The sequence below is a fragment of the Microcaecilia unicolor genome, chromosome 1, assembly GCF_901765095.1.
Source record: "Microcaecilia unicolor chromosome 1, aMicUni1.1, whole genome shotgun sequence".
Lineage (NCBI taxonomy): Eukaryota > Metazoa > Chordata > Amphibia > Gymnophiona > Siphonopidae > Microcaecilia > Microcaecilia unicolor.
The window spans coordinates 504,478,505-504,766,862 of NC_044031.1; the positions used below are offsets into that span (position 1 = coordinate 504,478,505).

At 43.9% G+C, this 288,358-nt stretch overlaps 1 protein-coding gene across 6 annotated transcripts; it reads left to right on the forward strand.

Moving 5' to 3' along the window:
• Positions 1-50,849: 50,849 nt before the first annotated feature.
• YTHDF3 (YTH N6-methyladenosine RNA binding protein 3) lies at positions 50,850-161,029 on the forward strand. Of its 6 annotated transcripts, XR_003943392.1 has the most exons (7): positions 51,120-51,231; positions 51,698-51,722; positions 71,628-71,713; positions 108,192-109,769; positions 149,046-149,143; positions 151,551-151,655; positions 160,299-161,029. XR_003943392.1 is itself a non-coding variant. In XM_030215024.1 (6 exons), the coding sequence occupies exons 3-5, from the start codon at positions 71,648-71,650 to the stop codon at positions 149,106-149,108; spliced, it is 1,707 nt and encodes a 568-aa protein (XP_030070884.1). In that variant the 5' UTR covers positions 50,850-50,889; positions 51,698-51,722; positions 71,628-71,647; the 3' UTR covers positions 149,109-149,143; positions 160,299-161,029. The 6 variants fall into 6 exon arrangements, 5 of the variants coding, with proteins under 5 accessions (XP_030070884.1, XP_030070891.1, XP_030070855.1 ...); XM_030215024.1 differs by lacking the exons at positions 51,120-51,231; positions 151,551-151,655 and adding an exon at positions 50,850-50,889; XM_030214995.1 differs by lacking the exon at positions 151,551-151,655.
• The last annotated feature ends 127,329 nt before the right edge of the window (positions 161,030-288,358 follow it).

The following is a 288,358-nucleotide window of genomic DNA, read 5'->3' on the forward strand; positions in this document are numbered from 1 at the left end:
ATTTGCCTAGATTTATGTTTGAGCCTAATTCTGAAAATCAATGTTCAGCTCCTATATGGTTTCCCCACCCTAAATCTACCTCTGTGGCCACCCACTTTTTATGCCCCTAAACTAAGGAGTTTAGTGGAATTTTGAGTATATATTATGGCACTCAACCCTCAAAAAGGCCAATTTAAGACCATAATTTGGAAGGTTAGGAGCGTACGTTTTTTGAATATCAAGCCCCAAATCTCTTCACACCATAATTTGACTTTTACAGTGTTTAGTTAGTTACAGTGGCATACCAAGGGGGGGCGGTGGGTGCGGTCCGCCCCGGGTGCACGCCGCTGGGGGGGTGCCGCAGTCTGTCGGCAATGCTCGTTCCCTGCTCCCTCTGCCCCGGAACAGGTTACTTCCTGTTCCAGGGCAGAGGGAGCAGGGAACAAGCGAAGCCGACAGGCGCGCGGCACCCCCCCCCAAGCAGGTAACAATGCACCCGGGGGGTGTCCTTTCACCGGGGGGAGGTGCTCGTCCTTTTGCCGGGGGAGGTGTCCTTTTGCCGGGGTGGGGGGGGGTCGCGCTGCACCCAGGGGGGTGTCCTTTCGCCGGGAGGAGGTGTCGCACTGCACCCGGGGGGGGGGGGGGCGCATTTGTGATCCGCCCTGGGTGTCAGCCACCCTAGGAATGCCACTGGTTAGTTATTAACACTAATTCCCCTTCTGTGGTGATTTCCCAACCAGAGTTGTTTTCCTTGTCCAGTCTGATTGTGAGTTGGCTTTCATTTATCTAGCACAATATATTCTTGTGACCTACTTGTTGCTCTCCAGATGCCTACAGTTGGACCTCATCTAGCAGGTTCAGAAGAAGTGCTGTGAAATAGCCTGATCTCAAGGCTTTCGTAAGTCCTTATATGGCAAGTTAGAGACTGCAGCTGTACTGTTTGCCTAAGGAAATGCTCAAAACTAATGCCACCGCTAAAAGAGTTAGCACTGGGTTTATGCCATGTTATTGTGCGCCAAATGTTCTAATGGTGCAGACCATATTAACATGCATTTAAATACATGTTAATGAGATCATTATATACCCCACAGCCATGCTAAAAAAAATGTTTCTCAAACATGTTTAGAGTGGGAAACTTTCTGCCAGGTCTAGGGCAGCGTTAGAAAGGTTGCTGCTTGAGAGGAAAGGTATCTAGTGGCACCCCTTTTCTCCCTCCAACCTGATCACCCTGCTGCACCGTGCCCCAAAAAATACCCTGGTGGTTCAGTAACTGCCCCCTTCCCTAGCTAGTCTAGGCTAGTCCCAGCTCCCCAGGCATTCGGACTGGTGATTTAGTGGAAGCCCCCCAGAGCCCCATACTTTGAAGGAGGCAAGAGCAATGTCAACTCAATCATGCTTCTCTGGGTGCCATCTTCAAAATAGTGGCACCCTACCCCATGTGGTGCATCCTGGGATGCACTGGGCGGGGCCAAACAAGCATATAGTTTTAATTTGCTGCTCTCAAGTTTATCTTATTTATTGTATTCATGTTTATAATTTGCCATTTTTACTATTGTTATGCTGTTAACAATATTTTAAGTTCTATGTTAAACTGTACCTGTTGTACACTACCTTGGGTGAATGTCTTCATAAAGGTAGTTTCTCCCTTATATTTATTTATTTATTTATTCAGATTTATTAAGGTAGTTAATACATCCAAATAAATAAATAAATACATATAAGGGAGAAACTAGGCTAGATAAGCCCCACTCAGTGCAGCCCAGGATGCATCATGCAGGGCAGAGTACCACTATTTTGAAGATGGCATCAGGAGAAACAGGAGCATGTGGACTTTGCTCCTGCCCCCTACAAGGTATCGAGGACTGGGGATGGGTGGGTTTCTGCTAGACCACTAGGTCAAGTGACTAGGCGGGCCAGGCCTGGCCTGGCTTAGCCTGGCCTAACCTACCCAGAGGGGCCACTGGACCACCAGGGCATTTTTTTTAAGGTTTGGGGAAGGGGGATTGGGTCATGGTGGGTGCTGCTGGACACCAAGGATATGTTTGCAGGGGGTGGCTGGAAGAGGTATCAGACTGGGTTGGGGGTAAGAAGCTTGCCTGGCAGTGCCTGAGCCAATCACCACTGACTTTTTGCTCTGAGCAACAGACTACTGCCATGATTTTAATGTGGCATGAATTTGAAAATGCGGTGGCAATTTTTCTGCACTAGTTTCATGATAGAGTTTCACTCTACCATGAACCTTTGAGCATTGGCCCCTAAATTCAGTAAGAAAAGCATCTGTTTGGGGAGTGGTTCTTTGAGTAGATTGATTCTTACTGCACAATAGATTATGCACATGTGAAGAGTAATTCTGTAACAGTGTATCTATTTTTAGGCACCAAGAACATGACCAGAATACTACACAACTATAGCCCAACGCTTGGATATACCTTTAAAGCCACAAAGTCAAACTGGTCCCTTAGGATCCGGGCATTTTCTTACTCAGCAAAGCAATTCCCGGGTATCCCTACACTAGATCAGCACTGATGCGTTTCTGTGTCAGTGCTGCTCGGTTGGTTCTTGCAGTTTTATGGAAAACATTTGGGTACCCTCTGTAAGTAAATGGTTGTGCAAACTGTGATATATTTATTACATGGAAAGGCTTATTTTCGAAGCAGTTAGACTTACAATGTTATATAGCAACCTATGGAACTTTGTAAGTCTAAGTGCCTTGGAAATGAGCCTCAGAGTATCTTACAGCTGTTCAGCGCTGGTCACTGCCAAAATGGACAAAAATATGGGGACCCCCGAAGGATATGCTGTGACCACTCAAGCCATGGTTTGTTTGGGGGGGAGGGGGTTGATATGTTTTTTTTCTTGTATAAAAATTACAAAATTTGAGGTTTCATATGTCTTTGACTTCCTGTGACCAACGTTGGTATTGTATCTGTGTACGCTTTATTTTTATGCATTGTGTTTTGTTATGCCTTGATTAAAATTAAAAAAAAAACACAAAGCCCTCAAGCATACATTTCAACAGCAAGACCAGTGTTCAAGTGGATTTATTCATGACCAGAATACTGGCATACATGTGCGTATGTGTTCTCAAGGAATGTGAATGTCAATATTCCAGCTATTTGCTATTCTATAAACTAGTACCTAAATGCAATGCATATTGTGATAAAGTCACATCCAGGATAGTTGGGTTAAGGCAGTTTCAGTCTGAATACAAGTCCCAGAAGGCATTGCAGGCAAGGAGCCAGGGGGTGAGATGAAGAACCTGGATTGGACTCCTAGCTGCAATAGGGGAAGACATGGGTGTGAGCTGGCAGGACGTGTAGATTGGCTGCCACTAAGGAGAGAGAGAGAGAGAGAAGCAGAAAGAGAGACACAGAAAGAGAGAAGCAGTTGCAGGCTGAAAACCCTTGGGTAAGAGAGGTCCCTAAAGTACTAAAGCAAGCTGAAATCCCTTGGGTGTGAGGAAGTCCCAAAAGTATTTGCAGGCTGAAAATCCTTGGGTAAGGGAGGTCCCTAAAGTATTGAATTTACCAGTGAAGCTGATGCAGGGTGAAATCCCTTGGGTATGAGGAGTCCCTAAAGTATTGAACTCTCCTGAAGGTAAAGAGAGTAGAAGGTAGAAACTGCTGCTTTGGGATTTAACTGTGATGATGAACTGAAAGAACTGCTTCTATTTGGAATTGATCTACTGTTTATTGTGCACTGGATAAAGAGCCCAGACTGAAGCTGACTGTGAGCCTGTATTGAATCCTGGTATGTGCTGATAGCCTACTGCTTAAAGGGGGCTATTTGCCACACACTTTTAGGTGGCTTATATGTGCTTAAGATTGAAGGTGAATGCTGCTGTTGGAACTGTGTATCAGGTCTACTAGAAACCTGCATGGAATAAAGTCTTTAAGATTGAAGTTGCGGGTGGACATTTATTCCTTGACTGTACCAGGAGCCTGTGGCTGGAGGAGATTGTTCTATTCTTGGCTGCACTTAGAGGTACCTGGTTACAATATAGTTTGAAAAAGGACATACACATGGTGGAGTCTGGGCAGAACATGAGTGGGGTGCGCAGTTATGCATGTAAATTATAGAATATTATAGTGTATGCATGTTCCTTGGCAATATAGGTACGAGCATTTATACCAGCTCTATGGCTGGTGTCAGTGGTTGTGCCTAATGTAGAGGTGTGTATTTACCCTGCTATGCTAGTATTCTATAAAGAAAGTAGATGCATCTATTTCTTTATTCAGTAGGCTCCAAATAGATGCCTTATTGATGACTACAGATAGAAGCACTAATACCACTGCCGAAAGATGCGAAGAAAAACACAATGGACCTAACTATCGCCCAGTAGCATCCATCCCGCTCATAACTAAACTCATGGAAGGCATAGTGACGAAACAACTCTCTGATTACCTAACTGAACACTCAATTCTGCATGAATCACTACTACTACTACTACTTAACATTTCTAGAGCGCTACTAGGGTTACGCAGCGCTGTACAGATTAACATAAATTGACATAAAGGACAGTCCCTGCTCCAAGGAGCTTACAATCTAAAGGGCGAAATGTCAATTAGGGGCAGTCCAGGTTTCCTGAATAGAGGTATGATGGTTAGGTGCCGAAGGCGACACTGAAGAGGTGGGCTTTGAGCAAGGCTTTGAAGATGGGCAGGGAGGGGGCCTGGCGTATGGGCTCAGGGAGTTTATTCCAGGCAATCACAGTCAGGATTCCGGACAAATCACAGTACCGAAACGGTACTAGTATCGGCAATGAATGCCTTCAAACAAGCAATTGCAACCGGCAACAACATACTCCTCCTACAATTTGACATGTCCAGCGCCTTCGACATGGTCAACCATGAAATACTATTACATATACTAGAATACTTCGGAATAGGAGACACAGTTCTCAAATGGTTCAAAGGATTCCTGACCACAAGATCATACCAAGTCACAATCAACGCGGACACATCATCCCCATGGACACCTGAATGCGGAGTCCCCCAAGGATCCCCCCCTATCACCAACTACTACTACTACTACTATTTAGCATTTCTATAGCACTACAAGGCGTACGCAGTGCCGCCCAACTCTCTTCAACCTAATGATGACACCACTAGCCAAACTCCTAGCCGATCAAAACTTCAATCCCTATATATATGCAGATGATGTCACGATCTCCATCCCATTTAAGCAGGATCTAAACGAAATCACCAACGAGATCAATCAAAGCCTCGTACTAACCTCACAACACAACAAAAACACCTACTCCAAAATAACCACACCATACTGTTCGTTTCCTGTCGCGCAAAACCTAAAAATTCTTGGAGTGACTATCGACCGAAACCTCATACTTGATACTCATGTGAAGCATACAACGAAGAGAATGTTCCACTCAATGTGGAAACTCAAAAGAGTAAAACCTTTCTTCCTGAGACATATCTTCCGCACCTTGGTACAGTCAATGGTGATAAGTCACTTGGGCTATTGCAATGCACTATATGCTGGCTGCAAAGAACAAACTATCAAAAAACTCCAAACAGCCCAGAACACAGCCGCCAGACTCATATTTGGAAAAAATAAATATGAAAGTGCTAAACCCCTAAGAGAGAAACTCCACTGGCTCCCACTCAAAGAACGTGTCGAATTCAAGATCTGCACGATAGTACACAAAATTATACACGCAGACGCCTCAAGCTACATGCTAAACCTTGTGGACCTGCCTCCCAGAAATGCTGTAAGATCATCCCGCAAATATCTCAATCTGCACTTCCCCAGCTGCAAAGAACTGAAATACAAACTGACACATGCTACCACTTTCTCCTACTTGAGCGCGCAGCTGTGGAATGCTCTACCTACAGACCTGAAAGCCATTGATGATTTAAATAACTTTCGCAAATCTCTGAAAACTCATCTCTTCCAAAAGGCCTACAAGGAAAATACATAGCCTACAAACTACCTCAACAAATCACACAATCACTACAGCTCACCTTTAACTTACCTAACACTTCCATCTATCCTCCCTTACCCAATCTTTAAACAATAAGAATTATACTTGTTATCATGAAATGAATATGCTTATCTTCTCTTACCAGCATCCAAACTTTAAAAATTGTACCTGTTATTACGAAATGATTATGTCATAACCACACTATGAAAGCCACTTTGAGCCTACAAATAGGTGGGGAAAAGTGGGATACAAATGCAATAAATAAATAAATACACTAGTTTATAGTGTAGCCCTAAAATGTGTTTAATGCCTTTACTTTTATTCTCACGTCTAAGATTTTTACTGCTGCAGGCACTTCTTCCAAAAATATATGAGCAAGGCGTTGTGTGGAATGTAATCTCAACAAACACAAAGGTGGAAGCAAAATCAAGTCCAAATGACCACCCTAAACAGGAAGTAACAGCATTAAAACAAGTTTATTGGGACCCTACACGGTCCATCTTTCGGCGACAAGCCTTCTTCAGGGGTCTAAAAACATAAAATTTAATGTTAAAATGTAAAAATTAAAAACCGTACTAACAACAATTATAAATATATTTATTTATTTATTAGGATTTATTTACCGCCTTTTTGAAGGAATTCACTCAAGGTGATGTACAGTAAGAATAATAAAAGTAATAATAATGACACACACAACAATAAAACTAATAATACAAATGTATATATAAAAATACAGACATCATCAATAAGAAATATGAACATGAGACCACAAAGGGTATCAATATTGCATTTTAATGGTATAATTATATCAAGAGAGAACAAAACCATAACTAATACACGTACATCAAAAGAAAAGTTAAAAATTAATTATATGACTACTACTACTACTACTTATCATTTCTAAAGCGCTACTAGACGTACGAGCGCTGTACATTTGAACATGAAGAGACAGTCCCTGCTCGACAGAGCTTACAATCTAATTAGGACAGAAAAACAGGACAAACAAGAGATAAGGGAATATTAAAGTGAGGATGATAAAATAAGGGTTCTGAACAAGTGAATAAGGGTTAGGAGTTAAAAGCAGCATCAAAAAGGAGGGACTTTTAGCTTAGATTTGAAGATGGCCAGAGATGGAGCTTGACGTACCAGCTCAGGAAGTCTATTCCAGGCATATGGTGCAGCAAGATAAAAGGAACGGAGTCTGGAGTTAGCAGTGGATGAGAAGGGTGCAGATAGAGATTTACCCAGTGAACGGAGTTCCCGGGGAGGAATGTAGGGAGAGATGAGAGTGGAGAGGTACTGAGGAGCTGCAGAGTGAATACATTTATAGGTCAATAAGAGGAGTTTGAACTGTATGCAGAAACGGATAGGAAGCCAGTGAAGTGACTTGAGGAGAGGGCTAATATGAGCATAACAACACTGGCGGAATATTAGTCGTGCAGCAGAATTTTGAACAGATTGAAGAGGAGAGAGATGGCTAAGTGGGAGACCTGTGAGAAGCAAGTTGCAATAGTCTAAGCGAGAGGTGATAAGAGTGTGGATGAGTGTTCTGGTAGTGTGCTGAAAAAGGAAAGGGCGAATTTTGGTGATATTATAAAGAAAGAAACAACAGGTTTTAGCAGTCTGCTGAATATGTGCAGAGAAGGAGAGGGAGGAGTTGAAGATGATCCCAAGGTTATGAGCTGATGAGACAGGAAGGATGAGAGTGTTATCCACAGAAATAGAGAATGGGGGAGGAGGAGAGTTTGGTTTAGGGGGAAAGATAAGAAGCTCAGTCTTGGTCATGTTTAGTTTCAGATGGCGCTGAGACATCCAGGCAGCAATGTTAGACAGGCAGGCTGATACTTTGGCCTGGATTTCGGCTGAGATTTCTGGTGTGGAGAGGTAGATCTGGGAGTCATCAGCGTAAAGATGATACTGAAAAAACCATGGGATGAGATCAGAGTACCAAGGGAAGAAGTATAGATGGAGAAAAGAAGAGGTCCCAGGACAGATCCCTGAGGTACACCAACTGACAGTGGGATAGAAGTAGAGGAGGATCCACTAGAGTATACACTGAAGGGACGCTGGGAGAGATTAGAAGAAAATCAGGAAAGAACAGAGCCCTGAAATCCAAGTGAGGACAGCGTATCAAGGAGTCGGCTATGATCAACAGTGTCAAAAGCAGCAGATAGATCGAGAAGGATGAGGATAGAATAGAGAACTTTGGATCTGGCCAGGAACAGATCATGTAAGCACCATCACAAATAAGTAAAAAGAAGTAATAAAAGTAAAAAAGGTAAAAAGAAGTAATACAAAGAAGCGAAACCATACATACCAAAATGCTTAAAGGTACAACATTGACGCAAAGAGCTTAAAAGCCCTTAAAAGACACAGACATAGGAGGAAGTGACGTCACTGAAGCAGATGGCTGCCTAGCGTTCTAGCTCCCGTTCCTCGATACATATAAAAGCTATAAAAAGCCATCACCAACCTTTTTGGAACTTTTTGCAGTGTTCCCCGCTGTTCATCATCGATAACAGAATGAGCAAAGCGTCTTCGGCGCGAGCTAAAGAGCAGGAGAAGTCAGCTGGCGGCGGACCGGCTAAAACCGCGAAGCGCCACGAGGTAATGGCGCCGGTCTCTCCTTCTGACTCTGATTCGGCGCTCTCACTAGCAGAATCGCGGAAACCGCATATCAAAAAAGGGATCTCAGGCGAACTTCGCCAGATTTTGAGCGGTATACAATCGGATATAAATAAATCGAAGGAGGAGATTTTGGAAAGAATGGAGTCGCTGAGCTCAGACCTCCGTGAACTGGGGAGCAGAGTTGAGGAGGCAGAACTTAAGCTGGAAGAGCACTCGGAGTCTATACAAACATTTGAGACCAATCTCCAAACCCTAGATCAAAAATATGTAGATCTAACCTATAAACTGGATGATCTTGAAAATAGGGGACGGAGAAATAACCTTAGATTCCGCGGAGTCCCGGAGGGCGGAGAGACAGAGAATGTTATTCACATTGTACAGACACTGTGCGCCAGTTTGCTGGGGGCAGATGGAGCAGGGGTAAAGATTGAGATCGACAGAGCACACAGATCCCTGGGCCAGCGGCAGGAAAATAGAACACGGGACATTATCACCCGGTTTCATAGGTATGAAACAAAGGAACAATTGCTCAATTGCGCCAGGAAAAAGCCCAACTTGGATTATGGCGGGACCCGTATATCTGTTTATCAAGACCTATCACAGTTTACCTTGCAACAAAGACGTTTGATGAAGCCAGCTCTGGACATTTTGGCCAAAGAACAGATTGCCTATAGATGGGGCTTCCCCTTTTCCCTGATTTACTCACTTCAGGGTGTTAAGACGAGAGCTACATCGCTGACAGAGGCATGGAAATCCCTGCACGGGGCAGGCCTGGTACAGACAACCAAACCACCAGGCGCTCTGGCCCCAGCCACGAAGACAAAGCTTCAAAAGTGGCAGAGGATTCCTGCCACTCCTAAAAGGAATATTCCAAAAAGAAAAGTGGCTGTGGAAGAAACTTGAACTTGGCCAGAAGAAAAATAGCCGAAACTGTTTTCCGGGTTGGTAATGGTGTAGAGAGTTAGGTAAAATACTCTCTGTTTCAAGTTTGACAATACAATGTACTTAGTTTATTATTGCTATTATATGCATACTTGAACCTTAACTTTAAAGCCCATAGAGTATGTAATAATCATGGCTGTGAGGTATAATGTGTATAAAGCTGCATAGTTATGTGAAACTAAGAAGAGGGGGAATGTAAGGTGATGGCAAATGGGCAGGATCCAATCAAACATGCGGGCGTTTACGAGTGCTCGAGTTGTGCCCGTGCCATTGGTGATGACATAGGATATCGGGGGGGGAGGGGGGGCTGGGGTGCCTGGATGCAGGTGTGTTATTTCCTCATTTCCCACTATTGGGACTTGATCCCTCTAGTCGGTGTTAAACAGGAGGGGATGGGGTGGGTATGGGTAGGGGGAGGGTCATTAAAAGGGAGGGGGAGGGTTAGGATAGGAAGGGAGCACAATTGGTACTGGATAACACAAAAACATGAAGTGGAGGGTTCCCACTTGGTGGGGGGTAGAACAGATGGTGTAACACCACAGGTATGAATACAGACTTAAAAATCTTATCATATAATGTCAAGGGGCTGAATATGCCTCAGAAAAGGCAGAAGTTCTTCAAAGAGATGCAGTTGCTTAGGCCGCATATTATACTATTGCAGGAGACTCATCTCCGTAGGGCACATGAGAGACTGTTAGCTCATCCAGAATACCCAAGCGTCTTCTTTGCCTCCTCTGCCGACGATTCCAGAAAACGTGGGGTGGCAGTTCTGTTTCATAAAACAATCTCGGCCCAAATAAAGAAAATCAGACGGGATCCGGGAGGGCGTTTTTTGCTTCTGCAAATTGTCCTGGGTCAGGTAGATCTCACACTTGCCTCTATTTATGCCCCTAATGAGCACCAGGGAACTTTTTACACTAAGGTGAAAAACATACTCGCTACGTTCACTAGGGGTTCCCTGATTATGGGGGGTGACTTTAATGAAGTTATGGATCCTGGGGTGGATAGATCTGGGAGACCACCACAACCGACATCTAGGGATTCACTGGCTTTGGGTTCCTTGGTCCACTCATTAGGTACCCTAGATGTTTGGAGACTGAGTCATATGACAACCAAGGACTATACCTTTTTCTCCCCTGTACATAAGTCATACTCTCGAATTGACTACATTTTCCTGGACGTTACACTAGCAGAGAGGGGCCCGAGAGCAGAAATTGGCAGTATAACAATCTCAGATCATGCCCCAGTATGGGTGGTTTTACCGACTATCAAAGCAGAGGTTAAAGACCAAAGATGGACACTTAACACAGACCTATTATTGGAGGAGGAAGTGGTGGAGGGGTGTAGGAAGGTCCTGAAAGAGTATCTGGAGTTAAATAGGGAATCTGGCCCCCCCCTCAGTGTGGTGTGGGATGCAATGAAGGCAGTCTCAAGAGGTCACTTTATACAGATAGCTAGTAGACGTGCTAGGGTGCGTAGGATCCAGCTGGCGCAGTGCTTGGAAAAGATAAGGAAACTGGAGGCACAACACAAGTTGGGCGGCTCCCAGGCTGTTTTGGAAGAGTTGCGCGGGCAGAGGCTCCAGCTGGATTCTATTTATTCAGAACAGCTAAGTTGGTTACAAACCAGAAACAAAGTTAGATCTTATGAATTCACTAACAAGGCAGGTCGACTCCTGGCCATAAAGCTGCGTAGGCAAAGAGTAGACCGAACGGTCCCTCACATAAGGGGCTCGAAGGGAGAGTTGCTTAACACGTCTGAGGCCATAAGGAGGCGCTTTAGTGAATTCTATCAGAAACTCTATGCGCAGGAGAACAATCCACCTGAAAATGCTATTTCGGAATATTTGGCAGAGAGTCAATTGACTTCTTTAACTAGTCAGCAAAGAGCAGCTTTAGATGCACCGGTCACCCCAGTTGAGGTACAAAAAGCCATCCAACACTTACCATCCTGCAAGTCACCAGGCTTGGATGGATTCCCCAATGAATTTTACAAGAAATATACCATTGAATTGTCCCCACTGCTAGCCGATTTATTTAACTTGATAGGGAAGGGAGAGTCTCTGCCCGCTACCATGTTGGAAGCGTGGATTGCGGTGTTGCCCAAACCGAATAAAGATCATAATGATTGTGGATCCTTTCGCCCTATATCTGTTTTAAATGCTGATGTCAAGATCCTAGCTAAAGTCTTGGCCAATCGGCTGGCTCCCTTGCTCCCAGCGGTTATCCATCCTGACCAGGTGGGATTTGTCCCTTATAGAAAAGCTACTGATAATACTAGGAGAGTGGTTGATTTAATATATCTGGCTAGGAAAATGAAGAGACCTCTATGCCTCCTTAGCTTGGATGCCGAAAAGGCTTTCGATCGGGTGCATTGGCCATTCATGTATAGGGTGATGGAGACCTTTGGAATAGGACCACAGTTTTGTAAATGGATACAAGCATTCTATAGCTCCCCTAAAGCTTGTATTCGGGTGAACGGGGGTAATTCGGGGATGATACCCTTGCATAGAGGCACTAGACAGGGTTGCCCTTTGTCCCCCCTATTATTTGCTATGGTTATGGAACCATTTGCAACCCGGCTGAGAAATAATCCAAGCATATCAGGACTAACTATGGGTGGGAGAACTCATAAACTAGCCCTTTTCGCGGACGATGTCCTGTTATTTGTTACGAACCCCATGTCCACTTTCCCCGGGCTTCTGCGGGAGATAGAGGAATACTCGACCATGTCGGGATTTAAAGTTAATATGTCCAAGTCTGAGGTTTTGAACATAACCCTCCCGACGGAGCTCAGGGACTCACTGAGGACCTCCTATGCATTTAGATGGGCAGATAAGAGCATTCGTTACCTGGGGGTTAACTTGACAGCAGACCTCTCTGATCTCTTCTCGGCCAACTATAAAGGTTTGGCAGAGGCTCTCATAGAAGACTTGGGTAAATGGGGTGACATTACCCTTTCGTGGTTTGGTCGAATAGCAGCAGTAAAGATGAACATTTTGCCACGCCTATTATATTTATTTCAGGCTCTCCCAATCAATATGCCACGAAGATTCTTATCATCCGTACAGGACCGTATAATGCGTTTTATTTGGGCAGGGAAGCGTCCACGTATGGCACGCACGGTTCTGTATCAAGGCAGGGAGAGGGGAGGGCTGGGTGTACCCAATTTGGCCTGGTACCACAGAGCAGTTCAGGCACGAGCAGCAGTGGAATGGTTCCAAGACTACCCAGACAGGCAGTGGGTACAGCTTGAACAATACACCCTGGGCGATAGGTCACTGGGGGCCCTCATGTGGATTCCGGGTTCATTTAGGTCACTGGAGACAGGACTATGCCCATCAATATACGTCACCCTTTCCAATTGGGATAGCATGTTCCTACATCGCCGCACCACGCTATCCCGTTTATCCCCCATAGCCTACAACCCATTGTTTTACCCTGGAATGACAAAAGGAGTATTCACAAAATGGTTCACTGGGGGCCTACGAACGTGGGGTCAGCTATTCGATGGAGAGAAACTGTTGTCCTACCCTGCAGCTCTTGAAAGATTCCCGATAGTGGGGTCTGATAGATACTCATACCTTCAACTGGCCTCCTTTCTTAAGACAAGCGCAGTTCGGGAGGTCATGGCTAGGGAACAAACTGCGCTGGAGCTTATTTGTGACGGCCCACCCACTACGGCTGGGGTGATCTCTCGCCTCTACCGCATTATTAATAGATATTCCCCGAGCTACACGCTCCACAAGAAGAGTTGGCAGAGGGAGCTGGGTATGGTAATTGAGGAGGCAACATGGGAGAGGATGGAGCGGGCAGTTACGAGGGTGTCGTCTCATGTGCCCTTTAAGGAAAATGCTGTGAAGCTATTGTACCGTTGGTACTTGACGCCTGAACGTCTACAGCATATCTTTCCCACATTGTCAGGGCTGTGCTGGAGGGGTTGCGGAGTAAGGGGCACAGCTGGTCATATCTGGTGGACCTGTAAGAAGGTCAGGGCCTATTGGAGATCGATTCATAGCAGGCTACAACGGTGGACGGGCAGCCCATTGCCATGGAGCCCAACTTTCTTTCTATTCCATGGGGGGGCGGTGAGTCTTCCCAGTGCTCAGCATAAATTTGTGGGACAAGCCATAATCGCCGCAAGAGTAATAATTGCCGCGTACTGGAAGCGGCCAGTGACCCCGCCTATCACTAGATGGGTCCAGAAATTGAGATACACCTGTGAAATGGAAAGGCTTCTAGCGGAGAGGCGTAACCAACTAGACAGATGGCATCAGATCTGGGACCCTTTTCTTCTTCATGTATAACTTGACCAAAGTTCTTTGTTAAGGTTGTGCTGGAAGGGTGGGAGGGATGGGGAGGGAGGGTGGGAAGGGCATACCTGTGTTAAGAGAGGTTAAGAGGAAGAGACTAGTAACATAAATGAAAACACTGGAAAAGTGAAGTTTTGAAATCACAAGTCTGATTACTTTATTTGCTATTTCAACATAACAAGAATATTGTATTCTTTTCTTTTTCTCCTTTTGATATACAAAGGAATTGTTGTTGTGTTCTATGTTGCATAACCGTGAATAGTTGAGATCATTCTGGCTTACTTAAAAGGCTTGTAACACGATTTGCATAATGTATTATGTACCAGACGTTTTGTAACATTTATCAATAAAGACTTCTAAAAATTAAAAAAAAAAAAAAAAAAAAGACACAGGCATAATGCACTGAGATAAAAAGACAAAAACAGATGAGCTGTATCCTCCGTGTGCATAGAGCATAGAGAACAACATGGTATGAGGAGGGAGACAATAAAATGGGATTGTGCATACAGAAAAATGAACAGTGCGAGGAAACCGGAGTGTAAAAAAACGTGTATCTGAACCAAAACGTAAACAGCTGCAGGGAAGGCACGGAGGAGCCAGCATGTAGAGGCAGAGGGTAAAAGCAGCACGAAAGATATCCAAGGTGACATAAAACCAGTACAGCTAAGCAGACAGAAGGGAAAAGAGGGAGAACAAAGGACAGGGGACAACCAAAGAAAAGGGGAGATCCAAGGAAAAAGAAGAAAGAGCATACCTGCAACAGCTCTTCCAGTAACTGCATACTCCCTTCGGGCTACCACCCTGAAGGTCTCGCTATCAGACAGGGGTAGACTACAATTCCACCCGAGTCTCAGTTACAGCCGGACTCCCCAATCCGCCAAGTTTCTAGCTCCTAGAATGACTGATGCAATATAACAGCTTACTATCTAGATAATCAATCCACTGGTTACAATGCTACTAGACATCCCATTCTCTTGCAATGAGTCATCTGGCAGGAGAACTGACAGTAACAGCTAACTCCAGAGCTGGTTACTTTATCAATAGGCAGAACCAGAGACAAAATCTTTCCCACAAGGTTTGCCTTATATATCCTCTGAGTTGCTCCCAAGTCACTCCTCTAGTGACCTGCTACCCGAGGGCCCACTCTATCATGTTCTTAAACAAACCATGGGTTACATTCTCCCCCAAGTCGGAAACCGCTTGCCCTCAAGGATCCAAACTCTATTCAACATATAACAGTAATTGTTACTCATTATTCTTCAGCATGGTATCAACACTTCAACATTTGCTTTCTTGGAATTAAACTTTAACATGATAGCTTTTATCTTTTAGTGCTTTTAATGTAAATCTATAACATTGTTTTATTAGGGTCTATTACCCAACCTTTATTTAGCACATCATTCTTACATCAATCAAAATATATACATTTCTGAATCAAGTAATTCTTATATTATTTTCATCAAATGAGTTGATCAAACTATATTAGTTGGATCGGAGTCCTGCTCAGTAATTATAGTTCAGCCCTACCAGTTAGGATCTGACTTTTGCACATTTAGGCACCCTTGTAGAAAACTAGGAATGCTTCAGGCCTGAACACAGAAATTAGAGTTCACAATTTCAATCCTCTGCTTATGAATGGAACATCCCACAGTCCATTCACAATACATTGTTTTCAACAGCCTGACGGACTCGGGGATACCCGGGTCCACTCAGCCAAGCTGGATCTGATCCCAATTGTCAATCAATAGCCTCTTTTATCCAAATCTCTCTCCAGACTTCCACAACACTCATAATCGGCAAGGAGACATAAGGGTACTCTACTCCCCACATGTCCCAAACCAATCGCTTTAGAAATACGATTGTCTTACTCACTCTGGGAAGCCTGTGTCCTGCTGCTTGACCTTCATCAATCCAGGACATCTGTAACAGCTCCTTTGGCACTGGGTTTCCCAACCAATTCCTAGCTGATTTCACCATTGGCTGCACAATAACTCCGTACCAGCCAATAGATAGCAGGTTAAGATCCAGACTTTTTACAAGATGCTCAACCTCAGAGCTACTGACTGTCCACTCTATAGTCATCACATCAGAACCACTTGACTCGTACTTCTGTGTGGCAAGGCACAGATACTCTAGCATTGTAGCGGGTTGTGGAAGACCTGTCTTGGGGTCAATCGATATTTTCCACAAGATTCTTTTCAGTCCTCTCGCAGCAGGCTCTTTGCACTTGTCCGACATCTTAATTCACTGCCAAGATGGGATTAGGCTGTTCTCAGTTATGACCTTTACTTCAGGAGGTATTCCCTCAATTTGGGTCACACTTTCCAATTCCATTGCACTCCTTTTTGCCCACTGCTCCTCAGATGTTACTGAAGAGGAGAAGCAATCAGATTGGGACAGATCAAGGTCGGATTCCCATCCATCATTACTACTTCTTGAAGTAGTTTCCAACTTCACTGTTCCAGGCTTTCTGCCAACCCAGGGTGCCTCTAATTCAGGCAAAATCTCATTGTGCCATGTTGCACCATCTGAGATATGAACCTCCAGATTGATATCACTTGAACTTAGTTCTACTGAATTGTGGGAATCCTGCCCCAGGAACTTCAAGTCCAAACCAGCACAGATTTTCTGGTTCTCCTTTCCCCTAGGAGAATTTTTGCCAATTAACCTTGCTTGAATTGTTTCTCTTTTAAAAAATTTTCTCCCCACATGCCGTGCAGCATAGGCATATCAGTGTTGGATCACTTTGATACCAACACTCAGGGCACACCACTCAACCCACATTGGCCCCATCTTCCACCAATAACTCCACCATAGCTTGCATTCTACGTGCTATCTCAAGAAGAGGATTCTCTGCAGGTACACGCAGAGCCAGCACACAGTCTCTTTTCTGCAAGTTGTTCTCCAGTACACTTGTCCCCATGGATAACACTTCCATTCCATGTGTGTGTTCCTTGACCTAAGAAGATTACGAATGACATCACTTAGTTCAAAGTCCAATAGCAGCTAGCGCTCAGACTCTCTAATGCGTGCCACTTCTGGCTAGCGCTTCCCTCTCCTTTCCTAGCCGGTGCAGGAATCGCCACTACTATGACTCAGCAAATTTCTTCCGTTCTTCTTTCAGGTACTCACTGTTGGCACGCTTTTCTCTATCCGTTAGCTCGGGTCTGCACAGGTGGAGAAAATTTGAATTTCTACCGGCAGATATTTTCCATCTCTCCGGGAACAAATTTGTAAATCCTAGGCCTGTGTCACGTCTGTGGCCGTGACCACCCTCAGGCTTACCTTATTCCTGGGGGTTAGCTTCCTAGCTGGCTCCTGCTTCTTCTGTCTGTCCTTTCTGAGCTACCTCTGGCTCTCTGTGCTGGCTGCATCCAGCAGCATGACACTAATTGCCTCACTATACTGCACCTGTGGGTGTTGCCTGGGTTAGCTCTCTCTCTCTCTGTGTGCTGGCTGCTTCCAGCATGACTCTAATTGCTTCACTACACTACACCTGGGTGTGGGAAGCCTCTCTGTGTTTCACTGTGCTTTCTGCCTGCTCTGTGGTTTGTGCCTGAACAGCCTCCGTAGTGCTTAGAGATTGCTGCAGCTGTGCCTTTGGTGTTGAAGGGCTTTATTAAGCACTTAGAAACTGCAGCCTTTGCCTTTGCATTGCCAATGCCTCCGCAGTGCCTTAGGTCCCGAGGTTAGTGTGCTGTTTGCACAGTTAGCTTTCCTTGTGGGCTTCCAGCTCTTCTGCTTTGCTAGTTACTATCACCTGTGGGCCTTGCCTTCTGGCTCAGGGTATTATTGCTCTGTGGGCTTTTAGTCCTTCTGTGTATTGCTCTGTGGGCTTCCATCTCTTCTGTGTCTATTGCTCTGTGGGCTTCCATCCCTTCTGTGTCTATTGCTCTGTGGGCTTCCAGCTCCTCTGTGCCCATTGCTCTGTGGGCCTCCAGTCTATCTGTGTATATCCTTTTATCTGTGGGCTTCCAGGCCTTCTGGGTGTATTACTGCGGCCTGGGGGTTTTCAGCCTTTCTGTGTATATTATTCTCTGCCAGCCACCTGTCTCTGCCTATTGCCTGTACTCAGATCTTCTCTGCCAGCCACCTGTCTCGGACTATTGCCAGAACCCGGACATTCCCTGCCTGCCTGTCTCACGTTAGCCTAGGTACCTGGGAGCACTGCTGGATCCTGACTCCGGTTGTTCCTGTTGCTGGTTCCAGTTCTGGTTTCCCTGTAAGCCCTACTGGCTGCTTGAACCTGAGGGCTCAACCCTCGGGGAAAGGCAGCTAAGCGTAGGTGAAGCCTACTCCAGTGTGTTCCGGTCCGGTGCGTTCCAGTTCCAAGTGTTCCAGTGCAGAACTCCAGTCCGGGGTTCCAGTTCAGCCTTGTCTCTTCTCTGCTCCGAGGTGATCTTGCCTGCCACTGCCGCTCCTCGGCCGTGGTCCAAGGACTCACGTACCCAGGGTTCCTGGGGAAGAAGCCTGACAGAATGCCAAGGTCCTCGAGAACACGACAGAATGCAAAGGCCATGAGTCCGGCAAGATCATCGGTCCAGGTGGGTTGCCTGCCCATGACTTCGTTCCCTATGGACAATCCAGGTTCTGACCCTGGTGTAGCTCCTGATTCCAGTTCAGATCCCAGTTCCGACCTGATTTTTTCTTTGGATTCGTTAATGACCCTCCAGGATTACCGGGTACTACTTTTGTCTGATCCAGCCCTGAAAGATACTCCTGAGGCAGCAGCGGAGAGAGAGCGCGTTTCTGGGCGAGGGTTTTTTGAAGACCCAGTTTCTGCTATGGATCCCTCTACGAAGCTCTTCCTTTACCGCTTCCAACTTCTCTCGGATCCAGCTCTGCGGAATACTCCTGAGGCCCATGCGGCAAGGAGGTGGATGAGTGGTCCCGGTCTAGCTCCGGGTCAGAGTTCCGGTTCCAGTCCAGCTCCTGAGGCTAAGGCCAAAAGAAGGCGCTGTGGGATTTCTCCGCTCAGGGCTCCTTAGCAGTCTCGGTGGTCAGGCCGAGTGAGACGTCGGACCAAGCCTCTGATTCCAGTCCAAGTGGTGCCGCCACCTAGGCGCCTGACTCCAGTCCAGGAAGTGCTTCATACTGAGTCCCCGCTTCCAGTTCAAATAACGCTTCCACTTAAGCCTCCGAGTCCAGTCCGAGGGAAGCTTTCGATTGAGCCTCTGATTCCTGCTCGAGTGGCGCTCTGGGCCAAGCCTCCAGTCCTCCTTCAAGTGGCAAGCCCTTTGAAACCTCTGAGTCCAGTCTGAGGGGTGCTTCTGATGGAGTCTCCGAGGCCTGTGCAAGTGGCTCTTTGGGTCGAGCCTCCGGTTCTTGTCCAAGTGACCCGTCCAGTCAAGCCACTGAGTCCAGTTCGAGGGGGGCTTCTAATCAAGCCTCCGGTGCCAGTCCGAAGGGTGGTTCAGGTGGAGCCTCCGCTTCCAGTCCAGAGGGCACCTCCTATCAAGCTCCTAAGGCCAGTTCGAGTGGTGCTTCAGACCGAGCCTCAGTTAAAGTCCAGTTCGCGGGGCGCTCCCAGCTAAGCTCCTGAGTCCAGTTTGAGGGGCGCTGCCAGTCAAGCTTCTGATTCCAGTCCGGGTCCCAGTCCCGGTTCAACTCCTGTTCAGAGTTCCTGTTCCAGTCAAGACTTTGACGCCAGTCCGGGTCCCAGTCCTGGTTCAGCTCCTGTTCAAAGTTCCAGTTCCAGCCAAGATGCTGAGCCTGCTCTAAGTTCCAGTTCCAGTCAAGCTCCTGACGCCTGCCCGGGTCCCAGTCCCGGTTTGCTTCCTGAGTTCAGTCTGGGTTCCCTCAGAGAAGGGTTCCTTTTGAACGTTGTTCCTCTTGATGCATCCAAGTTCCTGAGTTGGCCCAGCGGTGATTGGAAGGAGCCTCCTGTCGACAAGTTCCGCTCCTGTTGGCCAGTGCAGGACTTCTTTGTTGCTTCCAGTCCAGCGATCCATGTCTGGGTTTTGAAACCCATCAGAAGGTTTCACCACAGTTACCCCTGGACACCTGAACCCCCCGTGGAGACCAGAGGAGGGGGTCTTGAGGGGGAGGTACTGTCACGTCTGTGGCCGAGAGCACCCTCAGACTTACCTTATTCCTGGGGGTTAGCTTCCTAGCTGGCTCCTGTTTCTTCTGTCTGTCCTTTCTGAGCTAGCTCTGGCTCTCTGTGCTGGCTGCATCCAGCAGCATGACACTAATTGCCTCACTATACTGCACCTGTGGGTGTTGCCTGGGTTAGCTCTCTCTCTCTCTCTGTGCTGGCTGCTTCCAGCATGACTCTAATTGCTTCACTACACTACACCTGGGTGTGGGAAGCCTCTCTGTGTTTCACTGTGCTTTCTGCCTGCTCTGTGGTTTGTGCCTGAACAGCCTCCGTAGTGCTTAGAGATTGCTGCAGCTGTGCCTTTGGTGTTGAAGGGCTTTATTAAGCACTTAGAGACTGCAGCCTTTGCCTTTGCATTGCCAATGCCTCCGCAGTGCCTTAGGTCCCGAGGTTAGTGTGCTGTTTGCACAGTTAGCTTTCCTTGTCTTTTCTTGTGGGCTTCCATCCCTTCTGCTTTGCTAGTTACTATCACCTGTGGGCCTTGCCTTTTGGCTCAGGGTATTATTGCTCTGTGGGCTTTTAGCCCTTCTGTGAATTGCTCTGTGGGCTTTCAGCTCTTCTGTGTTTATTGCTCTGTGGGCTTCCATCCCTTCTGTGTCTATTGCTCTGTGGGCTTCCAGCTCCTCTGTGCCCATTGCTCTGTGGGCCTCCAGTCTATCTGTGTATATCCTTTTATCTATGGGCTTCCAGGCCTTCTGGGTGTATTACTGCGGCCTGGGGGTTTTCAGCCTTTCTGTGTATATTATTCTCTGCCAGCCACCTGTCTCTGCCTATTGCCTGTACTCAGATCTTCTCTGCCAGCCACCTGTCTCGGACTATTGCCAGAACCCGGACATTCCCTGCCTGCCTGTCTCACGTTAGCCTAGGTACCTGGGAGCACTGCTGGATCCTGACTCCGGTTGTTCCTGTTGCTGGTTCCAGTTCTGGTTTCCCTGTAAGCCCTACTGGCTGCTCGAACCTGAGGGCTCAACCCTCGGGGAAAGGCAGCTAAGCGTAGGTGAAGCCTACTCCAGTGTGTTCCGGTCCGGTGCATTCCAGTTCCAAGTGTTCCAGTGCAGAACTCCAGTCCGGGGTTCCAGTTCAGCCTTGTCTCTTCTCTGCTCCGAGGTGATCTTGCCTGCCACTGCCGCTCCTCGGCCGTGGTCCAAGGACTCACGTACCCAGGGTTCCCGGGGAAGAAGCCTGACAGAATGCCAAGGTCCTCGAGAACACGACAGCCTGCAAAATGACCTCTGGTAATTGTAATCCACATGCAAAGGTTAATTCTGATGATTCTTCAATCACAGTTCCTCTTTCTTCAGCCTCTCATATGCCCCACGTTGGGTGCCAAAAAAAAGATGTAACCCGGTCCTGCTATCCTGGGTTAGAAGAGGCTCAAGAGGCACTGCATGTTATTGTCACTTACTCACTGTGGTCCCGTCAGCTCATCCACTCAGGAACCACACAACACGGAGGATTTAAAAGAACTGGACCATTTATTATCTCTTAACTGATGCTTTCCAGTGCATTGGTCTTCTTACAGTCAATTGTAATTCATATTGCTCTCCAGGTGAATATCCTATATAATAAAAAGCACCTCCAACATTCTGAAGCTGACTCCGTGGCACTGTGGCAGTGTAGGGTTCGTAAGTCTGTAGTTCAGCATTTCATTGGCTCTCACTGTCAATGAAGAACCAATCAGACAGAACGGAACTTGGAGGAGGGAAGTGGAGTGGATTGAATCTCTAACAAACAATCATATACAGGGAGGTACGAACATCAGTGGAGGCAAGTGCACAGAATGGAAGGGAAGACAAACATTTAATCACTTTGTCACTCACACACATACACACACACAGACATCACACACACACACACTCGATCACTCTGTGTATCTCTCTCTTACACTGTCTGTAAAACACACTCTCAGTCATTCACATGGGCAACTGTATGTTGCATTCAAACGAGTAAGGAGCTCTTCTGATGTGATTGTTAAACTGATTGAAGGGCCTGAACAAGGGAAACTTTTACCACATTGTAGCACAGTTTACACAAAAAATATTGTATATAAAGAAATCTTACACATGTAAACAACCATTATATTCAGAATACAACCGTGGAAACATTAATGGCAGGAACTCATTACGTTGCTAGCGCCCGTTTCATTGCGTTAAGAAACGGGTCTTTTTTACTAGTAAGCAATAATACATATCTGGGCAAATACACATGCTTAACCCTCATGCCTGTCCTGCAGTTCAATCAAAACCCAGAGCGTATTTCACACTCCCGATGTACTTCAATACCATCTGGGCTGGACTTCTAGTAACTGCATATTCCCTTCAGGCTACCACCCTGAAGGTCTCGCTATCAGCCAGGGGTAGACTACAGTTCCATCCGAGCCTCGGTTACGGCCGGACTCCCCAATCCGTCGAGTTTCTGGCTCCTATAATGACTGATGCAATATAACAGCTTACTGTTCAGATAATCAAGCCACTAGTTACAATGCTACTGGACTTCCCTTTCTCTCGCAATGGGTCATCTGGCAGGGGAACTGACAGTAACACCTAACTCTCACATCCAGAGCTGGTTAATTTATCAACAGGCAGAACTAGATACAAAATCCTTCCCACAAGGTTTCCCTTATCCTCTGAGCTCCTCCTGTTAATCTCTTAATGACCTGTTACCCGAGGGCCCACTCTATCATGCTCTTAAACAAACCATGGGTTACATATGCAAATGCCAGATGCATAAGAAATAAGATGGGAGTGTTAGAATCAGGGCTGCATCACAATTAAAATTTTTAATAGTGATTAATTGTGCGATTAAAGTTGGGCCATGGGGGGACACAGGGATGCGTGGGGGCACATTTCCTCTTTCCCCCATTAGATATCTTACCTTTGCTGGTGAAGATGCCGAAGTCAAAGAAATTCACTGCCAAAGTGTCCCCCTTCCTCCTTGTGCTGCCTCAGCAGTGAGGAAGTCAGTGGGGTGCCTCCAGTCGCCGATACCAGCACTTCCCAAGCATGCTCAATTCATGCACAAACTGAGCATGCGTGGGGAGTTCAAATGCTTATGGCTGGAGGCACCCAGCTGACTTCCTCGCTCCTGAGGCAGCACGAGGAGGAAAGGGGTGACTCAGGAAGTGGATTTCATCAGCTGGCAGGGCTTCAGCTACCCCACCAGCCATTGAACAGGTACTATAACTTTGGGGGGGCCTTCACACCCATTCTCTCTCTCATGTGCACCCCTGTGCCTTCACCTGTTCTCTCTCTCTCTCTCTCTCATGTGCCCCCCTGTGCCATCACCTGTGCTCCCTGTGCCCCGTGCCTTCACCTGTTCTATCTCTTTCCCTATACCCCTGTGCCTTCACCCATTCTCTCTTTCCCCCTCCATGTGCCTCCTGTGCCTTCACCCATTCTCTCTCTCTCTCTCTCTCTCTCTGTCCCTTGTGCCTTCACCTATTCTCTCTCTCTCTCCCTGTGCTCTCACCCATTCTCTCTCCCTGTGTCCCCTGTGCCTTCATCCATTCTCTTTCTCCCTCCATGTGCCCCCCCCTGTGCCTTCACCCACTGTCTTTCTCTCTCTCTCTCCCTCTCTTTCTCTCTCTAATATGCCTCCCCTCCCATATTCTCCTTCACTCTCCCGCCTGCCATCTCTCCCAGACCGCAACTCTCCCCTCCTCTCCTGGTTTACCTCATCAATTGTCTTGCAGTAGATCTTCACCCTGCAGTGGCCGGCAGCATATTGAAATGTTGCCTTGGCCTACACTGGGCCTTACCTTCTGACCCGGTGCCCCTTTCTGAAAATAGTAAGTTGCATCAGAAGGGGGAAGGATGGGTAAGAAGGGAAGGCCCGATGCAGGCCTAGGCAGCATTTCAATATGCTACCAGCTGCTGCAGGATGAAGATTTACTGCAAGACAACTAAGGTAAACTGGGAGGGAAGAAGCTGTCAGCAATCCCGGAGGGAAACAAGAGATGCCAGACTGGGTGGGCGTCTAATCATTAATCGGGATTAGGGCTGTTCATTTAACATGTTTTAATGCAATTAATCGTGTTTACATTTTTTACATGCTGTTCTCTACTAACATTGCTCCCTCCCCTGCAGCTGATTCTACTACTACTACTACTACTTAGCATTTCTATAGCGCTGCCAGGGTTACGCAGCGCTGTACAAGTTTCTGTCCTACCCACCACCGTACACTGGCTTCCTTTTCTCTCCTGCCACCCCGCTCTTTGGCGTCTCATCCCGCCCGCCTGCTACCCTCCGAACTTGCCTTGTACACACAGCAGCATTAAGCACACACTGCTCCACTCCTCTCTGTAACTGGAGCCCTCTTTCTCTAGTGTCCCGCCTTCTCTGATTAAACTTCCTGTTTTCTCCTGCAGGAGTTGAATGCTAGAGAGAAGAGAGGAGATGGTGCCCACGGATTGGGAGGAGAGACCGGAGGAGATGGTGCCCATGGAGGGGAGGGAAGGAGAGACAGACAGAAAGAGAGAGGAGATGGTGCCCATGGGTGAAGGAGAAAGGAACGGATAGAAATAATTCAGATAAGGAGGAGGAAAAATGGCAGAAAGTTGAATGTGAAAGATGTTATAGGGGAAGAAGTGAAGAAGAAAGGAGGAGAGAAAAGAAATAGCAAAGAGAGAGGAGGCCCTGAAAATAGAGTTCAGAGCACAGACAGAGGAACAGAACCACAGACAGGGAATAAGATGATTAGAAAAATAAAATCACCAGACAAGAAAGATAAGAAAAATGATTTTATTTTCAGTTTAGTAACTGAAGTACAATATGTCAGTTTTGAGAATTGACATCTGCAGACTATATTTTACACTATATAGGTGAAAATATGAGGGGGACACTTTATGCGACCAATCATGCGATTAAAATGTTTAATTGCTGAACATCCCTAATCAGGATAAACACATTAATCGCAGCATTAATGACGATTAACGTGCAGCCGAAAAGATAGATATAATAGGCATCTCTGAAACCTGGTGGAAGGAAGATAACCAAAGGGACACTGTAATACTAGGTACAAATTATATTGCAGTGATAGGGTGGATTGAATTGGTGAAGGGGTAGCATATGATAAGGAGGGCCTTCTTTCGAATAGACTAAAAGTACTGCAGGACACATAACACATCTTGGAATCCCTATAGATAGAAATTTCATGTGTAAAGGGGAAAAGGATAATGGTAGGAGTGTACTACCATCCACTGGGCCAGGATGAACAGACAGATGAAGAAATGTTATCAAAAAATGGTATGAGATTTGCATTGCAAACCGTAAGAGGAGAGACTTGCCGACCTGAACATGTACTGTATACCTTGGAGGAAAGGAGAAACAGGGGTGACATGATACAGACGTTCAAATATTTGAAAGGTATTAATCCGCAAACAAACCTTTTCTGGAGACGGGAAGGTGGTAGAACTAGAGGACATGAATTGAGGTTGAAGGGGGGCAGACTCAGGAGTAATGTCGGGAAGTATTTTTTCACGGATAGGGTGGTAGATATGTGGAATGCCCTCCCGCGGGAGGTGGTGGAGATGAAAATGGTAATAGAATTCAAACATGCATGGGATAAACACAAAGGAATCCTGTTTGCAAGGAATGGATTTATGGAATCTTAGCAGACTTGGAGGGGCATAATCGAACGCGAACGCCCATTTGTAAAAACGTCCATCTCCGAGAACGGGTCCGTGAAGGGGCGGGCTGAATTGTATTTTCGAAAAAGATGGATGTTTATCTTTAGTTTCGAAAATACGGTTTGTGCCGGGCAAATGCATAGGATTTGGGCATTTTTTGAGCTAGGCGTTTTCGTTTTTCAGCGATAATCGAAACCAAAGCGCCCCAGCTCAAAAACGAACAAATCCAAGGCATTTGGTCATGGGAGGGGCCAGCATTGGTAGTGTACTGGTCCCCCTGAGATGCCTCTATGCCAGCTTCAAATATCATCCCTAGCTCCATGACAGCAGTATGCAGGTCCCCCGAGCAAATTTAGTTTAGTTGGTGCTGCCCGGACCCATGCAGAGAGCAAAAATCGGAAGAAAAAAAAAAACATGCAAGTGCAGTTGGGGACGTCCAAATTAAAAAATAGTAAAAGGGAGATTCGAACCAGGCACCTTCTAATTCCCAGGCCAGTGCTCTAAGCACTGCACCACATGAATCAGTTGTTTAGATGTCCTTCCCTTTCCATTAAGTCCCTCCAAGTTTCTGTCAGCCAATCACAGCTCGTTTAGCTGACATGTATGCAGGTCCCTCTCCCCCCCCCCCCCCCCCCCCCCCCCCGAGCAAATTTAGTTTAGTTGGTGCTGCCCAGACCCATGCAGAGAGCAAAAATCGGAAGAAAAAAAAACCATGCAAGTGCAGTTGGGGACGTCCAAATTAAAAAATAGTAAAACGGAGATTCGAACCAGCCACTTTCTGATTCGTATGTTTACTCTTTCCAAAACTACTAGGACTAGGGGACACACAATGAAGCTACTAAGTAGTAAATTTAAAATAAACCAGAGAAAATATTTCTTCATTCAATTATACTCTGGACTTCGTTGCCAGAAAAAGTGGTAAAAGAAGTTAGCTTAGTAGGGTTTCAAAAAGGTTTGGCTAATTTCCTAAAAGAAAAGTCCATAAGCCATTATTAAGATGGACTAGGGAAAATCCACTGCTTATTTTATAGGATATATAGGTATCTCTTAACTCCCACTATATAGAATTGTATCACCAGTCTTGTGAAAATTGTATTCAAAAAAACAAAAAAGTTCAATTGAGTAAATTTACTAATTCTTGGTGACCTCAGTTGTGCCACTTGCCTGTGAGATCACACTAGCAAGATAATTAGCACGCACCTCTTCATTGGTTCATCCAATTAAACTAATTCTATGCAATCCTTATTCAATTTTGAAGTAAGAAAACTATTTAGTACTCATCTTAAATACTTCCGGACTGGGGGCACTATGTCCGACATGCATGTTTTACCTCCACAGGCTTTCTTAAGGACTGTCCCCTGGAAAAAAGATATATATATATATATATATATCACTGTATGAGAATAACATGCAGATGAAACATACCAATCTATAGCTCTTACCCTTAGCCGTCTCTAGCGCCAGCTCAGTTTACACTTGTGAGAAAACCCCTGCTAAGATGGCAAACAGCATCTTACTGACAAATTTAAATAGTACTTCCTAGAAATGACGCCATTTCCCCTCCCACTCTAAGTGGTCAACCAGAGAGCAGAATCTTAAGAGTGATCTATATTAATGACATCCATTCTAACTCCAAATTTAAACCTCCCGGTATTACTGTTTGGAGCTGGTAGATTAATAGTTGTTCTCTATAATTTAACAGTCTATCTACTGAACCTCCCTCCCTCCCTACTCTCATTTGTTCCACTACTCTCCACCATATATCACTTACGGTGTGTTGACATGACATCCAATGATGTACCAATGGTGCTTGTGTGATCTGAGTTACTATACGGGATTTATGTTCTGTAAGGCGTACTTTAATTGGGCAGGTACTTCTCTCCACATAGATCATATTGCAGGGACATGTTATAATATAATTAACATTCTTAGTATCGCATTTAGTGAAATCTTTTGATGTTAAGACCTCCTTGTATGTGGGTCCCTCCATGAGGGGCCCACTGTGGTCAGATGACACCACTGACATCTACCACACTGCTGATGTTCCCTGGACCTTCCATGGGCACTAGGCTCCCTGAATTTATTTGCACCCAACCACTCCCCCACAGTTTTTCCCCCAGTGTATGAAACAATAGAAAATTCCTTAAAACAAGGATATAATTGAACAACTGTGCCAAAATGTGCACAGTTTGTTGGCTAATTTTAGTAAAGGGAAGAACACAAGTTAACCTGTCCTCTTCCTCTCTAGCACGATCCTGAAGAAGTAGGGGACGTTGGGCAAAGCAGGCTCTTAAATAAGCCTTCATAATGGCTGACCTAGGGTAGCCCCTAACCAAAAACCTTTGTTCTAATGATTTTGCCTGTCATGATTATGACTGTTTTCCTGGTTTGTGCTCCCCTTGCCCTCTGGTGGCCAGTACCAGTGACTGCTATAGACTAGCTGTTGCTGTTTCCCAAGCCTGTGTCAGAGGCCAGTGTGGTCCAGATCTTCCTGTCTGCCAGAATTGCTTGCCTTGTTTGTCCATAAGCAGCACCCGCACTTGTCTTGGGATTCCTGCAGCTGAGCCTCAGCAGGTGACGGTCTTTATTAAGCACCTGTGGGCGTTGCTACTTTGCCTTTGCATTGCCAAAGGTCTCTGGGTGAGTTGGTGTGCTCTGTTGCACTTCTGCCTAGTTTAGCTTCTTGTCTGAATTCCTTGTCTGGTTCTTGTTCAGTCTGGGTTGGTTAGCTTAAGTTTTATTTCTTCCTAATCTTGTTCCTTGTCTGTTTGTCTTGCCTGGTTCCTGTTCAGTCTGTGTGTAGTTTAGCTTTTAGCATATTGATTATATCTCTCCTAGTGGCTGCTTGTCAGCTTTCAGTCCCTGTTCCTTAGTCTGTCTGTTTTCTGCCTAGTGTTGTGTTATTGGTCTGTGAGTCCTAGCCTAGTATTCTGCTTTGCCTCTCATGTTTATTCCTTTCCCCTCTGAACCCTAACTCTGCTTGAGTCTAGCTTGTTCCTGTACCATGTGTCTTGTGTGAAATCCTGAGGTTCTGCAGGCCGCCCGCACCTAGGGGCTCAACCTCTGGGGAACGGTGGCCACCGCAGGTGAAGACCAATTGGTCCAATCCTGTCTTTCCAGCTTTGCTTGCGTATAGCTTAGTTCCACTCCAATCTCTAGTCCTGTGTGTTCTTGCCTTGTTTGTCTGCATCTGCAGCTCCTGTCTTTGTTTGTTTGGTAATCCAGTTCTGGTTGGGGGGTTTTGCCTGCTGCTGCCGCTTTACGGCAGTAGCCCAAGGGCTCACGTTTATCCCAATGTCAGAGAAGCCAGAGATCGTGACATTGCCTGCTCCTTAAAATCTTGTAAAGAAGAACACACTCGTCGGATACGGAGGCATTGACCAACTAGGAGGTTATACTTGAGACTATAAGGATGGTAGCTCCCAAATTGTAACAAGGTGTTGTGTTCTACCGATTTATGGTAAAGTGAAGTGGGTAACCGGTCCCCCTCCTCATATACCCACAAGTCTAGAAATTCAATTGATGTTTTATTTGCAGTTTTAGTAAATTTAATATGTTCATCCAATGTGTTAAGCCACTCCACAAAATCCTCCAACGATTGTTCAGTGCCTGTCCATAAGAAAAAAAAATCATCCAGGTACCTCTTCCATAAGCATATTGCTTTAAATCTCTCAGAAGGATAGATCAACGATGATTCCATGCATGCAACATATAGGGTGGACACTGATGGGGCTAAAGTAGCCCCCATTGCTACTCCCTGAGTCTGTATATAAAAATCCTCTTGAAACCAAACATCCAAATCAATATTTTCAAAACCAATTTTTAGACGTATTTCTATGAAGTCCATCAGAAGTGCATTCAAAACACAAGGGGGCATGTTGGGAGCGTGTTAAGGGTGGGATTTGGGTGTTCCTAAGACTTGGATGTTTTACAGCCATAATAGAACAAAACAAAACCATCCAGGACTAAAACTAAGACGTTTTGAGCTAGCCCTGTTTTTATAACGAATAAGGCATAAAAGGATGCCCTAAATGAACAGATGACCACTGGAGGGAATCGGGGGTGAACCGCAAAACCACCCCAGTTGTCATTGACCCCCTCACACCCCCCAAAAATGTGAATAAAAATATGACTTCCCAGCCTCTAAGACAGCCTCAGATGTTAGAGCCAGGTCTATTAGAGCAGCATGCAGGTCCCTGGAGTAGTGTAGTGGTCAGTGCTGTGCACCATGGCTTGGGGGACTCAGATCCCTATCTTCCTCTACCTGTCACATTTGTGGTGGAAACTGTGAGTCCTCCAAAACTCACCAGAAACCCACTGTACCCACATATAGGTGCCTCCTTCACCCATAAGGGCTACTGTTAGTGGTGTACAGTCTGGGGGTAGTGGGTTTTGGGTGGCTCAGCAGACAAAATAAGGGAGCAATGGTGAGATGTGTATCTGGGAGCATGTTTTTGAAGTCCACTGCTGTGCCCCCTAGGGTGCCCCATTTATTTCCTGGGATATCCGGGGGACCAGTCTACTAAGAACGCTGGCTCCTCCTACATCCCAATGGATTGATTTTGTGTGTTTTGCTCTTAGACTTTTTTTTTTAATGGACCCCCCCCCCCAAAAAAAAAAAAAATCGTCCAAATCACAAAACCTTGTTCAAAATAGTATTTTCAGAAAAAAAAAGACATTTTTCTTTTTTGAAAATGACCTTCTTTTCTATTCAGATTTTGGACGTTTTTTTGTAAAACGTCCAAAGTTGGACTTAGACGTCATATCGAAAATGCCCCTCCACAACTTCTAAATATGTAGCATCATTAAAGAACAGACTATTAAATGCCCAGTTGGGTATATATGCTAATCTCAATTTTGTTGCATGTTTCAGACATATCCATCTACTTGCTCCCATGATGTTACTGAATTTTATCATTCTGTCGCACTGTATTTTCAAATGTAAACCACACTGAACCCAAGTTTGATTGGGATAATGTGGGATATAAATGTAAAAAAAAAAATCCTTTACCCTCCACCTTTTAAGGCACTGCCTACTCACCTGGATGGTGATGGCACAAGGAAAGCAAGTTTGGACCAGTGAATACTAACTCAAAATAACCTGTTCCTTAGCTGGGCTCTAATATTACCATATTGGAAATGCGACCAGACCATGCTTTTGTGGCTATGTTCACTATTAAGTTATACGATTATCTGGCTTTCTTGAAATGATTATATAATCTTAGGATACATGAATAGGAACAAAACATATACTTATTTTTTCAATATCACAATTCCTCATGTACAGTCACAAATAACCTTTTAGGGTTGATAGTGTTCAGAATGAGCTCCTTTTATTATCGAGTATTTAGAAGAGATAAGAGTCTTCAGTTTTGGCACAGTATAAGTCAGCACAACAACAAAATATAAGAAAACCAATGGACTGCGTTAAGGGCTTATAGCCCATTTAGTTATGTTTAAAAAAATGAGAGATCCGCATGAAACAAAATATTTATTTTTACTTTCATGTATAAAACTACTTGTCCCTGAAATATGTTCAAAACTGAATAATTTATTTGTGTATCTAAAATGTAAACTTCTACAAACAAATGAAGTGAAGATGTGATTCCACGTGCCTCAATTAAAGAAGAGTTTAATTTACTTCCATTTCATTTCAATATATTCCATCTTTATAACACCAGGCTACCCAAGGCAGATGACAACAACAGGTAAGATGAACCCATCAGGAAACAGGTCATCCTCACTGAAATTTGGCCATCTGTCTTGTAGAAAAATGAGCACAAAAATACAGAATTTATAACTGCTGTTCCTACCAGCTACAATAATTTTTAAGCTGTTGATTCAATTTTTATTTCATGATATTTATACCTACATATGGGAAGCTTTCAAATAATTTAAAAAGCTGTCAAATAAGTTAAAAAAAAAATCTTTTGTTCTCCACCCTTTAAGGCACTGCCTGTCCAACTGGAACAACTTTTGACTTTTTACAGATGGATCACACATAGGCAGTCCCTTATTTCTAATAATCTTTTACTATTGTGTTGGGTGGCTTCAGCCCATATAATGGGCTAGATAAGCTCATACCATCTACTATTCTCAATCTAACCTTGAGATCCAGCACATCTCTCTCCCTCTCACCGCCTCAGCCCAACCCAGCAGAGTAACGCTTCTCTCATTTACTGGATCTAGCACCCCTCCCTCTCCCTGCCCGCACTCTTTCTACCTTGCTTCCGTAGTGGCACCGTAGTGATTAAAGCAGGGCTGTCTTGGAGCCTCAGCCTACCCTTGAACACGCCCTGCTCTCTTCTAATGTAATTTCCCGCTTCCATGAGGGTGCGAGAAAACAGTTACATCAGAGGAGGGCGGGGTATGCTTTAGGGAAGGCCAAGGCTCTGAGGTAGCTCTGCCCTGCTTCAATCACTGTGCTGGTGGTAAGGAAGCGAGGTGGAAAGACCGCGGGAAGGGAGAAAGGGAGACACCTGCATTGGGAACATCCGTGACAATCGAGGGCAAGGGTGAACTGCACAGACATGCAGGCACCTAGCTAGCCACCATTGTTGCGGGGGGGGGGGGGGCTTGAGAGAGGAATGGGGCCCCTGTAGCTGTGCCACTGCATTGCGTGATTTGCTGGGTTATCTAGAGGGGATTCCCAGACTCCTTGCCAGTGGTGTGCTGGTAAATGTTTAACAACAGGCTCTCTCCCGGCCCACCTCTGGGCCCCCCCCCCCCCAATTGCAGAGCTGGCTATAGCCGGGGAGAGAGCCTGGGAGGAGGGGCAATGCATTACTCCAGGAAAAAAATTAAATGATCCCAGGTTCCAATCTAATTCATGTTTAATGTGGGATAAAATGCCATAAATAAGTAAATAAATATAAACTTTTAATGTTGAGCACCTGATTCTCAAAGTGGACATATTCCAAACACTATAATGAAAATAAAATGATTTTTTCTACTTTGTTGTCTGGTGACTTTATTTTTCTGATCATGCTGGCCCAGTATCCGATTCTGCTGCTATCTGTCCTCTTAACTCCGTTTCCACGCCTTCCTTTCCATTTATTTCTTTACTTTCCACCTTTCTTCTTTATTTCTTGCCCTACATCCATAAGCAAAAGCTGGGTCCTCCGCAGACTTGACTGTCCAGTGGATCCAGCTTCTGCCTATTTTCTTCATCCATGTGCAGTTTTTCTCCTCTCTTCCTTTTCCCTCATCTCATCTCCTTCCTCACTCTTCCCTCACCTCCATCCATATCCAGCATTTCTTCTCTCTCCCTTCCCTCTCCACCCACCCATGTCCAGCAACCCTCCTCTCCCCTCCCCTCATTCACCCATGTCCAGCAACACTCCTCTCCCCTCCATCCACCCATGTCCAGCAACTTTCCTCTCCCACCATCCTCCCCTCCATCCACCTATGTCCAGCAACCCTCCTCTCCCCCCTGCCCTCCCCTCCATCCTGCCATGTCCAGCAACTCTCCTCTCCCCTGCCCTCCCCTCCCCTCATCCACCCATGTCCAGCAACCCTCCTCTCCCCCCTGCCCTCCCCTCCATCCACCCACCCATGTTAACCATCTCTTTCCAGCCTCCCCCCCAGCAGCCCATGTCAACTATCTCCCTTCTAGTCCCTCCCCTACTCAATGCCAGTCATTTCCTGCCTTCTTCCAGCTCCCCCCCCAATTCCCAATCCCCCGCTTCCCAGGTCGTCCATCAGCTCCTGTCTGCCCTCAGCTCCCCAATAGCCCTCGTTTCCTTCCTGCCACTGCCCTGCCTTTAAATATTGTATTTTTCCTCGAGTCACGGCGTAGGCATTGAAAGCAGCAGGCTAGGCTTGGCTCCAGCCTTCCCTCGCATGGTTCCGCCCTCTTCTGATGTATTTCCTGTTTCCGCAAGGGCGGAACCATGCGAGGGAAGGCTGGAGCCAAGCCGAACCTGCTGATTTCAATGCCGGTGCTGCAACTTGAGGAAAAATACAATATTTAAAGGCAGGGCTGTGGCAGGAAGGAAACGAGGGCTATTGGGGAGCTGAGGGCAGATAGGAGACGATGGACGATCTGCGGAGCGGGGGAGCCTGCAGCTTGCGGGGAGGAGAGGCAAGCCGGCTCGCAACAACCGGCTCGCAAGATGCCAATAAATTTAACAACCAGCTCTTGCGAGCCGGTGTGAGCCGGCTCCAGCACACCACTGCTCCCTGCGGTACACTTGGGGGGGGGGCACACTGGTTGAAAAATGCTCGTATAGAGGAAGAGGTGGGGGAATGGATGTTTGGGACGGATGCTCAAGAAAGGGTAGAAAGATGTAATGAAGAGGATTAAAGACAAAGGATGGGGACAGATCTTTGAAGGAGATGACAGAGGCTAAAAATGAGAGACAAAAAAGAGGGAATAGGAGCCTGGATAAGGGGGTAGCACATAAGAAAAGGACTAGAGGTGAAGAGGGGATGGCAGGAAAGAAGCTGGGGTTGTTGAAGGGAATACCAAATAAACTTGGAAACTTGGAGAGGCAGAGGTAAGAAAGCCTGGGAAAGAATGAATACAGAGGGTGGAAATGCAGGACTAGAAAGTGGGTGAACCAGAGGGAAATAGGAGGCTGGCAAAGAAATGAGAGACACAGGTGGGAATGGGAGGACTAGGGAGGTAAGTGTAAGAAGTGGGAACTAGTAAATAGACAAAAAGTGAAAACAGAGAGACTGAAGACTGGAGGTGGAGAGAAAGAAGAATAAAATCTAGCATAGGTGGTCAATGAGGGCAATGTCCCTGCTTTTTTGCCATTCGTATGTTGGATGTTCTAGGTTATAAAATGGCTGTTTGTGCTGGACGTCCTCAGCACATAGATGTCCATCTCAAGTATTTGCAAACAGGTAATCCTCACGTATTTCCTGTTGGAAAATACATGTGGGATGGACGTCCATTTTTTGGACTTTATGAGCTGGATGTCTCTATTCTAACTTGTCAAAGGTTTTGCTATCTAGCACTTTCCCTCTATCCTACTCTCTGGTCACCCAGTTAAAGAAATTAATCAGATGGGTCTGACAAGACTTGCCTCTAGTGAAACCATGCTGCCTTGAGTCTTGCAATCCATTGGATTCCAGAAACCTCACTATTCTCTGTTTAAAAAGCATTTCCATTAACTTACCACAGAAGTCAGACTTACCGGCCTGTAGATCCCAATCTCTTCCTTACTTTTGCTTTTGTGGAGAGGGACCATATCCAACCTTCTCCAGTTCACCAGGACCACTCCTGACTCTAGAGAAGCATTGAAAAGATCAGCCAGCTGAACTGCCAGAACTTCCCTAAATTCTTTCGGTACCATCAGATGTATGTCCTCCGGCCACATCGCTTTGTCTACCTTCAGTTTAGATAGATCCTCACAAACACAGTCCTCTGAAAATGGTTCAGGGTCTACCACACATCCATTCCTATTTGTGTTTATATTCTGCGATCCAGCTCCTGGCCCTTCAGCTGTGTAAACAGTTACAGAGTTTATAGTCTGCTATTACCAAATATAGTTCAAACTGGATAACAATAAGAGGATCTAGACCAAACATCTAGGAACATACACTGAATTATCAACAGAATTATAACTAACTCACTGTATTCAAAATATATTTCCTAAAAAGAAATGTTTTAAGCATCTTCTAAAAGCTAACAAAACTGGAGAAAGCTTTAATCCCATTTGGAAGGTGTGACCAAAAGGTTGCTGCTTGATACATAAAAATTGTCCCGAAATAATTTCTAGTAGCGGACACCTTTAGGACTAGGAAACGTTAAAAAATTAGAATGTCATACAAGATGCATTCTCTAATATACCGGTCTGTGTATTAATGTCATCATATAACCTGGTATAGCTCCATACTGTATTTTGAAACTCGATTACCTAATTTAAACATAATTTGGCCCTCCACTGGAAGCCAATGGGTCATGACATAAAATGGAATCATATGCAAAGAAACTTTTAGTGAGAAGACCAAACGGACGGCAGTATTTTATATACTCTGCAACTGTTTTAAAAGACTCTTAGCCACCCCCAGTATACCATATTACAGTAATCCAGTTTACTCAAACTGAAACTGTTCATGATTAATATATTTTCTAATTTCTCTCAATTTCTGCATTATCCCAAAACAACTCTTTGCCAAATGATTTATTTGTTCCATCATCTTGCAGTCGATAACTCCTCAAATCATAATTGATCTTTCTAGTGTGTATGTTGTATTATTCACTATAAGTGTGACATCATCATCAACTTCAACATCTTTCACAATCAGCAGAAATTTGTTTTTTTCCTTATCAAGCTGCAAAAAATTCTTACCATCGAAGTACCAATAGAAGACATACATCTTAAGACTTCTGATAGTAAATCCATTAGTTTAGATCTAATTGGAAATAGTATCGTAATGTCATCAGCATATATATAAGCTTGATAACCAAGCTTTTCCAGTGAATATTCTAAAGATGATAGCAAATATTTGTAAAGCAATTCTGCCTTATCTTTTTCAGCTTCTACATATGTCTCCCCTTCACCTTTGAGTTTCACAATATTACTTTTGTGCACTTCCTCAATACTAACATATCTAAAAAATGTTTCTCTCCTCCCCCCCCCCCCCCCCCCATTTTACTATATTGGCTATGTTTTCTTTTGTTTGCATCTTTGCTTTCCTGACTACTTTACCAACTTCTCGTAGCTTTTCCAGATATTGTCGCCTATTTTCCTTTTTCTGTGATCTCTTATAGTTTATTAAGGTCAGCTTCTTTTTCCTTTCCTTTTCAGCTACTACTTTTGAGAACCGAAATGGCCGTCATTTCCTCTTATTTTTATTTATTTTCCTTATAAAAAAGTTTGTTGACCTTAAAGTAACTCCTTTCAGTTTTGCCCATTGCTTTCCTACTACTTCCAGATGTTCTCATCCAGCTAACTCCTCCTTGAGGTAATCCCTCATCTGAACAAATTTACCCCCCCCCCCCATTTACTAAGCTGCACTAGCGGCTGCCATACGCTAATGCTGACACAGCCCATTCACTTTGAATGGGCTGTGTCGGCATTGCCGTATGACTTAGTAAACGGGGGGGAGGGGGGGTTGTAGTCTAGAACCTTCACTTTTGAATGAACTCTCTCTAAATCTGTCTTATTATTAAACTACACCATCTGGTGATCGCTGGATGTTAGATGATCATCCACTTTGCTAGAGAAAGTAACTTTACAGAGAACATTTTGCAAGGGTTTTCCTGTTAGGAAGAAACAAAGAAACTGATATTGCTCAGTTACCTTTGAATTAAACAATAGAGACTGATTAAAGAGAAAGGTTGAAAGGGCAGACTAAGGGGTCCTTTACTAAGTTGTGCTTAAAAAGTGGCTGGCACTGCAAATAGCTCGTGGGTTTCCTGTGCACTCTGGCCATTCGTGTGGCTCTAAAATGACCAAATTTCTATTTGTGCCATTAATGGCCACAGGCTAACTTCCAACTTAGTGTGTAGTCATTACTGCATGAGCCCTTACTGCCATCTATTTAGGAGGCAGTAAGGGCTCACACGCTAATCGTGCGGTAATCAGGTAGCATGTGGCAATGGCCACATGCTAACCACTTACCGCAGGGCACACCCACTGTCTCACCCCGTGCTAGAAAATCATTTCTATTTTCTAGCATGGGAATTGGCACGCGCTGATCTCATAAATACCAGGGGATGCCTCAGGGCACCCCCCCCCCCCCCCACGATAATGCTGATTCAGTGAGTGCTACCCGTGCGGTAGACCTACTGTCACTCAGTAAAAGGGCCCCTAAGTGCAGTGTGACTCAGCATGAAAGTGTTAGCTGACTTCACTTTGAAAGCACAGCTACATAAAGTTAACCAGAACTCAGTTGCTCCTAGTCCTGAAGCAGTGCAGAGAGAGGACCTGCTGAGGGGAGGAAAACTTCACTACTGTATTTTACCTGCTGGAAACTGCATTCAAACTTGGGGTTGAATAGGTAATTTCATTGTCTTTTTTTAAAATTACTCTACTTATTTAGCAGTCAGTTTAGACGATAGTGTGGCCTTTTAAGTCTCTATTAGGGCTTTATATAGTGTTTTAGAGTCTAGTTTAGTATTTTAGGTTGCATTTTAGAGCTTGGCATAATATCAGTTTAGAGCACAGATACCAGTTGAAGGAAGCCCCTGTTTAGTGTTTAATTCCCTCCTTCCCATCCCAAGGCTGATTTTTGATTTATAGGCTCTCCAGCCAATTAGGAGGTAGACATTGCAGATAGAAGTAGGGGTTTTTTGTTTTGTTTTTTTTGCAACAAGTGCTATGCCTGATTTATTTATTTTAGGAACAGGTTTATGTAAATTCTAATTTCATATTGCTGGGGAAACTTGCTTTATTTTTATTTTTCTTATTTTAGTAGAGAGGACTTACTTTTTCTCTTTAAGGAGCTTCTTGGCTTGCTTGCTCCAGGATTTCTTTTTTTACCTCCATTTCAAAAGGAGAGGTGTTGTAAATAATCTCTTTTAAAGTCCTCCCACTTCTGAGAGTTGCACCTTACACAAAAGAAGACAGTTGCTACTTTTAGCCTACAGGACAGCTGAGGAAAAGTTAGGCACTTTGGCAGAGCTTTTTCTGTTTTCTTTCTACAGGTGTAAATACTTCTACAACTGCAGTATGATTGGGAAACATTGTGTCAACAACGTTGTTGCCCCAATCAGGGCCGCCGAGAGGGGGAGGGCAGGGGGGCAATATGTCCTGGGCCCGGCTTCCAAGGAGGGCCCGGCACCAGTGATTAAAAGAGACTGCTGTATTGGCCACAGGCATAGGAGCCAACTTTTCAAAATTATTGGGGGTGCTAAGCCCAATGGAAATAATCCCTCCCTGGACACATACAAGGAATTTTTCGAATATTGGGGGTGCTCAAGCACCCACAGCACCCACAGAGTCGGCTCCAATGGCCACAGGTCCTTCTTCCTGCTGCATCCTGCCTATGCGGAAACAGGAAGTAGGATCTGTAGCCAACAGAGCACTCTCTTTTATTCGCTGCTGCGAGCGAGGGGGAGCGATGGTGGTGGAGGGGAGCAGTGCCCGTCTCATCTTCCGCCAGGGTCGCTTTACTCATACTACCCCTCTCCTCAAGACCCTTCACTGGCTCCCTATCCGTTTTCGCATCCTGTTCAAACTTCTTCTACTAACCTATAAATGTACTCACTCTGCTGCTCCCCAGTATCTCTCCACACTCGTCCTTCCCTACACCCCTTCCCGTGCACTCCGCTCCATGGATAAATCCTTCTTATCTGTTCCCTTCTCCACTACTGCCAACTCCAGACTTCGTGCCTTCTGTCTCTCTGCACCCTACGCCTGGAATAAACTTCCTGAGCCCCTAAGTCTTGCCCCATCCTTGGCCACCTTTAAATCTAGACTGAAAGCCCACCTCTTTAACATTGCTTTTGACTTGTAACCACTCGCCTCCACCTACCCTCCTCTCTTCCTTCCCGTTCACATTAATTGATTTGATTTGCTTACTTTATTTATTTTTTGTCTATTAGATTGTAAGCTCTTTGAGCAGGGACTGTCTTTCTTTTATGTTTGTGCAGCGCTGCGTACACCTTGTAGCGCTATAGAAATGCTAAATAGTAGTAGTAGTAATGGCAATGGCAGCGGGGAGCAGGAGCAGTGACTGCAGTGGCAGTGGGGGAGGAGCAGCGGTGGTGGTGGTGGTGCGGCGGCAGGGCCCTGAAGATTGTTTGCCCTGGAACCAGCTTTGTCTCTCAGCGGCCCTGACCCTAATTATAGCTTTTGCTTTTGTGCAGACAGAAAATGTGATCCCAGGAGAGGGGCTGGTTCCATGTGCAAGATGTCTTTCAGCTTGAATCCCTCATGAAAAAGTAAAAGAACTGAGAGAGGAGATGGCAAGGTTGAGAAGCATCCGCAAAAATTAGAAATAAATCAATGAAATGCTTTATGAAGCATCAAAAATTTCCAGCAATGGGGAAGAAGAAGCTGTGCTGAAAGAGGACAACTGGACTTAGATCACAAGACCCTGCAGGACTGACATCATGACTCCACTTACCCTTGAACCAGTGGTGTGCTGGTAAATTTTTAACAACAGGCTCTCTCCCCGGTCCACCTCGGCGCCCCCCCCCCCCCCGTCCACCACTGCACCCCCCAGCCACCTCTGCGCCCCCCCCCCCAAAAAAAAAAAAAAAAATTGCAGAGCTGGCTATACCCAGGAGGGGCGGCCAACACATTACTCTCTCCAGGAAAAAAAATTAAATGATCCCAGGTTCCAATCTAATTCATGTTTAATATGGGATAAAATGCCATAAATAAGTAAATAAACATAAACTTTTAACGTTCAGCACTTGATTCTCAAAGTGGACATATTCCAAACACTATAATGAAAATAAAATTATTTTTTTCTACCTTTGTTGTCTGGTGACTTTGTTTCTCTGATCATGTAGGTCCAGTATCTGATTCTGCTGCTCTCTATCTGTTCCCTTGACTCAATTTCCAGGGCTTCCTTTCCATTTATTTCTTTTCTTTCCTCCTTTCTTCTTCATTTCTGGTCCTCCGCATACTTGACTGTACAGTGGATCCAGCTTCTGCCTATTTTCTTCATCCACATGCAGTTTCTCTCCTCACTTCCTTTTCCCTCATCTAATCTCCTTCCTCTATCTTCCCTCCATGTCCAGCATTTCTTCTCTCTCCCTTCCCTCCCCTCCATCCAAGTCCAGAATTTCTCTTGCCCTCCCCTCCATCCATGTCCTGAAACTCTCCTCTTTCCCCTGCCCCCCTCTACCCATCCATGTCCAGCAAGTCTCTCCCCTGCCCCCCTCTACCCATCCATGCCCAGCAGGTCTCTCCCCTGCCCCCTCTACCCACCCATGCCCAGCAAGTCTCTCCCCTGCCCCCCTCTACCCATCCATGCTCAGCAAGTCTCTACCCTGCCCCCCCTCTACCCATCCATGCCCAGCAGGTCTCTCCCCTGCCCCCTTCTACCCACCCATGCTCAGAAAGTCTCTCCCCTGTCCCCCTCTACCCATCCATGCCCAGCAGGCCTCTCCCCTGCCCCCCTCTACCCACCCATGCTCAGCAAGTCTCTCCCCTGCCCCCCTCTACCCACCCATGCCCAGCAAGTCTCTCCCCTGCCCCCTCTACCCGTCCATGCAATTCTCTTCCCTGCCCCCTCTACCCATCCATACCCAGCGATTCTCCTCCCTCCCCTGCCCTTCCCTGCCGCTCCGAAGCATGTCCAACGATGTCCTTCGCCCCCACCCTCCCCTCCCGCTCCCATCCATCTTTTTTTAATTACCTCCGTTGAAGCGCGCGCTATTTAAAGCCCTGCTGCGTGCTGGCCATCTCCAGGCTTCCCCTGCTGGATGATGTTCGTGCCTTAGTCCCGCCTTCACGAAAAAAGGAAATGATGTCAGAATGAAGGCGGGACTAAGGCACGGACATCATCCGAAGCAAGCAGGGGAAGCCTGGAGATGGCCAGCACGCAGCAGGTCTTTAAATAGCGCGCGCTTTGACGGAGGTAATTAAAAAAAGACGGAGGAGAGGGTGGGGGCAAAGGACATAGTTGTACATGCTTCGGAGCAGCAGGGGAGGTAAGCATGGCCTGTGATGGCGCCCTCCTGCCATGCTTACCTCCCGCAATGGAGCCGGCTCGCCCCCAACAACCGGCTCGCAAGAGCTGTCAAAATTTAACAAGCGGCTCTTGCGAGCCAGTGCGAGCCGGCTCCAGCACACCACTGCCTTGAACTGAAGAACCAATATGCGGTCCGAAGTGGAGGAGGCGAGAGCATCCCAGAGAGAGAAGGAATCGGATCTCTAAATTCTCAAAGTTGCTGGATCAATGACCATTAAGAGGTTAAAGGTAGTGGTGGTTGATGATTTTCTTCTGAGGGGTACAGAGCCATCCATCTGCAGACCAGACATGATGTCCCAGGAGGTGTGCTGTCTGCCAGGTGCCAAAGTTCAAGATGTTACAGAAGGCTTGCCAACTCCTTCAAACGTATCAAAAGTGATTTCATGGCTCTGGGAGAGAGGGTGAAGCAGACAGGTGACTAGGTGGTGTTCTCTTCAATCCTCCCTGTTCAGGGTAAAGGCCAAGGTACAGAAGCTCGCATCCTGGAGATTAATATGTGGCTGAGCAGATGGTGTCATCAAGAGCATTTTGGCTTCCTGGACCACGGGGTGCTTTTCCAAGGACTGCTGCGCAGGGATGGTGTCCATCTATGAAAGAAGAAAAGAAGTGTTTTCAGCAGCAGACTGGTTAACCTATTGAAGTGAGCTTTAAATTAGAATTGTTGGGTGTCAGCTGGTCCCTCTTCCACTCTCTGGCCAGGGTCAACCCTACTTTGCCTGTAGGCTCCAATGTAGGCCCGGACCTTCGGACTATGAGTTTGTCCTTATTCCAAACCCCCAGTTTCTGCAGCTCCTTCAGGTAACTGCTACTCAAGCTGTCCTTAAGGTAGTAGTTCAACAAACGTGCAGCAACTCCAATACTTTTATAGGTTAAGGGTTTTTATTTACACCAGTTTAGTCACACCGACTTATTCCAGCTCCAACTTCATCATTACAGGACAGTTCTTCACCTCAAGTTTCTTACATTAATTTCACCTCAACAATATAATTCAAATTCCTGTCTCAAGACATTTTAACCCCAGTCCAGTTTCTCTTGGCACTACCTTCTGTTCTCAGATAATTTACTTGCTACTTTCACTTTTCACAAACAGTTCATTTCATCAACATAGCTTCAACCTCCTCCCCTACGAAGATTTTAGTCACAGTCCAACCTTTCAAAGGCACTCCCTTCGGTGCACAGTAAATCTGCTGAGTTACTGTCCTCCACAGATTTCTCCCCAACTGTACCAGTTTTGTTTCTCCAGTTTTAAACAGTCGAGGTAATACTGCAGCCAGGAAACCTCTCACCTTGCCATCTGGAGCCTGTCCTAATGCCGACACCTCCATATGCTCCCCCCCCCCTATTTCCTCCTCTGCCTCCATTTTATCCCATTCCATATCCTCCTCCTCCCCACAGGGTTCTCCCAGCTGCTCCCCATCTCCCTGATTAGAAACCATCTCCCAATCCTGTCCCCCCCACCTTTATTTCCTGTGAGTCGAGCATAGGGTCTGGTGGATTGTGGGAATGGTAGTCCCTATCCTTACTTATTATTCTGGTTGGCCCTTTGGCCACTAGGGGGTGAATTCCATGTCTATAAGGAACCTGTAAATGAAATTTGCTCTTCCTCCAGAGCATACTTCCCTCCTGTCTCTCCCTTCGCCCTCCCTGAAGCAGTCTTCTCTCAAACCCCTTACATGGGGCAGGATGATCAAAGCCGGGAGAAGGGCTCCCTCAGTTCCAACTAATTGTGGGACTTAGCTCCACAAGAAGATACCAATGGTCAATCAATTCCTGAGTCTCTTAGAGTACCTATCTGTATTTTCAGTTTTAAACAGTCTCGTTGGTACCTCAGCCATTACATAGCTTCTTTTGCACTGTCTTGAAAATCCAATTAACTATCAGTTCATATTTTTCTCAACTTTTTTGTCTTAATCCTCTATAGAATCAGACATATTTATTTATTTATTACATTTGTATCCCACATTTTCCCACCTATTTGCAGGCTCAATGTGGCTTACATAGTACCATAGAGGCGTTCGCCATCTCCGGTAGAGAGACAGATACAAAGAGTTGTTGTGGTCGATTAAGGTTCATGTATTGTAGACACATTAGGAATCGTAGAGAGGAAGAGTTATGCAGAGTCTGTAACAAGCTTTGGTTTCGTTTTGTTGCAGGGTTTAGGTACTTAGGTTGGGTCGATAGGGTAAGCCTTTTTGAACAGATTGTTTTTTAGTGATTTCCGGAAGTTTAGGTGGTGGTATGTTGTTTTCACGTCTTTTGGTAGTGCATTCCACAATTGTGTGCTTATGCAGGAGAAGCTAGATGCATAAGTTGATTTGTATTTGAGTCCTTTGCAACTTGGGTAGTGGAGATTTAGGTATGTTCGTGTTGTTCCGATTGTGTTTCTTGTTGGTAGGTCTATGAGGTCTGTCATGTAGCCCGGGGCTTTGCCGTAGATAATTTTATGGACCAGGGTGCAGATTTTGAAAGCAATACATTCTTTGATTGGAGGGGATTAGTGCTTTCGAATCGCGTTTTTCCAAATATAAGCCTGGCTGCTGTGTTTTGAGCGGTCTGAAGATTCTTTATTAGTTGTTCTTTGCATCCCACGTAAATTCCATTGCAGTAGTCTGCATGGCTCAGTACCATTGATTGTATCAGGCTGCAAAATGTTTCCCTCGGGAAGAATGGTTTCACATGTTTAAGTTTCCACATTGAGTAGAACATTTTCTTAGTTGTGGAGTTAACTTGGCTCTCAAATGTAAGGTTACAGTTGATAGTGACGCCGAGGATTTTCAGGCTGTCTAAGATAGGGAGTGTATAGTCTGGGGTGTTTATACTTGTGGGTTTGTACGTATTGTGTCGGGATGAGAGGATGAGACAGTGTATTTTATCTGTGTTGAGTCTTAATTGAAATGCGTTTGCCCATGAGTTCATGATGTTTAGGCTGAGCTTGATTTTGTTGGTGATTTCTGTCAGATTGTGTTTGTAAGGTATGTATATTGTGACGTCGTCTGCATAGATGAATGGGTTGAGGCCTTGGTTGGATAAAGACTTGGCTAGTGGAGTCATCATTAGGTTGAAGAGGATTGGTGAAAGTGGTGATCCTTGAGGTATTCCGCAGTCAGCTTTCCACGGTGATGATATGTTTGAATTTGATTTCACTTGGTATGTTCTAGTGGTTAGGAAACCCTTGATCCAACTAAGTATGTTTCCACCAATACCAAAGTAATCTAGGAGTCTTAGTAGTATATTATGATTTACCATGTCGAATGCACTAGACATGTCGAATTGAAGGAGAAGTATGCTTTTACCTGTTGCTATTTCTTGCTTGAATTTGGCCAGGAGAGTTATGAGTACTGTTTCAGTGCTATCGAGGGGTCGAAATCCTGATTGTGATTCATGTAAGATTGAGAATTTGTTTATGTAATCACCGAGTTGTTTGGTTATCATGCTTTCCATCAGTTTGACTGCTAGTGGGATAGATGCTACTGGGCGGTAATTGGTGAGTTTGCTTGCCTTTTTCTTGGTGTCTTTTGGAATTGGGGTGAGTAGGATGTTGCCATTTTCTTTAGGGAAGAGACCTTGTTGGAGCAGGTGGGATGTGAGGTCTGCTATGAAGTGGAGGGGGGCAGATTTTATTAGGTAGCTGGGGCACGTATCCAATTTGCAGTGAGTGTCAGAGAACTTTTTAATCGCATGGGTAACTGTTTCGGTGTTGGGGGGGGGGGGCAAAGTTTGTCCAGATGCAGTCTGCTGGGTGTTCTCCAGGGGTTGGGTCCAGACTGTTGATGAAGTTTTCGATATCAGTGTTGTCAAGAGGGAGTGCATTGCGTAGTTTTACAATTTTTTCATTGAAATAATTAGCAAGCTTGTCTGCAGATGGGATGTCTGAGATGGTTGTGGTGACCAGGGTGGTGTCGTTTACGAGTTGGTATAATTTCTTCATGTCTTTGTAGTCTGGTCCTATTTTGGTTCTATAATATGACCTTTTGCCCTGTCTTATTGCGTATTTGTATTTTCTTTGTATTTGTTTCCAAGCGTTGAGGGTGTGTTCGTCTTTTTTCCATGCTCTTTCGAGTTTCTTGGATTGTATTTTCAGATTTTTCAGTTCGTCGTTGAACCAAGGTATCGAGATGTGTCTTTGTGATGTTCTTGTTTGTAGGGGTGCTATTTCGTCTAGTATGCTTCTACATCTTTTGTCCCAATTAAAGAGGTAATGTATAGAGTCCGTTTGTGTTTTCCATTCGCTACTGTATATTTGTTGCCAGAATGTTTTCAAGTCTATTTGGCCTCTTGTGCTATAGGTTGTGTGTACTTGTATACGGTGTGAGTCCTTCTTCCGCCACTTTATGGATAGGTTTAGTTTGTAATGGTCGGTCCATGGCGTTTCTGTCCATTTAGTATCAGTTGTTATTAGGTTTTGGTCTGTGGACAATTTGTGTGAGATGAGGTCAAGTGTGTGCCCTTTGATGTGGGTTGCTTGCATGTGTGGCCATTTTAGAACCCATAACTGGAGGAATTCTTTGCATTCTCGTGCGTTGGCAGAGTTTGGGTCTTCAGACTTAAACCTAATATTAACAGATACAAAATGGACAGACATACCATGGTCAGACCACCACAAACTAAACCTATCCCTTCAATGGCAAAAAAAGGCTCATACCATAAGCAAGAACACACAACCTACACCACAAGAGGCCAGACTGACCCTGTAACATTCTGGCAACAGATCTACAAGAACAAATGGATAGCACAAACTCCAAACACTACCTCCTAAATTGGGACAACAGATGCAGGAGCATACTAGACAAAATTGCACCATTACAAATAAGAACCTCATGAAGACACACCACAATACCATGGTTTAACGAGGAACTGAAAAAATTAAAAACACAAGTTAGGAGACTTGAACGAGCTTGGAAAAAAAAAAGGAAAGATGAATATACACTTAACGCATGGAAACAAATGCAAAGAAATACAAATACACAATAAGACAAACCAAAAGGTCATACCACAAAACCAAAATAGCGCCAGACTACAAAGACACACATAAACTTTTCCAACTCATGAACAAACTTCTAGACACCACACCGGTTACCACAACCAACACAGACACCCCATCATCAGACAACCTTGCTAAATACTTAAACGAGAAAATTATAAAACTACGACTCACGTTACCACTTAATACTGCCAATCACGAAAAATTCATTGAGTGTCTGGACCCAATCGCCGATGAATACCCAGCAGACCGAATGTGGACAAACTTCGGTCTTCTGACCGACAAAAACGTGACCCAAGCAATCAACAGGTTCACCAAATCCCACTGCAAACTGGATATTTCTTCCAACAACCTAATAAAATCCGCCCCTCAACGCTTCATAAAAGACCTCACGTCATATCTAAACTACATGTTACAACATGGACTCTTCCCTAAGGATAAAGGAAATATACTACTCACTCCAATACCCAAAGACTCAAAGAAAAAAAGCAAATGACATAACCAACTACCGCCCGCTAGCATCCATCCCTCTGGCAGTAAAACTAATGGAAAGTATGGTAACCAAGCAACTTACTGACTAGTTAAACAAATTCTCAATACTACATGAATCACAATCAGGATTTTGATCCAACCACAGTACCGAAACAGTATTAATCACTCTCCTAACCAAATTCAAACAAATAATTGCAACTGGCAATAGTGTACTTCTCCTACAATTCGACATGTCCAGCGCGTTCAACATGCTCAACCATAAAATACTATTGAACATCCTAGAATACTTTGGGATTGGAGGAAGTGTACTTAGATGGATCAATGGCTTCCTAACTGCAAGAACATACCAAGTGTTATCAAATTCGAATACATCATCACCATGGAAACCTGAATGCGGGGTACCTCAAGGATCACCGCTCTCATCAACCCTTTTCAACCTAATGATGACACCCCTAGCCAAATCGCTATCCAACCAAGGACTCAATCCTTACATCTACGCAGACGATGTCACAATATACATCCCATTCAAACACGATCTAACAGAAATCACAAATGAAATCAAACACAGCCTCCAAATAATGAATTCATGGGCGGATGCATTCCAACTAAAGCTCAACGCAGAAAAAACACAATGTCTCATCCTCTCATCACAATATAATACGAACAAACCCACTACTATAAACACCCCAGGCTATACCCTTCCTGTTTCAGATAGCCTGAAAATTCTCGGAGTTACAATTGACCGAAATCTCACACTAGAAAGCCATGCGAAAAATACAACAAAGAAAATGTTCCATTCAATGTGGAAACTCAAAAGAGTAAAACCTTTCTTCCCAAGGGAAGTATTCCGCAGCCTGGTACAACGAATGGTGCTAAGCCACCTAGATTACTGAAATGCAACCTAGGCCAGATGTAAAGAACAAATCATTAAGAAACTCCAAACTGCCCAAAACACAACAGCCAGACTCATTTTGGAAAAACGAAATACGAAAGTGCCAAACCCCCAAGAGAAAAACTACACTGGCTCCCACTCAAAGAATGTATTGCGTTCAAAATTTGCACCCTGGTTCATAAAATCATTCACGGCAAGGCCCCGGTCTACATGTCAGACCTCATAGACCTACCAACCAAGAACACAAAAATGTCACATGCACATTCCTGAATCTCCACTACTCCAGCTGCAAAGGACTAAAATATAAATCAACATATGCATCCAGCTTCTCCTACATAAGCAAGCAACTATGGAATGCACTACCAAACGTCATAAAAACAATGCACGACCTAACAAACTTCTGAAAATCACTAAAAACCAACCTGTTCAAAAAGGCATACCACAATGATCCATCCTAAATACCAGGAAACAAAACCTATGCCAGAACTGGACAAAACCGAACTCCGAACTCTCTATACTTGACTGCTTCATTTACTCTGTCACTTATGAACTTTAAAGCAATACCACTTTGTATTTCTCATTCCGGAAATGGCGATCGCCACTACGGCTGTTATGGATTCTGATTGAGACAATTTCAAGTTGGGTTGTTATGGACTCGGCGGTGATTTTGGTTGTAAAGTGGGATCGATAGATTAGTGCTATGCCTCCGCCTCTCTTTTCCTTTCTGGTCCAATGAGTGATTTTGTATCCTGGAGAGCATAGTTCAAGGATTATGGGGTCCTTTTGATCATGGATCCAGGTTTCATTGATGAAGATTAGATCAAAGTTTTCTGACATGATCCAGTCTGTTTTTATTGTTGTTTTATTTACGACGGATCTGGCATTGATATAACCCACTTTTTTTGTATGGGGCTTGGTGTTGTGTGGATTTTTGTTAGTTGTCGTTTCTTTGTTTGTGTGTGTTTGGTATGACCTTTCTTTCCGTTCTGTTGATGTTGTCTGGATGTTGGAATTCTTCGTTATGGTTGTTATCAGTTTGTTGAGGTGTGGAGTATCTGGTCAGTCTTTGGTGATTTTGTAGTATGGGTATGATGTTATTTTCTTCGAGAGGGCTGGTTAGTGTTGGATGGATCTACTACTACTACTTAACATTTCTAAAGCGCTACTAGGGTTACGCAGCGCTGTACAGTTTAACATAGAAGGACAGTCCCTGCTCAAGGCGCTTACAATCTAAAGGACAAATGTACAGTCAGTCAAATAGGGGCAATCAAATTGGGGCAGTCTAGATTTCCTGAATAGGTTAGATGCCGAAGGTGACATTGAAGAGGTGGGCTTTGAGCAAGGATTTGAAGATGGGCAGGGAGAGGGCTTGGCGTTGTGTGATAAGTGATCTAATGCCACCTGTTCTCTGGTGGGTACTGTCACCGTTTGCCTGAGGAGAGCACTTTGAAAGGCATTGACTATCTCTCTACTTCTTTCTGATTCTGCAGATGGAACACTCCCAATCTGTATCCGGTAAGTTGAAATCTCCCAGCAATAGCACCTCACCTTTCATTCCCCAGCCTTTGAGTATCTGTAATTAGATCTTTGTCCAGGATTGTGTCATAGGTCTGTAGATGACATCTGTGTGAATAGAGGTTCCACCTTATCTCTCCAAGACAATCCATATCATTTCCTCCTTTCCCAAGTTGCTCTGAATTTCAGCTGCTTGTGTTTTCTTTTTCATATACAGTGCTGCTCCTCCACCTTTTTGGACAGTTCTATCCTTTCTAAAAGAGATTTTAGCATGGTATGGTTGCATCCTATTAATTGCATCCCGTGCACTCCGCTGTATGGATAAATCCTTTTTTTCTGTTCCCTTCTCCACTACTGCCAACTCCAGACTTCGCTCCTTCTGTCTCGTTGCACCTTACGCCTGGAATAGACTTCCTGAGCCTCTACGCCTTGCCCCATCCTTGACCATCTTTAAATCTAGATTGAAAGCCCACCTCTTTAACATTGCTTTTGACTTGTAACCACTTGCCCCACCTACCCTCCTCTCCTCTTTCCTCTACACATTAATTAATTTGCTTGCTTTAATTTTTGTCTATTAGCTCTGTGAGCAGGGACTGTCTTTCTTCTATGTTTGTGCAGCGCTGCGTACGCCTTGTAGCGCTATAAAAATGCTAAATAGTAGTAGTAGTATAAGGAGTAGGTAGCTAGGAGTATTTTGACAATATATATTTTGGATGAATTCTGTTTTGCTGCTAAAAAGCCAAATGGGAGGGGGGTAGTTCTTCTTTAAGTTGTCTCCAACAGCTGATTGCTTCCACTGTAGGGAGTCAGTATCAGTGGGTGAGCATAGGCACACCGGAACGCTCCTGAGTCTCTTTCTTATCATTGTTGCCTAGTTATCCATTTCAGGAGGGAGACTTTTTGGCCGGTCCTGGATTTGTGCCAACCTCAGGTACATTATGGGATCTGCAGCACTGATTTCAATGGATAGAATTGAGAACTACAAATTCCACACTACTTTGGGATATAAGTTTAAAACCAGGACTGGCTAGAAAGTCTCCTCCTGGAATGGGTTGGCAGCTCTGCATACCATGGCAGGCCAGAACATACGTGCTCACAGCCACCAACAGCTTTAGGGAAAGTTATCAAATATTTATTTATTTATTTATTTGTTACATTTGTATACCACATTTTCTCACTTATTTGTAGGCTCAATGTGGCTTACATAGTACCGGAGAGGGTGTTTGCAGACTCCGGTGTGAACAAATACAAAGTGATGTTGTGGTAAGATAAAGTTCATGTGGCACAGCTGCATTAGGGCATCGTATAACGGAAGAGTTATTAAGATGGGTTATTTTACCATAAGTGGTGTTATTTAGCACAGGATCATTTTGCATAAAATAGGACCCTGTGCTAAAATATGACTTTTGGAAAAATAACCTGCCTTAACAGTAGTCAACCCCCCCCCCCCCTATTAGATTGTGGAGGTAATTTTCAGATTCATATAGCTTTATTGAGATGATAGGGTTTTTTTTTCCTGTGTTACTAAAATAACCTTTTACAATTTTGCAAAAAAAGTTATACAAAGTTTACACAATAATGTTAAGAGAGCACAATAACAAGGCCAATTCGCAGGTTTAGAATGACAGCTATAGTCCTGGACGTAGATTTACATAAGGACTGTAACTTCAAAAACTGAGAGTCGTGCAAAGTCCTTTCAACAACAGGTCACTAGAGGATATGGCTATGGTGGCAAACGGGCATACGACAGTCCCCGCCCTCGTTCCTTCCACGAGATCCTCCCACAAACATTCCCAGACGGACACGCCCCCTCACGCAAGCCCACTGTCACGTGACAAGAGAGGGAACAGGACCTGCTTTTGACGTCAGGAACGGAAGGTCAGGGTGCTCCGGAACAGAAATGAAATTATTAGTTTGACAGAATGACAGCCATAGCAGGGAGGGTTTGAGCAAGAAAGTTGGTGGTAGAGGGAAAGCAGTTTAGGCCCTTGTCTGACGCTGTGTCTTGTTTCCCTGCCGTTCGTGCTAGGGAGGGACGGAGCAAGTGGAAACCCTCGAGCTGCGGACCCCTAGCCGGACGGCTGAAAGCGCGCGGGTGCGCGCGCCCGCCCGCCTCCATTCCCCTCCCCCTCTCCCCCCCCCCCCGGCGCAGGCGCAGACCCAGCCCGAGTCCGAGCTGCGGCGGCTCCGGGAAGAATGTCAGCCACCAGCGTCGACCAGGTAACCGGGAGCAGAGAGGGGGCGGAGGCCGAACCGCCGCCTCACGGGTACCAGTGCAGCAGAGGGGGTCCAAGAGCTGCCGTTTGTGTGTACAGGCGCGGAGCCTGGGGCCTCTGGCAGCTGTAGTCGGTAGTTTTAGGGGGAAATAATTGGTAACTAGTCTCTGGGGCCTGATCCCGGAATTAGGGAGCCCGGGACTGACCACTGAGCCTAATGTTTCGGGATCTCCGAGATCTTTGGGTATATGACTTTGGAAATACTGCTGGTGTCTGAACACCCTCTCCCCTGCTTCCTCTGCATACTTTTTTTTTTTTTTTTTACCTGTTCTTAGCAGGGAGGAGTGTTGACATCAGAGCTCGGGTCTCGCACTGTGCTCTTCTTTTCCCTCCCCCGTGTTTATAGAATAGAAACAATTATAATGCATTCGTCTTCCGCAGCTTACTTTCTCTCTTTCACGTTCTTGCAGAGACCTAAAGGACAAGGAAATAAAGGTGAGTTTTGTTTGTGCTGTTCGTGACGTGTAGTCCTGTGCTGGTGGCAAACATAAGACTTGTCAACATATACTTGAGATGTTGGTAAAGTTGCTTTGGATCTTTACGAATAGAATTAGGCGGATTCGGGGATGAGGGGGGCTCCTTTGGGAGTAAATCTAGTAAAGGGATAGGGGATTTCAGTTTCCTAGCCTTTTTCATTCTGGACGTTCATACAGCCTAAGCCCCTTTACAACTGCCACAACAAGGCTTGTGAATGTCACAACATAAGTGTATAGGAGTTGAAAAGAAGGTCAGAAAACTTTTGAGGGTATTTGTGTGCATTTCCGGTTGTCCCATTTCAAAAACCTTTTAGCAGAACTAGAAGTTCAGAAAAGGACCCGAAGAATGATAAAGGAGAGATTGAATAGTTTAGGGATCTTCAGCTTGGGGAAAGGTGACTGAAAAAGGGATCTGATAGAATGGGCTTGATATACTGCTATTTGTGCCCTGGTACATCAATTTACAATAAATTCAAAAAGAAAAGATGGGCAAGCAGGGGAATTTATATTGAAGTTAGAGAAAGGGAGGAAAAACAGTAGATGGAGCTACTGAAGGAAGGAGAGAAGAGCGATGAGCCTGAGATAAGAGGGGAAAGGAAGGAAGGACAGGAAATAAAGTAAAATTCAAAGGGAATGGAGGAAGAGAAAGAAGGAGGCAGGAAGTGGGGGGGGGGGTGAGGAAAAAGGGGAGCTAGGGGGTGGGGGGGGGGGTTGAGGAAAAAGGGGAGCTAGGGGGTCAGGGTGAGAGAATGGGGAAGAGGGTCCCTTAGAAGTTTCTGAGATCCTGAGTGTTGGTTATTGAACCTTTTCAAACAGAAAATCAAGATCATAATCCATTAAAGTAATTAACAGCACATTGAAATGGTAGTCTTTTTTTTTTTTTTTAACAAAGAACATAATTAAGTTGAGGAGTCTGTTGCCAGAGTATATGGGTAAGATGTCTAAACTAGTAGGATTGAAAAGAAGTTTGAACAAGCTTCTGTAGAAAAAGTCTATTAAAAAAATCAGACAGGTAGGTAGAGGCTGACCGAAACCAGCGGTTTTGGTTCTGGCTGAAATCTGTGGCTCGGTTTCAGCTGAAACTGTAACCCTGTCCCCTGCTGCAGTCCAGCCTCCCCCACCACCCTGACAGAAAGCATGGTTCCCCCCTCCTGAGCTGACCGCCCTCCCTTGTAAAGGCCCTGGTGATCTAGTGGTGCCTTCAGGGCATGACCATCCCAAGTTGCTCCTGCATGCATCCACTGCACTAAAACAATGGTGGCTGTGACTTCCCTCGGGAGGATGCAGCCGCCGTTTTGGAATTGAGAATGGCTTTAGCAGGAGCAAATCACTGCTGCTCAGACCATTCCCAATTCCAAAGTAAGTACATAAGTATTGCCACACTGGGACAGACCAAAGGTCCATCAAGTCCAGTATCCTTTTCCAACAGTGGCCAATCCAGGTCACAAATACCTGGCAAGATCCCAGAAAAGCTCAATACATTTTATACTGCTTATCCCAGAAATAAGCAGTGGATTGTCCCAAGTCAATTTAATAATGGTCTATGCCGCCCAGACCCTTTAAAAACCCTGCTAAGCTAACCGCCTTTACCACATTTTCTGGCAATGAATTCCAGAGTTTAATTACACATTGAGTGAAGAAAATGTTTCTCTGATTCATATTAAATTTACTACTTTGTAGCTTCATTGCATCCCCCCTAGTTCTAGTATTTTTGGAAAGAGTAAACAAACGATTCACGTCTACCCGTTCCACTCCACTTATTATTTTATAGACCTTTGTCATATCTCCCCTCAGCCGTGATGACTGTGACATCTCTCAGCAGTCTCGGCCACCATTTTTCCAGCACAGGGGAAGGGGGCAGGTGCAATTTGGTGTCTTCGGGCCAGGAGCAGCCCACTGCACAATCAGAGCCTTTACAGGGTAGGTCCAGAGAGGGGAGGAGCAGGAACGTGCTTTCTGTTGGGGTGAGGGGAGGCTACAGTTTTGGGTTTCCGCTGAAAATACACAGGCATTGTCCAAAAAAGAATGGGTTTTGTATTGATTTTCTTGGAGCGTTAGTGCTTCTTGAACCAGTCCTCAAATATAGAGCTCTTGTCATCCAAGTATTTCTAGTATGGTATATACAGTGGGCAGTTTAGCTTTGTTGATGTGGTGAAAACAGCAAGAGTTGTTGATTCAACTGATTGTGTGAGCGGTGGAAGTTCATGGCTCCTGGTCTTACTAAAACAAAAAAGTAATGTCAGGTGATCTTTCATTTTCTTGAAGCCTGTCATTTTTTCCTCAATTCTCATAGCCAGTGTTTTATCTGGTAAAACTTTGCAAAAAAAGGCAGTCCCGTCGCAATTATAAATCTGTTCCTTCTTCAGGTCTTCGGTTTCCATAACAGTTTTAAGTTGTGATGGAAATAAGTTTTGCAGCTGTTTATCAGCAGATCCATTCTCACGATATGGAATCCTGTTCAATACCATGGCGCATTTTGAATGGATGCATCCACCTTTGTTTACTTGGAACAAGTCTTCACCTTTGAGCCGATCATTGTATTTCTTAGTTTGGGCCTGAAGGGATTAGTTCACTTAAAGGCATTCATTCCAACCTTTCTTGGACAAACCACATGGACATTGCTGCATTTATTTATTTATTGCATTTGTATCCCACATTATCCCACCTTTTTGCAGGCTCAGTGTGGCTTCCAATATATCATGAATAATGGAGATATGTAAGAAATAAGCATTTAGTATTATAGAAGGATCTTGGGTAACATGATAGTGTTAAAGCATGATATTAATATAACAACCAGATAGTAAAGGTATTTCCTGGTACAGTGGTGGAAATAAGTATTTGATCCCTTGCTGATTTTGTAAGTTTGCCCACTGACAAAGACATGAGCAGCCCATAATTGAAGGGTAGGTTATTGGTAACAGTGAGAGATAGCACATCACAAATTAAATCCGGAAAATCACATTGTGGAAAGTATATGAATTTATTTGCATTCTGCAGAGGGAAATAAGTATTTGATCCCCCACCAACCAGTAAGAGATCTGGCCCCTACAGACCAGGTAGATGCTCCAAATCAACTCGTTACCTGCATGACAGACAGCTGTCGGCAATGGTCACCTGTATGAAAGACACCTGTCCACAGACTCAGTGAATCAGTCAGACTCTAACCTCTACAAAATGGCCAAGAGCAAGGAGCTGTCTAAGGATGTCAGGGACAAGATCATACACCTGCACAAGGCTGGAATGGGCTACAAAACCATCAGTAAGACGCTGGGCGAGAAGGAGACAACTGTTGGTGCCATAGTAAGAAAATGGAAGAAGTACAAAATGACTGTCAATCGACAAAGATCTGGGGCTCCACGCAAAATCTCACCTCGTGGGGTATCCTTGATCATGAGGAAGGTTAGAAATCAGCCTACAACTACAAGGGGGGAACTTGTCAATGATCTCAAGGCAGCTGGGACCACTGTCACCACGAAAACCATTGGTAACACATTACGACATAACGGATTGCAATCCTGCAGTGCCCGCAAGGTCCCCCTGCTCCGGAAGGCACATGTGACGGCCCGTCTGAAGTTTGCCAGTGAACACCTGGATGATGCCGAGAGTGATTGGGAGAAGGTGCTGTGGTCAGATGAGACAAAAATTGAGCTCTTTGGCATGAACTCAACTCGCCGTGTTTGGAGGAAGAGAAATGCTGCCTATGACCCAAAGAACACCGTCCCCACTGTCAAGCATGGAGGTGGAAATGTTATGTTTTGGGGGTGTTTCTCTGCTAAGGGCACAGGACTACTTCACCGCATCAATGGGAGAATGGATGGGGCCATGTACCGTACAATTCTGAGTGACAACCTCCTTCCCTCCGCCAGGGCCTTAAAAATGGGTCGTGGCTGGGTCTTCCAGCACGACAATGACCCAAAACATACAGCCAAGGCAACAAAGGAGTGGCTCAGGAAGAAGCACATTAGGGTCATGGAGTGGCCTAGCCAGTCACCAGACCTTAATCCCATTGAAAACTTATGGAGGGAGCTGAAGCTGCGAGTTGCCAAGCGACAGCCCAGAACTCTTAATGATTTAGAGATGATCTGCAAAGAGGAGTGGACCAAAATTCCTCCTGACATGTGTGCAAACCTCATCATCAACTACAGAAGACGTCTGACCGCTGTGCTTGCCAACAAGGGTTTTGCCACCAAGTATTAGGTCTTGTTTGCCAGAGGGATTAAATACTTATTTCCCTCTGCAGAATGCAAATAAATTCATATACTTTCCACAATGTGATTTTCCGGATTTAATTTGTGATGTGCTATCTCTCACTGTTACCAATAACCTACCCTTCAATTATGGGCTGCTCATGTCTTTGTCAGTGGGCAAACTTACAAAATCAGCAAGGGATCAAATACTTATTTCCACCACTGTATGTGTAAGGAGTTCATATTTGTTGGTCTTTGTGGTATGTCTTGTTAAAGAGATGGGTCTTCAATAGTTTGCGGAAGTTGGTTAGTTCATGGATCGATTTTAAGTTCCGGGGTAGTGCATTCCAGAAATGTGTGCTCAAGTAGGAAAAGGTTGACGCGTGCGTTAGTTTGTATTTTAGTCCTTTGCAGTTGGGGAAATGAAGGTTAAGGAATGTGCGGGACGATGTCTTAGCGTTCCTCATTGGGGCAGACTCAAGAAAAATGTCAAGAAGTATTTTTTCACGGAGAGGGTGGTGGATGCTTGGAATGCCCTCCTGCGGGAGGTGGTGGAGATGAAAACAATAACGGAATTCAAACATGCGTGGGATAAACATAAAGGAATCCTGTGCAGAAGGAAGGGATCCTCAGGAGCTTAGCCTAGAATGGGTGGCAGAGCTGGTGGTTGGGAGGCGGGGCTAGTGCTGAGCAGACTTATACGGTCTGTGCCGGGGCTGGTGGTTGGGAGGCGGGACTAGTGCTGGGCAGACTTATACGGTCTGTGCCGGGGCTGGTGGTTGGGCGGCGGGGATACTGCTGGGCAGACTTATACGGTCTGTGCCAGAGCCGGTGGTGGGAGGCAGGGATAGTGCTGGGCAGACTTATACGGTCTGTGCCAGAGCTGGTGGTGGGAGGTGGGACTGGCAGTTGGGAGGCGAGGATAGTCCTGGGCAGACTTATACAGTCTGTGCCAGAGCTGGTGGTGGGAGGCGGGGTTGGGGGTTGGGAGGCAGGGATAGGGCTGGCCAGACTTATACGGTCTGTGCCCTGAAGAGGACAGTACAAATAAAAAAGTAGCACATATGAATTTATCTTCTTGGGCAGACTGGATGGGCCGTGTAGGTCTTTTTCTGCCGTCATCTACTATGTTACTATGTAAGTCTATCAGGCCTGACATGTAGGCTGGGGCATCTCCATGAATGATTTTGTGGACTAAGGTACGTATTTTGAACATGATAAATTCTTTAAGAGAGAGCCAGTGCAGTTTTTCTCGTAGGGGTTTAGCACTCTCATATTTTGTTTTCCAGAATATGAGTCTGGCTGCTGTGTTCTGGGCTGTCGGAAGTTTCTTGATTATTTGTTCTTTGCATCCAGCGTAGAGTGCGTTGCAGTAGTCTAAATGACTGAGTACCATTGATTGTACCAGGCCTCGGAAGACGATCCTTGAGAAGAAAGGTCTTACTCTTTTTAGTTTCCACATTGAATTGAACATCTTCTTGGTTGTGTTTTTTGCGTGGTTCTCAAGTGTCGATCAATGGTGACTCCAAGAATTTTTAGTGTGTCAGAGATTGGAAGATTCAGTGTAGGTGTGTTAATGGTGCTGAATTTGTTCGTGTTATATTGAGAGGTGAGTATCAGGCATTGGGTTTTTTCTGCATTGAGTTTCAGCCGAAATGCGTCCACCCATGAATGCATGATATGTAAACTTTGATTGATGTCGTTGGAAATTTCATTTAAATCTTGTTTAAATGGGATGTAGGTCGTTACATCGTCTGCATATATGTTTGGGTTGAGGTTTTGGTTTGATAGTAGTTTGACCAAGGGTATCATCATTAAGTTGAATAAGGTCGGTGAGAGGGGGGATCCCTGTGGGATCCCACATTCAGGTGTCCAAGTGGCTGATGTAGTAAAGTTAGATGTCAGTTGGTATGATCGTGTGGTTAGGAACCCCTTGAACCAGTTGAGAACGTTGCCACCTATTGCGAAGTACTCGAGGATATGTAATAGTATTCCATGATCAACCATGTCAAAGGCGCTAGACATGTCAAATTGTAAAAGTAGTGTGTTCTTGCCAGTTGCAATCATTTGTTTGAACTTAGTCATGAGAGTAACTAGTACTGTTTCAGTGCTGTGGTTGGTTCGGAATCCTGACTGGGAGTCGTGTAGTATTGAGAATTTGTCTAAATAATTAGTGAGTTGTTTGGTTACCATTCCTTCCGTTAGTTTGGTTATTTAGGGAATGGATGCTACTGGTCTATAATTGGTTAGTTCGCGCCTTTCTTTACATCTTTGGGTATGGGGTTGAGTAGAATATTTCCTTTCTCCTTCGGGAAGAGTCCTTTTTGTAACATATAATTCAAGTGGTTCGTTAAGTCTTTTATAAATTGTTGAGGGGCAAATGTCATGAGGTTGTTTGGGCATATGTCTAATTTGCAGTGAGATTTGGCGAATCTTTTCAACGTTTCTGAGATGAGGTCTTCCGATAATATCTCAGAGTTGGTCCAGGTTCTGTCTGCTGGGTATACACCAGGGTCTGGGTCTAGGCAGTCTAGGGGTGCGGTGTAGTCGATGGTGCTGACAGGTATTTTAAGTCGTAATTGTATTATTTTCTCCTTGAAGTATTTCGTAAGTTTATCTGCTCCTGGTGTATCTTTGCTGTTGATTGTGACTGGTGTGGTGTCTAATAGTTTGTTCACGAGCTGGAAGAGTTTGTGTGTATCTTTGTAGTTTGGTCCAATTTCGGTTTTGTAATATAATCTTTTGGTTTGTCTTATGGTATATTTATATTTTCTTTGAAGTTGTTTCCATGCATTAAGTGTGGGTTCGTCTTTCTTTTTATTCCACGCTCGTTCTAGCCTTCTGACTTGTGTTTTGAGTTTTTTCAGTTCTTCATTGAACCATGGAGTTGATTTCTTTCTGTGTGAGGTTCTGGTTTGAATTGGGGCAATATTGTCTAGTATTGTTCTGCATCTATCATCCCATTCTAGGAGGAATTGGATTTCATCTGTCTTTATAGTCCATCCGTTGTGGTAGATCTGTTGCCAGAATGTTACCGGGTCGATTTTTCTTCTCGTGGAGTAGGTTTTTCGTTCGCCATTGGAGGGATTGGTTCACTTAAAGGCATTCATTCCGACCTTTCTTGGGCAAACCACATGGACATTGCTGCATCTATGTTGGATTTGCCACATTCCTGACCTTATTAATGCAAGTCCCTTATCAGAGCCTACATAATTTAGGAAATCTGCAGTTTTTCTGTGGTTTTCAACTGTCCTCACAATGTGAATTCTCAAGCTGCATGTGACTCTTCCTTTCACCTGCCACATTCTTGCAATTTCCGTTCATGTGCATTGATAACTACTACTACTACTTACTACTACTTAACATTTCTAGAGCGCTACATAACTGCTTGTCAAAATTATAATGTAGGGAACCAAGGCCTGACCACAAGTTGTGAGTTTTGTTTGTGTTTGGGCTGTGGATAAATAAAGCTCTATTGTATTCTTTTTTTTTTTTTTTTTTTTTCCAAAATGTGTTTTTCTCACTGATTGAATTGAAAGCACCTTCGGATTGAAATGATCTATTACATTTATAATTTTTCAATACAGTAGTTAAGTAATGCACAGATTGACTATATAAAATCTCTATAGTCAAAGTAGAAAGGTGATAGAGACAAAAACCAATAAAAAAGTTTAAGGAGCATGGGATAAGTGCATAGTTGCATGGAAGTGGAAATAATGCAACCGAGTCATTCCGTGTCAAGTGGACCAGGGGTCCCCACCTCACCATCTCAGATTTTGATGAAATTTGGTACATAGTTTCTTTATGATAAAAAACTAAGCTGTGCAAAAGTTTAGTTCAAAAGACTATAAATTGGAGGTTCTAGGGGACCTCAAGTAAAGGGTTGCAAAATGTCGCCTGAGCAAAAATGACATTTTGGGCCAACTTCCAGAAGCTGTAAAACTGGAAGTTTTAGTAGTACAAGGGGGATATTTGGAGAACCTGCACTACTTTTAGGGCTTAATGAACTGGCAAAACCCCATGTTCCTAGTCCTCTTACTTTTTGAATGGATTAGGCTCAAACTTTGCCAAAAAAATGGCAAAAATCAATTTACAGCGATGTTGAGGCTGCTGTAGTTTCTAAACTAGTTGGCCTTTCAGGTTGATTTTTGGTAGGTGTACTAAATGCACAGCTGTAATGAGGCATTCCAATTTGCAGCACTTTCCTTCAAGTGGTTGAAAAATTACAAGCGTTCAAAGTTGGTATAAAAAGCATTTTTGCCCATTTTGGGCTATCTTTGGTCCATTAGAGCAGCATGCAGGTCTCTGGAGTAGTGTAATAGTGGGTGCAGTGCACTGTAAACAGGTGGACCCAGGCCCATACCTCCCCCTACCTGTTATACTTGGTGTAGCAACTGTGAACCATCCAAACCTCACCAGAAACCCACTGTACCCACATATAGGTGCCCCCTCCACCTATAAAGGCTATTATAGTGGTGTACAGTTGGGTGGGTTTTGGAAGCCTCTGCAGACAAGATAAGGGAGCAATGCTGAGATGTGTACCTGAGAGCATTTATATGAAGTCTACTGCAGTGTCCCATTGCTCTCCTGGGATATCTGGGTGCTAAAAATACTGGCCCTTCCTATTTCTCAGTGGCTTGATTTTCTCTGTTTTTCACTTTTTTGTTTTTTTAAGTGGCCTGAAAAGATAAACACTCAGAGCACAAAACTTTGTTAAAACTATTTTTGGAAAAAAAAAAGATAGACGTTTTGTTTTTTTCGAAAATGATTACATTTGCTATTCGAATTTGTGACGTTTAGAGGAAAATGTCCAAAATCTGACTTAGATGTCATATCGAAAATGCCTCTCTATGTAAGTGTGTAAGTCTGTGGCTTTGAAAATGAGCACCTTAATCTTGCTTTGACTAGGGTCAAAATTATTTTGCTTCCAAAGGGGCTTTGGTGTAGAGAATTAAGTTCCTATGTTATCAGATTCTAAGCATATGACAGGTTATTTTAGGAAGTCTAACATGTTAGCTCATGGTAAAGCTGTGATGTTATTAAGTAAGTCCCTTTTCATACAATGGGACCGATAGTGAATGTTAGTGCACAACAATGCCAGTAACACAAATTACACTTATTAGTAAATCTAGCCCTTTTGCAGACATTCAAGAAATTCCTCATCTCATGACATGTATTCTTGGTCTTAGCTAGAAAGAGACCAAGGTGATACATAATGGCTGATTAATTATGTTAACACGGGAGGTAGGCTTTATATTTGGGACTGCTTCAGAGTGATAATAGGAACTGCAGTAGCTGGAAGAAAAATATAGGTTTAATTCTATAGTTAGCATGAATTGTGCATTCTCAAATTATGTGCACGAATTAGATTTTTCTGAGTGTTCCAAGTATTTGAGGAAATTACAAGGACCATGTTTCTAGTATTGTAACTTAGTTTCCATAGTGTCCCACAGATCAATCCAGAGACTGGTGGGTTATGTCCCTCTGCCAGCCGCTGGCAGAGGGACATAACCCACCAGTCTCTGGATTGATCTGTCGGGACTAACGGAAAGAAAATTATCAGGTAAGAACTAATTTTACCATTATTTACACCCAGATGTTAATGGCCATATTTTGTACCGTTTCTAAGCTAATATGGTGTCGCAGAAGCTTATGTAGGCTGACCAGGTCTCTGATTGTGGATATTCATCTTAGTAAAATGAAGATACACGGGTGGGCTCTGTAGGAATCATGACGACTCTTTGGGGTCCTTCTACTAAGCCGTGTAAGCGTCTACGTGTGGCAAAATGTAGTTACCGCCCGACTACCAAGTGGCTTTTGCGGTAATTTCACTTTTGACACATGTCCAATACGCGTGGCTGAAAATTATTTTTATTTTTGGACGCGCGTAACAGATGTGTGCCAAGTGGCATTTGGCGCGCGCGTGTGTGTAGGTCATTACCACTCGTTTACCGTGTGTCTTTACTGCTAGGTCAATGGCTGGTGGTAAGGTGTCAGACCCAAAATGGACGCGCAGCAATTTTCATTTTGCTGCACTTCCATTTTCGGCAAAAATTTAAAAAGGCCTTTTTTACAGGCGCGCTAAAAAATGGATCGGCGCGTACCCAAAACCTGCGTCTACACTACCGCAAGCCATTTTTCAGCCCCCTAAGCAAAGCTGCTACAAACCAGAATGGATATCTTGTAGGAGTTTGGATGTTGTGCCATAGCTAGGGCTGTGCTTCTCCTGTAGGCACACTTAGGCAGTTGGGTTTTCAGGATCAGCACAATAAATATGCATGAGACTAATTTGCATGTAATGGGTCTGTTGAAAAGCATTAACCTAGAGCACCAAGTAGTTTGATGTGAAACACATGTAAATAAGGGACAGTACTATGGTGGATTTTTTAAAAAGCTAATTGTGACAACATTATGGAACATGTTGCCAAAAGTAGTAGCTAAGTTTTAGAGCACTAAAGCAATTTGAAATTTGCATTACATTATGTTATGATTTTTGTATTCCGCAATTTTTTGATTTAATGCAGATAACAGTGCAAGGCTACTAGAGACAAAATCTAGGAATTTATAATTAAATTTTCAAAAGTCTAAAAGCCATATTTAGAGGTCAGGCAGAAGTTACTGGTATTTCATTGTTGAGCAGTTGACTGCAGGTTTACCTTATTTTTTTCCAACCCCACAAAGTGATGAGGCATTTGAGAAAAGATGATAGTCAGTGGGCATGTTTCAAGATAATCAGCTATGTAAAATGTATGATACAATATATGTTATGAAGGAAGAGGTGGCATAATGCTTGGAAGACGAAAATAAAGAAAAATGGTTTAAAAAACAGCAACAACCCTGAGAGAGATCAGCAGTGGTAAGGAAAACCAAAACAAAATAAAGCATAATGACGAGAAGGCTTTGATCTGGTATCTGTGTTCTAATTTTTTTCATATTTTTCTATCAATGTTCATAACTAGATTTATATAAATTAATCCTATTTTATGTTTTTTGAGCCTTCTGAGACTACATGAATAGCATTTAAAATGGTTTCAAAATTCACGAATTGCCTCTTGGTGAAGTGGGTGACTTGTCTTGAATATAGTGATATTACTGTGCCTGTGATTGCCAGTATCATTAACAGTTTTTGTTCTGATAGTAGTGTGTCACATGAGAAATAACATAATTCTGTATTATAATTGAAATATCTATCAGCACATGCTGATATTAATATGAAAGAAATTGCATTTCCAGTCTGAAGTGACAGATACAGTTTTTCTTTTTAATCCTTCTATACAACATGGTTGGGGTCCTTATGTTGGTTAATTCTTGACATACTGCATTTCTGTGGTACAATCAAAGCAGTTTATGTTTCTTATACATAGGTACTTTCTCTGTCTCTTGGAGGGCTCACAATATATATTTTGTACCTGTGGCAGTGGAAGGGTTAAGTGACTTACTCAGGATCACAAAGAATTGGTTCTCGGCCCACTGTGCCAATCTTTGTTACTCTTCCACTCCATCTTTGGATCCTCACTGTGGATGTGTACATTGTAAGAGTTAGGAGCAGATGATTTGCCTGACCTTTTAATTAAAGAGAAGATACATGATTTATTGATGATCTCTAGCAGGTCAGCAAGTTTTTCTCCTTGCGGTAGACGTAGACCATCCACAGGTGCTTGATTTGGTAAGGAGTCTGAGTTTTGAAAGTAATGGGCAGTTCGATAGTGTGTGCTGTTTGAATTGTCACAGAACTTTATTGTTTCAGTGATGCTGCATTTTTATAATTACATGAATAGTAATTCCTTTATGAAGTATACTGTTTACAATGGTCTCTGGGATATTTGACATTACTGACATCTGTCATAAGAAGATAAGTGTTGCCATACTAGGACTGACTGAAGGTCCATCAAGCCCAATATCTTGTTTTCCAACAGCGGCCAAGCTAGGTCACAAGTACCTGGCAAGATCCCAAAAGAGTGTAAAAGATTTTATGTTGCTTATCCTAGAAATAGACTTCAGAAAATCCACTTGTTATCTTAATAATGCCTTATGGACTTTTCTTTAAGGAAATTATCCAAACCTTTTTTAAACCCTGCTAAGCTCTTTGTTTTTAGCACATTCTCTGGCAATTAATTCCAGCATTTAATTACATGTTGAGTGAAGAAATATTTTCTCCAGTTTATTTTAAATTTACTGCTTAGTAACTTCATTGCATGTCCCCTAGTCCTAGTATTTTTAGAAAGAGAAAACTAGTGATTCATGTCTACCTGTTCCACTCCACTCCACTATCATATCTCCCTTCAGCCATCGCTTCTCCAAGATGAAGAGCCCTAGCCTCTTTAGCCTTTTCTTTTATAGAGAAGTCCCATTCCCTTTATCATTTTTGTCACCCTTCTCAGGATCACATTTTCTTCTTGAGTGCCTGTGATTCTGACCATGTGCATAAAATGCTCTGGTCATTGTGACAAAACCACCTTCATTAGAGACACCAAGATCTAGCGTAGTCCCAAGAAAATAAGTCAGGTTGTGGTGCGAGATTATCTGGAAATTTCATAATATGGTAGGTAAGTGATTTAAGATATTACATGTTCCATTCTAATTCTTGAGCTACATGTACCTGATATGGTAGCCAAAATATGACCGATTAAGGTCTTACTGATGGGGAGCTTTTCCATGGATGATGAGTAATAGTTAAACCAATGGGATGAAGATATACTTCTCCTTAGAAGCAATGCTTAGTATATAGCTCTCTGCCAAACAGATTTATACATACTTATAATCCCCTTTATTCTATAGGTTGGCGCTTGTTATGTGTCAATTGCATAAATAAATTGTAGAATACTAGCATTTATATGCCTAAGTGCTAGGTGCTGTTCTTGCATGCATAACAGTGAGGGAGCATACACGTGGGCAGAACAAGGGTGGAATACTGTAAGTTACGTACTAAAGTGCTGCTTCCTTAGGGTCCCTGCGGTCCAGCCCAGAATGTGACTGAGGGAGGGATTTGGGCCGTTCTGGAAGGACTAAAGGAAAGCAAATTAGCAGGTGATGTCTAATTTCTCCTTCCTTAGCGTCCCTCTGGACCAGCATAGAATGTGACTGATGGGAAGTAACAAAGCAGTATGATCATGGGAGGGATCCAAGCAACCCCTCTGCGAGAACCTTTGTACTGAAAATGGGCTCTTGACAACTCTGGACATCCAACCTATAATGCTTAGAAAATGAATGCAAAGAAGACCAAGTCGCTGCCTTAATGTCCACAGGAGGCACCAGACAACACTCTGCCCAAGAAGTCGCCTGACCTGTCGTAGAGTGGGCTTTGATTCCCTCTGGTATGGACTTCCCAGAGAGAAGATAAGCCGAGGCTATCATTTCTTTAAGTCAATGGAAAATAGTAGGCTTAGAAGCCATGAGCCCTTTGCACGAACTTCTGATCAAAAAGAACAAATGATCCGTCCAACGAAATTCCTCCATAGACTTCAAATAATGTTTCAGAGCTCTCTTGACAACAAGACAGTTCAAGTGACGCTGCTCCTCCGTCCCTGAGGAGAAACCGAGCATGGGCAAAACCACTGTCTGAGACAAATGGAACCGAGTCAAGACCTTAGGCAGAAAGGATGGAGTAATATATCCTTACAGAACTCCAAAAATGGCAACCTACAAGATAGAACCTGCAACTCCGAGACTCGCCTAGCCAAGGCGCTAGCCACCAAAAACACCATCTTGAGCATCAAATCTTTTACAGTACAGGAAGAAAAAACCATCAGCCACATTCTGGGGTATTCCGGAGGGACTAAAGGAAAGCAAATTAGCAGGTAAGGTCCAGTTTTCCCATTTGGGTGCACACATTTAAGCCTGCTGTTGACAAGGCATAAGTGGGCACACCTAATAGATAAAAATGAAGGTAGGAGGGGAGGGAGAGCGGTCCCAAATCTGGAGTGGTATTACTGAGGAGGTCAAATGAGGATGATCTTAGATTGGGAAAGGGGGATAAAGAAACCGGCAGTACAGGTGGAACAGTCATACTGGCCACAAAGAAGCTTGAGATCACTACTGTGGACGACGGATTCTATAGGGAAAGGGCAGCAGGGGGATAAGAGTCCATATCTATTGCACTTATTAGAATTGTGGGGGAAAATAAGGAAATGGTGGGGGTGGACAGAAGGAGGATCGTCTATGGCATCCATAAGGTGGGAACCCAAGTTTGGGGCGGGCAGGGAAAATGCAGCATTTGCAAGATGGGAGCAGAAGGGAGTGGTGAAATTCAGGGACGTGCTGCATGGGAGTGGAATAATGAGTTTTGAAGAGGTGAGTGCCCGATATAGGATATCAGAGGCAGAGAGATTTGCATATATGCAATTAAAACATTTTATGGATAAAGAGGGGTGGAAGAGGGGATATCCCAGGGATAAGGAAAGTTTAGAGAATCTGTGGCTATTACTGGGGAGAGTCCCAAAATCCATATCGGTTATATACAGATTTCTCCAAGGGGCAGAGGATAAAAAATACCCATTTCAGGAAGCTTGGGAAAGGGATCTGAAATACCAATTTACAGAGAGGGAATGGGAAAATATATGTGGGGAAGTACAAAAAGCCTCGGTCTGTGCGTTAATACAGGAAAACACGTACAAGGTCCTTACAAGATGGTACTATACCCCAGAGAAGCTAAAAAAGATGTGCACAGGAGCATCAGATGTGTGTTGGAGATGCAAAAGCCAGAAAGGCACATTTCTACATGTGTGGTGGACATGTGGGAGGGTGGTACCATTTTGGGAGGCAGTGATGAGAGCGCTGGCCCGCACGATGGGAATATCCTTGGTGTTTGGGCCGCGACAATGCTTATTAGGAATGTATAATGAGCGAGAAGAGTGGGAGGAGAGTAAATTGATGCGGTAGGGATTGGCAGTGGCTAAGTGCCTCCTCGCGCGCTGCTGGAAATCAGTAGACCCCCCCCCCCCTGAAATTAGAGGATTGGAAGATCAAAGTGAGACTTTTGTGGCATATGGAACTTTTAACAGTATACAGAAGGGAGGGTGAGCTCCGAAGAAAAAGGGGATGGGCAAGACTTCAACAAATGATTGAGGGATTATAAGGGGGCGAGGATACATTCCAGGGAAAGGAGATAGGTAGGAAGGGGGGGAGGGTTTGACTCAGGACAACTGGACTGACGGAGGGGGGGGGAGGGAGGTAGATAGGGGGGTAAAGTTGTTTTTCACCACCTGTGTTAGTTAAGGAGCAAAAATAAAGCTGGGAATAGTATGGAGTGGAACATGGATGGTGGGAATGTTAATAAGAGAATGGAGTGAAAATAGCAAGATGTGTTAATGTGATTAAAAAAAAAAAGTTAGTGTGACAGCCAATATAGTGGAAAGATGTAAAGAAATGGATCTATATGAGGTGAATACCCGATGGGCTGTTTACACAAATGTTTCAGAGTGTTTTCAAAGGTTGTAAAATAAAACATTCAATAAAATTTAAAGTAAAAAAAAAAAAAAAAAAATGAAGGTAGATAAAGAGCAGTGGGTCGATATTCAAAGCAATTTAACTGGCCAGAAATGGCTCCTGGCCGGTTAAGTCGCCTGTTTGGGGCTAACTGGTCATTTTCAGCATTAGTGCTTATCACAAAACTGGTTCCAGGGGTGGAGTCGGCACTTAACCAGCTAAGATAATTGCATAAATAGGGCTGCATAAAATTCCTATCTTTATGTGGTGCCTCGTAGCCAGTTAAGTGCTGAATATCACACTTAACTGGCTATATTTTAACCAGCTCCTCGAACCCGGAAATTCAGTGCCAAAGTCTGGACATAGCCTGGCAATGAATGTCTGGGCATAACACTGGTGGAGGTCAGCAAAACGCTGAGTGCCGATCCCCATATGACCTATCCAGTCTGCCCAACCATTCCATGTACTATTGCTTCTTCTCTCATAGAGATCCTACATGCTTGTCCTGTGTGCTCTTGAATTGAGAGAGTCTTTGACTCCACCACCTCCCCTGGGAGGTCATTCCACAAATTCACCACCCTCTCCACTGAGGCGTATTTCCTCAGGTTACTCCTGACTGAGTATGTCACTTTTCATCTTCAAACTATGCAACCTCATTCCATAGCTTCCTTTCAATTGAAAGAGACTCACCTTCTTTGCATTTATGCCATGGAGCTATTTAAATGTGTGTATTACATTTCCTCTACGCCACCTTTTTTCTCAAAAATACATATTGAGATCTAGTTTTTCCCCATATACTTTATGTTGAAGACTACTGACTGTTTAGTAGCTGAATTTGATTTGCATTCATATTCATTGTGGATATCCTGAAAACCTGACTGGCAAGGAAGGGGTACTCCAGGACTGGACTTGAGAAATGCTGGTCTAGGCGATTGATTTCAGAAGTTCTAAATTTCCCATGTTGCATATCTTCACTGTTTGGGTTCAGAGGAATGGCAGCATATTTGGAAGTAACTTGGTTGCAGGAGCTTGCTCGTCTGAAGAAGGCTGTCCAATCCTCTCCCTCGTTGACAGTTGTGCTGTTGGACTGATTACCAGTCAGAGTTAGAGCTTAGTTTTTCCCTTGCTGTCATATGGTCCATTAGCTACACAATCTTATAAGTCTTAAGGCATTTTGTATGTCCTTGGTAAGGCCTAATGTGTTGCTCTTGAGGTTCTTTTGATGTCTAAAGGTTTATTGAGTTAACTATTGCTCAGCACTTGATTTTTTGAGAATTGCAGGTAGTACCATTGATTTGTTAAGGTATCGAGCAAAACAGATTCTGGCCTGTGTATTCATGTTTATGCACTGCTAAAATTTAAGTATTTTATATTCTAGAGAAACCAAAATGATAGTGGAGCAATTGCTTAACATCTTTACTTGAGTAGCTTTTTCCCAAGGTAAAGTAGCTCAGTGCAGTTTCTTACATAGTAGTAGAAATAAAAAAAATATATATTGGTGGTGCATTGTACAGTAATGCTGATATCATGTTAATTGGACAGTGAACTTTGTTTCAGGGGGACGAGCTGAACTGAAGTTCATTGTCTTTTGGTACAGTGTGTGTTTTTAGGATGTTTGATATGCTGAGGAAGTGAGGCGTTATGGAAGTTCCATTTTAAAGCTTTATACTGGACTTCAGCCAATTCTGTTCTGGCTCCTACAGATCAGTCATTCTGCTACCCTGCTTTCATGCCAGCCCCCATGCCTCTGGAGTGAATACCCCTGCATCCACAGCACCCCCCTCTCTTCTCTCTGCTCCCCACCGGCCTGCCTGTCTTCTCCCTGATGTTCCCCATACCTTTCTTCCACTGAACTTCATGCTGGTCTCCACTGGCTGAGCTTTGGTTGTCAACAGCAGCAGATACTTTTCGTACTGCCACGGATATGCAGGCACCCACAGAACAACCTTGTAGCCTCCTGTGCCTCCATGTCAACTCCTGCATGTAAACCCCCCCAGTCTTCCAGGTTTGCTACTACCTCTCTTCATGTTGCAGGCCTTCCTCTGGTCTTTCAGCCATTCAAAGGTTGGGATGCCATGCCCCTTTAATGGGAATGTAGCAGACAAATGTAGGATTTTTGTTATAGAAAATTATCTGACAACATAATGTAATTGTGCTGTTCTTCGGAAAATGAAAGCTATGATTCCAGATATGTTCTTGAGACTACCAGCTGGCCTCTTCCTGAAAGTTACAGTAATTATTACTCTCTTGGTATTGTGAGATTTGGTTTTTTTTTTTTTTTTTTTTTTTGGGGGGGGGGGGGGGTTGTTTCAATGTATTTCTTATTAATAAACCTGGTGATTCTTTGATAATGGAACCATTGATTTAGTCTTTTCCTTAGGTGACGAGTTGCTAATGGACTGTGACGCTTTCACATGATTTTTAGGGTGTTCAGCACAGCATTACCTGGAACACCTAGATTTATGACACTGTGACTAATTAGGAGGAACATTAGAGAAGAAATGAATAGTTCCTCAGAATGAAAAGGAGGGCATTAATTTTTATCAATGGTTTAAGTAGAAACTGATGTGTCCCACTTTGTGTTAGTCATTTTGAATGACTTACTGTAGTATTTGGGGCCTCTGTTCCTGAGCAACTGAACCTCCATGTTACTGCAGCTGCAAGAAAAAATGTTTCTTGCAAGTTTCTCCCACATGGTGTTATTATATCAAGTGAGTTCTTGTTTTCTGCAACACTGATGGATGTGAAAGTAATAAACAGCTGACCCTTACTTCTTAACATGGGAAAGGCATGCCAACATTTTAAGAGTGGTTGTAAACAATGTGAACCTTATAATGGGTAGTAAAGGTTGACTTTCTTTTTCTAAGTACCCTTCTGCTTTGAACCTTGTAACTCACTAGAATGCTAATTTAAAGAGAAGCTCATGAATCATAAGTTCCTCAATCTTCATTCTCGTAGAATGTGTCTCATATTTCTTCTTCCTGAGCAGCTATCAGAATAAACTGGTTTTTTGTTATTTATTGGTTATCTGTTGGTGAATGTTAAAAGCTTACTTTTACTTAAAGGATTTAAGAAAAATACAACCAGGTCCCTGGGCTATTCTGACAGTATGTGCATTTGGTAATAAAGAGGATGAAAGAGACTCTTCAAATCTTGAATCAAAAAACTCTCAAAAAATTCCAGCTTATAGTACTTTACACTCAATAAACCAGTTATGGAGAACAATATATTTGGAAGGGAAAAAGCTTTGGTACCCTACCTGCACCCTTTTAAACTTTCAAGGTGACAGGACTTAACAAGGGTCAATTTTCCTCACAGGCATAAAAAAACCATTCCAGAAAACAATTGTTAAAACTCCACTCGTGTTCAATTACATGGATCCAAAAACTCATACATGACTCAAATAAGAGAAAAAGCAAAAACAGCTTTCAAAAACAAATTCTCATGTTCTTCTAATATCAGTCACACCGACTGTGTGACACAGAAATTGGTGCTTGAAAACATTGAACTTTCTGATCACATTGTGAGACAGCTTTGCAGCGAAACTCTTGCCACAGTCGGTGTGATTTGATATTAGAAGCAGATGAGCACTAGTTTTTGATTTTTTTTCTCTTATTTGCGTCATATATGCATTTTTGGATCCATTGTAATTGAACACAAGTGGAATTTTGACAATTGTTTTTTGGAATGATTTTTTAAGTTTGTGAGGAAAATTGACCCTTAAGTCCTGCCACCTTGAAAGGGTGGAGGAGGATACTGTAGCTTTTTCGCTTTCACATATATTGTACTACTTAAGTGGTTTATTCATTGTAAAGTACTTTAAGCTGGAATTTTTTGAGAGTTTTTTTTTTTTTTTTGATTGAATGGTGATAATTGAATATGCATTGGGAGAATAGAAATTGCAGAACATAAATATGTTCTTAGTATCATCGTTCATCCAGGTACAAGTGGTTGTTTTTGTTTTTTCTATTCATTTGTTGCTGGTGATTAGAGCCATCTCTGGTATATTGAAATGCTATGAGATACTGTGCATCATTCTTAGTTTCCTCTTGTAACAGAGCTTAAAGAAACCGAAGCCCTGTCCATCAGGCTAGGTCTTGGCTAGAATTTGTTCTATTTTTTTTTTATTATTCATATGCAATGTACTGTAATAAATCTGTTTGTTAGTAGCCTTTTAGCCTATTTGATGAGGGATTGTCATATAATGTGCAAATTAGTTTTTATTAGTATGTAATATGCAGTTTTCTCTTCAGTTTCAGTTCAGAACGGTTCAATGCATCAGAAGGATGCAGTGAATGACGATGATTTTGAGCCATACTTGAGTAGCCAGACAAATCAGGTAAGTTGGAACAATTCAGGGAATGATATTTAATTGTGTAATTATAAAGAGATCAATATTCAGCCATCATGGTCGCCACATGAAAAATTAATGCACTAGTGCTTTATACATATTTTCACCTTCTCTGTCCATGGATAGTGGCACTGAATATATGTGTAGCATAATGACTGCACCAGCGTTGTCTGCCTACTATTTGGCAAGCCTATAGTAAATGTTTAAATTATAGTGCCTGAATATTGCCATTATCTGAATAATTTTTTGCCTACTCCTGCCTTGCTTCAAACCCAGCCAGCACATAGTATTGTTTTTTTTTTGTTTTGTTTTGTTTGTTTTTTTTAGTGTTTTTCTTTTATATAGTAAGAGATGTTTGTTGGACACTTTAGGGCAAATTCTTGAAACACTTTTGAATATCTACGCAAAAAACTTAAATCGTAAATCTTCTTTTCGTAGCTTCTCTCCCTCCTCCTGGTCTTCCTACCCCCCACTTCCAGCAGTCAAGTTCTGTTGAGCTGAATGGTTATGAAATATACCATTATATAATTTGGCTCAATTTTGAATTCAGGAAATTCAGTTTAGTTTGAAATGGTGATTCTCTCTAATATAAAGCAGTGCTTAAAGAATTTTTCCATATTTACACTTTGTTATATGGACTTTTCTCTTTAAGCTAAATTTATAAACTTTAAAAACTGATAGGTAGTGGTATCTGTTTCTTAGAATTCATGTGGTCATGGATACTCATCTTCTGATAGTCCAATTTCAGCATAAGGCTGATGTTTTAAGTTGAGGAATTTATTTTATTGCTAAAATAAACATTAGTGCCTTGGATATTTTCCAGATGTCTATTTGATAATTAATACTGCAAAATTAAATGGTGAAATGTTTCCTGTTGCACTTCAGCTAATGCCATAGAACTATTGTATTAACAGTAAGCATTGAGATGACATATTTAAAAGTATAAAATAACATGTAAATGCCAAAGATAGATCTGTTTTGCTAAACTTAGATTCCTGGCCTTCTCCCATATTTTTATTCCACCCATTAAAACTACCTGGGTCCTCGGCTAGCTCTGGATGATCAATGGTTCATCTTGGACAGGAAGCTTTGGTTCTTTTGAGCCAGCAGGAGTTTCCAAAAAAAGATCAGATTATCATTCATGACCATCTTCTAGTCTGATAAATGATTTACTGATTGCCCATTTGAAGTGTATGTTAGCCAATAAAAGATGGAGGGAAAGAATAAAGAGGTTACCAGCAGGGGTAAATAGTAAGATGAAGAAAATAAAAACACAAGCAGTGACAGAATAGATGTAAAACGCTGGCAAAGCAGGGTAAAATAGATTTTGAGAAGAAACTTGCCAAGCAGATGAGAAACAATAATGAAAATAACATATATTAAAAGAAAGAGACCAGTGAGGAAAGCAGTCAGCTGATTGGATGAGCAAGGGGTTAGATGTTATCAAAGATAAATCTGTAATGGTTAAGCTGAATGATTTCTCTGTTCCAGTCTTCATCAAACCAGAGGCATTCCTTAGATTTTATGCCTCTGAAGTACTAAAATCACTGTAGAGTGGGAAGAAGTAATGAGGATTATAGGTAGCTAAACAATTAACATTTAGTGGTGGAGTGGCCTAGTGGTTAGAGCACTGGTCTTGCAATCCAGAGGTGGCCAGTTCAAATCCCACTGCTGCTCCTTGTGATCTTGGGCAAGTCACTTAACCCTCCATTGCCTCAGGTACAAACTTAGATTGTGAGCTCTCCTGTGACAGAGAAATGTCCAGTGTACCTAAATGTAACTCACCTTGAGTTACTACTGAAAAAGGTGTGAGCAAAATCTAAATAAATAAATAAACATGTCCGTCAGGTCATATGGCGTCTAGCTTATAGTTCTGAAAGAACAAAAGTTAGACATTGTAAGATACATTTATGCTGATTTGCTGTTTGTCACTAACCATTGTTGTACCAGGTGGAAGGTGGCCAGGGGGAATTGTGCCATTATAGATGTATAAGTTTAATAACACTGGGTAAAGATGGATACAGTTATACAGTTTTCTTCTGTGTGTTTAATGATTTTCTTATTGATAAGTAGAAATAGCATGGATTTTGGGAAAGCAAGTTATATCTAAAGTCTGTTATAACTTCAAAGAATTATCTGGGCACGTGAATGAAGGTAAACCTGTGAATATAGTGTTTTGGATGTTAAAAATGAATTTGATTAAGTTTAAATGAGTTTACCCAAGAAACTGATAGCAGGGACCACAAACCTAGCGCCCACAAACCAGATCCAATCTGGAAAGGTTGTGTTTCTGGTTCACCCACTTTCAAAAAAACAAAAACCAAAACTTAGCAATTGGGGCATATTGAATAAAAAAAAATCTGCTGCTGCTGCTAAATGAAGCCGCTGCCAGCCAATGGAGAAATGTCCAGGCTAGAGCCATCACTAGAGGAAGGGGAAAGAAAAGGGGAGATGCTGAAAGAAAAACTAGGAGAGAAGAGAAAATGGGGCTGATGAAGGGGAAGAAGCTGAAGAGGCAGAGGCCAAGGTTCCCAGGTTGTTTGGCACAGTTATGAACTTCAAAGATATACAGAAATATATTACTGCTACTTGCTACATGCAGAGAGTGCCTACTACTACCTTTCTCAGTGATTTAAAATGTTTTGTGTGGTCCTTGTGGAAAGGTTTGGAAGCCTCTGGAACATGGAATAGCAGGCAGTGTACATTCATGGATCAGTAACTGGTTTAAAGGGAAAGAGTAATGGCCAGATCACAAACTGGAATTCTTTGAGTGTCAGTACTAGGCCTGGTGATATTCAGATTGTTTATAAATGATTTAGAGGATGCATTTATGACCAAAGTTGATAAATTCCTGGATGACAAATCTATGTGGAGTAATTAAACGAGGGGTGTACCGAGCAAAATTTTCGTTCTGTTTAGTTTTCCGTGTCATTTTTAGAACACTTTTTCATTTTTATTTCGAGCCATTGTCACTAGGAGTGTAAACTATTTATGAAGATTGCACTTGTTTTCAATAAGGCACACACTGTTTTCAAAGAGTGTGCACTGACACAAGAAATACCTTGAAGATTTGCAGTTTTTTTCCCTATTGTTTTGGGCTAAAAATGGCGTGAAATGACATGGGGAATATTTATATTTAATACCACAATACTGGTGAACAGCGACAAAAAACCCAAAGGGTAAAATGAATTAAAGTTCTTAATCTATGGGTATAACCCTCAGAGACCAAGGATTGACCAAGGTCTGACCTGCAAGACTCCAGTATCTGCACAAGATTATAGTGTCTGCGGTCCTATCTCTTTCATAGGGCTATCATATACCCATAGTGATTTACTTGCACACAAAAAAAATCATTTTTTTAATATAGTCATTCTTTTGTTGAATATTGCAATTTAGATAAACAACAGCAAAAACTTCAGAAAAACACTTAGCTTTCACTGAAGTGGCACAATAACCCCTCTGATGGAATAAACAACGGGGCCCATATCGTTTCGCCTTCTTACAGGCTTCTTCAGGTTATGCCCAATATGGATATTAAATCGGGGTTTCACCTCCTCTTAGGAGGAGTTACATCTGCAGCAGCCCAGGAAAAAGCATGCAATCAGAATAGTAAGAGATTGGGATATTTCTGTGAAGAAAGGCTGTAAAGGTTTGGGCTTTTTAGCTTGAAAAAAAGAAAACTGAGGGTGGACATAACATATGCATTTGTTTGCCCTTCTGAAAACTACAGTGACTGAAAGGAAATCCATTGAAACTGTATAAGAGCAGTTTCAAGACAAAGGCAAGAAAACAGCTTTTTATTTGTTGACTTAGTTAAATTGTGGGTTGCATTTACAGCAAGTGCAAACCCAGAAAACAAGGATACAAATTGATTGTAGAGGTTGGATGGGAGACAGATAGTTGTATACTTATACATCTACAGGGAGCACTTAAGATGTGTTCTGCTTGGGTCTGTGTTATAACTGTTGGGCTGCAGTTGGCATTCCACATCTGGGCTAAATGAGCTATTGGTGTTCCATGGCATGGCACAAAGATATGTTTCCGATAAGCTACTAATTTATACTCCTACGCGGTCTTTATGTTCTCAGAGTGAGACATTTTTTTTTTAACCTCCTGCCAGATCCTTTCAGTTAGTGTGTTTGCTCTTGACCTTACTCTTATTTTATGACTTGGTTATGGAACAAGGTACCTCTGTTAGTGAGACCTTTTAATGATCTTTTGGGATTTCATAAGGCTGTTAATTTTTTTTTTTTATTTGTTTTAATCTAGCAATTTGATGATTTGAAATGGAAAACCTCAGGCCGAAACCTGTTTCCTTAGCATCCCTCTGAACCGGCCCAGAATGTGACCGATGGGTTGTGCACACCTTCCAGCAGGTGGGGATTGAGAACTCTGACTCTAAAGAGAGCCAGTAAGAGCCTCTGCCAGCTAGAGACAGATCCAATATTCTCAGTCTCCGGCAGATGGAAGGAGGTGAGCCCTTCAGTCTGTTTATTTTAGGCTTTCTTTTTTGTCCTTTTCTATGGTTAAAATAGCTGATGCTTTAAGAATTACAAAGTTTTCTGGTGTAGTTTCTTCTTCTTAAGTGGATCTTCTATGCATCTGATGTGTTTTCTTGATTGTGGAGGCTGAGGCCCGTGGTGGTCTGTCAGCCTCGGGGTTGTCACACTCAGGAGGCCAGGTCCCTTCCCCCAAGTCCTCCCTATTGCAGCCGAGCTGCTTATTATTTTAATTGCCTCAGTCACTTCAGGGGAAGGGCTGTTTTAAGACAGGGAGAGACAGCCACCTTAAATAAAAACACCTTAAAAAAAAACCTGCCTTTAGCCGCCATGGCAGAGAAACTCCTCCGCTGTGCGGCGGGTCTGGGAATGAGTGACTGCTGTAAATTTTGCACCGTGGTTGAGATTTCACCGGAGGCAGGTCCTGTTCCTTCAGTCTCGTTGGCGGCGACCTCAGGGTGAGGAAGGACAAGTCGGCAGCTCCAGTTTTGGCGGGAAGTGCCGCCATCTTGCCTTCTCTGGTTGTTTTAGCAGACCGGCCTGCTTCTTTGCCGGTTCTTTCAGCTCAGCAGCCTGCAGGGAGTCTACCTCTTCTACCGGCAGGGTCAGAAGGGGCTTTCCTTCAAAGTTTGTCCTGTAAATGTACAAGGCTTTTCTTTTGCAAAAATTGGACCCTCCTTCAGCTTCTGTGAGAAGATCTGTGGAAGTTCAGCTGGTCTCAGCTAAGCGACCCAGGGAGTTCTGGGATCTGGAGGAGGACCTGGGTTCTTATCCAGACCAGGAGATGCCCTCTTTTGAGGAGCAAGGCTTTTCATTTGAAGGACATGTTGTTGTAGACTCAGGTGCTGAGTCTCGTGCTGAGTCTCTTCTCCCGGGGGAGGATCCTTCCATGGTTAGAATTTTTCACAAAGAAGATTTGCAGGAATAAATTTCTTTGGTTTCCACTACTTTATGTTTTGAGGAAGAGGAGCCCCCCCCCCCCCCCCCCCCCCCCCCGTAGAGGGATGGAAGGTGGATCTCCTGTTGAAGGGCATTCGAAGGCCAGTTAAGACCTTTCCTATGCACCAGTGTATCGGGGACGTCATGCAGGCACAGTGGGATGTGCCAGATTTCTCTTTTAGACCCACTAAGTCTATGGTTCATCTCTATCCGGTCCCTGATTAGGACAAATCCCTTCTGAAGCCTCCAGTAGTGAATGCAGTAGTCTTGGCAGTTATTACAAGGAATACAGTTCCCGTGGATGGTGGCACTTCACTTAAAGATGTTCAGGATCACCATATGGAGGCTTTGTTGAAGAATAGTTTTGATGTTTCTGTTGTGGCAATGCAGGCGGCTATTTGCGATTCCTTGGTTGCTACAGCTTGCTTTCACTGGTCTGAGAAGGTCCTGGATAGATCTTCAGATGAAGTGGCTAAGATTGAGATGGGATTGGCCTTTTTGGCAGATGCTTTATATGATTTGCTGAGAGCTTCAGCTAAGTGCAGGGGGTAGGTGCAGTTCTCCAGCCTTGGCTGGTAGGTCTTCTCAGTGCATTTCCTCCGTGGCATCTAGTAGGCTATCTAATTCAGAAGATTGAGACGCACAGGAGTCGCGTGATCTTGGTGATGCCAGATTGGCCCCGCAGACCCTGGTATGCCGATCTCCTGCGCCTTCTCATCAGCTCTCCTCTCAAGTTTCCAGAGGCTTTCAGTCTCCTGGTCTAGTGCCCGGTAGGTCTTCCAGACCTGGGTCGATTTTGTCTTATGGCTTGGCTCTTGAGTAGGCGCGATTGGCAAAGAGATTACTCAGCGAGCATGGTGGCCATGATGCTTTGGTCTTGGCGTTGAACTACTTCTCTTAATTATATCAGGACTTAGACACTGTTTGTGGTGTGATTATTTGAACATCTCTCCTTTTCGCGCTTCAGTGGCACAGATCTTTGAGTTTTTACAGCAAGGTTTTGACAAAGGCCAGGCGCTGGCTTCGCTTAAGGTTCAAATTGTTATCTTGTCCTGTTTTTGGGAACACGTTCAGGGAAAAGCCCTAGCTACCCATCTGAATATTGCTTGGTTTTTACAAGGGGCAGGCCTCATATGTCCTCCCTCATTTGTCCCAGTCAGTGGTGTTGCCTTTGCTCTCTTCTTCCTCAGGGTCAGAGGATCAGCGTTGCTTGTAGTGCCTCAATGTCAGGAGGGTACTATTTGAAGTCTATGGAGGAATTTTGGCAGATGGATCTTCTGTTTTTGCTGATTGGAGGATCTTGTTAAGGGGTTAGCGGCTTCTAAACCCACCATTTCTAGGTGGCTTAAAGAAATGATAGCCTCCGCTTACCTTCTCACCGGGAAAACGGTACCCAAAGAGGTGAAGGCGCACTGTACCAGAGGACAAGCAGCGACATGGAAGGAGAGCTTTCTAGTTCCCTCCCTTCCACCCCTTAGAGATCTGTAAGGCGGTGACTTGGTCTTCCTTGCATTCCTTCTCGAAGCATTACAGATTGGATGTGCAGAGTCATCAGGATGCAGTGTTTGGTACAAATGTTCTCATGGCCGGTTTGCTTGGGTCCCTCTCATAAAGATACTGCTTTGTTACTTCCCATCAGGCACATTCTGGGCCGGTCCGGAGGGATGCTAAGGAAGGAGAAATTCTTAACTGCTAATTTGCTTTCCTTTAGTGTCTGTAGATTGGCCCAGATCCCTCCCTCTGATTATCCTTTTTGCTTATTTATTATGTGGAAGTTAGGCATTCATTTCGAGCTGCATTGTATGTTTGCTATTGCATTGCTTTTGTAAAAAAACCAAAACAAAACACATGTTTAAAGAATAAATAACATGCATTATGTATGTTTGCTTTCTTTTAGAAGGCACATTAAACATGAGGCACATGCTCTTTGTTAGTGTGGTGCTGGTGGCTGCTTAGGTTCATGGATGCACAGAATGTAGTTCTTTTCTTTTCTTCTGCCTTGTTACGATAATACTGGATCTGTCTCTAGCTGGCAGGGGCTTTTATTGGCTCTCTCTAGAATCTGAGTTCTCAGTTTCCACCTGCTGGAAGGTGTGCGCAACTCACCAGTCACATTCTGGGCTTGTCCGGAGGCACTAAAGGAAAGCAAATTAGCAGGTAACTAATTTCTCCTTAATTTTATTTTGTTATATATTGTGCTGTTATATTATGAATGTAATTCTGTAACCTATTATGAGCAGGAAGATGGGCTAAATAATGGAATAAATTAAATAAATTGATCTGACTTAGCTTGGCTGTTCTTATATTCATACTAGTAAAAAAGGCCCGTTTCTGAAGGCAAGGAAACGGGCCCTAGGCAGGCAATTCTTCCCCCCCGGACCACCGAAAACCACCTCCCGCCGCCGTTGTGTACTACCTGTCAGACGCACGCAGAGGAACTTCCAGAGAAGATGAGGAAGGAACGCGAAGGGCACAACAACACTTCGGCTGTTGGGGGTTTGAGTCCCCCGTCAGCACAGGTAGTACACAGCGGCGGCGGGGGGGGGGGGCGGTTTTCGGCAGTCCGGGGGGGGAGCGACAGGTTCGCGGGGGGGGGGGGGTGTCGAGGGGGCCGTAGCGTGGGGGGGTGACAGCTGATTCCGAGGCAGGGGGAGGAGTAGGGAAACACGCTGCGCGTGTTTCCCTACTCCTCCCCTTGCTTTGGAATCAGCTGTCATGACGTCAGTGACATCAGTGCGTGTCTGCCTAGAAGACCACCTCCAGCCTAGGGAGCTACGGTCCCAGGCACAGAACGTTGGAGGTGAGAATTATTATATAGGATGAGTGTTCAGTGAAAGAAAATGTTATGAGACTAAAACTAACCAAAAGTTATGCTTGTTTAAATACATTGTGAGAAAAGAAGTGCAGAAGACAGTGGTTATCTTACAGGATCTCATACAGCACATAAGGCTGGTTGTAGGACACTGAATTGGCTTTATCTTTAGACTGCTAACCCTTGTTCAACAGTTTTAATATTATGATCCTTCCCATGTAATTGTGTGCAGTGCCCTGTTGCTGTGAGTTTTATGTTGCACAGATGCTTTACGTTTCCCAACCCTTAGACCACTTCATAGTTCATTCCTATGAACTTCTGATTTACCTTTTTGGAATTCTGGTAGAAAAGAAAAATTTGGAAACCTGAAATCTCATCCTGTTGTGTATTATTCTGTACCCAGAAGAGTCTGCTATTATAATTGTTGTTTACTGAGTACTTTCAGTAGGGTATAAGGAAATATACAATACAATGTGAATAAAATAAGTTCTTATACTGTGAACACTTAAACTATTTATGTGGTATCTACATGACTAAAAGTCTAGTTATTTAGGCTACACTGTAAAAAAATATATATATATTCTTAGCATCCAGTGGTATTTGTTTTAAGTAGTTACAAGTTCAAATTTTGAAGACTGTTTAGCTTTGGTTGCTAGGCATGGGCTTCGAGAATCTTACTTCTTAGATTATCTTGTTCAGCTTATTGGTTTGCTTCTCATTCATAACAAAATGTCCAAGTGAATTGCATAAAATCTATACACATCAATATTTAAAAATATAGAATGAGCAATCATAACTCATGGAAAAATAGAGTTCTCAAAACCCTTCATTCCAGATCATGCTCAAACAATCACATTTTCAGACTTGGTCCACAATTCTTGAACTGGCCAAGTCGGATGCAAGATAGTTGTTCTCTGTGGAAGACTGCTTGAAATCTGTTGTTGATCCAGTTCCTGTTAGCAGAGAGAGAATTCTTTTAACAACCTGCCTAATGTGGGCAGCCAATGCATACATAAGGTATCTGAGGACAAACAGGACAGTAAATCCTATAATTTCTAGAAGCTTTTGAGCTGGTTAACCACACATGTACCTGTTCCCACCTTATGCAGTCAGATGGGACCAACTTTGTTTACTGTTTCTGTGGAGCTGAAAGTAACTTGTTTTGCACCATGCTTACCTCAGTGATTATACATTGACTTTAATAAAAAAAATATGTTTTTATTGCAGTATGAATCCTGTTGTCATTTGGTTATATTTTTCCCATTAGTTTCCCAAGGTAGGTTTTACCGGTGTCTTGCTTAGTGTTCCTTTTGTTCTTCAGTCCAGTTATTTTTCATCAAGTTTACAATTCTCCGAGGACAAGCAGGCTGCTTGTTCTCACTGATGGGTGACGTCCACGGCAGCCCCTCCAATCGGAAACTTCTCTAGCAAAGTCCTTTGCTAGTCCTCGCGCGCCCGCGCGCACCGCGCATGCGCGGCCGTCTTCCCGCCCGAAACCGGCACGAGCCGGCCAGTCTTCTTTTGTCCGCACTCGGTACGGTCGTGTTTCGCCGTGTCGAGCCCCGGAAAGTCGACCTCGCGCGTCCAATTTATTTTTGACGTGTTTTTTTCTTCGGAAAAGTCTTAACAGTGTCGGGAAGTGCTCCGGAACCCCCCCCCCCCCCCCGGGTTTCGTGTCAACCCCTTCCCGTACTTCCAGCTTTTTGCCCCGATAAGTTTTCTTTCGTCGTCGGGGTAGGCCTCTTTTCGGCCTCGGTCGAGATTTTCTCCCTTAAAAATTTTTGGTGCTCTTTTTCCGTCATTTCGGATTTTGACTTCGCCGGCGTGATTTTTCCGCCCATGACATCGAAGCCTTCCAGCGGCTTCAAGAAGTGCACCCAGTGCGCCCGGATAATCTCGCTCACTGATCGACACTCGTTGTGTCTTCAGTGTCTGGGGGCCGAGCACCGCCCTCAGAACTGTAGTCTGTGTTCCCTGCTTCAAAGGCGGACTCAGGTAGCGAGATTAGCCCAGTGGAACGTGTTGTTCTCGGGCTCTTCGTCGGCATCGGCACCGGGATCTTCGAGTGCATCGACGTCGTCAGCGTCCAGACCATCTTCCTCGGCCGCCACTGCATCGAGTGCATCGAGGCATCGGGCCACTGCATCGACGTCGGTGGTACCGGGACCTCGTCTGCTGATGTCGTCGGACGGTGGTGCATCGTCAGGAGTGCAGGTGAGGGCTGTCCATTCCCCTGCTGGTGGCGGTGAGCCTTCGGGTGGGTCTCCTCCTACCCTGAGGGCTCCTGCGGTACAGCCCCCCCGAGACCGACCTCCTTCGGCCTCGGCCCCGAGGAAGCGACGGCTGGATTCTACGTCCTCCTCGTCGGTGCCGGGGAGCTCCGGTGACATGCTTCGGAAGAAGTCGAAGAAGCATCGACACCGGTCGCCTCCCCGCGTCGGCACCGAGAGCTCTGGGTCGCCGAGGGAGTCGGCACCCAGCAGGCATCGGCACCGAGAGGACCGCTCACCCTCTGTTCAGGAGGTGTCGATGCGCTCCACTCTGGACAGCCCGGAACAGCCTCCTCGCCCGGAACAGGTTCTGACGTCGACGCCTGCATCGACCTCTTTGCCTTTCTCTGCAGCCGCTCTGAACGAGAGCCTCCGGGCCGTTCTCCCAGAGATTCTGGGAGAGCTGTTGCGCCCTACCCCTCCGGCTACCGGCGGTGCTTGCGCCTCTGGTACCGTCGAGCGTGGCGCCGGCTGGCCCATCGCCCGGGGTGAGGTCCCCGACGTCGGTACCGCGTGCGGTGCCGACTGTGGCCACCTCCCAGGAAGGCTCCCCGACTACGTCGGCGGAGGGAGCTTCGCCGATGCGGGCGAGGGAGTCTACCTCTCGACGCCCCCATCGTGGACGTGGCTCCACCGAGTCGAGCGAGGTTGCAGACACAGGTTCGTGAACTTGTGTCTGACACCGAGGGTGAGGCCTCGTGGGAGGAAGAGGAAGACCCCAGATATTTCTCTGACGAGGAGTCTGAGGGTCTTCCTTCTGATCCCACTCCCTCTCCTGAAAGACAGCTTTCTCCTCCTGAGAGTCTGTCTTTTGCTTCCTTTGTCCGGGAGATGTCTACGGCCATCCCCTTCCCGGTGGTTGTGGAGGACGAGCCCAGGGCTGAAATGTTTGAGCTCCTGGACTATCCTTCTCCACCTAAGGAAGCGTCCACTGTTCCCTTGCACCATGTCCTAAAAAAGACATTGCTTGCGAACTGGACCAAGCCACTAAGTAATCCCCACATTCCCAAGAAGATCGAGTCCCAGTACCGGATCCATGGGGACCCAGAGCTGATGCGCACCCAGTTACCTCATGACTCTGGAGTTGTGGATTTGGCCCTAAAGAAGGCTAAGAGTTCTAGGGAGCATGCTTCGGCGCCCCCGGGCAAAGACTCTAGAACCTTAGACTCCTTTGGGAGGAAGGCCTACCATTCTTCTATGCTCGTGGCCAAAATCCAGTCTTACCAGCTCTACACGAGCATACACATGCGGAACAATGTGCGGCAGTTGGCGGGCTTGGTTGATGCTCTTCCCCCTGAGCAAGCCAAGCCTTTTCAGGAGGTGGTCAGGCAGCTGAAGGCGTGCAGAAAATTCCTGGCCAGAGGGGTGTATGACACCTTTGATGTTGCGTCCAGGGCCGCTGCTCAAGGTGTGGTGATGCGCAGGCTCTCATGGCTGCGTGCCTCCGACCTGGAGAATAGACTTCAGCAGCGGATTGCGGACTCGCCTTGCCGTGCGGACAATATTTTTGGAGAGAAGGTCGAGCAGGTGGTAGAGCATCTCCACCAGCGGGACACCGCATTCGACAAGTTCTCCCGCCGGCAGCCTTCAGCCTCTACCTCTACAGGTAGAAGATTTTTGGGGGGAAGGAGGACTGTTCCCTACTCTTCTGGCAAGCGTAGGTACAATCCCCCTTCTCGACAGCCTGCGGCCCAGGCTAAGCCCCAGCGCGCTCGCTCTCGTCAGCAGCGTGCGCCTCAGCAAGGCCCCGCGGCTCCCCAGCAAAAGCAAGGGGCGAGCTTTTGACTGGCTCCAGCAGAGCATAGCCGACATCCAAGTATCAGTGCCGGGCGACCTGCCGGTCGGGGGGAGGTTGAAAGCTTTTCACCAAAGGTGGCCTCTCATAACCTCCGATCAGTGGGTTCTGCAAATAGTCCGGCAAGGATACACCCTCAATTTGGCTTCAAAACCTCCAAATTGCCCACCGGGAGCTCAATCTTACAGCTTCCAGCACAAGCAGGTACTTGCAGAGGAACTCTCCGCCCTTCTCAGCGCCAATGCGGTCGAGCCCGTGCCATCCGAGCAAGAAGGGCTGGGATTCTATTCCAGGTACTTCCTTGTGGAAAAGAAAACAGGGGGGATGCGTCCCATCCTAGACCTAAGGGCCCTGAACAAATATCTGGTCAAAGAAAAGTTCAGGATGCTTTCCCTGGGCACCCTACTTCCCATGATTCAGGAAAACGATTGGCTATGCTCTCTGGACTTGAAGGATGCCTACACACACATCCCGATACTGCCAGCTCACAGACAGTATCTGCGATTTCAGCTGGGCACACGTCACTTCCAGTACTGTGTGCTACCCTTTGGGCTCGCCTCTGCGCCCAGGGTGTTCACAAAGTGCCTGGCTGTAGTAGCAGCGGCACTTCGCAGGCTGGGGGTACACGTGTTCCCATATCTCGACGATTGGCTGGTGAAGAACACGTCCGAGGCAGGAGCCCTGCAGTCCATGCAGATGACTATTCGCCTCTTGGAGCTACTGGGGTTTGTGATAAATTACCCAAAGTCCCATCTTCTCCCATCACAGAGACTCGAATTCATAGGAGCTCTGCTGGATTCTCGGACGGCTCGCGCCTATCTCCCAGAAGCGAGAGCCAACAACTTGTTGTCCCTCGTCTCGCGGGTGCGAGCGTCCCAGCAGATCACAGCTCGGCAGATGTTGAGATTGCTGGGCCACATGGCCTCCACAGTTCATGTGACTCCCATGGCCCGCCTTCACATGAGATCTGCTCAATGGACCCTAGCTTCCCAGTGGTTTCAGGCTGCTGGGGATCTAGAAGACGTAATCCACCTGTCCACGAGTTTTCTCAAATCCCTGTATTGGTGGACGATTTGGTCCAATCTGACTCTGGGACGTCCCTTCCAAATTCCTCAGCCACAAAAAGTGCTGACCACGGATGCGTCTCTCCTGGGATGGGGAGCTCATGTCGATGGGCTTCACACCCAAGGAAGCTGGTCCCTCCAGGAACGCGGTCTACAGATCAATCTCCTGGAGTTGCGAGCGATCTGGAACGCTCTGAAGGCTTTCAGAGATCGGCTGTCCCACCAAATTATCCTAATTCAGACAGACAACCAGGTTGCCATGTACTATGTCAACAAGCAGGGGGGCACCGGATCTCGCCCCCTGTGTCAGGAGGCCGTCAGCATGTGGCTCTGGGCTCGCCGTCTCGGCATGGTGCTCCAAGCCACATATCTGGCAGGCGTAAACAACAGTCTGGCCGACAGACTGAGCAGGATTATGCAACCTCACGAGTGGTCGCTCAATTCCCGAGTGGTACGACAGATCTTCCAAGTGTGGGGCACCCCCTTGGTGGATCTCTTCGCATCTCGAGCGAACCACAAAGTCCCTCAGTTCTGTTCCAGGCTTCAGGCCCACGGCAGACTGGCATCGGATGCCTTCCTCCTGGATTGGGGGGAGGGCCTGCTGTATGCTTATCCTCCCATTCCTCTGGTGGGGAAGACTTTGTTGAAACTCAAGCAAGACCGAGGCACCATGATTCTGATTGCTCCTTTTTGGCCGCGTCAGATCTGGTTCCCTCTTCTTCTGGAGTTATCCTCCGAAGAACCGTGGAGATTGGAGTGTTTTCCGACCCTCATCACGCAGGACGAAGGGGCTCTTCTGCATCCCAGCCTCCGGTCCCTGGCTCTCACGGCCTGGATGTTGAGAGCGTAGACTTTGCCTCTTTGGGTCTGTCAGAGGGTGTCTCCCGCGTCTTGCTTGCTTCCAGGAAAGATTCCACTAAGAGGAGTTACTTCTTTCTATGGAGGAGGTTTGCCGTCTGGTGTGACAGCAAGGCCCTAGCTCCTCGCTCTTGTCCTACACAGACCCTGCTTGAATACCTTCTGCACTTGTCTGAGTCTGGTCTCAAGACCAACTCTGTAAGAGTTCACCTTAGCGCAATCAGTGCATACCATTACCATGTGGAAGGTAAGCCGATCTCGGGACAGCCTTTAGTTGTTCGCTTCATGAGAGGTTTGCTTTTGTCAAAGCCCCCTGTCAAGCCTCCTACAGTGTCATGGGATCTCAATGTCGTTCTCACCCAGCTGATGAAACCTCCTTTTGAGCCACTGAACTCCTGCCATCTGAAGTACTTGACCTGGAAGGTCATTTTCTTGGTGGCAGTTACTTCAGCTCGTAGAGCCAGTGAGCTTCAGGCCCTGGTAGCCCAGGCCCCTTACACCAAATTTCATCATAACAGAGTAGTCCTCCGCACTCACCCTAAGTTCTTGCCAAAGGTCGTGTCGGAGTTCCATCTGAACCAGTCAATTGTCTTGCCAACATTCTTTCCCCGTCCTCATTCCTGCCCTGCTGAACGTCAGCTGCACACATTGGACTGCAAGAGAGCATTGGCCTTCTATCTGGAGCGGACACAGCCCCACAGACAGTCCGCCCAATTGTTTGTTTCTTTTGATCCCAATAGGAGGGGAGTGGCTGTAGGGAAACGCACCATATCCAATTGGCTAGCAGATTGCATTTCCTTCACTTACGCCCAGGCGGGGCTGGCTCTTGAGGGTCATGTCACGGCTCATAATGTTAGAGCCATGGCTGCGTCGGTAGCCCACTTGAAGTCAGCCTCTATTGAAGAAATTTGCAAAGCTGCGACGTGGTCTTCTGTCCACACATTCACATCTCATTACTGCCTGCAGCAGGATACCCGACGCGACAGTCGGTTCGGGCAGTCAGTTCTTCAGAACCTGTTTGGGCTTTAGGATCCAACTCCACCCCCCGAGGGCCCTGTTTGTTCTGTTCCAGGCTGCACTCTCAGTTAGTTGGTAAATTTTTTAGGTCAATCTCAGTTATGTCCTCGCCGTTGCGAGGCCCAATTGACCATGGTTGTTGTTTTGAGTGAGCCTGGGGGCTAGGGATACCCCATCAGTGAGAACAAGCAGCCTGCTTGTCCTCGGAGAAAGCGAATGCTACATACCTGTAGAAGGTATTCTCCGAGGACAGCAGGCTAATTGTTCTCACAAACCCGCCCGCATCCCCTTTGGAGTTGTGTCTTCCCTTGAAGTGTATTGTCTTGCTACATACTGGACTGGCCGGCTCGAGCCGGTTTCGGGCGGGAAGACGGCCGCGCATGCGCGCGGGCGCGCGAGGACTAGCAAAGGACTTTGCTAGAGAAGTTTCCGATTGGAGGGGCTGCCGTGGACGTCACCCATCAGTGAGAACAATCAGCCTGCTGTCCTCGGAGAATACCTTCTACAGGTATGTAGCATTCGCTTTGTGCTGCAGCTGTTTATCTGGATGACATATCGAAGAAGATCTCCAGTGGCTTGAAAACACCCTGTGCAAGAGTTCCATATCCATAACAGATTTTTATTGGTGCCAGCAAATACATGGGGACAGATCATGACCCCCCTCATTGTACTTGATGTCCTTAGATGTCAGAAAGGGATTTGAGGTAGAGAAAAGCAGGAGGAGAAGCTTTTTCAGCATTGGATACATTAGACTCCATTGGTCTTGGTGATCAAGAGACACTGTATCTCGATTACTGTCGACATCGAGCTTCCTCAGCAACCCTCCAGACCGGTCAAGACGCTTGGGTTATGCACGCCTACCAGCAGAGGGAGACTGAGAACACTTAACTTTAAACACGTACAAATAACCTGTGCAGAACCCCAACCAGCCAGTATTTTCTCAGTCTCGGCAGAGGGTAGATGTGCAACCTGTGCAGCCTGACCGGTCTGAAAGGCCCTTTTGGGTTTTTGGTGTCCTGTTTTTTTTTTTCTGGGCGGCACGGTGCCCATACTTGGAACTCTCAGTGCTTCAGGGGTGTGGATCTGGTGGGGCCCCTGTTTCCCCTTGGGGTGATACACCCAGGTGGCCGAGCCCCTCCCCCTATGGTGCTCTCCCTTGTGTGGGCTGCCTTATGCCTTGGCTTTTGGATTTGGTCAGGAGCCTTGAGTGCCTTATCAGTTTGACAGCAACTGGATTCAAAGGGGAAAAAAAAAAAAGCTCCGGTTTGTTGCTGGTGTCTTTTTTTTCTTTCAGCTGTCTGGGAGAGCACACTTGGTGTTTGATTGGAGCGGTTTGTGTGAGTTTAGACGCAGGTTCTTGCTTTCATCCCTTCTTCTGCTGGCTCCTGCGTCTAAGCTGCTCCATTGCCGTTCATGCGTGCGTCGTGGTATCGTGGCGCTGGGTGGTCAGTGCCGCTATTGTGGAGAGCCGAAATCACCTTTGCCTCTGCCTCCGGAGTTAACCGCTGATCCACCCATGTTGAGCGCGAATGGGGGCGAGAGAGAGCCAAAGGCGAGTTCCTCTGCGGCGGTTCCGTTTTTGGCGGGAGCCGCCACCATATTGGATTTGTCCTGCGTTGCTGAACTGTCTCAGCAGGTGCAAGGGACTAGTCTCCTGGGACCGTCTGGCAGTGCTGTTAGCTCAGGGGGGGATGGGATTCTCTCCTGAGTTTGGTCCCTGTATCAAGCTTGGAGGTTGGGACCGACCCGGGTTAGCACCGTCAGTGGAGGGGCTGGCCCGGTGGGTGCTAAGCGGCCTCGGGTGGATTGGTCTGAGGACCTGGAGGTTCTTTCTCTTCCAGGTTTTGAGGAATTCAGTGATCTTGGAGAGGAAGATCCTCTGGAAGGGTCTCAGGAGCAGGAGGGTTCTCTGCCTGGGGAGGACCCCTCTGTAGTCCGCATTTTTCACAGGGATGAACTTTTTGGAATTAATTGATCAGGTAGCATCCACTCTTAAGTTTTTTGCTGGGGACTCCTCCTCTGGAGAGGTTACGCAGGTTGATTCATTGGTTAAAGGGATTAGGCATCCCTCACGGTCGTTCCCTATGAATAAGGATCTCAGGGATATGGTGTTACAGGAGTGGTCCGCTCCGGATGCCCCTTGTAAGGTGTCTAGGGCTATGGCTAGACTTTATCCCCTGCCACAGGAGGATTGGGATTTCCTAAACCCCCCCCCCCCCCCCCCCCACTGTGAACGTGGTGGTTACGGCAGTGATAGGCTACTGCCATTCCAGTGGATGGGGGTGCGGCGTTACGTGACCCTCAAGATAGAAAGTGTCTTTTCTTAAACATAGTTTTGATCTGTCTGCTCTGGCTTTGCAAGCGTCTGTGTGTGGGGGTTTGGTAGCTCGTACTTGTTTCCGTTTGGCGGCGAAGCTTCTGGATGAGCCTGCTTTAGATAGGGCTGCTTTGGTGCAGGAATTGGCAACATTGGAGATGGGCTCTTCCTTTTTAGCTGACGCGCTGTATGATTTGCTCTGTGCTTCCGCTAAAAACATGGCCCTGGGAGTTGTGGCTTGCAGTGCTTTGTAGCTTAGAGGTTGGGTCACAGATGAGGCATCCAAACCTAAATTATGTTCTCTTCCCTTTAAGGGTTCCATGCTTTTTGGCCCAGGGGCCATTTTTTTTTCAGCGGACCCAGTCATTTCGAGGAGGACATGACTCGGGGTTCCGGACCTGCTCGCACTTTGCAATGAGGGTACTGGGGTCCAGCTTCTGGTGCAGATCGGTGCACAGCTGCGGCAGTTTTACCAGAGGTGGACCCAAATCACGTTGGACCAGTGGGTTCTAGAGGTAGTACGCGACGGGTATGCTCTCGAGTTCAGTCACCCTCCAGCAGATTTGTTTCTCGCTTCTCCTTGTCGCTTTCGTCTCAAAGTGGAGGCAATTCAGGATACTCTCCTGCATCTCTTCCGAATGGGGGCGGTAGTGCCCGTGCTGCATCGGGAACAGGGAATGGGGTGCTATTTTGTTGTACCCAAAAAGGAGGGCTCCTTTCGTCCCATTTTGGATCTCAAGAGGGTCAATGGAGCCCTAACAGTTCCCTCTTTCCGTATGGAGACTTTGCGCTCGGTAATAGTCGTGGGTCGGCAAGGGGAGTTTGATGTCCTTGGATCTGACAGAAACGTACTTGCACATTCCCATCCGTGCGGCTCATCAGCGTTTCCTTCGCTTTGCTGTGTTAGGGAGACACTTTCAGTTCTGTGCTCTGCCTTTCGGGCTTTCAACGGCACCACGCACCTTTTCCTAGATCGTGGTGGTGGCGGCTGCTCTGTGTAAACAGGATATCTTGGTCCACCCTTATCTGGACGATTGGTTGATTCGAGCAAAGTCTCAGTCGGAAAGCGAAGCGGCAATTGCTCAGGTGGTAAGCTTTGTGGAGTCTTTGGGCTGGGTGGTAAAACCGGCCAAGAGTCACTTGTGCCTGTTGCAGACTCTGGAATACCTGGGAGTGTGCTTCAACATGTCCGTGGGCCGTGTCTTTCTGCCTCCAGTTCGTATTTCCAGCCTCTAGCTTCAGATCCAGTGACTTTTGGCCGTTCCGACTCAGATGGCCCCTTCTTATCTTCGGGTTCTAGTCCTGATGGCAGCAGTGGTAGAAGTAGTTCCTTGGGCCAGAGCACAAATGCGGCAGTTGCAATTGGCTCTTCTCTCGTTTATCTCTGCAGTCACAGGACTTAGAGGTTCGGTTATCTCTGACGGGAGCTCCCCGCCACATTCTGCAGTGGTAGCTGCACACTCCAAATCTAGAGAAGGACATGCCTCTGGAGCCTCCAGAGTGGATAGTACTCTCCACAGATGCCAGTCTAGTGGGGTGGGGGGGCTCAGTGCCTTGGCCAGGTAGCTCAAGGCCGTTGGTCGATGGAGGAAGCTTGTTGGTCCATCAGTTGGTTAGAGACAAGGGTGATTCAGTTGGCCTTGGTGTCTTTCCAGTCTCTTTTAGTCAGAAGGGCGGTAAGGGTTCTCTCCGACAACGTGACAGCAGTAGCTTATGTCAACTGGCAGGGGGAAACAAAAAGCTGGGCAGTTGCAGTGGAGGCGGCATTGTTAATGCACTGGGCGGAGCTACATCTCTTGGATATCTCGGCAGGTCACGTGGCCAGAATAGATGTGAACGTGGATTTTCTGAGCAGACACACTTTAGATACCAGAGAGTGGTCTCTTCATCACTCGGTGTTCGATCGGATAGTGTTGAGATGGGGGCAGCCGACAATGCTCAGGTACCTCACCATTTCAGTCGCCGGCAGGACCCTCGGTCAGAAGGGATCGATGCCTTGGTGCTTTCGTGGCACCCGCAGGTGTTACTGTATGTGTTCCCTCCGTGGCTGCTGACAGGACGAGTTGTTCAGCGAATCGAGCGTCATTCGGGTCTAGTGATTCTGGTGGCTCCAAATTGGCTGCGGCTTCCTTGGTTTGGAGATCTGGTGTATCTAATGTAGCACGAGCCTCTTCCTCTGGGGGACGCAGTTCTCTTGTGTCAGGGTCCAATAGTCATGCCAGACCCCTCTCTGTTCTCGCTTACGGCTTGGCTCTTGAGAGGAACCGGCTGAGTAAAAAAGGTTTTTCCTTCAGAGTTACAGATACTGTGCTTCGCTCGTGGAAATGCTACACCTCATTGGCTTATATTTGCGTTTGGCGCATTTTTGAGTCTTGGTGTCAAGATCGATCATATTTGCCTCTTCGCGCATCTCTTTCGCAGATTTTGGAGTTTTTGCAGGATGTTTTCGACAGGTTTTGCCTCGTCTTCTTTCAAGGTGCAGATTGCAGCCTTGGCCTGTTTCCAGGGAAAGGTGCAGGGTAGGTCCGTGGCCTCTTGTCTGGATGTTGTGCGTTTTTTTGCGAGGAATAAAGTTGCTTTGGCCTCCGCAATGTCTATTGGTTCCTCGGTGGGATTTGAATCTCGTTCTTGAGGCTCTGGTCGGCATGCCTTTTGAACCTTTGGATTCCTGCACCTACAAGGATTTTACTCTGAAGGTGGTCTTTTTGGTAGCTATTTCCTCTGCCCTTAGGATTTCAGAGTTGCAGGCTCTATCATGCAGAGCTCCGTTTTTACTGTTTTCCAAGGAAAAGGTTTCGCTGCGCCCAGTACCTTCCTTTTTGCCTAAAGTGGTGTCATCCTTTCATGTAAATCAGGTAATTTCGTTGCCGGTGCTGGGAGACAGGGCAGGGGATCCTTCCCAACTACGTCTCACAAAGCTGGATGTTTGGTGAGTCTTGAAGTTTATCTTAAACGCTGGATTTTTGTTCTGTGTGGGGGGTGGGCTAAGAAAGGTGCGGCCGCTTCTAAGGCGTGTGAGGTGGTTAAAAGAGGTGATCTCTTCTGCATACTTGCTTAAGGGTCGTGCTGTGCCCTCCGTGCTCAAGGCTCATTCCACTAGAGGAGTGGCGGCTTCCTGGGCAGAGAGCAGTTTTATTCCATTTGCAGAGCGGTGGTTTGGTCCTCCTTGTACTCCTTTGTGAAGCATTATAGGGTAGATGTGCATGCAAGAGAGGATGCTGGATTTGGTGCAGCAGTTTTGACCTCTGGGATTCGGAGGTCCTGCCCTTGTTCAGTGTTTTTATTGCTTCCTTAGCCACTCTAATTCAGTTCATGGACCTACCTGTTTACCGCTATACAGATGATGATCAGCTTCTGATTAGTAGTGATAGTTGGGATAACTTCCAGGTAGAGATTCAACAGAAACTTTTGGATATAGGTTCTTGGTTATCAGACCATAATCTTTTCCTAAACCTGGGTAAAATTGAGGCACTAAAAATCTAGTTATTTAGGCTACACTGTAGAAAAAAATATTCTTAGCATCCAATGGTATTGTTTTAAGTAGTTGCAAGTTCAAATTTTGAAGACTGTTTAGCTATGGTTGCTAGGCATGGGGTTTGAGAATCTTACTTCTCTCACAAACATTCTACTACATTGCTATTCCTATTATTAATTCACTAGTAAAAAAGGCCCGTTTCTGCCTGTCATGAAACGGGCGCTAGCGGGCATGGGACTCCCTTCCCCTCCCCTTACGCTAGTATCCCTGGTTGGTGTAGAGGTACCTGTTCGCTCGGGGCAGGAAAGAAAGAGCCCCCTCTTTCCTGCCCGTAGCGCTGCTGGTAGCTGCCTTGCTGCATCCTGTGCGAGTCCGGCTCTCGGCGTTTCAAAATGGCCGCCGAGAGTTGAAGTCTCGCGAGGCTGCTTCAATTCTCGGTGGCCATTTTGAAACGCCGAGACACCGACTCACAGAGGATGCAGCAGGGCAGCTAGCAGCAGCGCTCTGGGCAGGAAAGCGGGGGCTCTTTCTTTCCTGCCCCGAGCGAACAGGTTAGATTGTATTAGATTGTAAGCTCTTTGAGCAGGGACTGTCTTTCTTCTATGTTTGTGCAGCGCTGCGTATGCCTTGTAGCGCTATAGAAATGCTAAATAGTAGTAGTAGTAGGTACCTCTAGACCACCAGGGATAGTAGGGTAAGGGGAGGGGAGGTGATGGGGGGGAAGAGGGGGCGACCGTGGACGGGGTGCTAGCGTTAAAGGGGCGGGGCGATGGCGCGAAAGGGGCGGGTTAATGGGCACGTCCTTGGCGGCTGCGATTCATTGGAAGGGGAGGAGTAGCGTGTTTCCCTACTCCTCCCCGTTTGTTCATTTGCGTGGTTGTGTACATGTTACGCCCTCGACGTCATCATGTGTGACGCGAGGGCGGGGCATGGAGACATGGTGAGTGTTCTGGCTTCGCCACCATGAATTTACGAACCAGTGTTTGAGTGCCTGCAGTGACTTCAGTGTCCTCAGAATGTTGAGGGTGCGTTTTATTATAGTAGATATGCCTATACCAGTTAAGGACCAGCCTCTTTCTCTTGGAGTGGTGTTCATTAGTTCTTTGTCTTTTGGACCACATGTCTCAGGACTGGTCCAAAAATCATTGATCACTTTAGGCAAGGTAAGATCACTTAGGCCCTTTCTTGAGCCCATTGCACCGAAGAACATAACATAAGGATAGCCATACTAGTTCAGACCAGTGGTCCATCTAGCCCAGTATTCCTGTTTCCAACAATGGCCAATCCAGGTCACAAGTGCCTAGCAGAATCCCAAATAATAGCAGTTTTCCATGCTACTGATCCCAAGGTAAGCAGTAGCTTTCCCCATGTCTATCTCAATAACAGACTATGGACCTTTTCTGCAGGGACTTGTCCAAACTTTTTTTTTTTTTTTTTTTTTTTTTACAGAAACTAGACTAAACTACTGTAACACTCCTGATCAATCTCCCACTGTGTTCACTTAAAAGTTTAGTTTTACTGCTGTGTTCTGTATGAGTTATATATAACATCAGGAAATAAGGTCATGTTATACTGCTGCTTTACAAACAACATTGGTTACATATTCATTCCAGAATTCACTACAAAATTCTGTTCATTACTCACAAGGTTTTCATAGTGAACAGTCTCTTTATCTCACCTCCATTATTATTCTTTACAACCCTACATGAAATTTGCATTCCTCTAACACTAACCTTTCTCTTAGGAAATTATGCATGGCTTCATCCAGTGATGCAGCCTTCTGCTGTTGGCACCAACTCTTTGGAATCAGCTTCCCTTAGATCTCCATGTTGAGCTATCTCCAATGAAATTCAAGACTGCCCTTAAAACTTGGTTCTGTAATTGAGCCTTTCTGCACCTGGTCTCATAGAAGCTCTTTTCCAAACCTGAATATGACTTTTGAACTGATACTGTTTCTCCCCCTTCATGTGTGTCCTATTGACATTGTCTATGGGAAATATTGTTGTTCCACATCAATACCTTATCCTCTATGTTGACTGACCTTATGCTTTTTAAATAATATGAATGATATGAATATATGTAACCAAAATACCTGCCTCTTTCTGCACATTGCCATGATGGTATCCAAATTGTGCAGTATATCAAGTGACTTAAATTCTTAGTGTCTCATCACCAGTGTCAAGGACTGATGCTAGAGTCAGTAGTGTCAGACAGGCAGAGACTTGGACATCTATGGAACATTTTTGTGTGATTCTGAGGAAGCACCATAACTCTGAGGTGGATCTCCATGCTTTCCTTCAGATCCCGTTCCATCGTATGAGAGGCATATATTTCTGCCTGAGCAGCCTCTGTTTATCAACTTTTTTTTTTAAAGGGGGATTCTCAGGATGCTCAGTTTAAATGAGATGGAGGAGCAGCCCAGGGTAGATAAATTGTATATCCTCCAATTCCTTGACCCACTCAAGGAGGCTATGATGGTGCCTGTTCATAGAATCCTGAAGGAAGTTCAGATGATAATGTGAGATCTCATGCACTGTCACTCCTTTTATTAAAAGAAGGCAGACTCTTAGAGTCCAGAAGGCTCCCAGATTCGACAAGCAACAGCTTCCTCACCATTCATGTTTGTTAAGTCTACTTTCAAAAGAGCAAGAGCTCTAAGATTCACTCCATGGTGCCCACTGGGAGGCTACAATCTTGGAGTCTTTTGGGAGAATTTTGTCTTTTCAGAATGCTGTGCTCAAATCCTGTTGCATCTTACCAGCTCTTTATGGGCATGCACTTGTGAAACATAGTGCACATTGTAGCAGAGTTTGCTGATACTCTCCCTTACGTAGCAGACTGCAGAACTCCGTGGGCTATTAGCCAAAGGGAAGAAGTACAGGAAATATATGATCCATGCTTCCTGTGATATTTTCAATATGACATAGGGAGCTTCTGCTTAGAACATTGGTACCTGCAGATTTCACTGGCTGAGGCCCACAGAGTTAAGATTTGATATGTAGGATATGCCCGCTGAGGTGTTGTCCTGTGCTATAGAGATAATATATTCAGAGATAAAGTATAGGAGGCTGCTATACTAATTAAGCAGTATAGTGACATCTTTAAGACCCTCCACAAGCTCAGTTTTGACCTGGACTCTTCTAAGAGGTTTGAGTGGTGGGCAGTGGAAATCTCAGTCTGCTCTGCATCCAACACCTGGGATGAGATTTTGACTGCCTCTAGGAGGATGTAGCAGAAGGTGTATCCATTCCAATCTTCCATTAGAAGGGATGCTGAAATGTTGTACAAACAGATGAACCCTCAAAGTAGTTTGGATTGGTTACTGTTTGCACCCCTTCCTCTCCCCTCCCCAGCATCAAGGTCAAGCTCTCGGCATCAGGAAATGCTTTTAAAGGAACTCTTCTTGCAGATCAGTTCATCAGGGAAAGAGGGCAGTGATGATATTACAAGTATATCCTGATCATAGAAAAGATGGGAGGATTCTGCCCCATCCTAGACCCGAGTGCCCTAAACAAACATCTGACAATGTAAAAGTTCAAGGTGGTTTCCCTATGCCCCCTAATTTCTCCTCTTCAGAAAGGGGACTGGCCATGTTCTCTGGATGTAAATGATGCATATACCCACGTACTGATATATCCAGACCACAAGAAGTATTTGCAATTCATTATTTATTGGAATTTATTAACCACCTTTATGAAGATTCACACAAGGTGGTGTATAGTAGGTACAGTTTAACATAAAACTTATAATTTTGTGAATAGCATAACAGTAGTAAAATAACCAAGAGTAAACATAAATACAATAAATGAGAGAAACTTTGAAACACCACTGTCAGTATTGCATTCTGCTGTTTTGGCCTCACGTTGGCTCCTCATGTGTTTACCAAATGCCTAGCAGTTGTAGCAGTGAATCTACACAAACTGGGACTGCACATGTTTCCCTATTTGGATGATTGGCTGAAAAAGCACACATCTGAGGAAGGAGCAGAAAAATCAGTGCACTTAACCATTTGGATGTTAGTTCATCATAAAGTATCCCAAATCTCATTTAACCCTGACACAGCACTTGGAGTTCATAGGAACTTTGCAGGATGTAACTCGGGCAACTGCTTTCTTCTGAACAGAGGATCCACAACTTGGTATCCATTGTAGACGAAATTCAGGTGAGTCAGCAGGTATCGGCTGGACAAATGTTGAGGATCCTGGGCCACATGGCACCCACAGGTACAACTCCCTTGGCATGTTTTCACATCCAGTGGACCTTGTGGACTCAGTCCTTCGGGACCTTTGAGATAAGTAACTGTCACCAGTCCACTATGAGACACACTCATAGTGGACAGATCATTTCGATCTGTCAAGGAGTGCCCTTCCAAATTCCTCAAATTGAAGTAACTCTTATTATAAATATGTAAAAATTGGGTTAGGGAGTTCATGTAGAGATTTTTACACCCAGTGGGTATGGTCTGCTTGGAAACTTCATCAGATAAATTTTCTAGACTAAAGAGCAATACAGAACACTATGCAGTGGAGGAGTAGCCCAATGTTTAGAGCAGCAAGAACCAGAGGAGCCCGGTTCAAATCCTAGTTCAGGTCTTTGTGATCCTTGGCAAGTCATTTAATCCTTCCTTGCCTCAGATACAAACTCAGAGTATGAGCCTTCCAAGGATAGAAAAATAACCCCTACTATACCTGAATTTATACTGCTTTGGTAGCTTTTGAGCTTGCAAGCAGTATATATAAAATACATAAATACTATGTGATTAAGCAGTAAGAGACAGGTTTGTACCTCATGTGCTGGAAACTTATCAGAATGTAGAAATGGGTGATTTCTCACAGAATGTTGCTCAGAGCCACATATCCTGGCAGACAACCAAGTTGAGTTCTTCTCCTTCACAAGTGGTCACTGGATGGTAAAGTTGCTCACAAAATATTCTGAGAGTAGGGCTGTAAGGGAGCAGTTACAGGCAGCTGCCTAATATGGCAGTGCTGGAGCACAATAAGTTGTAATTGTGTGTGTGTGAATGTGTATTTGTATATGTGTAATATGTATAATATATTACTCCAGGTGGAATTCTGTACCAAAAAACTGAAAATTCTGTATACTTCGTAATTTTGTTTGGTTCAGAATTTCTTTGTTATAAATGCTGGCATCTACCCCAGGCATGAAATACCTCTCCCACCCCCACCGCAGTTTCCCATACATTTCCATGTGGACCTCCACCTCATTCCTGGACCATTTTTTCCAGACCCACCCCCCCCCCTGCACGCTCACTGGTCCAGTACAGTAGAAGGAGAAGCTGCAGAGCTTCACATCGGGCTCCTCTGCTGTGCTGGGCCCATCTGTTCCTTTGAAGCATGCGTGGCTTAAAGGAACCGCCGCAGTAAAGGGGCTGTTCAGCTCCTCCTCCTCCTACACACTGGACCAGTGAGTATGTAGGGAGGGTGGGGAGTCACTTTCTGACTGCCAGTATCTCTGCTGTTCTGCCTGCAAAGACAGACTGCAGAATTCTGTTCAAATTCTGCATTGCGCAGTAGTGCAGAACTCCCCCAGTAGTAAAATTATATATAATAAACACTTCTTAAACTTACGTGCCCCCCCCAAAAAAAACAAACAAACCTAGTAATGCAGATCCAAATTCTTTAACTCCTAAATTATACTGGCAAGCATAGACACAGGATAAATAATTATAAAAATAAAAGCATATTTATTTATTTATTAGGATTTATTTACTTCCTTTTTGAAGGAATTCATTCAAAGCAGTGTACAGTAAGAATAGATCAAACATGAGCAATAGGCAATTACAGCAGTAAAAATATTCAAGTAATACAAAGTCAGCAGAATATGTAATAGAACATTTTAATTGATAGAACCAATCAGGATAAAAAATGACAGAGCGAATATAAAATAGCTCAGGACACATAGACTAATGTACTAAACATGAATGTGAGAGCTCTTATGAAGAATAATATAATTCAAAGTAAATACACACAAGCCCTTGTTTATGGCCTGAAATCAGGCCTCCTCCTGTTACCCTTTAGCAATAACAGAGTACAATCTGGATGTAGATGAGGGTAGTAGATGGTGTCTGTTCAGGACACCAGACGAACAGCTGGATTCAGAATAGCCCTGGCAGTTCCCAGCAGTGAGAATGGCTGGTAGAAACTTGAAACGATGGTTATTCAGATTGGACGATAACACCAGCTGGTTTTGGTTTCCAGAGATCCTTTATACAGTTCTGGTTGAGGCCTTATTTCTAAAGACAAGCAAGCTTGTACCTTTTGTTCTGAACATTTGGACCTTAGATACCATATTTTACAGTGCCCAAGATGCAGTTTTTGGCATTCAGGAAGGTGCCTTGAACCCAGGTACCATGTTGTTTGGGGTAGATCAACCTGGTCTCTGCACAAGAAGTTCAGGACACAGTGATTATGCCATCATGATAGCAGCCAAGTAGTCCAGAAACAAGTTCCAGCTGAGACTGGAGTGTTTGCCAAGATTGATTATGCAGAACACAGAACATTGTTGCATTCCAACATCCAGTCCCTAGCCCTCACAGCTTGGTTGTTGTAAGGTTAACATTAGCTTCTCTGAACTTGCCTGACAGGAGGGCATACAGTTTTAAGTGGAAGAGGTTTGCCATTTGGTGTGTTGGTAATGTCTAGATCCCCTTTATTGCCCCCTACACAAACTTGTTTGAATATGTTCTATACCTTTCAGAGTCAGGTCTCAAAACTGACATTAGGGTTCACTTAATGCAGTTGGAGTTAAGTAAAAGGTAAACCCATCTGTGCACAGCCTTTTGTTGTGTAATTTATTGGGGCTTTTTTCTGTTGAAGCCTCCCATCAAGCCACCTGCAGTGTCATGGGACCTCAGTGTTGTTGTTATCCATCTGATGAAAACTTCATTTGAAAGCAAAAAAAAAGTAAGTGAGCTATAGGCTTTAGTGACTGATCCATACAGAGTTGATTCTGCATTACTCATCCTAAATTCCTGCCCAAGGTAGTGTTGGAATTTCATTTTAAGCAGGCAATAGTCCTACCAGCCTCTTTTCTAAAACCTCAAGATGATAGCGCACTGCACACTACAAGAGGACCTTATCCTTCTAGCTGGACTGAACTAAAACCTATAGAAAGTTTACTCAGCTTTTTGTTTCTTATGATCCTAACATGATGGGGGGCCACCATTGGCTGTCAGGCTACATTTTCTTCACTTATGCTCAGGCAAGTTTGATTAGAGGGTCTTGTCATGGCTCATAATGTCAGAGCTATGGCTGTAGGAACAATCCACAATTGAAACTCTGGTAGAAGAGAAGCTTAGAGAATACTGTCAAATGAAATGTCTTCTAGCGTACAAAACATGTAAAGTTCCTTAATGTTGAAGTTCAGAGTATTAGACAAAAATCACACATTGATGATAAGCATACCAAAAACCGTGTATATGTGTACTAAAAGAGGGAATGTGGAGATAAAGCAGATCAGTCAGTAGTATAGATCAATCTTTATTATAGGGTATACACCCCAATAAAAATGCCTGACACAGGCTGTGTTTCGCCCAAAGGGGTTGCTGTTTTTTTTTTGCCTACACTAGTGCCCTAGCTCTTTGGCTTTACACTACATATATTTACAACTAGGGATTGCACTATTTGACGATTTCTGTTGGTGAAGACCTTATTTTTGAGCCCCTGATGCATCCCCTTTGGGCGAAACACAGCCTGTGTCAGGCATTTTTTATTGGGGTGTTTACCCTATAATAAAGATTGATCTATATTACTGACCTGCTTTGTTTGCCTCTACGTTGGATTTTGCGGATCGTCGCTATAAGAGGGAATGACATCCTCAGCACCTGATCCAGTAGCACCCTAAACCGGTGCTCAGCATCCAAGCAGACTGAGAGCTATGGCTGTGTCAGTAGCTCACTTGAGATCAGCCTTCATAGAAGATTTGCAGGACTGCAACATGGATTTTGCTCCATACATTCACACTATACTGTCCTGCAGGTTTGGACAAACAGTCCTACAGAATCTATGTGAGGTTTAGTAACCAACTCCATCCCTACAGACCCATTACTTTCAGTTCTAGGCTGCTTACCTTAAACCCCCCCCCCCCCCAAAAAAAAAAAAAAAAAAAAATGCCTGTTGTGCCACCAGTTGTATTGTTTTCTTTTTTTTTTTTTTTTCCCCTGTTGAAGGCAGCCTGTTGCTACCAAGACCCATAAGTGAAGATTTTCTGTTCTCCTTGTCCTCAGAGAAAGCAGTTACCAGTAGCAGGTGTTCTGAGGACAGCAGGACATAAATCCTCACAGCCCTCCCACCTCACAAAAAGTTATCTTCTATGATGTTTGTAAATGGACTGAGGAGGTCCCACTTGACAGCAGCAGATGCATATGTGCTGTAAGCTGGCTCAAAAGCTTCTAGAAATTCTAAGCTGGAGTATGGTTTCTCGTGCCAGGCCACGTTGGTGGTGTCACCCATGAGTGAGGATTTACTGTTCTGCTGTCCGAAAGAACACCCACTACACGGATTTTCAAAGGAAAAGTATGTGAATACCTTCCTGTCGAAAAGTATCCCACAAAAACTACATGTACTTGCCTGCTATTTGGAACATATTTTCTCATGTGCTTAAATCCAAACCCTTCCCCATCTCTACTCGCTTAGAAGGAAAGTATGCATAAAATGGCATTACATGCATGCTTTCACCCCATATATAGTGTGGGAAATTCTATAAAGCCATTTTCTTTCTTGCAGAACAATTTATATACATTAATGACTTTTAAAATTATTCTCTAATGGCACAATTTTAAAAAGCTGATTCTGTGTGTAATGGAGTGCATTATGCTCGGGTATAAGTGCTTCTTAAATTGTGTGTCCAATATGTACAATGACCAATGTGTACATAAGTTCAACCAAATTTAGCCAAGGCATTTCCCAGAAGTGTGGTTTAGAGACGAGCTTACATTTCTGCGTGTACTTATGAAAGTATCATATTTGTGTAAAATAATTCAGAAAATGTGTACCGCTCCACACATGGCCTGGATTTTCAGGATACAGGTTTCATATTTGGCCTTTTAGTGTAATATATGTAGTTTCATGATGAATGTGAAAAGGAATGCTACTTTGGTGAAACAAGCCAAAAATTGAAGAGGATGATAAACGTTTGGAGAGATCACTTAAAACACTGCAGACAAGAACGAAGTGATACTTCAGTAGGTGAACATTTCCAAAGTGTCACTCTCTTAACAGCTCACAATGGGAGAGCTTAACGGATGATATTGGAATATATAAGAATGTAAAACATTTGAAATTATGATGATCAAACACTTTGAAATAAATATGAAAGCATTTGCTAATGACACTAGCATTTGTGTTCATTATCGGACATAGTCTTTTGAAGAATAAAGTTTTACTGTCACTTGCCAGGGCTGACCCTAGAGGATTGTGGGCTCAATGATGAATCAGTAGGGTCACATGCGATTGAAGTGGGGGTGGTATACTGCTTTTTTTATTGGGAGAGTAGGGCAGGGGCATAGCCAGACCTCGATGGGAGGGGGGCCCAGAGCCCAAAGTGGGTCATGCTCAGTTTCACTAAAACGAGTGTGCACGGTGCGACTGAGAAGAGCAGGGTAGGCAATATAATGAGACCAGCGCGGGACAAACGCTTCAGCTGGTGGGGGTTGGGGACCTCCCAACCAAACCGGGGACCCCAGAACCAATTTGGGAGGGGGGTCCAGGCCCCCATGGCCCCCCCCATAGCTACGCCACTGGAGTAGGGAGAGGGACTTTTCATACAGGCTGATACAGTAGCTAAGCTCTGTCTGCCATATGGCCTTCTGCAGCTTCTGACCTGCTGGTATCCTAGTGGAGATAGGAGAGGGAAATGATGTCGACTGTCAGTCATGACTGTTGGTTATGCCAAGTGCCCCCCCCACCCCCCCACCCCACCTAACACATACACTTCCAAAGCTGTAACCTCGTATACAAATAGCCTAAGGTCTAGTTCCTTAGCGTCCCTCCGGACTGGCCCCGGATTGGATTGATGGGTTGTGCACTCCTTCCAGCAGGTGGAGACTGAGAACTTTTGACTCTTGAGGCCAATAAGAGCACTTATCTTGTGACCCTAGAGTCAGTATTCTCAGTCTCCAGCAGGTGGAAGGAAGTTAGCCCTTAGTCTCCTCTCTTTCTTCTGTCCTCTTCTAGTTTGTTTAAAGATTTAAATAAAAACAACAACAACAACAAAAAAAAGACTAGACAGTCTAATGTGCACTGAGCCTTTCTGACTTTCCAGGGATGTCACACTCGGGTGTACCGGGTCCCTCCCCCTCTACCCTTCTGCCTTTTTCTCCCACCTCACAGAGCTTTTTTTAAGGCAGGGAAGAGCTCTACCCCTTTGGCAGAAGGGTGTTACAGCTTCAGGAGAGGCAGCCTCACCTTGGCTTTAATTCCCTCTGTTTCCGTGGAGCTGCGGTAGCAGAAGCTGAAGGGATCTGCAGTTTTGCAGTCGGAGTTAAGTGCTGGGTTAGCCACGCTATGAGAGAGAGACTCTGAAGATGCAGTACGTTGGCGGCGGGGAGTAGGAGTGTCTGTCGTGTGCATTTACTGCACCGCCATTGATTCGGCAGTGGCTCCTCTGCCTGAAAATTCTGCACCTGTTTTATCTCAGCCTGGCAGTTCTCAAGAGGGAAGTTTCCCTCCTGAATTTGTTCTTTAAATGTACCAGGCATTTCTACTTAAGCAGTCTGATGCTGGAGCTGTTTCCAGTCTAAGCAGTTACCTCCGGCTAAGAGATATGACAGATAAAAGGGATGACAGTAGGAGAGATAGTGTTAAGTAGATGGGTGGGAATAGGATCAGAGGAACAGGTAGTTAGTTTCGAGGAGGAAATAAGATGTGTAGTTTCCTCTTCAGTGATTTCAGAAAAGGAGGCAGGGGTTGGAGGGTTGAGAGAATGGACTAAGGGAAGGAGAGGTGACCTGGTTGAGAATTCAAGTTTAATCTTGTGAACCTTATCATAAAAGAACTGAGCCAGAATCTGGGGGGAAAGTGAAGGGGGGGTTGGAGGTGAAGGCACTTTAAGGAGAGAGTTCAGTGTGGCAAAGAGACGTCGAGGGTTTGAGCCAAGAGAATTTGTCAACTGGTTGTAATAGTCCTGTTTGGCAAGTAAAAGAGCAGACTGTAAGGAGGTCAGCAAGAATTTGAAATGTATGAAGTCAGTATGGGCACAGGATTTCAGCCAAAGGCGTTCGGCAGAGCGGGCAAAGGAACGTAGGTAGCGGATTCTAGAGGTCAACCAAGGCTGGGGTTTGGTATGTTTTACAGAACGGGGAATGGGAGGAGCGAGAGTATCCAGAGCAGAGGAAAGAATAGTATTATAGGAAGAGACAGCCTCATTGACAGACTTGGATAACATAGTGGTAGAGAAGAGATTTGAAACAGTGGAGGACAGTGTAGAAGGGTCAATAGCCTGAAGATTCCTAAATGTATTGGTTAAGATTGGATGGGAGGAGGGTATTTAAGTGTGAAAGTTATCAGATGATGGTCAGAGAGGGGGAGAGTTGAGGCACAGAAACTGGAGAGTGAACAGTTTGAGAAGAGGATTAGATCAAGACAGTGGCCATTCTGGTGAGTGGGGGCTGTGGAGCACAGTTGAAGATTGAAAGAGGATGTTGAAGATTGAAAGAGGATGTTAAAGCAAGAAACTGCGAAGCATAAGAGTCAGAGGGATCATTAGCATGAATGTTAAAATCCCCAAGAATGAGGTAAGGAGATGAAGGTTCAAGAAAGAAAGAAAGCCAGGCATCAAAGTCAGTGAGAAAGAAAGAAAGAAAGGGACTTATCAGGGAGTCGATAAATGACTGCTATTCGGAGAGGCAGAGGAGCAAATAGACGGATGGAGTGGACTTCAAAGGAAGAAAAACAGTGAGACTGAGGTGGAAGAAGAGGTTGAAATCTACAAGAGGGTGAAAGTAGTAGCCCGATACCACCACTGGCCAACCGGGCGAGGAGTATGGAAGAAAAGATAACCTCCATGGCATAGGGCCGCGACTGAAGCAGAGTCTTCAGGGTAAAGCCAAGTTTCAGTTAGGGCAAGCAGATGGAGAGTACGGTGTAGGAAAGTTTGTTACAGACAGAGCGGGCATTCCACAGAGCGCAAGAGAATGACGGAAGAATGGGGGAGGATAGGAACAGAAATTAGATTGGAGATATCACGGTGTGACCTGCACAAATAGGATGAGAGCTGATGTGGAGGACCAGGATTGGGATTAATGTCCCCAGCGGAGAGCAAGAGAAGGAGCAAGAGAATAGAAGAGTAGGAGAGGTATGACGACAGCGACGGAGGTGAGATGTACTCAGATAGAAAGGAGATGAATGAATGGAATATGATAATTAGTGCTTCTCATATATGTCTATAATATTGGAAACCACATCAATCTTAAGTTAGATAATTTTTATTAGAGGCCAACCAAAACTGCTTTTTTCAGTTTCATCCGAAACTGAAGCTGAAACCTCAAATTTGGTTGTGTGAATATGAACCAGTGAGGGCTGCTTGAGGTTGTCAGAGCTTGGAGTCTGCGTCCCTTTCCTAAACCCACAATATCCAAGCCAGAATATAATTTAAATAATGAAAGACCATATTTTGCCTCCAATCAAAATAGCCTCCATGCACATTAAGCTAATGAAAACAAACTAACAGCCACAGTGTTTTTACAGTGGCTGACTTCATTCCACACTTGGAGTGACAACTGACATCATAACTCCTACAGCGAGGCTAATTCTAAGGAACTTATCATCCCAAATTTACAGACTTATATTACTGCTAAAATGTATCAAAAGCATTTATTTGGAGCACTCTATCATATAAACTATTGTGCAAGATCATAACTGCATTACTTGCAATTGCAGTACTAAACAAATAAAAAAATACAAGGAGTGGCCCCCCTCCCCATCCCCGGACTACCTTACAATCCCTGGTGGTCAAGTGCTGTAGTCAGGGCAGCTATTTTGAGAGCAGAACCAGAATGAACAGGAGTAACTGGGGGCTGCTTCTGCTCCAACTATACCCCTATACCACCAAGGATTTTAAGATAAGCCCAGCGGGGCCTATGGGTGGGGAGAGAAGGAGACAAATGGGACAAAGCAAACATTTTCAGCTTCCACTGAAATTACATGGTCACTTTTGGCTGGTGGGGGTTGGGGACCCCTGCCAGCAAAACCAGGAGTCCAGACGAAATTTGGGGGGGCCCAGGCCCCCGTGGCCCCACGTAGCTATGCCACTGCACCTCAAGAGGGCTGGATCCACTTGGATTCAGAAAACTTTCTTCTCTGAAGGACTAGAATCACATGGATCCAGCACTGTGTTCTCTCAAAGGATGTATCCTCCTGGATCCAGCACTCCTTTCTCCCAGAAGGGCTTCATTCTCCTGGATCCAGCACTCCCCAGAAGAGCTGCATACCCCTGGATCCTCAAGCACTGCTTTCTCCCAGAAGGGATCCGTTCTCCTGGATCCAACACTCCTTCTCTGCCCCAGAAGGTCTGCATCTCCCTGGAGCCAGCAGTGTTTTCTCTCAGAAGGGCTGAACTTACCTGGATCCAGCACTAATTCTCTTTAGAAGGGCAGCATCTACCTGGATCCAGCTCTATTTCACCCCGAATGGGCTGCATGTATCTATAACTAGCACTTATTACACCCAGAAAGGCTCTATACCTCGATCCGGATCCCGTACACCCATAAAAGGACTGCATCTATCTGAATAACCTTGGATCAGCCAGCTGGATGATTCTCAGCAGTTGCTAACTGCAGTCTTTGACTAGATGTTAACTTCTAGACATTAATTACTATGGTGTGATCCACAAAGAATGTAACACTACCAAGAGGGTCTGGGTAAAACTCAAATTTTTCCCCGAGACAAAGGTATGGCGGAAAGTTTTCTCCCATTTTGTATCTCTGGGTAAATCTCTCTTATCTGCACCCTTCTCCTCCACTGCTAACTCCAGACTCCGGTCCTTTTATCTTGCTGCACCATATGCCTGGAATAGACTTCCTGAGCTGGTACGTCAAGCTCCATCTCTGGCTGTCTTCAAATCTAAGCTAAAAGCCCACCTTTTTGATGCTGCTTTTAACTCCTAACCCTTATTCACTTGTTCAGAACCCTTATTTTATTATCCTCACTTTAATATTCCCTTATCTCGTTTGTCCTAATTAGATTTTTTTTTGTTACATTTGTACCCCGCGCTTTCCCACTCATGGCAGGCTCAATGCGGCTTACATATTGTATACAGGTACTTATTTGTACCTGGGGCAATGGAGGATTAAGTGACTTGCCCAGCCTGTGCCTGAAGTGGGAATCAAACTCAGTTCCTCAGTTCCCAGGACCAAAGTCCACCACCCTAACCACTAGGCCACTCCTTGTAAGCTCTGTTGAGCAGGGACTGTCTTTTCATGTTCAAGTGTACAGTGCTTTAGAAATGATAAGTGGTAGTAGTAGTACTTTTGGCTGAAACTGAAATCAGGCAGACAGAAAAAGGATTTTGGGCCTTTCTGACACCATAACTGAAACCGAAATTCGTTTTAAATTGACACTGATTTTGAGATGCTGGTTTTTCTATTGCTGCATGACAGCTTTTTCTGCAGTAATGTACATGGAATAATTTGCTAAATAATCTTTGTGGTACCTTTGATATACAGACTGGGTTAAACGTTGTTTTATCTCCACAGCAAGGGTTTTTAAAGGAAGCTTTTGTACCTGAATCTTAGACCCTCTTTTGTTCTCTTACGTTCTCTGTCATATGTAGTTGAGTTAGTACAGTGATTTCCTTTATATACAGAGGAGAACACAGATCTCTTAGATGATGCTTTTTCTGCATTGCAACTAATGCTTTTTCTGCATTGGCCCTTTACCCAGTTTCATAAAGTATGACATTTGATATAGTAGACTTTCAATTTTTGCAATTACTACCCACTTTTCTCTGTTGCAAGGAAAAAGTTGAGCAGAGGAGTTATGTCTGACTTTCTTTTCTCCATAAGCTAAGAATTAGCTTGAGCAAAATCATGGGATGTGAGCTACAGAAGAAACTGGAACCTGAGCTTGGGTATAAACAGAACTGTTTTTTTTTTAGACTAGGTTTTGCTAGTGTAAAATGTTCAGTTTTTAATTTCTTAAATATTTCTGATACATGGTTCTCATAAGACATGGTAATATTAAGTGTGTTTTCATATTCTTGTTTTTGAAGGCAGAAATAGTAGTGCTTTTTTCTCATTATGTAACAGAGTTGTGTTACAGGATGTAATTTCACTATTGATGAAAAGAAGCAAAACCCAGTATGTACGAGTATTGTGAATTGATACCAAGGATGTCTTGTGATCTACTTGTTTGAATATATTTCTGTATGTGAGGAGTTTGCACTGACTTTTATATTGTCTTGCAGAATAACAGCTATCCACCAATGTCAGACCCGTACATGCCTAGTTATTATGCTCCATCTCTTGGATTTCCATACTCCCTTGGTGAAGCAGCATGGTCCACAGCAGGAGACCCACCAATGCCATACTTGACACCCTATGGACAGATGAGTAATGGTGAGCACCACTATATACCAGATGGTGTGTTCAGTCAACCTGGACCTCTTGGAAACACTCCACCGTTCCTCAGTCAACATGGATTTAATTTTTTTCATGGGAATGCGGATTTTTCCACATGGAGTACCAGTGGATCTCAGGGACAGTCAACACAGAGCTCTGCTTATAGCAACAGCTATGGCTATCCACCTAGTTCTCTAGGCAGAGCCATAGCTGATGGGCAGGCTGGATTTGGCAGTGATAATTTGAGCAAGGTGCCTGGCATTAGCAGCATTGAGCAAGGCATGACTGGATTAAAACTTGGTGGGGATATGACAGCTGCTGTGACAAAAACTGTAGGTTCTGTTTTGAACAGTGCAGGTATGGCCAGCATTGCAACTAATGTGCCACCAGTTAGTAGTTCAGCACCTAAACCAACTTCATGGGCTGCCATTGCTCGGAAACCTGCTAAACCTCAGCCAAAACTTAAAATTAAAGGTAACATGGGACTTGGGGGTTCTACTGTACCACCACCTCCTATAAAACATAATATGAATATTGGAACTTGGGATGAAAAGGGGGCAGTGGTAAAAGCTTCTCCTATCCAACCAGTTTTGTCTCCTCACCCTGTCATTCAGCAGCCTCAGCCTTTAATACACCCACCACCAATAGTGCAAAACCAACTTTCTCAACAGCCTCTTCAGCCACTACAACAAGGACCTCAGCACCAAGCTCTGCCTCACCAAGTGCAACAGCAACAGCTGCAAAGTCGCTGGGTGGCTCCTCGGAACAGGGGAGTGGGCTTCAGTCAGAACAATGGAGTTGGCAATGAGAACTTTGGTTTAGGTGTTGTCCCTGTGAACTCATCGCCTTCTGGTGCTGAAGTGCATCCAGTCCTGGAAAAACTAAAGGCCATAAACAACTATAATCCCAAAGACTTTGATTGGAATGTGAAGAATGGACGTGTGTTTATAATCAAAAGCTACTCTGAGGATGATATACACCGCTCTATTAAGTACTCCATCTGGTGTAGTACTGAGCATGGTAACAAACGCTTGGATGCTGCTTACCGTTCTCTGAACACTAAAGGCCCTCTCTATTTACTCTTCAGTGTGAACGGCAGTGGACATTTTTGTGGTGTGGCAGAGATGAAGTCTGTGGTGGACTACAATGCATATGCTGGAGTCTGGTCTCAGGATAAGTGGAAGGGCAAATTTGACATTAAGTGGATTTTTGTCAAAGATGTTCCTAATAACCAGCTGCGGCACATTCGCTTGGAAAACAATGACAACAAACCTGTAACCAATTCACGAGACACTCAAGAAGTCCCTCTAGAAAAAGCCAAGCAAGTGCTTAAAATAATTGCTACTTTCAAGCATACCACCTCAATCTTTGATGACTTTGCACATTATGAAAAACGTCAGGAGGAGGAGGAAGCCATGCGTAGGGTAAGAATATCATTACTTAAGCGGTAAAATTAGAGCTTGTCGTGTTATAGGTATATATTGCTCCTTGTAATGCAAAATACTGCTGCAGCAAGTTCTATATTGACTGTCTAAATTTGTTTTTATTTCACTTTCTGAAATGTCTAGCTAAATTAGTCTCTCAACTAATGTACATAGAGATGTACATAGAGATGCGTATAACACCAACATAAACATCACATAAGAACATAAAACAATAATAATATCAGGACCAACTGATTAAAAAATTAATATAATTGATTTTTTTAATTAATATTTAAAAGCTTTACTAAAGAGCCATGTCTTAAGCTTTAAAAACAGCAAGTAATCCATATGTAACTTCAATTCCGGAGGAGATTATTCTATAACATGAATAGTCTCTGTCTCCATATGCTTAATGGTTGAAGCAGCTAGTAGGGCTAGGAGGACCTCGAGATCCTATGAGGCTCATAATTAAGCAGTCTATTCATTACATAGAGGAGGAGCCTCCTTAAAAATACTGGGGTCGATTATTCAAAGCGATTTGACCGAGCTAGAGAGCCTTCTGCCTGGTTAAATTGCTTGTGCTTGCCTGTTGGCGGCAGTTAATTGAACAGTGCTGCTGAATATCAGCACTAACTGCCCTGCACTGTTTGATTAATGTGGGGGTGGTTTATGGACAGACCCGATATTTACTGATTAGCACTGATATTCGGTTGGTTAACCGACTAAGTAAACCGATAAAAGTTAAGACAGCAAACAGGCTATGCTAACTTTATCCACTGAACTAACCAGGGACTGGTCAAAAATATCGACTGGTGCCCAGCTAACTTCCTGATGACTGCACATTTATTCAGCTTACTGAAAGTGTTATGGTAAATGTGTGTGCTTTCGTTAAATTTTAACAAAATGCATTTGTACTATCAAATTGTGGGTCAGATTGATCCATTGGAATTTGTATTCTGAGGAATACTAGAGTACCTTTCTACGGCCATGCTACATATTTTTATTCAGGGTATGAAATTCAAAACGGCTTTCAGATGTCACTGGTGGCACACAAATTTACCTGTCAAGCAGAACACCACCTGGTCACTTCCATCAGTGATGATCCAGCTTTAAAACTGAATCTACTTTACCTATTCTTACCTTTTTTTGAAATGTTGTTGGTATAGATGTACTTAATTATGTATCAAATTTCCCAGGATGTCCTTGATATTGTACCTAGCTCACTCCTGATCTTAGTTTTGTTCTTCTTCCTGCTGCTTCCTGGGTGAAAAATAAGCATACAAAAACAGCATTAATGCTCAGGTGATTACCCTACTTTCAAGCTGATCCTGTTTCTAGGGGTGTGAGTGTGTGTTTTTGTAATTTGGCAAAACAAAGCTAAACTAACTTAATTGTTGCCCTTGGATCTGTAGCAGCAGGAGTTTCTCTCTTGGTTTGGAAGGAAGCTTCCTTACCACTATGAAGTCTCAGCATTCATGTGCTATTTTTAAGTTGAGGTATTGGCCCTCACTGTAGTTTCTGTGCTTACATTCACTGTGTAAGGTTCCATCTAGTTAAGGACATACCAGTAGAAGGAAAATTCAAGTCCTCTTTTCTGGTGGTCCTTAAAGGTTTACCTTACTGCCTACATACAAATGACCTGATGAAAAGCGCACACAGCAACCACATGTGCTAAAAAAAACAAAACAGGTGTGTAACACCTTTTACTAAGGTTCGCTCACGTTTTTACCGTGCGCTAAAAGTTACGTTCCCATGGGCATCTCTAATGTTTAGTGCGCGCTAAAAACGTGAGCACACCATAGTAAAAGACCCCCATTATTTCAGGCTCCTTAAAACAAAGCAGCAAATCTATTTCTTTAAGTACATAACTATTGCCATACTGGGACAGACCAAAGGTCCATCAAGCCCAGCATCCTGTTTCCAATAGTGGCCAATCCAGGTCACAAATACCTGGTAGGATCCCAAAAAATACAAAACATCTTGTACTGCTTATCCCAGAAATAGTGGATTTTCCCCAAGGCCAATTTAATAATGGTCTATGGACTTTTCCGTTAGGAAGTCATCCAAACCTTTTTTAAACTCTGCTAAGCTAACCGCCTTTACCACATTCTCTGGCAATGAATTCCAGAGTTTAATTACACGTTGAGAGAAGAAATATTTTCTCCAATTTGTTTTAAATTTACTACTTTGTAGCATCATAGCGTGCCCCTTAGTCCTGGTATTTTTGGAAAGTGTAAACAGACGCTTCACGTCTCCCTGTTCAACTCCACTCATTTTATAGACCTCTATCATATCTCCCGTCAGCTGTCTTTTCTCCAAGCTCAAGAGCCCTAGCTGCTTTAGCCTTTCCTCATAGGGAAGTTGTCCCATCACCTTTATCGCCCTTCTCTACACCTTTTCTAATTCCACTATATCTTTTTTGAGATGCGGCGACCAGAATTGAACACAATATTCGAGGTGCGGTTGCACCATGGAGCGATACAAAGGCATTGTAATGTCCTCATTTTTGTTTTCCATTCCTTTCCTAATAATTCCTAACATTCTATTTGCTTTTTTAGCCGCAGCAGCACACTGAGCAGAAAGTTTCAACGTATCATTAACGATGACACCTAGATCCCTTTCTTGGTCGGTGATTCCTAACATGGAACCTTGCATGACGTTGCTATAATCAACAAATATGAACTCCTGCACATATATCCAGTATTGCCTAATGATACTTGCTTGTTAAACCACTATCATGCTTTATCATTATCATTTTACCCAAGATCCTTATGTAATACTAAATGTCTCTTTTATTATGTATTTCCACTATTCATGATGTATTGTAAGCCACATTGAGCCTGCAAAGAGGTAGGAAAATATGGGATACAAATGCAATAAATAAATAAGTCGGGTTCCTCTTTCCCACATGCATCACTTTGCACTTGCTCATATTAAACATCTGCCATTTAGACGCCCAGTCTCCCAGTCCCCTAAGGTCCTCTTGTAATTTTTCACAGTCCTCCCACGATTTAACAACTTTAAATAACTTTGTGTTGTCAGCAAATTTATTTACCTCACTAGTTACTCCCACCTGTAGGTCATTTATAAATATGTTAAAAATCAGCGGTCCGAGCACAGACCCCTAGGGAACTCCACTAACTACCCTTCTCCATTGAGAATACTGGCCATTTAACCCTACTCTCTGTTTTCTATCTTTTAACCAGTTTTTAATCCAAAATAGGACAGTACCTCATATCCCATGACTCGCCAGTTTCCTCTGGACTCTGGAGTCTTTCATGAGCTACTTTGTCAGACGCCTTCTGAAAATTCAGATACTCAATATGAACCGGCTCAACTTTATCCACATGTTTGTTCACCTCTTCAAAGAAATGTAATAGATTGGTGAGGCAAGATTTCCCTTCACTAAATCCATGTTGGCTTTGTCTCATTAGTCCATGCTTTTGAATATGCTCTGTAATTTTGTTCTTTATAATAGTGTCTACCATTTTGCCCGGCATCGACGTCAGACTCATCGGTCTATAATTTCTCCGAGGACAAGCAGGCTGGACATCATCACGCATGGGTCGTCGTCCACGACAGCCCAGGAGCTCCAGAAGTTAAAACAGAAACTTAAAAAGTTCTAGAAGCGACAAGGCGCGCGCGGGGACAAAGCATCGTGCATGTGCGAGTGACTTCCTGCCCGCGACACCCGCAAGCTTCCCTCAGTTCTCTTTTTTCCGCTTCGCGAGGGAGTTGTGGTTATTTTGCTGCTCCTCGCGATTTCGGCTCAGGAGAATGTTTTCGCGTTTACGCGCTCCGTTTTTTCCTTTCTTTATCTATTCTTCACAATTTCAAAAAAAAAAAAAAGTACTATTTTTTTCCCCTTAAATTTTTAGATTTTTTCAAGTTTCCTTTTTGTTGCGGCTGTGTCTTTTCCATTTTTGTGCTCTTTTTTAAGTGGGCACCATCGAGCCGTTTAATTTCACGGATGCTATTTTCCCGCCCATGTCATCGAGGACTCCCAGCTGTTCTTGCTGCAGCTGGACTATCTCGTCTACCAACCCTCAGGCTTGGTGTCTCCAGTGCCTTGGGCCCGATCATCTTCCAGCTGCTTGCAAGCTGTGTAAGTTAATGAAGAAAAGGACCCAGGTGGCTCGAGAGACTCAGCGCGAGAGACTTTTTTTGGATCGGTCCGGTCCTTCGACATCGGCACCGAGGTTGGAGGCATTGACATCGACGCCAAGGGAAGCAGCACCGAGAGTCCAGGTAATGGCTGCCGAGAGACCACTTCGAGCTGGGAGCAGCGAGACATCGAGTGGGTCTCCACCCGTCTCGAGGCCTACTGCTATGCAGGCCCCCCGGGACCGCTTTGAGTCGGACCAGGCCCCGAGGAGGCGTGAGGATTCCACGTCCTCCTCATTAGTACCTAGGAGTGTCAATGACGGGCGTCGAGCGAAGGCTAAGAAGCATCGCCATCGATCTCCTTCTGACGGTACCGAGAGCTCCGAGGAGCCGAGGGATTCGACACCGGAGAAGCGTCGGCGCCGGGAGGGCCGTTCACCCTCCATTCAGGAGGTGCCGATGCGTCAGTCGTCCAGCAGCCTGGTACCGGCTCTCGAGCCCTTCCAGATTATGGCACCGACTCCTGCACCGGCCCCGCAGCCTTTTCCGATGGCAGCCCTAGATGAGTGTCTCCAGGCCATTCTTCCAGGATTTCTGGAAGGGATGCTTCGTCCATCTGCTTCGGTACCAGAGGTGCTTGTGCTTCCAGTACCTACTGCTGAGATGACATCTGGCCCATTTCCTGTGAGGAGGTCCCTGCCCTCGGTACCGCTTGCGGTACCAGAGCCGGCTACCACCCGGGTTGACTCTCCCTTGACGTCGGTGGAGGACGCTTCGCCGGAGTCCAGGCAAGGGTCGACTTCTCGACATGCCCCACGAGGACGTCGATCCTCGAAGTCGAGACAGGCTCGAGTTCGGGCTGCTGTTTGAGAGCTTCTGTCTGATACTGAAGAGGAGCACTCATGGGGAGAGGAGGAAGACCCCAGGTATTTTTCGGAGGAAGATTCCCCTGAGAGTCTTACTTTTTCATCTTATGTGCGTGAAATGTCAAAGGGCATTCCATTTCCCATGGAGGTTGTGGATGAGCCGAGGGCTGAGATGTTCGAGGTCCTGGATTATCCTTCTCCACCTGTAGAGGTTGCAACGGCCCCTCTGCACAATACGCTCAGGGAAGCATTGTGGCGGAATTGGTCTTGTCCTCTCTCTAATTCAGAGGTCAACAAGAAGTCTGAGTCCCAGTACAGAGTCCATGGTGAGCCTGTGATGGTGAAGGCCCAACTTCCTCACGATTCCATGGTGGTGGACTCTGCTGTCAGAAGAGCCAAGAGTACTAGAGACTATGCCTCGGCACCCCCTGGCAGAGAATCTAGGACCTTGGATTCTTTTGGGAGGCGTACGTATCAGGCTGGAATGCTCGCCGCCAAGATTTAAACATACCAGCTGTACACCAGCATTCACTTACGGAACTTGGTCAAGCAACTGTCCAGTTTAGTTGAAGCTCTCCCTCTGGAGCTTGCTGAACCTTTTCACCAGGTGGTCAGGCAGCAGAAGACGTGTCGCAAATTCCTGGCCAGGGGGGCTTACGACACTTTTGATGCTGCATCCCGAGTAGCTGCACAGGGTATCGTGATGTGCAGACTCTCATGGCTGCGTGTCTCGGACCTGGATCAGAAGACCCAGCAGCGAATGGCGCATGTTCCTTGCCGGGGGGATAACCTTTTTGGAGAGAAGGTTGAGGATATGGTTGATACCCTCAAGAAGCGTCATGATGCTATGGAGTCTCTCTCCCGCTGGACGCCTTCTGCTGCTACCTTCTCCTCTAAGAGGTTTTTTGCAGGGAGGAGGAGTGTTCCCTATTCCTATAATAGGCGTAGGTACACTCCTGCCTCTCAACAGCCTGTTCAAGCTCGCTCCCAGCAGGCTCGCTCTCAGCGGCGTGCGCCGAAGGCCCCTCCGGCTGCCCAGCAAAAGCAAGGGACGGGTTTTTAACTGGCTCCAGAGCAGCATAGCCAAGATCAAAGTGTCCGTACCGGACGATCTGCCTGTTGGGGGGAGGTTGATATTTTTTCACCAATGGTGGCCTCTTATAACCTCCGACAGGTGGGTTCTTCAAATAGTCCGGTCTGGGTACGCTCTCAATCTGGAATCAAAACCTCCAAATTGCGCACCGGGAGCTCAATCCTTCAGTTCCCAGCACAAGCAGGTACTTGCAGAGGAACTCTCCGCCCTTCTAACGGCAAATGCGGTCAAACCCGTCCCACCTGGGGAAGAAGGACTGGGATTCTATTCCAGGTACTACTTTGTGCAAAAGAAAATGGGGGGGGGGGGGGGGTGCATCCCATCCTAGACCCAAGGGCCCTGAACAAATTCCTAGTGCGAGAAAAGTCCAAGATTTCCCTGGACACCCTTCTTCCCATGATTCAGGAAAACGATTGGCTATGCTCTCTGGACTTAAAGGACGCCTACACTCACATCTCGGTGCTCCCAAATCACAGGAAGTACCTCCGATTTCGACTGGGAACTCAGCACTTTCAGTACTGCGTACTACCCTTTGGTCTCGCATCTGCGCCCAGGGTTTTCACAAAGTGCTTGGCAGTTGTCGCAGCATCGCTATGCAGACTGGGAGTGCATGTGTTCCCTTATCTCGACAGCTGGCTGGTTAAGAACACCTCGGAGGCAGGAGTTCTACGATCCATGCAGATTACTATTCAACTACTCGAGCTGCTGGGGCTTATCATAAATTATCCCAAGTCCCACCTGATTCCTGTACAAATTTTGGAATTCATAGGAGACACACGGACGTCTTGAGCTTATCTCCCCCAGGCAAGGGCAGACAACCTTCTGGCCTTAGTGTCCTCAGCTCAAGCATCCCAACAGATCACAGCTCGGCAGATGTTGAGGCTTCTGGGCCACATGGCCTCCACAGTTCGTGTGACTCCCACGACACGTCTACACATGAGATCAGCTCAATGGACCCTAGCTTCCCAGTGGTGTCAGGCTACGGGGGATCTAGAGGATGTCATCCATCTCTCCAATGATTTTTGCAATTCCCTTCAATGGTGGACCATTTGCTCCAATCTGACCTTGGAATGTCCATTCCAAATTCCTCAGCCACAAAACGTACTGACGACGGATGCATCCCTCCTGGGGTGGGGAGCTCATGTGGATGGGCTTCACACTCAAGGAGTTTGGTCTTTTCAGGAAACGCGTCTTCAGATCAATCTCTTGGAATTACAAGCAATCTGGAATGCTCTAAAGGCTTTCAGAGACCGGCTGTCCAATCAAATTATCCTAATTCAGACAGACAATCAGGTTACGATGTATTACACCAACAAGCATGGGGGCACCGGATCTCGCCCTCTGTGTCAAGAAGCCGTCAGGATGTGGCTTTGGGTGCGCCAGCACGACATGCTTCTCCAGGCTACGTATTTGGCAGGCGTAAACAACAGTCTGGCCGACAGGTTGAGCAGGATCATGCAACCTCACGAGTGGTCACTCAACATAGACGTCCGCCAGATCTTCCGAGCGTGGGGCACCCCCTTGGTGGATCTTTTTGCCACTCAGGACAATCGCAACAAGATTGCAGCATCATTAGAAGTGGATTTCTTACTGCTTATATGTGTAAAATGTAGATCACAGCAAACCTATTTCTTATCTAATTGTAATCACTTAAGGATTGCTTACACTTGGTGCAGTGTTGTCTGGTTATCTCTACTAAAAGAGCACTTGTTTACAAAAGTTACTAGTGTGCGTGCTGGTCACATAGTGTATTAAACATGTTGTATTTCAGCATGTGGGAAGAGAGCAATGTTTCATAAATACTAGTGAAATTTGCCATAGTGCAGGTCTTATTCAGAAGCTTTTGGGCAACTCCTTCCTTTTGACTTTTATTTTTCTTAATTCCACTGCAGTCTGCTATCTTTGAGAGGTCTTGAAACTTTGGCTCATAATTTTCATACTGCTTTTATTTAATTTTAGGTGTACTTAGCTTAGGGTCTGCTTATTTCACTTTCTCCATCCTTTTAATACTGTTTTTTTATTATTTTGTCTGTGGTAGCTGTTCTTACGCTTTAGAGAGACAGACTTGTTAGTGTAAAGGTCACTTCATGTAGAATGCAATGATTGTGTCTGTGCTGCTACAAAATCCTTTATCCTTTCTGGTTAGTCAGTAGGGAATTGAAACAACTAAAAAGTAAGTATTGCTAAAGTGAATTGTGGTGCTGGGATTTTGTGAAAATGTTTCTGATCTGTTAGAAACAGATTGATGAACAAATACTGTACATTGATCTGTCTTCATGCTAAAATGTATCAGAAATTTGTTTAAACACTTTAGGTCTTAAGCAACTACCAATAGATCCTTGATCACTGAAAAGAAAACTGGATTTCAAACACTTTTTTTCTTTATTTGTTTATTACTGAGTGTTTTTGACCCAAGTCATATGATACTGACTTTACTGACCTTGGCAAAGTGTTAGAATATTCCCAAAAAAGAGAGAGACAAAATCTGTCCAATATATAAACTCTTTCTAATGTTCTATCCAGCTCTGTATATATCTTAAAACATCGCCTATGAAGAGTATGAATAAACTAGGAGGAAAAAGGCTCAGATCACCACTGTCAGTCAGTTAAACTAAATTTTTCTTCTGGTGATCGGATTTATATAGGGTACTAGTTAATCTGATCGACATTAAAAAAAACAACAGTTCTTGAATCATTAAAACTCCTCATAGTCATTAAATCTGTTTGGAGACCCGATTTAAGGTGATGATAATTTCAAAAAAAGAAAATGTGAACTTTGGCTTCCGAGGCATCGACTGTGGCCAGTTTTATGTCTCGGCTTTTTCAAGGTGCTCGCTCGTGTCAGTATTTTTGTATTGGGACCGGGTGATGCCAAGAAGCATATGGCTAAGAAAATACCTACATGAGTGAGCACTTTGAAACAGCCGAGAGACAAAATTCTGGCCACGGTCGGTGTATCAGAAGCTTGAACACTGAAAGTTAAGTTCACGTTTTCACATAGTAACATGGTAAGTGACGGCAGATAAGGACCTGAACAGTCCATCTAGTCTGCCCAAAAGTCATTCACTATTAATTCAAGATTAAATCAAAAATGAACATGAGATTATATACTTGAATCTGTCTTTGGTGTTTCTGGGATATAGACTGTAGAAGCCCGCCCAGCTCTGTCCTAATGTTGCAACGACTGGCGTTGCCATCAAAGCTCACTCTAGCCTATCCAACTCTTTCATGTCATTTGTGGGACACAGACTGTAAAAGTCTGTCTAGCTGTCAGTCTTGCTGTGACTCGGTACTGCACAGCTGACAGGCTTGGTGACTGCCTGGACCATGCTGGCAGCACACGGCAGGAAGGAGTCTTTATTCTTGTGTCGTGGGACCTTTTGCCCACTCCCCACGTATGTGGGATGATGTCAGAGGAGCAGTACTTAACTGCGCCAGTTTTCTGCCTAGATGCTCTTGCATCATTAGCTGCCCTAGCTGTGGCCTTGTTCCTGTGGGTCTTAAGACATCTTTGCTGCTTTTGTGAGTGGGTTCCAGCTGCCTTCTGTCTGCTTGCCAGAGTGAGTTCCAGTAAAGTCTTGCTTCTTGAGAAAGTGGGTCCTGTAAATGCCTTGTTTTCTGTGTGCGTGGGTTCCAGCGCACTGCCCCACTGCTTATGTGCGTGGGTTCCAAATTACTGGAGTCTCAGTCAAAGCCCTCTCCAGCCCATCCTAAGCTGGATTTCTATATGTGGAACATAGACCATACAAGCCAACCTAGCACCAGTCTTAGTTTTTACAACCAGAGTTGTCATCTAAGCACCACTTGACCTGCAAACACATTCCTTTAAGATTTCTTTTTTATAACATTCATTTTCTAACTAGAGATCCTCTTGTGTTCATTCCACGCCTTTTTGAATTCTACCACCGTTTTTTATTTCTCCAGCACCTACCTTGGGAGGGCATTCCAGGCATCCAACCACCCCCTCCGTGAAATATAATTTTCCGACATTGCTCCAAGTCTACCACCTGCAACCTCAGTTTTACCATTTTCCCTTCTCTGGAAAGTATTTGTTTCTATATTTATATCTTTCAAGTATTTAAATGTCTGTATCATATCTCTCCTGTCCCTCCTTCCGTCTAGGGTGTACATATTCAGGTCTTCTAGTCTCTTCTCATATGTCTTTTTTGGCACAAGCCCCATACCATTTTTGTCACCTTCCTCTGGACCGCTTCAAGTCTTCTTACATCTTTAGCAAGATACAGCCTCCAAAACTGAACACAGTACTCCAGGTGGGGCCTCACCAGTGATGTGTATAGGGGCGTCAACACATCCTTTCTTCTGCTGGTTTTGCCTCTCACTGTACAGCCTAGCATCCTTCTGGCTATGGCCACCACCTTGTCACATTGTTTCATTGCCTTCAGATCCTCAGATACTATCACCCCAAGGTCCCTCTCCCTGTCATAAGAACATAGCATACATAACATAAGAACGTGATCAGCCATACTAGGTCAGACCAATGGTCTATGTAGTCCAGTATTCTGTTTCCAGCAGCGGCCAAGCCTGGTCACAAGTACCTGGCAGAAACCCAAATTATGGCAACACTCCATGCTACCAATCCCAGGGCAAGCAGTTGCTTCTCCATGTCTGTCTCTATAGCAGACTATGGACTTTTCCTCCAGGAACTTGTCCAAATCTTTTTTAAACCCAGATATGTTAACCGCTGTTAGTACATCCTCAGGCAAAGAGTTCCAGAGCTTAACTATTTGTTGAGTGAAAAAATATTTCCTCCTATTTGTTTTAAAACTATTTCTAATTTTGTCTATGCATATCAGTGCCTCGCTATCTAATACATACGGCTCCCTTGGATTTCTACTCCTTAAGTACATCAGTCTGCACTTTTTTGCTTTAAATTTTAATTGCCAAACATTAGACCATTCTTCTAACTTTTGCAGATCCTTTTTCATGTTTTCCACTCCCTCTGGGGTATTCACTTGGTTACAAAATCTTGATACCATCTGCAAAGAGGCAAACCTTAACCTTCTAACCCTTCAGCAATATTACTTACAAGAACAGAATCGGCCCCAGCACCGATCCATGAGGCACTCCACTACTCACTTTTCCTTCCTACGATTAAATTCCTTTAACTACTACCCTCTGGTGTCCGTCAAGCAGTTCCTAATCCTGTTCACCACTTTTTGCGTCCTAACTTCAGGTTATATCTAGCCCACATCCTCAATCCCAATTCTCTAGTTACCCAGAAGTTTCCAGCTTCTTCTCTGTTTGAAGAGGAACCACATCTGCTCTTTTCCAATCCCACAGAACCTCTCCCGACTCCAAGGATTTACTAAACAAATCTTTGAGGACCCACCAAAACCTCTGAACTCCCTCAGTATCCTGGGATGGATCCTTTCTGGTCCCGTGGCTTGTCCACCTTCAGATTTTCAAGTTGTTCATAAACACTTTCTTCTCTGAGAGGTGCTATATCTACCCTTTGCCAGTCAGTCATGGTCCTTATCCAAGATTTTCTTCCATGAATATAGAACAGAAGTATTTGTTTAGCAGATTTGCTTTTTCCTCATCATTCTCCACATAGCGGTTCACATCATCTTCGGTCTCACAATTTCACTTTTAGTCTTCCTCCTATCTGTAATGTAACTGAAAAAAATTCTTATCTCCCCTCTTTACATTTCTAGCCATTTGTTTTTCCTCTTGCGCTTTCGCTAGACATATATTTCTTGGTTCTTTTAATTTCATCTGGTATTCCTCTGTGTTCCTCTTCTTGAGTTTTTCTGTATTTCATGAATGCCAACTCTTTTGCCTTTATTTTCTCAGCCACCTGCTTGGAGAACCATATTGGTTTCCTTTTTCTCTTGCTTTTATTTACTGTTCTCACATAAAGGTCATTAGCCATATTTATAGCTCCTTTCAGCCTGGACCACTGCCTCTCCACTTCTCATATGACCTCTCAGCCCATCAGCTCTTTCTTCAGGTATTCCCCCTTTTTATTAAAGTCAGCATGTTTGAGGTTCGAGTGTTTTCCCTCCACTTTAGCTGTTATATCAAACCAAACTGTTTGATGATCACTACTGCCCAGGTGGGCTCCACTCTGACATTAGACATACCTTCCCCATTGTGAGCACCAAATCCAGTGCCACTCTTTCTCTCGTGGGTTCTGTCACCATTTGTCTGAGCAGAGCACTTTGAAAGGCATCCACGATCGCTCTACTACTTTCTGATTCCACAAATGGAACTTTGCAATCTGCATCCGGCAATCTCCCAGCAACAGCATCTCCCCTTTCTTTCCCAACTTTTGAATATCTGTAACCAGATCTTTATTTAGTTGCTCTGAATGTGTTGGAGGTCTGTGGACAACACCCACGTGGACACAGGTTCCATCTTCTCTTTCAGGGTGATCCATGTTGCTTCTTCTTTTCCCCAGACCCCCTGGATTTCAGTCGCCGTGATATTGTTTCTCACTCTTGGTTTACTTCTTTTCTATCTTTTCTCATATTTCTGGTCATTCTCTCCGACACAGCATCTAGAAGGAGAGAATTACATCATGGTGTGCCCCAAGGGTCTATACTTTCTTCTCTTCTTTTTGATCTATTTCTGAGTCCTTTCGCTTTTCTCATTCAATCATTTGGAATCTACTTACCTTTATGCTGATGACATTCTACAGATCTATCCCATTATCTTTTCCTCTCCCTCTCTCACTCCTTTACAGATCTGTCGTGATTCAGTTGCTAGCTGGCTAAAAGATCATCAATTAGTGCTCATTCCTGATAAAACTATCACTTGCTGGTTTTCTGGTACATCTCTCTCTCATTCACCCCCATTACTCTGTTTGGCACTTCTATTTATCTAGTATCTACTTTCTGCTATTCTCATTTTAACCTGCCTTAAATTCAAGTAAAGGAAAGCATAATCTCTCTCCTTTCTGCCACATATCTCGCACTTGACTAAAGTTAGTTTTTTAGTCTTCCGCCAACTACGAACGATTCATCACCTTTTTGACGCTCCACAATTCCATGCATTAATCCTTTCTTTTTTTCCCCACCCGTTTTGACTATTACAATGTTGTTTACGCTGGTTTACTCCATTACACATTAAAGAAATTTCAATCAAGGATATCAGGTTACTCTGCCTTGCCCATCGCTCTGATCATATATCACCTTTATTGAAACAATATCATTGGCTCCCTGTTGAACAAAGGATTACTTACAAAAATCCATTCACCTTTAAGGCCTTTAGCCTTGGTATCCCTGACTGTCTTTCCTGTTTAACTATTCCTTACTGCCCCTCCAGAACCCTCCGTTCTTTAAACGATCACCGTTTGGTCCTGGCCACCCCAAAGTGTGCACACTTGGAATCAACACTTCACAGTGCGTTCTTCTTCCTTGCTCCTCGCACCTGGAATAATCTTCCCTTCTGTCTCTGGAGCATTTCCTCTTTCAAGGACTTTAAAACTGAACTGAAAACCTGGCTTTTCCGATTAGCTTTTGGTGAAACAGTCTGATTGAAACTACCAGTGTTACCCTCTTAAACCTGCTTTTCTTTGTATGTGTTTATTTTGCTTTCTTTAAGCTTTTCCTGTCTTTAAACTTAACTACCTATCTTTCCTTTACATGGATGGAGTTCCTTTCTTGTTTTCTTTGTTAGCCTGAACACCTCTCTGTTCAGCCTATCAACTAGAGCGGTATAGAAAGTTCTACAAATAAATAAAATAAATGTGATTGAGACATAGTACTAGAAGGCAGAAAAATATGCTCAGAATGCAGTTCGTTCTTAGTAGTTTGATTTCTGTCCTGCCTTTCTTGGTTCTTGTCATATTTCTGGTACCTGTTCTACAAAAATTAGTGTGTTCAGGAAGGTTACTTATATATACATGGGTTCAGGATTCTTTATCTCTTGGTTTGTTTACTTCCTTTCCACCGCCATGTTCATCACTTAGGTTTTTATGTGATTTATGTAATATGGCCAGACCCTCGTGTTTGCCTTGATTTCTTTGTAATACCAATTGTACTCTTTACCCTGGTATGGCGATGCCATAACAGGTCTTTGTAAGCCACATTGAGCCTGCAAATAGGTGGGAAAATGTGGGATGCAAGTGCAATAAATAAATCTAAATGTGCTTTACAGCCGATTTATTGTGTGTTCCAAACTAGGTTGTTCTCTATATTATCGATTCAAGGTTAAGCTTTTCTTCTCAAATTTCATGAGTTTCCAGTGTTCAGGCTTCTTTGCACTACACAAGATTAGTTTTGTTCGAAGCTATGTAGACAGAGGCATATTTTCAAAGCACTTAGCCTTCCAAAGTTCCATAGGTTTCTATGGAACTTTGGAAGGCTAAGTGCTTTGAAAATATGCCTCTTAGTCTCCCTGCATTTATTGTTTTATTCATTTAGCAGTTCCCGTTTAGACTACTGCAATGTAGTCTATGCTGGTATTACTAAATTTGAACTCAAACGATTACAAACTGTACAAAACACCACAGCTTGAGTGTTATGCTGAGGCAGCCATGGGCAAAGAAAGTGTTAACTCTGAGAAATAATTATATATATATAAGAAATGATATTAAAAGCTTGAAGTTTGAATTCTTTTCACTCTGCCAGCAAAGTAGTGAAGGAATGCAGGCTGGAATTAATTAGAGTCTAGTTTGGCCGAGCTAAGGTTAGGAAAGGTCAGTGAGAAATGAAACTCTGTCCCTTGTGAATTGCCAATGCTAGCTGGCACATCTGTAAATTATTAGGCTTACTGAATAGTTTTGTAAGCAGGCACGAGCCAGACATATGACATATTGTAGTTTAAGAATAGGCTGAAATACTATTTAGAAGTGCTTAATATGTAGATAGCTTAGATATAGATATATCTGATTATGCTTATTTTAGAATATGCTGTATTCTGTGTAAATTAATAAGTTTTGTGTCTATGTAGAATGTCTGTTAAATCCTGTATTACTCTTTGTCTGACATTTCAAGCAAAGACTGCTGTGAGGAGATCAACATGTGTTTTGAATTAACTATGGTCTTAGCTAGTTCTGTGTATGGAGCTGAGAGGTGAAAAAGGTCAGAACTAGTCAGCTCTCTTCTCCTTGATTAATTATAGGTAAAATGCAGGAATGGTCTTGGAAGTAATAACCTGATATGTATGCTATTAATTAAGATTGGCTTTTGACCTCTTTAATGAATGCCAGAGTTTAGTTAGCAGTTAGTATGAACCAGACTAGGAATATGAGAATAACCAATGTTAGATGGGGCCTCTTAGTCTCTAAGGGAATCCAGTCTAAGCCATAGATGAGACATCAATCATAATGAGAAATGTAAGAGTTCTGGAGACCAAATGTCTGGCTTGAGGGGCCCCAGGTCACAGGTCAGTTTAGGATGTCTGGAACCTATGTAACTGATATTTCAAAAGTAATGATTGGTTGAGGCAAGGTAGCCAATCAATGTCTTAACCAATTGGGAGTAAAGGGGGCTGGGCTAGGCTAGGCTAGGAGGAGGGCTTAGGACCCTATTTAAGTGGGAGCAGAAGCAGTTTACGTCAGAAGGAGCTCAGAAGAAAGAGAAGGACAGAAGGAACAGACAGAAGAAGGAGAAGACAGCATAAGAAGAGAAGCAGCTGAGACAAAGACACAGAGAGCTGAGACAAAGACACAGAGAGCTGAGACAAAGACACAGAGAGCTGAGAGAGAGGAGAAGAGAGCTAGAACTGATGTCCTGCTTTGTTTGCTGGCAAATAAAGAAGATTTCTCTCTCATACTGGTGTGTGCTGTCTGACTCCTGAAGTATCACAAATTCCTATCTCAATTCCTGCAACAATTCTTGGTGGCAGCGGTGGGATTCTGAATCCTGCATTAATCCCAGCACCCAACTGACTGGAGAACATACGCCGGGTATGTATTCTGTATTTTGTATTGTAATTCTAGCTAGAAAATTGTAAACCAGCCCCTCAAGAAGGAGGGAAGGAGAATCTGATCAATTCTCAGCAAAGGCCCTAGTACCTTCTAGTCGCGGGGACTAGAAGCGAAAACGCTTGAGCTTATCTGTATCTGAGAAATCTGAAATTGTTGGGTGGGATTTTCTGTATGGAATGTGTGATGAGTGAATGCTAAATGAGTGCGGACTTCTTATAGCTGCATTTCCAATTAACGCGAGTTCAATTGGTCAGCAACGGAAGGAAGCGATTGCTGTCTGTCTACCTAGTGTCTCGAGAGTGCAGACCCCTTACTGCACTTTCAAAAACTCCCTCCCTTTTGTGTGTTGTAATTGTAAGCATTATGGGTGGGACATCATCTAGACAAATTGTTACCCCCCTAGACTGTATGCTTAGAAATTTCAAGAAAGGTTTTTTAATTAATGATTATGGACAGACTTTAAGCTCAGGTACTTTAAGAACCTTGTGTGAAGTTGAGTGGCCATCTATGGAGTGGGGTGGCCCCCTAGTGGCAGCTTAGATATTGAAGTAATCCGGAAGGTCTACAGCATAGTTGTAGGAGAACCAGAATATTCTGAACAACTCCCTTATATAGATTCCTGGGACAGCCTTGTGACTGACCCTCCCTCGTGGTTGAAAACTTATATGGGATCCCCAGTAAAATTCATGTTAGGTCGTGTTCAAAGAAAGATTAGAAAATCTAAACTAGAAGAGGGAAAGAGCCCCAGGAAGCTTACCACCCAATCGGTGGCTTCCGCCCCTACCCTGTCCGAGAAACCCATACTCTCTGATGACCCCTCAGACCTTGAGCCACCACCTTATGGCCCATTGTTGGGGTTCCGTGCCGCCCCTAGAGATCCACGCCGCCCAGCTCAAGCCTCTCCAGTACAGGCTTCTCCGGATAGTTCTTCCCCTCCTGTGCGAACCCCACCACATCCTAGGTTGGACTTTTCACCTGGCCTCTACCCTTCTGTGCCAAATCCTCTCCTGTTAACCTCTGTAGACCCACTTTGGGCTCCACTCCCTGACTCCTCAACTCCTGACAGCCCAGCCTCTCCCTCTAGCACCCCTACCCACTCATTAGGGGCCCGGCATCCCTTTCAATGGACTGAATCACCTGTGACCACCTCTCAGTCTATGAGTACCCCTCCCCATCCCTCAGGGGTTCAACACACCTCCACTGAATGGGTTAGACCTGCTGCAATCACCTTTGAGCATGATAGGAGGGTAGCTCCTAGCTCTACCTCAGGTTCCATCCCCACTTCCTCGAGAGTTCTGCCACTTCGTCAGGTAACTACCACTCGACCGGATCCTAATAATCAGGGTCAGGTTATACAGGCACAGGCCTACCAGTATGTACCCTTCACAACCACCGATCTCCTGAATTGGAAGACGCATTACCCCTCTTATACTGAAAAGCCTCAGGCAGTGGTGGACCTAGTGACTAGCATTATGGCCACCCATAACCCAACCTGGACTGATTGTCAACAACTTCTCCTGACCCTCTTCACAACTGAGGAGAGGCGGAAGATTTTGCAAAATGCTGAGGCCATCACGCGAGAGCGTGTTCCCGACGGGACACAGGATCCAGAGGGATGGGTTAGAGCTCGGTTTCCTCGCGCAGCTCCAGCTTGGGATCCAAATGATGGGCAGCACTATGAACTGTTGTCTGGCTATTGCCGGGACTTACTGGAAGGTATGAGGAAAGGCATAAAGAGGCCCATTAATCTGGCAAAGGTCTCTGAAATTCTCCAAGGGGCAACTGAATCCCCTGGGGCCTTTCTAGAGCGACTAATTGAAGCCTACAGAACATACACCCCATTTGACCCTGAAGCCCAAGAAAACCAGAGAATGGTGAATAGCGCATTGGTGGCCCAGAGTATGCCAGATATCCGGAAGAAGTTGCAGCGTCAGGAGGGATTCGCAGGGATGAATACCACCCAGCTAATTGAGATCGCAACCAAGGTTTTCATTAATAGAGATCAGGAGGTGCGCCGAGAGGCTGACCGGAAGATGCAGAAGAAGGCCGACCTTTTAGCGGCAGCCATTACTAATTCCACCCTTAACCGAGGTCGACCTCTAGCTAATGGGAAGCCAAAGTGGGACCCCGGACCACCAGCCAGGCCCCGAGATTCCTTCAATCAATCCCGGCCAAGGGGGGAGAATCCCAGACCAAGATTGGAGAGGGACCAGTGTGCTTATTGTAAGGAAAGAGGGCACTGGAAAGATGAATGCCCCCAGAGGCGCCAGGGACTGAGAAGGGGACCAGGAGATCGAGGAAGCCGAGGCCGAGTTCGAGAGGGAAGATATGAGCCTCCTGAATCTGACATCATCGGGATAGCCGAGATGGCAGAATGGGACGAATAGGACAGACCGGGTTCCTACAAACTGGGCTCCCAGGAACCTATGGTCAAGTTAACTATAGGGAGCCGCTCAATTCCATTCATGATTGATACAGGAGCTGAACATTCTGTTGTGACGGAGCGATTAGCGCCTGTGTCTGGAAAAACTGTCCGAGTGGTGGGAGCCACGGGGGTGCAGAACCGGAGGCCCTTTCTGACAACCCGTAGATGCCAATTAGGCTCACACATAGTCACTCATGAATTCTTGTATATGCCAGACTGTCCAATCCCTTTGTTAGGTCGAGACCTGCTGTCCAAGCTTAGGGCCCAAATTTCTTTTGACTCTGATGGCCAGACTTCAGTCTCCTTTCGGCCCCCAACATCCAGCCCTAAGGGTATATTGAGTTTCTGCTGCCCTCTTGAAGAAGAATGGCGGCTGCATCAGTCGCATGGCCAAGTTGACCTACCCCTGGCAGACAGCTTTCAGGTCAGTGGGGTATGGGCAGAAGATAATCCCCCAGGGTTGGCCCGAAATATTCCTCCTGTACATGTAGACTTACTTCCAAGTGCCCGGCCAATCCATCTTCGTCAATACCCAATTCCCAGAAAGGCTCTGGAAGGGATTCAAGCACATTTGAATCGTCTGTTATCCCATGGAATTATTCGTCCTTGCCAGTCTCCATGGAATACGCCACTATTGCCAGTTCAGAAGCCAGGGACTGAGGACTACCGGCCAGTCCAAGACTTACGAGTGGTCAATAAATCCACTATCTCATTACACCCTGTAGTGCCTAATCCATATGTCCTGCTAGGATTGATACCTTCTGGGGCTACCCATTTCACAACACTAGATCTAAAAGATGCCTTCTTTTGTATTCGGGTGGCCCCAGCCAGTCAATTGCTTTTTGCCTTTCAATGGGAAAACCCAGTAACAGGAAGGAAGCTTCAGTATACATGGACCCGCCTGCCACAGGGGTTCAAGAATTCCCCCACCATTTTTGGGACAGCCCTAGGACAAGACCTTAAGACTTTTAAATCTGAGCCTTCCAGGCGAGTTTTACTCCAGTATGTAGATGACCTCCTGATTGCAGCAGTGACCCAGGAAGAGTGTTTTGAGGCTACTAGAGAATTGCTGGAGCTACTCTTGGATGCAGGCTATAAGGTCTCACGCTCAAAGGCCCAACTCTGTCAGTCAGAAGTGAAGTATTTGGGCTTCTGTATTTCCCAGGGAAGTAGGAGACTGGATGCTAGTAGGAAGCAAGCGGTAGCTGCAATTCCCCAACCCAAGTCCAGAAGAGAAGTTAGGGAATTTCTGGGAGCAGCCGGATTTTGCAGAATTTGGATTCCAAATTTTGCATTGATGGCGAAACCCCTTTACCAAGCCACAAAGGGGGGTGAAAAGGAACCATTTGAATGGGGACCTACTGCTCAACAATCCTTCATTGCCATAAAGAAAGCCCTACTCCAAGCCCCTGCGTTAGGCCTTCCTGATGTGGAGAAACCTTTCTCACTGTATGTCCATGAGCGACAGGGGGTTGCTCTGGGTGTGCTGACCCAGATGATGGGATCCTGGCAGAGGCCTGTTGCATACCTGTCTAAACAGCTGGATGGAGTGGCTAAAGGATGGCCAGCCTGCATGAGGGCCATTGCAGCAACAGCCTTACTGGTCCAGGAAGCTGATAAGTTGACCTTGGGGCAAGAACTGGTTGTTAAAGTCCCCCATGCAGTTCTCACCCTCATGGAGTATAAGGGCAACCACTGGTTTACAAATAACCGCATGGTTAAGTACCAAGCTAGCTTGTGTGAGAATCCACGGATACACCTGGAAACAGTGGCTACATTTAATCCTGCCACCCTTTTGCCAGCATCTGAGGGACCACCGGATCATGACTGTATCCAAACCATGGATGAAGTGTACTCTAGTCGACCAGATCTTAAAGATGTTCCATGGAGGGACCCAGATGTAATTTATTTCACAGATGGAAGCAGTTATGTGGAGAACTCCAAGCGACTGGCAGGCTATGCTGTGGTGACAGAGGACAAGGTGATAGAAGCAAGAGCCCTGCCCCAAGGAACTTCAGCTCAGAAAGCAGAACTTGTGGCCCTCATACGAGCTCTGGAGCTAGCAGCAGGACTGGTGACTAACATTTATACTGATTCCAAGTATGCCTTCACAACTCTACATGCTCATGGAGCTTTGTATAAGGAAAAGGGACTCATAAATGCTGCAGGCCAACCTGTTAAGTATGGACCTGAAATACTTCAGCTGCTAGAGGCTGTGTGGGCCCCTAAGAAGGTAGCTGTCATTCACTGTAGGGGACACCAAAGAATAGATACTCCAGTGGCCCGAGGGAACCGCCATGCTGATCGGGTGGCCAAGGAAGCTGCTCGAGGACCCCCAGCAACTACTGTGACTCCCCTGTTCCAAATTCGATTGCAAGAATGGACACCTATGTATACCCAAGTGGAAGAGAAATGGGCTCAAGAAGAAGGTGCAGTAAGGAGACCTGATGGCTGGTTACATCTCCCTGATACCAGAGTTCTGGTGCCACGCCACCTAGCTTGGCCTGTAGTGTCTCAAGCTCATGACCTATCACACTTAGGGAAAACAGCACTAGCCCGTCTACTCAGTCGAGTAGTGGTGCTGGAAGGATTGGATAGTCTGGTTGCCACTGCCTCTGCCCGATGTACTCTCTGTGCCCAGAATAATGCTCGTCAGGGACCCCGTATTCCACCAGGAGTTCAGTCTAGAGGTCTAACACCCTTTGAGTCCCTAGTTATAGACTTCACAGAAATGCCCAAGAGCGGTAGGTTCCGATACCTCTTAGTCATGGTCTGTACCTTTTCTGGGTGGGTGGAAGCATATCCTACAGTCACTGAGAAAGCCACAGAAGTAGCTCGAGCTCTCCTTAGGGATGTCATCCCCAGGTATGGACTGCCCCTTGCCATAGGTTCAGATAATGGTCCCGCCTTTGTTGAAGCTACACTTCAGGCCCTGTCCCGCGCATTGCGCATTACCTGGAAATTGCATTGTGCCTATCGTCCCCAGAGTTCAGGGCAGGTTGAGCGAGCAAACAGAACCTTGAAAAATAGCCTAGCAAAGATTTGTCAGGAAACCCAACTGAAATGGCCACAGGCACTGCCACTAGCCCTCTTCCGCCTCCGATGTACCCCAACTAAAGGAACAGCCCTCTCTCCCTTTGAAATTGTGTATGGGAAGCCCCCAGCCATTTTACAGGGAATTAAGGGAGACATAGGGATTTTAGGGTCTACCCAGGTGCAGGAGCAGGTAGCCCTCTTGGGAAAGATAATTTCTGAGCTTCAGTCTTATGTGAGAGAAATAAACCCTGTCCCCTTCCAGGCTCAGGTACATTCCTTCCTGCCAGGGGATAGAGTTTGGGTGAAAGACTGGAGGCTTCAGCCTTTGGGGCCCCGATGGAAGGACCTTTTACTGTTTTGCTTTCTACCCCCTACAGCTGTGAAGGTCGCAGGGATTACTCCATGGGTCCATTGGTCTCGAATTAAGTCTGCTGATCAGACTGAGCCCAGCACGGATCAGACGGAGCCTAGACAGTGGAGAGCAGAAAGTGATCCAGCGGAGCCATTGAAGTTGCGCTTGACCCGAACCAAAGAATCTACTAGCTGAAAAGAAGGGTCAACTGCATACTGCAGGAGCGGCTGAACTTCGGCTTCACACTGAGACTCTTTCTTGCCTGATTCTGGCTTTTTTGGAATTTGAAAGCTTGATCCTTGCCAGTTGAGGGTCTATCCCAACTGGTATAAGAACTCAAAGACTGAGAACATTATATGAGAGTAATCTGTGATTAGCACAGACTGTTGAAATATTATTGCTTAATTAGTTTGCTGTATTTGTTTTAGATTAAGAAGAAAGAAAATGTTAGTAGTTTGGATGCTTTTGTTGTTTTCTACTCCTTGCCTCCTTGTTCCTAATACCCCAACTCGCTCCAACCTTTGGTTACACTCAGTCCAGGAACTAATTAGCCAAGCAAAGATTACTTCCCCTTGTATTGTGTGTTCCCGATTTTCTCCTTATACCACAGATGTCCCAGCTGTTCCTGTTCCTGTGCAACTCCCAGCTCTTATACCTCCCTACTTTTCGAGTTCAGGTCCTTGGAGCCAGGATTATACTTGGTGGTCCTTTTATAATGCTACTTCCCCCTCTGAATCTTCTCTAAGGCCAGTTTTTACGTCTCCCTATCCAGCCTCTGGAGTGTTTTGTTTAACAAGAAGCATCTCAACTGTTCTTCCCATTCCCTGTAACTATACTAATGTTCTCCCAGAAAAAGGAGAATCTGTGTGGGTAGTTTCTCCAGGTACTCCTATGTGCCCTGCTACCATACCTGTAGATTATGACCCAGGTGATTATCTGGCTCCTAAGCGTACCACTGAGAAGACTATAGTGTCCAAGCTTATTTTCTACTTTCATAAGTCCCCGGGGTATGAAGAGTTACTAACAAATGAGCAGCCTGTCACAATTGGGGATTGGCGCCTATGGTGTGCAAAGTCTCCATTTCGTCTTCGTTCCCCCTGGGATAGGGGCTCGCATTATGGGCACCCTAAGTACCCTGTCCAGCCTGAGCCAACATTTATTGGGAACTTTCCTCACCCTCTCCTTGGTCATTACTGGCTCTGTGATAATGTCCTCCACATGATTCTTCCCCCCACATATGATTTTTGTGTATTGGTAACCTTGAATTATTTTCCTAAAGTTATTCCTCTTAAGCCGCTATCCCCGCACCGCTCTAAGCGAGAGGCTTTGTCCTTACCCTCCTCCGTTGCCACAGAGGATGAGGCGATTGAATTAGCCCTCCAGTATATTAATTCTACTTATCCTCTGACTAAAAAGAGACTTGTAGCCCTTTCTGCCACGGCCTGGATTCCAATTGGGGGCCCGGTAGCGGGTATTACTGAACTAGGTATGGCTACCCGGAGACTTCAATCCCTACTCCATGTTTTAGTTCATGAGCTGAACGTGGTAGTCAATGCATTGCAGGATCAAATTAATGAATTAAGTATAGTTTCTCGGTATAACCGTATGGGTCTTGATTATCTCTTTGCAGCCCAGGGTGGCCTCTGCACAGTGCTAAATTCTTCAGAGTGCTGTACTATTGTCATAAATAGGACGCATGTAGTTAGGCATGCCATGGATAAAGTCCTACAGTTGGCTAGCCTTAATGTGGAGGATTACCGAGGAGGGTTAGATCTTACCTCCTGGTGGTGGTCATTGACCTCCTGGATACGTCCCTTGTTCATTTCCCTAATAGTCTTAGTTTTAGCAGGGTTTTTGTTTTGTTTCCTGGCCTCATGTGCTTCGGCAGTATGCCGTCGGACCTTAACAAGTAGGGTAATGGTGATTCACAAGTCTATTCCTAGTTAGGATCACTATAATCTCCAGAGTTTGAGATGTGAGACTTATTTCTGCATAAGCTGATTTAGTCTCAAAGGGGGGAATGACAAACCCAAAGTATAGGGATATTGCCACCTCTTTTCTTAGACAGCTCATTGGCTTTCTATAGAATTGAGGATTCAGTTTAAATTACTGATTCTGACTTCCAAGGCTCTTCACACAAGTTTACCAGATATCTAGCTAACTAAGTATTCCTTATTCCCCTCACCCCCACTCCTGATCATACACCAGTTCTTCCCAGCCCCTTCTGTGCACAATTAGAATCTACAAGAAAAAAAGTGCCTTATTTTTTAGCTCCCTTTTTGTTGAATAGACTCCTTTTGCCACTCTGTTCTGAATCCTCTTTTGCAAACTTTAAATCTGGTCTTTAAAAAACTATCTGGTTTCTTTAGCATTCGGTTGATTGCTGTTTGTATTATGTAGAGGATTTGCAGTTGGCTGGCTTGATTTAGTTTTACATATTAAGGCAATTTTGCCATTAGGCTGTCTCTTCCTTCTCCCTGGGTATGTTTGTGACTGTTTGACTGCTGTACTATTCTTTCTGTTATGGAGTTCCTTTTCCTTCTCCCCTGGCTCCCACTGCAGTGCCCAGGCATTGATTTTTAAAAAATGAGGGGCGGGGGCTTCCTGGGGAATAAAGCTGAGCTTAAAGAAAAAAAATACCCTCCCGAGCACACCTGCAGAGAGTACGGGGACAGTAGAGACGCTTGAGCCCTGGGCCAAAGACGGCTGCTCAGAGGCAGGTTTGCACATGCCTGCCATGTGGTAGGGCATGTCTTCTAGCAAACAATGTCCTGCTTGCAAGAGCCGGTAGCTGAGGTCATCTGCTTTCTCGGTCTGCCCTCTCATGCGACAGGCTGTTTTCTATTTCATAAATGGCCCAGCACAGCAGGAGAGCTCTCATCCCTCATTGGGGGTGGGGGGTCCATCTCTCCCACCACTCAGGGGGTGGGGGATGTAAAGGAAAGCATGGTGGGGGGGGGGCAATTGCAAAAAATCCCTTCGTGGTTGCCTTGGGGAAGGCATGGAAATGGTGTAGGGGGTGATAGGAGGGGCTGGAAAGGGATATCCCTTTTTTCCATTGATAGACAATCCGGCTTTCCCCGCGGGAGCGGGGCAAATCCATTTGAAATGTGGACGGAAGGAGGTGTAGATATAAAGGGCAGTTAATGGAATTAGGCAATCAGGCCTTCCCAACATTTGAGCAAGTTAGGAACATGTGGAAACTATCACATGAGCAATTTTTTCAGTTCTTACAGGGTCAAGACTACTACCACTGGCAAGGACAGTGTTTTAGATAAGGTGTTTCTGGTGATGCCGGAAAGTTCTAACGTACTCTCTCAATGGTACCAGAGCATAGTTGAACACAAGAAAACGCAGCCTCTGGTCCCACTGGCAGAAGGGCGGAGTAAGGCACTGGGAGAAGAAATAATGCAGGAATGGCTGGGGGAAGCATTCGAGAACATTTCCAGGGTTACTTCTAATGCAGCATTGGGTGAATATCGCCCAACAGCGAGGGAAGGAGATGGGATTGTGGGAGGATGAAGGGTATACAAAATGTCAAGGGGAGGCAGGCACACTCATTCATACCTTTATGAAATGCCTGGCCCTAGCAGAATTGTGGACCCACTCCCTGGAAGTTATAGAAAAAGTCATAGGGAAGCCGTTTGAGTGGTCCTTTAGAGTTTTGTTATTGGGGGGATGACCCTCAGGGGGAGGAATGCTGGCTTTGGCCTAACTCCTGGTAAGCCTTTCCTCAGCTGAGAGGTGCCCAGCTCTACCACCAGCTGCCTTTCAGGTGCTGTGGAGGACTTGCAGCTCATCTGCATATCCTTACAGCCTTCTCCGGGGAGACACCCAGGTCCACTCCGATCCACTCAGGGCTCCGCCCTAGGCGCGGGGCATTTTTTCTCTTTGCATCTAATCTTCTTCTTCCCAGTTGCTAAAGTACCTCAGTCGTTTATGGCCCCTATTCACATTCTCTTCCTAGCCCTGTCCCTTCCTAATCTTTTCCCTCACCCCTTACCTCTCTCGGCTGCAGGAACTCACTGCCTATCCATCGACTTCATCACCTCACCTTCTCTCCTACCCTCTGGCTTTTAATCTCCGTCTCTTTCTTCCCTCCATTTTGCCTTCCCCATTCCACCTAAATACCTCTCGCCTTCATGGCCACACCTCTCCTACACTCCTCCGCTCTCTTTTACTCCTTCTCTTACTCTCAGCCGGTGACATCAATCCCAATCCTGGCCCTCCTCACCAACTATTATCCCAACTCTATAGATCTAACCGCAACCTCTCTAACCTCATCTCTATTCCTCTGCTCCCCTCCTCTTCTCTGCCCTTCTCTTGCGCCCCTATGGAATGCCCGCTCTATCTGTAACAAACTCCCCTATATCCAGGACCCTCTTATCTACGGTCACCTCCATCTGCTCACCATAACAGAAACATGGCTCTGCCCTGATGACTCTGCTTCAGTTGCAGCCCTGTGCCATGGCGGTTATCTTTTTTCACATACTCCTCGCCCTGCTGGTCGCGGGGGCGGTGTTGGACTACTTCTCTCTCCCTCCTCCAGATTTCAACCCCTTCTTCCACCTCAATCTCACTGTTTTTCCTCCTTTGAAGTCCACTCTATCCGCCTTTTCTCTCCTCTGCCTCTTCGAATAGCGGTCATTTATCGTCCCCCTGATAAGTCCCTTTCATCCTTTCTCAGGTCTTTGATGCTGGCTTGCCTTCTTCCATGATCCTTCCTCCCCCTCTCTCAGACTTGGTGACTTTAATATTCCTGCTAATGATCCTTCTAACTCTTATATTCCAAGTTACTCGCTTTAACATCCTCCTTTAATCTCCAGCTATGCTCCACCTCCCCCACTCATCAAAATGGTCACTGTCTTGATCTTATCTTCTCCTCTTAACTGTTCACCCTCTAGTTTCCTTGCCTCTGATCTTCCCCTCTCTGATCACCATCTTATAACTTTCACACTTAAATCTCCTCCCTCCCAGTCCTGTCCCTATCTTATCTAATTATCTAGGGATCTTCATGGTATTGACCCTTCATCTCTATCCTCCATGTTTCAAACCTCATCTCGACTGTGGCACCATCCACGTCTGTCAACGAGGCTGTTCTTCTTACAACAATATTCTATCATCTGCCTTAGACACTCTTGCACCTTGATGACCCCGCCCTATAAGGCGTACAAAACCCCAACCTTGGCTGACTTCTAATATCCGCTACCTACGTTCCTGTACCCGCTCCGCGGAAACGCCTCTGGCGGAAATCTCGGGCCCTTGCTGATTTCTTACACTTTAAGTTCATGCTGCCTCCTTCCAATCTGCTGTTTTACGCGCCAAACAGGATTATTATATCCAACTGACTAACTCTCTTGGCGCTAACCCTCGACTTCTCTTCACACGTTGAACTCTCTCCTCAAGGTGCCCCTTCCCCCAACTCCCCCTTCACTATCTCCTCAGACCCTTGCTGAATTCTTTTACGACAGGTTCAAAAGATAAACCTTGCATTCTCTACTTCGCCACCTTTCCCTCCACTAGTCCGTTCCCCTCTCTCTCCTTCCCTCATTCCCTTTCCTCCTTTCCTGAAGTTACTATTGAGGAAACTACACTTCTCCTTTCTTCCTCAAAATGGACCACCTGTTCCTCTGAGCCCATTCCCACCCACCTTCTTAATGCATCTCTCCTGCTCTTACTCCTTTTATCTGTCACATTCTCAACCTCTCACTTTCCACTGACGCCTGGCCCTGCTGCCTTTAAAACATTCTGTGGTCACACCTCTGCTTAAGAAGCCTTCACTCGACCCTACTTGTCCCTCTAATTACCGACCCATCTCCTTCCTTCCATTTCTTCCAAATTACTTGAGCGTGCTGTTCAACCGCCGCTGCCTTGATTTTCTCTCCTCACATGCTATTCTTGACCCCATTACAATCTGGTTTTCGCCCTCATCCACTCAACCGAAACTGCGCTTACTAAAGTCTCAATGACCTATTACTGGCTAAATCCAGAGGTCAATATTCCATCTCATTCTTCTTGATCTTTCCGCTGCTTTTGACACTGTCGATCACAGCATACTTCTCGACACCCTGTCCTCACTTGGATTCCAGGGCTCTGTCCTTTCCTGGTTCTCTTCCGACCTCTCCCTCCGCACCTTTAGTGTTCACTCTGGTGGATCCTCTTCTACTTCTATTCCTCTGCCTGTCGGCGTACCTCAGGGTTCTGTTCTTGGTCCCCTCCTCTTTTCTGTCTACACTTCTTCCCTTGGTTCATTAATCTCATCCCATGGCTTTTCCTACCATCTCTATGCTGATGACTCCCAAATCTATCTTTCTACCCCTGATATCTCACCTTGCATCCAAACCAAAGTTTCAGCGTGCTTGTCTGACATTGCTGTCTGGATGTCTCAACACCACCTGAAATTAAACATGACCAAAACCGAGCTTCTCATTTTTTCCCCCCCAAACCCACCTCCCCACTCCCCCCGTTTTCTATTCTGTTGATGGCTCTCTCATTCTCCCTGTCTCCTCAGCTCGAAACCTTGGGTCATCTTTGACTCTTCTGTCTCCTTCTCTGCTCATATCAGCAGATCGCCAAGACCTGTCGTTTTTCTTTACAACATCCGTAAAATCCGCCCCTTTCTTTCCGAGCACTCTACCAAAACCCTCATCCACACCCTTGTCACCTCTCGCTTAGACTACTGCAATCTGCTTCTTGCTGGCCTCCCACTTAGTCACCTCTCCCCTCTCCATTCGGTTCAAAACTCTGCTGCCGTGTCGTCTTCCGCCAGGGTCGCTTTACTCATACTACCCCTCTCCTCAAGTCGCTTCACTGGCTCCCTATCCGTTTCGCATCCTGTTCAAACTTCTTCTACTAACCTATAAATGTACTCATTCTGCTGCTCCCCAGTGTCTCTCCACACTCGTCCTTCCCTACACCCCTCTCGTGCACTCCGCTCCATGGATAAATCCTTCTTATCTGTTCCCTTCTCCACTACTGCCAACTCCAGACTTTGCACCTTCTGTCTCGCTGCACCCTACGCCTGGAATAAACTTCCTGAGCCCCTACGTCTTGCCCCATCCTTGGCCACCTTTAAATCTAGACTGAAAGCCCACCTCTTTAACATTGCTTTTAACTCGTAACCACTTGTAACCACTTGCCTCCACCTACCCTCCTCTCCTCCTTCCTGTACACATTAATTGATTTGATTTGCTTACTTTATTTTTGTCTATTAGATTGTAAGCTCTTTGAGCAGGGACTGTCTTTCTTCTATGTTTGTGCAGCGCTGCGTACGCCTTGTAGCGCTATAGAAATGCTAAATAGTAGTAGTAGTAATGACACAGCTAAGGGAAGAGGGATTATTGGAAGCGCAGAGCAGATTTGTTCTCTTGACCATCCCTCCTAGTAAAAAAAACTGTATCTTGCAGTTTTGGGCAGGGTCAATGCCGCCGCCAACCAGTCATGGCACTATCTGATGAAAGACATGGCAGTGTGGTTGAATTACAATACACATTGACGCCTACAGGCAGACACAAGATATATCGAGAAATCTGGCAAAAATATTCTCAGCTATATGGTAAAAGGGACCTCCAGTAGATATGAATTCCACAGCTTAGGAGATAGTAAGTCTAGGGCAATACCAAGTACCTGAAGAAGGGGGGGAGGGGGAATAAAAGGAGGAGAAGAGAGGGGGGTCTCAGAGGGAGAAAAACAAGAAAAGGAGGACGATGCACAAGGAAGCGCAGTTGTACGGATAATATACATGTGTTGTTCTGTTATAAACAATGTGATTTATGGTTTAATCTGTTAATTGACCAGTGGATATCTTCAATGTTGAGTTGTTGACCTTTTGGAGAGCATCATCCTTCAATAAAGATATTTAAAAAAAAAAACTCCTTTTGTCATAAACACATATATCCCATCGCTTGATAAAGGGCGTAACAACATTGACTTTGTATGAACTTATTGTCTGGTGGGATTTAAAACTATGAGAATGTAGTAATTCAATATTGTTCACAGTTTGTGGTGTAACCCAGTATGATATAAAGATAGAAACAGTGGACTGAGAGTTTGATAAGCAAGAGTGTGTGAAGTGAGTATGAGGAGTGTGATTTGCTGAGTGGATTTAAGTGAAATGATAAGCAGATGTATATGGTCTAATAAGTAGATGAATAAATAAATCTGCATTTATACATAGCTGTGTTGGTGACACATATCCTCCTACCAACTTTTTGTAGCCTTCTACCCTATGACACACATACCCAACATCTACCTTTCTTCAGCCCCCCCTCCCCCTTGGCATACGCCACCACATTCACCTTCTTGCAGCCCTCCATCCCTTTCTCATATCATAGACATGCGCACACACCTTTTTTCCAGTTCTCCCCCATACTCAACTTTTTCCAGCCCCCCCCCCCCCCCCCCCCCCCCCCCCCCCCACATACTCCATCCACCTTTTTTCTAGGCACCCCCTCCCTTCTCTCTTTGCCTACCTGCACATGCACTCCTAGAGCACAGCAAGAGAGAGGTGCTGCATTTCAGACTTTTTCCTCCTCCTCTGCCATCTTGTGCTTGACCGTTTCTTCGAGACATTCTATTTTGCTTGGGTGTGATAGCAATATTTTCTGATATGCAATTTTATAAAATCTTAGGTAGTCCTACTTCTTTCTCAATAAATTAATTTCCATTATTAGTTCATAGTGTATTTTGTGTTGAAATCTTTTGCTTGGCCTTTTCAGAGTTTGGCAGTTTGTTCAGCATGTTATCCTCTTACATCATGACACATGACTTTATACCTTGTGTAATATTTATAAATATGACTATGTACCTGTTCACTTTGCATGTGGAAATCTTCATTGAACCACATGTCATTGTGCACGAGGTCAAATGCTTTTGTGACTTTGGGCCAGCATCCAGTCTTGGTCTCTCAGGTGCAGGTGTAAATGAATGTGAAAATAAATTGTGCTTCTGCCCACGCTCCAACAAAACTCTGCCTTAAAACATTCCTACGCCAAATGTGCTTATCTTTTAACCATCGGGTAATTTTGTGAGTTCCTCATATGTGTGTGTGTATTGGAATCCAGGCCCAAGTCTCAGCCTGCCTGTCTGGCTCACCACCATCTGAAACTAAACCTGATTAAGACTGAGCTTCTTATCGTTCCCTCTAAACCCACCTCTCCTTTTTCCACATTCTCTGTCTCTCTGAATAACACTCTCATCCTCTCTGTCTCATCAGCTCGTAACCTTTGGGTCATCTGTGACTCCTCTCTTTTTCTGCACATATCCAACAGATTGCTAAAACCTGTCGTTTCTTTATCTATAACATTACCAAAACCCTTATGCACACCTACCACCTCTCACTTAGATTACTGCAACTTGCTTTTCACAGGTCTCCCACTAATCCATCTCTCTCCCTTCAATCTGCACAGCGTGTATAGTGCCAGTGTTGCTAGCTCATGTTAGCCCTCTCAAGTCACTTCATTGACTCCCTATGAGTTTCCCGCAAACAATTGAAACTCCTCTTATTGACTTACAAGTGCACTTATTCTGCAGCTCTTCAATACCTCTCCACGCTTATCTCTTCCTACACTCCTCGGGTAAGTCTCTTATCTATACCCTTCTCCTCACTGCCAATTCCAGACTCTGTTTCTTTTATCTTGCTGCACCATATGCCTGGAATAGACTTCCTGAATTAGTTACATCAAGCCCCATCTCTGGCCATCTTCAAATCTAGGCTAAAAGACCACCTTTTGGGGCCGCCTTCAACTCCTAACTCCTGTTCTCTTGTTCAGTACCCATGTCTGGTTTTTTTTCATTCCACCTTAAGTAATTCCCTTATCCCTTATTTGTCCTGTTTGTCTGTCTTGATTAGATTGTAAGCTCCGTCGAGCAAGGACTGTCTCCTGCATGTTCAGTGTACAGCGCTACATACGTCTATTAGAGCCATAGAAATGATGATTAGTAATAGTTTTTTTAGGGCATAGTTTGCTACCAGGTCTGATGAGGACACTCGGGAAGGAGAAATTTGGTCTTTCCTGCTTGTTTTTTTTTTTCCTTTACTCCCACCAGACAAGTCCCGAAACCCACTGTCTAATTTACCATTGTTTGAGGTGTTTTAAGCTTAGGTCAATTATTAAATCAATTCTTATGTCAACTGGTTTTTTCAATATTCTACTTTAGTATTTCCCTTAAATCTCCATAAGTTTCCCTGGTTTCAAGCTTCACAGAGATTGTGAAGGAGATTCACCAGTTCTTTATCAAAATACCGAGTGCTGGAGTTCAACAGCCTCTTTATAGGGAAGAGCACACAGTGCTTTATTCTGTGTCTGTCTTCTGGTTAACAGGCACAACCCACATTTACTGGTCTGGTCTGTTGAGCCTAAAAGAAAGAAAATTAGTAGGTAAGACCTAGTTTCTCCTTGCCTCCCAAGTTTTAATACCCACAAATATTTTTTTCTTTTGTACTACCTGTGAAGAAACAGCTGGTTTTTTTTTTCATAGCTCCGTGCTGTGTTTAACTCTTTAAGCTCAGTTGCATAGTACAGGAATTTCAGGTTAGTCTCACTGCCTTAAGTGCTGCATACCAAGAGCCAAGTCAGGTGGCGGGGAACAAGGACAACAGCTGTTTTTTCAATGATATCGGAAAGAGCTACAGATAGCAATGTGGAGGGAACAGGTGGCAAGGCAGAGTCAGGGGAGGTGCACCATGTCTGTTAATTGCCAGAATACCCAGAGCTCTTGCTCCCACCCAAGGCTGCAAAAGGCCTCAAAAGCCCCAGCCAAAGCTTTTGACAGTCTCCAGAAGAATGTAGACGCAGTAAACATAGCTGTTCCTGATGACCTATTAGTAGAAAAGATGCTAAATTTTTTCCAACCAATGTGTGACCCCCTTGTAACCTCTGGGCTCTCAAAATAGTCAGACAGACTACACCTTATAGTTGGAATCAATCCCACAGAATTACCTGCCAAGAGCAAAAAGTTAAGCTATCAGTTCCAGGAATTGCGTACAGAGGGAACTCTCCTCCCTTTTACAGGTGAAAGTGGTCTAACAGGTTCCACCAAGGGGAAAAAAGGAAGAGAGATTTTATTCCATGTGCTTCCTGGTCCCAGAGAAAATTGGGAGATTTTGTCCCCCCTAGACCTAAGGGCTCTAAGAAACCTCTGGCAAAACAAAAGTTCAGGATGCTTTTCCTGGGCACTCTACTTCTTATGATTCAGGAACAAGATTGGCTGTGCTGTCTGGATTTAAATGTTGTCTACACACACCTAAAGATATATCCCAGTCACAGGATGGTTCTGAAGATTTCTAGTAGGAAAACACTACTTCCATTTGGCCTCATCATCGGTTCCCATGGTCTTCACAAAGTGTTTAGCAGTAGTCACAGCGTTGCTACACAGACTGGTAGGGACACATGTTTCCCTACTTGAATGATTGGCTGGTTAAGAACATATCTGAGGAAAGGGCACAAGATCCATGCACAGAATACTTCTGCATACACATCCTAAGTTCATTCCTTTAAGGTAGTGTTGACGAAATCAAGGACTGCTTTATAGAGCAGTTGGTACAGGAGCCAATAAGAGAAGTAGAATTCTAGACCTGGTCCTTAGTGGAGTGCTTGATCTGGTACAGGAGGTAATGGTGATGGGCCAACTGATCATAATATGATCAGATTTGATATCTGCTTTGGAGTAATTACACACAGGAATCCAAAACGTTAACATTTAGCTTTAAAGGAGACTATGATAAAAATGAGAACAGTGAAAAAAAAAACTTACAGGAGCAGCTGCGAAGGTCAAAAATTTACATCAAGCATGGATGCTGTTCAAAAATACCATCCTGGAAGCCCAGGCCAAATATATTCCATGTATTAAAAAAAGGAGGAAGGAAGACCAAACGACATCTGGCATGGTTAAAAAGTGAGGTGAAGGAAGCTATTAGAGTTAAAAGAAAATCCTTCAGAAATGGAAGAAGGAACCAACTGAAAATAATAGAAATAGCATAGTGAATGACAAGTCAAATTCAAAGTGCTGATAAGGGAAGGCAAAGATGGACTTTGAAAAAAAAGGTTGCGTTAAAGGCAAAAACACATAGTAAACATTTTTTTTAGGTATATTAAAAGCAAGAAACTGGCAAAAGAATCAGTTGGGACTGCTAGATGACAGAGGGGTGAAAGGGGTATCAGGGAAGAAAAAGCCATAGTGGAGAGAATTAAATGAATTCTTTGCTTCGGTCTTCACCGAGGAAGATGTGAGAGAGCTACCGGTGCCAGAAATAGTATTCAAAGATGACGAGTTGGAGAAAGCTGAATGAATCTCTATAAACCTGGAGGATGTAATGGCGCAATTTGACAAATTGAAGAGTAGCAAATCTCCTGGACCAGATGGTATTCATCCCAGAGTACTGATAGAATTGAAAAATGAACTTGTGGAACTATTGCTTAGTAATATGTAATTTATCTTTAAAATCAAGCATGGTACCGGAAGATTAGAGGGTGACCAATGTAACACCCAATTTTTAAAAAAAAGGTTCCAGAGGAGATCCAGGAAATTATAGACCAGTGAGCCTGACGTCGGTGCCAGGCAAAATGGTAGAAACTATTATAAAAAACAAAATTAAAGAGCACATTCAAAAGCATGGGTTATGAGACAAAGCCAACATGGATTTTAGTGAAGGGAAATCGTAGCTCAATAATCTGTTACACATTTCTTTGAAGGGGTGAACAAACATGTAGATAAAGGCGAGCCAGTCGATATTGTGTATCTGGATTTTCAAAGGGGCGTTTGACAAAGTAGCTCATGAAAGACTCCAGAGGAAATTGGAGAGTCATGGATAGAATGGTACTGTCGTATTGTGGATTAAAACTGATTAAAAGAAAACATAGAGTGGGTTAACTGTAAGTATTTTCAATCGAGAGGGTAGATAGTGGGGTTCCCCATGGGTCTGTGCTGGGATCGCTGCTTTTAACATATTTATAAATGATCTAGAGATGGGAGTAAATAGTGAGGTAATTAAAATTTGCTGATGACACAAAGTTATTCAAAGTGGTTAATTCGCAAGAGGATTGTGAAAATGACAAGAGGACCATATGAGACTGGGAGACTGGGCATCTAAATGACAGGCATTAAGCACGCCTATAATTCGCATAATTGGGTAACACGATCCCACGTTGCCCGGTCCGGAGCTTGTAACTAGCTAAAAGTAGAGTTTGTGGTGCTCCACTGCACATGCACGAGTGCTTTCCCCCCCACAGCAAGAGCGCAGTTACCACAGTTATTTTCTACCGTGGTGAAGAGAGAGTGTTTTTATGCCATCTCCTCAATCGACTCAGTCTGGAAAGAACTTTTATGTAGTGCCTTCCAGCTTTATTTGCCTTATTTTCATGTTCCCGTTGCAGGTCCCTTTCTTTAACCCGTGTAATTCTTTAGTTTTTTCAGTTTAAAATTTTCTTTATTTTCTGTCATCATTCGACTGCATTAGGACTTCGACTGTGTTGGTCCCTTTCTTTTTCTGGTGCCTCGCCCTTTTTCTGGCATCATCAATTCGTTTGATTAGTTGTGGAAGTTTTTCCGTCCATGTCCATGAAAGTTCCCAGTAGCTTCAAGTACTGTACCTAGTGCAATCAAACCATCTCTGGCAAAGAAACCATTCTTGGTGTCTTAAATGTTTAGGGACCAATCGTAGCCCTGCTAACTCTGTTCTCTATCTTCAGATGAAGATGAGAATACAGGTGTCCCGAGAGGCTCAGCCCAAGAACATTTTTGGAGCCAGGTCCGATTTCTCAGCATGGAGATCAACATCGAGGTCTATTGCCGTGGCAATCTGCATTGATGTCAAGGACTGCGCTGAGCTTTGGGCGAAGGCCAAGAAGCATTGGTGTTGGTTGACCTTGGCACACGGTGCCTCGGAGCTCGGGATTTGGCTCCCGAGAAGCATTACGTCATAGCTCATTACTTCAGTTCTCAGAGTCCATGTGGAGGACTATTCTGGGTGCTGGATCTACTAATGTTTGTTTTAAACTACCCCAAATCCCATCTTCACCCCACTCAGCAACTGGAATTCATTGGAGCCCTGCTGTACACAGAAGGCTTGATCCTTTCTTCTGGAGCAGAGAGCAGACATTGTAGTCACACTGGTTTCTCAGGTTCAAGCCTCTCAGCAGGTCACGGCTTGGTAGATGTTGAGATTGTTGGGCCACATTTTGTCCACAGGATACATAACACCCATGACACATTCACATGAGGTCGCTCCAATGGACCCTGACTTCTCAGTGGTACCAAACCATGAGAAGTCTAGAAGATGTCATCAGAGTGTCCCCAGAGCTTGTTCATTCTCTTCTATGGTGGACCATTCACACCAGTTTGACTCTGGACTTCAAATTCCTCAGCTGCAAAAAGTGATGACCACGGATGCATCTCTTCTGGGTTGGGAAGCTCATGTTCCTTCGAGCCACTTATCTGGCAGGCAAGAACAGTTTGGCCTTGGCAGATCTAATTACCCTCTGAAGAACCATGGACTGTTTTCTGACCCTTATCACTCAGAATGAAGGATCTTTTCTGTATCCCAACCTTCAGTCTCTGGGCTTCACAGCCTGGATGTTGAGAGCCTAGAATTTGCTTCCTTGGGCCTTTTTGGAGGGTGTCTTCTGGGTCTTGCTGGCTTCCAGGAAAGATTCCATTAAGAGGTGTTATCCTTTTAAATGGAGGAGGTTTGCTGTCCGGTGTGAGGGCAAGGCCCTAGATCTCCTTTCTTGCGCTACACAGACCCTGCTTGAATACCTTCTACACATTTCCAAGTCTGGTCCGTATGAGTTCACTTTGGTACAATTAGTGCTTATTATCAACATGTAGAGGGTAATTCCATCTTTGGACAGCCTATAGTTGTTCGCTTCATGAGAAGTTTGCTTTTGTCAAAGCCCCCAGTCAAACCTCCGCCTGTGTCATGGGATCTCAATGTCATTCTCAATCTATGTGATGAAAGCTTCTTTTGAGCCACTGAATTCCTGTCATCTGAAGTACTACACCTGGAAGGTCATTTTCTTGGTGGCTGGTACTTCAGCTTGTAGAGTCAGTGAGCTTCATGCTCTAGTAATAGATGCAACTTATACTAAGTTTCATCACAACAGAGTAGTCCTGTGCACACACCCTTAGTTCCTGCCGAGGGTGGTGTCAGAGTTCCATCTGAGCCAGTCGATTGTCTTGCCAACATTTTTTCCCCGACTTCATGCCCATCCTGGCGAGAGCACCTTGCACACCTTGGACTGCATGCGAGCATTGGGCCTCTTACATGTAGCCCACTTCCCCACAGTTTGCCCAACTTTTTGTTTTCTTTTGATCCATCGGAAATGCACAATCTCTAATTGGCTGGCGGATTGCATTTCTTTCACTTATGCCCTAGCTGGGCTGACCCTGGAAGGTCATGTCAAGGCTCACATTGTCAGAGCCATGGCTGTGTTGTTAGCCCACTTGAGGTCAGCCTCCATTTAAGAAATTTGCAAGGCTATGACATTGTCTTCATTCTACACATTCACATCTCGTTACTGTTTTGAGCAGGATCAGCGACAGTCGGTTCAGGCAGATAATGTTGCAGAATCTGTTTAGGGTCTAGAATCCAACTCCACTCCCTTAGGCCCGTTTTATTCTCTTCCAGACTGTACTCTTAACTCAAGTTGTATACAGTTTCAGGATAATCTTAGTTATGTCCTCGCTGTTGCAAGGCCCAGTTGACCAATGTTTGTTGTTTTCAGTGAGCCTGGATACTAGGGATACCGCAGTTGTGAGAATTAATGGCCTGCTTGTCCTTGGAGAAAGCGAAGATACTTACCTGTAGCAGGTATTCGCCAAGGATGACAGGCCTTATATTCTTACAAACCCTCCTGCCTCCCCTTGAAGTTGTCTCCGTTTTTTTCTCTTTTTTTTTATAGCTGTAGTATCTAACCGCGCTCTCGCGTATAGTCGGTAGGGCAGCTCCCACGCTTCACAAAGCTCTATATTTTTTAGCTTGTTACAAGCTCCAGACCTAGCTATGCAGAATCATGTTACCCAATTGTGAGACTCTAAGGCCTGCTGTCCTCAGAGAATACCTGCTACAGGTAAATATCTTTGCTTTCTATAACACACATAGATTTTAGAAACGCCCACGACCCGTCTATATCACGGCCATGGCCACGACCCCGTTTCAATTATGTGACTTAGAATTTAGGGTTATCATGTTGTAGAATACACTTTAGACAGTCCTGCGCATAAATTCTAATTAGTGTCAATAATTAACTGGCAGTTATCGCCATTGATTGGCTTGTTAACTAATTAAGTTGTGCTGTATAGAATCTGGGATATATGTCTAAAGTGAAAGTGCACTGCATTCTTTGGACTTCAGGAGAGCCTTGGCCTTCAATTTACAGATGACTAAATCCCTTAGAAGGAACACCTAGTTTTTGATTCTTTTGACCCCTGTCAGTAAGTGCACATTATGCAATTGGCTAGCATCTGCATCTGCTTCTCTTACGCCCATGCAAGGCTGGTTCTGGAAGATCATGCCATGTTTCACAGTGTTAGAGCCATGGCTGCATTGGTAGCCCACTTGAGATCAGCCTCCATAAAAGAAATTTGCAGGACTGCAATGTGGTCATCAGTCCACACATTCACATTTCACTACTACCTGGAACATAATTCCAGATGCAACAGTCAATTTGGTCAGACAGTCCTTTATTTGGAGTTAAGAATACCACTCCACCCTGTAGACCCTTTTGTTTCTGTTCCAGACTGCCTAAAATTAAATAAATAAATTACAGATGGAAAGGTTATATTAGTTCTGTGTTCCACCTTGCTCATTGCAGGCCTTATTTTCTCCTTTTCATTTCAGACAGCCTGGAAACTAGGGATTCCTATTAGTGTGGCTATTTCATCCTCCTTGTCCTTGGAGTACTCAAAGTTATTCGCCTGTAGTAGGTGTTCTCCAAGGACAGCAGGATGAATATCCACACTGTCCTGCCCACTTCCCTTAGGAAGTGTCAGCTATAGTATTAGACTTGCTTGGCTCTAGGTGACGGCAGTGGGCAGGCAGGTGTGTGCATACGTGGTACGCCACTCTCAAAAGCTTCCAGACATTTCTGGAAAGTTGTTTCTGCACAGGGTTCCATCAGATGATGTTACCCATCAGTGTGGATATTCATCCTGCTGTCCTCTACATGTGAGTGAGCGAGGGATGGAATAGTTGAATTTACTCAAAGTAAGTCCGCAGTTGTTAGAAGTACTCTTTCCCTTTGCTCTTGACAAATAGATTAGAAATTGGCTGAAAATAACCAGTTGTGGATCAGCATTATATAACCATTTTATAGTACTGGAATTATCACGTCTGTCTTCATTTGAGTTGGATCAATCCTTCCAACAGCGATCAATTAATGACCTGAGTTATTAAGGAGCAGTAATTGACTAAAAGCTGTAGTATCCAACAGGGTATACCATCCAAACATACTGAGGGGGATTTGGTACTTACTAATTTTTTAACTTCCAATTTTTGTACTATTCCAGTTGTCACCATCAATTCCTCCTGCCTGCTATCCAACAGGAAACATTCCTTTCTATCCAGTGTAAACCTGCATGAACCTCCATCTGCTAACAATTCTCACGTATGTACCTGTCCTTAACTCTCTTTTCATCTGCTAGAAGAATATCTACAAATCTCAATAACTTTTGTTTAAAGTAGATTGCAAAATCAGTGCAGGTGGTAAACACTTCATTAGCATCTTTTGCTTTTCCATATTTATCAGCCCCCAATCTTTAACAATCTGGAATAATGTCTAGAATTTGTTTCTTCACAAGGCTGTATATCCAATGGCAAGTTGCCAACTAGTGTTTAAACATTAATGACTATGTCCTGCACGGAGTATTTGGTGCAGCTTTGACTGCCTTGCTGGGCTGACTGGATGGATCGTGTGGGTCTTTATCTGCCATCATTTTCTGTGTATCAATGCTTCAGGATCACACTTTCTTGTCACCTATACTCAAAATGCCAAACATTTTGGTATAATATTCTTAACTCCTCATGATAAAGAAATTTTTATTTTTATATCTGAGATGCTGTCCTCTTCTCCATAATCTGGGTTCACTTCACACGACTACTTATAGTCTGGGGCAGTGCATTTGGTCAAGTTATGCTGGCCAGCCTGCCTTTCTGACATTAAGAACATAAAATTTGCTGTAATGGGTCAGATCAACCAAGAGTTGCAAATCCAGGTTTCACGTACCTGCCAAACTCCCAAACAGTAGCAAAATTTCATGCTACCAACTCCAGGGATAAGCAGAGATGGGTAGTAAGAAAGTACTTGTAATTCGTAAGAGTACTTAAGTACAATTGGCAGCACTTTTACTTGTAACAAGTTACATTTAAGCTGTACTTTGTACTTAGTAACAAAAGTACAAATTTGAAAAATAGTTTTAAAAAAAGTTATTTTCCATTCCTTTTCTTCTCCTCCTCTACAGTCTTTCCAAGCGGTGTTAGGCGCTGTTTGCAGGTGATTGGGCCTGAACTTCAGGTCCCACAAACAGCTGAACTGGGACTGAAAGTTCGGGCCCAATCAGATGCAAGGCAGGGTCTGACATCACCTGGAAATCCTAGTCCCAGCGCTCTATAACTGCCCAGAACAGCTATTGATTGGCTATTACTTTGTTGTTGTCAGCCTCCTCAGCCTGAACTGCACCTTCACTGCATGCAGGGCCCGCTCCCTCTCCCCTCACCATGGCCCTGCAGCACAGTCTTGCTCCCTCTCTTCTGTTGCGCCTCTGCCAGGCTCACGCTAATAAACTACCATGGGGACCAGGCTGTCTGCAGTGCTGCTAGTGCTTCCTGCTCAGGGTGTTTTTTTTCTAGGAAGGACCGTGTGTGACCCCCCTGGATGTTTGCTCGTAAACATACTAGAGTTGGTCCAACTTGTTAAGAATACTTTTTACTTTGTAGTAAGGAAGTAGTTTTAAGAGCTGTACTTTATTACTTTTACTTGAAGTATTTTTTAGATAAGATTTTCTACTTTTACTTCACTACTTTTGAAGCAAGTACTTTTACTTTTTACTTAAGTACTTTTAAAAAGTAACGACCCCCATCTCTGGGAATAAGTAATGGCTTTCATCATGTCTCCCTTAATAGCAGTTTATGGATTTTTCTTCCAGTAACTTTTTTAAACCTTTTTTTAAACCAAGATATGACAACAGGTTTAACACATCCTGGCAGTGCGTTCCAGAGTTTTTGTTGAGTGGAAAAACAATATTTCTCCTATTTGTTTTAAAAGTATTACCATGTTATATCATCAAGAGAAATATTTAGAAATGAGGACACAGTATGTTAAGGGGAATGAAATATCAATTTGTCAATATTTAACCTTTCTGGTCAGAAGAGTATCAGAGTAGAATAGTATGTCATCTGAGTGTCAATCTCGGCCTTATAGAACTAACAGAAATTAGTGATGGTTTTATCCAACTTGTGATGTTTAACCAAGCTCTATAATGCATGGTGTGCCAGAAAATATATTCTGTTAGGCTGAGGGATATTCTTACACAACGTGTTCCCAGAAAGAGCAGCAGCTGGCATCAGATAACAAGTTTTTATTTATTTCTCCCAGATTTCTCTACACCAGAATGCAGTTGGCACTACTTGCTTTTTTAAGATTATGTAAAGTGGACTCTACATGACTCTCGAGTATCATTTGGCACACATCCATGGTGGTAGCAGTATAGCTAAATTCCTGAAACTAGTGTTCCCAAGGTCTAAGACAACATGCCAGTTGTAGCCATTTTAAAGATGGTAAAAAAAGGAAAGATTGTATTGATCTGAGTTGTTAAATGGATATAAGCTGTCCATCTTTTATTCCTTTTGGCATCCAGGACTCTCAATATACCATCTAATTAATCTTAAAAAAGGAAATTCACTAAGGTGTTTGGACAACAATTTTTTTTGTGTTGCACACAATATTCTAAGATTGCAGTGGGCAGAGTTCTTTAAATCAAAGCATTAACACAGAAATCTTCCTAATGCACCTACAGGAAGCAACTGCACTGCTGTCCTTGAATCCAGAGACAGCAGTACTAGGAGAGGATGAAGACGACAAATCAACAAGAAGAAGAGAGGGATGAAACAGTGCTGGCCAGGTACAGAATTCCTTCCTGTGAGTTCTTCTAATGATAATACCAGCACCAAGTCCTGGGTGAAAGTCTTTTTTGAAGGTCTTCTTCCTTTGGTCACTATTGGGACATAATGCTAAAAGGGCCCCAGTGAAGACGTGGAAAACAAGAGTGTTTATGCTGCTTCCAGGGAAGGGAAACATTGATGCATTACTAAAGACATGCAAGTTTGGATGCACCTTCAAAGCTGGACTCGGTGGCAGACTGGTTGGAAGTACTGTTTGTGGAAGTCTGTGCTGATTTGACTATTCGTCAGTGCTATATGACTAAAGAAAATACACTTGTCATCTCTTTTGAAGGGGGAAGAGAGGTGGTAGATAGTGTCATGAAAGAGGAACACTGCCTTACTCTGCATATCCTCCTCAGTAGTTGCTGCTCCTCAGTAGTTACTGGGTAAGTAGTTCTGTAGTAGTCTTGGCATCCTTTGCAGATGATGTCACGCTTGTTTCCACTAGTTCATCTGTAAAGAAACTTGGCTTCATAGACTTCACATATGCTTTGTTGCTGTTGGAGGCCCACCTGCATCTTGCTGCTACTGGATGTTCTCAGCTCCTTCCAGGTGGTTCCTATGCATTTCAACGCTGTCGGTTTTTGGTTTTGTTTTTGTTGATGTTGTTTTGCTTTTTTCATATCTTGGTCTTGATATTTTTTTTTTGGAGGGGGAGGGGGAGCTGCTCCTGAAGTTCATCAAGTTTTGCCTTATTCATTGCTTAACTTTTTGTTTTCATCTCTGCTTTAACAATTTGGTCTACAGATAACTAAGTTTTGTGTCCTTCCTTTTTACAATTAACTGATTGGGCATTTTCTCTACTAACTTGTCCTTTGACAAGCCTCTTTGTTCATCGTTAGAGATGCTGCTCTACTCTTAAGAGATTAGGCTTTTTTCCAGAACTCCTGAAAAGACAAGAATGAAATCCAGATTTAAAAACCAATCCTTTTTCTTTCTTATTCTGGTAATCACAGTTGGTGCTAGTAACTGTTAATATCTGTGAGCTTCTTCTTGAAACGCGAGTGGACTTTGGACTCTGACATGTTTTTTCATATATATTTGCTCAATTTGTAAACAAAACTTTTTTTTAGAGTTCAAGTAAAAAAAAGAAAGAAAGTTTTATATGATGGCTTATTGGTTGTTTCTATTTCTATAGCATGCAGAGTGGCTGTGGGGGCTTCCACAAGCAGTCCCAGAAGCCAAAACAAAAAAGCAAATGTGTCCCAGGCCAAAGGCTTGGTAGCACATCTATGGCCTGTGGGATGGATGTTCTCTCAAGTAAGACAGGCCTTCAGTCAAGGATGTATATGCCTTTTTATTATTTAAAATTTTTGGGATGCCCCAACAAGAAACTTGAAAGCAACATTATTCAGGCATGAATGTCCAGTTTAAGGGATATTTGGTGACTGGGGAATTGCTTCTGGAGCTCAGATGATGTGAGACCACAGCAAGTGCCTTTGGCTTTGTATTGGGGTGATTTGGAGGAGCACATCAAGGGCAATTGGTCCTTTTTTGTGTGTGTTTCCTGTCATTCATAAGCCTACAGAATGGTGCTATTCACCTCTGACCTATTCTCACATCTGTATTTAAAAAAAAAAACTACACTTCTAGGGTTTAAAGTAAGTACGCAGCATGTAAGCTAGAAGTACATGGTATGTGTCATTGGATATAATTCTGTATGCAATTTTGTGCTCATTGTACTGTACTTAATGCAGTGTTACTTCCTAATTCTCTGAGGACAAGCATGCGTCAGTCTTCTCACAAATGGGTGACGCCAATACATCGCACAGTCTGGCATTTTGCCAAAGCTAAAAATAGAGCTTTGTGGAGCGCAAGCGCGAGTGTCTTCCCACCCATCGCACGAATGCGGTCTCTTCGGTTCTCTTTTTCCGCGTGAGAAGGTGCACTTTTTTTTTAACATCTCACTCACCCGGTCTTGAGATCTTTTTTTCAGTGCCTTTCAGCTATTTTTTGTTTCTTTTTCTGCAGGCTCCTTTATTTTGGCCTTTTTTCAAACCCGTCCCTTATTTTCCTTTTTAATTTTGCCCAGGTTTGTTTCCTTCTTTTTTTTTGACATCAGGCCGTTTTTAGGTCCTTACTTTGGGCGGGTTCTCCCTCTCTTTTTCCATGCCTTGACCTTTTTTTATGGCACAATCGAGTCGTTTAATTTAGCCAACAAGGTTTTCCCATCCATGTCCATGAAGATTCCCAGTGACTTCAAGCACTATACCCGGTGCAACCGGATTATCTTGGGGAAAGACATCCATTCTTGATGTCTGCAGTGCCTTGGGCCCAGCTATACCCTGCTGTGTTCTCTGTCTTCGCATGAAGAAGAGGATCCAGGTTTCCCAAGAGGCTCAACAAGAGAGGATTTTTGGAGCCAAGTCCGGTTCCTCTACGTTGGCATTGGGATAGTCCGTAAGCATGGCTGCTTTGAGATCTTTAAGCACTGGGAGCAGTGAGGCGTCGTGGGTCTCCACATGTCTCGATGCTTCCTGCTGTGCAGGCCCCCCGGGACCGTCCATTGTTGGACCCGACCCCCAAGACAACATGAGGATTCAACGACATCCTTGTCTGCCCCAAGGAGCCTTGGTGACACGCTTCGGGCGAAGGCCAAGAAGCATTGTCATCGGTCACCCTCAACACATGGTGCCGGGAGCTTCAGAGCGTATTAAGGATTCAGCACCCGAGAAGCATCGGGGCCGGGAAGATTGCTCTGCCTCCATACAGGAGGTGCTGATGCGCCTGTTTCCAAGCAGCCAAGATCCTGCTTCTGCGTCGACCCCAGTGGTTCTGCAACTTGCGCCTCAACCGGCACCCCAGCTTTTCCCGGTGTTGGCCTTCGATGAGTGCATCTGGGCCTTCTTGCTTCCAGAGCTGCTGGATGGGCTCATGCAATGGTGTGTCTCAGTATCGGGAGTGCTTGCACCTGCCATGGCTCCAGTTGTGGCCCCACCTGGCCCTCAGCCCACGGTCTCCGACACTGACGCCGCTTGTGGTCCCGGTGTCGACTGGCACTCAAGCCGGCACCCTCTTGACATTGGTGGAGGAAGCTTCACCGGAGTCAAGACGAGAGCTGACTTCTCAACACCACTCTCGAGGGCATGGTTCCTCGACATCGATGCAGGTTCGGTCTCCGAAATCCCATAGGAGGTATTGTCCGACACCAAGAAGGAGCACTCATGGGATTCAGAGGAGGATCCCAGACACTTCTTCTCTGATGAGTCTTATGGGAACCCTTCTGAACCCTCCCCTCCACCTGAAAGGAGATAGTCTCTGCCGGAGAGCCTTTCGTTTCCATCTTTTGTTAAGGAAATAGCTGATGCCATTCCATTTCATTTGGAAGTGGAAGATGAGCCCAGGGCCAAGATGCTCGAGGACCTGGACTACACATATCCTCCTAAGGAAGCTGTGACTGCTCCTCTCCACGAGGTACTAAAGGAAGTCTTCATCAGGATCTGGGAGTCCCTCTCTCGGTCCCTGTCATGTCCGAGAAGATTGGCACTCAGTATTGGATCCACTGTGAACCCGGTTTTGTAAGGACTTAGCTGCCTCACAATTCCATGGTGGTGGAGTCCGCTCTCAAAAGAGCTTGGAGTACTAGGGACTATGCCTCAGCGCCCCCAGGCAGAGAAGCTGGAAACCTGGATTCGTTTGGAAGGAAGATGTACCAGGCTTTAATGCTCATCACCCGCACACAGTCCTACCAGCTCTTCACGAGTGTCTATTTGTGAAAATTGGTGCAACAGCTGTTGGACTTGGTGAATATCCTCCTTCCAGAGTAGGCTGAGCCTTTTTGCCAGTTGGTCATGCAGCAGAAGGCATGTTGAAAGTTTTTGGCCTGGGGCACTTAAGACATTTTCAATGTAGCATCCAGTATAGCAATGAGCAGACTTTATGGCTGCATGTTTCTGACTTGGAACTCTCTGTTCAGCAGAGGTTGGCGAATGCTCCTTGCTTGGGGGGGGGGGGGGATAACCTTTTTGGAGAGAAGGTTGAGGAGGTCGCTGACCAAATCAAGAAGCATACTGATAAAATCTCTTCTTTCTCCCAGGCGCTTTCTGCATCCACCTCCTCATCTAGGAGGGTTTTTAGCAAGCCCAAGGAGCTGTCTCTACTACTAATTTAGGCGTAGGTACACTCCTTCAGCTCATCAGCCTACTCAGGCTCAGCCCCAGCGAGCTCATTCACATCATCAGCATACACCTAAGGCCCCTTACTGCTCCCCAGTCAAAGCAAGGGATGAGCTTTTGACTGGCTCCAGCATATCATAGCCATAGTAAAAGTATCCATCCTAGATGGGGGAGGCTAAAATTTTTTCGCCTGAGGTGGCATCTTATAACCTCCAACCTGTGGGTTCTTCAAATAGTCTGTCTCGGATATGCCCTCAGTAGGCATCTCAAATCTCCAAATTGCCCACCCAGAGCTCATGCATTCAGCTCTCAGCACAGACAGGTACTTGCAGAGGAACTCTCCGCCCTTCTGAAGCCCCATGAGGTTGAACCCTTTCTACCAGGGGAAGTAGGGCATGGATTCTATTCTAGTTACTTATGCGAAAGAAAACAGGGGGGATGCGTCCCATCATAGACCCAAGTACCTGAACAGATTTCTAGTCTGAGAAAATTTCAGGATGGTTTCCCTGGCACCCTTCTCCCAATGATTCAGAAACACGATTGGCTATGCTCTCTGGACTTAAAGGATGTTGAGCGATCTGGAATGCTCAAAAGGCTTTCAGAGATCGGCTGTCTCACCAAATTGTTCTCATTCAAACAGACAGGTTGCAATGTATTACACCAACAAGAAGGGGGGCACCGGATCAAACCCTCTGTGTCAGGAGGCCATCCGGATGTGGCATTGGGCTCGCCAGCATGGCATGTTCCTTCGAGCCACTTATCTGACTGGTGCAAACAACACCCTGGCCAACAGACTGAACAGGGTAATGCAACTGCACGAGTGGTCTCTCAAATGGGCATGGGCCTGCAAGATCTTCCAAGTGTGGGGCACCCCCTCAGTGGATCACATCCCAACCTCCAGTCTCTGGCTCTCATAGCTTGGATGTTGAGAGCCTAGAATTTGCTTCCTTGAGTCATTTGGAGGGTGTCTCCTGAGTCTTGCTGGCTTCCAGGAAAGGTTCCACTAAGAGGTGTTATCCTTTTAAATGGAAGAATTTTGCTGTTTGGTGTGAGAGCAAGGCCTTTGAGCCCCTTACTTGCCCTACACAGACCCTGCTTGAATACCTTCTACACTTAATCAGAATCTGGTCTCAAGACCAACTCTGTAAGGGTTCACCTTAGTGCAATTAGTGCTTATCAGTGTGTAGAAGGTAAACCCATCTCTGGACAGCCTTTAGTTGTTCGCTTCATGAGAGGTTTGCTTTTGTCAAAGCCCCCTGTCAAACTTCCACCAGTGTCATGGGATTTCAGTGTCGTTCTCACCCAGCTGATGAAAGCTCCTTTTGAGCCACTGAATTTCTGTCATCCGAAGTACTTGACCTGGAAGGTCGTTTTCTTGGTGGCTGTTATCTCAGCTTATAAGGTCAGTGAGCTTCATAGCTCATAGGGTAGGGTAGTGGATTCATCTTATACTAAGTTTCATCACAACAGAGTAGTCCTCTGCACGCATCCTAAGTTCCTGCCGAAGGTGGTGTCGGAGTTCCGTCTGAACCAGTCGATTATCTTGCCAACATTCTTTCCCCTACCTTATGCCCTTCCTGGTGAGCAGCTTGCACACCCTGGATTTGCAAGAAAGCATTGGCCTTCTACATGGATCGGACAAGGCCCCACATTCAGTCCGCCCAGCTTTTTGTTTCTTTTGATCCCATGAGGATGGGGGTCACCATCGGGAAATGCACCATTTCAATTTGGCTGGCAGATTGTTTTTCCTTCACATGCCCAGGCTAGGCTGGCTTTGAAGGGTCATGTCACGACTCATAATGTCAGAGCCATTGCTGCATCGGTAGCCCACTTGAAGTCAGCCTTCATTGAAGAGATTTGCAAGGTTTCGACGTGGTATTCAGCTGGATACCTGACATGACAGTCGGTTTGGGCAGTCAGTGTTGCAGAATTTGTTTGGGGTCTAGAATTCAACTCCACCCACCTAGACCTGTTTTATTCTGTTCCAGGCTACACTGTCATTCAGATTGTATATAGTTTCAGGTTCATCTGTGTTATGTCCTCACTTTTGCAAGGCCCAGTTGACCAGTGTTTGTTGTTTTGGGTGAGCCTGGATGCTAGGGATTCCCCACTTTTGAGAATATAGAAGCCTGCTTTTCCTTGGTGAAAGTGAAGATACTTAACCTGTAGCAGGTATTCTCTGAGGACAGCATATTCTCGCAGTCCCTCCCACCTTCCCTTGGAGTTGTCTTCGTTGTTAGATTTACTTTATTTTTTGCTTTAGTATTAAACTGAAGAGACTGCGTTCGTGTGATGGGCAGGAAGGCATTCGCACATGCGCGGTGGAGCATGGCTCGTTCTCCACAAAGCTCTATTTTTAGTTTTTGGCAAAATGCTGGACTGGGCAACGTGGATCGGCATTACCCACTTCTGAGAAAATGAAGCCTGCTGTCCTTAGAGAATACCTGCTACAGGTAAGTATCTTCGCTTTAGCGCTAATATTGCTTGTTACATGGAAGGAAGTAACCCACTGCACTAAGCTGTGTTTTGTCAGGCTGATGTAATAATCTCTCTGTAGAGAGAAACACATACTGTTTCCGAGGTTAGTAGAGGAAAATATTGATTTCAGGATGAAAATACTGAGTAATTATTATATTTCAGGAGGGCAGGAGTTAGCTTCCTACCTCCTTTAGGAGCTGATAAGAAGCAAATACGGACACTAAAGGCCAATAGCGCTGTACTAATGCCAGCGTTTGCTATCGCCCTGTGATCAGAGTCAGGCTGTGACCGCAGATAGCATTCAGATGCATGCTAAACTTATTCCTCCCAGTGCTCGGCGTTACGGTTTCCAGAGCATTAGGGAGCAATGAGAAGTCCTGTCCAGCATGCATTTGCATCACCCTCCCCCCCCCCCAATAAAATCAAAGCTCCCCCCCCCCAAATTACCCCGACCCCACCCCAAGCAAGCGACAGGGGGCTGGAGGTCTAATGGATCTCCAGTCACCCTCCCCCCTGACACAAGCTCACAGTGGATCGCCAGCCCCCCTGACCCCCTCACACCTAATAAAAAGAAGCCCTGATTGCCAGTGGTCACACACACTCCCTCCTCTCTTCAGCACTGCCTTGAAAATGGCAGGGCATAGCCCTGCCCAGTGCATCCTGGGATGCACTGGGCAGGACTTCACTACCATAAAGGGAGAAACTCTTTAAAGGTAGTGAAGCCCTTTCCAGTGTATCCCAGGATGCACTGAGCAGGGCTGGGCACTGCCATTTTCAAAGTGGCGCTGAGGAGAGGAAGGAGTGTGCTACTTCCTCCTCCACCACTAAGGTATGGAGGGAGAATGGGTCTACTAGCCTACCAGGTGGGGGGGGGGGGGGGGGGGGGTTGCGATTTCGGCCCACTGGGCCACCATGGCTGCTTTTTTTTATTGGATGCAAGGGGGGCTGGAGATGCCCCCCCACCCCACCAGTGAGATTGGGGAGGTGGGCAGGACTTCACTACCATAAAGGGAGAAACTCTTTAAAGGTAGTGAAGCCCTTTCCAGTGTATCCCAGGATGCACTGAGCAGGGCTGGGCACTGCCATTTTCAAAGCGGCGCTGAGGAGAGGAAGGAGTGTGCTACTTCCTCCTCCACCACTAAGGTATGGAGGGAGAATGGGTCTACTAGCCTACCAGGTGGGGGGGGGGGGGGGGGGGGGGGGGGGTTGCGATTTCGGCCCACTGGGCCACCATGGCTGCTTTTTTTTATTGGATGCAAGGGGGGCTGGAGATGCCCCCCCACCCCACCAGTGAGATTGGGGAGGGGGGGGGACAGAAGGTCCGCTGGACCTCTAGACCTCCAGCTCCTGTGTCGCTGGCTTAGGGTGGGGGTTTGGGGAACACTAGACCACCAGAGCCTTTCAGTTGTAAGGGGGTCTGGGGCAGGTCCCATGGACCCCTCAGCCCCTGTGTTTGACTTGTCCGTGCTTTTGACAGACTAGACCTGTCAAACAAGTGCGGGAGGATTGTGCTCAGGCACAGTCTTCCCACACTTTTACCCTATGATCAGAAATAATAGCGTGCTTAAATTTGCATGCTATTATCTCTGATCATAGGGACGGTAAAGCCCTGTGCTATTTCAGCGCTATTTTTAGAGTGCTGTTTGAAACAGCGCAGGGCTTTTGATCATCTGCACCTTAGGTTGATAATGTTTGGTACTGCTTAGAAAATATATAAAGAATTTAATGCTATCACATCAGCTTTACTGGTCTGCTGCCATGTGATTTTTTTCACGTCATTGTTTGTGTACAAATGTTTATGTATACATATATTCCTCCAACTTCTTATTTATTTATTTGGATTTTGCTCACACCTTTTTCAGTAGTAGCTCAAGGTGAGTTAAATTCAGGTACACTGGACTTGTAGATTTAAATGACTTTTTTTTTAGCATTGCTGATTCAAGTCTAGTGAATTGTATTCTGAAATATTTGCCTCACCTAATTCATTTTATTTTTCTCTTTATTTTCCAGGAGAAAAATAGAAGCAAACAGTAATTGAATGGAAATATTCTGCTGGAATTAAAACACTAATAATGTAGACCTTGGAAATGCCTAATATGTCGAAGATGACGTTAAAGCTTTTTTTTTTCCTGCTTAAAGTGACATCTTTGAAGACTTAAACATAACATTGGACTTTTCTTGTAATGGTCCTCATCTGTGCATCTGCTCTTTTATGCTCATCAAACACACTTGAGGATTGTAACTTCATCAAGCACTTTCTTGTCCTGAAGCTTTTACCAGTGTCTGCTGTCTTTTGTAATTATGCATCCTAGCTACAGCACAGGAGACAGGACAAATGCAAGGATCATTAAGTTTAACTACTAACAAATAACCGTTAAAAACATGGTGATGACTTACATTGCTTTCAATCTTTGATTTTTCTTTGTGGTCTTTTTTTTTTGTTGGCAATTTAATTTTAGCAATTTAATAGATTGAAATGAATATACCAAATCATGCTATATACTTAGCTCTGGATTAAAAAATCTGAATGTTCATGTAATATTTTATTGTAGTAAGTTTAATATAAGAATTCACCTTCAGATGCAGCTTAGCCATATCAAAAGCAACATGATATACTTGCAGATTACATTTGGATAAGATTCCCCTCCTTTCTAACTGGTTGGTTAAGAAACTACTAATTTCCAGGTTAGTGAGCCTTACCAATTCAATGCACACTGCTTTATATTTTTTTCTGTAATCTGTATACTGAAAAAGTGCATTTGTCTGAGGAATCTTTTTAATACCACTCAATGAAATCTGTGTTTTCAGTAAATGTACCTCAGTCTAATAGAGACATTTAAGGACCTTTATAACAACATTTTGAAACAAAATTCTCAGTTCCTATTTCTGGGCTTTGCAAGCCTGATGGATTGCTATCATGAAAAATGACAATGTACCTGGGCAATTCACTAGCTAAATAAACATAATTCTTGTTTAGCAAGCCTTTACTCCATGTTTTTATAACTTTTTCCACTTTTCATTTTGGATTAACACTCCTACCCTGATTTGTACCCTGATCATTGATAAAAATGTCTTTTATAAATGTCATGTATTCTGATTGATCACAATTATAAACATATGTGTTTGAGGCAGCATTCGTGTTTGGATTATTCATATGCTAAAAGTGTTAAGCAAATTACTTTTCTTAAGGTATTTCTGTGCAATTGAACAGTCGGGTAAAGACGTTCTGCTTGTTTAAGGAGACATTTGTACAATCAAAAATGTCAACAAACTGTATTAACTCATTTGACTGCTTAATATGCTGAACATTCTGTGCTAGCTCCATGGATAGCTTTCTCTTTTTAGAACAGTAATGAAGGGAGATGATATGTGAAAGCTTAAAATAGATTTAGAATGTTGGAATGTATGTGCAGCCCCTAAACACTCTGCAAAAATGTTCATATCTTGTTTGGTAACTATTTGCAACAGCATTTAATGGTCACCAATTTTATTGATAAAACAGGTGCAGGGAGGAGGTTTCAATATGATTTTTGAAATTATTTTAGGCAATCCAGCAGTGTGCACGGTGTTAATATTTTTCTCTTACATTAACATGCATGAACTGTTTTTGATATATACCTTTGCATTAATGGCACTTATTTTTTTTCTGAGATTTTGTTATCTATTTTTAGCCTTTAAAATATAGTGGGAAGACAAGTATTTATTGTCATAATTTTGGGGTTTACTCTGGTTTCTGATTTAGAGTATAGAGTTTCCCCATTGCTAGATTTGATTTCCTTGTAATACTGTAATGGAAAGCTGTGACAGGTTTTCACTAAAAGTGTCTGTCATTGATATGGTGTACCACATAAAGCACATACTTTTAACATATACATAGGATTTGATATTGGTGTTATAAGCAGTACTGCATTTAAGAAAAATTACTATCTGGTTTATCTCGTGGTGGTATAATTTGATTGAAAATCCATAAATTCTGAATTATATAAATCTGAAAACTCAGGAATTCTGGAGTGAAGATTTTCAAAAATTAAAAAGGAGGAGGCTTACTTATTTATCCTCATTTCTAAAACAAAGACCTTATACTTGTAATAGTGGTTTATTCCTGTAAGTCTGTGGGGGGAAAAAGAGGTTTCAAACGTTCATTCCCCTTATGTGGAAGAGATCTTTGTGTCAGTTCTAAAATGTGTGTCATAACATTTGGGTATGACCTCTGGTATGTGTATGTCACTTTTTATTTTATTACTGTAAAATCATTTCTACAAGAACTTACTTTATCAGTGGCTGAGTTACAAATATGTCTCTTCTACTAGAGAGTGTATATTTCAAATGGAGTCATATATACCACTACCTTCCCTTAATTAACATGAACAAAAACAATTTTCAGCTTGACACAAGTGAAAGACCTTTTAGAAATATTAGTTGTGTATCACATCTATTTACATAGGAGAATCAGATATATTATAATGAACTCATTGCTGTTGGGGGTTATATATAGTTCAGCTCCCATACATATGTAGCCATTAATGAGGGAACAATCAATATGTAGCACCTTATGATAATGCATTATTTCTTATATTTGCAAGTGTTTGGGAGCTGATGAAATGTGCAATGAATGGAAATACTAGAGAACATCAGTGTTGGTATCTATCCCCATTCTGCACAATTTTTAGCAGGCAGCATCAGTTTTTCTGTGGGGAACTGATAAAGGACGAGCAAAGGTGGTCCAAGGAAGGAGAACATAAGAGTAGCCATACTGGGTCAGACCAATGGTCCATCTAGCCCAGTATCCTGTTTTCCAAGCAGTGGCCAAGCCAGGTCACAACTACCTGGCAGAAATCCAAATCGTGGCAACACTCCATACTATAAATCCCAGGGCAAGCAGTTGCTTTCCATGTCTGTCTCAATAGCAGACTATGGACTTTTCCTCCAGGAATTTGTCCAAACCTTTTTTAAACCCAGATAAGCTAACCGCTGTTGCCACATCCTCCGGCAAAGCGTTCCAGAAGAGGAACAACCAATAATGCTTAAAAAAGGTTCATTAAAGAAAGACCCGACTTGGCCAAGTTTTGGCCACTGCCCACATCAGGGGTCATCAGATTCAGCAATATAAAATTAAGTAATCACATAAATAGGCAAAAGACTTCTTCCGAAGTGATTGGCGGCAAGTGATTGGGATTATCTCTTCAGAAGACATCTTTACCTGTTCATGTGATTACTTAATTTTATATTGAGGAATCTGATGACCCCCTGATGCAGGCAGGTGCCAAAACCTGGCCAAGTCGGATCTTTCTTCAGTAAACCTTTTTGTAAGCATTATTGGTTGTTCCTCCTTCCATGGACCACCTTTTGCTGCTATTCATTCACTTGTTGATTTCTACAGAGGTTTATCTCCTTTTTTTTTTCTGCCTGTAGGGAACTGAAGCAAACATTTTATGTAAGTTTTAATCTATTACTACTACTACTACAAATCATTTCTATAGCGCTACCATCTATTGTGCATACCTATAAAAACAGTGCAACTTTACAGCCTAGATTGGATGCTGTACTTGACCTGGTTATTTAAGATTGTTAATTCCCTTGTGTTTAAAAAAAATTGCTTATCTGGTCTTTTATTCATAATGTAGTTTCTTAATTTGATTTTTGTTTGCCAACTAGCCTTATATCCTGAAGTAATATTTAGAGAAACAAGGAAAACCTTTTACTTTCCTTTATTTGTATTCTGAATTATGCCTTGTAATATTGCATAGTCAAAGGAAATGAATAAAATTGCTTGCCTTTTCTCATTACAAAAGTTTGAGGCTATTCAGATTATGCTGGTGGTGGTTTACATGAATAACAGTTCAATTGCTTAGGTGAGCCTTCTTGTTACAGAGGCCTTGCCATTGGTGCTTTGCTTCCCTTATGAGTGTTTCAATAAAATGTTAACATTACAAACTATTGATGTTTTCATTTTACATTATCTGTTTAATGTATGGAACAGTTTCTTTATTTTACACTCTTGGTAAATAATAGCTAATCTAGTGATCACCATATTGGGATAAGATCTTTGTTATTAAACAGCTGAATAAATGGTAATGCAGACATGTATTGCATTTTTAAAACATGTAGTGGCCATGTCCATGTATTACATTTTTAAAACACTACATGTTTAAACATGTAGTGGCCATGCTCAATCATTGCATGGCAGCAGCATTAGCATTCTGTGGGTACCAGTCTGATTACCTGTTAAGAACTTTTGCCATGAAAACTGGGTTATAGAATGTTTAGAATGAGCAAATTTTAGCAAGGGGAAACATTGGTGGCCACAAATTGAGTTTCAGCTTCAAAACGTCTTTTACAAATGGCATCCTTTTCTCCTGACATGGCTTTCACCCATGTTCCTAAAAATCTGCATTTTTAACTCTAAGATAATGTATTCAGGCAATTGTGCCCGACTCTGAAAAGTACTGCAGCCTTGAGTTGTCAGATAAAAACTTTATTAAAGCGAAGCTCAGATTTAGTTGCAATGAATTAACTTATTTTTGTTTTAGTTTTTGTAATTTTTTTTTTGGTGATGTATTTCAAGTATTTTATTTATACACTTTTTGATCTGCTCATCCATTTTTGTTCTAAGTGTATTACAACAATAGCAATATAAAAAAATAAAATACATAAACTATATCACTATACACTGAAAACAATAATAATATTTAACTACCTAAAACACAATGAAATAAAAAGCTTGTGTAAAAATAAAGACTGTTTTCTCAAATGCTTCCATAAAAGAAGGCATTACTTTTTTTTTCCCTAAAAGCCAGCAGATTCTTCACTGGGCATAACGTAAGTGGTAACTTGTTCTTCAAATTTTGGACTTGTTGCAAAAAAAGCATAAGCACATGCCTTAACATCAAAACATTTTAAATGCAAGAACTGTTGAATAATTTATTAGACTCACAAAAAACAGTGACGGTGACAAAGAAATGCACAGATGATGCTTCCAAATGTCTTGTCCAACAAACAAGACTCAACATGTATTAGACTCACAAAAAACTGCGAAGGTGACAGAAGCATCATCTGTACATTTCTTTCAAAGTGTCTAGTCCAACAAACAAGACTCAACACGGCTGGCTGTGTTTCGGCCTATCTAGCCTGCCTCAGGAGTCTCCAAACATTGTCTATCTGATCATGAAAGACCACTATGGAACAGTGTGCTGTAAAATATGTCCATCTTTAACGATAGCCTTGGCAGGAACTGCTACATGCCAGGAATACGTAACTATGCTAAGTACCGCTTTGTAATACTTACATCAAAGCGTCCATAGTCTAAAACCAACCATATCGTATGAGATGGATTATATAACAAATGGACAGGCTAAAATGATTTAGATCTTCCTTTAAGGTTATACATGGCAATTAAATAAACTGGCATTTAGAGGAACATACCACTTATGAACATCAAAGGTCCCATTAATCGACAGGCACCTAACTGCAAGGGGGGGGCATACACATAGGCAGACGATGAGCATGTCTCCCATAAATTATGCGCTTCAGTTGGTGCACTTAGCTACACCAATTTATTCCTGCAGTTGACAGGCATAAGAGGGCATGTCTATGCCAAAATATGCTAGTATTCTATAACTGTATCTTGGCAGTAAGAAGCTGTTATAAAATTGGCACTATACATGCAGCATTTGGGCGCCTAAACTGAGGTGCCAATTTATAGAATTTCCCCTATAAAAATTAGTCACTACAGAAATTTGATGTGCTAATCAATGAGAAGTCAATGTAAGGTGCATACATTATTATTATTAACATTTGTATAGCGCTACCAGATGCAAGCAGCGCTGAACACCTGACAGTCCCTGCTCAATAGAGCTTACAATCTAAAATAATACAGATAAGACAATTAAGGGTGAGAAGGAACAAGGGGAGGCAATTGAGTAGTGGCTAGGAGCCAAAAGCAGTGGTGAAAAGGTGGGTTTTCAGCATAGATTTGAAAACAGGTAGAGATGGAGCTAGACGTATATGTCAATATGTTTCTACATGGTCAGAAGTCTAGTGTCAGCCTTTAGGACCAGTGTTAAGACTAAAAAAAATCTGACAAATCTATATAATGCTGTTTTGTTCATAGGAAATAATTCTGTTAACTTTTTATGTGAAATTTCATAGATAGCTTACTGCCAATGGAAATTTTGGGTCAAGCCTGATTTGTAGCCTTGTACATTTTTCACATTTTGTTTGAAAAATATAATTAGGGCTTCTGTCCTTGGGTGTTAATTGGCAACATGATCATTTATTTTCAGCTAATTAGGGATTCTTTGAGGGTACAAAGTTTTTCTGCCACAGGTAATATTGCTGGATACCTCTTTCAGTGAAATCAAACATGTATGTTTGTGTTACTTAGTAGTAGTCAGCATAGAAAAGGCGGAGTAGAGGATGGAAGACAACCCAGGGAAGTGGTGTGAGAGCACTAGGCAAAACAGTGGGGTTTTTTTTTTAATGTTTATTTAATAACCACCTATATAAATGTTTTGCAGCAGAGTTGTTGATTCTCTAAAACCTAAAGGAGTACTCAGCATAATTCAAAAGGCATTTAACCTGTGTTTGTTCATGACTGGAATAGAGGCATTAGGAGTCTTCAAATAACACAGGTAAACAAGGGTGTGCATGGTTATTCACAATTAAATCCTGAAGTGAAGTCTTTTTAATCACAAGCCTTCTGAAGGTAAGGGGATTTATCCCTCAAGAGAGCAAAGTAAACACTTGTTTCTTGTCGCAGAAGGTTCATGGATTTGAGTGCATCAAGTTTACTATAAAGTGTACCAAATTACATGCTATCTGAATTATGAAGAGCAGCATCCTGTTGTTACTAACATTGATAGCCAGCAAGGAATAGTCCAGAAGCATTCCTTGTCACCATTAAGGCAAGCTGAAAATAGTTGCCCCCCTGTCTACTAAGCCATGCTAGCGCCGACACAGCCCATTCACTTTGAATAGGCTGTGTTGGCATTGCCGCATGGCTTAGTAAACGGGAGGGGGGAGAGTTGTGAGCCCAGTAGGGATAGAGAAAGTACCTGCATATAACAAATGGAAACTGCTTGTACCACAGAAAAGCTGTATATTAAATCCCATTACCCTTACCCTTAAGATGGTAATATAAAAGAACTTGAACAGGAAAGTGTATATAAATTAAATAGAATTAGAAGAAATTGCAACAATCCAGCTCAAATTATTGATATAGTATATAAGCAAATAATACTATAGAAGATTAAATTTGATATTGCAAAGGGCTTTATTAAGATATAAATGTCAATCAGCACTCTTACATCTTTGGAATTGTAGACTAGCTTCAACAAGATGTAAAAAAAAAAAGCAAAAAATTGGTTGTAAGACCAAGAAAATTCATCCATGCTCATGAGGGTAATCTAAAGAATCAGTGTATGCTGAGAATGTAAATTCTAAGAGCTAAAGGAGAAATGGGCCTTAGAAATATGTTGTACATACAGAACTCCTATTATATGTACAGCCTAACTTCAAAAGCATTAACAGACCCAAATACTCAAAAAGTACTGAAATAGTAAAGCAGGTTGCCAGTCAGTCTTCATCTGTAAACTTGGTTCTCCGAGGACAAGCAGGCTGCTTGTTCTCACTGATGGGTGACGTCCACGGCAGCCCCCTCCAATCGGAATCTTCACTAGCAAAGGCCTTTGCTAGCCCTCGCGCGCTGATGCGCACCGCGCATGCGCGGCCGTCTTCCTGCCCGAACCGGCTCGTGTTCGTCAGTCTTCTTTTGTCCGCGCTCGGGACGGTCGTGTTTTGCAGCCGTTTCGTGCCCCTCAATTTGACCTCGCGCGTCTTCGTGATTTTTGCTAAAAAAAAAAAAAAAAAAAAAAAGAGACCGATCAGATCTTTTCCCCTTCCCGTGTTTCTAGCTTTTTCCCCACGTAAGTTTCCTTTCGCTTTCGGGACCGGCCTATTTGGCCTCGGTACGGGTTTTTTCTCCCTTCTTTTTGGTGCCTCTCGTCATCATCGCGAATTTTGATTTCGCCGGCGTGATTTTTCCGCCCATGTCATCGAAGTCTTCCAGCGGCTTCAAGAAGTGCACCCAGTGCGCCCGGGTAATCTCGCTCACTGATAGGCACGCTTGTGTCTTCAGTGTCTGGGGACTGGGCACCGCCCGCAGGCCTGCAGTCTTTGTGCTCTTTTGAAAAAGAGGACTCAGGTAGCGAGATTGGCCCAGTGGAACGCGTTGTTCTCGGGCTCTTCGACGACAACAGCACGGGACGCATCGAGTGCATCGACGTCGACAGCATCGAAATCTTCGACCTCGGCATCGACTGCATCGATGCTTCTACCTCCTGCATCGTCGGTACCGAGACATCGAAAGGCTGCGTCGATGTCGGTGGTACCGGGACCTCCGCTATTGCTGATGTCAGACGGTGGTGCTTCGTCTGGAGTGCAGGTGAGGGCTGTCCATTCCCCTGCTGGTGGTGGTGAGCCTTCGGGTGGGTCTCCCCCTGCCCCGAGGGCTCCTGCGGTACAGCCCCCCCCCCCCCCGAGATCGACCTTCTTCGGCCTCGGCCCCGAGGAAGCGACGGTTGGATTCTACGTCCTCCTCGTCGGTACCGGGAAGCTCCGGTGACATGCTTCGCTTGAAGAAGTCAAAGAAGCATCGTCACTGGTCTCCTTCCCGTCTCGGTACTGAGAGCTCTGGGTCGCCGAGGCAGTCGGCACCCAGTAGGCATCGGCACCGGGAGGACCACTCACCCTCTGTTCAGGAGGTGTCGATGTGCTCCCCCTTTATACAGCCCGGAACCACCTCCACGCCCTGAACAGACTCTGACCTCGACACCTGCATCGGCTTCTCAGTCTTTCTCCACAGCCGCTCTGCACGAGAGTCTCCGGGCCGTTCTTCCAGAGATTCTGGGAGAGCTGTTACGCCCTTCTCCGGTACCGGGGGTGCTTGCGCCACCGGTACCGTCGAGCAAGGCGACGGCTGGCCCCTTGCCCGAGGTGAGTTCTCCGGTATCGGTACCGCTTGCGGTACTGGCTACGGCCGCCTCCCAGGCAGACTCCCCGACGACTTCGGCGGAGGGAGCTTCGCCGGTGCTGGCGAGGGAGTCCACCTCTCGACGCTCCTACCGTGGCCGTGTTTCCACGGAGTCGAGTCGGGCACGGCTTCAGACGCAGGTTCGTGAACTTGTGTCTGATACCGATGGTGACGCCTTGTGGGAGGAGGAGGAGGACATCAGATATTTCTCTGACGAGGAGTCTGATGGCCTTCCTTCTGATCCCACTCCCTCCCCTGAAAGGCAGCTTTCTCCTCCCGAGAGTCTGTCTTTCGCGGCTTTTGTCCGGGAGATGTCTACGGCCATCCCTTTCCCGGTGGTTGTGGAGGATGAGCCCAGGGCTGAAATGTTTGAGCTCTTGGACTATCCTTCTCCACCTAAGGAAGCGTCCACAGTACCCATGCATAATGTCCTGAAAAAGACATTGCTGGCGAACTGGACCAAGCCACTAACTAATCCCCACATTCCCAAGAAGATTGAATCCCAGTACCGGATCCATGGGGACCCAGAGCTGATGCGCACTCAGTTGCCTCACGACTCTGGTGTGGATCTGGCCCTAAAGAAGGCTAAAAGTTCTAGAGAGCATGCTTCGGCGCCCCCGGCCAAAGACTCCAGAACCTTAGACTCCTTTGGGAGGAAGGCCTATCATTCCTCTATGCTCGTGGCCAAGATTCAGTCCTACCAGCTCTACACGAGCATCCATATGCGGAACAATGTGCGGCAGTTGGCGGGCTTGGTGGACAAGCTCCCTCCTGAGCAAGCCAAGCCGTTTCAGGAGGTGGTCAGGCAGCTGAAGGCGTACAGAAAATTCCTGGCCAGAGGGGTATATGATACCTTTGATGTTGCGTCCAGGGCCGCTGCTCAAGGTGTGGTGTTGCGCAGACTCTCATGGCTGCTTGCCTCCGACCTGGAGAATAGGATCCAGCAGCGGATTGCGGACTCCCCTTGCCGAGCGGACAACATTTTTGGAGAAAAAGTCGAACAGGTGGTAGAACAGCTCCACCAGCGGGATACCGCTTTCGACAAATTCTCCTGCCGGCAGCCTTCAGCATCTACCTCCTCAGGTAGACGTTTTTATGGGGGAAGGAGGGCTGTTCCCTACTCTTCTGGTAAGCATAGGTACAATCCTCCCTCTCGACAGTCTGCGGCCCAGGCTAAGCCCCAGCGCGCGCGCTCGCGTCAGCAGCGTGCACCTCAGCAAGGCCCTACGGCTCCCCAGCAGAAGCAGGGGACGAGCTTTTGACTGGCTCCAGCAGAGCATAGCCGACATCAACGTATCCGTGCCGGGCGATCTACTGGTCGGGGGGAGGTTGAAAGTTTTTCACCAAAGGTGGCCTCTTATAACCTCCGACCGGTGGGTTCTTCAAATAGTCCGGTAAGGATACACCCTCAATTTGGCCTCGAAGCCTCCAAATTGCCCACCGGGAGCTCAGTCCTACAGCTTCCAGCACAAGCAGGTACTTGCAGAGGAACTCTCCGCCCTTCTCAGCGCCAATGCGGTCGAGGCCGTGCCATCCGGGCAAGAAGGGCTGGGATTCTATTCCAGGTACTTCCTTGTGGATAAGAAAACAGGGGGATGCGTCCCATCCTAGACCTAAGGGCCCTGAACAAGTATCTGGTCAAGGAAAGGTTCAGGATGCTTTCCCTGGGCACCCTTCTTCCCATGATTCAGGAAAACGATTGGCTATGCTCTCTGGACTTGAAGGACTCCTACACGCACATCCCGATATTGCCAGCTCACAGGCAGTATCTGCGATTTCAGCTGGGCACACGTCACTTCCAGTACTGTGTGCTACCCTTTGGGCTCGCCTCTGCGCCCAGGGTGTTCACGAAGTGCCTGGCTGTAGTAGCAGCAGCGCTTCGCAGGCTGGGAGTGCACGTGTTCCCTTATCTCGACGATTGGCTGGTGAAGAACACATCCGAGGCAGGAGCTCTACAGTCCATGCAGATGACTATTCGACTCCTGGAGCTACTGGGGTTTGTGATAAATTACCCAAAGTCCCATCTTCTCCCAGTACAGAGACTCGAATTCATAGGAGCTCTGCTGGATTTTCGGATGGCTCGTGCCTATCTTCCGGAGACAAGGGCCAACAACCTGCTGCCCCTCGTCTCCCGGGTACGAGCGTCCCAGCAGATCACAGCTCGGCAGATGTTGAGATTGCTTGGCCACATGGCCTCCACAGTTCATGTGACTCCCATGGCTTGTCTCCACATGCGATCTGCTCAATGGACCCTAGCTTCCCAGTGGTTTCAGGCAGCTGGGGATCTAGAGGACGTGATCCACCTGTCCACGAGTTTTCTCAAATCCCTGTACTGGTGGACGATTTGGTCCAATTTGATTCTGGGACGCCCTTTCCAAATTCCTCAGCCACAAAAGTGCTGACTACGGATGCGTCTCTCCTGGGGTGGGGAGCTCATGTCGATGGGCTTCACATCCAGGGAAGCTGGTCCCTCCAGGAACAAGATCTGCAGATCAATCTCCTGGAGTTGCGAACGGTCTGGAACGCTCTGAAGGCTTTCAGAGATCGGCTGTCCCACCAAATTATCCAAATTCAGACAGACAACCAGGTTGCCATGTATTACATCAACAAGCAGGGGGGCACCGGATCTCGCCCCCTGTGTCAGGAAGCCGTCAGCATGTGGCTGTGGGCTCGCTGTTACGGCATGTTGCTCCAAGCCACATATCTGGCAGGCGTAAACAACAGTCTGGGTGACAGGTTGAGCAGGATTATGCAACCTCACGAGTGGTCGCTCAACTCCAGAGTAGTGCGCCGGATCTTCCAGGTGTGGGGCACCCCCTTGGTAGGTCTCTTTGCATCTCGAGCCAACCATAAGGTCCCTCAGTTCTGTTCCAGATTTCAGGCCCACGGCAGACTGGCATCGGATGCCTTCCTCCTGGATTGGGGGGAAGGCCTGCTGTATGCTTATTCTCCCATACCTCTGGTGGGGAAGACTTTGTTGAAACTCAAGCAAGACCGAGGCACCATGATTCTGATTGCTCCTTTTTGGCCGCGTCAGATCTGGTTCCCTCTTCTTCTGGAGTTGTCCTCCGAAGAACCGTGGAGATTGGAGTGTTTTCCGACCCTCATCACCCAGAACGAAGGGGCGCTTCTGCATCCCAACCTCCAGTCTCTGGCTCTCACGGCCTGGATGTTGAGAGCGTAGACTTTGCCTTTTTGGGTCTGTCGGAGGGTGTCTCCCGTGTCTTGCTTGATTCCAGAAAAGATTCCACTAAGAGGAGTTACTTCTTTTTATGGAGGAGGTTTGCCATCTGGTGTGACAGCAAGGCCTTAGATCCTCGCTCCTGTCCTACACAGACCCTGCTTGAATACCTTCTGCACCTGTCTGAGTCTGGTCTCAAAACCAACTCTGTAAGAGTTCACCTTAGCGCAATCAGTGCATACCATTACCGTGTAGAAGGTAAGCCGATCTCAGGACAGCCTTTAGTTGTTCGCTTAATGAGAGGTTTGCTTTTGTCAAAGTCCCCCGTCAAACCTCCTACAGTGTCATGAGATCTCAATGTCGTTCTCACCCAGCTGATGAAACCTCCTTTTGAGCCACTGAACTCCTGCCATCTGAAGTACTTGACCTGGAAGGTCATTTTCTTGGTGGCAGTTACTTCAGCTCGTAGAGTCAGTGAGCTGCAGGCCCTGCTAGCCCAGGCCCCTTATACCAAGTTTCATCATAACAGAGTAGTCCTCCGCACTCACCCTAAGTTCTTGCTGAAGGTGGTGTCAGAGTTCCATCTGAACCAGTCAATTGTCTTGCCAACATTCTTTCCCCGTCCGCATTACTGCCCTGCTGAACGTCAGCTGCACACATTGGACTGCAAAAGAGCATTGGCCTTCTATCTGGAGCGGACACAGCCCAACAGACAGTCCGCCCAATTGTTTCTTTTGATCCCAACAGGAGGGGAGTGGCTGTGGGGAAACGCACCATTTCAAATTGGCTAGCAGATTGCATTTCCTTCACTTACGCCCAGGCTGGGCTGGCTCTTGAGGGTCATGTCACGGCTCATAGTGTTAGAGCCATGGCAGCGTCAGTGGCCCACTTGAAGTCAGCCACTATTGAAGAGATTTGCAAGACTGCGACGTGGTCATCTGTCCACACATTCACATCTCATTACTGCCTGCAGCAGGATACCCGACGCAACAGTCGGTTCTGGCAGTCAGTGCTTCAGAATCTGTTCGGGGTTTAGAATCCAACTCCACCCCCCTAGGCCCATGTTTATTCTGTTCCAGGCTACGCTCTCAGTTAGTTGGATAATTTGTTAGGTCAATCTCAGTTATGTCCTCGCCGTTGCGAGGCCCAATTGACCGTGTTTGTTGTTTTGAGTGAGCCTGGGGGCTAGGGATACCCCATCAGTGAGAACAAGGAGCCTGCTTGTCCTCGGAGAACGCGAATGCTACATACCTGTAGAAGGTATTCTCCGAGGACAGCAGGCTGATTGTTCTCACATACCCGCCCGCCTCCCCTTTGGAGTTGTGTCTTCCCTTGTCTTTGTCTTGCTACATACGGGACTGACGAACACGAGCCGGTTCGGGCGGGAAGATGGCCGCGCATGCGCGGTGCACATCGGCGTGCGAGGGCTAGCAAAGGCCTTTGCTAGTGAAGATTCCGATTGGAGGGGGCTGCCGTGGATGTCACCCATCATTGAGAACAATCAGCCTGCTGTCCTCGGAGAATACCTTCTACAGGTATGTAGCATTCGCTATATGCATTCTGACAAATGGAAGGAATGAGTGAGAGCCCATGGAGGGAAAGAAGCAGTACAATTCGGTTCGTCCTGAAAGAGTACTGAAACAAGGTATAGGGAATTTGCACTTTAGAATATTTACCTACTAGAAAATTGTGTTTAAAACTTGGAGAAAAGAGAGAAGGTGGGTTTAACTGATTAAATTCTCTTTATATAAAAAAAGGAGAAAAAGATAAGCAGACTTGTCCAAACCTTTTTTTAAACCCCAAAAAGGTTAACTGCTGTTACCACATCCTCCAGCAAAGATTTCCAGAGCTTTATTTGTTGAGGGAAACAGTATTTCTATGTATCTTCCTCGAGTGTCCCCATGTCTTTCTGCTTTTGGAATGAGTAAAAAAAAAATCTTTTTATTCTATTCATTTTGCATCACTCAGGATTTTGTAGACCTCAATCATATCTCCCCTCATCTGTCTCCTTTCCAAGCTGAAGAGCCCTAACCTCTTTAGCCTTTCCTCATAAGAAAGGAGTTCCATCTCCTTTATCATTTTGGTTGCTTTTCTTTGAACCTTTTCTAATTCCACTATATCGTTTTTGAGAAACGGCAAACAGAACTAAACGCAATACTCAAGGTGCGGTGCAAAGGCATTATAGTATTTTTGATCTTATTCACTATCCCTTTCCTAATAATTCCTAGCATCCTGATTGCTTTTTTTGCTGCCACCGCACACTGAGCAGAAGATTTAAGCGTATTTTCTTGAGTGCTGACCTCCAAGGTGGACCCTTGCATCATGTAACTATGATTCAGATTATTCTTTCCAATGTGCATCACCTTGCATTTGTCCACCTTAAATTTCATCTGCCATTTGGATGCCCAGTTCTTCCAATTTCCTAAGGTCTTCTTGCAATTTTTCACAGTCCGCACTTGTTTGAACAACCTTGAATAGTTTTGTATCATCTGCAAATTTAATCACCTCACTTGTTCCGATTTCTATATCATTAATAAATATGTTAAATAGCACCAGTCCCAGTACTGATTCCTGCGGCACATCCTCCTCCATAGAGAGAAATGACCATTTGACCTTACCCTCTGTTTTCTGTCCAATAATCAATTCCCAGTCCACACCAGAACATTACCTCCTATCCCATGACTCTAATTTTCTCAGGAGTCTCTCATGAGGAACTTTATCAAAAGCTTTCTGAAAATCTAGATACACTATATCAACCGGCTCACCTTTATCCACGTGTTTATTCACACCTTCAAAGAAACTGAGCAAATTGGTGAGGCAAGACTTCCCTCTGTTGAACCCATACTGACTCTGTCCCATTAAACCAAATTTGTGTACATGTTCTGTAATTTTATTCTTTATAATAGTTTCCACTATTTTGCTCGGCACTGATGTCAGGCTTACCGGTCTGTAATTTCCCGGATCACCCTTGGAACCCTGTTTAAAAATCGGCGTCACATTGGCCACCCTCCAATCTTCACATACTATGGGCGATTTTAACGACAGGTTACATATTACTAACAGCAGATCAGCAATTTTATGATTGAGTTCTTTGAGTACTCTTTGATGTATGCCATCTGGCCCAGGTAATTTACTACTCTTTAATTTCTTAATTTGGCTCAGCACATCTTCCAGGTTCACCGAGATTTCTTTCAGTTCCTCCGCATCATCACCCTTGAAAACCATTTCCGGTATAGGCAGGTCTCTTAAATTTTCTTTCATAAAGACCGAAGCAAAGAATTCATTCAGTTTCTCCACTATGGCTGTGTCCTCCCTGAGTGCCCCTTTTGTTCCTTCGTGATCTAATGATCTCACAGATTCCCTTGCAGACTTTCTGCTTCTGATGTACCTGAAAAAGTTGTTGCTGTGAGGTTTAGCCTCTGTGGCAAGATTCTTTTCTAGCCTTCTTTATTAATGCTTTGCATCTGACTTGCCAGTACTTATGTTGCTTCTTGTTTTCTTCATTTGGGTCCTTTTTCCATTCTTTGAAAGACAATGTTTTGGCTGTAATAGCATCTTTTACTTCACCTTTTAACCATGCTGACTGTTGTTTTCTCTTCCACCTTTGAATGTATGTGAAATGCATCTGGTCTGGGCTTCCAAGATGGTATTTTTGAATAATGTCCACGCCTGATTTAATGTCCTAACCTTAGCAGCCGATCCTTTTAGTTTCTTTTTATCCATTATCCTCATTTTATTATAGTCGCCCTTTCAAAATTAAATGCAGCTACAGTAGAATTTCCTTTGCAGGTTCATCCCAGATAGTAGCTCAGACTTGATCATGTTATGATCACTGTTTCCCAGGGGACCCAACACCGCCACCTCTCGCACTATGTCCTGCATGCCACCAAGAACCAAATCCAAAATTGCTCCCTCTCTTTGGTTTCTGGACCAGTTGCTCCAAGAAGCAGTTTTTATTAGATCTAAAAATTTTATCTCCCTGGCACTCCCTAATCTAACATTTATCCAGTCAATATTGGGGTAATTGAAATTGCCCATTATTATGGCATTGCCCAATTTGCCAGCTTTCCTAATCTCTGTAAACATTTCTTCATCTGTCTGTTCATTCTGTCTTGGCGGATGGTAGTACTGCCCTACAGGAATGCTCCTTCCCTTCACACATGGAATTTCTATTCATAATGATTCCACACTGCTATCTGTTTCATGTGGAATGTTTATTTTATTTGACTCAATTCCCTCTTTAACATATAGCGCAACCCCCCCCCCTTCCAATTTGATCCTCTCTATCATTGTGATACAATTTGTACCCTGTTAACACAGTGTCCCATTGATTATCCTCTTTTCACCAAGTCTCCGAGATGCCTATTATATGTACCTCATCATTTAGTGCTTTATACTCTAACTCTCCCATCTTATGTTTTAGGCTTCTAGCATTTGTATATAGGCACTTCAGGTTAATGTTTTTTTCCTCAGATCATGTGCATCCTTTATGCTGTTCTCTCATTAAGTACACCTGGCTTACTTTCAGCATTGTTGAAATCTCTCTACTGGGATTCCATAAATGTCCTGTTTCAATTGTATCCTTCAAGGATACTCCACACCGAACCATGCGCTCCTAGGCGACTGTCGGCTTCCCCCACCCCTCATTCTAGTTTAAAAGCTGCTCTGTCTCCTTTTTTAATTTAGTGCCAGCAGCCTGGTTCCATACCTGTTAAAGTGGAGCCCATCCTTTTAGAACAGTCTCCCCCTTTCCCAGAATGTTGCCCAGTTCCTAACAAATCTAAATTCCTCATCCCTGCACCATCGTCTCAACCACGCATTGAGACACTGGAGCTCTGCCTACTTTTTGGGTCATGCATGTGGAATGGGGAATATTTCTGAAAATGGTACCCTGGAAGGTTTGGACTTCAACTTTCTACCTAAGAGCCATCAATAGAAATCAAACAAAATAAAACATGGAAAAGAAAATAAGATGATACCTTTTTTATTGGACATAACTTAATAAATTTCTTGATTAGCTTTCGAAGGTTGCCCTTCTTCGTCAGATCGGAAATAAGCAAATGTGCTAGCTGACAGTGTATATAAGTGAAAACATTCAAGCATTACTATGACAGTCTGACAGGGTGGGAGGATGGGGGTGGGTAGGAGGTATGCATGGGGACATCAAAGCATATCATTGATATTCTAACAGGATGGGTGTGGATAGGTGAGGGGTGGGGTGATCAACAGAGACATACAGCTTTATGGTTTATAATGGGCTAGGAACCCCAGATCCTTGTTAAGTCCTTTCTGTTGGGTGTTAAAATATTCAATCATTCTGACTTCAAAGGTCTTACGTTCTTGTACGGTTTTAAAGTTACCTTTCAGGATTCTCACTGTGAAGTCACTGGTACAGTGTCCTGGTCCTGTAAAATGCTGACCAACAGGTGTGGGAACAGAAAGGACTTAACAAGGATCTGGGGTTCCTAGCCCATTATAAACCATAAAGCTGTATGTCTCTGTTGATCACCCCATCCCTCACCTATCCACACCCATCCTGTTAGAATATCAATGATATGCTTTGATGTCCCCATGCATACCTCCTACCCACCCCCATCCTCCCACCCTGTCAGACTGTCATAGTAATGCTTGAATGTTTTCACTTATATACACTGTCAGCTAGCACATTTGCTTATTTCCGATCTGACGAAGAAGGGCAACCTTCGAAAGCTAATCAAGAAATGTATTAAGTTATGTCCAATAAAAAAGGTATCATCTTATTTTCTTTTCCATGTTTTATTTTGTTTGATTTCTATTGATAACCTTAAGAGTGGACTAAAACAGCTACCACACTCCTCTACCTAAGAGCCTAAATTTGGTTTCCAGAACCTCCCTCCCAAATTCTCCTATGTTATTTGTACCCACATGATTAAACTAGGTCCTGGCTGGTCTGTTAATGTTGTAAGCTGTGGCAGAAAGTTCAAGCTAACTCAGTAATCAGATTTCCCTCAGTAACCTTTGCAAATATTCTACTTCCTCACACCTTAATACCTAATTCAGGTCGATAGCAGTGCTACCTCTCCAGCAGCCAATAACAGAAAATAAAGGTTTTAGAATAAAATTTGAGTCTTGCTACTATCTTCTTTGGCTGTTAAGTTAAACTATGGGGAAAAAGGTTGTACACTATGGGGGCCTTTTACTAAGGCGCACGCGCACTAAAAATAGGTGTGTGCTAAACTCTAGAGATGCCCATAGGAATACATTGGCGGCTCTAGCATTTAGCATGTGCCTATTTTTAGCTAAAGCTAAAAAAGCTAGCGCGCCTTATGGAAGACCCCTATGGAAACTAGTCAATGATGCTTGCTTCTCCTCCCCCTCCCCCCTTAAGCCTGCCATGCCTGCTAGAGGCTATCTGTTAATGCTGTGGTACAAAATTCAAGTTTTAAAACTAGGGGGGGGGGGAAAGGGTATGGAGACCAGTTGATAGTTTTCTTTTTCTTTTTTTTTTGTTTTTAATTCTGCCTATCAATAACCTACAATTAATTCCTCCTTTAAACCCCAATCTTTAAATGTCCTCTTCTCTCAGAGCTTTTCAGAAAAAAGGTTGTTTTGAATCTAATGGGACTGTGCAAACAGACCCTTTCAAGCTAACTCAGTAATCACATTGCCCTTAATAACCTTTGCAAATATTCTACTTCCTCATACCTTAACTAACACCTAATTTAGGTAAATCACTAATCTGTTCCTTTCAGCTTTCTTCCATTTTTTTGCTACCTTTCTTATCCTGCTCTGTATCTAGATGGCATTCAATACCCTCTTTTTATTGTTTATATTTATTAAAATTTGTTATACTGCCCTATCTGAACAGACAGGTCAGGGTGGTTTACAAAAAACTAAAAAAACCATTATAATAGGAAAGAAAATACATGAACCAAGAGCACTCATCACTTACAATTAAATAAAAACAGTTGAAATCCTAACCAGGAAAAATCACCGCTGAGATATTCCAAAAGCAATAGAATCTACCTACAGTTTTTCATCTCTTTTCTCTCACTCTGGGCCTCCCATTCTCCTTCCTCTTACTCAGTACATAAGTATTGCCATACTGGGACAGACCAAAGGTCCATCAAGCCCAGCATCCTGTTTCCAACAGTGGCTAATCCAGGCCACAAATACCTGGCAAGATCCTAAAAAAGTACAAAATATTTTATAGTGCTTATCCTAGAAATAGTGGATTTTCCCCAAGTCCAATTTAATAATGGTCTATGGACTTTTCCTTTAGGAAGCTATCCAAACCTTTTTTTTTTAAACTCTGCTAAGCTAACCACCTTTACCACATTCTCTTGCAACAAATTCCAGAGTTTAATTACACATTGAGTGAAGAAAGATTTTCTCCAATTTGTTTTAAATTTACTACTTTGTAGCTTCATCGCATGCCCTCTAGTCCTGGTATTTTTGGAAAGCGTAAACAGACACTTCACGTCTACCTGTTCAACTCCACTCATTATTTTATAGACCTCTATCATATCTCCCCTCGGCCGCCTTTTCTCCAAGCTGAAGAGCCCTAGCCACTTTAGTCTTTCCTCATAGGGAAGTCGTCCCATCCCCTTTATCATTTTTGTTGCCCTTCTCTGCATCTTTTCTAATTCCACTATGTTTTTTGAGATGCAGTGACCAGAATTGAACACAATATTGAAGGTGCGGCATTTAGACGCCCAGCCTCATAAGGTCCTCTTGTAATTTTTCACAATGCTCCTGTGATTTAACGACTTTTAATAACTTTGTGTTGTCAGCAAATTTAATTACCTCACTAGTTACTCCCATCTCTAGGTCATTTATAAATATGTTAAAAAGCAGCAGTCCCAGCACAGACCCCTGGGGAACCCCACTAACTACCCTTCTCCATTGAGAATACTGACCATTTAACCCTACTCTCTGTTTTCTATCTTTTAACCAGTTTTTAATCAACAATAGAACACTACCTCCTATCCCATGGCTCTCCAATTTCCTCTGGATTCTTTCATGAGGTACTTTGTCAAATGCCTTCTGAAAATCCAGATACACATTATCAACCGGCTCACCTTTATCCACATGTTTGTTCACCCCTTCTAATAACTTTCTCCTCCTGCAATCCAACATTTCCCTCTCTCACTTTTCCTATCCACATCTCTTCTCTGCCTCTCCTTCCTCCATCTAGCATCTCCTCTCTGTCCCTGCCCCCATACCATTTAGTACTGTTCCTGCTTGTCTTTCTTCTCTACCCCCCCCCCCCCCCATGCATTATAGTTTGTTTCTTCTCTCTCCAGCACATCCAGCTTTGTCTATCCTCCTTCCCATCCAGGTTTGTCCCACTTTCTTCCCCCCCCCCCCCCCTCACCTAGGATTGTCCCCTGCCTGGTCTCTCCAGCTCATCCAGCGATTATCTGTGTGTGTATGTGTCTCTTTGTTTCCCTCCTCTTCAGTATTGCCCCATCTATCTCTCTCCACTCCTATGCAGTATTGCCCTGTTCGCGCTCCTTCTTCACTATTCCACCTATCCATTGAAACTTCCACTGGGTGTACACTAGTTAACAGTGATGTCACACAGGAGTAGTGCTCTCTGTGTGCTGCTGCTGCTGCTTCCTCTGACATAAACTTCCTTTTATCAGTGCAGGCGGCACCAGAGGAGTAAGCAGCAGCAGTGTTCCCAGAGCTGTTCGGCGAAGGTGGCAATGGGAAAGAGGGATAAAAAGAGGTGCTGCATATAAGTGAGTGGGGTAGGGGAGAGCCTCACCAAATGTCTTATATTAGATGCCTATGCCTAGCAACAGCATTGTAAGCCCTTATAGTTTGTGAAGCAAATGTAAGAACATAAAATTAGCCATACAGGGTCAGACCAATGGTCCATGTAGCCCAGTATCCTGTTTCCAACAGTGGCCAAGCCAGGTCACAAGTACCTGGCAGAAACCTAAGTCATGGCAACACTCCATACTACAAATCCCAGGGCAAGCAGTTGCTTCCCATGTCTGTCTCAATAGCAGACTTTGGACTTTTACTTCAGGAACTTGTCCAAACCTTTTTTTTAAACGCAGATACGCTAACCGCTGTTACCACATCCTCTGGCAAAGAGATCCAGAGCTTAACTATTTGTTGAGTGAAAAAAATATTTCCTTCCATTTGTTTTAGAGGTATTTCCATGTAACAAAGTATAGCTTAACATATTCCTAATACATTTAAGGGATTTTATTGAGTTAATAATGCCAATGCACCAATATTAAGATGCAGACAGCAATCTAGCAGCATGATGATGTGGCTGTCATATGGTGAGGTAGTGCTATTAAGAGAGAGGGGCAGCATCCTATAAACTCCCTGACATACCCTTCCGCTTAACCATGCCTAGTTGAGCACCTGCCACTTCAAGGGTGGTCCTAACTAAGGCAAGGGCTACCACCAATGCCCAGGACTCCTAAACCTGCCCCAGAAAACTCAGAAGCACATTCCCCACCCCCCCACCCCCAAACAGGGTAATCTTGCAAGCACTAAAACATAGGCAGGGCAATTACCTTTAGCAGTCACTGGATCATACCTCATCAATGGCCTCAAACCAGCTAGATTATGGGCACTTGGCACAAACCACAAAGTAGACAGCAGGGTACTGGCTTCTCATCTGCCAGGTGGCACAATGTCCTATTGTCCTCTCTGACCAAGACCTAGGTACCATCCAGGGCAGCCATTTCTCCCTCATCATCTTCATCTGTTTCACCATCTTCCTCACTTCCATCATCCAGCCCATCAGCTTCTAGGTCTGAATCTGGGGCTTCTTGATAATCAGTGGCATCCTCATCTGTCTTTTCTTTCTCCGTGACAGTCCTTTGTCCTAGGGCTAAATGTGGCATACCATAATGGTCCATGGGTACAGAAGCTGAACTCCAGGGTCTTCCATATCATCTGTCAAGCATTAGGGTCTATTGTTTACTTTTTCCTCTAGGACCTCCATGAAACTCCCCACAAGTTAACCTTGGTTGGCAATCCAACAGGGATAGGTTCTGACTGCTGTGTGAACTGAGGCCACCCATTTTTCTGCGTGAGAAGAAGGTGCTGTTTTTGTCTTTTCCGCACATCCGGTCAGAGAGGGTTTTTTATTTTTAGGGGGGGGGGGGCTCTTCTTGTAGAAATTGTTTTTTTTTTTTTTACCCTTCCTTTATTTTCTTAGTATGTTTTGCCCAGTTTTAGTTTTTCTTAATTTTTTGTAGTCACCGGCTGGTTTTAGGCCTTGACTTTGGCCGGGTTCTTTCTTTGGGATTTTCTCCATGCTTTGCCCCTTTTTTCAGGCACCATTGAGTCATTTGATTTAGCCGGTGAAGTTTTTATGTCTATGTCCACGAACATTTCCAGAAGCTTCAAGCACTTAACCCAGTGCAATCGGATTATTTCAGTGAAGGATACCCATTCTTGATGTCTGCAGTGTCTTGGGCCCGACCATAGCTCTGCTCATTGTGTTTTATGTCTTCTTATGAAGAAGAGGACCCTGTTTTCCTGAGAGGCTCAACGAGAGAAGATTTTTGGAGCCAAGTCTGGTTCCTCAATGTCGGCATCAGCATCGAGGTTGGAGGCATTGACATCAATGTGAGGCTCATGCCATTCCATTTCCTTTGGAAGTGGAAGATGAGTCTAGGGCCAAAATGCTCAAGGTCCTGGACTATACATCTCCTCCAAAAGAGGCTGTGACTGCCTCTCTCCACGAGGTATTCAAGGAACTGGGAATCTGCTCTGTCTGTCCCTGTCATGCCCAAGACGATTGACACCCAGTATCAGATCCACAGTGAACCTGGGGTTTTTTAGCCCTCAGTTACCTCACAATTCCATGGTGGTGGAGTCCGCTCTCAAAAAAGCCAGGAGTACTAGGGACTATGCCTTGGTGCCCCCAGGCTTAGAAGTTAGAACCCTGGATTCTTTTGGGAGGAAGATGTACCAGGCTTCAGTGCTCATTTCCTGCATACAATCCTACCAGCTCTTCACATCTGCTTGTGAAAGTGAGAGAGCTGTTGAACTTGGTGAATGCACTCCCTCCAGAACACGCCAAGCCTTTTCACCAGTTAGTCAAGCAGCAGAAAGTGTGTTGAAAGTTCTTGGTCAGCGGCGCTTACAACACTTTTGATGTGGCATCCAGGATCTCTGCTCAAAGTATAGCAATGCACACACTCTCATGGCTGTGTGTCTCTGACTTGGAACATTCAGTTCAGCAGAGGTTGGTGGATGGCCCTTGCCAGAGGATAAGCTTTTTGAAGAGAAGCTTGAGGAGATCGCTGACCAAATCAAGAAGCACACTAATACAATCTCTTCTCTCCCGCCAGGTGCCTTTTGCATCCACCTCCTCAGCTAGGAGGACTTTTGGCAAGCCCAGGAGCAGTTTTGACTACTATCCTAGGTGTAGGTACAATCCTGCAGCTTGACAGCATACTCAGGCTCAGCCCCAGCGTGCTCGTTCATGTCAACAGAATGTGCCTAAGACCCCCGTTGCTCCCTAGGCAAAGCAAGGGACGAGCTTTTGACTGACTCCAGCAGAGCATATCCGCAGCAAAAGTATCCATCCCAGGCAACTTGTCGGTCGGGGGGAGGTTAACATTTTTTCATCACAAGTGGCCTCTTATAACCTCCAACTGGTGGGTTCTTCAATTAGTCTGTCTAGGGTATGCCCTCAATTGGTATCTCAAACCTCCAAATTGCCCACAGAGAAATCATTCAGCTTTCAGCACAGGCAGGTACTTACAAAGGAACTCTCTACCCTTCTGAAGCCCCATGAGGTTGAATCCTTTCCACCAGGGGAAGAAGGGCAGGGATTCTGTTCCAGGTACGTCCTTGTACAGAAGAAAACAGGGGGGATGTGCCCATCCTAGACCTAAGGCCCTAAACAAATTCCTAGTCCGAGAAAAGTTCAGGATGATTTCCCTGAGCACTCTTCTCCCAATGATTCAGAAGGACGATTGGCTGTGCTCTCTGGACTTAAAGTAGGCATATACTCACATCTAGATACTTCTAGCCCACTAGAAGTATCTTCAGTTTTGGCTGGGAACATATCACTTTCAGTACCGTATGTTGCCTTTTGGCCTCACGTCAGCCCCCAGGGTCTTCACCAAATGTCTAGCAGTAGTTGCAGCATCGCAATGCAGACTGAGAGTCCATGTGTTCCCGTATCTAGACAATTGCCTGGTGAAGAGCACCTCTCCAGATGGAGCTGAGGAGTCCATGCAGATGACTCTTTGGGTGCTCGAGCTACTAGTGTTCGTTTTTAAATACTCCAAGTCCCATCTTCACCCTGTTCAGAGATTGGAGTTCATTGGAGCCCTGCTCAGTACTCAGATGGTTCGAGCCTTCCTCCAGGACATGAGAGCAGACAATCTAATTGCACTTGCATCCAAATTTTGAGCCACTCAACAGGTCACAGCTCGGAAGATGTTGAGATTGTTGGGGCACATGGCTGGCTATCTCACAAAATTGTTCTCATCCAAACAGCCAACCAGGTTGCATTGTATTATATGTGCAAGCAGGGGGGCACTGGATCTTGCCCTCTGTAGCAGGAGGCCGTCAAGATGTGGCACTGGGCTCACCACCATGGCATGTTTCTTCAAGGCACCTATCTAGCGGGTGCAAGTAACACCCTGGCCGACAGACTGTGCAGGATAATGCAACCTTACGAATGATCTCTCAACATGGGCATAGCCCGCAAGATCTTTCAAGCGTGGGGCATCCACTCTGTGAATCTTTTTGCCACTCAGCTCAACCACAAGGTCCCTCAGTTCTGTTCCAGGCTTCAGGCCCATGATAGACTAGTGTCAGATGCCTTTCTCCTCAATTGGGGGACAGATCTTCTGTATGTGTATCCTCCAATACCTCTAGTGGGAAAAATGTTATTGAAATTCAAGCAAGACAGCAGAACCATGATTCCAATCGTGCCATTCTGATTTTGGCAGATATGGTTCCCTCTTCTTCTGAAATTATCCTCTGAAGAACCATAGCGATTGGAGTTTTTTCCAACCCTTATCACGCAGGACAAAGCGTCACTTCTGCTTCCCAACCTCCAGTCTCTGGCTCTCACAGCTTGGATGTTGAGAGCCTAGAATTTGCTTCCTTAGGTCTTTCGGAGAGTGTCTCCCAGATCTTGCTGGGTTCCAGGAAGATTCCACTAAGAGGTGTTATCCTTTTAAATGGAGGAGGTTTGCAGTCTCATATGAGAGCAAGGCCCTAGATCACCTTACTTGCTTGAATACCTTCTACACCTATTAGAGTGTGGTCTCAAGACCAACTCCGTAAGGGTTCACCTTAGAAAGATTAGTGCTTATCATCAATGTGTAGAGGGTAAGACCATCACAAAGAATGCATCACGTTCAAAATTTGTACCCTAGTTCACAAAATCATTCACGGAGATGCCCCTGCCTACATGTCAGACCTGATAGATCTACCACCTAGGAACGCTAAACAATCATCCCGCACATTCCTCAACCTTCACTTCCCTAACTGTAAGGGTCTAAAATACAAACTAACGCATGCATCAACCTTTTCCTACTTGATTACACAATTCTGGAACGTGCTACCGCGCAACTTAAAAACGATCTATGAACTAATCAACTTCCGCAAACTACTGAAGACCCATCTCTTTAACAAGGCAGACCACAAAGATCAACAAATGTGAACTCCTCCACATATATCCAGTATTGTCTTGTAATATTAGCTTGTGATACAAACCTCATGCTTTTTTATTATCATGTTTAAAATCATGTTTATCCAAGATCCTTCTATAATACTAAATGTCTATTTTATTATATATTTCCACTATTCATGATGTATTGTAAGCCACATTGAGCCTGCAAAGATGTGGGAAAATGTGGGATACAAATGCAATAAATAAATATATAAATAAATCTCTGGACACCCTCTAGTTGTTCGCTTCATGAGAGGTTTGCTTTTGCCAAAGCCCCCTGTCAAACCTCCACCAGTGTCATGGGATCTCAACGTCATTCTCACCCAGCTGATGAAAGCTCCTTCTGAGCCACTGAATTCCTGCCATCTGAAGTACTTCACCTGGAAGGTCATTTTCTTGGTGGCTGTTACCTCAGCTCATATGTGGTCTCTCCATCTAAACCAGTCAATTGTCTTGCTAACATTCTTTTCCTAACCTCATGCCCATCCTGGTGAAGGAAGCTTGTACACCTTGGATGGCAAAAGATCATTGGCCTACTACATGAAGTGGACATGGCCCCACAGACAGTCCGCCCAGTTTTTTATTTCTTTGTATCCTAACAGGTTGGGGGGGGGTCACCATTGGGAAATGCACTACTTCAATTTGGCTGGCAGATTGCATTTCCTTCACTTATGCCCAGGCTGGGCTGGCCCTAGAGTGTCATGTCAGGGCTCACAATGTCAGACTCATGGCTGCATCGTTAGCCCACTTGAGGTTGGCCTCCATTGAAGAAATTTGCAAGGCTGTGACGTGGTGTTCAGTCCACACATTCACATCACACTACTACCTTGAGCAGGATACCCGGCGTGACAGGTTAATCTGTGTTATGTCCTTGCTGTTGCGAGGCCCAGTTGACCAATGTTTGTTGTTTTGGGTGAGCCTGAATGCTAGGGATTCCCCACTTGTGAGAATATAGAAGCCTGCTTTTCCTTGGAGAAGTTCATCAGACTTCAGTGGTCTGAGGAAATCTTCCGACCAACTTCCTCATGGGGAAACAGCCCTAAGAGTGGCAGGGTGGAGAAACCAGGTTGGGTAAAGTGAAGATACTTACCTGTAGCACGTATTCTCTGAGGCCAGCAGGCTTCATATTCTCACAATCCCTCCCACCTCTCCTTGGAGTTGTCTCCTTTGTTACTTTTATTTTATTTTTTGCTATACTATTAAACTGAGGAAACCGTGTTCGTGCTCCACAAAGCTCTCTTTTTAGTTTTGGCAAAATGCTGGACCGGGCGACAAGAATCGGCATCAGACACTTCTGAGAATATGAAGCCTGCTGTCCTTGGAGGATACCTGCTACAGCTAAGTATCTTCACTTTACCTAATCTGGTTTCTCCGCCCTGCCACTCTCTTAGGGCTGCTTCCCCATGAGGAAGTTGTCCGGAAGATTTCCTCAGACTACTGGTGTCTGATGAACCTTTGGCAGTAGGCAATGTTTCTACTCAAGACTGGCATTCAAGGAAACCAGGAGAAGGCTTACACAACTGGTGACAGGTGTCCCAAGCACCTGCCCTCTTTAAAGGTGAGTACTGATTCAACTCCTGGGCTGCTCCAGGCTTTACTGGAAGGCCAGCAGCAGCAGCAAGTAATGCAGAGGGAATGGGAACAGGCTTCCCAGAGATCTCTGAAGGCCCAACAACTTTGCTCAAGTGATGGAAGCAATACAGACATCCACAGGGGCGTAGCCAGACAACAGATTTTGGGTGGGCCTAGGTAAGAAGTGGGTGGGCACCAAATGTTCTTCCTTAGTTGAGAATTGAAATGGAGCAAACATGTGAATGTCATTTGCATAATTAAAGTAAGACAATCCCAAACCTCTCAGCTTTTTACCAAGAGAACTTAAAAAAAACATGAACTAGGATTGGAGAAACTAGAGATCTCTGAAGTACTCCATAACCAGGGTGCAATAAGTGGAAATCTCACCATTTTTACAAATTCTATAGAAAAAAAAGTTAAAAAAAAAAAAAAAAAAAGGAAAATCAGTCTTAAACCACTCCCATTATTCCTGTAGTACTGAGGTTTTGTAACAACAAAAATCATGATCAATGACATCAAATGTGAATGAGAGATACTACTACTAATCATTTCTATAGTGCTACTAGATGTACTTAGTGCTGTACACTTGAACATGTCCAGTAAAATGAGCAGAGCAGCCCCACCCTTATCCAAAATCTTTCTGAGTTCTGACATTAGAAGAAGCAAAACTGTCTCAGTGCTGTAACAGCTCCTAAAAACTGATTGCATAGAGTAAAGTCTAAAATATTAAAATTTCACAAAACTACCACTTCCAGAATCTTAGCAAAAACAAACAAAAAAAAAGGAATACTGGAAATTGCATGATTGTTGGAACATACAGTATATCAGGTTTAATTCCTGGACTTCAGTATAGGAGTTAATGACTAAGTGATGTTGGAAATCAGCCCTTCTCAAGAACTAAATTCACAAAACTGTTTAACCAAAGAAGGCCAGAACCTGGAAGATGTTTAAAAAGGAAAGTAGGATAAGGATTTAAAATCACAGTATACATTATCAAGCTGACCTACCACTATGTTTATCACCAAATAATTGAGTTCTAGTAACATCAAGTTTATCCTTGAAACAGTCAATGCAGTTGCTGATGGACCAATGTTCTTATTACCAGTATCAGGAGCCTTAAACAGCCTCCTTGCTAGTTTGAATAGATTGTGAGACTCATTCCTTCATTGATTGCACTTTCTTACAGTGAAGTCTCTTATTGAATTCAATATCTATTATTTATTCATTTTGACGTGCTCTCTCTAAGTTGATTTATCTGCTGAAAGTCTGGAGTAGATCCACATGCTTTCTGATCTCCTATGTTTACATGTTAAACATCTCAACAGATCAGCATACCACAGAAAAAATGCAGACTACCTGCTCAATTAGTGGTTTTCAACCCAGTCCTCAGGGACCACCCACAATGAATATTTGTAAGAGATATTTGCATGCAATGTAGGAATTGCATGCTAATACGTCTTAAGCATATTCATTATGGATATCCTGGAAACCCAATTGGCCAGGTGGTCTCTGAGAACTGGGTTGAAAACCACTGCCATAGATCACTGAAGTGATTCAATAGAATTCAGAACTTTAAATAATTGATGATTCTAATCACATACCATGTCTTCAATCTCCAGCCTCTCAAGACTCTGAAATAAATCACTTGTAAGACTTTCAAAAGAATCCTTGCCTATCTTTCCTCTCAACCATCTATTACATTTACTTTCCTATTTTTGGGTACAAGCAAATTAAAATACAATTAAAATGACTGTACCAAATCAAAGGGAAATAATGAAGTCCTTCACTACCTCCCTACCACTTGCATCTACTGCAGTGGAGAGTGTTTTTAAAATGTTACCTCTTGAATGTGTAGGAGAGTTACTCACCTGTACTAATACCAAGTTAGCCATATGTAACCCTTGGTTGGGTATGAGCATTAGAAAGGCTACAAAAAGTATTTTTTCTTGTGGACTGTTGAAGGTAGAGCTGAGGCTAGTAAAGCTAGAAGGCCAGCTGGCACAGAAACCTTTTACTCTTCAAGCTCTAGCAGTCAATAAACAGTCCACACTAGGTGCTTCAAACTGTGAAGGGTTTACTTGAACTTGGATGGCCAACTTGAATATTAGTTCCTATAACTATATAAAATCCCTTTTATATTCCATTGCAGTTAAACAAGTTCAACTGAGTTTAGTTTATTTACAGGCTTGATATACCACCCTTCACAAAATATCAGAGCGGTTTACAATAAACGAGGGGAAGGAAAAAGGAAAAGAACAACATCACTATTAAGCAAAAGCAGGAACAATGATGGAAGTAATCCAGAACTGCAGGCTAGGGAAAACCAAGGTGAAAAAAAATGGGCATTCAACAGTGCACAGAAATGGTGGTGGGACTGCTCTGCACAGAGGACTGAGGGGGGCATCCCAAAGGGCAGGAGCTAGGCAGAAAAAGGCCGAGTGCTGGGCAGACTCAAGTTGGGAAGAGTGGGCAGGGAGGAGGGAATGACAAAAGGAGAGGATGGGACCGCAAAGTGCAGGAAGGGGTGTAGGGAGACGTCAAGGAAGTGGTTTTAGCAGATGTACTCTTTCATATTCTCCTCATTCTCCTGACTTAGTAGCAGCTCTTAAAGCAAAGCTGTTACTCTTTCTTCCTAAAGGGATATATGGTATGGAGGGCTTCAGATTGGTTATTATGTTGCTTCAGCTAGATTAGACAGCACTGCTTTCCTCTTTCAGCTCTACATACATAAGTACATAAGTAGTGCCATACTGGGAAAGACCAAAGGTCCATCTAGCCCAGCATCCTGTCACCGACAGTGGCCAATCCAGGTCAAGGGCACCTGGCACGCTCCCCAAACGTAAAAACATTCCAGACAAGTTATACCTAAAAATGCGGAATTTTTCCAAGTCCATTTAATAGCGGTCTATGGACTTGTCCTTTAGGAATCTATCTAACCCCTTTTTAAACTCCGTCAAGCTAACCGCCCGTACCACGTTCTCCGGCAACGAATTCCAGAGTCTAATTACACGTTGGGTGAAGAAAAATTTTCTCCGATTCGTTTTAAATTTACCACACTGTAGCTTCAACTCATGCCCTCTAGTCCTATTATTTTTGGATAGCGTGAACAGTCGCTTCACATCCACCCGATCCATTCCACTCATTATTTTATACACTTCTATCATATCTCCCCTCAGCCGTCTCTTCTCCAAGCTGAAAAGCCCTAGCCTTCTCAGCCTCTCTTCATAGGAAAGTCGTCCCATCCCCACTATCATTTTCGTCGCCCTTCGCTGTACCTTTTCCAATTCTACTATATCTTTTTTGAGATACGGAGACCAGTACTGAACACAATACTCCAGGTGCGGTCGCACCATGGAGCGATACAACGGCATTATAACATCCGCACACCTGGACTCCATACCCTTCCTAATAACACCCAACATTCTATTCGCTTTCCTAGCCGCAGCAGCACACTGAGCAGAAGGTTTCAGCGTATCATCGACGACGACACCCAGATCCCTTTCTTGATCCGTAACTCCTAACGCGGAACCTTGCAAGACGTAGCTATAATTCGGGTTCCTCTTACCCACATGCATCACTTTGCACTTGTCAACATTGAACTTCATCTGCCACTTGCACGCCCATTCTCCCAGTCTCGCAAGGTCCTCCTGTAATCGTTCACATTCCTCCTGCGACTTGACGACCCTGAATAATTTTGTGTCATCGGCGAATTTAATTACCTCACTAGTTATTCCCATCTCTAGGTCATTTATAAATACATTAAAAAGCAACGGACCCAGCACAGACCCCTGCGGGACCCCACTAACTACCCTCCTCCACTGAGAATACTGGCCACGCAATCCTACTCTCTGCTTCCTATCTTTCAACCAGTTCTTAATCCATAATAATACCCTACCTCCGATTCCATGACTCTGCAATTTCTTCAGGAGTCTTTCGTGCGGCACTTTGTCAAACGCCTTCTGAAAATCCAGATATACAATATCAACCGGCTCCCCATTGTCCACATGTTTGCTTACCCCCTCAAAAAAATGCATTAGATTGGTGAGGCAAGACTTCCCTTCACTAAATCCGTGCTGACTTTGTCTCATCAGTCCATGTTTTTGTATATGCTCTGCAATTTTATTCTTAATAGGTGATGGTGATGGTCGGGGTCCCATTACCTGTATTCTCTGAAACAGTGCAGTTGCTTCAAAGGCTCTGGAGCTGAATCCCACTCCTGGTTCCCTAGGGTCTAAGACTGTGTTTGCCAAAGCCCTTTTGTTTAGGAGATAATAAGATGATGCAGCTTGGAGGATAAAAGTTAGTCCCCTGGCAATGAAATTAGAGAAATGACCAAGGACACTGCCAAGCCGTTGTTCCCTTGTATAAATGGTGATCAGGTGGGAAGATGAACCAAAGGCGATGACCATCTCTCTGGGTTGGCTATTTATACTAACCTTGTTTTCCCTCCAAAGGCTGGATCCTCTTATCAGTCAGGAAGAAAGAGACAGCCCTGGAAGTTGCAGCATTGCTTCTTTCTCTGGTGGAGTGCTGAAAGTTCTGGTACTGCTGCACAATCAGACCCTCAGCCATCTCTAAACATGTAGGCCCTAAAAAATGCTGCATGACTATAGAAGGGATTTTCAAAAAGTAAATTAAAATCCTCAAGTATAGAAGAACTTTTTGAAATTCTAAGCCATCAAACCCTCAAGAGCATGAAAAAGAAGAAAAAAACCTTGGAAGAACAGAGCCCTATGATGATGCAAGGGGTCGTTTGCAGGGGCAGGAAGCACTTGGCATCATTGACCCGGGAGTAAATCCTGTAGAGGGGCCTGCTGCCGGCCAAGAATTGCCGACTACTGGCGTCGGAGAGGGAAGAATCAATGATTCGGTAGCTCAGAATCAGGAGCAGAGTTTTGAAAAGAAATTGACTGAATTTGCAGTAACCAGTAAGTCATTTTTACCATCTACGCCTGAAAATATAACTCTTGACTCGATATGGGAAGCCCTAGTGGGGCTGAAGAATTCCTTTACATAGAAAATGTCTCAGATACTCCAAGTTACTAAATTGCCTATGGAAAAGATTCAAAATTTAGAGAAAAAAATGAGCAATACTGAGAAAACTTTATTGACTCATAATGAATATTTAAAAACATGTCAGCAGATACAAAATAATCTGATAAAAGAGAATGCTTTACTACATCAAAAGACTGAAAACTTGGAAAATCAACTGAGAGCAAAAACTCTTAGGTTGATTAATTTTCCAAAAACATCATTAATGGTTCCACTAATCATGTTTAAGAAATATTTGTCAGACATGTTAAAAATACCTGAACAGGCTTATCCACCTGTTTCAAAAATTTACTATTTACTACCATATAAGATAGAGAAACAAAAAGATAAAGTGGGCCAACAGGAACAAAGATCTGAAACTTCATTTGACATATTGAATTTAACACAAACACTTCAAGAAGAAGATAAGACAATACCAGCAACATTGATTGTCTCATTTGTATTAGAACCTGACCGGGATTGGGTGCTCAAACATTTTTTCCGTCATCGTGATGAACTTTTTATGAATAATAAAATTAGAATTTTCCCGGATATTGCTAGAGCAATACAAAAGAGACGTCAAGTGTTTCTAAAGCTCCGTCCAAGGGTCCTACAGTTAGGAGGTTTATTTTGGTTAAACTTTCCTTGTAAATGCGTGGTTAAAGTTAATTCAGTTAAATATATTTTCTATGAAGCAATTCAATTAAGTAACTTTTTAGATTCTAAGCTAGCCATTGTATCTAGTGAACAACCATTGGTTTTGTCTACATCTACTCCCTAAAATTAAAAAAGGACTAGGCATATTATGTTTCTCTTCTATTTCTAAGTTATGTACTTATAACAAAAATAATGTTTCCTGGAATTTTACCTTGTCTCCCCCTATATTGTGGACTTGAAATGGATGAGATAGAATATTGTTACCTTATAATTTGAATTTGTATTGAGAAAAAATGTATAATTTCTTTCATTTTTGCATGTCAAGAGTTTCTTGTAAAAAATATTAATACTTATAAATAAATAATTAAAAGAAAAGAAAAGAAGAAAAACCTTGAATTGTCCACTGCCGGCAGAAGTAACTCCAAAAGACATAAATTCCAAACCTGTACCTATGTATACCAGTCTGTATATAAGATCATAACCCTTCCACTCCTCTTAACATCCCTGGACAGTACATCAGAATATTTACAATATTTTTTGACAGGCAATGACATCATTCTTCCTGTACTTTTCCTTTACCACTAACCACTGTGATCTTAGAGCAGTTTCTACCTGTATAACAATCATTCAAATTAACACAATGCCTTCATAGCCTATATACAAATTGATTGTTCCTAAGCAGAATAATTGGAATATAAGGTCCCATAAACAACCTTGCATTTAAAACTATACTGAAACCTACCAAATAAGCAACCACACAAAATAGTGTCAGAGCCACTGGTGGGCCTGGGTCCACCCACTTTGGGCTCAGGACCGCTGGACCCCCATGGACTAGCATCTCCTTCCCTCCCTCCCTCCTCCCGGTCTACCTTAAATGGTGTCTTTATTCATGGAGGTTGCTGGCAGTGGCAGCAGTTCATTCACACCCCCTGGGGCCGACACAGAAGCCTTCTGTCTGCCACATCACACCCCCTCTGATGCAACTTCCTGTTTCAGCCTTGGTGGAATGCAATAGAGAGAAGGATTCAGAGTCAGCCAGTGACAGTGTTAGTGAACTACTGCTGGCAATCCCCATGAAGAAAAATACTTGTTCTCCAAGGACAAGCACAACTCCAACAGAAGGTAACTTCTCCACTGAAGATCAATGCCAAGCGAACAAGTGAAGAAAAACAACCTCTCTCAGATGGTGTCCTTAAAACAGCTCTTTATTCAAAAACAGTAAACAAAAAAACGACCCAACATGAGTCATGTTTTGGCCCTACTGGCCTGCATCAGGGGTCTAGGAATATTGTAAAGCAGTATATTTTCCTAGAGCGGTTGGATTGCAGTCAAACTCCTATGTGGTATGTATATCACACAGTCTTTATGTCCAAAAAACGAATCACCTCAGTGAGACGCTTATTCAGTAGACAGCGCTTCACAGCCAAATCCAAAGGTCACTACTCCATCCTCATCCTCCTTGACCTATCCGCCGCTTTTGACACTGTCAATCATAATTTACTTCTTGCTACACTATCCTCATTTGGGTTCCAGGGCTCTGTCCTCTCCTGGTTCTCCTCTTATCTCTCCCACCGTACCTTCAGAGTACATTCTCATGGATCTTCCTCCACCCCCATCCCGCTCTCTGTTGGAATTCCTCAGGGATCTGTCCTTGGACCCCTTCTTTTTTCAATCTACACCTCTTCCCTGGGATCGCTGATCTCATCTCATGGTTTCCAATATCATCTTTATGCTGATGACACCCAGCTTTATCTCTCCACACCAGACATCACTGCGGAAACCCAGGCCAAAGTATCGGCCTGCTTATCCGACATTGCTGCCTGGATGTCCAACCGCCACCTGAAACTGAACATGGCCAAGACCGAGCTCATTGTCTTTCCACCCCAAACCCACTTCTCCTCTCCCTCCACTCTCTATTTCATTCGATAACACCCTCATCCTCCCCGTCTCATCTGCCCGCAACCTCGGAGTCATCTTCGACTCCTTCCTCTCCTTCTCTGCCCATATCCAGCAGACAGCCAAGACCTGTCGCTTCTTTCTCTATAACATCAGCAAAATTTGCCCTTTCCTCTCTGAGCACACCACCCAAACTCTCATCCGCTCTCTCATTACCTCTCGCCTTGACTACTGCAACCTACTCCTCACTGGCCTCCCACTTAACCATCTATCCCCCCTTCAATCTGTTCAGAAATCTGCTGCGCGTCTTATCTTCCGCCTAGACTGATATGCTCATATCACCCCTCTCCTCAAGTCACTTCACTGGCTTCCGATCAGGTACCGCATACAGTTCAAGATTCTTCTACTAACCTACAAATGCACTCAATCTGCAGCCCCTCACTACCTCTCTACCCTCATCTCCCCTTACGCTCCTACCTGTAACCTCCGCTCACAGGACAAATCCCTCCTCTCAGTACCCTTCTCCACCACCGCCAACTCCAGACTCCGCCCTTTCTGCCTCGCCTCACCCTATGCTTGGAATAAACTCCTTAAGCCCATACGCCAAGCCCCCTCCCTACCCATCTTCAAATCCTTGCTCTACCTCTTCAATGTCGCTTTCAGCACCTAACCATTGTACCTCTATCCAGGAAATCTAAACTGCCTCAATCTTGATTGACTCCACTTTTTGTCCTTTAGATTGTAAGCTCCTTTGAGCAGGGACTGTCCTTCTTTGTTAATTGCACAGCGCTGCGCAACCCTGGTAGTGCTTTAGAAATGTTAAATAGTAGTAGTAGTAGTACTCACCGAGGTGATTCGTTTTTTGATGCTGCTTTTAAATCCTAACCCCTATTCACTTGTTCAGTACCCATGCCGGTTTTATCTTTCCCACTTTAGTAATTCGCTTATCCCTTATTTGTCCTGTTTGTCTGTCCTGATTAGATTGTAAGCTCTGTCAAGCAGGGATTGTCTCTTCATGTTCAAGTGTACAGCACTGCGTACGTCTAGTATCGCTATAAAAATGGTAGGTAGTAGTAGTGGCAGCAGGAGACAGCCCAAGGGAGTGTAACAGAGGCAGTAAGCTACTGGCACCGAGTAGATCCCTGAAGGTGGCAGAGGTCAAAGAGTCAAATTAAAGAACTCCTTAAACCCCTTCCCCCCAATAAGAGAAAACAAAGAACAAAATGAAAAAAAAAGATAAATATTTTGCATACAGGTAGATGCTCTGTTCCATTTTTATACAGTATTAACATCCTATATAAAAATACATATATTTAGGTGCAATCAAAATGTTGATATTAACACAATTTTGATTTTCCACCAGAATACCTTTTTTTGGGGGGTAGGAGGAGAAATGTGTGGCCGGGGTGGAGGGGAAGAAATGTGTGCGCCCTGAAAAATTGCATGGATACTAGGGGTGCCGCAGACCGAAAAGGTTTGGGAACCACTCGGCCAACCTAGTTAAAAAACATACAGATCCTATAAAAACTATCCAGATCACAAACATCTGCTACTTCTTCTAGAAGAGCTGCAGGAGGATATCAACGCTCCAATTACTATATGTCTAAGCATCGTTACACTTTCTCAAAGGACTGCTCCCATATGCTCCCGTGCAAGGCAGCAGTGGGGTAATCCCAGACACCTTCTCAGTCTAAACAACAGCCCAATTTTTGACCCCTTCCTACATAGCAATGCCACTGTACAGTTATCTGTGCCAAGAGACCTACCAGTTGGAGGGAGGCTCATCCTTTTTAAAAAGAGGTGGCCTCTAATAACCTCTGACCATAGGCGTAGACTGGGGGGGGGGCGAGGGGGCGCAATGCCCCCCCAAACGATGACGAGGCGCCGCCGCGCCATTAGTTTAAAAAAAACATGCAGGCACGCGCTCCTCTCCATCCGCTTGGCTTCCCTGCCCTCTCTGTCTGCTCCCGGCTTCCTCTGACGTCAGAGGAAGGCGGGACGCAGACAGAGAGGGCAGGGAAGCCAAGCGGACGGAGAGGAGCGTGTCCGTCTACCCCTCTCTCTTCCTCCCTCCCTCCGGCGCAGGCAGCAGTCTTTTTCAGCGTTCCTGGCAGCGGTAGCGATGTACACGCTGCCTTTGGCTCTGCCCCAAAGCCTTCTCTTCAAGTTCCTGTTCCCGCATAGGTGGGAACAGGAAGAGAAGGCTTCCGGGGCAGACCGAAGGCAGCGTGTACATCGCTACCGCTGCCAGGAACGCTGAAAAAGCTGAAGACTGTTGCCTGCGCCGGAGGGAGGGAGGAAGAGAGGGGGTAAACGGAGTCACGATCTTGGACCTCGCGGGGGGGGGGGGGGGCAGGAGAAGGAAGATGGATGGAACTGGGAGGGGTGGGGAGCAGAGGGAAGATGGATGGTACTGGGATGGGTGGGGAGCAGAGGGAAGGAGCAAGAGATGGATGGGACTGCGAGGGGTGGGGAGCAGAGGGATGGACCAGGAGATGGATGGGATTGGGAGAGGTCAGGCACAGCAGAGGGAAGGAGCAGAAGATGGATGGGACGGAGGGATGGTGAGCAGAGGGAAGAAACAGAAGATGGATGGGACTGGGAGGGGTGGGGAGCAGAGGGAAGGAGCAAGAGATGGTTGGGACTGGGAGGGGTGGGGAGCAGAGGGAAGGAGCAAGAGATGGATGGGACTGGGAGCAGAGGGAGGGAACAGAAGATGGATGGGACTGGGAGGGGTGGGGAGCAGAGGGAAGGAGCAAGAGATGGATGGGACTGGGGAGGGTGGGGAGCAGAGGGAAGCCTACTGGAAAGAAGACACTGCATAAAACAGAAGACACTGGGACCAAAGCGAATAGAAAAACTAAATGATCAGACAACAAAGGTAGATAAAAGTATTTTATTCATAATTTATTAATTGAAATGTGCATCTGTGATATTTTGCCTGTAAATTACAATTCCTTCCTCCACATTAGCATACTCATTTGCATATGTATATACGCAAATGATATGCTAATATGCTCCGCCCATTCTTTGCCCCCCCCAAATGAAACAGTCAAACTACGCCTATGCCTCTGACTGTTGAGTGCTACATACCAATCAGCATAACTACACTCTGCATTGGCAAAGACCTCCCGACAATTCACCAAGAGAGTCTCGTTTCAGTTTCCTCCAAATGAAACTTTCGGCCCTCCTCTGGCAGAATGCAATAGAACCAATTCCTCCACTGGACAGGGATTGAGGGTTCTATTTCAGATATTTTCACATACCTAAAAAGATGGGGGAAGTATGTCTAATACTCAATCTGTGAGGCTTAAACAAGTTTCTACTCAAAGAGAAATTTCACATGGTATCCCTGGGATCACTGCTTCCCATGATACAACTTTGGTCTCTAGATCTCAAGGAGGCATGCATGCACATACCTATTCGCCCTGCATACAGAAAGTTCCTCCGTTTTCCACTGTGAGATTCTGCACTATCAAAACAAGGTCTTACCATTTGGCTTGGCTTCGGCATGTCGAGTCATCATGGGAATGGGACTTGATATACCACCTTTCTGTGATTTTTGCAACTAGATTCAAAGTGGTTTATATAGAATATACAGGTTCTTATTTGTGTCTGATAGTGGTAGCTGCAACACTTTGCAAGTGGGCCATCCACAACATCCTCTATCTGGACGACTGGTAAATCAAGGCAGACTCCCTGGAATTAGCACACACCTCCATTCTATCTGCCATAAGGCTCTTAGAAATCCTTGGGTTTGTGATCAATTACCCCAAATCACATTGTCAACCAGTTCAAACCTTAGAGTTCATACTTCTCGGGGCTGAGCTTTCCTTCCTCAATCCAGCACAAATAAAATACTGACTCATACCAATCAAGTGTTCAAATCCACCTGTTTACGCTTTCCAAAAATACTAGGACTAGGGGGCATGCGATGCAGCTACAATGTAGTAAATTTAAAATGAATCAGAGAAAATGTGGTAAAGGCAGTTAGCTTAGCGGAGTTTAAAAAAGGTTTGGACGGCTTCCTAAAGGAAAAGTCCATAGACCATTATTAAATGGACTTGGGGAAAATCCAGTGCTTATTTCTAGGATAAGCAGCATAAAATGTTTTGTACTTTTTTGGGATCTTGCCTGGATTGGCCACTGTTGGAAACAGGATGCTGGGCTTGATGGACATTTGGTCTGTCCCAGTATGGCAATACTTATGTACTTATATCAATCTCCTAGAATTGCTGGCAGTCTGGAATGCTCTCAAAACTTTTCAAGACTGCATTCTCAATCAGGTAGCACTCGTTTGCACAGACAATAAGGTTGCAATGTATTATATGAGAACAAACAAGGAGGAACAGGTTCTTTCCACCTCTGTCAGCTAGCCATACATATATGGACTTGGACAGCTTCTTGAAGCATCTCTCTGAGTTGTTTACCTAGCTGCAAAACAATGCTGTGGCAGAAATCGAGCAGAGTCCTTCAACCTATGAATGGTCACTCATATCTCTGTAGTTCATCGAATATTCCAGCAGTGGGGGACCCCAGAAATAGACCTCTTCATGTCTCGTCAGAACTACAAGCTTCCCTGCTTTTGTTTCAAGATATAAAACCCAACTGTACAGGCCCTGATGACTTCTTGATCCACTGGGGAACAGACCTCTATATGTCTTTCTCTCACTACCTTTCATGGGGGAAGATTATTCTCAAACTGCGTAGAGACCAAGGGTCCATAATTGTAACTGCTCCTTTCTGACCTTGTCAATTCTGGTTCCTTCTCCTCCTAGAGTTATCGTCCAAAGAACCATTGGGATTAGATCCTTTTCCAACCATAACAAAGCAGAATGAGTTATCGCTTTTCCATCTAAACCCTTGCTCTTTAGTCCTGATGGCTTGGTTCCTGACAAAATAGATTAACATTCCTTAAACCTTTCTGAAGCAGTCTCTAGGATACTCCTAGCCTTTAGGAAACCTACTACAGAAAAATGTTACCATTTCAAGTGGAAAAGATTTCTCTCTGGTGTGCGGCCAGGGCTCTTGACCCTCTCACATACTCTCTTCCTACCTTTATGGCCTACCTCCTCCATCTTTCAGAGTCTGACCTCAAAACTAAGTCAGAATGCATTTGAATGCCATTACTGTGTTTCACTTCAAAGTTAATAATAAACCAGTTTCTGTTCATCTCCTCATAGTAAAATTCATGAAAGGCTTATTTCATACCAAACCACCTATCAAACCACTTCCTGTGGTTTGGGACCTCAATGTCATCCTCACAGCTCTCATGAAATCTCCTTTTGAACCAGTTCATTACTGTTCTCTGGAATTCCTCACATATAAGGTAGTGCCAGAAAAGCAACTGAACTTCAAGCCCTGTTGTAGACCCTCCTTACACCAGGTTCTACCATGACAGGGTTGTACTCTGAAGTTTGAACCCTTCCCAAATTCCTCCCTAAAGTGGTATCAGAGTTCCACCTCAATCAATTCATTGTACTTCCTGTCTTCTTCCTTAAGCCACTTTCTCATCCTGGAGAAGCAGCACTGCATACCCTAGGAAGCAAACGTGCTCTAGCATACTATCTAGAATGAACAAAACCTCAAAGGAAGTCCTCCCAGCTTTTTGTGTCCTTTGACCCTAATAGATTGGGATACAGAGCCATGTCACTGCTCACAATGTAAGAGCCATGGCGGCTTCAGTAGCCCATTTCTGCTCTGCCTGCATTGAAGACATTTGCAAGGCAGCTATGTGGCCTTCTGTTCACACTTTCACTGCTCACTACTGTCTGAAGCAGTATTCCGGGCGGGATAGCCGGTTTGGACAAGCAGTCCTGCAGGAAATGCCTTATAAAATGCTGAGGCACCATTATTGCAGCACTCAAAGGATAAGCTGAAATACTGAAATCCAGAAAAGTGAGTTTTGAATTTAATTTCTATTTAAGGACTTGTGCTATGAGATGAACTGATTTGATATTGTATTACTTGTACTTGGTCCCATTTACGAATCCCTGAGGCAGCAGAGATTGAATCACAAAATTTTGGCAATCATCGGGTGGATCTCTGAGTTTAGTAGCTAAGTTCCTTTTTTTTTTTAAGTAATAAAATTTTGACTTACAATAGTGTTCTGGAATTAAATGAGACTGAAGTGTGATTTTTGAAGGAGGTTTTTTGTGCTGATGACTGAAGTAGAAAAGCAATGAAAAAATTACAGTGCTTGTGAAGATTCTGAGGCTTTTTCCTCCTGATATTTTAACTTCAGGCTTTGTAATAAATTGGGTAATTGTTCAATAAACCACTTCTCTTTTTATTGTTATTGATCTGCTTTGTTTGTACATTATCTAAGGGCGGATCTTAGCCTCTTTCTGTTTATTGTTGTATTTAGCAATCCTGACTCAACTGATGATTGTCTTGAGGGTGGTGGGTTCTTCAGGGAAACATAGATATGGCAGACATTTAGTGAGAAGTTTATTTATTTATTTTATTTATTGCATTTGTATCCCACATTATCCCACCTATTTGCAGGCTCAATGTGGCTTACATAGTTTTATTATGACATTGTCATTCCAGAATATCAGATAGTTAGTAATGTACAGAGATTAAGTAGGGAAGAAAAAGGAAGTGATTAGGCGGGTGATTGTAGAAGCGGAGTTTCATAGCTGGTTGGGTTTGGAAAGTGGATCAGTGAAGCTATTGGTTCTCGTTGTAGGCCTTGTTGAAGAAGTATGTCTTCAGAGATTTTCGAAAGTTATTTGTTTCGACAATTGATTTCAGGTCTGTGGGTAGAGCATTCCATATCTGCGTGCTCGTGTAAGAGAAGGTAGTGGCATGCATCATCTTGTAAGTTGAGTCTGCTATCAATGAATTATTTAGTAGAGATTTTCAAAAGTTGTATTTGGGCCAGTTTTTATTTCGTAAATGAAGTGGACTAGTAGCCTAATGGTTAAAGAAGCAAGCAGGATAAGAATCAGGAATGTCTGGTTCAAATCTCCCTACAAGCATCTTGTGATCTTGGAGAATTCACTTAGGGGGTTCTTTTACTAAGCTGCGATAAAAATAGGCCATAGCGTGCCATAACGCAGTCTTTCCCACATGCTAAGACCATTTTTACCACAGCTGTAAAAAACCCATAATATTTTCTCTCTTTTCTATTAATGGCCGTTCATGTTGCCATTAGCATGTGGCCATTTTTAAAAATTACCACAGGTAAATTTACCCATACCTATTTAGTAGGTGGTAAGGGAGTCCTATATTACCTGTACGTGAATCAGTATGCAATAATATAGATTCGCTAACTGGTTAGTGCAGGAATGCCCACTCTCTACCCCTGATATGCCCCCCTCAAAAAATACAAACAACTATTTATTGCATGGTTAGTTTGTACACATTCAAAAAATACCGTGTGCTGCTGTAGTGTATCTTGCGGTAGACCATTTTTCTGCTGTGTTAGGCACACATTAGCGCCTAAAGCAGATTAGTAGTAACCCTCTATTGCCTTAGCTATAAACTTAGGAGCCTTTTTACTAAGTTGCTAAAAACTGGCCTACATTATTTTTAGTGTGTGGGTTTGTAAAATGACCATAATTTCTTTTCTTTTTTTTTTCCATTAACGGCCATGTGCTAATTTCCCATGGCATGGCCTTTAGCGCAGGAGCCCTTTGTGACACCTATTTACTAGGCGGTAAGGGCTCCTGCGCTAAACCAACGCTAATCAGCATTGCATAGCGATTTGCCGATTAGTGCAGGGCATGCATACTGTCAGCCCCCAAACACGGTCCTGTGCTAAAAATATTTTATATTTTTAGCACAGGATTGGCATATGCCAATCCCAGAACTACCGCAGGATGCCTGAGCGTGTCCCATGGGAGTGCCTTTTAGTGTGCAGCAAGCGCGCATTACTGGTGCTTAGTAAAATTGTAAGCTGCCTAAGGAGAGGAAAATGTGTACTCTACCTGAATGTAACTCACCTTGAGCCAGAACTAAAAAGGTGTAAGTTAAGTCCAAATTCCTTCCACAAATTCTGGTTTGATGATGGAGTGCTTAAAACAGTTTTTTGTTAATTGTTCCAAAGGTACAGGTTTAAAATGTAGATTGTCAAATATGTTGGTGGAGTTGACTACCATCAAAAATATGGTAAAGAAAATTCAATTAGAGATGCTTGCCTTCTGTTTCAGTCACAGTTGTTAAACAGTACTTTCAGGTGGCAATCTAGAAAGAATGTTTTGTCCTAAAGAAGTAAAATACTGAAAATGCAACAGTAGAGGGAGCCTTTGAGATTTGATTTTAATCAAATGCTTTCTCCTGAGCTATAGTTATTCAAATAATTATTATTTTCTATTTCTAGGTAAATTCTTAAATATTTTTTTTCTGTTAACTTTTCTAATGCCCGTGTCTCGTATAGAATAGAATTTTGACCACAATGAATTGCCAATGTTTGCCATCATAAAGGCGCATTCATTTTTTTTTCTTTTATAACATGGTACAATATCAACAGGCTTTGCTTTATTTAATCTCATTTCTATTTTACTATTAAAACCATTCTTTTAGGGCAGTGGTTCCCAAACCTGGTCCTAGAGGCACCCCAGCCAGTCAGGTTTTCACGATATCCAAACTGAATATTCCCGAGAGAGATATGCATGCAGTGAAGGCAGTGCGTGCAAATCTCTCTCATGAATATTCATTGTGGGTATCCTGAAAACCTGACCGGTCGGGATGCCTCCAGGACCAGGTTTGGGATCCACTGCCTTAGGGCTTCTTTTACAAAGCCGTGCTAGTGATTCCTACATAGCATATGAGAGGAAGCCCATAGGAATTGAATGGGCTTCCTCTCATTTGCCGCGCAGGAATCACTAATGCGGCTTTGTAAAAAAAAAAGCCCTTAGGGAATTAAAAAAAGCAATAAGGAACAGAATTTTCAAAGAACAGCTGCTGTGGTTAAAAAAAAATCTTTTACCAGCCATCTAGCCTGAAGTTCACACTTCTTTAAAGTTCACCATTCCCCTAATTCCATAAAAGTCACCAAAAATTGTACATGCAAATTTGGGCACGTACCCAATTTAAATGCATAATTTAATTGAATAATGAGCTAATTAGCAACAATAATTGGCTTTTTAACAAGCAATTATTGGCACTAATTAGATTGAATTGGAATTTACACACATAAATTTAGGTGCAGGATCCACACCTAAATTTTATGCTTGAGTAAAAAAAGGGAGCACAGAAATGGGGAAGGTCATGGTTGGATTGGGGGCATTCTTAGCATTTACATATGTTGCTATAGAATAAAGAGGGATATGCACCCAATTTAGGTACGAGTCCTAGGAGTAAGCGCTATTCTATAAACTGTGCCAAACTTTAAGCACAGCTTATAGAACAGCGCTTTTTCCAGTGCTGATTTTTTGGCGCTATATATATATAGAATTCACCCCTAATATAGCAGTGAGAGATTAATTTTCAGTGAATGAGTTTAATCCTTGCTTTTTGTCTTGTCAACCTATTTTTAGGCTCTTTTGATGCTATTTCCTGTATTCTGTGGCTTAGGTTTATACCCAGTGTTTGTTTGTTTTTTTCATTTATTATCGTATTTAAGCTGCCTTGAGACATTTGGATAGGCATAAATAAAAGAAATACATTTTCATTGCAATTGATGATGTCTAAAAAGCATTTCACCTCACATAAAGCATGTCGTTCTATAAAAGGTACACCTTTGTGTGCATTGCAGTAGAGGCGTTTCCAGAGCATTGTTAGGTCAGGAGAGACAACAATACCTGTAATTTTGGTAAGAAAAATATTCACAGTAAAAACAGGTCAAAACTCTATGGGTCCTTGTTTCTTAGGCAATTTTCAAAGTGAAAGTATGTGTGTACTTTTACTTTAAAAACTGGTGGAAAGATAGTGGGTAAAAAGTATCTGTACACTTTACAACACTGCTGGAGCTTGAAAATTGCCCTCTTTTTTTTTTTTAAATTGAGATATGAATATACAACCAAAGATAAACATTTGATAGGAAACAAATAATCAGTAAGGAAAATAGTTAATCCAATCAAATTGGGGTATAGAAATACTAACAAAGTATATAGTCCATCCTGAATCAGGGAAGGCAGGCCACCAAAACCATAGGAAGATGGTAATATAATCCACAAAAAGGAAAGGATAATGGGGTAGAATTTACAAAATTCTAATTATTAAAGTCCTAAACTAACACTATGCAACCAGTGGAGCCATAGAAAATCCAAAGAAAACACCTTTTCCTTCAAGAGAAAATCTCAGTTGAAAAGCTTCGTAGAATGCATAATGAGTATTTTATAAGGAAATCAGACAAAATTGCCCTCTATTGCTATACCCTGTCCCCCTCATTCCATAACAGGCTGCCTGCACCAACATTTAGGCGGGGTTTTTTTTTCTCGATGCAGATTTTTCTGGTGCCATATCTAGAATCTAGCCCATAGTGGGCAATTCTATAAAGTGCAACAAAAGTTAGGTGCCATGATGCAACGCGCTAAGCGCTAATTCAATAATGGCATCTGGGTGCCCAGATTCAATCGTAGAATGCTAGTATAAGTTGGCATTTACATACCAACATTCAGATGCACCTACTTACACCTGTCGCGTGCCCGCCCATGCGGGACGCGCTCTCGAGGTCCTTTGCATACCTTCAGGCTTCTTCCCCGGGAGCGCGGGGTTTGTGAGTCCTTTAAGGCAAAATCACCCTCCAGGTAGAGAGGAGACAAAACTGGACCGGAACTCCGGACTGGATTTCTACACCGGAACACTCGGAACTGGAACGCACCGGACAGGTGCGCACTGGAGTGGGGCCCGCTGGACTGGACACACTGGAGTGGCCCCACTGGACACACTGGAGTGGCCCCACTGGACAAGAACATACAGGAGTGAAACCCGCTGGACTGGAACACACTGGAACGGAACTGGAACACCCTGGACCTCAGCTTCACCTACACTTGACTGCCTCCCCCTCGGGTTGAGCCCTCAGGTTCTGGCAGCCGGTAGGACTTACAGGAACAACAGGAAGGAAGGTCCAGGGGAGCCCCCTGGCACCTAGGCGAAGGCAAGGCAGACAAGCAGGAACTGTCCGGGTTCTGGCAGTCAGCAGGAATCAACACAATGACTAGTAGACTGTACCCAGGCTAATAGGAACGCTATACCCAGGCAACCAGTCATACACAGGTACATACACAGAGCAAAACTCAGGAGACTAGAACAGCTATAAACCAGCTAACAACAAGCTGTGCCCAAGCTAACAAGTCATGCACTGGAAACATACACAGAACAAACTCAGGAGACTTAGTAAAGCTATACACCAGCTAACAACAAAGCAGTGCCCAAGCTAACAAGTCATACACTGGAAACATGCACAGAGCAAACTCAGGGGACTTAGAAAAGCTATACACCAGCTAACCACAAAGCTGTGCCCAAGCTAACAAGTCATACACTGGAAACAAACACAGAGAACTAGCAGAGCTAGGCACAGGCTACAAACCAGACGGAGCTAAGCTGGCTAATCTAACACTAGGAACAAACACAGAGAGCTAGCAGAGCTAGACACAGAAGGGTAGGAAACCCATAGAGCAAAAAACACAGAAGGGCTGAAACCCTACAGAGCTATACACACAGAAGGGCTGGAAACCCACAAGCGATAAACACAGAAGGGCAAAAACCCTACAGAGCTATAAACACAGAAGGGCTGAAACCCTACAGAGCTATAAACACAGAAGGGCTGGAAACCCACAAGCGATAAACACAGAAGGGCTAAAACCCTACAGAGCTATAAACACAGAAGGGCTGGAAACCCACAGAACAATAAACACAGAAGGGCAGAAAACCCACAGAGCACAAGACAAGGAAAGCAAACAGTGCTAACAGCACACTAACCTCGGGACCTAAGGCACTGCGGAGCAAATGGCAATGCAAAGGCCAGGACTGTAGTTTCCAAGTCACTAATAAAGCCCCTCAACACCAGAGCCACAGGTGCAGCAATCACCTTGCAACCAAACAGAGGCTTGACACTCAGAGCAGGCATCCCATAGAAAGTAACAGCGGGAGCCATCTTGGAAACTGGCAGAGACGAAGAGGCGGCAGCCATCTTGGAAGAGGCAAAGCCCACACAGGTGAGATTCAGTAGGGCAATCAGCACACAGAGCCAGAGAGAAACTAAGACAGAGACAGACACAGAGACAAGCCGAAGCCAGCACAGCCACTGACTCCCAGAAACAGGGTAAGTATGAGGGTGGTCACGGCCACAGACGTGACAACACCATGTAAATAGCAAGCATAAATATGCTGCACTTTGGTGTGTAACTTATAGTATTCTGCAAGTTACATGTGAAAATGTGAAGTTTGCACATTCTTCACCTTAACTAGCACTAATTGGCACTCATTTGCAGTTATGAGCATGAATTATGATCCTATTCTATAAAGTTCGATGCAAATTGTCTAGTGTGTAACTGCAGGGGGGGTCACATGGGCAGGTCACGAACATACTGTCTGTTCTTGAGTGCACTTAATGGTGTACTTAGCTTGGTTGCCACCCGGAGTGGAATACCCCCTCTCCTCCAGGCACAACCCCCTCTCCTCACCCTCCCTCCTACAAGCAAGGGAGTAGTACACTGAGCAGTCACGCGGCTGTCGGCTCTGCCGGTCCTCTGCCCCAGAACAGGAAGTTGACATCAGAGGGGGACAGGGGACCGGCAGAGCTGGCAGCCGTGTAACTGTTCAATGCATCCCCTTGCTGCCTGTAACCAGGGTGGACCAACCCCACCACCTCACCCTTGGTATGCCATTGCGTGCACTTTATAGGATACTATCAGTTACATGCACAAGTTGCTGCTTTTACACATGCCCCCCCCCCCCCATGCATTTACACACTAGACAATTTGTGTGCATACTTTATAAAATAGGGTCATAACTCATGCACATAATTGCAAAGTAGTGCCAATTAGTGCTAGTTAAGGTGGGGCATGTGCAGGTCTCACATTTTCACGGGTAACTTACAGAATGCTGTATACATGTATATGGCACCTGAAAAATCTGCATGGAGAAAAAAACTGTCTAAAGTTAGGCACAGTTTATAGATTTCGTCTAGGGCTAGATTCTATATAGAGCGTTTTAAAAAGATGCATAAATTTGTTATTATTACCTTTCTATTTTCTATTTCATGATGATGATTTTGCACGTATTGTGTATTATTATTCAAAATTTGAATATTATTATGTATTTTAAAATGTTATAAAGAAATAAATAAATAAAAAAGATGTATAAGCACATTCTATAAATCTTGCCTAAAGTTAGGCGCAGTATACAGAATACACTTGGGTTGGAGTCTTTATATCATGCTGAAGCCATCAGTGCCGATTTGATATCAACGCGAAAAGATGTCATGAAGTGATATCGGTGGGGACATTTGCAGACATAACTGCTATGAGGAGAAGCCAAACGTTTCTTTTGCAGACACAAACTCCTGGCAAAATTGTTCTTAAAAAAGGAGAAATGCTACTTTGTCCTCCCAGGCCACCAAAGATCATGCCTGCAGTATAGAAGGGCCTGGGAGAAACTTCAACTCCCAAGCCTTTGTCCCCAGGGATGTAATTATATTCAGTACTGTACCCAAGTTATGTTTATGATTATAGTGGTTTCTTCCTCACCAGCTTAGGGATGATGCCTATTAGGCAGGATACATTAATCCCAGCTAAATATATTTTTCAACACCAACTGAAGTATGTGTAGAAATGCTTTATATTCTTATTATTGTTTTCACGGATTCTCTGAACATATGGCATACTTAAAGCACAAAAACTCTTTTTAGTATGGTATTAGTGTACGCCTCATTGGTCCAGATATGTTTTCTAGAACATTTGATTAGAAACTTTGTTTTCAGACTTAAATTCTTAAACATGATTTTGTAAGTCTTTAGGTTTGCATGAAATATTAAATGACTGTTATCAAAACTGGACCTTCTGCCAACATGGCAGGGTTTTGTGATAGAGATATGTTATTTGGACTGCAGCCCTGATGAAGAGCAGGAAATCAATAATTAATTAATTAATTTAATTTCTGCATTTGTACCTTGCATTTTCCAAACTAGTGGTAATTTCAATGTGGCTTACAATTAAATTAGGTAGACACAATTATGTCAGGTATACAAATATTGAAGTTGTGAGGGTCAACACAAATTGGTACAATTATGTTTGTGATCGTGTGTATGGTGCGGTGGCAGGGGTTTCCTTTGGTTATGTGATTTCGTCAACAAGGAATTTCCTGAAGAGAAGAGCTTTCAAATGTTTTTGGAATGTTAGGTAGTTGTTCATGCATTTTAAGTCTTTTGGTAGAGAGTTCCAGGTTTTGGTGCATGCATATGTAAAACTGGTTTTAAGTGCAGATTTGTATATTAGGCCTTGACATTTGGGATAATGAAGAGTTAAATAGGATCTTGTATTATGTTTGAGTTGCTTATTGGTAGATCTACCAGGCTAGCCATATATTCTGAAGTGAGGCCGAAGATTATTCTGTGAACCAGGGTGCATAACTTGAAAGATATGCGTGCTTTAATGGGTAGCCAATGTAAGTTTTGGAGTAGCGGACTCGCTCTTTCAAATGTTTTTACCGAATATGTCTAGCTGTTGTATTTTGTGCTGTTTGTAGTCTCTTTAATGTTTGTTCCTTGCATCCTGCATAGATTCCGTTGCAGTAGTCTACGTGGGAGAGAACCATGGTTTGGACAAGTGTTCAGAATATGTCTCTGTGGAAATAATTTTTGGTACACTTGAGTTTCCACATAATGTGGAACATTTGCTTAGTGGTGTTTGTAAACTGGTCATTGAAGGATAGATTGCGGTTGATGGTGACTCCTAGGATTTTTAGTTTGCCTACTATTGGGAGTCGTGTACTCATGGCTTTGATGTTTCTGAAGCGTTCAGTATTGTGTAGTGATATTAGTATTAGGCAATGTGTTTTTCCCTATTTAATTTTAATTTGAACGCTAAGGCCCAGGTTTCCATGGTATTTATACTATCTGAGACCTTGGTATTCATTTCAGATAGATTCTTCTTGAAAGGGATGAATATTGTCACATCATCATCATATATGAAGGGGTTGTAACCTTGTTTGGACAGTGATCGGGCAATGGGTGCCATCATTAGATTGAACAATATTGGTGAGAATGGTGAGCCCTGGAGGATCCCACTATCTGCTTTCCATGGAAAAGAAATTGAGGAATTCATCTTTACTTGGTAAGACCTGGTAGTCAGAAATCCATTGAATCATTCAAACACTTTTCCTCCGATGTCGATTTTATCGAGTATTCTTTGTAGGATTTGGTGATCAACCATGTTGAATGCACTGGACATGAACTGTAGTAGGAGGATGTTTTTCCTGATTGAATTTTGCTAGTAGTGTGATAAGCTCTGTTTGTGTGCTGTGATGAGACCTGAAGCCTGATTGGGAGTACTGTAATATAGAGAATTTATTTAAGTAGTCAACTAGTTGGTTGGCCCTTATACCTTCCATAACTTTGGTCATTAGAGGTATGGCTGCTACTGGCCTGTAGTTAGAGGTAGCTGTGATGTCTTTCTTGGCATCCATTGGAATAGGCATGAGCAACAGGTTACCTTTTTCTATTGTGAATCGATCTTCCCAAAACATGAAGTTGAGGTAAGGTGGCCAATCAGTGTGTGTGTGTGTGTGTGTGTGTGGGGGGGGGGGGGGGGGTGCTTTCAGAATGTAATTGGGACATGTGTCCAGCATGCAGTGGTCAGTGGAGAATTTGATTTATTGCTTGTGCTACTGTCTCTTTTGTAAGCTGGGGGAAGGCCATCCATGTTCTGTCAACTGGGGCTTCTTCAAGGGGATAATCCATTTCATCTATAAAAATATCTAGGTTTGTGTCGTCTTGTATTAAGCTCCTCTTTAAATTGAGGATTTTCTCTTTGAAGTGTCTGGCCATTTTGCTTACTGATGGGGGTTTGCCATTCATTGTTGCTAGTGATTTGGTGTTTAGTAGATTTTTTATTAGCTTGTATAGGTTTTTTTTCGTGTCCCTATAATCTGTGCCTACTTGGTTTTTTTTTTTTATAATACTTTGTTTTAGCCTGTCTTATTTTGATCTTGTATCTGTTTTGTGCTTTCCTCTATGTGGTTATGTTGATTTCATTCTTGTTTTTCATCCAGGATTCTTCTTGTCTTCTGCAGTATGCTTTTAATGCTTTCAGGTCCACATCGTACCAAGGGTCTGTTTTTCTCAGATTGTGGTTTTCATAGGGGCTATTTCATCTAGTATGGTTGTGCTTCTTCTGTCCTATTCTGATAAGAATTCTTCTGAGTTGGTTGTTGGTGGCCATCGATTTTCATATAGAGCTGTCCAAAATTTAGTTGGATCAACCTTACACCGTGATTTGTATGGTTTTATTGTCTGTGGTGGTCGGGTCCCTTGTTGTTTCCTGTAGAGATTCAAGTTTAGTTTAAAGTGGTCAGACAATAGGGTTTCAGTCCATTTCAGGTAGTGGTTTCAGCACTGGTCTTGACATCCAGAGGTGCCCAATTAGGTTCAAATCCCACTGTTGCTCCTTGTGATCTTGGGCAAGTCACTTAACCCTCCATTGCTTCAGGTACAAACTTAGATTGTGAGCCCTCCAGGGACAGGGAAATATCCAGTGTACCTGAATGTAGCTCACCTTGAGCTACTACTGAAAAGGTGTGAGCAAAATCCAAATAAATAAATAGGGAGGTGGAACAGTGGGTGTATTTGTAATGGTTTTTGTTTTGATAGTGGTTTTTGTTTTGACAGCAGTTTAAACTAATAGAGTGGGTTCCGGTAGGGTCACGTGCTCTCTAGATGGTTATAAATGGAGGGCCAAGACTACTTCCGGGTTGTTTGGTGTTCTGTGTAAGCATGTGAAGTGGAGTTATAAGATATTGTCTTATGTCAGCCTATGGCCTTAAAGACTGTTTTATGTAGAGTTTTAATATTGGAAATGGTTGTTTGATATTTGAACTTTTTAAATTATGCTCTTATTTTCAGTCATACAAGATAGCCAGAGCACTTGTTAATTGAGTTCCTTGAGATAGCTCCATTGTGAAACATGGTCCGTGTTGGGACCTGAAAGAACTTCAAAGCTAAGTGTGTATGCCTCTGTTTGATCACATATGGTGGATGTTTGGTAAAGCCTTTTGTAAAATGGTATGCAATGATCTAAAACATTGGGACTTCAGTTTAGACCATTCTGATCTGTGAGTGTCCTTTGAAAATATATGAGCAAAAACAAATTTTTTTCAATATTTAATATATAATTAAATTAGAGGTCTTTATTTGATAACAATTTTCCTCAGTGTATTAATTGCAATGTGAGTTATCTAGTTTTCCTACAGACATTTCATGTATTGTTCCTCTCACATTTGAAGTTCGGATTACCCAAAAAGCATTAGCATTGACAAGTTACCCTGTGCCACAAGGAAGATTTTAGACCAGTCCTGGCTTTCTGACAAGGGTATTATGATACATTATAGGATCTTCAGCATAGATCTCAATGGGTAGAATCAGAGATTATAAATCCCACAGTATTTTAGGGTGTAAATTCAGAATTAGAACCAAGACTGGCTAAAATGTCTCTCTCCTGAAACTGGGTAACTTGGCAGCTAAGCATTAGAAAGGTTCTTTATGGAGTGTTTCCAGTGGTTCCTGGCATACCCATAAAATGTCCTTACAGACGAGGCCTAGGTTGCATTCATTTGCATGCATCTCAAAGAAAAAAACCTTATGCTGAGTCACTTACGTGTTGGATGAGAACAGCTTATTTCTGTGCAATCTGAAAGACTTTGCAAACGCCATGATCCTCAGGTTTGGGGTACCTTCACCTGCTTTCAAATTTTGATCCTTTTGCTGTATATTTACTACTGCTACTACTAAGAATTATTGATATTATGGCACTTGTTTTCGAATCATATGGACATCTCAAAAGGCTGAAATTGACATTCATTTGCTTGAAATGTCCAAGTACCAATTTTGTAAAAGCTGAAAAGTGATGCCCAACATCGCAGTACGTCCAAAAAGCAAGGAGGCATATTGAGGGCAGGGTTAGGGAGGGCCTGAAATCTGGATGTCCAACAATGTTTACCAAAGGAGAAGAAACGTCCATGTCTAAAAAGAAAGATGTCCTTATTTAGACCTGTTTCTGGCATATCCAGGGTATAAAAAGGTACCCGTAGTCCCCCAGTAGCTGCTGTCTCCCTCTCCTCCTTCTGAAAGTGAAACCAAAAGGGAATAACAAGGTCTATGACAGCTTTAGGTATGTGGGCATTCTTAACAAAGTAGAAAGCAAGTGTGAGGTATGGTCTAGTGGTTAATACAGTGGGCTATAACCCAAGAAACAAGTTCAAATACCATTTAACTGTTGGTTCTTTTATTATTATTATTTAAAATTGTGAGTCTTCCAGAAACAGAAAAACATCTATTGTTCCCAAGCAAGCCTAAAGGATATAAAAGTGGTGTACATTCAGGTACAGCAGGGCTCACAATTACAAAATAAGAGTTAAAGTAGGATTTGAACCTATATCCCTTGGTGCACAGGCCACTGCACTAACCACTAGACTGTCCCTCTGCTCTGTACAAATGTCTGTGTGGCCATTTTCAAAGAATGAAGAATGCTGCCAAACAGAAGTCCATGTCCCTTGTTTACCCCTCCCCCATCCATAATTTTGACGTTCCATTTTGTAAAATGGATGTTCATGCTGGATGTTTCCAGCGTAAGGACGTCCATCTCATGTATTTTCAAACAGGAAACCTTGACGTATTTCCTATTCAAAAATACACGTGAGATGCATGTCATTTTGGAATGTTCTGACTTGGACGTGCTTTTGAAAATACCCCTCTTCACTACTATGTGTATACCACCCTGACCCCTTCCAAGAACTGACATTCTGTATGAAACATGCTTTCTAAATCAGAAATAAAAGGTGAGAAACCAGAATTTGTAGTTCTAATTCTTGTGGTTGCCAAACCACAAACAAGTGTGCTAACAAAACACTTTAGGAGTTTTAGATTGGTTCTTCCAGAACGTTTCAACTCCTGTGACTCCAGAACAACAAGTGCTTCTAGAGAGGGAATGAGAGTAGAACTGTCAGTAATAATATACATTTTTATGACCACAGTTTTCTATATTTTCTGCTACTTTTAATAAAAAAACAAACAAACCTAAGTGCTATATCTATTGTCCACCAACAGATGGCAACATTAGAAGGCAATACTGCTCGAAGAGGCACAAATATTTCATATTTGGCTGCTCCCAAAGGAGACAGCAAGAGTCCACATTATAGCTGTTGGCTGCTAACTACTGTTGTAATAATCAAGATATTTACTTGTTCTAAGGAAAGAATGCAACCATATGCAATATTACATTCATTTTTTACATTTATTGCTTCAGCATAACATTTTTATTTTAGCTTTTCTTAAATGATCAGGTAAGCTTCGATTACCTGATTCTGATCTTCTCCACTAAATTGATGACCCCAGATTTTAGAAAGAGCATACAAATTGGAACTGCGATATCCAGGTGGGGCCTTGTCAAATTGCAGTAGTATTTTAGAAAAGGATTTGACAACATACAGTAGAGCCTCTTCTAAAATAAAGGCAGGAAAGGACATTTTATGTACAGGTTACACGCCGTGTCAGTGCCTATTTTACAAGTGCCAACATCTAAAATCTCAATGAGGCCAACATGCCAGCATAAACAAGTATGTGGCTATGTGCCATTTTAGGGGGTCTTTGACTAAAGCTTAGCTCAAGTTATATGCAGCAGGGCCCATTTTATTCCTATAGGCCCTGCTGCAGATAACATGAGCTAAGCTTTAGTAAAAGATTCTCTTACAAAGCTACACTTCTATGTTTCCCCAAGCTGTCACAGAGCCCAGTATCAATTGCCAGTATCAGGCAGACACCCAATTTTGGGTGGGCCTGGGTCTAAGGTGGGTGGGCAGAAGAACCCTGCCCCATCCCACAGGTGATTTGGTCTCTCCTCCTCTCGCCTGCATGCCATATGGTCTTTCAAACATCCCCCCTCTCCTGCATACCTTGTAAATAGCGGATCTTTGCCTGCAGCAAGCATCAATTAATACACACTGCTCATGTTGGCTCCACAGCCTTCCCACTTATCCAACTTCCTGTTTCGCACAGGTGGGAATACATTAGAGGGAAGGCTGTGGGACCGGTGTGAGCAGTATATATCAGTTGCTGCTGCTGCAGGCAAAGATCTGCTATTTACAAGATATGAAGGAGGAACAGTCGTTGGGAGTTTTCAGCTGGTGGGGCTTGGGAATCCCTGCCAGTCACATCATAGGTGTGCTGCTACTGGGTGGGCCTGAGCCCAAAGTGGGTGGGCCTAGGCCCACCCGAGCCCACCCTTGGCTACGCCACTGGCCAGTATCTCTTTCCATAGGTGGTAGGGGGAGGGGAAGGATACAAGAACACTGGGTGATTAAAGAGGTTATGCCCCCTACTCCAGTAGACAACTGCAAAAAATATGCATCTTTATCAGGGCTGGTGTTAAACATGCTGGATCCCAGCGAAATTTGGGAGGGGCACCAAAGCTCAACCAGTAGGCTGTATCTCCTACAGCTTCAAGAAGGATTGGTGCCTCCTGTAGCAATCATAGGAGCTGACTCTGTGGGTGCTGTGGGTACTTGAGCACCCCCAATATTGAGAAAATTGCTTTTATGTGTACAGGGAAGGGTTATTTAAATTGGGCTTAGCACCCCCAATAATTTTGAAAAGTTGGCTCCTATGGTAGCAATTACCCTGTTTGCAACTCTCTAACTCTAGCCTGATCTTTATATATCATAGTCATCTCCGGGAGCAAGTGTAAATCTCGATGTTGATCCTGGCAGACATAAATGTGCGTTACCATTTGAAAATGGGAGATGGATGTGTATATATTTTAGCCCTGTCCTAGTCCCAACCATGCAAAACAAACAACAGACACCCAAATCCAAAACCTAGATTCATGGACTTTAATAACACCAAAAGAATACTATGCCTGACGTGGCCTCATTTTGCCCAACTGGCTGCATCACAGGCAAGACTAGAGGGGGAATCAACAACTTGCTTCCTTCTAGAACTAACACACAGGGTCAAATAGCCATGTAACAAGTCTCCAAAGAACAGCCAGGGACCAAGGCTGCAGAGAAGGGGAAAGCATGTGGGGCCATATCTTTACAGGCAGGGAGGGAGGGGCTAGAAAATGGTGAATGGAGTTGGGGGGGGGGGGGGGGGGCTGATAAAAGGTGTGTGGGGAGGCGGGGAGGAAGGGAGCCGGAAACTGAGCATTTGTGCCATGCTGTATTGCCACAGTAGATTGCACAGGATTCTGCATGAAAAGGCAGGATTCTGCACCATTTGTGGAGGTGGGGAATGCTGTGCAAATTTTCCCAGGAGTATAGTTAGATGCACAAGTTCTATAATAGCATCTGGGTGCCCAGATTTTGTTATAGAATACCAGCTTAAATTGGCATCTATGTGCCTAAATTTAAGCACACCTACTTACGCCATGTCAATAACAGGCATAAATACACATGCCTAAATGTAGCACTTCAGCGTGTAACTGCCCATGCTCTGCCCATGTGTACTCCCTTTGCATTTGTGCATCAAATGAGTAACATGCATCAATTATAGAATACTGCTTAGCCCCAGCCTAATGGTTAGTGCAGTGGTGTGAGAACTAGTGGAGTTGAGTTCAATTCCCACTACAGCTCCTTGTGACTCTGGGCAAGTCACTTAACCCTTCATTGCCCCAGGTACAAAATAATTACCTTTATATAATATGTAAACTGCTTTGATTGTAACCACAGAAAGGCAGTATATCAAATGCCCCCCTCTTTCCCTTACACATGCAAGGGTAGATTCTTGTGTGTAAATGTCAGTATTCAATAATGTCAACAATATCCAGTATATTACTAGCACATAAATCAAACAGCATCAGCATATCCTTAAATCAAATAATAAATATCCACGAATGAATCAGATGCCCAACATGATTCAGTCCAAGGCCTGGGGACTTAACTTGGAGTGGATAGCAACTAGCCAAAAGGATGCTTGGGAAAACAGACAGAGGAATTCTTTCTGCTGTTTTTTTTTTAATTTTTAAAAAATGTTTATAGTGGGCTGTTTTTAAGATAAGCATCGAAGCTTGGTTGGATGGTGATACCACTCTTGCTACTGAATCTTAAGTGATTGTCCTGTTTTACTTCATTTTTTATCTTGGAACCCTTTGGGTTCTTGGATCCATTTTTCCAATCATCCTTTTGACTGGGTCTTTGGGTGTGGTGGGCATCAATTCTGTTTGCAAGTTAAGGCCTCTGATGCTGACCTTGTGCCAAAACCTGTTGGGCATCTGATTAATTCAATTATCTGATTTAAGGCAATGTTTATGCCTTTTTGATTTATATGTTTGTATTTTTTTGCATATTGTGCTGGACTTTTAAAGGTTTTATTTGATAAAATTGTTTTCCTAACTAGGTTTGCTCGCTTTGTATTCTTACACTCCTAATGAGTGAGACTCTGTACTACAGGAACTAGTCCAATTGCACTTTTCACACTTAGTTTATATACCTGAACATAAACCTATTCAAGTATAAACCAAGATAAGTCCCTCCCCCTTCAAAAAAAAGAGCAAACTGTTAACTTGAATATAAACCGGGGGGATTATGTTCAAGTGTATGGTAGTCTGGCCCTCCCACCTACCCTCTCATGATGGGTATTTCTTCCTTCAACCCCCCCCCCCCCCCTGTAATTTCCGGCATTTGAGCTCCAGTTCCAATTTACTTCAGCCGATGCTGAAAAACAAAGGTATGCGCTGAACCACAGCAGGACCTTGAGCACCTGTGCATGCTCATGGCCTGCTAGTTCCTGCCCTCTCTGAGGCCTCCCAATGATGTTGTGTCTCCTGCAGCACCAGCTAAAGCTGAATATTAGCATTTAACCAGTTAAGTGCTGGCTGTTCTCGCATACCTGGATATCAATGCTAGTGCCCGGACATGGCTTGCCATTGAATATACAGGCATAAAGCTGCAGGCAGTTAAAAAAACTGCTGACCACTGTCAGCTGAATATTTACATATATATATATATATATATATATATATATAAATTATGTGTAGCTTGTACATCTCGCTTGGCTGCACAAAAACCAAGTATGAATAAAGCAGTTGAGTGAGACAAATAAACAATACTTAAAACCACTGACATTTGGCACTTCTACTTACAATTTATACGTAAAGCAGGATCTCTATAAATATCTGTATATTCAGCAGCACTGTGATACCCTGGGCGATGGTTATGGGGTAGCCCTGTGAATAACTCAGCCAGACAAGGTATATAAAGGTGAAAGTAAATGTTTTATTCACCATGATGAGCCCTGGGACCTGTTTCTTCACAGGCCAGGAACATCAGATGCAACAATTTCTCTTATTTACTGTAGTAACAGTCTTGGGTAGGCCTCTGGCTAGCAGGCCAAGCGGACTGTGGCTGATGGGGCTGCCCTGCCCCAAACACAGCCTGTAAGGTCTCAGGTCTTCTGAGATCCAGGTCTGATGCCAGCCAGACCTCAGCAAAGTTTGCAAGTCTTAACAAGAAGTTGGCTTACCTCATCCAGGTCATAACAGCTAAATGCATTCAGTAAAGACATAGACTTGGGCTTCAGTTCTTCCTTCCCTGGGTCCCATTAACCAGTGTTGCCAGATGGCAAAAATTTTTCCAGCCAAATTTGTAGCCAAAAATGGTCCAAAATTAGCCAGATATTAATATTAATAAGGTTGATATGAAAATTAATAAGGTATATATGAATATGAAAAGTCAATATAAATACCAATATGTATCTATGAATATTAATAAAGTTGATATGAATATTGATATTGTAAGCATTATAATCGGCAGCATCATCATAATCATAATCAGCATAATGATCAGGGAGTCCCTATAACCAGCCCCTCAAAATGACACAATGATTTACAATTTAAAACCAAGTACTGCTCTGATACATAAGTACATAAGTATTGCTATACTGGGAAAGACCAAAGGTCCATCGAGCCCAGCATCCTGTTTCCAACAGTGGCCAATCCAGGTCACAAATACCTGGCAAGATCCCCAAAAACTACAAAACATTTTATACTGCTTATCCCAGAAATAGTGGATTTTCCCCAGTCCATTTAATAATGGTCTATGGACTTTTCCTTTAGGAAGCTGGCCAAACCTTTTTTAAACTCCACTAAGCTAACCGCCTTTACCACATTCTCTGGCAATGAATTCCAGAGTTTAATTACACATTGAGTGAAGAAATATTTTCTCCGATTCGTTTTAAATTTACTACATTGTAGCTTCATCGCATGCCCCCTAGTCCTAGTATTTTTGGAAAGCGTGAACAAACGCTTCACATCTACCCGTTCAACTCCACTCATTATTTTATATCCAATACTTCTTTTCTCTGTGTACATCTATATGCTGTACAAGCCGGCAATGGCATGTGTACAGCATATGGTTGTACACAGCAAGATCAAATAAAAATGCTACCAAAATACCACAGTGTTTATTGTAGGCACCCCACGGCCCCCTCCCTAGGCTAGGAAGCACCATCCCGCTATGGTTCTCTTCAGCGTCTCCATTTCATCCATTCAATTGGTAGAGCAGATAAAGCCTGGAGTGGGCAAAGTAGCACAGGCAGCAGAGCCCAGCCTCTAGTCCTCTCACAGAGTCCGGAGGAGCAGCAACTGTGGCATGACCCATAGCTCCTCTATGTCATGGCTCCTCAAGCTTGACTTGCAGCCCACATTGCAGCACACCACGAGGAGTCACATGGAAGGCAGAAATCAGCACGCTGACATTTGATGTGGGCAACCATTTGTAAGAGGGCCCTATCTCGCCTCCCTCGCCCTCCTATTGGTCCAATTAGGACCAATAGGAGGGGAGTTCAGGCCAGGGATGAGCACAAGCAGTAGTAGAGAGCGTTCAATCAGTGGCCATGGCAGCAGTGAAAAACAGTGCCTGACCAGCAGCTGTGGGCTAAAAAGCGCCCCGAAATCCGTAACCCGCAGTTATCAAAGAAATCCTGCAGCTGTCAAAGAAATCCCATGGGTGGTTGCGGGAAACCGCTCAATTTGGTGTGAATACTGCCAAAATGGCAACTTTGTCCTTAACCTCAGCCTGGCCCTGTCTTTTAAACTTCCAAATATTGACTCCACCCCTGCCGGCTCACTTCCTCCTGGGGCAGGATCAGTGCTTTTAAGGTGGCCCAGGCTAGTTAGGGTGAGGGGCAGTGTTCTATAAACCCCCTCACAAGCACTTTCTATGCATATAGTGCTACTGAACATACAAATAAGTTTAAATGTCTAGATTAGACATCAATCTATTCCCTAGATACTCTGCTGATAGTTGACTTCGATATATCTAGTAAACCTTTAATTTTTATTGATTGCAGAAACTACTTTTTTCCCCAGTACAGTTGGAAACAGTTTGTTGTTCCTGATATAACTGAACATATGTTACCTATATGCCTTCTGTTGTTTATGAGCCAAATCCTGTGCAATAAAGTTGTGTTTGCTTTGCATAAGTATTTTGAATTTCTCCCTACAGAAAGAATCAACATCAAGGGCAGCCAAAATACAGTCCATGAGTCAGACCCAGCCTACCAGTGCCAAAATTTTGGCCCACCTCACAATGTCATTTTCTCTATCTAATGATGCCCACTGACACTACCCATTGCATGATCTGTTAATGTCATTATGTGGAGCCCTGCATGTTTGCTTTTAATGATGCGTCACAAAGGAGGACATTCAAAGTTCAGCCTGATGATACTGGCAGTGCAACTGGTATGCCCCTGGGTTATCCTTGCTTGTGACATTGTGCAGCAGGATCAGCTCTTACGGACAATGCTGAGTTTATTTGGTTCTATTTATATATGTGAATAGACATTTTCTACAATAACTGTAAGCAAAAATCACCTGAGATCAAATTTGACCACAAACATCTTTGCCACCTACTGTGAGCTGCAACCATAAATTTAAAACCTGACATCACCAAGATACTGAAGTCCAAGTCTCAGCTGTACAACTCACATTAAACATTGCACCCAATGTTTAGCTGTTGTCTCCCACCAGAGTCAAGCTAGTCTTCCTCCGCTCTTGAAACTGCACTGGTCTCTTCAACCCAATCATGTCTTCCAGTATGGTTCTGGGGCAAAAATGTTTTCCCACCTTGATCTAAGTAGTAAGCAACACTATAACAAGTATTTTTCTCTCCAGTAATCAGAGGCGTAGCCAGGTTTTGACATCAGGGAAGAGCAGACTTTTATAAAATAGGCGCTGGTTGGTGTCAGCCAGACAGCAGTGCCTGTGTTGTTGCTCAGGTGCAGTGGCTGTGGCAGGCAATGATTAATGCAGGCTGTCTCTGTTGCATCCTGCCTACAAGGAAACAGGAAGTTACATGAGGTAGCAGGACACAGAAGAGGTCCCCGGAATGGCCAGAGCAAGCAACTTGTCTTCTTAACTACAAAGTAAAAATATTCAAATTGTGATCATCACCTCAGAAACAGCACACACACTCCTTCCAAAACTAGACACTTTGTTTAAATCAGATGGGCTTTTGTTTGTGTGGTGACTCTACAGGATATGAAGACCACGAGTCTTGAGCATTTTTAATTTGGGTGACAAGAGCCACCAAAGGAAGTCCTTACCCCAGAGCCTATATTCAAATAGGGACAGACATTTTGTGAAATAACACAAAACCCTACAAAAAGACACCCAAAACCTATACTGAAAACTTACCACATCATAACAGCCCTAACCCACCTATGAAAAGATGGTGCTACAAATGTTACACTGGGCCCTAGAGAAATGTTTCCCTAGGTGGTCCTGGAGTACCTCCTTGCCATTCAGGTTTTAAGACTATCCGCAATGAATCTGCATGAAAGAGATTTGAATGTAATAGAGGCATTATATGCAAATTAATTTCATGCATATTTATTGTGGATATCCTAAAAACCTGACTGGCAAGGGGGTACTCCAGGATCAACTTGGGAAACACTGCCCTAGAACACCAAACCTACCACACCATAACAGCCCTAACCCAACTATGAAAAGACAGTAAGCTATATATATTACACTGGGCTCTAGAGCACCAATATACCTACTATTGGGAAACTGGAACAAGCTGCACTGTTACACATTCTTACACAGACACTACATGCTAGCAGAATCCTTCATCTCATTCGCACATGCAGAACATGGACAGATCCTCATCTACATAACATAAGAGTAGCCATACTGGGTCAGACCAATGGTCCATCTAGCCCAGTATCCTGTTTCCAACAATAGCCAAGCCGGGTCACAAGCAAGTGGCAGAAACTCAAATCGTGGCAATATTCCATACTACCAAGCTAATACAGAATAGGGAGCAACAAAAAACAAACAAAAAAAACCCTTACAGACAAAAGTTGAAATAGAGACCCCCTCCTCTCTCCCCCAAGAAACCCAGACTCTATAAACAGTGCAATATTGGTAAAAGAGAACAGAAATTAAAAATAGAAAAAATGTACTTTTTTACAAGGCAGGTACATCTCAGTCCTTACAAAGTATTAAATGAAAATACATTTTTCTACCTTTGTTGTCTGGGAATTTAATTTTCTAATTGGGCTGGTCCCAATCTTTTTTTCCACATTCCATGAGTCAGCCTTCTAAATTCTTTTCCAGGTTGGCCTTTCCATTTCGTCTCTCCCCTCTTGTCTTCTTCCTTTCCTTCACTACATCTGTCTGGTACTGATCTTTCATTTTATATCCCCACTATCAAATATCTGTGTACAGAGTTGCCAAGTGATCCAGTTCCAGGAGGGAGATTTTTCAACCAATCATAGTGTGAACGCACATCCAAAATTCATCTGGGATTTGCAGTCCTTGATTCTACCCATCAAAATCTGTGCTGCAGGTTCCATGTTGCACCAGGATATGGCTATCAGAAATCCAGGACTGGTCTAAAGAAAAAGTCCATAGACCATTATTAAATGGAAGACCATTATTAAATGGACTTGAGGAAAATCCACTATTTCTGGGGTAAGCAGTATAAAATGTTCTGTAGTTTTTTGGGATCTTGCCAGGTATTTGTGACCTGGATTGGACACTGTTTGAAACAGGATGTTGGGCTTGATGGACCTTTGGTCTTTCCCAGTATGGCAATACTTATGTACCAATTGTGTGGTGAATTTGCTTCAAAGTGTTGACAATGATTATTAAAGTTTATTGACAATATTCCTTCTTGTCTTGCTGCCACCCTGAAGATCTATATACCCACCTGTGCTTTGAGATCCAGCAGTCGGTATCTTTTAGAAGTCCCTAGTTTCAGGAATATTAGTTTTGAAGAGTACAGGAATTCTTTGTTGATAGTTGCAGGTCCAGCATTATGGAATACATTACTACTAAACTTATGTCTCAATGAATCCCTGCTTACTTTTCAAAAATAGTTAAAAAAAACCTTTCTATTTCAACAGGCTTTTTGATGTTTGTATTATTTTTTGTAATTTTGTTTTTTTTTTATCTGTAATATGTTTTATTTTTTATTGTAAGTTGATTTCATTATGTATGTGAATTTGTAAGCCATCTAGAGAAATTTAAAAATAAATAAATATCAAAGGCAAAGGATATTTCTAAGAACAGCCCCTATATAATTCATTTAAGGCTTCTTTATCATGTTATAATTGAAAATCAAACTGACCATCATCCAAGCATTATCTGTGACAAACTGTTGCACCTGTTGAGATTTAACTCATTCAATCAACTTCCCTAAAAAAGGAAAACTCAAAATTGGTTGATAATTACATATATCTGAAATATTATTCCATGGACTCTTCAAAAAAGGGCACACATGATGTATAACTAGAGGACATGAATTCAGGTTACAGAGTGGTAGACTTTGGAGTAACATCAGGAAATACTTTTTCATATTGAAGGGATTATGTGTCAGTGTTTGTGGGCATGAAAGCTGGATCCCATCATTTGGGTGCTGGATATGTGTGGATCCTGCCCTTTGGGTGGGAATGAGAGGTAGATCTGGCCCTTCTGAGGAGAATGAGAGCTGGATCCTGGTGCCTTCCATCCTTTGGGTGGGAATGAGAGGTGGATTCTGTTCCTTCTGGTGGGAATGATCTGTATTTGGGTGGATCCTGCCCCTTCTGGTGAGAAAGGGTGCTGGATCTAGATGGATGCAGCCATTCTGAGGAGAATGGGTGCTGGATATAAACCCTTTGGGGGGGGGGGGTGCTGGATCAAGGTGGATCCAGCACTTCTGAAGAGAATGAGTGTTGGATCCAGCCCAGGGGAGAAGGGTGATGAGCGTTGGATCCAGCCCTGGGGAGAAGTGGGGGAGAACAGTGATGAATGCTGGACCCAGCCCTGGGGAGAAGTGTGATGAGTGCTGGATCCAGCTCTGGGAGAAGAGTTTTGAGTTCTAGATCTGGGTGCATCCAGCCCTTTTGAGGAGAATGAGTACTGGATCCAGGTGAATCCTGTCCTCCTGAGGAGGATCAAGCCCTTAGGAGGAGAATGAGTGCTGGATCCAAGTGTATCTAGCTCTTCGGCTTTGATTAGTTAAGGGGGTAAGACTAGATGAGAGAGCTACTACATCCACAATGTGTCTATTTACCAACATTTTATAAAACGTCAATCTTCTTCCTCTGCCCTTACCCCACAGTTTTCAAATTGGCTACTGTTGGAAGCAGGATACTGGGCTAGGTAGAACATTGGTCTGACCCAGTAAGGATATTCTTATGATCTGATGGAAAAGGTGGTGAATGCATGGAACACCCTCCCAGTGGAGGAGGTGGAGACAAAAACAATGATGGAATTCAAAAACATGTGGGATAAACATGCAGGATCTCTATATTGAAAGAAGATGGAATCAAAGGGAAACTTAAATGACCATCACACTTTAAAAAGGGCATAGAGGGTGTATGAAGGCAGAAAAAGGCCTGTATGGTCAATTCAGTCTGCCTTGATGGGCATTTAAGATGAGTGGCCACTCATGAGGACTACAGTCGTGAAAGTTAAAGATACTTCATTTATGTGGTGCACTCATATTTTCTAAAACTGATGTTTAAACCTCTCCAGGTTGTAGTGTAGATTCTTTAGCTAGGAATTTTCCATTATATTATATAATATCCTCCGTTTTTTGCCAAAGTGTTTTTTCTCCACATTGGAGTTTTTTACACTGTGATTGTTTTTGGGGGGTTGGTGGGGAACCTATGATGAAGAGTCAAATAAGGGTTAGACCATCTCTGCAGGTCACCTGGACTCGTAAGGTTCCATTTGTTAAAATCTATATTGATGTTGGAAATTTTTCTATCAGAATCATACAAGAGAGCTTTGTCTCTGTATTAATTTTCTATCATATAGAACTGTCATTATATGCTAGGTATAGTAACAATTTGCCAATTGCCCTGGTTGTGTTGCCAGCATTCAATGATGACAGAGCATAATCTGCAGGTCCTGCACAGAGTGGTAGGTGTGGCTCTGGCCCCCTTGTTGGGCAGACTGGATGGACCATGCAGGTCTTTATCAGCTGTCATTTATTGTGTTCCCACCAAAAATAATCCCTTCTATTGATTGTAATATGAGACAAAGAGATCTCCTTTCTGGAAACTGCAAGGTAAAATTAAAGTTAAAAGTATATTGCTTAGTACAGCCACTGGAGGTAACTGTGTGATCCCAATATAGGAGGACTCCAGGGTCTCTACACAAATTTCAGTTCAATCCATAGCTAACCATTTCTTTCTTCATCTGACAGATGCTTTAATGGGTCATCAGGCAGTTGGGAGTCACGGACTAAGAAAGGGATCTAGGTGTTGTCGTTGATGATACGTTGAAGCCTTCTGCTCAATGTGCTGCTGCAGCTAAGAAAGCAAATAAAATGTTAGGTATTATTAGGAAAGGAATGGAAAACAAAAATGAGGATGTTATAATGCCGTTGTATCGCTCCATGGTGCGACCGCATCTCGAATATTGTGTTCAATTCTGGTCGCCGCATCTCAAAAAAGATATAGTGGAATTGGAAAAGGTGCAGAGAAGGGCGACAAAGATGATACAGGGGATGGAACGACTTCCCTATGAGGAAAGGCTAAAGCGACTAGGGCTCTTCAGCTTGGAGAAAAGGCGGCTGAGGGGTGATATGATAGAGGTCTATAAAATAATGAGTGGAGTTGAACGGGTAGATGTGAAGTGTCTGTTTACGCTTTCCAAAAATACTAGGACTAGGGGGCATGCGATGAAGCTACAATGTAGTAAATTTAAAATGAATCGGATAAAATTTTTCTTCACTCAACGCATAGTTGAGCAGGGACTGTCTTTCTTCTATGTTTGTGCAGCGCTGCGTATGCTTTGTAGCGCTATAGAAATGCTAAATAGTAGTAGTAGTAGTAGTTAAACTCTGGAATTCGCTGCCGGAAAAAGTGGTTAAGGCGGTTAACTTAGTGGACTTCAAAAAAAGGTTGGACGGCTTCCTGGAGGAAAAGGCCATAGAATGTTATTGAATGGACGAGGGAATAATACACTATTTCTAGGAGGGGTGGGACAAATTGTTCTTTTGGCCATTGTCGGTGACAGGGTGCTGGGCTCGATGGACCCTTGGCCTGTCCCAGCATGGTGATCCTTATGTACTTATGTACTTAAGAAGGCAGCAGGAATGAACAGGCCAGTCTTTCCAACATCCCAGGGGCTAACTGCTCGTAGAGCATATCATCATTATATTTCCATGTGCCAGGCCAGGAGGGTTTGCCTGTGAGCTCTGCAAAAGAGCCTGAAGAGAAGGATCACCACTCTGCAGAGGATAAGAAGGGTGCATTAGTGGATGATGCGTTTGAGGCAATGCCATCAGTCATAGAGGGAGTGGAGTATGAGGAGAATGTTGTGGGGGAGCAATCATAGGACATTGTCCATCAGCCTGAGAAGGTTGCAGTGAAGGACAAAGTTGCTGATGACATCAGTGGCCCTGTGAAGCTGGACAATATGTATAAGAACTGACTAGTCACATTTGTCAGAATGACATTCTGCTCAAGGCAAAGAGAAGTGGCTTCCATGAGGATGTTCAGGTTCTGTGGAAGGGAATGAGTAGACTGCATCAAGAAATTCAGGTCATCAGTGGTGAGCTTCAGACTCTGAATTGTACTATGGCTTCCTTGCTCCTCCAACTAGTTCTATGCCATATCACACTGGGTAAACCCTCATTCAACATCTCTATGCCTGTGCGCTCTCTGAACATCTCTAATCCTCCTCATTCCACCCCAAAATCTGCCCCAAGTGGTATGAATCTTAAACACCTGTTTTTCTCCAACTTCCATTGGGAGGCAACACATGACTCTGGGGTGAGGTAAGGTAGACAAGGCTCTTCTAGTCAGCCCTCGGACCTGCAATAGCATTTGTGCAGTAGCACACACCTGCACCCAAATCCGCCAAAATGTTGCTATGGCAGGGAAAAGAGCTAGGGATTGGGAAGGGTTGAGGGGAGTGTTCATGATTCACATAGAAGGTTTGAGAACTGGAGCACAAAATATAATCTTTCACAGTGACACACATAGGGGAGGAATAGTTTTTATTTAGGACCAGAATATCACTATTAAAATTCTATTTACATAGTAACATAGTAGATGACGGCAGAAAAAGACCTGCATGGTCCATCCAGTCTGCCCAAGATAAACTCATGTGTATACCTTACCTTGATTTGTACCTGTCTTTCTCAGGGCACAGACCGTATAAGTCTGCCCAGCAGTTTTTCCCAGTTGTAACCTCTGTAACTTCTGAGACTCAAGAAGTATCACTTAAAGACATTTGGGCGGTGGTTTCTCGGACAGAAAGTTTTCTAAGACGTGGTTTTTCAATTGTGTCAATTTTCTTCAGAAGTAATTATGAAATTTAAAGAATTTAATGGAACTTTAGCTTCTACATTAATGTTTTTCAGCTATTAAGTATAGCATTCTGCTTCATCGTAAGATAGGGTCTATGGAAAATATCACTAGGTCTAGAAATCTTAGATTTCTAAACTTTCCAAAGATTCATATTTTGTCAGCTGAAATACTTATCCATAAATACTTTAAGGAAATATTGAGTTTATCTAATTATGAGCAAATAGCTTTGCAGAATTGTTATTATTTGCCTACCAGGAGAGTGGCTAGTCCAGAGCAGGAGGGTGACCTGGCTCCTTTGGCTCCATCAGTAAGTGTAGATATTTCTGCCTTTCTGGAGGACTCAACAGACATGTCTACTGTTGCCTCAAGGGGTGTCTGAAAGGTTCCATCTAAGGGTCATCCTCTTGGTTATTTTTTCAAATGAGGTTGACAAGATTGCAATTATGAAAGCATATTTTAAGAACAAGAATACGATGTTTTGTGGGAGGACCATGTAAATCTTCCCAGACGTAAGTTGAGCTACTCAATTATCTAGGAAGGCTTTCTTGGCTTTGAGAGCACATGTTTTGGCCAAGGGAGCCTCTTTTTTTTTTTTTTAATTCCCTAGTAAGTATTTAGTTACACATCAAGGGAATCAATACGTTTTCTTTGATTCTTTACAACTGGAGAAATTTCTAGCAGAGCATTGATTGTAACTATTTAGTTAGGTGAGGTGTGTTTTATTGGAGATAAATTAGAAAAGTCTCATAATATGGATGTAATATTCTTGATTTTTCCTTGATTATTTTTCTTGGTATTCTTACATCTCTCTTTTCCCATGATGTGGGCTTGGTCTGAGTGGTTATTGTTATTTAGTGATAAATATTTTCTTTTTGGTATTTTCCATTTTTGGTTGTAAATTTCTTGAGGGTGTAATGCTCATAAAAACAAATTAAAAAAACAAGGAAGAGAGAAGAGATTACACGAGTGATTATATATTTTGAGGTGTATTTTCAAACACTTAGACTTACAAATATAGGGACTTTTACAGCACAACCATAATGATCCCAGAGGCTCACAGGACTGGTTGTTGTATGTTGAGGAAGTTATCTGTGTGTGTGTGGGGGGGGGGGGGGGGGGGGGAGCAGGTCACTGTAAGTTCTGGATAGATAGATGTAATTTGCTCACCTAGCAGCCACTCCCCTGGTGATTTTGCCACTCTCAAAGTATGAATACCAGATTATCATAGAATACAGGCATTATGACAGGAGCCTGGGTGGCAGGAACACACATAGGTTATGTTGGAGGCATTTACAGACCCATCTACATATTAAGTGAATAGCAAGACTTGCAGTTCCTATAAATTGCCTGCTTATCAACAGGTGGTCTAATAATGTGAGTGTAGTGAATGCCCCCTAGCACTGAAAGTGTAACAGCTCAGAGAATTCTGTCATAGTTTGGTGTTGCTGCTACTTGTGCTTAGGGAAGAGAAGGTATTGAGTGTCTTTCCTGTGAAAAGGCCTGTTGAAACAGAGCTATGCAGCTTGAGGTGACTGAAAGGAAAGGGAAAGGGACATGATATACCATCTTTCTGTGATTTTTGCAACTACATTCAAAGCAGTTTACATAGTATATACAGGTATTTGTACCTGGGACAATAGAGGGTTAAGTGACTTTCCCAGAGTCACAAGGAGCTGCAGTGGAATTGAACCCAGTTCTCCAGGATCAAAATCCGCTGCACTATCCACTAGGCTACTCCACTCCAGCAGCCAAACATTCTTGGACCATGATGATCTTTAGATGCATTGGCAGGGCTTGCCCTTCTAAGCTTTGAGCTGTAGTTCCTCCTCTAGCTGATGGAACAGGTACTGTATAGTCTCCTTAGCAAGCCTGACCCTGTGCTTGCACTGCTTCTCTGCCATGTCCATGAACTGTATTGTGGGCCTGTATAACCTCTACACTAGGGCCATTCTTTTTTGTTGCCTCTCTTTCATGCTAGCAAGGGCCCACAAGAGCAAAGCCTTGCTTCCACTCATGCTTACACCCACCCCTAGTAGCACCCAATAACCACCATGACTAACACTCAGTAAACACCTCTAGTAACACCTAGTGACCGCCCTTAGCTATGGTACAGAATTACATAGCCAGTTTCAGACACAGACTGGTAGTGGTAGGTAGAGGTAAAAAAAAAAGCACAAAAACACTCATTGTCTGTTGCACAGAGAGATGCAATGGAGGGGCTGAGAGGGGGCAAAGGGACAGGTGTTTAGAGGCTTGGAGAGGATATTTGGTAGAAAGGGGCAAAATGGAGTAGAGTGGGTGTTAATGGGGCTATAGAGGGTTAGGTGAGGGCAAAGAGATAGCTAGTTAGAGGAAGAGTGAGGCCTGACTGTGGACTGAGATACCAACCAGCAGCACATTGCACCAACCAACACTCGAGGTCAAAAGATCTTCTCTGCCATATTGTCACTATTTATAGAAGGTGTACATTTGGGTGTATCGTTTATACATCATCTGCATGCCCAACATCCAGTGCACTTGGTTGTTGGTCTTGCCGAGTGCATACCTTCTCTCCACCCCAAACACACCCCTTTTCAGGGCATGCACATGAAATGCTTCACATGCATGCACCTGTTTTGATGTTGTAGAATATAGCTGAGTGCATCGCTGGCTTTTGGGCTGCCTGAGGTTTATTTTGTACATGTGAGTGGTGCCTAACAGTTGTAAAATTGCCACCAAAGAAGGTAATTTTTATAAGAAGGTACCTACTTAAGATGTGAAATTAGGTGCCTTCTTAGGTGCTATTTTATAAAGAAAAGTAGATGCCTTCTCATGCAATTTTATGCATCCTTACAGCTTAAAACTAGGTGTCTCCTAATAAAATTACTCTCAAAGAGATGAATCTTTCTGACGATGCTATGATGTTTCAAAAAGGATTGCATGACCAATACTGCTGAAAGTTTGCAAACTATGCTGTATTGCAGGGTTTCTTCAGTGCGATGTTTTACAGTAGGTAATGTAGCCTTGAAGAAATCTAAAAGCATCCAGATATCCCTAATTCAGCTGGACAATATGAAGAAAAATGTAAGGAGATGGGGAGTTCCTGTTCCTTCCCACAGGCTGCAAGGATCTCGGAGTGCCACAACATTGCACTGATTTTGCCATTACATCTGAATCTGCAATCTGTGTCACCTGCTCCTTGTGTTATTGGTTTATACATCAGCTGTTTACTTTTTGCACATGCTTGGAATTAGTATAACTGAGCTGACATACCTAGTCAGATTCAAAGAAAGACCTGTAAATGCAATTACACTAGTGTCATCCAGGCACTGGGTGTACAAACTAGAGATTTATGCAAGTAATTAATAGTGGCTTGCCAAGAGAGTCAGTACTCTTTTCAAAGGAATCTCTCTTTGTGTCTTTTGATATTTAAAAAGCTATAATTACAATGGCAAGCTTTGAATTCTTTGTTTTTCCCCTGTTCTCTTCTACACACTAATTTATAGACCAATCCAACATTACAGACAAGCTAATGAAAGAACCTTACGCTCGCTTTATAATTTTTTTTTTTTTTTACAGTTTCACTTGTGTGGATGGATGAATGTAAAGTAGTTAATTCTATAAATAAATATAATGATGTATCCCTCCTCTCAATTGCTAGTTGTTGATGCTGCAACCCCACATAATAGAGGAAGAAAAGAACTGAATTTAAATCTTTCCTATTTCTCTTTCCCTCGCTTATGCACAGGCTTGCTTGCTCACTTCCTCCTGGGTTTCATGGTTTCTGCAGCTGTTTGAATTAACTCTTCTGGCTGAACTGCAGAAGGAGAGCATCTTGTGATTCCAAGAATGTGTGTCTTTAAAACAGTTGCTAGCCTTATATTTTAAGCTTTCCTTTGTAGCTCACCCCCCTACAATGCTGATTATCTTTTAATAAATTGTAATGCAATTTTTAAATTTAAATCCAAACTTATATCATGCATCTTACCATGCCATAGGGATCTGAGTGGTAAATACAGGACAACATAAATGTAATAATCACACAGAACTTCAGTTAAAATAGCAAATATAAATTCAACTTACCCACAATTTTAGAGCAAACTTAACCCATTGTTTACAAAGCTGCGCGGCAATGCCGACACAGCCCTGTGTCAGCATTAGCGCACCAGCAGCCGCTAGCACGGTTTTGTAAATGGGGGGGGGGGGGGGGGTTAATATCTTCAAGGTCTGATCTGTTTCTCTCCCACCAGTCTAATTACCATAAAATGTATTCAGCAATTGAGCTTTCAACCTTTTGAGAATAGCCTTTGCGTCAATTCCTGGGGGAATCTGATGGGAATCTGTTGCTGTGCATTTTGTTTAAAGTTTTTAGATCTGGTGGGATGTGCTTTGTATGAATGAGAGCTTTCCTGTCTTGTAATTGGAATTCATTTTCTGCTTTGTTTGTTATTGTATTGTAGTTTACACGATAGAGCAAATTAAATAAACCATAAATCAACCATAATCATTAAGGGGTGTAGTTATCAACATGAACTACTGTTAAGGCATGTTAGTTTACCACTAACTTGTATTATTTTAGCACAGGTCCCATTTTATACAATGAAACCTAGTTATTAATAACTGAATTCAACAGTAATATAATCCGTCTTAACAGTTGCCCACTTGATCACTTTCCCTCCTAAAATGTAGTCAGCAAAGTAATAAGACTTCAGTTTTTGCTTAAAATACTTCAAAGAACTCTCCACCTTCAATTCCCTAGGTAGAGCATTCCACAAGCATGGTCTGGCAGACCATTCTGAAATGTTCTCACAGCTCCTAAGATCATACGATCCTTGATACCTCCATACTTAAAGTCTCATTTTAAATAGAATGGTAAGATCAGAACTGAGATGTCCAGAAAGCTCAATTTCTGCCCTGAACTGCTCCAAAAGGCCTCCTTGGCTAACACTGTTGACTTAATTTCCTGCGGTATATTTGCTGCCACTGGTTACATAGTATGTGATGCAAAGCGTGACCTCTAGTGGTAGTAGTGCAAAACTACCACTAGGGGCATCATTTTGCAAAAAGCGTTGGACTGGGCAGGAGTGACTTTCCATTGCACCTGCCTAAAGACCCCTTTGGACCACCACTGAGGTACATGGCTGCCTCTTTAGGGGTATAGCCATGTATGGGTGGTGGAGGAGGGGGGCCTTGGACCTTTTGGGGGTGTGGGACTTCTTTGACCAGGCAGGGGCTTCCTTAGAGGAGCTTGACTAGGGGGGATGGGGAGATCTGTAATGTGGCCCCTTTAAACTCCAGCTGGGAGCATTGGGCCATGACTTTGATCTAAATACATGTTTTTAAATGCTGGCTGCTGTAGTTATTATGCATCCAGTGACATCATGTCAATGGAATGTAGTGATTTGCTAATGGAAGGCATATGTGTTCCAGTGTGGAATGCATAGCTTTCTTGTTTTTTTTCCATTAGCATTTTTTCATTCGCTCATTTTATAAGCAAATTTTGTATTAGCGTTTTATTAGCTTTTTGATTTTTGGTGAGTTGGATTAAAAAACCAAATGGCAAGTTAGACTCAGTGAATTTATTACACTTTCCAGCTTATTTTTGAAAGAGAAAAACGCCTATAGTGCGACCTAAATCGGGAGATAGACGTTTGTCTTGCAAAGGCGCCCAAATCGGTATAATCGAAAGCCGATTTTGGGCGTTTCCAACTGCACTCCGTCGCGGAAATGAATAAAGTTGACGGGGCGTGTTGGAGGCGTGGTGGAGGTGGAACTGGGGCGTGGTTATCAGCTGAGGAGAGATGGGCGTCTTTAGATGATAATCGAAAAAAAGGCGTTTTTACCGCGATTTTGGGTCACTTTTTTTGGACCCTTTTTTTTTCACGAACAAGTCCCAAAAAAGTGCTCCAACTGCCCAGATGACCACTGGAGGGAATCGGGGATGACCTCCCTGGACTCCCCCAGTGGTCACTAACCCCCTCCCACCAAAAAAACCTCCACTTTACAAACTTTTTTCCAGCCTGTATGCCAGTCTCAAATGCCGTACCCACCTCCATGACAGCAGAATGTGTTCGATCCTGTCACAGCCTTTCCCTGGGTCAGATGTGGCTCTCGGGTGCAGTACAGGGTCACATCAGCATTGCATTGTGGTGGGTATAGGGTATTGGGCTCCATGATTTCATTAGCTTGTGTTACAGTCTCACGATGTTGGTAGTTGGTAGGCTCTTCTCCCATGGTGCTTTTCCCCCTGCCTACTGGGTCAGAGTGTGCCCTGTTGTGTTTCCTGTTGTAGTCCATGCGATAGTGGCCATTTTTGTAAGCCAGTTTTAGTTCCCTTTCCTGTGTTAGCCACGTTAGACAACTTAGTTCTTCCCTTGAATGTGACTGAAAGAGGGCATTGTACAGCATTCTGCCAGCTCTGACCTACTGCTCATCTCAGTACCAGGGAGACTCGTTGCCAGTGGGGCACAACCTCTGATCTGCAGTTAACTGTGAGTAAACGCGGTTATTCCAATAAAGGACGTTTTCGGAGAGATTAGTCTTCAGATGTCAACTGGTGTGCCAATGTTATATAGCAGCAGCCAGTCCTAGAGGCCTGCGTGTATGCAGGACCCTGGAGCAGTTTTAGTGGGTACCGCAGTGCACTTCAGCCAGGTGGCCCCAGGCCCATCCCCCCCCACCTGTAACACTTGTGCTGGTAAATGGGAGGCCTCCAAAACCCACTGTACCCACATGTAGGTGCCCCCTTCACCCCTAAGAGCTATGGCAGTGTTGTACATTTGTGGGTAGTGGGTTTTGGGGGAGGGGGGTTGGGTGTTCAGCACCCTTGGTAAGGGAGCTATGCATGTGGGAGCTTTTTCTGAAGTCCCCCGCACTGACCTAGGGTGCCCAGTTGGTGTCCTGGCATATCAGGGGGGCCAGTGTACTACGAATCGTGGCCCCTCCCACGACCAAATGGCTCGGATTAGGACGTTTTTGAGCTGGGCATTTTTAGTTTCCATTATCGCTAAAAAAAAACCAAACGCCCAGCTCAAAAACGTCCATTTTTTCGAAAATACGGTTCGGTCCGCCCCTTCACGGACCCATTCTTGGAGATAAACGCCCATGGAGATAGGCGTTTCCGTTCAATTATGCCCCTCCACGACTCCATAAGAGGAAGGGCTTAAACGTCTGAGTTAATGGATGTGCTCTAGAAGTTGCCTGTTACATGTCTATGCTGCCATTTGTGTGGGTTTCTGATGTACTGCTTGGTGAGTTGTTTAACCCATCAATTCCTTGGAGTATTGTGAGCTATATTGATGGCTGTCTATTGTTTTATGCTTCTTATTTGTTTTTTATGTATGCTATGTTTTATAGTTGCTTTGGAGTGACCCTGTTACCCTTAAGTTTTGATGTTCTATATAGAACACCTTTTGTGTGTTAGTGGCACAATCACTGTGAGTATATTTGATTTTATTGTTGCAATTATGATTGGTTCTTGATATATATGTGATTTATGATGCATTTTTATTTGTTTATTTCATATTATTTGTAGCTACCCCTGACACATCCCACTGATAGGGTGAAATGCGATTCACATTGGGCTTGTGTAAGAATATAGGGGAGGGGAGTGTGTATGGGGATTGAGAATCCCTGTACTGCGTACCTAGGAGCCAGCCACCGGTGATCTCTCCTTAATGAAACCTCCAGTAGATTCCTGGGTGTTGAGGTTTATATGTGTCATGGTGGAACCTCGGGAACCAGACACAAACATCCACAATCTCCCACTGGACATTGCATACCACCTGCATGTTCATGGAGTGATAAGATTTTCTGTTTTTTTAGGTGTCCTTATGTGCCTTGGGGGGTGGGGGGTGGGGAGGGGGGTCTGAGTGCAACATGTGTGTGATCAATGATGTCTATCAGGAGCATAGCAAGCCCAGCTTGCACCCTGTGTAACACCCCTCCAAATTCTGCTGAAGCACCCCCCCACCCCCACCCGCTTTGCAAGAGAAGTCAATGGAAGGGGAACGATTGTTGCAACCCTGTGCAGCTGCACTGCCCACACATAGCTTGCTATGACCCTGACGCCTATAGCTGAGGGAAAGTGGTCTATGGAATAGAACTGAGTCATGTTGTTCTGGAGAGCCTGGGTAGTAGTGGGGAAGATGATATGCTGTGAGCTATGGGTGAAGAAGGCATCAAGGAACTGGGAAAGACAGTTGGAGAGAACGGGCTGGGTGAGGCCTGCATTGACTGCTAGCACTGATTGAAATGTTCCAGTGGCAAGAATAGCGAGGGAGACTGTAACCTTAAGGTGGACTGGAACTAGATTATTCTTGTGTGTGCTGGACTGGAGAAGGGGTTGTAGCTCCTCACAGAGGTGCTTATGGCAGCCCTATCAAAGCGATACCTAGTCACTGAGGTCCAGGAACCGTGTCCTGGGCCTAAATACTCTCTGATGGGGTATCTCCTCCTAGCCTTCCCCTCCAGACTGTCAGCCACATCCAACAATGCTTCCCCCACAATAGCATTCAGCACATCCATGGTTAATATGCAGGTGTCCCATCACCACAGGTGCAACCCACAAACCCCAGTTACACCACTGTGCATACCTCCACCTATTCTATCTAGTGAGACACTGAACCACTACCAGCACCAGCACCAGCACACAGCACTCATTCTTCCCCCACCAGCACACAGCACCACAAACACTGCAGCAGCACGCAGTATTCAGTAACACAGCATCAGCACACAGCGCACCAAGAGAGAGGGACTGGACAAACACAGAGGTACAAGGAGAGACACAGTGCAAGCAGATAAAAAGGTATAAAGGGAGGTGTATGTGTTTGGGGACAGTGTTGGGTTGGTGGAGCACTGGCACAGCAGAGGGGGAGGGGGCCTGATAGAGCACAAGGGATGGATGTGGCTGGGACGCTAGCAGATGTGGTCAAGGAGTGCAGGAGATGAGATAGCAAGGAGGCACTGCAGGAAATATAATGGACAAGGGTTTTAGACTGGGGCAGACAAACAAAGCTAACAGACCACTCAGCAAATCCACCTCTCCACTCTCCAACTCAGCAAAAGCACAAATGGGTCCAAAGACAGGTTGTGACTTATAGCAGGTCTAAATTGAGACATTTTCATTTCCGCCACAAAATGTCTCCCCGCTATCCGTTATCACTGACAAACATCCATCTCGTAATACTGCCCATGACACCTCCCCAAAATGCCCCTTCTCAAAAAGTCTTCTTGGGCACACACAGACCACTTTAGACGTTTTCCAGTTTTCACTTTAATTATGGTGCTTTTGCCAGAACATCTATCTGCCTCTTTCAGATGTCTTCTACTTTGAAAATGAGCTCCATAATTTTTTTTTAATTTATTTAAGTAATTTTAAATTATATACCCAAAAAATAATCTTGACATAGAAACAATAGAGGACTAAAGAAGTGTTCAACCAAAAAGAAAATAAGATTAACAATAAATCCTTAATACAGGAAAACCATAACAAGTCCTCTATCATATCAGTCCACAAACTGGAGAGAAGTCAAGGCACAATCCCATAGAAAATCCAAATATGGATAGGAATAAATATTTAAAAATTAGCGCACTATGCCGATATTCAGACTATATTACAGAGCTGAAGTTGATGGTAATAATGGAGAAATGAAAACAAGCTCCATAATTTATCAGAAAGATATTTTGGAGCAGCTATCCTATGCAAATAAACAAGGCACAACAGCTTGAATGCAAATCTGGCAGAAACTGACAACCAATGCAATTCTTTTAGAATTGGGGAAACATGATCAGACTTTTTCCTCCAACTACTAAGTGCACTGCTGTATTTTGAACCAATTGAAGTCTCTTCAGAGTAACCTCAGTAAGATGTTGAAACAGCGAATTACAATGATCTAGCCTACTGGTAACCAAAGCATGAACTGTCTTTACCAAATCTGATTTATTAAGAAAAGGTCTCAACTGACAAACAACTTGTAGCTGAAATGAAGATCTTATAACTTTACTTGTTAAACCTCAATGAATTATCACAATGAACACCCAATGTAACAATATCTTCCTTAAGAATAATAGGTTTACCTTGTAGCAATACAAAATTATTTATTGCTTTTTAGTAACTCTTAGCATATATTTGCATTATTGAACTGTCATTTTGTCCATTTCATTTTCTATATAAGTGTGTAAAAAACGTTCAGCACTATTCAACCAGAACACTTTCCTGTTTTCATGTATTACTAAGGTCAGGTATGAAATAGAAAAGTGAAATTAACATTTCCTTTTTGTTAGTGCCTTGTGATTCCGTTTAGTTTCCAACCTCCATATCAGGAGAAAATATGGAAGATATACGACATATAGCAGTAACCATTTCCCAATGAGGTGTTCTGATCACCATATTCAAAGAATAGCTCTATTTCCTTCCAGTTCATTCTGTTTTGAAAATGGTGTTGTTATCTCTCTTCCATTTTACTCCTATGAGTGAGTGTGGAATTTCATAGCCATTAAGAACAGAGCCCTTCTACATTTGATCTATTACTCTTATCTACTTAGAAAAAAAAGTCATTTTGTTAAAGAGACTGCTATAGTACTCATTTTCAAAGCACATCGACTTAGAAAGTTACATAAAGAGGCATTTTCAAAATGACATCTAAGTCCAACTTGGACATTTTGCTAAAAATGTCCAAAATTCAAGAGGGGAATGTAGCCATTTTCAAAACAGAAAAAGTCTCTTTTTTTTTAAAAATGACTATTTGCTAGATGTTTTTGTGCTCTGTGTGTATCTTTTTGGCCCATTTTTGAAAAACTTGAAAGAAGCCACACAGAGGTGGAGGTGCACTTGATCCCTATGAAAATCGGTACAAGGTAGAGCAGAGGAGTAGGGAGAAGCTCTTTCCAAGCAGTGAAGGAGATGTATGGATGATTAAAAGTCTTTATTAGATAACATCAAAAGGTGACTCAACACAGCTGCTGTGTTTCGGTGCAAAAGCACCTGCCTCAGGAGTCTACAAAAATACATATGAATAAAAAAAAAGAACACTAAAACTACAAATATAACAAAACATGCATGCATGCATAAATAAATAAATAAATAAAGGATTTATCAGTCCCGCCTAACACTAACCAGTACTTCCAGGAATCTCCAGGCTGTCGACCCTTCCACCTTATCCTCTAATATCTCTAATCTCCTCCCTTTCATTATGTCCTCCGAGTCTGTCGACAAGGCTGTGTCCACTTACAGTGCCACTCTCTCCTCTGCTCTGGACACCCTTGCACCATCCATCTCCCATCCCACAAGGCGCACTAATCCCCAGCCCTGGCTGACCCCTTGCACCCGTTACCTTCGCTCCTGCGCCCGATCGACTGAACGCCTCTGGAGGAAATCTCGCACCCATACTGATTTCATTCATTACAAATTCATGCTATCCTCCTTCCAGTCCTCCATATTCCTCGCCAAACAGGACTATTACACCCAATTGACTAATTCCCTCAGCTCTAACCCTCGTCGTCTCTTCGCCACACTTAACTCTCTCCTCTAAGTGCCCTCCGCTCCCACCCCCCTCACTCTCTCCTCAATCACTGGCTGATTACTTCCGCAACAAGGTGCAGAAGATCAACCTCGAATTCACCACCAAACCATCTCCTCCACTTCACCCTTTAACCCACCCCCTCAACCAACCAACCCAGGCCTCCTTCTCCTCTTTTTCTGATATCACCGAAGAGGAAACCGCCCATCTTCTCTCCTCCTCGAAATACACCACCTGTTCCTCTGACCCCATCCCTACCAACTTACTCAACACCATCTCTCCTACTGTCACCCCCCCCCATCTGTCATATCCTCAATCTCTCTCTCTCTACTGCAACTGTCCCTGACATCTTCAAGCATGCTGTAGTCACACCATTCCTCAAAAAACCATCACTTGACCTTACCTGTCCCTCCAACTACCGCCCAATTTCCCTCCTACCCTTCCTCTCCAAGATACTTGAATGCGCCGTTCATAGCCGTTGCCTTGATTTTCTCTCCTCTCATGCCATCCTCAATCCGCTTCAATCCGACTTCCGCCCCCTACACTCGCCAGAAACGGCACTATCTAAAGTCTGCAATGACCTGTTCCTTGCCAAATCCAAAGACCACTATTCCATCCTCATCCTCCTTGACCTATCCACCGCTTTTGACACTGTCAATCACAATTTACTTCTTGCCACACTATCCTCATTTGGGTTCCAGGGTTCTGTCCTTTCCTGGTTCTCCTCTTATCTCTCCCACCGTACCTTCAGAGTACATTCTCATGGTTCTTCCTACACCTCCATCCCGCTCTCCATTGGAGTTCCTCAGGGATCTGTCCTTGGTCCCCTTCTTTTTTCAATCTACACCTCTTCCCTGGGCTCCCTGATCTCATCTCACGGTTTCCAATATCATCTTTATGCCGACGACACCCAGCTTTATCTCTCCACACCAGACATCACTGCGGAAACCCAGGCCAAGGTATCGGCCTGCTTATCCGACATTGCTGCCTGGATGTCCAACCGCCACCTGAAACTGAATATGGCCAAGACCGAGCTTATTGTCTTCCCACCCAAACCCACTTCTCCTCTCCTTCCACTCTCTATCTCAGTTGATAACACCCTCATCCTCCCCGTCTCATCTGCCCGCAACCTCGGAGTCATCTTCGACTCCTCCCTCTCCTTCTCTGCACATATCCAGCAGATAGCCAAGACCTGTCGTTTCTTCCTCTATAACATTAGCAAAATTTGCCCTTTCTTCTCTGAGCACACCACCCAAACTCTTATCCACTCTCTCATTACCTCTCGCCTTGACTACTGCAACCTAGTCCTCACTGGCCTCCCACTTAGCCATCTATCCTCCCTTCAGTCCGTTCAGAACTCTGCTGCACATCTTATCTTCCGCCTGGACCGAAATACTCATATCACCCCTCTCCTCAAGTCACTTCACTGGCTTCCGATTAGGCACCCCATACAGTTCAAGCTTCTCCTACTAACCTACAAATGCACTCGATCTGCAGCCCCTCCCTACTTCTCTACCCTCATCTCCCCCTACATTCCTACCTGTAACCTCCACTCTCAAGACAAATCCCTCCTTTCAGTACCCTTCTCCACCACCGCCAACTCCAGGCTCCGCCCTTTTGGCCTCGCCTCATCCCATGCTTGGAATAAACTCCCTGAGCCCATTCGCCAGGCCCCCTCCCTGCCCATCTTCAAACCCTTGCTCAAAGCCCACCTCTTCAATGTCGCCTTCAGCACCTAACCACCATACCTCTATTCAGGAAATCTAGACTGCCCCAACTTGACATTTCGCCCTTTAGATTGTAAGCTCCTTTGAGCAGGGACTGTCCTTCTTTGTTAAACTGTACAGCGCTGCGTAACCCTAGTAGCACTAGAAATGTTAAGTAGTAGTAGTAGTAGAAACTTAAACATGCATATATTTATAATACAAAACCATATGGATAAAAATACATATATGTGATAGTGTAACAAGACACTGTCTTTATGGTGAAAATTGTCATGACAACACTTATATGGAAAAATGCTAGTAGAAGCACTGTTAAGAGAATGCACTGTTAAGAGTTTTATAATGGTATAAAACTCATTAAAATCTTGTGTATATAAGAGCAATGAAAAATTATATAAAAGGCAAACATAATGCAAGATCATACAAATAGGGATACATCTTTTTTGTAAACAAATATATAATGTTTATGTTAAAAACCATAGGGACGTCTGTTAAAAGTTCTAGTAAAAGCTATGAACCCATAAAAGAAATGTCTCAGGCATTACTGACCTTATGATGTGATGCTAGATTGTAATGTTGAATAAGAGAAAAAATACAAAGCTGTATTTTACACAATGGGACCATAGCCCTGTGGGGAGAAAGATACACTAATAAATGTGAAGCGGGGTAACAGAGAAAGAAGAAGAGATTTTTGCAAACGTTAAACCAAAATTATATAAAGCATGACAGTGTCCGTATCTCAGGGCTCTTTTAGCGGAACAGCAAATCTACCTCTGAGACAGTAAGGCAAGTGAGCCACGGGTGGGTAGGCAGTTAGGACAGGAACTAAATGTTCTGACTACAGTTTATTCTGGATTCATAAAATGATGGAAACTGAAGCATTATACACAACAAACTGTGAGTATCCCACAGGTGATAGAAAAGAAGTCTTCTTCTAATATGGTTGCCAGTTTTGAAGTGTTGTAACATAGTAGATGACGGCAGAAAAAGACCTGCATGGTCCATCCAGTCTGCCCAACAAGATAAACTTACATGTGCTACTTTTTGTGTATACCTTACCTTGATTTGTACCTGTCCTTTTCAGGGCACAGACCGTATAAGTCTGCCCAGCACTATCCCCGCTTCCCAACCACCAGACCCGCCTCCCAACACCGGCTCTGGCACAGACCGTATAAGTCTGCCCAGCACCATCCCTGCCTCCCGCCACCAGCTCTGCCCAGCACCATCCCCGCCTCCCGCCACCGGCTCTGCCACCCAATCTCGGCTAAGCTCCTTAGGATCCATTCCTTCTGAACAGGATTCCTTTATGTTTATCCCACGCATGTTTGAATTCCGTTACTGTTTTCGTTTCCACCACCTCCCGTGGGAGGGCATTCCAAGCATCCACTACTCTCTCTCTGTGAAAAAATACTTCCTGACATTTTTCTTGAGTCTGCCCCCCTTCAATCTTCTCGTTCTACCGCCTTCGCATCTCCGGAAAAGGTTCGTTTGCAGATTAATACCTTTCAAATATTTGAACGTCTGTATCATATCACCCCTGTTTCTCTCCTTTCCTCCAGAGTATACATGTAAATCTCTACCTCTATAAATAATCAAGGTTTGGAGAATTTGTACAAGTCTACTCAGGAAATAGTACTCTTGACTATAGATGTTTCTGTCCCTCAAGTGATGGTTTCCTTACAGTATAAGGATTCCATGTCTATTCTTTTCAGGCTTTTTCAGGATTAAAGGCACTTGTTATTGCTAAAATGGAACTGCAACATAATATAGGAGCAGATTCAAAACAGTCTGGTGTTAAAATGGCAGAGAAAATTGTCTTCTTTTGGAATCATCAGTGGATGTTGTTAAGGATACAAGTTCAAATGTGGTTAAATCAGAAATGTCTGAGTTGAGAAACGTAATCAAGAGAAGGACTACTGAATTTCCCTAGAGTGGCTTCTGTTTCTCCTAAAGATATGTATCTGAGTTATTTGAGGGATGCATTAGAAAATCATTTGATAAGAGTATACTACTTGCCATCTAAATACAGTTTGTTGGTTGTGGACTTTACAGTTAGGGCCCTTTTACAAAGTGGTGGTAAGTCCAATGCGGGCTTTCCGTTTGCTAAACAGAACGTACCGCAAGGCTACTGCAGCAGCCTGGTGTTACCTCCCACCCCCAGTGTGCTGTCATATCCGGCTCTACAAAAATATATTAATTTTTGTAGCACCGGGGTGTACCTGACAGTAATCGGGCAGTGCCGTGCGCTGACTGGTTACCACCGGGTTAGGCAGGGAGCCCTTACCGCCACCTCAATGGATGGCGGTATGGGCTTCTCCCCCCCCCCCCCCAAAATGGCTGTGCGGCAAATGCTTTCCTTACTGCACAGCCATTTCCTGCAGAAACGAAAGACTATCCTTTTATCAGCTGCGGTAAAAGGGGGCCTCGGTGCACATCAAAAACATATGTTTACTAAAGCTTAGCTCGAGTTATCTGTAGTGGGGCCCATTTTATTCCTATGGGCCCTGATGCAGATAACTCGAACTAAGCTTTAGTAAACAACCCCAAGGATCTTAATATTCACCAAAACACAGTAGGGAAAAATAGGGATTTTTTTTACTAAGCCTCACTAAAAAGTGGCCAGAGGTAGTTTTGGCATGTGGGCTTGGTGCACGCTCCAGCCACTATGTAGCATGGCTCCAAAATGGCCCATTAATGGCCACACACTAATTTCCAAATTAGCATATGGCCATTATTTATTTATTTATTTAACACATTTATACCCCACATTTTCCCACCAGAAGCAGGCTCAATGTGGCTTACACAAGACTGTAGGGAAAACTACAGATCAGAATAGTACAATTAAACACTATATACAATGTAAAATGATGAACGTAAAGGTATCATATAAAACAGCAGATGTAATAAGGATGAATAAAAATGAAAAGGGTCTAATGGATTTTGCTGTAACAGAAGAAGAGGTAAAATTAGGTTGGGTCAGGAACGTAAGCCTTCTTGAACAGGGTGGTCTTCAGTAATTTCCTGAAATTTAGATTTAAATTATCACCTGAGTCCTTACCATCTCCTATGTAGCAGGTGGTAAGGGCTCACCTGCTACTCATGCGGTAATCAGGCATCATATGACAATGTGCTCATGCTGCCCGATTACCACTGGGAATGCCTACCCACAACTGTACACCACTACCATAGCCCTTATGGGTGAAGAGGGGCACCTGTATGTGGGTATAGTGGGTTTGTGGTGGATTTTGGAGGGCTCGCTCTTTCCTCCACAAACGTAACAGGTAGGGGGGAGGGGATGGGGCTGGGTCCACCTGTCTGAAGTGCACTGCACCCACTGAAACTGCTCCAGTGACCTGCATACTGCTGTCACGGACCTGAGTATGACATCTGAGGATGTTTTTTGAGGATCGGAGGGGTTAGTGACCACTGGTGGAGTAACAGGAGGTCATCCCCGATTCTCTTCAGTGGTCATCTGGTCATTACGGGCACCTTTTTGTGCCTTAGTCGTAGGAAAAACAGGTCCCGGTGAAAATGTCCAAGTGTTCGTCAGGGACATCCTTGTTTTTTTCGATTATGGGTCAAGGACATCCAAGTGTTAGGCATGCACAAGTCCTGCCTTCGTTATGCCTCCGACATGCCCCCCTTGAACTTTGGCTGTCCTTGCAACGGAGTGCAGTTGAGGATGTCCTAAATCAGGTTTCGATTATACCGATTTGGACGTCCCTGTGAGAAGGATGTCCATCTTCCGATTTATATCGAAAGATGGATGCCCTTCTCTTTCGAAAATGAGCCCACCAGTGTCTCTAGCATTAGCACATGTTAATTTTTAGCGTAGGCTAAAAAGTTAGCATTCCTACAGTGCGGCTTAGTAAACAGGGCCTTTAGAATTTTATTATATTTAAATCTGACTTGCATTAGTTTTTGAAAGATCGATTTATCCCATCAATGAAACAATTTTGTTTCTACTGAGCAATGTCACATTCAAGGGCAATTAGAGAACTCTTTCTTATTTTGTTTAATTGAGCAGTAAAGTTGTTAATCCTGCCTCTAATGTTAGCTTTCATAGCTTCCCATTTTACATGTTGAGGGACAGGTGCTGCTTCATTAAAATGAAAATACTTCTTATTGGAGGCACTCAATAATTCTATAAATTTAGGAATTTGAAGGAGTGAATTATTGAACCTCCATATTGAGGGCTTATTAGTAGGAAGAAAATCTTGGAAAATAAGCAAAATGTTAGCATGATCTGAAACAACAATATTACCAATCTGTGCTGCTTCAACATCCATAACTAAAGATTTGGAAACTAAAGCATAATCAATCTGTGAACAAGTTTGATGTACCTGAGAAATAAATGTATAATCCTTACCATCCAGATTAAGGATTCTCCGCTTTTCAACAAGTCCTAGTATAAATGAAAAGGATCTAACATCTGTTATATTTATACGGGTTCTTGGAAAGCAGGACCAATACTCACATATATATTAACCAATGCAAGCCCTCTACCACCCATTTTTATTGTAATAATACCCATCTACCATTGTTATCAAATTGATAATTATTATATCTAAATGAGTAGACATTAATCAGAGTAACCACTCCACACTTCCACCCTACAGCAGGAGCTGAATAACGTTCTTTTACCCATCCACCCAACAATTTGCAGGCTTCTTCAATAGATACATGGGTTTCTTGAAGACAACATACATCTGCTTTGGCTTTTTTTCAAATATGAAAGCATTCGCTTTCGTTTAATTGGGTAGTTTGTTTACAAAGCTGTGCTAGTAGCTTTTGCTGCGCTAATGCCAACACAGCCCATTCATTTTGAATGGCCTGTGTCGGCATTGCCGTTTGGCAGCCGCTAGCGCAGCTTTGTAAACAGGGGAGTTAGTGACACAATTTTTAGCCCTCGTATATTACATTGATGAAAAAATAATTGAAAAGCCCTTTAAAGATAAAGGACATTACTATTATAGTACACCTTAATAAAAATGAAATTGTATCCTCAGAACAATATAAGAAAACTAGTAAAAAAGGCCCGTTTCTGACACAAATGAAACGGGCACTAGCAAGGTTTTTCTCGGAGTGGGTATGTTTGAGAGAGAGAGTGTGTGTATGAGAGATGGAGTGTGTGTGTCATAGAGAGAATGAGAGAGAGACAGAGACAGCATGTGTGTGTGTTTGTTTGTGTGTGTGAGAGAGAGTGTGTGAGAGACAGAGTGTCTGTGTGTGTGAGACTGTGTGTGTGTGACAGAGATAGAGTGTGATAGACAGGGAGTGTGTCAGAGAGAGTGTATGTGAGAGACAGTGAGTGAGTGAGTAAGTGTGAGCCCCCACCCCCCCTCTCGCTGGGCCCCCCTCCCCACCCCCACCTCTCTGGTCTCAGGACCCCCTCCCCACCTCCCTCTCCCCTGCCCCGCCTCCAGCCATCCATGTCCAGCGACCCTCCTCTCCCCCTGCCCCCACTGCCTCCACTGCAGCTACCCATGTCCAGCGACCCTCTCCTCCCCCCGACACATCAAACCCCTCGCCACCCGCAGCTGCAAGTGGTAACGCAAATGCCTGAGTCTTACAACGCAGTCTCTGCAGCCGCTCCTCCTCTCTCCTGTCACGTCACTGCGCTCCTCCGGGGTATTACTCCAGGGGCAGTGAAGTGGAGGCGAGAGGAGGAGCGGCTGCAGAGACTGCGTTGTAAGACTCGGGCATTTGCGAATGATTTGGGCTGGGTTTAAAAACATTTATCGCTTCTTTTCTTTTTGTAGCGGCCGCTGCTGCTCAACAGGAGAAGCAGCAGTGGCTGGACAGCATTACTACTGGCATCTGCGGGTGGCGATGGGGTTTGGTGCGCCGGGGGGGGGGGGGGTGTTGATGTGCTTCGGGTGGGGGGTGTTTGATGTGCTTGGGGGGGGGAGGGGGTGTTTGATGTGCTGGGGGTGGGTGGGATTGGGTGATACGCCGAGGGGGGGAGGTTTCTGTGGTGCCACGCTTGTAGTTTTTTGATGCGCCGCTCCCTGCCACTTGCTCCGAAGTGATGTCATCCTGCTTACGGAGCCTAGCTCAGCAACTCCAGGAGCCACGGACATAGGCAGTCCCACATTAGAACGTTGGTGGTGAGAATTATATAGGATGTAATTAAAAATTTCTAATGCATTCATGCCATTACATCGCCCACTAGTGATCCAATCATTCATACATCCGATCCACCTCATACCCTCAGACCCACGCTAGCCATTTATTTCCATGCTATTTAAGAAAAATATTCAGGTATATTTCCTGCAAATAATAAAACAACATTTAGGCAAGATATATAATCCTTAAATCAAATTAGAATCATACCCATCTCTTTCAAAGAAACATTGTGGATCAAAAGAAATTAAGTAAAGCATCTTCACTGAATATATTAACAACAAGTAATAAAAGAAACTTGAGAATCAATAGCATCTGTTAGCAGATCTCACATAGTGCAGCAGTAATATCATATTAATTCAAAACCCACCAAATTTATGGAGTAGTTTGCCCATGTTCATGAAGAAATTTCCGTGGAGTCTCTGGATGTTCAAAGTTGTGAGTACAATTTGCCAGGGTAAGTTGGGTAAAACATCCTAAATTGTGCTCCAAGGGTTCTGAGCGCATTCGAAGGGCCAAAAGATCCTTTCACTTCTTCACAGTTACCGGAGCCAGAACAGGTAGAATAATTAATTTCACCTCATTCCAAGCAATATTTCTGGTTGACTTTGCTTTAGACAGTATCGCAAGGGCTTGTGGATATCTTGATATTTTTTACAAGAAGGGCCTTGGCCCCTGCATGGATGCCAGATGTCAAGCAGGCACCCTATCCTGCTTATTTTCGAAAGAGAAGGGCGCGCCCATCTTCCGACACAAATCGGGAGATAAGCGTCCTTCTCCTAAGGTTGCCCAAATCGGCATAATCGAAAGCCGATTTTGGGCGTCCTCAACTGCTTTCCATCACGGGGACAACCAAAGTTCAAGGGGGCGTGTCGGCAGTGTACTGAAGGTGGGACGGGGGCGTGGTTAACAGGTGGGTGTCCTCGGCCGATAATGGAAAAAAGAAGGGTGTCCCTGACGAGCATTTGGCCGACTTTTCTTGGTCCATTTTTTTTTTATGACCAAGCATCAAAAAGGTGCCTGAACTGACCAGATGACCACCGGAGGGAATCGGGAATGACCTCCCCTGACTTCCCCAGTGGTCACTAACCACCTCCCACCCTGAAAAAAACTTCAAAAACTTTTGTCTTTTTCTTTTTTAGAGTATGTCCTTCACTATGCCTTGGCAGTTGAGGATGTTCAAAATGTGGATGTTTCTGTGAGAAGGACATCCATGCCTTTCCTATGCCTCCAACACCCTCTTCATTTATTTGGATTACAAGTAGCAGCAGTGGGATTTGAGCTGGCTACCTCTGGATTACAAGACCAGTGCTCTAACCACTAGGCCACTCCTCCACTCCACTTCACTCCCTTGAAATTTGGCCATCCCTGTGGGGGGGAGGTATGTGTGTGTCAGCGGAGGCATAACGAAGGCATGGACGTCCTTCTTTCAAACATTTTGGACGTCCTCAACTGCCCCCCCCCCACAGGGATGCCCAAATTTCAAGGGAGTGGAGTACAGTGGAAGAGTGGCCTAGTGGTTAGAGCACTGGTCTTGCAATCTAGAGGTGGCCGATTCAAATCCCACTGCTACTACTTGTGATCCAAAATCCTAATAAAGAGTGTTGGAGGCATAGCAAAGGCATGGACATCATTCTCACAGAAGCATCCACATTTTGGCACAACTGCTGTCACAGGGAAGGACCTTCTCAAGCACAACTGCTGTCACAGGGAAGGACCTTCTCAAGCACAGGACTCCCTCAACTGCCGTCACACTTCCCCAACTGCTGTCACAGGGAAGGACTGCCGTCACAGGGAAGGATGTCCTAAAGCACAGGACACCCTCAACTGCCGTTGCAGGGAAGGATGCCGTCAACTGCCGTTGCTTCCCTTCCTCAGGAAGGAAATTGTGTGCAAATGAGCGAGCAGCTCATTTGCATGCAATTTCCTTCATGCATGCCTGTTCCGTTCCAGATCTGTAAGGGAAGAGCTTTTTCCATTCAGTTAGTGCGACCAGTGCACTATGAATGCTGGCTCCTCCCATGACCAAATAGCTTGGATTTGGTCGTTTCTGAGATGGGTGTCCTCGCTTTCCATTATCGCCGAAAACTGGGGACGACTGTCTCTAAGATCGACCTAAATTTAATGATTTGGGCGTCCTCGACCGTATTATCGAAATGAACTGGATTCAGACGCTTTCAACTCCAGCATGTTGGCCACGGCGGAGGAAGAACCTGCAAGTTGTCATCTCGGGTTGGCTGGCGGGGGTTGGGGTCCCCCCGCCAGCTGAAGAAATATTTTTAAAGGCGCAGGAGGAAGCGGACGCAAAAGTAAGAAACGGCAGCGGGGGAGGGCTGGTGGCGGGAGGGGGGCCAGGGCGAAATCTGCGGGGGCCCAGGCCCCTGTGGCCCCACGCAGATACGCCCCTGCCCTCCACATATCCTGATCCAGTCCACCCTCCAACATCAGAGAATATGCACCTCTTATCACCCATTAGCATGACAGCAGAATCCTAAAGATTATTTACCACTTACATAAGTACATAAGTACATAAGTAGTGCCATACTGGGAAAGACCAAAGGTCCATCTAGCCCAGCATCCTGTCACCGACAGTGGCCAATCCAGGTCAAGGGCACCTGGCACGCTCCCCAAACGTAAAAACATTCCAGACAAGTTATACCTAAAAATGAGGAATTTTTCCAGTCCATTTAATAGCGGTCTATGGACTTGTCCTTTAGGAATCTATCTAACCCCTTTTTAAACTCCGTCAAGCTAACCGCCCGTACCACGTTCTCCGGCAATGAATTCCAGAGTCTAATTACACGTTGGGTGAAGAAAAATTTTCTCCGATTCGTTTTAAATTTACCACACTGTAGCTTCAACTCATGCCCTCTAGTCCTAGTATTTTTGGATAGCGTGAACAGTCGCTTCACATCCACCCGATCCATTCCACTCATTATTTTATACACTTCTATCATATCTCCCCTCAGCCGTCTCTTCTCCAAGCTGAAAAGCCCTAGCCTTCTCAGCCTCTCTTCATAGGAAAGTCGTCCCATCCCCACTATCATTTTCGTCGCCCTTCGCTGTACCTTTTCCAATTCTACTATATCTTTTTTGAGATACGGAGACCAGTACTGAACACAATACTCCAGGTGCGGTCGCACCATGGAGCGATACAACGGCATTATAACATCCGCACACCTGGACTCCATACCCTTCTTAATAACACCCAACATTCTATTTCGCTTTCCTAGCCGCAGCAGCACACTGAGCAGAAGGTTTCAGCGTATCATCGACGACGACACCCAGATCCCTTTCTTGATCCGTAACTCCTAACGCGGAACCTTGCAAGACGTAGCTATAATTCGGGTTCCTCTTACCCACATGCATCACTTTGCACTTGTCAACATTGAACTTCATCTGCCACTTGCACGCCCATTCTCCCAGTCTCGCAAGGTCCTCCTGTAATCGTTCACATTCCTCCTGCGACTTGACGACCCTGAATAATTTTGTGTCATCGGCAAATTTAATTACCTCACTAGTTATTCCCATCTCTAGGTCATTTATAAATACATTAAAAAGCAACGGACCCAGCACAGACCCCTGCGGGACCCCACTAACTACCCTCCTCCACTGAGAATACTGGCCACGCAATCCTACTCTCTGCTTCCTATCTTTCAACCAGTTCTTAATCCATAATAATACCCTACCTCCGATTCCATGACTCTGCAATTTCTTCAGGAGTCTTTCGTGCGGCACTTTGTCACTTCCTTAATAAGAAGTGGCCACAGTACCTAGCCACATGAGACCAGGTACTGTATGCTTATTGACACTTTAGCACAGAAGCTGCATTTGAAAATGTTGGTTTTGGAGTGGAAGAGTGGCCTAATGGTTCGTGCAGCAAACTGCAGACCTAGGGAACCAGGTTTAATTCCTGCTACTGCCTAACGGTCAAACAAACAAACCCAGCTATATCACACATTCGTTTTTTTTCTTTGCTTCTCTTTTGCAAATTCCAAACTAGGTTCCAACTAACATGACAAAGTTCTTGAAGAATTCAGATATTTATTATCACAAAATTCAATACACATTCTTGACTTATATAAATATTTTTCATCTGTGGAAACACTTTAAAATGTTGTAAAGTAGACTTTTATCAAATTTTTTTCATCTTTGGCAGTGATTGGACACCTCCAGCAGTGGTTTGAGACCCGGGGGAAGAAACCCAAAAGGACCAGACTGAAACAACAGATAGTAAGAGCACCAAAAAGGTTTATTGGGACCCTACACGTGTTTCGGCCAAAAAGGCCTTCTTCTTTTACAGGCTTTAGTGTCTATGCTCCGTTCGGATAGCACCAGTGTTCATGTCTTCTCACTTCGTGAGAATTTTGGAGGAACATCTGTATACGTCAATTTGAAGACCCCTGAAGAAGGCCTTTTTGGCCGAAACATGGACCGTGTAAGGTCCCAATAAATAGATTGTAAGCTCCTTGAGCAGGGACTGTCCTTCTATGTTAAATTGTACAGCGCTGTGTAACCCTAGTAGTACTTTAGAAATGTCAAGTAGTAGTAGTAGTGCGGGCCCAGAACTACATTTCCGCAGGCCACTTTTTACCGCGGCTTAGTAAAAGGACCCCTTAGCCCTCCATTGCCCCAGATACAATATACTTAGATTGTGAGCCCATTAGGGACAGTGCCAGTAGCTGTATTATAAACTGCTTAGATCTAGGTGATATATAAATACAGTGCAATCCGCTTAAGTGCAAGGGTCTGGGACCAAAGAAATGCATGCACTTAACCGTTGTGACCCAAAGAAACTTGACATCTGATAAACATATGTACAGTACTGTTTATTATTATACGTACAGTATACAGTCTCAGTTAACTGACATTAGGCTTGCTTGAAGTAATCAGTTATAGTCCTCTGTACACTCTTGGGTCTGTGAGTTCCATAGACTACGTCTGCCAGACAGTAAAAACTGTCATAGCACTGACATCCAGTGGCTTCCAGATAGGCCCGCACGGTGTTGAGACTCTACTACTACTACTACTTAACATTTCTAGAGCGCTACTAGGGTTATGCAGCGCTGTACAGTTTAACAAAAAGGACAGTCCCTGCTCAAAAGAGCTTACAATCTAATTGCTCTTGCAAAAGTGACAGGAGGAGATTGCTGAATTTCATCAGCATGTGCCTCGCTGCTCATTTCTTCATCTGTTCTATCATCAGCCATTGTTGCCTGCGTGTAGGCGCATATCTCGACATCAGTGCTGTCTTCAGCTGTTTGTAGATCGTAATCAACAACTATGTAGCGATGGAACTCCTCTTCAGTAACACCGGCTGGGATGTCAATAACCTCTTCATGTGACGCGTTTGCAATAGCTGCATCTGTTTCGTTCCTCTCCACATCCTCAACAAAGCTTGCCCGCTTGTAGCAGTTTACAATGGTTGCTTGTGTAACATGATTCCAGGCTTCTTTCTGCATATGTAAGGAATCCAACAGTGATAGATTATGAGCCAGTTCAACAGCACGTTTAGTCTTTGCAGTCTGGTCATCCATAACACTCATCAGACGACATAGCACAGCAGCCCGATAATGTTGTTTGAAATTGGCTATTATGCCCTGATCCATAGGTTGGATCAGAGGGGTAGTGTTTGGTGGCAGGAAGACCACTTTGACGTTAGACAGCCTGACATCATCCCTGTGTGCAGCACAATTATCACAAAGCAGCAAAATCTGACGCTTTTGTGCCTGCATTCTAGTGTCTAACTTCTTTAGCCACTGCTTCCAACTTTCCCCAGTCATCCATGAATTTGCGTTAGCCTCGTATGACACAGGAAGTCGCTTAACTTTCTTGAAGCAACGGGGCTGTTTGTTCTTTCCAATGACGAGGGGTTCTAACTTCTCACTCCCATCCATATTGCAGCAAAGGCGGATTGTCAGTCGGTTCTTCGGTGTTTTACCTCCAGTAGTTTCGGCATGTTTGAATGCAAGTGTTCCATCAGGAATCGCTCTCCAGTAGAGACCATTTTCGTCAGCATTGAAAATGTCACGAGGTACTAACTCGTTCAAGATGGTAGGAAGAACTGAAACAACCCAATTTTCAGCACCAAAGTCATCAGCGTCTTGTTTCTCACCATGCTGTTTCTTGAATTTTATGCTGTTCCTCTCCTTCCATCTTTCCAACCATCCAACAGTGGCTTTGAATTCAGTTAATCCAATACTTTCTGCTAGCTGGTTAGCTTTCTCCATAAGCAGTGGACCACTGATAGGAAACTGTCTGCTCCTGACTTGAGAAAACCACCGAAGAAGAGCACCTTCTACCTCCTCAGATTTTCTCGCCCGTTTTTGTTTCCGTTATGGATTTGTATTGTTTTGCCATTCTTCCAGAAGCTGGTCTTTCTGCATCAAGACACGTGAAATTTGACTGGGATTGACACCATATTCTTTAGCAATAGATGCTTGACTTTGTTTGTTTTCTAATTTTTTAAGAACTTCTATTCGTTCAGCCAGTGTTAAAGTCTTACAGTTCCGCCGCGATGACGACGACCCCAGTGTACGCTCTAACAACATTCTTTTGCTTATTTTGCTTGTGGCAGTTAAAGAGGCAGTAAATTTGAAATCTCGTTGGTTGTCATGCGCCAATCGGCTTCCATATTCCATGCGCGCGCTTATGCAGAGTCGTTCCTGCAGAGGAGCGGTCTTGAACCATGCATATAAGCGAATCTTGCACTTATCAGTGGTGCGCTAAACCAAAGTTTGTCCCCATAGAAATTGATGGTGCCAAAAACGGGACCAAAGTACGACATGCAGTTAAACAGAGCACGTGCTTATCTGCACTTAAATGGAGTGCACTGTATTTAAATAAATAAATCATATCCAAGGAACCTTTTAAAAAAAATTTTCTAATGTACCTTTTCTATTGGGTTGCAGTACATTTTCAGATTAGTTCAATTGCTTGAGAATGTTATGCAGAAAAGTTTAAGGCACATTTGACCATCTGTGTCGAAAGTACTTTTTAAACTCAAACACTTGGCAAATTAGCTTAGTGGGTGTTATAATCCCAGGCTTTGAAAAGCATAAGGTTTCACCCCACCCACATGTACCAGTAGTGTCTGAAACAAAATGTGTTCAAGTTTCAAAAGAAATGTTATATACTGATTGCAGTTTTTTTTAAAGTTCTGAAAAAGTAATTTATGTAAAATATCCTTTAATTTATCATCATGCATTGGGAGGCTATAGCACTGTAGCTTGACTTGCTGACCATTATTAGAGCTGGAATGTTGGTATGACTAATGGTAGTTAGAGGAACCTCCTATTAGCACTGCCAGACAGAATCCTATACACGGCTGGATTAACTCTTTGGGGAACCCTAGGAAAACAAGTGCATTGGAGTTACTGTCCAGTTACCGCGTGGCCCTTGCAGTAATTTCAATTCTCAGACCTAAAATGGACACGTGGCAATTTTCATCTTGCTGCATGTCCGTTTTCAGCAAAAAAAAGGCATTTTTTTGTAGGTGCGCTAAAAAATAATTCTGTGCGTGCTCAAAATACGTGTCTACACTACCACGGGCCATTTTTCAGTGCACCTTAGTAAAAGGACCCCCCTTGTTTGTTAACTCCTATTGCTGACCGAAGGACAATTCATAAGGGATGGGGAGAATAGACATACCTCTGTGGACAGCAGTGGATCTTTCCCCTTCCCCTTTCTCTTCCCTTCACTCTTTTTTTTCTGCCAACAGCTGACTTATCAGAGGGGACAGTTGAACATCTGAGAAGCCCCCTCCAAAATATTTAGGCCTTAGACTTGTACCTAGTTTGCCTGGGCCTTAATACGGAGTTACGGACCAAGAAAGGGATCTTGGTGTCGTCGTTGATAATACACTGAATCCTTCTGCTCAGTGTGCTGCTGTGGTTAGGAAAGCAAATAGAATGTTGGGTATTATTAGGAAAGGTATGGAAAACAGGTGTGAGGATGTTATAATGCCGTTGTATTGCTCCATGGTGTGACCGCACCTTGAGTATTGTGTTCAATTCTGGTCGCCGCATCTCAAGAAAGATATAGTAGAATTGGAAAAGGTGCAGTGAAGGGCAACTAAAATGATAGCGGGGATGGGATGACTTCCCTATGAAGAAAGACTAAGGAGGCTAGGACTTTTCAGCTTGGAGAAGAGACGGCTGAGGGGAGACATGATAGAGGTATATAAAATAATGAGTGGAGTGGAACAGGAGGATGTGAAGCGTCTGTTCACGCTTTCCAAAATACTAGGACTAGGGGGCATGCGTCAAAACTACAGTGTAGTAAATTTAAAACAAATCAGAGAAAATATTTCTTCACCCAACGCATAATTAAACACTGGAATTCGTTGCCGGAGAACGTGGTGAAGGCGGTTAGCTTAGCAGAGTTTAAAAAGGGGCTAGACGGTTTCCTAAAGGACAAGTCCATAAACCACTACTAAATGGACTTGGATTGGCTGCTGTCGTGGACAGGATGCTGGGCTCGATGGACCCTTGGTCTTTTCCCAGTGTGACATTACTTATGTACTTATGATCTTATATCAGGAAAATTAAGGGGGACAGCAAATGCTGGTATTTTGTCTTGTAGTTTGTATTCATTTTTCTTATCCCATTAACAAAAGTAGAAATAAGGGGATGGCATGGTTAAAAGGTGAAGTGAAAGAGGTTATTAGAGCCAAAAGAACATCCTTCAAAGAATGGAAAAAGGATCTGAATGAAGCAAAGGCATAAGTACTGTCAAGCAAAGCATTGATAAAGAAGGTTAAAAGAGAATATGAAGAAAAACTTGGTGCAGAGACAAAAACTCATAGTAACACCTTTTTCAGGTACATCAGAAACAGAAATCCTGTGAGGGAATCCATGGGTCAGTTAGATTATGAAGGAGCAAAAGGGGCACTCATAGAGGACAAGGACATAGTGGAGAGACTGAATGAATTCTTTGCTTCGGCCTTTATGGAAGAAAATCTAAGAGATCTATCTGTACCAGAAATGGTTTTCAATGGTGAAGATGCAGAGGAACTGAAAGAAATCTCAGTAAGCCTGGAAGACATACTGAGCCAAATTGACAAGTTAAAGAGTGATAAACTCCCTGGATTAGAAGGCATAAACCCAGGGTACTGAAAGAACTCAAACATGAAATTGCTGATCTGCTGTTAGTGATCTGTAACCTGCTATTAAAATAGTCCATAGTACCTACCTAAGACTTGAGGGTGGACAATGTAATGCCAGTTTTTAAAAAGGGTTCCAGGGGTGATTTGGGAAATTATAGACCGTTTAGCCCGACTTCAGTACCAGGCAAAATAATGGAAACTATTATAAAGAATAAAATTATGGAACACATAAACACGGTTTAATGGGACAGAGTCAGCATGGGTTCAGCCACGAGAAGTCTTGCCTTACCAATTTGCGTCATTTCTTTGAAGGCATGAATAAACGTGCACAAAGGTGGTGTGCTGGTTGATGTAGTATATCTAGATTTTCAGAAAACTTTTGACAAAGATCCTCATGAGATACTCCTGATAAAATTAAAAACTCATGGGATAGGTCTGAGGTACCAACATACTTTGCATGTTGTGGGGTACATAAACTGTTATTAAAGTGGACTTGGGGTAGCAATATACTTGGAAAGTGGTTCGGTCCATAAACCATTATTATGGATTATAGAACCCCACCAAAAATCCATTGCTTATTTTTGAAGAGGTTGGTTTTTAGTGATTTTTCTGAAGTTTAGGTGGTCGTGGATTGTTTCATAGCTTTTGGGAGTGCATTCCATATTTGTGCGCTTATGTAGGAGAAACTTGATGCATAGGTTGTTTTGTATTTGAGTCTTTTGCAAGTTGGGTAATGGAGGTTTAGGTATGTACGAGATGATCTGGATCTGTTTCTGGTTGGTAGGTCAATAAGGTCTGTCATGTACCCTGGGACTACACTGTAGATAATTTTGTGGACCAGGGTGCAGATTTTTTTATTTTTTTATTTTTTATTATTCATTTATTTATAATTAACAAGCATTACATCTTGTATTTAGAAACACAGAAAAGCAAAAATAATATAGAAGAATTTAAGAAAAAAAAAGATACGATTTTATACTCTTCCTTAGACCACGTAACAAAGGGGAGACGTGTCTAGTAAAAAAGAAAAAAGAAAAAAAATCTTATATAATAAGAAGTAATAAAGAAAATGGCCTGGCTCATTAATCCACCATAATAAACATTAATCAGTTGTTAAATTATTACGCTGGGGATACATTAAGGACCTGCTTTTGTTCCAAGAAAGATTTTAACTGGTCCGGCTCAAAGAAAACATACTTTACATTAAGATACTTCACTATACATTTACAAGGATAGGATAACAAAAAAGAGGATCCAATTGCCCTTGTCTCCTCTCTTAGTGCGAGAAATAACTTTCTCCTGTCTTGAGTAGTTTTAGTTACGTCTGGATAAATCCAGACCCTGGATCCACAAAAAAATTTCATTGAATTTTTGAAGTACATGGGGGAGCAGATTTTAAAGGTGATCCGTTCTTTGATTGGAAGCCAGTGTAGCTTTTCTCGGAGGGGTTTGGCACTTTCGAAACATGTTTTACTAAATATCAGCCTGGTCGCTGTGTTTTGGGCGGTCTGGAGTTTTTTTTGTGAGTTGTTGTTTACATCCCACATAGATTCTGTTGCAATAATCTGCATGGCTTAGAACCATTGATTGTATTAGGTTTCGAAATACTGTATTTCCCTCGGGAAGAAAAGTTTTACGCGTTTAAGTGTCCACATTGAGTAGAACATTTTCTTTGTTACTGAGTTTATTTGGCTCTCAAGAGTGAAGTTGCGGTCAATTTTCTCACCCAGTATTTTGAGGCTGTCTGAGATAGGGAGGGTGTGTTCTGGGGTGGTTATGGTTGTGGGTTTGTTCTTGTTGTGTTCAGATGATACGATGAGGCAATGTGTTTTTTCAGTGTTCAGTTTCAATTGGAATGAGTTTGCCCATGAGTCCATGGTGTTCAGACCTGCTTTGATTTCATTGGTTATTTCTGACAAGTTATGTCTGAAGGAATGTAGATTGTGACATCATCTGTGTAGATGAATGGGTTGAGGACTTGATTGGATAAGGACTTTGCCAGTGGGATTATCAATATGTTGAAGAGTATTGGTGATCCTTGAGGTACTCCGCAGACTGCTTTCCACGATGATGATATGTTTGTATTTGATTTAACTCGGTATGCTCTGGAGGTATGTTCTGGAGGAGAAAAAGGAAACCGATATGGTTCTCCAAGCAAGTGACTGAGAAAATAAAGGCTAAAGAGTTGGCGTTCCAGAAATACAAAAAAAACTCAAGAAAAGGAGCACGAGGAGGAATACCGGATGAAACTGAAAGAAGCCAAGAGAGAGATACGTCTGGCGAAAGCGCAAACGGAAGAACAAATGGCTAGAAATGTAAGGAGGGGTGGCAAAATTTTCTTCAGGTATATTAGTGAAAGGAGAATGACTAAAAAAGGAATTGTGAGACTAAAAGATACTGCGAACCTCTATGTGGATAATGATGAAGAAAAAGCAAATTTGCTAAATAGATACTTCTGTTCTGTTTTCACAGAAGAAAATCCTGGAGAAGGACCGCGATGGACTGGAAAAAGTACAAATGAGATTGAAGCACCGTTCATGGAAGAGAGTGTGTATGAACAACTTGAAAAGCTAAAGGTGGACAAAGCCATGGGACCAGATGGGATCCACCCTAGGATATTGAGGGAGCTCAGAGAGGTTTTGGCGGGTCCTCTTAAAGATTTGTTTAATATATCCTTGCAGACGGGAGAAGTTCCGAGGGATTGGAGAATGGTGGATGTGGTCCCTCTTCACAAAAGTGGTGATAGGGAAGAAGCTGGAAACTACAGGCCGGTAAGCCTCACTTCGGTTATTGGAAAAGTAATGGAAGCGATGCTGAAGGAAAGGATAGTGAATTTCCTGGAAGCCAATAAGTTGCACGATCCGAAACAACATGGTTTATTGTGCCAAATGAATCTCATTGAGTTCTTTGATTGGATGACAGGAGAATTGAATCAGGGACGAGCTATGGACGTAATCTACTTAGATTTCAGCAAAGCTTTTGACACGGTTCCCCATAGGAGGCTCTTAAATAAACTGGATGGGCTGAAGATAGGATCCGAAGTGGTGAACTGGATTAGGAACTGGTTGACGGACAGATGCCAGAGGGTGGTGGTGAATGGAATTCGCTCGGAGGAGGGAAAGGTGAGTAGTGGAGTGCCTCAAGGATCGGTGCTGGGGCCGATTCTGTTCAATATATTTGTGAGTGACATTGCCGAAGGGTTAGAAGGTAAAGTTTGCCTATTTGTAGATGATACTAAGATCTGTAACAGAGTGGACACCCCGGAGGGCGTGGAAAACATGAAAAAGGACCTACGGAAGCTAGAAGAATGGTCTAAGGTTTGGCAATTAAAATTCAATGCGAAGAAATGCAAAGTGATGCACTTAGGGAGTAGAAATCCATGGGAGACGTATGTGTTAGGCGGGGAGAGTCTGATAGGTACGGATGGGGAGAGGGATCTTGGGGTGATAGTATCTGAGGATTTGAAGGCGACAAAACAGTGTGACAAGGCAGTGGCCGTAGCTAGAAGGTTGTTAGGCTGTATAGAGAGAGGTGTGACCAGCAGAAGAAAGTGGGTGTTGATGCCCCTATATAAGTCGTTGGTGAGGCCCCACGTGGAGTATTGTGTTCAGTTTTGGAGGCCATATCTTGTTAAGGATGTAAAAAGAATTGAAGCGGTGCAAAGAAAAGCTACGAGAATGGTAAGGGATTTGCATTACAAGATGTATGAGGAGAGACTTACGGACCTGAACATGTATACTCTGGAGGAAAGGAGAAACAGGAGTGATATGATACAGACGTTCAAATATTTGAAAGGTATTAATCTGCAAACGAACCTTTTCCGGAGATGCGAAGGCAGTAGAACGAGAGGACATGAAATGAGATTGAAGGGGGGCAGACTCAAGAAAAATGTTAGCAAGTATTTTTTCACGGAGAGAGTAGTGGATGCTTGGAATGCCCTCCCGCGGGAGGTGGTGGAAACGAAAACGGTAACGGAATTCAAACATGCGTGGGTTAAACATAAAGGAATCCTGTTCAGAAGGAATGGATCCTAAGGAGCTTAGCCGAGATTGGGTGGCAGAGCCGGTGGCAGGAGGCGGAGATGGTGCTGGGCAGACTTATATGGTCTGTGCCAGAGCCGGTGGTGGGAGGCGGGACTGGTGGTTGGGAGGCAGGGATAGTGCTGGGCAGACTTATACGGTCTGTGCCCTGAAAAGGACAGGTACAAATCAAGGTAAGGTATACACAAAAAGTAGCACATGTGAGTTTATCTTGTTGGGCAGACTGGATGGACCGTGCAGGTCTTTTTCTGCCATCATCTACTATGTTACTATGTTCTGGAGGTTAGAAAACCCTTGATCCAATTGAGTATATTACCATCAATCCCGAAGTGGGTAAGGAGTCTTATTAGTATATTGTGGTTTATCATGTTGAATGCGCTCGACATGTCGAATTGGAGGAGAAGTATGCTTTTACCTGTAGCTATTTCCAGCTTGAATTTGGCCAGGAGAGTGACTAGGACAGTTTCAGTATTATGGTGGGAACGGAATCCTGATTGTGAGTCGTGTAGTATTGAGAATTTGTCCATGTAATCAGTGAGCTGTTTGGTCACCAAGCTCTCCATCAGTTTGACTACTAGTGGGATGGATGGAACTGGGCGGTAGTTGGTGAGATTATTTGTGTTTTTCTTGGTGTCTTTTGGTATTGGGGTGAGTAGGATGTTACCATATTCCTCAGAGAAGAGACCTTGTTGTAGCATGCAGTTTTGGTGGGATGTGAGGTCTGCTGTGAAGCGGTCAGGGACGGATTTAAGTAGATAGCTGGGGAAGGTATCCAGTTTACAGTGGGTGTTGGCGAACCTATGAATTGCTTGTGTAACTGATTCAGTGGTGAGGGGAGTGAATGCTATCCAGGTACGGTCAACTGGGCATCCATCTGGGATTAGGTCCAGACCATTAATGAAGTTTTCGATGTCGGTGTTGTGCTGAGGAAATGTACTACATAATTTTGTTATTTTTTCATTAAAGTAATTAGCAAGTTTGTCTGCGGATGGGATGTCTGAGTTGGTTGTGGTGATTGGAGTGGTGTCTAATAGCTAATTTACGAGTTGAAATAGTTTCTTCAGGTCTTTATAATCCGGTCCTATTTTAGTTTTGTAGTAATACCTTTTGGTCTGTCTTATTGCATATTTGTATTTTCTATGTATTTGTTTCCATGCATTGAGTGTATGTTCATCTTTCCTCTTTTTCCATGCTCGTTCAAGTTTCCTGGATTGTGTTTTGAGTTTTTTTTAAAGTCGTCGTTAAACCATGGTATCGAGTTTTGTCTTCTTGATACTCTTGTCTTAATATGCTTCTCTATCATCCCAGTGAGTAAGGTGATGTATGGAGTCTGTTTGTGCTGTCCATTTGTTGTCGTATATCTGTTGCCAGAATACTTTGGGGTCTATTTGCCCTCTCGTACTGTATGATGTTTGTTCTGGTATGCAGTTTAATCCCTTCTTCCGCCAATTTAGTGATAAATTCAGTTTGTAGTGATCGGTCCATGGTGTTTCTGACCATTTGATATCTTCTATTAATAGGTTATGGTCTGTGGACAGTTTGTGTGATAAGAGGTCTAGTGTGTGTCCTTTGGTGTGAGTAGCTTGCATGTGAGGCAAGTCTTGGGTTTTATTCTTCATTCCCAAATGACTTTGGAACAACAAGTTAATATAAACTGTTCTATAAACTGAGGTAGTTAAGAGCAGTAAGATCAACATTCTTTACAGAATAGTTTATATCACTTGGTACAGGCCACAATTTTACCACAATTGGACTATTGTAACTCTTTATGATGGTCATAAACTCTAAATCTTCAGAAAAGACTTCCCTCTCCGAAGGGACACCACCTTGTAGTGGTGGAGGGGCTTCTGTGTTTCAGTGACTCAGAGGGCTATGCTAAAGGGTTACCCATATCAGACAGGCCTCTGTGGAGAAACCAGACAAAGAGTGTCCCAAACTGGGAGAGTGGTAAGATGGTGACCTGAAGTTCGTATGCCAGCAGCCCAGCTGCCTTTGAAGTTTTATCTTCTTTATGTAAATTCCCTTTCTGCAATTGCACTTTCCTTAACTGAGAGGAAGGGAACAACCGGCGGTCAGCCGCTGATGGCCAGCGTTTTTGTCCCCTGAGCAGCAAGTGCGGGACCACTGCATGTCAAACTGCCCACAGATGAAAGGGTTGGTGAGTCCTTTGATTAGCGCCGGTGAAGGAGCGTCGACGCTCTTGGACCTGGAATGATTCAACCACCATGTCCAAAGGAGTGGAGGAGTGAGTTAGAGGCATAAGCTGAAATGGAGGATGTTTACAGCAGAACCCGAATCGGCGGAACCACTCCAAAACACCTCAAGAGAAATCACCTTGGGAGTTTTGGCTTCCGTGGAGGGTTACATTGAATGCCATCTGGAAGGCGCTTCGGGACCTGACTGCGGTAGTAAATAACTTTGTTTCAGATATAATCTTATTGGAGAGTTACATGGACAATTTGACTGAATCCTTTGAGAGTGAAAAATTGATATCATAAATGAAGTTCTACACAAGCTAGACGTGGTTATGATCCTGAAAATGATAATGGACCAGAAACTTTGAATGATAAGGTGGATGTTATTGTGGATGATTATGTCGAGATTATTGTTTTTCCCAGAGTTCCAGGTATGACTCCTAAAGTTTTCCTCAGATATTACTTCGAAAGTAGTGAAGCCTGTGAAAACTGGATTGCTTTAATCAGTAGGATTTGAATTAGAGACTTAAGTATATGTATTGTTAAATAATTTCTGTTTTTTAAAAGAGAGAGAATGTAATCAAATGTATTATTTCTAACTAAAATCTGGACATAAGTATGTTCTCAATGAAATGAATTGACTATATACACCCGTATTTGGTCTTGAACGAAGCCAACCAGATGATCAATGTGAATAATGAATTAGATGAGTAATATCTGGGGATAATCAGGTTAATACCATGTTTTCTTTTTTCTGTTTTACTGTTTTAATTGATCTCCTTGTCTTATCTCACTCTCCCTATTTTTCTTCACTTTGTGGTCTAAGAAAGAGAAAGACTATATATAATCCAAATATCTAGTTGGGATTGTTTTCTTCTTATCTTGTATTAATGTGCAGTCATCTCTGTATTCCTGTTTGCAAGTGACCCTTGTAAAATTGAAAAATTATAAATAAAATGATTTTTTTAAAAAAAAGAACTTCAATTGCTACAGAACTGTGTGGCTAGACTGATTTTTGTAAAAAGAAATATGATCATGTTACGCCATTATTAAGGGAATTGCATTTGGTTGTTGGTCAGAGCAAGAGTGGACTTCCAAGATGGCTTCTTTAGTTTACAAAATTGACTATGATTGCTGTCCTGTAAATCATATTTCCCTGGTATCCTATCTGTTCTACATCTGACTTCCGGCATAGTTATTCTATGAATTGAATTCTTCCATCGGTAAACAAGGATTGCTATATGCGTTATTATGATATTCCTGTAGCCGCTCTGCAGTGAAATTATGGAATTCAACTCCTAAAAAGATTCATGGTATCTTGGATTATCTTCAGTTAGGAAAGCTTTACAATCTTTTCCTGTTGTTTGATAAATACTCAAAATTATAAGCTTTAATTAGTATCTATCTATCTTGTAACCACACTGACTCCTTTTGGAAAAGTGCTGGATTGAAGTGCTAGGAATGGAATGGAATTGGAATGATACAGTGCATATAGGTAACTTAGCTCATTCCAGTGAGGACATTTGATGTACAAATATGGGTATTTTCTCTTCATTGAAAGCAGCCAATGCATTGGGATCAATAAATACCTTTGTTTAATTATAGAACGTAATCCTCATATGAGCAGGATAAAAAGTGTCAAAGCTGGCATTAGCAGCTTTAAGACTGGATCTATGCTAATAACTGTTTGCAAAGACAAGCAGGTTTTTTATTAAGATTGGGAACGAACAGGAGAGTGTTACCCTTATATTTTACAGGTGCTCAAAGCCTCACTCTTTGTATTATTTGTATTACTTGCATGTATCTAAGAAGTTTTAAAACAATAGGCCTTGGATACTTATAACTTGGTAGACATTTGGCGGGAATTCTTTGCGCGTGTTCTATTTCAAATTCTTTAGAAAACTGTAAATCCAGTAAAGAAGGTATGAGAGATTCCAGAAATGTGTTTATGTTTTGACCTTCTTTACCTTGAGGCAGACCAAGGATCCTGAAGTTGTTCCTGGTCACTTTGTTTCTGCGTCCTCCAAATCTATTTCTAACTGTGCCAACATGCTTCATTTGGCATTGTAGGCCTTTTATATTCTCCTTGGAAACAAGCACTACAGTTTCCAACATGTCTATGTGTTTTAAATTTGGAAACTTTCTGCTGTTAATGCTGCTAATTCCTCTTTTATTTCCGCAGTATCTTCTTAATTTTGCACATAAGATCTTTGAAAGCTTTCAGCTCTTCAAGTATCTCTCGTCCGCTTTTGCTAGAAGAAGATCTTAGAGGTGAATTTGGTTTTGGTTTGTGACACTTACCACTTTTTCCAGTTGACATGATGAAGGAATATCTTAATCACCAAAAATGTAAGTGGTTGTAGGTTTGGATTTTGATGATTGACTTGATTCTTCAGATAGTTTGTGGGAGCTAAATCCTACGCTCTCCACCCCCCCCCCCCCCATTTGTTTAGATTCTTGATACACTGCCTTTTGGTGGTACACCAAAGCAGATTAGATGCAGGTACTTTTTCTGTCCTAGTGGACTCATGATCTGTTTTGTATTTGGGGCAATGGTGAGTTCAGTGATTTGCCAGGATCACAAGGAGCCAGTGTGAGATTCAAACCTGACTCCCAGCCCACTGCACTAAACACTAGACCAATGGGTCCCTAAACTTGGTCCTGGAGTCACCCCAGCCAGTCAGGTTTTCAGGACATCCACAATGAATATTCATTAGAGAGAATTGCATGCACTGCCTCCACTGCATGCATATCTCTTTCATGAATATTCGTTATGGATATCCTGAACACCTGACTGACTGGGGTGCCTTCAGGACCAGGTTTGGGAATCCCTGCACTAGACTATTCCTCTGCTCACAGCAGCTTAGAATCTGGTCTACCCAAATTATAACTCCAGGATTCCTTATGTGTGGTCTATATAAAGTACACGTGATCTTTTACAGTGTATACTGCATGGAATTCTATGAGTATTCTTTGCATTTAAAATGGAAATGCTTTACTTCCTACTTTATATCCTTATAGATAAGTTTGAGTATTTTGGGGGGAAACTCTGCATTCAACAGTATAGAAGTCTGTGAATTTCTCCTTTGGCAAACCTTTGATAGGTAAAATAAGAACACCTGCGAACTTGTTTGCATTTGGTCATGCTGCATTCTTTACTGCTTGGTCTATATGCATTTATTCTAATTAGGAATAGTAGCAACCCCAGCCAAAATCCAAATCACATCTGCAATCAGCACAGTAAAAGTAGTGATTAATATGAACAGAAACAAACTTCCTTTATTACCATTTATAAATGTGGATCTAAGCAGAGTAATCACCACTACAGTGCAATTTAGTACACTTTTATTAAGACTATCTTATGTATTGGTAAGGAGTTCTGGGATTCAAGAGGATGACCACTGTCAGTGAAATATTGCTTCATTTAAGGAAATTAAACCATAATCTGTAGTTTTATTGCTAAGGCATACAGGCGTAAAGATGACTTGAGATTTGCTCGTGAAATAAAATGTAAGAATCAATTAACCTGCATCTTTAGTGTTTTTTGCACTGCAATGGCAGTAATTAGGTTTCGTTTTGAATATTCTCGTCCCTATCTCTTCTAGTGGCTGACTCTTCTGAAATGCATGAATGTGCCATTCCTGTCTGCACTGTTTAACAAGACTGGGTAATTGAAAAGTAAAAGTTGAAAAGCATTTACGTGAAAGGCTTCAATAAGCAAAATGAATATACAAACTGGCCATGGCTATAATAGGAATGCTAGTTCTGTTTCTCTATTTCCTACATTTTCTTTTCATGGTCCACAAATGAACCACACAGTAATGAGTAGAAATCAGCTTTCTTCCTCACTTCAAAAGCATCTGTATACTTTATGGGGATAATGTCATAACAGGATGCCCATGAAAATTGCTTATTTTATGCACTTTTCCCGGATTCCATATATGCATCAAAAATACACGCTGAAATTTGCACACGGATTGAAGATGTGCATACAAATTACCTAGATAACAAGCCATTAACTTGCAATAAATTGATATTAACAATTATTGCAGTTAATTGACAGTAATTGGAATTTGTGCGCATATCTTCCTGCCTGCTATAACACCAGGCATTCAACTCTAAAGGGGGCAAGGCCAAGGGCATTCAAAAGAATTGCACACACTGTTATAGAATACTGCTATACCAACACCCAAATGGCAACAGTTGGTCGCCAGGTTTCAGATGCCGTAAATACTGGCACCTAACTTTGGGCACGGGAATCAGTTCTAAGTGCTATTCTATAAACAGCGCTCAACTCGGAGTGCTGTTGATAGAATAGCACATTGTGTCAACTTTTTCCAGTGCCAGTTTTTTAGCACTGTTTATAGAATTTGCTCCTTTATAATTTGGATCTCAAAGGTATTCCTAATAACCAGTGTGTTTTTTCTAGTGAAAAAGGATCCGGTACTCAAATGCCAGGCCATCCTTCAGGGGTGGGGTGGTTACTGAGGGACCCACCCCATAATAGCCAGGCCCCCTGCAACCACTCACAGAATGTATGACAAGGCAGAATTGGCATGTAGAGCCTGAGCTCTTTCATTAAAACTTGGGGACCGTGGGTCAATTTTAGCAGACAATGGAAAAAGTGCCAGTTCTCAATACCCCCAAGTACCCCCTCAAAAAAAAGCCATGCTAATAACTCACTCAAATTTGCATTACCTTATCAGGTATAAACGTGCATGTTCTAGATGTCTCTGTTCCCGACATTGGTCCTCTTCCTAATATTACACATGAGCCAGATGATCTACCATTTTGTTCCTGCAATCATGTCATCAGTTGACCTGCTTTCTGATCAGTGTCTTCATATGTAGTTGCCAGTCTTCCTCCTCTGCCTGCTTTGGACCTTCCTCGGTGCCTTGGATCTTCATTCTGCTGCTGTTGGTTCTGCTTTATTCTTCTGCAGTACCTTGGGTCTTCCAGTCAATTGTAGTGCATTTATTTAAAATGACAGACAAAATGTCAACAATATTTCTTGTGTCATTTCATTTTGTAACCAAAATAGATAGGGAAAACACAAAATTCATTTTTTTCTCATCAATATTGTGCATTACTGCTCAGTAGTGTGCACTTTTATCAATAATACATGATATTTATTAATAGGTGCCCTATTTAAAATAGTCTATACTATTGAGCAAAAGGATACACTATTAATGACACTGACCCCCAAAAAGCAAAAAAGAAAAACAAAACCTGAGCAAAATGAAAATTCCATAAATAGCATGGAAAATGAAAAGTTCTGGCCTATACACCTCTGTTGCTTTACTCCAATTTTACTGCCTTTGGGGTCTTCTAATCAATGTTACTGCTGCTGTACCGCTCTCCTGGTGCTTTGGGGTCTTCATTCCACTATTTTTGCCTTTTGCCTCTCTTCGTACCTCTCTTGACATCTTGTAGTGCTGGAAAGAAATGAAATGACGACGATGAATGATTCAGCATCTGAAAATGAAGCAAATGGATGCGTGATCCAAACATTTTTCCTACACACTTCCCTAGTAGAGTCATAGTTGGTCAGAAGAGATTTCAGGCAACCAGAAATTCTACTGATACCACAAGTCTTGACTAGAAATTGGGATTTGTTAGGAAGCCAATGCAGAGTTGCACATTATTCAGTTTTGGGAAACAGACGTTTGACGAATCCTGATTTTGAATTTAGCTCCCAAAACCAGTATGGTATTTGTCATCCCTGATTCTGCCCACTGGAGATCTGTCAGCGTATTCTGTGAAGGAGAAAAAGAGTAAGTGAATCGCTCTGCTTCAGGTAAGCTGAAGGAAGCAGTTAGGAAACGATAAAAAATAGTGAAAAAGAAAATGTAATCTCAGGTTTTGAGATTACAATGGATAGAAAATGACAGATGAAATAACCATAATTACAACTGTTAAATGTTCATGAGCTAAACCCAAGAGAATTTAGTCCCAGTAGAGGCATATTCATCATGAGGAACAAAGGAGTCTAAGGAAATACCTGGGTTTCTCTTAGGGGCCCTTTTAATAAGCTGATTTAAGTAGCTAACTTTGGTGTTACTGTACAATAGCACAGGCTCACACTCTTCCCTCTGGTGCTAAAAAGGCAGCCAGTGCAGTAAAAGAATTCTACATTAGCTGCCTAATGCGGGAGGCGGGTGGGAGTTAAGCATGACATGGATTGGTGGCGTTTGGCTGGCTGTGACAGCCGGCATTTGGGTTTATATCACATGCTAGCTGTCACAGCCACCAATAGTACAGCTGAACTTACCTTCACCTCAAGATGAGGCGGTAAGTGCAGTTGCACTAACAGCAGTCCAGTCATGCCCCTCATCCAAACTCCCTGATTGCAGCTCCCACACCCTTGATCCTCCTCACACTTTCTAGGCCCCCTATGACAGCCAGTCTTAATGGTCCATTCCCTTTGCATACCAAGTATACCAGAAAATGCTAGCCCCTCCTAAAGCCCTACCTTCCCCCGACCCCTCCTTGGGAATTACCTGGGGTCAGCATAGGTAGAGCAATTGTCCCTCATAGCAGTGATCCTCTTCCACTGCCACTTTGTTTGGTGCTGGAATACAAAATATTGCTGATAACCCCTAGTTGTTGTTTTCTTGAGGTACTACTACTAAAGGTCATAGATGCCATTTTGGATATGGGTGCCAACCCGGGTGGAAGTGAAGGAGATTTGCTGCTAGCAAGGACTACTGGCCTACCAATACTGACCTCAGGGTAAGTCCTGAGGAGGTAGGGGAGGGGGAGGGGAGGGGAGGGCTTTTGCTGTCAGGGTGAGATTTCCTAAAGGTGCAGGATTTGGAATCCAAGGGTTGAGAGTGACCTGTTAAGGGGGAGCCTTCGGAGGTGCCCTAGAATGTGTGCGTGGGGGATTGGATTAAAGAGCTGTATTAGGAAAGGGGTAGAAACTGAGATTTGGAGTCTATATTGAAGGGGTGATCGTGAGCTGGTTGTGCTGCCCCAGTCTGCTGTCATTTTGACAGTTAACATGGAGCTGCATTACCTACTTGGACCGGACAGAGCCTCTGGGCCCTCAGGCATTGCCCGTTTGCCTGAATGGTCAGTCTGCTCCTGAGCTAATTAGAGTTTGTGATCTAGGTGACCTATATAGAATCCAGCGGAAAAAGAAGAAAAAGATAGATTACCACCAATCATCAGGAAAAAAAAACTTTTTTTAAAAACTGTCATTCAGTTCATTTTAGTCCTTAAATTGTGCTCAAAGACCAACTGATTAGAAGCAAAATTCTAGAAATGTTCCTCTTTCTAAACATAGAGGGCACACTGTGGTATCCTGCTACACATTGAGTCATCAGTAGTACAGACCCCTTACTTTTAGGAGCTTTCCTTCTCTGTAGAGGGAAAAAACCAGAAGAACAGAACTATTGGATATTCAGTGCTGGCCACTATCTGGTTACTGACACTGAATATAAGGAATTTTTTTTTTTAGCTCCAGTAACTGGCATTTAGATAAGGCACCAACTGCTGAATATTGACCTGCCAAGTTTTAAAAGCATCTGCTGTGATATACTGTGATGATTAACTGCACTGCTCAGGATGCAAACAATGTAAGTGCTTCCAAGTATTGGCCTCATCTACTTTTATACTCAACTAAGGCCTAATATTGAAAGCAAGCTATGTATTCACTTGCAGGTGGTAAACACATAACTCAATTATGTGGATATTTTTTAAAAAATTATCAAGACAAAACTGGCCTTGTCAAATTGCTAAATGGCCAGATTTTATCCTGATAAGGGGCTGGGAAGGAACTGGCACTCATTGCTAAGTTGCTAAGGGATAGATTCTAAATATCATGCCTAAAACAATTGGTGCCAACAAACAATATGTCTAGATGTATTCTATAAAGTACGCCTACATTTAGGCGTACTTTATAGAATATGCCTAAATTTTGGTGTGATTTATAGAATATGCTGAGCGCTGTCTGCGAGATTAAATTTAGTCGTGGGCAGTTAAAAGTTGGTGTAAATGCCGATGCCTAAATTATGTTTGGACTGGATGTATTCTATAACAAAGTGTATAGATTTTAGGAATGCCCACAATCCGCCTATTCCATGCCCATGGCCATGCCCCTTTTAAGCTATGCTCCATAGAATTTACTCACATCACTTTACAGAATATACTTAGGGTCCCTTTTACTAAGCCGCATAGGCATGTATGCATGTCCTACATGTGTCAATTTGGAGTTACTGCCCGGCTACCATGTGGCCCGGGCAGTAACTTTGTTTTTTTACGCAAGTCTGCTACACAAGCTGGAAAATACATTTTATTTTCCTGCACGTGGCGGGGCGGTAATCATCATTCTACACGCGTAGATGATTACAGCACGGTTACCGTGTGAGATCTTGCCGCTAAGTCAGTGGGTGGCGGTAAGGTCTCAGACCCAAAATGGATGCGCGCCAATTTTAATTTTCCTGCCCGTCCATTTTTGGCAAAAATTTTAAAAAGGCGCTTTTTACAGGCACACTGAAAAATGGATCTCCATGTGCCCAAACACGCGCCTATACTAGTGCACCTTAGTAAAAAGACCCCTTAGATAGTTGTGTGTATACATTCTAATTTATGTCTTTATTTATTGCATTTGTATCCCACATTTTCCCACCTCTTTGCAGGCTCAATGTGGCTTATAATACATCATGAATGGTGGAAGTATATAAGAGAATATACATTTAGTATTACATAGGATCTTGGTTAACATGATAATGATGAAACATGATAGTAGTGTGACAAGCAAATATTATAAGACAGTTCTGGATATATTTGTAGGAGTTCACATTTGTTGATCTTTGTGGTATGACTTGTTAAAGAGATGGGTCTTCAGTAGTTTACGGAAGTTAGTTAATGCCAGTGTCAATAATTGCTTGTTAATTGAGAATTATCAGCACTGATTGTCTTGCTAGCTAATTAAGCTATGTGCACAAATCTAGAATATGACCAGATTTGCATGCGCAACTTGAGTCACACTATACAAATTTGAGGTAAATGGATAAGTTTTCTGGGTAGGTGTAGGCCTCCTCTCTAGTAGGCCTAAACCTATCTAGATTGTGTTAGCATGGTCACTGTAATATGTATATTCAGTGCCGCCACTTAGTACATGTGGATAGCAGTGCTGAATATACATATTAATTAAGTGCCGGTGTTGATGCTTCTCTTAATATGGCAACTGCAGTATCAGGCCCCTAGTTTTATCTGCAAATCTTTGCTATTATGAGTCTATCCAGCTCATTTTCGAAAGTGATCACCGGCCAATTTCCGACATAAATCGGGAGATGGCTGGCGATCTCGGAAAAGCGGTCAAATCGTATAATCAAAAGCCGCTTTTTTTGCTAACATCGCCGCTTTCCCGTCGCGTCGCCGGCCAAAGTTCAAAGGGGCGTGTTGGCGGTGAGGCGAAGGCGGGACATGGGCGGGCATGGGCGTGGCTACCATATGGCCGGCTTTCGGCGATAATGGAAAAAAAAACGGCGATAAGCAGTATATCGCCGGGTTTACTTGGTCCTTTTATGTTCACGACCAAGCCTCAAACAGGTGCCCCAAATGACCACATGACCACTGGAGGGAATGGGGGATGACCTCCCCATACTCCCCCAGTGGTCACCAACCCCTTCCCATACTAAAAAAAATAAAACTAAAAACCTTTTTTGTTATCCTGTATGCCAGCCTCAAATGCCGTACCCACCTCCATGACAGCAAAATGTGTTGTATCCTCCGACAGCCTTTCCATGGTTGCGATGTGGCTCTCGGGTGAGTGTGACATCTTTTCTGTTAGGTGCCCTGCAGAGTCACATCAGCAAAGCATTATGGTGGGTGTAGGGTACTGTGCTTTACTCCCATGGTGCTTTTCCCCCCTGCTAACTGGGTCAGAGTGTGCCCTGTTTTGTTTCTGGTAGTCCATGAGGTAGTGGCCATTTTTATAAGCCAATTTTAGATCCCTTTCATGTGTTACCTTGAATGTGGCTGAAAGAGGGCATTGTACACCATTCTGCCAGCTTGGACCTACTGCTAATCTCAGTACCAGGGAGACTCTTTACCAGTGGGGCGCAACCTCTGATCTGCAGTTAACTGTGAGTAAACGTGCTTATTCAAATAAAGGACTTTTTCAGAGAGATTAGTCTTCAGGTGTCAACTGGTGTGCCAAGGTTATACAGCAGCAACAAGTCCTAGAGGCCTGCATGTATGCAGGTCCCTGGAGCACTTTTAGTGGGTACTGCAGTGCACTTAAGGCAGGTGGACCCAGGCCCATCCCCCCTACCTGTAACACTTGTGCTGGTAATGGAAGCCCTCCAAAATCCACTTTACCCACATGTAGTTGCCCCCTTCACCCCTAAGAGCTTTGGTAGTGTTGTACATTTGTGGGTAGTGGGTTTTGGGGGGGGGGTTGGGGGGCTCAGCACCCAAAGTAAGGGAGCTATGCATGTGGGAGGTTTTTCTGAAGTCCACCGCACTGACCCCTAGGGTGCCCAGCTGGTGTCCTGGCATGTCAGGGGGACCAGTGTGCTACAAATGCTGGCTCCTCCCACGACCAAATGCCTTGGATTTCGCCGGGTTGGAGATGGCCGGCATTTTTTTCCATTATCGCTGAAAAACAAACCCGGCCATCTCAAACCTGGCGAACTCCAAGGTATTTGGCCGGGGTAAACCGTATTATCGAAAAAAAAGATGGCCGGCCATCTTTTTCGATAATATGGTTCCGGCCAGCTGTAGCGCCGCCGCCAACATATATTGCCGGCGATCTATTTGGCCAGCGACGTTCGATTATGCCCCTCTATCTGGCCTAAGCAATGCTTCCCTCATAGCAATGCTGACGAAGCCCACTCAAAGTGAATGGGCTTTGTCGGCATTGCCGCACCTGGGACTGTTAGTGCAGTTTGATAAAAGAGGCCCTTAATTTGTTGCTAGTTCAGGGTGAGTTTGCTCCCTTTCTGCTTTTGGTAGCAACATTTGGCCCCTGTCTGTCATCACCCATCCACATAGAGGGGCATAATCGACCAGAAACGCCTATCTCCATGGGCGTTAATCTCCGAGAACGGGTCCGTGAAGGGGCGGAGTGAACCGTATTTTTTAAAAAAAATAGACGCCCATGCTTTATTCGCCAAGGTGTGAGCTGGGCGTTTTTGCTTTTCACCGATAATGGAAAAATGAAATCGCCCAGCTCAAAAACGAATAAATGCAAGGCATTTGTTCGTGGGAGGGGCCAGGATTCATAGTGCACTGGTCCCCCTCACATGCCAGGACACCAACCGGGCACCCTAGGGGGCACTTTTACAAAAACAAAAAAAAAGGTAAAAGAGCTCCCAGGTGCATAGCACCCTTCCCTTGGGTGTTGAGCCCCCCAAATCCCCCTCAAAACCCACTGCCCACAAGTCTACACCAGTACTATAGCCCTAAGCGGTGAAGGGGGGCACCTACATGTGGGTACAGGGGGTTTGGGGGGGGTTGGACGACTAGTAGCATTAAGCAGCACAATTGTAAGAGGTAGGGGGGGGATGGGCCTGGGTCCACCTGCCTGACGTCCACTGCACCCCCTAACAACTGTTCCAGGGACCTGCATACTGCTGCTTGGGAGGAGGGTATGACATTTGAGGGTGAAAGTAAAAAGTTGTGAAACATCATTTGTTGTGGTGGGAGGGGGTTAGTGACCACTGGGGGAGTCAGGGGAGGTCATCCCCGACTCCCTCTGGGGTCATCTGGTCATTTAGGGCACTTTTTGGGGCCTTATTCATCAAAAAACAGGGTCCAGGAAAAGTGCCCTAAATTCTAGCTACAAACGCATCCATTATCGGCGAAGGGCGCCCATCTCTGTTCGGGTGATAACCACGCCCCAGTTCCGCCTTCACCACGCCTCCGACACTCCCCCGTCAACTTTGTCCGCATCCGCGACGGAGTGCAGTTGAAAGCGTCCAAAGTTCGGCTTTCGATTATGCCGCTTTATTTGTTTTTGTGAGAAGAACGCCCATCTCCCGATTTAGGTCGGAACTTGGGCGTTATTCTCGTTCGATTATAAGCAGGATAGTCATCCATCCATTCTGCAATAATTATTTCTGCTTGTCAGCAGATTTTGCTCTTTTTTTTAATACAAAGACAATTCTTTTGTTCCGTGACAAGAATCAATGCCCTAGGCTGTTCTTCCTGCTTTTGCAAAGCATGAGTGAACACATGACTTGCCTGCTGCTCAGGGATGATTTATGAATAATTGTTCAAGGCTAGAAGCTGCTTAGTCTAATTTAGGCCTCTTAGGCCTTATGGAATACTGATACATTTCACTATGCAGATCTAGAAAAGTACCTACTGTAACTGAGTGTAACTCACCTTGAGCTACAGCTGAAAAGGTGTGCTATTCTTATAGAGCATTTCCAGGCACAAACAACCATTTAAACTGAACCAATATCCAAATACAGTAAGTGAAACAGATAATTTACTGCATGTGGCCAGCTGAAAAATAAGAGTTCTGCTCAGACTGGATGCATCTTTGAAGCCAGATGCTGATCAACTGGATGACAGACTGCCAGACTGATGCAATGGATGTGGAGTGACTAGAGAGGTAAAGAATGAAAGATTGCAAAAGTGGAAGTTAAACTTTATGGAAAAATCATGTTTGTTGACTGGATAGGTGCAGCGTTTAATGTAGGAAGAATACTGGGTCTTGTAAAAGGATATTAATTGTAGGCTGTGGTTGGAGACAAAACGTTGTTTACTGATAATAGTGTTCGGGGTCTGTTTACTAAGCCGTGCGGCATTGCCAACACAGCCCATTCAAAGTGAATGGGCTGTGTTGGCACTAGCGCACAGTCAGCCGTTCTAGCAGCTTAATAAATCCCAGAGTTTATGTTTATTTCATCTCGATGACTCACTTTTTTAAACATATAAATCAAAGCAATGTAGAAAAATGCATAACAACTAGTTTAATGAAAAGAACGCCAATATAAACAGGAAGGAACCTTCGTAGAAAGATCAAGCAACCAAAAGCACACTCTTGTTAGAGTGCACATGCACGATTTTATTATTTATATTCCACATTAGTTAAATGTTCTAAGCGGAGACCGATATACATACACAATAAAAAGGATTATCAGGGAAAAAAGTGCCCACTGTAAGAAGAGTGCACCCTCTTTCACGTGGCGTGCATTCCTTTGTAAAGAGTGTGCACTTTTGACAACAATTGTTCCAGAATGAAAAAAAAAAGTCACAAAAATGTTTTGGTTGCTCATCCCTACAAGTTATTGGCTTCTGCACAGAGGCTGTTGGCCACTTTGATAAAAAAAAAAGGATGCTTTCTCCAGAGGAGAGAGAGGGACAGAGAGCTGAATACAGCCTGCTTTTGAACCCAAAATGACGAATTCTGCTCTGATGGGAGGGGTGCAGAGAATATCCATAAGATTAGCAGTTCAGCAAATGACCAACAAGGTCAGAGCATGTATTTTGGGCTGAAGCAGAAACCTGGCAGGTTTCTCAGTGACTGGAGGAAATGGGTCATATGCAAGGGGTGACCTATGAAAACAGAGACTACAAGCCCTACCTGTCAGGTGATACTAGCTTGAATTACATAATACAAATGCACACACAATAAAATGCAATCATGCAATACAACTGTAGGGGCAGAATAAAAAGTGTGAGCTAAATCTACAATCCTTTGCCTTCCTTTTCCCTTTAGTCATGTGCCCATGCTTTAAGCCTGCTTTCTGTGAAGAGATATTATGCCTGACACCAGTTCTCTGGAATCATTCCTGTCTCCAATGAATAATTTGTTTCCTCTTCATGCCCTCCTTTATTCTCTCTGATCTTTATGATGCATCTGTAAACGCAAGGCAATAAAGTTTACTCTACCAAGAAAGCCACATTTTTTTTTCAGCAAGTAGCTTCCAATTCAATCAGAATCAGTTTCTGTGGGACTGCGGTATTATAGCATTCATTCATACACAGAGTAATATCCTTTATCTGTAGCCCTCCCCCCCCCCCCCCCCAGCTCCAATCATTTTCCATGTGCTGCAGTCTGCAACTCCATCCATAATCTGAAAGGTATATATCCTGCTTCTAGATAATACATGCTTGCAAGCCCCCTTCCTAGCCTGTTTCCTGCAGGTAGAGGTTATGCAGGCTTCTGTTTGGTGTATTTGTAGGTCTTTAGTTTTTTTTAAACTCTTTGTCTGGGGGTTGGGAGAAGGAGAGGGAATAATCTATCTGCTAAATGGTTTTTACACTTCAGGCCGGTTTGCATGGGGGATCTTGCTCCACGGTTAATTAGATGTTAAACTATTTTTGTGTTAACATCTGTTTTAGTACCACAGACATGCTATTGAGGCAAGTTTCACCATACACTGCGTAACTTTTTATGTCTTGCATGTTGGAATTAGGGGGGAAGGGTGAGTGTAGGGGAGTTTTTTCTAGAAACCGTTGTTCCACCTTTGAAGAAATGTTTGTGTTAGTACACTGGATTTTTCATGGAACATTAATGAAAATGATTTACACACATGTCTTATGTGTTAAGTCCAATTTTAGCTTGCCAGTCCAAATTTTACTGAGTTCCACAGTAACCTGTTTTAATGCTGGTTTTATTACATGAACCCTAATATTTTAAAATTTACCCTAATGGGCCAGATTAATACTACTACTACTACTTATCATTTCTATAGCGCTACTGGACGTACGCAGTGCTGTACACTTGAACATGAAGAGGACAGTCCCTGCTCGACGGAGCTTACAATCTAATTAGGACAGACAAACAGGACAAACAAAGATAAGGGAATATTACAGTGAGGATGATAAAATAAGGGTTCTGTAAATGGTGTCTAAAAATAGCTGCAGCCCAAAATAGTACTTAGTGCTATTCTATAAAACACAGCTAAACTTAGACACAGTTTATAGAATAACGCATAGGGCTGGGGAATGCGGTTTATATTTAGGTGTGACCATTTACGCCACTGAAAACCTGGTGTACTTACCTGCACCTAAATATAGGCACATTCCCCAGAATTCTATGACCACGGGTATAAATTCGAGTAGTGTCCCTGACATGCCCACACTCCACCCATGGCCTCACCCCCTTTTCAGCTATGTGTGTTACAATTTACGCACACCTCTTTTTAGAATATGCCTAAAAGGATGCGTGCATAAATTCCACATTATTGCCAATTGGTGCGGTAATTGGTGATAAACAATTATCATCATTGATTGTCTTGGTAACTCAATTAAGGTTGCATTGCATAAATTGGACATGCGCCAATTTAACATGCGCAACCTCACCACATCTTATATAGAATCCGGTGCGGATATGCGTGTTTACCAAACGTGTTTCTGACAGAAAATATGATCTAAATCAGACAGGAATTAAGGAAAGGGGCTATAAGACCTTATGCTTTGTTTGTGACGATCTCAGGCTTTCCTAGCTCCATGTGACTTCAGCTTGTGAGTTTGAAACTAATGCTATGAGCATTAAAAGCCGTAAGACATCCCAGTAACTCCTGTGAGATTATCACAACTCAGGTTAACAAGGTTGAAGTATCAACGCCTCAGGCTGCATCTTCTTTTTGGGAGGAAGACTTCACATAAAGTTGACACCACCATTCTCATCCCCTTAACTTTTCCATGGGATACATAATTTTTGCTGTACCATTACATATTTATAGAATATTAGGAAAAAGAAAGACACAGAGGGAATGTCTACCCTGATGGTAAATATTCCTACCATTTAAAAAATTACCTTTTTGTGTTTTCCCAGTTTTTAATGATACATTAGATATTTATTGTTACATGTTAAAGTGCAAATGTTACACCTGTTTTGACAATAATCTGCTATTATTGTAGGTAACTGTGCGAGTCATCATAGAATTTTAAACCTAGCTGCAGTAACGTCTTGATAAATTGTCTGATTCGACCTCAGACAAATGTTGGTCATGCCTCAAGGAATGTTATCATACCTACTATTTATTGTTCCAACTTAATTTCCTATTGGTCACAAATATGGACTACAATTTCCTCCATGTTCTCTTATTACGAATCCCATTACATATAAATGATCATTCTCCATCTACACCAGGACTATCAATTAACCCTTCTTTTTCAAACCGTTTAATATGATGGTACCACTGGCACTTCACATAATCGTTTCTTCACTGAAAGAATAATAGTAATATATCTTATCATGAATTGTGGAATACTCTTTCTCCCGGATTCTATGGAGCGCACCTAGAGATCTGCGCCAAATCCAAGCATCTACTATAAATTTGCAATCCAATGTCTGAAGCTGACTGCCAGGAAGTTGAAGAAGCCCGGTTCATGATGTCACCAATGTTGCCTGGGAAACCGCGATGGCGTCTTCACCTCCCAGTTCAGCAGTCTCCCCCCGTACCTTTCCTCCATGTCCGCCAGCCAGCGTCTCCCTCCCTCTGTCTCCGTGGCCTCACAGCAAGGAGGACATGTGCAGGTGCCCCAGCCCGTCATATGTTACCTCCTGCTCGGTCGCCAACACTGAAGTTCAGCAAGTACAGACGCCGCTTCAGACAGGTTGTGGTTTCACTTCTGTTTCTGCAGTTCCTGTGTTCCTGCCCTTCTGCAAACAGGAAAGGAGGGCGGGACCAGAGGAACAGCTGAACAAGCGGCGTCTGTACTTGCTACACTTCAGTGTTGCCGGATGGCATGCGATTGACTACTACTACTACTACTACTATTTAGCATTTCTATAGCGCTACACGGTGTACGCAGCGCTGCACAAACATAGAAGAAAGACAGTCCCTGCTCAAAGAGATTACAATCTATAGACAAAAAATAAAGTAAGCAAATCAAATCACTTAATGTGTACAGGAGGAGAAAGGAGGGTAGGAGGCGAGCGGTTACAAGTGGTTACGAGGTCAAAAGCAATGTTAAGAGGTGGGCTTTCAGTCTAGATTTAAAGGATGGCCAAGGATGGGGCAAGACGTAGGGGCTCAGGAAGTTTATTCCAGGCGTAGGGTGCAGCGAGACAGAAGGCGCAAAGTCTGGAGTTGGCAGTATTGGAGAAGGGAACAGATAAGAAGGATTATCCATGGAGCGGAGTGCACGGAAAGGGGTTGTAGGGAAGGACGAGTGTGGAGAGATACTGGGGAGCAGCAGAGTGAGTACATTTATAGGTTAGTAGAAGAGTTTGAACAGGATGCGGAAAACGGATAGGGAGCCAGTGAAGCGACTATGAGGAGGGGGGGTTAGTATGAGTAAAGCGACCATGGCGGACTACGAGACGGGCAGCAGAGTTTGAACTGATTGGCGAGGGGAGAGGTGACTAAGTGGGAGGCCAGCAAGAAGCAGATTGCAGTAGTCTAAACGAGAGGTGACAAGGGTGTGGATGAGGGTTTTGGTAGAGTTTGGTAGAGGGTTTTGGATTGACACAGGGGATCTTTAATTAGAAAATGAATGGTATATAAAAACAAAACCTAAAGAGCTGCATATGTGTTTGCATGTCAAGTGGTGCTTAGATGGCAACTCCGGTTGTATCAACTAGGGCCGGTGCTGGGCTGGCATGTACAGTCCAAGTCCCGCATATAACTAGCTGGGTTAGGATGGGCTGTAGAGAGCTTCGACGGGAACTCCAGTAATTTGGAACATGAAGACAGTGCCAGGCAGACTTTTACGGTCTGTGTCCTACAAATGACAAGACAGATTTGGATAGGCTGGAGCGGGCTTTGATGGCAATCCAGTAGTTGGAACGTATAGACAGAGCTTGGCAGACTTCTATGGTCTATGTCCCTGAAGCAACAAAGGAAGACCATGATCAAGTATATACCATCACAAACATTTTTTATTTTAATCTTGAAATGAGAAGACTGTTGGGCAGACTGGATTGGATTGTCAAGTCTTTATCTGCCGTCACTTACTATGTTACTAGGGGCCTCTTTTACAAAGCCATGCTAGCAATTCTTGGTGCGGCAAATGAGAGGAAGCCCATGCAAAGTGACCTTAGTATGTGGACCAGGGCGCGCTAAAACTACTTTCTCTCACACCTTTGTGAAAAGGACCCAGACTGCTAACCAGGTAAGTATCTGGATAGCAAGATGCTGTCCTAACATTATCTGGGTACTGGTCTGAATATCACCATTACCCAGTAAATGCTGGTGTCCACTTTATAACTGGATGTTCAGTGTCAGTATTGGATATGACCTGATACTGAGGATCTGGGTATAAAATACCTATAGGAGCCAGTGTTTTAAAAAACGCTGTCTGCCGTGGGATGAATACTGAATTGTTTTGGATTAGACAAGTGGTTGGTACTATGAAAATGGGTTGGCAATAAATTTAACAAAACAGTTGTGGTACTACACCAGGAGTTCAGGCTACCAAATAATGGACACATTATAATATGCAAGGATTTTCTACAAAACTAGGAAACTCCCAATCAAAACTGTAGAAATAAATAGTGTCTGAACTCCAATCACAATGTAAATATAAATATATGGGTGAGGAAAAGGACCTCATAAGTTCACGGTACTTCAAACCATTTTATAAAACATGGTAAAATACCTTACATAAGAACAGCCATACAGGGACCAATGGTCCATCCGGTCCAGTATCCTTCTAGCAGTGGCCAATCCAGGTCACATGTACCTGGCAGAAACACAATTAGTAACACTATTCCACGCTACCAAACCCAAGGCAAGCAATGGCCTCCCCCATGTCCATCTCAATAACAGGTTATGGACTTGTCCTCCAAGAACTTGCCCAAACCTTTTTTAAACCCAGATACACTAACTGCTGGTACCACATCCTCCAGCAATGAGTTCCAGAGCTTAACTATTCTTTGAGTGAAAAAATATTTCCTCCTATTTGTTTTAAAAGTATTCCCATGCAATTTCATTGAGTATCCCCTGGTCTATGTACTCTTTGAATGAGTGAAAAACCGATTCAACTCCACCCGTTCCACACCACTCAGGCTTTTGTAGATCTCAATCATATCCCCCCTCAGCTGCCTCTTTTCCAAGCTGAAGAGCCCTAACCTCTTTAGCCTTTCCTTGCAGATGACAGACTAATCATTGGTCTGAAAAATCCTCCCCAAAATCAACTCTCTTTATTATAACAAAAACATTGACAATTTCTCAAATTTTCCTAAAGAGATAGAGGTAAAAGCACACTTATCTTAATAGCTTTCAACTCCCAACAAACCCTGTTTCACAAATGTTTCTTCGGGGGAACACCATGTGCTTTACTGAATCTGGAAAATGAAACATAAAAAATATTTAGAATCAAACAATTGCGTTCAGCTGGCCAGTGAAGTTGTTTGAATGCACTTTGCTTTGTAATGTTTTGCTGACACCTTCAGCATTATTCCAAATACTGCTGTCAGTCACTCTGTACTGGCATCTAAGCTTACTCTCAATGACTTGCATCCTTTGATGACTATTTTCTACCTTGGCTGAATCTTAGAAAGCTTGATCTGTGGTACACTGTTTGCAAATGCTTATTTCTTTTGTGTATTTTGTTTTTGTATATGTCCCTAGAGAATCCTGCTTGGAGACATTGTACAAGTATTTGCTATGCCCTGTTTTCTGGTATAAAAATGCTGTCAGAATCTTTTAGACTGTGGTTCCACTATAAAGTCCTATCCCATTAAACTTTGAAGACAGAAAAAAGAGACAGGCAGTGGAGAAAAGGATACAAAAATCATGTTTTTGTGATACCCCAATTTTTGGTATCATAATATGTTTCTGTAATATGTTTCTGTAGATAATATCTTGACATATGCTAAGTACCTTACAGGGTTAAATTTAAAACTCTATTGCTGGAGTTTGCTAAGCCACTAGCCCATTCACTTTGGGCTAGTCCGGCTTAGTAAACAGACCCCTGTGTTTGATTTTCAAGGTCTTCAGACAAAATGGACCAGCGTACTTGAAGAATATGTTAGCCTTTTACACACCTATGAGACCTCTAAGGTCCTCAGGAGCATCACTATCAGGCTTATTTTCGAAAGAGAAGGGCGCCCATCTTTGACACAAATCGGGAGATAGGCATCCTTCTCCCAGGGTCACCCAAATCAGCATAATTGAAAGCCGATTTTGGGCATCCTCAACTGCTTTCCGTCGCGGGGACGACCAAAGTTCCTGGGGGCGTGTGGGAAGCATAGTGAAGGCGGGACTGGGGTGTGCTTAACACATGGGCGTCCTTGGCTGATAATGGAAAAAAGAAGGGCATCCCTGACGAACACTTGGCCGACTTTACTTGGTCCTTTTTTTTTTTTACAACCAAGACACAAAAATGTGCCCTAAATGACCAGATGACCACCGGAGGGAATCAGGGATGACCTCCTCCTACTCCCCCAGTGGTCACTAACTCTCTCCCACCCTAAAAAAACTTAAAAAAATATTTTCCCAGCCTCAAATATCATACCCAACTCCATGACAGCAGTATGTAGGTCCCTGGAGCAGTTTTAGTGGGTACTGCAGTGCACTTCAGGCAGGCAGACCCAGGTACAGCCCCCCACCCCTACCTTTTAAACTTGTGGTGGTAAATATGAGCCCTCCAAAACCCACCACAAACCCACTGTACCCACATGCAGGTGCCCCCTTCATCCCTAAGGACTATGGTAGTGGTGTACAGTTGTGGGGAGTGGGTTTTGGGGGCTCAGCACACAAGGTAAGGGAGCTATGCACCCAGGAGCTTTTTCTGAAATCCACTGCAGTGCCCCCTAGGGTGCCTGGTTGGTGTCCTGGCATGTCAGAGGGACCAGTGCACTACGAATGCTAGCTTCTCCCATGACCAAAGGTCTTGCATTTGGTCATTTCTGAGATGGGCGTCCTTGGTTTCTATTATCGCCGAAAATCAGGGATGACCATCTCTAAGGTCCACCTAAATGTTGAGATTTGGGCGTCCCTGACCGTATTATTGAAACAAGATGCCGCCCATCTTGTTTCAATAATACGGGTTTCCCCTTCCCCCTTCGTGGGAACACCCTGCGAGGACTTCCTCAGGAAAACTTGGGCACCCCATTCGATTATGCCCCTCCACGTGTACCTTCTTCAAAGAAATTGCACAATGTTATACCTGCCGAATTTTCAAAAACATCTAAAAGCCTTCTTTCTTAGAAAATATTTTAATAAAGTTAGTAACCGAGGGTCCCTTTTACAAAAGTGCATAAGCATAGGCGGTCGGTGGCCCAACTGTTTGGGGAGGCTAAAGGGGGCGGGGTTAGGGTGGGGCCAGGGGTGGAGCTTAAATCCATAATTGTCTGATAACAAACAGAAAAAAAAAAAAGTCACAATTAATACCTTTTATTAAATATAGATATTAGATATGTATCATATGTCAAAGAATAAAGTGGTTGCTCAAAGCATATACTAACCACAATCGCTCAACTGCAAAACACTATGCACAATTTTGTGCAAAAACACACTCAGAACCTTACTGTACCATAAATATTACACTGGGCAGAACCTAATACACCAATATACCACCCATACGGAAAATGCAGACCGTCAACAATATGAAACAAGGGAACATAATATCACAATTCTCATGTAGAGCAACAAAACACCCTAATTCATGTTTAATGTGGGATAAAATGCCATAAATAAGTAAATAAATATAAACTTTTAATGTTGAGCACCTGATTCTCAAAGTGAACATATTCCAAACACTATAATGAAAATAAAATGAGTTTTTTTCTACCTTTGTTGTCTGATGACTGTTTTTCTGATCATGCTGGCCCCAGTATCTGTCCTCTTAACTCCGTTTCCAGGGCTTCCTTTCCATTTCTTTCTTTCCTTTCCTCCTTTCTTCTTCATTTCGGGTCTTCAGCTTCTGCCTATTTTCTTCATCCATGTGCAGTTTTTCTCCTCTCTTTCTTTTCCCTCATCTCATCTCCTTCCTCACTCTTCCCTCCCCTCCATCCATGTCCAGCATTTTTTCTCTCTCCCCTCCTCTCCCCTGCCCTCCATCCACCCATGTCCAGTGACCCTTCTCTCCCCCTGCCCTGCAAGCACCCATACACAGCAACCCTCCTCTCCCCTGCCCTCCATACACCCATGTCCAGTAGTGATCCTCCTCTCCCCTGCCCTGCATGTACCCATACCCGGTGACCCTCCTTCCCCTGCCCTCCATCCACCCATGTCCAGCAGTGATCCTCCTCTCCCCTGCATGCACCCATTATACCCAGCAACCCTTCTCTCCCCTCCTTCCACAAATGCCCAGCGACTCCCTTCTCTCCCCTGCCACCCCCTCCCGAGATGTTCGGTGAATTCCTTCCCCTTCCTCCTCCCTCCTCCCTCCGGATCCGGTCCACTCACGTCACCGACCTGACTCTTCTGAGCTGTCAGCGCTGCTAACTCTACCCCGCTGCGCTGGCGCTGCCAGCGTTTGCGCTTCAAAATGGCCACTGAGACTTACAGGGCGGCCTCCAAGACTTCAGCAGAAGTCTCATGAGGCCGCCTCTGGAAGTCTCGGCAGCCATTTTTAAAGCACGAACGCCGGCAGCGCCAGCGCAGCGGGGGAGAGTTAGCGCTGACAGCTCCGAAGACAAAGAGTCAGGTCGGTAACGTGAGGGACTGGGACCAGATCCGGAGGGAGGGAGGGGGAGGAGCCGGCTCGCTGTGGCTGGGGAGGCTTAGCCTCCCCAAGCCTTCGATACCGGGCGCCTATGTGCATAAGGACCTATGCGTGCCCAGCGTGCACCAAATCAACATTACTGCCTGGCTACCGCATGCCCTGGTCGATCATTCTGAATTCAGCGTATGCTGAAAACACGCAGTAGAAAACAAAGGACTTGAGGTGGGGCATGAGCAGGACAAGGTAGGGGCATGGGTGGGGCAAGGGAGATGTATAGAGCAGGTTAGTAGGTATGCCAAAAAGGATGAGAGGAAAAAGACCTTTAATCTCTACAACAAGAAAGAAGAAGAGCAAATACACAAGAGAAGAAATCCACACATAAGTGAAAGATTTTGCACTGAAAGAGGAAAAGAAATAGATAATGGCAGAGAGATACAGAGAGAACAACAAAGTGATACCTTTTTGGGTTGGCACTGAGGGTTCCTTAGATATCTTCAGAAATGTTAAACTTTCATCTGTAGAGAAGGGAAAATATAGATAGAATCAATTTCTTTATTTGATGGACAAATAAAAGTTGAATAACCTTACTTATACAATAACAAATAAACAAAAAAACGTAACTGATCTTTTTTCTCATGAAGAAACTGTTCTGTAATTTGAGTTGTTTCTTCAGAGTTGCTACTATGCACCTTAGCCTTTATAAAGGGAAGATTTTATCCAAGATGTTATTGATGTAAACATTCAGCTGAACTTAATTTTAACAGAGTTTTAGCTATTTATGCTATTAATATTTAAGATTATTTAAAAGTGTTATTTATTGTAGTATTTATTTATTCATTATATCTAATTTATTGGGAGTTGTGCAATTACATAGGTATACACTTTAACCCAGTAAGTTTATTTTAATTTGAGTTAACTGTGTCACCAATTATATTGACAAGTTTATCCTAAAATAAGTTCAGTTTTGAACAGTGTAAAGGGGGTCCGCTTCCTCCTCTTGGGTAGAACCAGCAAGCCTGCGGGGCTCCCAGGCTTCCTGGACAGAATACTGCTGATACTGGGACTCAGGGCCAAAGTATTTTATTGTCAAGGCAATTTCATACCAAAAATCATAATTTTTCATAACAAAAGGTACAGCCCTCTTAATAAAGTCTTCAAAAGAAAAAGGTACAGTCTTCATAAGATAATCTTCAAAAGAAAAAAATGTACAGTCCGGGTCCCAAAATCTCTCAGCAAACGCTCAGCTGCTCAAGACCTCAGGTCTTCTATTAGGGCATAAGCTTTCCCTTCCCCCTCCTTCAGAAGAGTTTAGTAAGAGTTCAGCACACTTCCAATATAGCACAACAGTTCAGAACAAATCTTCATGGACAGTCTTTGCACATCAAACCAATACCACAAATCACCAGCCTTTTCACAGCACAGAGGGAACCCTGTAAGGAGCAGGGTTGGCAGTTTATCCCACCTCTCAGCACCACGCCTGGTGTGGCCTCCTCCACTGCCTTCAAGTGCTGGGCAGGGCAACCTTTGAATTCTCCCACTCCATGGTAGCTGGCTCCTCTCCCTTAGGAAACTCTAGTGGCGGGCTACTTCCTTCCTCCACATACTCTATGGAATCTCTCTCTCCAGTCATCTCTCCTCTCCCCTGGTGACTGAGAGCCTCCAGGAAATCTGCTCTGCCCTTCTCACAGATGGGGGGAATTATATACTGATGGCGAAGCCAGGGAAACTGAGCTTCATCCTTCCCTCTCCCTCGAGTGGGGAAGGGAGTAACAGGCTCACCCTGCCTCGAGCCATTGCTCCCCATGCTGGGGCTGGGAATCCATTCCATCTTTTTAGGACTACTCTCTTCTCTCATTCTTGCAAGGACCTATGTGACCTGTAGTTCTGGGCTCAACTGCTTCACTGGGGAATCTCTGGGGCTTGCCTTGTCACAACAGGTTAGGCGTGGATTGTATTTTTGTCCAGCTCCACCTGAGTTCAGCGGCACTCTGAGGTACTCAAGCTATGACTACAACTGACTGGTGATTGGTAGGACAGTCATTGAGCTCACAGAGATGGGTGGTAACACTAGTATCAGTATGAGTGCACCTAATATTTAGGTGCCTGCAGTTACACTATAGTACTGGCTTAAGTGTGGGTACCTAAATGGTTTGCACATAACTTAGAGTATTCTGTAAGTTACCTATGCATGCTCTACCTCTGTGTATTGTCCCTTGTGAATTTGCATTATGGGGCCCTTTTACCAAACTGTGGTAAAAATTGGCCTTAACATATACTTACATGGGTCTTTCCCACTTACTAAGGCCATTTTTTCTGCATGGGTAAAATGGCTGAATTTCCGATTTTTGTCTGTTAATGGCCATGTCCTAATTTTCCCGTTAGCATGTGGTCATTAGCACCACCTATTTTGTAGGAGGTAAGGGCTCACAAGCTAACAGCACGCTAATCGGTTAGCGCATGGCAATGTAGCTGTGATAACTGATTAGCACAGAACATGACTACTCTCTGCCCTCAGACCTGCCCCCAGTGCTAAAAAATAAAATCTATTTTTAGCATGTAGGTAGCACGCACAAATGCCAAAATGAATGAAGGATAACTGAGTGTGCCTCACCATGAGGCGTTTTAAGCTGCGGTAAGCACACATTAGTGTTTACCGCAGCTTAGTAAAGTGACCCCTATGTAAGTTAAATGGGTATTTGCAGACTAGCACTTAGGCAGAATATTGACATTTGCATGCATAAGTGCGCACCTACCTGTGTATATATCATTATATATAAATGCCAGCTCTTGATTTATGGAATAGCTCTTTAGATGTTCCAACTATAGCTGGCAGCCAAATTCCATAAATCCTAATAAATAAATTAACAATCCACTAAATAATTTCAGGGATTGTGAGTATGTTGTTGAGTTAAGACAA

Coding starts and splice junctions, on each gene's coding strand:
- YTHDF3 (XM_030214995.1), top strand. CDS start 51,208: ATGTCAGCCACCAGCGTCGACCAG. Junction 51,232..51,697: donor CAGCCACCAGCGTCGACCAG/GTAACCGGGAGC, acceptor ACGTTCTTGCAG/AGACCTAAAGGACAAGGAAA. Junction 51,723..71,627: donor TAAAGGACAAGGAAATAAAG/GTGAGTTTTGTT, acceptor TTTTCTCTTCAG/TTTCAGTTCAGAACGGTTCA.